This window comes from Phaenicophaeus curvirostris, chromosome 9 (assembly GCF_032191515.1).
Source record: "Phaenicophaeus curvirostris isolate KB17595 chromosome 9, BPBGC_Pcur_1.0, whole genome shotgun sequence".
Lineage (NCBI taxonomy): Eukaryota > Metazoa > Chordata > Aves > Cuculiformes > Cuculidae > Phaenicophaeus > Phaenicophaeus curvirostris.
In genome coordinates, this window is record NC_091400.1 from 12,773,298 (window position 1) to 13,017,090 (window position 243,793).

The 243,793-nt window shown below is 45.7% G+C and overlaps 4 protein-coding genes across 6 annotated transcripts; 1 reads left to right on the forward strand and 3 right to left on the reverse strand.

The window, feature by feature from the left end:
* Positions 1 to 81,698: 81,698 nt before the first annotated feature.
* Positions 81,699 to 154,954, reverse strand: OAT (ornithine aminotransferase). The gene is made up of 10 exons (XM_069863554.1): positions 154,947 to 154,954; positions 94,955 to 95,181; positions 93,324 to 93,548; positions 93,124 to 93,219; positions 90,336 to 90,463; positions 88,699 to 88,821; positions 88,151 to 88,279; positions 87,339 to 87,452; positions 86,413 to 86,557; positions 81,699 to 85,489 (listed from the first exon to the last, which is right to left on the reverse strand). The coding sequence occupies exons 2-10, from the start codon at positions 95,151 to 95,153 to the stop codon at positions 85,329 to 85,331; spliced, it is 1,320 nt and encodes a 439-aa protein (XP_069719655.1). The 5' UTR covers positions 95,154 to 95,181; positions 154,947 to 154,954; the 3' UTR covers positions 81,699 to 85,328.
* NKX1-2 (NK1 homeobox 2) lies at positions 107,592 to 109,417 on the reverse strand. The gene is made up of 3 exons (XM_069863564.1): positions 109,204 to 109,417; positions 108,244 to 108,289; positions 107,592 to 108,072 (listed from the first exon to the last, which is right to left on the reverse strand). The coding sequence occupies exons 1-3, from the start codon at positions 109,415 to 109,417 to the stop codon at positions 107,604 to 107,606; spliced, it is 729 nt and encodes a 242-aa protein (XP_069719665.1). The 3' UTR covers positions 107,592 to 107,603.
* Positions 113,108 to 187,683, forward strand: LHPP (phospholysine phosphohistidine inorganic pyrophosphate phosphatase). Its single transcript, XM_069863563.1, has 7 exons — positions 113,108 to 113,237; positions 125,413 to 125,600; positions 126,321 to 126,474; positions 130,405 to 130,468; positions 131,651 to 131,743; positions 138,185 to 138,276; positions 186,791 to 187,683. The coding sequence occupies exons 1-7, from the start codon at positions 113,122 to 113,124 to the stop codon at positions 186,879 to 186,881; spliced, it is 798 nt and encodes a 265-aa protein (XP_069719664.1). The 5' UTR covers positions 113,108 to 113,121; the 3' UTR covers positions 186,882 to 187,683.
* Positions 187,684 to 188,742: 1,059 nt separating this feature from the next.
* On the reverse strand, positions 188,743 to 242,081 carry FAM53B (family with sequence similarity 53 member B). 3 transcript variants are annotated; one of them, XM_069863557.1, is made up of 5 exons: positions 242,036 to 242,081; positions 224,083 to 224,315; positions 220,834 to 220,885; positions 211,805 to 212,511; positions 188,743 to 192,212 (listed from the first exon to the last, which is right to left on the reverse strand). In XM_069863557.1, the coding sequence occupies exons 2-5, from the start codon at positions 224,149 to 224,151 to the stop codon at positions 191,886 to 191,888; spliced, it is 1,155 nt and encodes a 384-aa protein (XP_069719658.1). In that variant the 5' UTR covers positions 224,152 to 224,315; positions 242,036 to 242,081; the 3' UTR covers positions 188,743 to 191,885. The 3 variants fall into 3 exon arrangements, with proteins under 3 accessions (XP_069719658.1, XP_069719659.1, XP_069719660.1); XM_069863558.1 differs by lacking the exons at positions 224,083 to 224,315; positions 242,036 to 242,081 and adding exons at positions 222,311 to 222,469; positions 223,929 to 224,001; XM_069863559.1 differs by lacking the exons at positions 224,083 to 224,315; positions 242,036 to 242,081 and adding an exon at positions 223,929 to 224,001.
* Positions 242,082 to 243,793: the final 1,712 nt, after the last annotated feature.

Here is a 243,793-nt window from a genome sequence, read left to right on the forward strand (position 1 = left end):
AGAAGATAAAACCAGCAGCCCTGGTAGTGCACCACTGTCCTCTCAGCTCTGAAGGCTTAGCAGGGTGTCTCGCTGCATCACTGAGCTCCATATCACATCAAACATGAGATCAAAGCCCAGGCAATATGGTAAGATATTTCATCAGCCCAAAGATGCTCCAGGCAGCAGGACTCACAAGGTGGCAGGTAGTGGATCTTGGAGGACTCCTGCGGCTGCAGCAGTTGACTGTGATGCTGGAACTCCTCTGTACCAATCACTGGGTTTAAAAGTCCTGCATACTTCTGGGCCCTCCAGGTGCAGCTGCTGTCACAGAGGATGACCTGTTGCATGGTTTCAGTCATTTCAATCTCTGAAGCATATTTTAGAGGAGGATAAGTGATGTAGCAAAGATGTTATTTGACATCTCTGTAGGGAATATAATTTTTTTACTTCACCACATGATAAAAATGAGGGGAAAGAGTTGTTTGGGTTTTGTGGCATTTAGATAGGCAAGTTTTGAAATATTACACAAACATGAAATCCTTTTGTTTGGGTTTTCTAGTTCAAAACTGAAGCCAAATGAAGATAATTCAAGAGAAAATGCTCTCTGGGACAATGATAGGCTGAAATGATGATACAGTGTACAACACCTGCTAAAATTTTGGCTCGCAACATGATTTGCATGTGTATTTTATATCTCTACATGCATTGACAAGATTTAATTAGTATCCTGACGATATTCTAAGACGAAGTTTCAGGTCCTGAGGCAATTTGGAACCAGTTTGACAAAAAGCATCCGCATTGCTTTAGGATGATGTTTTTACCCTGAAATTAAAATACCTTTACTTCTCTCCCAGACACCTAACTGCACAGGTAATCACAGTGCCAGACCAGAAAATTATTTCTAAATGTGAATGCTGAAAAATCCATCAGTTAAAGTAGCTTAATGGAAGTATTTTATAAAGTATACTCTTGATCGTGCGAGTCTGCAAAGACAAGAGACTCATTTCTATTTCTCCTAACTCTAATTTCTCCCATTTCATTAAGCTTTAATCAGAAGACTTAAGTCTTAATCTATCCCAAATTAGCTTTAAACAGAATATGAAGCACAAGTATTGCTAACAGCTTATATACCTTTATATCTGCTGAAGAACGGACTGAAGGAATTATTGCATTGCCTTCGTTCCTAGTCCAAAAAGAATTAAGAGCCAAGACTTCAAATTTACAAAGTAAACCCAGCTATAAATATATTTGACATCTACCCAGGCCCTCTAAAAGCTGTAAACTACAGCAAGACTTTGAAATTTATCTCAAGTACAATGTAACTTATAACAAAAAGCAAGCTGCAAACTCACATTAGTTGGGGTTTTTTTATGTCAGTCATCTGACAAAAGGATTGGTAAGCATTTGTTTTAAAAAGTCCTGAAAAGATATAAAGCTTTGGGGGGGGAAGCAGCTCCTTACTTCATGTTGTGAGCAGAGTTGCTGCTGAATTTACTTCCTTTTTTCTCTCTTTCAGAAATAAAAGATTGACTCTCAAATAGCAACACAGCCAGAATATTAACAGCCAGCATGCAGGCACACGCACAGACTGAAACCCCATCAGCAGCACCTGCCGGGGAGGGCATCTACTTTGTTAGTTGTTTGCAGCTGATGGTGTGGACATGGTGTGATTTAAGAACCTGTGGCTGGCAGCAGAAAGGGCACCAATGCCAGTTCTCCCAACAGCTGCCCTAGGGAGAAGAGGAGATGCCCAGCACTGCTGGCCAGGAGAAACTGGGCATGAGATGGAGAGCCTCCCAGCACAAAATGTCCACCTGAGCCACAGAGGCATGATAAAATCACATTTTTCCTAGGAGTACAGAGGGAGGTGACTGGGGCTAGTGGAAACAAGGAATTACCAAAAACTGCTGGACCATGAACAAGATTGGAGGGGAAAAAAATAGGCTACCAAGTAGTGGGGAGATTTGTTTGCAGGTGGCCTTATTTCAGTCCACTCCATCTAACAGATTTGGGATGTTCTGATTTTGTGCCCTAATAAAACACAGTTTCAGAGCTCAAAAGCCTATAAGGCGATCTTCCTGTGCTCTCTTTGAGGACTAGCCCCTGCTACAAAAAAAAAGCACACCACGAAACATAACAAGAGTTTCCTGATGACTCCCAGGACAAGCAGAACCTATGAGGCAGTTCCATGAGCACAGCTTTGATGGACCATCATCGCTTTGTTTGTAACAGCTCATTATAACATCTTCCCCAAATGCAGTGGAGCCCTGTTGCCTTCCTGGCTGGAACCATAATTATTTCATTGTGCTGATGAACAATGGGCTTTGTGACTCTTGGTGAACAAATGCTGTAGGATTGCTCCAAGTAGCATGAAGCATCCTTACACTGCTCCCAGACTGGCCTGAGGGGAAGCAGGAGCTGGGACCTCCCCCTCCAGACACACAGAGCTCTCACCTGTCATCTAACATAAGCAGCTGCAAACCTGTAATCTGTCCTGAGGGCCGGGGCTGCTCACCTGTTTGCTGCCTGAGCCTGTGAAGAAGCATGGTCAGAAACTATAGGCACTTAGGCAAGAGAGACCTCAGGATAGGAAACTCCTCAGAAACCATTTAGATTCATTTAAACAATAGAAATGTTCTCTTCCTGGATTGAAACACACTTTCTTTGTCTCTCTGGCAACAGGTTAGCAATTTCTCCAAGGGATAAGCTGTAGAGGAGTTCTGCCGTGAAAACAGACTCACTCAGGCTTCTCCCATGTCTACAACAACATATTGTGATGCTCCAAGTATACGTGCATAAAGCTGTCTTATTTTCTCACTATAACCAGCACTACAAACCAGATGAGAGGAGTCCTTCCAGCTGTCACCATGACCTCCAATGGCATCTTGTGACTGAGCTGCTTCAGTGGTGGAAACTTGCTGAACAATTCAAACAATGCATAAACCAAGCAGGAACCCAATCACCGCCTGGGCTGTGCTGTCTCCAGAGACCTAAAGGACTTGAGTGACAGGAGAAGCCTCCCCTAGACTGGGGAATGAAGACACTCCATTTGCAAATAGGACTGAGACCTTCCTGCACTGGGCTTTTCCATGGCACAACCTCTGCCTGCATTCGCCCAAGCGTGAAGCAGACAAGGCAACCTCCAGCAACAAAATGCAGGTTTGTTCTTTCTCTTAAAATGCAGTCATGTAAATAATCACAAAAAACTCACTGAGGTCTTTTTACAATTGACAGGAATTGTATTTTAAATTTTAATATTTTTAATTAACACTCTGAGAAAGGAAGAACATTTAACAGACACTGTACCAGCACAAGGGAGAAAGCTTGTATGCTGCTGAAATCGGAAATGTAAGAACCAGTGAAGCAGGAAAACAATAAAAGTTGTCCCAGATGAGCAGAAATGAAGGAAGGAAAGATCTTTCCATCAGTCATGACAAGGCTATTAGAGGCCCATAGGGAAAGAGATGATAGTTCCGTTGAGAAAGAAGGGAAGCAGAGAAACCCAGGCTCAGTCTCACACCCACGTAAATGGAGACTGCTCCATCTCCTCCATTTCCCACCGGCAGGCCAGGCTGAGATAAATCTGCCCATAGGAAGAATTCTGCAGGACTATTGGGCCACCACAGTGCAGTGTCAGGAGACCAAGATCAAGGGGTCAGTACCAAGAGGAGCACAGGCATTCAAGTACACAGGAGCTGCTGTGCTCCTCATACTGCTCTGGTGTTCGCAGCAGCTGCACGGGGCCACTGCTTGGGGAGGAGGCTGCAAGAACTTCATGATGCACCTTAGAAACAATAACTGGAGAGATTGTGGATAGAGGTGCATTTGGTCTCCCTTTGAATCCAGGGAAGTCTATGGACACAATCACTCATTTCTGAGATGAAGTTCACAGACGAGCAGCACAAGGAGTCATTGCTGTGATCATCTTTTCTCACTTCATTTAGACAACAAGACCTCCACTGGCCATTTTTGTGGCTGGGTGATGCATCTACCTTCAAACAAACCAGTCCGCCACAGGCAGTACTTCCAGTATTGCTCCCCCAAATCCCTGGGTAACGCCAAGCTGGAAATCAAGGCCAGGCTACACTTTGACCAAGAAGGAATATACTTCAGCAGAAGAGAGAAGCAATATTTCAGGTTCAAGAGCTGCACTTGAATCAGTTTATAAATCCCAAAGCTCAAGTCAGGAGAAAACAGGGAAGACCTGAGGAATTCAGAGAGTCCGGGACAAAAATAGCACTATTAAACACTTCATTTCTTCTTTGGGCATTTTCCCAACGACTTTTAAATCTCCCTAGGTTTGTAGAGGAAAAAAAAGAAAAATCTATATCCTTTTCTGCTCTTTTATGTACAGTATTTTAGAAGACAGCCTTGTGCAGTGCTGCCATATGGGGGAACTGCAACTGCAGCTCTCCCATCCTCAGGGCTGGGACCTCAATGCCGGAGCCAGCTGGCACATCCTATCTGAGATGCCCTGAAACAGGAGCACCTGTGAGGCTCCAGTCAGTCCTGCAAAATAAGTGAAGAGAGAAATTCCACTCAAAAATAACCCTAAAGACAGTGGGTGAGAATTATGGTGGCTTTAAACAAAAGTTGAAGAGAACTAAGAGAGTACACAGTCTTTTGTTCACCATGAGGAAATGCTTACATAGCATTTTCCCCTGAACTTTGACAGCTCTTGCAGGTAGACAGTGTATTTGAGAAATGAACATAATTTTTCTTGAATTAAAAAAAAACCTCTGCCATTAAATGTTCATTACTTGACAACCTAAAGTTCAGTACCTGATCTCTATAGCCCTGTTTTATCTCTGTGCTTACCAGGTGTAAATTAACTTCTATTCACCTCTTGTACCAAAATATATCTGGACCTGCATCTGCTATGAAGTAGTTAATCCTTTGCACAAAGAAGATGATGCTATTCTTAGTGCTGAAAAGCATATATAAAATAGAGCAGGAAAGGTATCAAGTGGCTGGGATACATGCTGATATCTGGGTGAAGTGAAAGCATGACTTTTGCAAGAGAAGCTCTGCTGGGAAGATTAATTATTATTGCGAATCATCTTTCAGATTGAGATGGCTAATAGCTTCAGCAAGATGGGTTTTCTTGAGCAACCTAGCAAAGCCCCTTTAATCTGGTTTCCATAACCTGGAAGAGATTGGATGGGTGGCTGAAATATGATAAGATGATAACAGGAATGGGAGCTAGCACCCAAATCAGATTTGTGCATAATCAACTCGGGCGACTCCAGCTTGGAAAAGCTTTTAAATGCTCACATGATCCTAAATGGTTGACATGAAAGTATAAGTGTATATATCCATAAAATACGGAGTTTATTTCAATAGCAACCTCGTAAACACAGTTAGGCTGGCAGGCTTGGATTGCAGACGACTGGTAATGGACTGAAGGGTCTTTTATTTATAGGTCTGCTCCAGTTCAAATCCAGTTCAAGCCATCAGTAGCTGAAAATTGCGGCTTTTTTCCTGTGGCCTGCACAAACTTGGTCCAAGGCTGTGGAGCTGTGAGCAGGCAGGAGCTCCTGCCCATATAGTCGCACCACGGACAGAAGCTTGCGGGGAGGGAGCACGGGATTTTGCAGACTGAAAGCCTGAAAGATGTAAACCCAGCCCTCAGGATGGGAGCAGTGGCACAGCCTGCCCCAGAAACCACATCTCTGGGAGAAGGGATGGGTTTTAAACCTGCCGGTCCTCCCCAGGTGTGATGGCTTTAGGGTGCCCAAATCCAGCCACAGCTGCGCCTGCAGGCAGCACAGAATACTGAGCGTGCCTAACATCTTCGAGATTTTAGCTCAAGGTGCTGTTTGCACAGTTTGGATAAATACAGCCCTGAGGATGTGGTTTAACACAGAACCGGGCAGCAGCAGCTCTGTCCTCTGGCTCATCTGGCATGACCACTGTCTGGTGCGTGAAGCCAGCGGCTGCACTGGTGCAAGGCAGCCTCCACACCCTGACAAAGCACCACAAAGACCGCAGTTCTCCAGAGGCTGCAGCTCTTTAAAATCACTGCTTCAGCAAGATGCAAGCAAAGACAAAAGAGCTAAGTCTGCACTTTGCCATTAAAAAAAAAAAAAAGAAGAAAAAAAGAAAAATAGGAGGAGTTCCGCTCTTGATAACCATGAGCCAAATAATCTCATGACAAGGTTGAGCACTGCAGAAAAACACAGGCAAATGACACTGTGCGGGGAGGATGGGGGTAGAATATTAAACTCTCCATGTGATGGGTTTAGACACTGAGACCAGTGTAAGTGTGGTATAATTTACCTCCAGAATACTCAGGAAGAGAGGTGAAAGAATTGGGATCTTGGGTAAGATTTCCTAGCCACAGGATGTGACCAGAGGGGCAGGGGAGGACTGAACCCCTTTTCAAACACCAGCTTTCAGACTGGAGCAGCAAGAGGTGATGATTTAACCCATCCTAGGCAGAGCCCAGGAGTGGAAGAGAGGACTGTACCACTGGTTTGGCCATCAAACATTTAAGCACAGAATCATAGAATAGTTTGGGATGGAAGGGAACTTAAAGATCATTCAGTTCCATTCCCCCTGCATGGGCAGGGACACCTCCCACTAGATCAGGCTGCCAAAGTCCCCATCCAACCTGGGCTTGAACACCTCCAGGGATGGGGCAGCCACCACTTCCCTGGGCAACTGGGCCAGTGCCTCACCACTCTCACAGTGAAGAAATTCTTCCTAATGTCTAGTCTAAATCTGCCCCTCTCCAGTTAATACCCATTGCTCCTCATCCTATCACTACAAGCCTTTGTAAAGAGTCCCTCCTCAGCTTTCTTGTAGCCCCTTCAGGTACTGGAAGGTCACTATAAAATCTCCTCAGATGGAGTGAGAAGGACTCAGATTCAGAGTGAAGAAACACAAAAAAAAGCTGGAGCATGTGTCAGTGATGAGGAGGAAGAAAGATGCAGCATTGGCTCCTCTACACCCACTACAGACCCAGAGCTGCCACCCAGCAGCACTGACATCCACTGATGTGCAGACAACCCTGCAGCTTATAGCAGCATTTCTGCTAGACTGAGGGCTACAGCAAAAACACCACTGCAGTTTTGCCAAGTCAATAAATCACCTTCCCTTCCATCCCCACTCAGCTCTTATCTACTTTCAAGGTTCCAGGTCTCCTCTAACCGTGCAGAAACGATGCGAAAGGAGGCTGGGGCGTAGGAAGGAGGCAGGGCAAGGGCCCAATGGGGGCAGAGAGAGGTGACCAGACACCCACAAATCCCTAGTTTGGATAGAGTTGACCAGACTGTCTGGTCACGGTATATATAGGATGGAGCAGAAGCTTGCAATTACATTCCATTTATGCGGTTTACATATAGCTGTGCTTTATAAGGCAGCACACATCAAGGCTGAGCGTTTCAGTGGTTTTTTTTCCAGGGAGTGGGGTTCTTATCTCCTCTTAGGAAATGAAAACATGGGCAAATTTGCTTTTCCAGATTGAAGAAACCACAGAAATGTGAAAGATATTTATATAAATAACATCATGCACCAGATTCCATCGTTACTTATTTTTACTTACGGTTTCAGCTGCATGAAGCAAAGTATTTCTTATTGGAACAAATGGGCCTTTATGGGGAAAAAAAAAAGCCCTGAAGCTGATTTACAGCAATTCTTCCTATCGATAAACAAAGTAGTTGGAGCTCCTGATTTTTGTCACAGCCAGGCATGATGGCCATCTGATTTGTGGCCAGAGTTTGAATTAGAGCTGATCTATTACAGGACCCAATCAGAGCTCCACCTCAGCTCTGCATGCACAACTGGCTGATGCCCACTACTGCTGCCTCCTGCTCCTACACCGAGGGCATGAAAGTTACTGCAGAAAAGCAGAATGGTGCATTAATAAAGGCTTTCTCAGTTCATGCCAATTGCAACTCAAATGTTCCTATTTTCAAAGGCTACAAGAAATTTCCTAGCAAGACTGGAAAACCAAACTAATAGTAATCTTTCGAGGTGGAAAAGGCTTGCAGTCAACCAACAAAAAAGGCAAGAATATTGCCTTCACTCCAGTAACATTACTAACTCCAGTTGCACCCATCTCCCAGTGGAAAAATGTAGCTTTCACAGTATAAATACAAAAAAAACCCCAGAAATTGCAAACAGAAGTAACAAATGAATATAGGCATTTCAGTACAAAACACATTGCAGTCTGGCATTGCAGATCCAGCTACAGAACACGCCATTAATTATTTGTGTAGCATTAGGTACTGATTTTTCAAATGTAGCACATGAAATCTGTGATGTGCAACAGAGCATGAGCTCCTGCACATTACAGCTTTGCCATGAAAACAGTTCAATTAATTTCAGCAGGGAAATGAATGGTAACATCCAGCTGGCTCCAAATACAGTGAGAAAAGGGCTCTTTCCTAAATGAAACTTATGGACAACTTTCTTTGCAAGATGCGAAATGAAATACAGGTTAAACCACAGAAAATTGGTTACAAGACTCAATAACTCAAGGAAAGATTAGATTGGGTCTTGCCATCTGCCCTGGCAGCTTCACCTCACTTGTCAGCCACAAGCAGAAATTTAAGTAGAAAGCTGTGACTGCCTGGTTTGAGACCCAGGATGTGAGAGTCTGGGGTGTTTGAACACTACAGGCTACTCCTAAACCAGCATTTGTCAGCCTGTTGACAGTTTATTGACCCTGTCAGTTTATTGTTGTCTGTCTTAAAACATACTGCCATTTCCTAGTTCAGGAAGAGACCACGACAGCAGAATTCAGCCAAACCTAACCAAACTCCACAGGAGACAGCAAGGCTTTTAATTCACCCCAGAGGCTAAAATGAATAGGATTTATCCTGTATGTTCTTGAAAACCAGCATCATCATTGAGCAATGTGCTGGCTGAGGCTACAGTGCTTTGCATAAAATACTGTAGACAAAACAAAATTCCGCAGCAAACAAAAGCTGACTTTATGCTCTTCTTGAGATGCAAGAAGCCTGGAAAGCCAAGAAGTAAGCAAATTGGTTTAGTTTTGGGGTTTTTTCCAGGCACAAAACTCACTATTAAACACTTCAAGTGGTTACAAGTGGGGTTTCCCATTCTTTAGTTTCCTTCACCCTGCTTTGAGTTTTCAGTGTGTGAAGGATGCTAGGTGCTGTCAGCATGGTAACTTAACATGGGGGGATCTTCTCTTCCCTCCGGCTGCAGGCTGCACAGCAAACCTTTAGTTCTCAATTCAGAGGCTTCATGATGGTCTCTTCTGAGGTGAAACCAACATCTCTTGGTGTGCATGGTGGGACAAGCAGATTAGATCAGATTGGTGTCAGCACTTTGGAAATGTCAAGTTGCTGGAACTCTGATATCACCTACAGAGGAGTCGGTGATAATCCTGGCATGGACCCTGAAATCAGTCCAGACAAGAAAGAAAGCTGGGAACCAATATGGCTACCTAAATCAAAAATTCAAAATAAATGCCACAGAGATTGTTGCAAGTGACAGAAGAAAAAACCTGCAACTGCCATAGGTAAAATGGTTGAATTTCTAAGTACTCGTAGCCAAATTAGCAGAAGCAAAAGGAATGCCTAAAAAGGGAATGCAAACTGATAGGAAAGGAAATGTGCCCTGAGACCATGTCCACAAATGCTGATAGAGATGGATGAACTCTTTCACTGGAGACCAATGCAACTCAGTTGTGCCATAAACTGTGGGCTGGCACTCAGGCCGGTACTATAATGGAAAATACTGTTAAAAATTGACTAGGAAAGACAGGCCAGTAAAGCAGGGATGTTATACAAGGAAACAATGCAACCAAGAGGTACTGTAATCTAAAATTTGAATTTAAAGCTAAAATTGCACCCGTGAATTTCATTGGGTATTAGGAAAAAGGGGAGGACTTATCCATTTAAAAATATGCTGAGTTCTCAAGATCTGTGTGACTGTTGCACAGGAACAGAAAAGCATAGATGAAGCACTGGGCTAGGCTGTACTCATCACCAGATGGATGTAGGAAAAGAAAATTAGTGAAATACATGAAATACGCCAAAGGATGCAGGTTAGGAAAGACACTGACAGATCCAGACACACTGGAGATGCCGTTGCAGACACCTCTGTACTACAAAGGCTACATTTTAATGCTTTCCTGTAATTGTCCTTTTTGACAAAACCACCTCGAAACAGACCAAGCACTGTCTGCTTCTCCCTGACACAAAATTCTGGAAAAGATTCTGTCCACCACTACTCATCGCTTCTCCAGATGAGACCTCAGGTATTTTGGATTTCAGCACGAAAGACTGATGTCAGATACTCATCCAGACAGTCTGGAGGGAAACAGAGCTGAGATAATTTAAATACTTTTCAAATAACACCTGTTAATAGACTTCATCTCAGCATCCTCAGAGACACTTTTCAAAGCATCAAACGTCATTGACTTAAATTTTGTATAACAAAAAGCTGAGAGCTAAGCTTCCTAATTCAGGCAGAATTGTATCACAAGGTAGAAAAGCTCTGATCTTACATGAAACACAATGAAAGATGCACCAGAGTGATATTGTAACAGGTGCACAGGAGCTTTCAAGCCTCTGGCAGGAGGAAATGCATTTTGCATACACGATAGCCATGAAGAGCTCAAGGCTGCAGTGACTGGAGAAGTTGTGGCTCAGCCTTCTAAGATACAGGCTCCTCAAGGAAACTGGAACAATTACATCTCATTCCTTCTGGAAGGGGAGCCAGCGGGTGCCACCTGCAGTGACAGCAACTGAAAATAAATTGGAAGGAGACATCAGCAGCAGCTATGGGGATGGAGATGACGTGCCTTTTCAGAGAGCTACAGGAATATGCAGAGCTCCTGGGAGGGGGCTTAAGACGTGCTATGAATTTGTCTGCGCCTCTGGGAGACATTGTGCACAGCAAAACCACACCAGGGCTGTGAGAATTCTGCAGATGGGTTCAGCTCTACCCACCTTGCAGCCTGAAAAACCCACAACCCGAACATTCAGGCTAGTTCTGAACCCAGCCCACAAATCCACCTGCTAACTCTCCCCCAGTGTGCTCCATCCCTCAGGTTGAAGTTGGCATGGTGCTCATGTCTCTGTAGTGAACCACAGCAAAGCTTTAAGCTTTGGCACTCCTAGCACAGGGAATCAGGAAAATTTAGATCTGAGAAATTATAACGAAAGCAGCAAATCCCTGAGCAACCTGACTGCTGGGGAGAGAAGGGATTTGGGCACAGATGGCAATGGATATACAGTGAGGCTTGGGAGAGGTAAGGAAGGAAAGGCAAGAGCACGAGCAGATGACCAAGTCAGAGACAAAGTGGAGGTACATGAATTATCAAAGTGACCAGGAATAGCAGGGAAACCACAAGATGCCAGAGACCCCACAAATGGAGGATGAGGACAGAAAACCACAAGAAAGACCAGTACAGGGCTTGCTGCCATTTCAATGAGATATTTTCCTGCCCAAACACATCAAAGGTGCCATGGAAGATGAGAGGGGAGGGAAAGATAACACTTGCATTACTTCTGACCAGAAGGGGAGGTCCACTACCCAAAATCTGAGGTTGAGACAGATGAAAAACCTTCAAAAGCTGTGCCTAACAATCCTCAAATGAATTAGCAGCACTAAAGCCACAGCCTCTATAGCTGTGACCCCACGCACTGCCAGCTTGTCAAGGGCAGGGCTGCCTCTGTCCCCAAGAGCACCAATTCCAGGGACAGCCCCTGGATGAGGTCTGACACCCAGCATCCCTTGGCAAGTATTGGCACAAACATCATGGCCTCAGGATCCTGAAACTGAAGTCTTACAGCTGCAGGTTTACTTCATCTCTAGCTCTACGACTAGCGACAAATCACTTCCCCTGACAGCACTAGCTCTGCTCTCAGGCCACTTCAGCATTGCAGAGCTGTTCCTAGGTTGTGCCAGAGTACAGGGAGATTTCAGCATGTAAAAATTCATGATAATTTTTCATCTGAATTACACCAAGCTGCCAGCAAACAGAAACACCATCTGAGAGAGACTAGTTGTGAGAATTGTTTTAACACAATGTTGAGTGTTTTGTATGTGGTGCCAACTCCTGCAATAAATCAAGGTTCCCCAGCACATGCTTCTCGGGAGGTATAAAATCACCTGAGAAAAAACATTCTGGCCATATGGCCATGCTATGATTCTATCCAAGGTTACATCACCACAAACATCTAAGACCCATCAGATGAGATGCTGCTCCCCATCAGCTGCTGTGCTCAGTCAACACTGACCCCAGAGCCAGGCCTCCGCAACAACAGTTAACAACAACACTTTTATAGTGCTCAGAAATCATAGAATAGTTTGGGTTGGATGGGACCTTAAAAATCATCTAGTTCCAAATGGGATGAGCTAAACCTGTGAAACAGCATGGAAAGTCTGCCAGTGATTTTAATGGGTTTCACATTAGTCTTGCTGCACTTTGTACCTAGAAGACCCGCTTTGTTCCTACATTAGTCTTGCTGTACTTTGTACCTAGAAGACCTGCTTTGTTTCTAGAAGAGGAGTTCTCTCCTACAGCAGCACATTGAGACAATGTGGAAGGGGCACCTCAGGGAAAGTAAACTTAATTAACCATAGTATTGGCATTTACACAATTCATTGATTATCTGGCTGCACAGATTCCTTTGACTACTTAAAAGTATAAAATTATGCTAATCTGAGATGTTCTTTGTCAAGATCAATGTTATGACCACTATATTGCTGGAATGAAGTGGTCAAACAAGCCGCTCCAGTACAACCACAACTTAACAGTTCATAGGACCAAAGGGTGGACAGAGAAGGGCCTGATCTCGAGCACTATTCTCGCTCTTGAAAATCCTGCTTCTTTAGCTGTTCACGTGGAAACTTACTCATAGGGATAAAAATACCCTACCAGCTCCCTTTCATCCCTATATCTTTATCTTCTGACCATATTGTTTATAAGCTTAGCTCTTGTGAAATATTGCTTAACTGAAATATGGTACTTTCTGTGGCCAGAGAGATGAATTAAAACTTAAAGAATTCCAATTTAGCAAGATCTGGCCTTCAGGTGTTGTGGGAACATGTTGTCAAGTCACAAATCACCTTTTGTTGAGGAGAAAAATTATTTTTAAAACTGTGCATTCTTAAAACCTAAGAAAATGTCACATTTGCTTATGTCATCTAAAAGCCTGGCTCTTGCACCATGTTTCACATGGTAGTCAGAATACTCTGCTAGAACTAAAGCTTCTAAGATCTCCATTTTCCTTTCCATTGCTTTTCTGCTGGCTAAGAAAAGGAATATCTGTTGAGTCCCAGCCTATATAACCCTCCAGAACTCCAAGTGTCATTGTAAAAGGTTTCATAGTCATTTATTTCCTTACTTCCCTTCCAAATTTCATGTTACCTGCCATAAGTTAAGAAGAGAAAGTAATTTTCTTCTAATGCCCTCCTTTGCAACTGAACAAACTAAAATCATGCCTGAAGCTTCCTTTCCATCTGTGACCATACCAAAAAGAAGTATAAAACATTAATTGCGGGGGAAAACCACTGTCTATTAGAAAGATTTCATTGACACTAAAATCTAGACACAAGCGACTGCAGAGTGAAAAAGCAGAATGCATTTGTTGGTGGGGTTTTTTTTAGTACTGTGCCCTCCAGCACTCACAGGACACCTCCGGGGACTTGCCACTCCTCTCACAACACCATCCCATTATATTCACCACTGCAGCAGCTCTGAAGACATACAGAACATATACAGCACAGCTGATAATATCCTAGAGGTGTGTGCCAAGTCATTTCAGCACACCTGAATGCCCAGCTGAGCAGCCTTTGTAGTGCACTGCAGCACAAAGTGACCAATTTGTCCTCCTTGCCTACATCGCAGCAAGGCGTGAAATCATAAAGAGAAAAGGCAGCTTCCTCATCTGTCTTCAGGAGTTGGTGGTGAGCCAGGAGAGCAGCACAGTGCTGTAAAGTCTTCACTTGGGAAGCCTGAGACGAGGCAAGACACAGCTCAGGAAGAACGATGATGATCAAGCATGAAACTCAACATCCATGCAAGGCAAAGCACTATCTCCACTTCATGAGCTGCACAAAGACCTTCTCCCAGCCCCAGAAAGCTGACACTGATCCTGCACCTCACAGATTTCTTCCTTCCATCTAAGCTAATTTTCCCAGCTTCCTCTGTGGGAAGACTTCACAGCCCATAAAAGATATTTTTGTGGATTTGTGGAAGATAAGGACAAGCAGAATGGCCAACCACCACATTGTTGTGGTGGGGAGTCCCAGCAAATTAGGAAAAGCAGCATGGAGAAGCTGCTGCTTCTTTTTTCACTCCCACATTGGTCTCTGAAAAGCTTTGCTCCCTTCCCTCACTTGAGCACAAGCGAAAAATCTGGGCTGATTTTCAGGCCAAACATGCATATGTGAGATTCATTCTCTAGCTATAAACTAAATTCCAGGCACCAGAGCAATCCGAAGTGTCATTCTGTAAGATTTAAAGCTCCGATTCAGAAGTGGGTATGAATCTTACTGCAAGTATTTCAAGGGATGTTCACAGAAATTGTTATGGGAAAAGCTTGGATGGGGTTGGAATCACACAGGGAACAGATTCATACTTAAAACATAGAATAATGGCTGTGATGGAAACAAATATTTTGTTGCAATAATCATGACCAAGATTCAGAATTTGCTGCTCTTTCACAACTGAAATTGCCACAAAAAGGTCTTCTCGTTTTATAGTGAGTTTATGAGCAAAGAGCAGGCTCAACCTTTCAACAGCAGCTTTAGCAGCAAGTGGCACTGGAGAGGGTTGTGGAGCATTTGTTCTTTGATTACGGTAGCTTTTACACTGCTATAGCATGTGTTGCAGTGGAGTTATTCAGAGCTACACTTATAACAATCACACCCATTTTGAGGGGATAAATGCACACTTCAAAATTATTTTAGGTAACATAAAAGGGGCTGAACTGCCTTAAATAACTCCTTGCCTATAATTATGAGCTAAGAGTTGCTGCATGTAATAAAGAAACTCTCTTGATGGCAGGAATTAAGAACATGCCTTTAAGTGGGGCAGAGATGCTCAGAGGCTTATTTGAACATACACTCTTCAAGGCACAACCCTCAGACGCCACGTAGGCATTTGCATTGCTGCCTGAGCACAGGATGATGTGCTTTTCTGATCAGATGTGAAGATTGAATTTGCTATATGTTCCCTGCCAGACTGCTAGATTGCAAGGGAAGCTGGATCACAGTATTTCTTGGCTCATGGTCCACAAAAGGTGAAGTAGCAGGGTGATGCTGGCAAATAGGAGATGCCCAATGAGCATAGGCCTGTCTTTTCCTGACCTTCCCAGCCTGCACAGCACCAGCACTATGGGGCAGTCCACCACCCACCTCAACTCTGGCACAGAGGAGGGAACTTCCAAGAAAACTCAAATGCAAAAGCAGAAAATAGTGGGCTAGGTTAGATCCAGCAGAACAGAGTGATAATGAAAACAGGATTTCAGCCATTTAGTTGATCGTGCACTGGTCTGCCCAGAGACAAAAGAGCTGGAAAACAGTTCATAGAATCATAGAATCACCAGGTTGGAAAAGACCCACCAGATCATCAAGTCCAACCATTCCTATAAAACACTAAACCATGCCCCTCAGCACCTCGTCCACCCATCCCTTAAACAGCTCCAGGGAAGGTGACTCAACCACCTCCTTGGACAGCCTGTTACTAATACATGGATCAAAAGCCCATGGAAAAATGCAATAACTTAGTAGCAAAACTGAGGGCCTAGCTGCAAATAGCATTTGATGGCTTCTGTTATATAGTTTGTCCTTCAGTGATAAGGATACAGCATCAAACTTCAGCTGGGTATTCAGGGCCAGTATCGATTTTTTAGGTGGCTGTTACAGTGAATTCACAATAGCAGCCCAATTCTTCTCCCCCATGAAGTCCCAGGGCAGGCTTAAGACTCACTAACAGTTTATTATTTATTGGTTTATGTTTCATTAACTGAAATAATTGCACAGGGTTGGCAAATATACCAGAGACTGGAACACAAACATTAGCTTCTCGTTCTGCCACTGACCTGGTAATGGATTTTGCATAAATAATTTCAATTCTATGCTGAAAGTAGAAGTAACTTGTTTTTAAATAAAACGTTATAATATCTACTATTTAACACACTACATAAAAAAATAGATAGTTTATCATCATTTTATCATGGTAGATAGTCTGTCCCATTTATATGCTGCAAATGTCACATGGGAAAATAATTACGACCCATATAAAACCATGAAAAGTTGTCCCATAAGTAATGTACTATGAAACATCCACACATTAAAGAAGAAACATCCCTGGAATAGCTGGGCTTTGTGCAAGTACAGGTAAAATTTTCACCCTTAAATCTTATAAAACAGCAATTGCACATAAAGAACAAATCAGGTCTTCCACATTGTGTGGCCGTGGGTTTTAGCAGCTAACAATGCTGTACAATGAATGTATGTGGTTTTCATTATCAGCTAATATATTGTTAAAACATAAGCAGACCCAAATATACACGTGTTACACTACAAATGTACAAGAAACTCTTCCCACAGCAAGCACCACTTTCCAGATCCTCAATAATGACTGTTTTGAAGAGCAATTGCTTGAAGCGTTTCTCACGTGGCTGTTATGGGAAGCACATTAATGTCTGGGATCAAATGCTGCTATTTCTTTACTTGTGATTACAAAAATCCTAGAGGATTTACAAGCACAGCCAAGCAGAACATCTGGCCCTGCGATCCTATATCACAGCCCTAAGGATAAACCCCTGTCTGGACTGGTCAATACAAGATAAACTTATTTTAAATACTGCAACAGTAATTAGTAAGGCTAACAAGGGGTTCCATTAAGCACAGGAAAACATTACACAGGCTAGAAAAAACAAGGACAGTGGAGCTCTGGAAACTCAAGACAGGGTAAATATCCATGGTGGGAGTGGGATATAGGCCAGAGCAGAGTTCACCAGTTAATATCACGTGAAAGAGTAGAGGAACTAAGAAGGAGAAATGAGATTTCCTCCTTTGAAAATTTAGATTTTGCTGCTGCTAATTGTGATGCTCAACCCAGCTGATGTTGCACAGAGAGGTGGTGGGTGCCCTGTCCCTGGAAACATTCAAGGTAAGGCTGGACAGGGCTCTGAGAAACCTGATGTAGTTGAAGATGTCCCTGCTTATTGCAAGAAAGTTGGACCAGGTGACCTTTAAAGATCCCTTCCAATCCAAAGCATTCCATGATTCTATAAGCCAAGCCACTGGGGAGACTAATTTTTCCATTAAGCTTCTCTGGTCCTCTTCTTCATATGCACTTGGCTATTTCAAGGTCAGGCCAGACTTGGAATGTGAGCATAACTTATGCCACCAGAGCATCTGCTATAGGGCATTTCCAGCCCCTCCTGGAACAAGAAATATCCGAATCATACGAGAAAACTATTTCTCAAAATATTCATGCAAACTTTGCAGATAAGCTTAGATAAGCACAATAGCTGCAGCTCAGATAGAAGACCCAGGTCTTTGGCTGCATCACCTGGCAGCCTTCCACTGAAGTAAATGGAGTTCTGATCTGGCTCCATATCTGGAGAGGTTTGCCAGCAGCCAGGCTGATGTGAAGTATCAGAAAGGATGGGGAAAATACTATGTTAGGTTGTATTAAAAAAATCAGGCTTGGAGTTTCTCAACCTTGTATAATACATGAGGTAGTTCAATGGGAATTGCTGCCCATGTTTCTGCGACACAGGGAAGGTAAATGACCTCCTGGATCCTTTCCTGACCGAAGTCCTCAGGCAGGCAGGACCAGAGGCACTGAACAACAGCACATCTCACCCGGACGGGCTGCAGGCACACTCCAGCCAGCTCACCCAGCCCATCCTGCCTTGCAACCCCTCTCACCCTGCAAAAGCATGGCTGAGAGACAGAGCCTCCACATATGCATGAAAAAATAAGCACTTTTGTTCCTTATCAACCTTCTTTAGCAGCGTGAAATAAACAGCATGAGCAAGCTTGCAAAGAACCAACAGCATCAGCATTGGTCACATTTTAGCCTGTTCACATGAATTTGCAGTGTGTGTGTGTGTAGGTGAGAAGAACTTAGTTGCTCCCTGGTTTCTGCAGGGCAAAGATGGGGCTTTCCATTGTGTGTGGCCAAAAATTCCCACCCAGTTGACAAGGCAGAATCTGGAGCAGTGCAGGCTGCTGGACTTTACCTCCATCTCAAAGCTTCCTGAAAATCCATCAGTATGGGCCTTGAGAGATCAAATGCAGCAAAAAAAGGGACTAGAAGACATATGTGCCTGGGTATCAGGGCTCATGCTTGACAGGTGTAGTTAGTTAATTTTAATTCTCTGCAGATGAGTCAAAGGTTTGCATATTATCAGCAGTGGGAAAATACACAATAAATACATTTTGGTAGAACAATGTTGTAACTTCTGGAAAATGCAGTGGAGAGTAAGCTTGATGTGAGGCTAAGGAGTTTGATGCTGTCCTCGCAAATGGGACACAAATATATGACAGGTAACTCCTAGATCTGGGCTGCAGCATGGGTGTTGATGGGGAAAAGGCAGATTTCTTAAATGAAAACCATGGTTTTGCACTTTTGTGTTAAATCCTGACAGTTATAAAGCTAGAAGGAGTTACCCTAATGGCTTACCCATCTGAGAGTTATCCTGTCTGAGAGTCAGGACTAGATTTGAGGAAGAAAACAATAGCCATGTCTGTTAAAACTCCTTCCTGTTTTTGCTTTTTAATCCCAGATAGTTTAGCATATTTCAGGTTTCTTTTCTTGGTAGCAACTCTGTTCAGATGTCTGTGCCTACATCACAATGGTATCTACACCTCATCCCTTCAACATGATTACTGTTTCTGGTGGAGTGTGCAGCAAATCAGACCTGGTCGTGAGCAGCTCATGCTGTGAGCCTGATGAAATCAAGAAAAAATGTAGCCCTTGTTTATTGAAGAAACAAAGCTGCTGCCATAAATAAGCGGGAGGTAAAAAAAAAAAAAGAGAGAAGCAAAGATAAAATAGCACTCCAAGGGAGGCATTTCAATCATTTTAGAAAGATTTTGGTGCAAAAACAAACCAAACAAAAAAAAAAAAATCACACCAGGAAAAGAGTTTCCTTCTCTAAAAAGAAAAATCTTATATTCTTAGTATAGTCAAAAATATTTCAAATCCCCCTGGAGGAAGAAATACTCAAGGCAATGTCAGCTTTAAACTCCCTTCCATGGGTGTGGATTTGTTCCAAAGGAAGAAAAGGACAAACTGCTGGGGCAAAAACTCCTTTCTGCAACCATTCGCAGCTCTGTTGCTGTACAACACTAATGTTCAGCCACTCTTGAGCAACACAGGGCCATGTTTCTAGTCATTGCCAGATGACATCTAGCCAGATCAGGGTAGTTCAGGAGTGAAAAGAGATTGGACAAACAGCTGCCCTCTGGGGTAGAAGTTTCCTCTGTGCTAGCACACATGGCCAAGTCTGCACATGCTATGCTGTAGCTGCTCTTACAGGGTCTTAGGGAGCAGTCAAATGATTTGTTACACCTCTCCTTTCTCCTCTGGTGATGATTAAAAAGAAAAAACACCCCAAAACCAAACCACAACTGCTACATGATAAAACAGAAAAATACCTAATTTGGGATGAGCACTTCACACAACAGATGGAAAATAAACCTGATAGGAGATGATGGAGTTGCAAGCAACTTTCCCCTGCTTATCTTTGGCTCTGTTCTTTTCTTTTCACCCCTCTCATTAACATCTGGTACACTGTACCGTTGGAAGCAACATCGTGACAAACAGACCAGTCACCCATTCTAGTCACATCCTTGCTGCGTTTTGAACAACAAAACACAGGAATGCTTTCATGTTTGTCCGAGCTGACCAATGAAAAATGAAGGGTTGGATTTTCAGTACCCAGAGTGATGTGTCCAGAGACGCTTACAAGCAAAATCACATCAACACAGCAGTACACAAGAAAATTCGCAGTTCATAGGCACAGCCACATTAGTGTACATCAGGAACTCCTGCACTGATTCAGGCTACAGAAATCAGCTCCTAGGCATCCAGTGGATTTTTGTGACGAATTGCATCACAGCTCTGTAGTTAAGAAGCATTAAATTTCACCAGGAGTATTGTTATAGGCCTCACTTTAATATCATTTCCAAATGTTCCAATAAAATCCTCAGCCTTTCGGCAAGCCTTGTTCATAATCCCATACCATTGATTAGTTTAAGCAAGCTACAAATGGCAAGCTGTCCAACTCGGCTTGTTAATGCAGGCATCTTCTCTCATCTGCTATCTCTTTAGAATAACAATGAATGCAGCATCTTTATGCTTGCCAAATACACTTCAAGCTTATGAAATACTGGCTTTATGTCAAATATAGACTTTTTGCAGGAGAACTCTGTAGTCTAACAAAAGCAGAGGACAGTTGCAGCTTATCTAGAAAAGATGCAGCTTAGCTCCAAAACTCACATCTGATTTCTCTTGTTGAAGGTTTTGGAAGGAGAATTCTGGCAAAGCTATGGCACGACAAGAGAACTGATCATGAACTTCAGACTGACAAAAGAACCAATCATGAAACTGGCTCCCAAAGTCAAGGCTTCATCATACAGACCCCTTGCTGGCATTTCCTAGCCTTCAAGAAGGAAGGCTCCTCAGTGACTCTCCAGGCAAGAAGTCTGGGCTGCATATGCAGTTTCCATTTCCTATGGAGGGTTCATCATCCATAACGACATAGAAACAAGCCCAAAGGTGAAGACAAGCAGGGGAATCCTAGGGCAGCTGCAGAAGGCCAGTGCCCACAGGAACCGTCATTAGGCTGGCATCACTGCCAGCCCCACCCCTGCCTGCTCCCAAGTGACAGGGGCTTTATTACTCTTCCAGGCTCCAGCCACTACCATTATTGCAACAAAATAAAATGTAATCACATTTACATAGGATTTTCAACCATCAGTAAGAAACGTTCAGTCTTTAATTGGCGACATCAGGTCCCTCCCAGTCTCCCATCCCACCCCCAGCACTCAGCTGACAGGCATATCCTGCCCTTTGTCTACAGCCATTCAAGAGAAACTTCAAAGAAATCCTCCTTAAGAGCTCCTCCTACTCATTCTGCCCTGCTGCTCTCCCAGGGGACACAGGATAACAGGAATTGAAGGTTTGCTTCCTTTGCACTGTGCTGCTGATCACCACCACACCATTAATCACCAGCTTAGGTGCCATCAGACACTGGACTAGCATAACAGTACGGATTGAGGATTTGTGGCTTCCATCACTGGTACAAACATTGCGGAAGGAATCATTGCAGCTCCAGGGAAATGACGGTCTTTTCTTCCGATGCTGAAAGCATTTATAGCCTTCTTCCCTCAAAACTGTGCTATGAGTGACTGTGCATAGTTAGGCTAATGGCTGGAAAAAAGAAATACTTGCTGAAGTCCTGAATTAAGGATGAGGAAAAAGGTCTTGTCTACAAGCTTTGTGCTGTGAGGCATGACTTGGATTGCATACATGCATTGCTTTTATTCTTCCCTTTCCCTCTTTGCCCACACCTTCTCAGGAGAAACAAAGCATGATCTAATGCTTAAGAAACACAGCACTACAAATCAGATTTTAGATGCTTTACTATGTTTAGCCTTTTTTATATATGACCTGTGGGATAAGAAATGCTTCAAGGGCCCTTCCTATTACCATTCCCCAATCCCCAGGCTCACTCAATCTGCCAGCATCCCTTCGTCCCGAGCAGAAAGGCTGACGCTGGGGCTGCACATAGAGGTAGCTCTGCTTTGCAGCTTGTTTTGTCAAGTGATGAATGTGCTCTTTCATAAACAGCCTTGTAGATTTGGTGACCTTTTAATGCAGTGCACTAATAGATCTCACATTCACTAACCCCCTCAGAAGACCAAGCAATAAAATCTTATTTTCTCAGGAAATGGTATCACTTGTGTATCTTAATGAACACGCTGTGGTTTGTTGTTTTACGCTGCACTGGAAGTACCAAGATCAAAGAATTAACGCAGAATTCAAGATTACATCTAGCTTTGTAAGCAAGCAATGTGGTCTTTGTCTTTGATATGTAAACAAAGCAGCATTAAATAAAGTTCACAAAATCAAGCTAGTAACAAACTTCAAATACAAGCTGAGCAACCATGAGATAGCTGGAGACAAGCATTTTGATAAAGCAACATTAAGACGATAAATAAATCCTAACTTAAAACTTTGGAATTAATACAAATACAGATAAGGAAGTACCAGCAATTGTGTGTGTCAGTATCTTGTCTCCAGGCGAATTACTTCAGGAAAATGGGGATGCAAAGATGAACCTAGTGAGATTATTTTTCACATCAGCAACAAGTTTTATAGTTTCAGAATTGTTAATATTCGCAGATGGATAGCACTCAATTCCATTGGCTTCATCTTAAACAGAGGAAAAGGATTAGACAAGCCTTTGAGGAGGTCTACACGGAATGTGTCAGGTTTCCTTTTTAAGCTACTCACTTTTGGAAGGTATCTACAGAATACCATGAGCTCAGCTGATATAGATACTGCATGTAAATATGATATATTGTACAAAAAATAGAAACATAACTACTGAACAGAGGCTGCATGTGTGAAGAGAAAAAGGAGATCTCTGCCACATTTTCTCTATAAATGTGCGAATAAAAGCCACTTTGAGCTCTAAGCAAAATCTGCTTTTTCATTTTTGAATATTAATGTTGGCCATGGACAAAAGCAAGATTATCTGAAGTATTCATACAAGTAACTAATTGCAGCCTGCTGGTGCCAGAGGTGCCTTCTTCCAAACACATCCCACACAAAGCACTGTCATGGCACAGTGGCAGCAGCGTCACAGTGCCCCACAGAGCTGCTTCCCAGTGCAAAGTCACTGCTCATTAACCAGTAAAGTTTGCATCCCAAAGGTGTCTGGGGTTTGCATCCCCAGATGCCACATCGCAGTGTGAGTGCGAGCTTCTGGAAGAACTCCAGAAAGGGATACCCACCCAAGATGTCTCCAAGTTAAAGCCCCTCCCCTGCTCTAGATGTCACTGGCTTTGCAACCCCTCCCGGCAAAGCAGCTTCCCAAAACAACTACCAGCTCTCTAGCCTTGGGACCTTCTTTGTGCACCCATCCTGGAGGCAGAGGAGAGCTTCCCCATCCAGGCCAGTCCTCAGACACGGGGCATGCTAGGCTTTTGTGGTATTTACTTAGCAACCCAGAGGTTTTTCCCAGGCAGCTGCAGGTACAAAATTTAGTGGTTTAAAGTGCTAATAGGGGCACCTTAAATCCATCAAAGGGGGCTTTCTTCAGAGCAGTCACAACAAATCAGAAGGGGTTTAGATTAAGCCTCTGGAATAAAAGAAATGCTCAGACTATTGCAGCCGCACAAGCTGGCGTGCAGACAAGGCTGTAATCTATAGAGGTTTTTTATTTTTAAAGACAGAAATGAGCTTTTATTGTTTCAAAAGGGAGACATGGAGAAGAGAGAGACTGTCATCATGATGTGGTAACCCATTCTGCTCCTAGCTTTCTTTATGCAAAGCCACAAGAGCTCAGCTGATCATTTGCATTAAATCTGTACCTGCTTCTGCAGCCAGACCCTGCACAAAGCACAGCAGAAAAGCAGAGTTCATTCCAGGCCAGCAACAACAGAATGCACAACTATCCATCCTACTCAATGCAGTGAGGGGCTGGGATGTTGCAAACTTCAAGGACAAACAGAAGCACAGTGTAAATACAGAAAAAGCACGCCTGGTCTTACCCCTACCTCCAATAGCAGGCACTGCAAGAACCATGGAGCACTGTTTTCCCTGGGAAGACTGAGGTAGCAGTATTTATTGCCTTTTCAATACATTTCTTTATTGCATGCAGTACTTGGGAGCCTCAATTGCTCCTACTGCACAGCCAGAAAAAAGCACACATACTGGCACATGAATATGTTACAAGTGGCCCATGAGCAGCAGTCAAAACTCTGTACACCACATTGGTGTCTTTGCCACCACTTTGTGTTTAAAGAGATTTGGATAAATAATAGTGGCAGAACCAAGGCAGATAATTCATACTCAACTACAGCCAAGCATACACTTAGTGCAATACATTATGGGAAAGGCTACATCCTCCTTTGATGTCCATGTCATCACTGCTCCAGAATTAATGTTCTTGCCAATAGCATTAATTACCCTCACTTTGATTTCTCACTGGGAAAAGACAGATGTGCTTTAGAACCACTGAAACCTTGCAGTCCCTTATTGCAGCACGCTTTTCTTAAGCCCAGGAAAAGCTGAAATAATCAATATTGATTGATTTCCATGCTCCATTCCCACTGCTGCTTCTAAATCACAAAAAAGCACTTCATCAGATAATGCATCTGTTTAAATTTACCAAAGAAGAGGTAGTTATGCACTGACTTCAGGGGCTAGACACGCCAGAGTGCACTGATGACTCCTGAAATAGATGGGAATAATTAAATGCCTAAAAACACAATGCAAACAGGAGTGCTGACACAGATTTGACTTTGCTGGCTAAAAAGAAGGCTGAGGAGAATGGATTAAACACTATCATGCCCTCACCTGCCTGCTGCACCATCCATGGCTGTGGACCAACTCCCAGGCTTGGGTGCAGCATCATAGTCTGGCTTACGGAAGAAGAAGCAGCAGATTAGTCTTTTTGACCTTAATTAGCATGGTGACATAGGTTTAAAACCCCTTTCTACTTCAGACGCTGTATAAAGGCCTTATTTCCTACCTCCCACAAAAGGTCCCTAAACAAATAAGCCATGGAAATTCTCTAAGCCCATATGTCTGGATGAACTTTTTGGGTGGAACAAGTGGGAATACATCAGCTCTCTGAATCCCACAAGGATCTCAGCCACGTCTTTTCAGCAGTGCTATAGCAGACCAACAGAAAGTTCAGAACAAAGCCCAGCTTAGCCACGGAAATTAAGGCAATCACAGGAACTAAGGCCAGCAGGACCCACTTTGTGGGCAATCAACCCCAGGTGTCAGTGACACCTAACAAATAAAATCTAAGGTCTCCAGTCATGCATAAACTTCTTTATGTCTTGCACTTACAGCATCAGAATTTTTATGTTGATTTCCATTAAAAAACAGCTGCAGAAACCTAACCGACTTTTGAAAATTACAGGAAAGCTTGATTGATCTGTATAGTTTGTAAAGGCTGTCAGGTTATGCTGTCATTCTAGGGGAAAACAGGAAAAAACAATCCCAAAATTACATATGGACACCATTTTTTATCAATGTTATCCCAAACTCTGTCATTATGTGAAACCAGGATGGTGGTCAAATGCTCTGAAAAGAGGAGCTCAAATTTATTGTACCCATACGCAATTTGGACTCATGAAAGTATTAAATCATTTCTCAGATAAATAAGTAGACTTCCTAACAGCCATCCAAGGCCATACTTAAACTGTGGTTTATTAGCAAAATATAAGATGGGCTGAAAAAAAATGAAGCCTGCCTATTGTCCCTTGGCAGTTGCCTCTGTATTTGATTGTAACTTGAGAAAGACAAATAGCACTTACTTCATCAGGGGAACAAGCATTTTCTCTAGTAGCTGATGAAGCTGCTGCTCTCAGTTGGTCTGCATCAATATATCCTCACTGAAGTCCGTGGAGCCCACCAGTCCGCAGTGCTGGGATTTGCACTTTCAAGGGCATAAACTTGACACCATATAAATATTCTGTGCTTTTCTTTCATTTTGTGGCTCAGAATTGATTCATTCTAGAGTACAGTTTCAGGACTGTGTGTAACATAACTCATCTCCAACAGGCCTTTGTCTCTGTGAGTAACATACCGAGCAGCCCTGCATCTCTACACCCAGCAAGGAGGCTTCTAAGGAAATGATAGCATATCTTTATTGCTCACACAACCACAATCCCACTCACAATTTGCCCTCAGACCTCGTCTGTTCCAACAAAATAGCTTTACCAATTCCCTGCCCTCTTCTCTCATGGCAGGCTTGGTTTTGTTCTCACCAGAAAGGGCTTGAACTGAAAGCTGACGTGGTCAAAACACTGAAGCACATCAATACCTCCCCAGGTAATGCTGTATCTGGTGAGAAGAGAATACAAACTCCACAGCTTGCAGCTGGAAAGCAAATCCCCAGCTGCATATTGGCTGCAGATACGGGTCCAGCACCCAGGAAATGAGATCTGATGGCTAAGCCCAAGGTAAAGGTGACCTTATTCCATGGAGACTCAAGGGCAGTTATTGCAGTCTCCAACCTTGCCCAAGGACAGAGGAGGATCTGCAGCAAACTCCTGGAGCCATGAGCCACAGGAGAGGTGGGAAGCCTGCTGGGGACATAGGGAAGAGCAGGCGTGGTGTGTCACCCTAACAGCACTGCATATTTTACACGCTTATTTTATACTTCCATGAGCCTAATTATTAACTGCTTTTTAACCTGCCTAGTGGAGCCTGCCTGTTTCACAGTACCGGGCCCTCATCCCGAAACAGCCAGAGTTATGCGCAGCATCCAAGACCTCTGTCTGGCAAGGCACCCTGGGCAGCCCCTGACCTTTCCATACTACAAGGAGTCCTGCTCACTTCAGAATTGGCATAAACTTCAGCACCAGTAAATCTATGCATAATCTGAGTCTGGCTGAAAAACAAGGCTTGACAAGAATACAGTCTTAGATTCTCTAAAACAAAGGTCATCTGCTACAAATCTCTGAAAAAGAACAACATTTAAAAGAACAGGTACCTCACACCATGTAGAAAACAAGTGCTAATTCAAATGCAATACCAGAAAAATTGTGCAACAAATTTTCAGCAGATGGCCACAAAATGTTAAGTGGATTCTTCATTCATCATGAATTTTCTTTTTCCTTCTCCATGCCAGTAAGTTCAGAACAAAAACATTCTATCTCAGACTACCACTGGTTTGGGGTCACTACCACAGCACTTGAAGCAAAGCTCTTGGTGCACAGAACTAGAGAGAACTTGTGGGAGTGAAACAGTCTAGGCAAAGTTGACCAGTTTGGTACAGAGCTGCCTTGCCATGCAGGTCTTATGCCCCTAATTACAACAGAGAGGCTTCTGCAGGAATCTGCCTTGATAGCATTAGTTTACTCTCCTTTCTAGCTTGCCCCTGAGCATAGACACCCAGCAGCCAGAGAAAAAAAGGAGCACCACAAAGTAAGCCTACTACAGAGGCAGAAATTTACTTTAATCCCATTCCTGAAGATGACTCATGTTCTTTAACAGAGCTTAAAAGTCAAGGTTCTACCCTTTAAAGTCTTCATCTTCTTGCACCATTAGTCTCATAGCAATTTTCCATGTAAACAGGAAAGCTTTAATTACATAATTGGTACTTCTGCTGTTTTCTTAAGGATTCCTTTAATCAGATGCAATGCTTAAAGAAAGCTGCTCCTCGTTCAAAGATCAGATTATCAAATAATAAGTCTTACTGTTCAGAACAAGTAACCTGACACTACAGTTAATTCAGTGTCATAAACTACAAGTCTAGGTAATGCTTCACTCAGTCTGTTGACCCTGGCCAGATTCAGAGAACAGGAGCAAGCTTAGGGCTCCCTTTACAACATACCTGTACAAGCCTGCAGCACCAGTTCTTCTTATGAAGGCTAAGATACTGATGACCAGTCAGCAGCAACAGCCATACCATTAACCTACTCACAACCAAAAACAACAACAACAAAAAAAATCATACACTGCCATGGCCACCTTATATCTTGCTACCAGGTGAAAGCATGGTTGGAAATGGGGGTGGGGACTTCCTTAGATGCTCCTATCACTATGCCTCAAGAGGAGCCAGGCAGGTTACGTCAGTGTTAAGCTGCAGAGTCTTTTTCTCTGTCTCTTGTTAAAAATTCTGTTTCTTACGCTAGGCTGAGAGAGGAAAAAAATAGCTTATTTTAGAATATCAGCACCTGCAGTTGTATTAGTTGCTGTGTTTTGTTGTTCCTTATGGTAAGTGTTTTAGTGCAAGGAGTGGAGAAAGTTCAACATAGTCTGTAGCTTTTGGTACTTGTCTTAATTCTGTATCATAGAATCATAGAATAACTAGGTTGGAAGAGACCCACCAAATCATCGAGTCCCACCATTCCTATCCTAATTCCTATCCTATTTCTATCCACTAAACCATACCCCTTAGCACCTCATCCACCAGTGCCTTAAACGCCTCCAGGGAAGGTGAATCAACCACCTCCCTGGGCAGCCTGTTCCAGCGCCCAATGACCCTTTCCGTGAAAAATTTTGTCCTGATGTCCAGCCTAAATCTCCCCTGGCGGAGCTTAGGACCATTTGTCCAACAAGAGGGCCCAACCCTCTTGTCCTGTCCTGTATGTATCTCTTTCTTCAAACAATGACAGAGTTGTATTCTTTTCCCACCTTGTTATACTAAATAATGATTGATTCCTGGCCTAAGTCTGATAACACATGCTTCCCAAATCCTTCAGAGTTTTCGGCCCCATACCTGTCTGAGGAAGAAGGGCCCTCTGGGAGCTTCTGTGCCAAGCTGCTGGATCTGCCCCCACCCTCAGCAGCTACACTTTGTTTAGACTGATCAGTGTCTACTCCTGTGCTTCTTTGTGCACCAGCTGAGCACTTGTGAAATGGAACCAGGTGGTGCTTGTTGGGGTCTTTAAAAAGCTGTTGGTAAACCCACTTAGGAAAAGAGTTTGTAAAAGTCAGTAAGTGCAGGGTGGGTTAAGGGGATGTAATGACCTAAAAAAGAGCTAAAGAACAGAAGGATAAGGGCAATTGCTCCTCTGTTTTGAGTGCTGAAACTGATTCCCCCCTTGCTGCAGGATGTCCAGGTTAGAGGAATGGGAATAGTCACACAGCTGGAAAAAATAACCACCTGGGAACAGTGGCAGGGTCTCTGGTCCCTTCAGTCAAGGGAAGACTGAGAGGAGGTGTACTGGCAAATACATAAAAACTGATGGCAAAGAGGAAGGGAGTAAATGCTTACAACTACAGGATAAAGAATAGTAAACCTAAAGGGTGTAACATATGAACTATGCTAAGTATTGAGAGAAGTTGTCCAATTAAAAGGATAGTAAATCACTAGAATGAGATTATCCTTAGAGAGCAGGTGAGTGAGCATCAGCTGAAATGTGAGGCTGTTCCTGCTTGTGCCCAGTGGTGGCTCGGGCTCACAGAGCCTCCCTGCAGTGACTGAGCTCCGCAGTCTCTTCAGGTCTGCTCTAGCTCCACTTGCTGGAGCTCCTCATTGGGATTTGTCAGTTGTCTCTTGTACTCCTGAGCAGCTGGCAGGGAAAGTGTGTTGCCTGCTATCTGCCTGCCCCACCAGCTACTGCTGGTGGGTGAGGTGTGTCTCGCGGCTCGCCCTGTGCTGCCGCTGGCACGCTCCCAGGCACAGTGAGCTTTGCTTGCTGACAGAGCCAGCTTGTTAGCGCGTTTGGCTGGGAGTATGAAATAGCTTCTGCCATCTCCTATTCCACAAACAGAACTGACTCTTGTCCTGCATGCAGAGGGGTGGCCTGAGGCTCATGGTGGGGGCTGGTGACTGTGCTTTAAAGTTCATGTCTCTGTTAATGAACTGGTATTTAATTGTCCTGCATGCAGTAGAGCGTGATGCTATGGCTTGTCCCCATTCTTCTGCTGCAGAGGAGTAGGTCGGCTCCCTCCAGGGCTGCTGACCTGTGTCCTCTGAGCAGCCCTGGATCACTTAAGAGTTATGTCCACTCCTGCGAGGGACAGGCCATCCAAACAAACAAAAGCCAAGAGTCTCCCTGAAGGAGCTTGACTCCAGCTTTGCTGTCAGAACCCTTGTTAGCCCTTTGCAGTGTGCCCAGGCAAGGACCAAGGCATTGCTCATGTCTCAGATCTGGTAGTAGATTTTACCATGTCATGAGCCCAGCCATGGCATGTGTGCCCCTCCTCCTCCACCCCACAGCCACTGCCCTGCTGGCCACGGGCTTGTCCGGAGTTAAAACTCATATCCTGGAAACAGAGATGCTCAGGCAATGCAACACAGCCAAAACCTGAACTGAAGAGGATGATTTTTCAGGTAACAGAATTAAGAAATGTCAGGATTTAATTCTGTTCATTGTTGGCAGCTGCTAATTGCAGGATCAGGTGTAAGTGTTTTCACCAGGTCTCTTCATGCGGCTAGAAAGGGTGAGGAGCAGTTGGCTCCTCCAGTAGCTGGTGCTGCCTGTGCAGGCTGTGGGAAAGCATTCTTCGGCTCTCAAAGACACTTTAGCTGTAACACTTCCGGAGAGAACAGCTTTTAATGTATAGTGTAGGGACTGAGAGAAGACTTCTGATGTTTGCTGGGTTTTGCTTCACAAAATCTAAGGGTACAATAAAAACCTGACATATTTTTAATGCAATGGCTCACTTCTGAAAACTTCAAACCCCTGGCTTTAGTCCAACTTATTTTGCTAGTGTAGGCCATGACTTCTAGTTTCAATCATAACTACAAATCTATAAAAAAACCTCTAGGTGTCAGATCACACAGCCAATGCTGCATGGGGTTTCAGAGCTTTGTAAGTGCCTTGAGTGCATCAAACACTAAATCATTGCTGACTTGGACTGTACGTGAAGATCACTTTACTCCTCTTGACAGCCACCAAATACAGATTAAATAGTTGATGATTTCAGTGCTGAATACATTCAGAGCTTCAGTACCTGGGATGAAAACACATGTTTAGTCCTGAAAGACGGGGAATACTTAAAAGGTGAGAACTGCTTTAGAGATTAGGATCACAGAGAGCACCTGCTCCAAGAATGCATGCTGAAAGGAAATAGAAATATTCCTAGCAGCTTGCCACAAACCCTCATGGCTCTGGCCCTACAGCTGTTATTAATTACTTATTTTACTGATTTCTTGATGACATTATCCCACTCTCTGCAAACAAAGACTTTACTTATGTTAATTAACAATAAAAAGTGATAAAGTTATGTATCAGCAGAGCTGTCTTTATCCTGCTGGTGTCTAAAGAATGCTGCAGCCTATGGGCTAGCATGATATCAATGAAAGCAGTTTTTCACTGCTGTTCACAGCTATAGCCTTAGCTTCAATGCAATCATGCACAGAACATAAGGCAATGTGTAAAACTCTTTTCTTTCTAGTGCTGCACCAGAGAGAACTGTGAAACATTTCTTATAAAAAGCATCTGCACACTTACATGTAACATTTACTGCTTTAGAAAATCCTGCTCTGTGGTGCATGATGTTGTTAGTTTGAGCAAATTTGCTCATTACTTAATGAAAAATTTAAGAACGTGGATCAAAGAGGGCAGCTTGAGACATGTGTTTAGTGCTTTTCTGATGGTTATGGTTGCACTGAATCAATGGCTGGCTGGCACAGGTACGATAACAGCTTAGCTAATTTAATGTGATGTGCCTAGGAAGCTTAGAACAATTAGAATAATGACACAATTCAGGCCTTCATGCTGTCTGCATGATTTGTAGCTGGATAGCACCATTCTCCTTATCACTAGTGGCTTTTGCTGCTCTTTGGTGTCACTTGGTAACTGAAGCAGAGGAGAGGGGGTAGCTCTCCCTTCTGCCCCCAGATCTGGCCTTGGGGGCTGCTGCATCCCCATGTAGGGTGTTTCACGTTGATGATTTAGTGACCTACCAGATCCTGGAAACCTCAGTTACACACGACCAACAGAATGTTAGCTGTTTATTCATCCTTAGTATGGTTGTGAGATTTTTTTCTTATGGAACAGTGAATTAATTAGAGTGGGTAACACGTGGCCTTTATAAGCTGTACCAATAATTTCTCTATACAGACAATTTCTTCTTGCCTTCTTTATCATGTGCTGAAATTAAGCATTAATTTTCACTTGCAGCTGCCTCAACAAATTAACAACATCATGCATATTATAAACAGCGAGTTTCTTTTCAATAGCCAGGCTCTGAATACCAATTTTTCATCAGTATAATTGATAAAATTCTACTGTACCTGTCAGCAGAGAAATGTATCAAATTATGTAGAAGTAAGCATACTGTTTAATTAAATTTCATTCTAGTGTGAAGTGTATAAAATTATACATGCATGAAACATCTATATCTGCACCAAAGAAAAGGCAAAACTACAGCAATGAAGCACAGTGCACAAACCAGTGAGGGATCTGAGCTGTGTTGTGGTTGTTGCAACAGGCTTTTATGTAACCAAAAACCTTTTTCCACTAATTTCTGGAAAAAAATAATTATATTTTTTTCAGCTGTGGCTCATAAATTGCAGCTTCATATTGTCAGGGCTGGTTACAGCTCATCTTGACATGAATTTCCTTACCGTAAGGAAACCATATAGTTCAATCTAAACTATATGATAGCTTTTCTTTAAACAATTTTTCAGTAACAGAATCCAAAGCCAGTTCAATTCACAACTATCACATTGTTCATTTTACGACAGGAGTCCAACCAGATGTGCTTTACCACTGCGTAAGGCGGCCCTCTCCAAAACCATTAGCTTTCCAATCTTTTTGCATCTGCCAACAAGCCGTCTTTGCTTTTTGCTTTGATTTCCTTTGATTATTTGTGTTATCCAAATGAATGTTTGAATGCTGTTCTCACTATTTCTGCATGAAAATATCACTGGAAATCCTCTTGCAGTTATGTGGCTGATTTCCCAGCACAAGCCTCCTGGCATTCACAGTTCTCTTCTTGCCTTTCCCCCAAAGGAGGTGTTTCTTTTTTCCACCAACAGCCATAAACGTCAGTAGTTCCAACTCTTCCCATTTATTACAACAACTCTTTTTAGCATCAGTGTGATAGCTTTCCTGGATCTGCTCTGCTATCCCAAAGGATAACGGGGGATGTGAAATTCAAGGGAACTAACATTAGTAGGCAATTTTGCAAAGTTTTCTTTGTAATATGAGTTCTCTAATGCCATTCCAATTTTTCAATGTATTCCAAAGGAAGAATATATGACCTATCAAAACATGAGCAAAAAGTGAACCATTTTTGGTACAAATCAGGAAAACATGGATCTACGCAGGTCTGCAAGCATTTATGTGTGCCTACATCCTACTGGTCTGAAATAATGGTCTTGGAAAATAGCCTATGGAGTGAACTTGAGGTCTGAGGTTTTGACTTTCAGAGTAATCTAAGGAGCAAGTGTTTCTTAATGGCCACAGAAAAATTGGCTAATAAGGATTTTTAAGGATTCTATTCTGGCATTGGCTTATTTTCCTATTTTTTTTTTTACTTGTTGTGTGTCTTTTTTGGGCTGATCTTGAGTTACCTCCAGGCTGAAATTTATATGAAGGCTTTTTTCTTTCCAAAATTAAACTGTGGTGCAGCCTCACAAATGTATTGGTGGGAATAAGGAAACTAAAGTGTTTTGAGATAGTTTGGCAAGTTTATAGACAAGAAATTATAGGGAAAGAGTAATCTTGGGGTTTAACACTTGCTGTGGCAAATCCTTGTGTGTCTGAGCTGTTGATAAATTAATCCTTCATTTATTGTTAATGAGTGCTTCTATCATACTTGCATTGTACTAACCTCCTGCTTCAGGGCTTCCCTCCATTACTCATAGGAGGCAAGATAAAATGTGCTTCATTTGACTTCTTTGAGAGGCTGATGGAAGAGGGAGCAGCTTTCCCTTCTCTGAGAGCCTGCAGAAGAGGCATCAGATATGCTGGTGCTTGAGTCTCCAGGTGGCTGGTTGATGCTTTGTTGGGTGTTGAATTGCTCATGGATCGCACATCAGAAACTCGGTGCCCCCGGTTTTGCATGATTGCTGCATTCAGCTAGAGGGAAGCTGTGCATCTGACAAATCTTGAAGGCTTGATAAATGCTCAATCTACTTAGTCTTAGCATTCCCCAGGCATGTGTATTATAAGTGTTGGGCTTTACGAATTCCTGGCACTCACCAGAGACCAAAGTCTTTGTAGGCAATTCTTCAGTGAAGTTTAGAGATCTATTATAAACTAGACTGACTGTTTGTCTGTTTTCACTTTACTGGCCAACAACGTGTAATAATACTTCAAGATGAAAGATGCTAACTTTACTGGTACAAACAAGTTGGAGCAATAAATGCATTAGTCAAGCACTTTGAGATGCGGAAGACTTTTTAATGCAAAATCTAAAGCTAAAGAGAGAGGGATTCTCCACTTGATTTGGAGCTATCAAGAGCAAAATATTTCAATAGAGACTAAAACTATTCAGCAGAAGTGCTTTGCTTCCTACTGTGGGGAAGGATGAATGATAGAAAGGGGTGTTAGCATTGAAGCATGGAAATGCAATTAAGTTCTGTTGAATGGAGAGAGAGAAGTGACACAGGGCAGAAAAGCCACATCTTCCAAGCCAATTTCTTGTAGGCTTAGACTGTGCACGCCATTGTAATATAAAATAGTGGTGTGAAAAAGAAAATATAGTGGTGCAAAGAGTTACAAAGGACAATAAAGAAGAGACTAACAGAAGGACTAGAACTGTAGGTAAATGCAATTAAACACTCCAAAGAAATCACACTGAAAGTGATGCTATAGAATAAACTCTGATTTTGCCAGATGATGAGCAAAAGGAAGTGTTTCCAATATGAGAAGGGCAAAGCATTACTGAAGGAAACCATTGGCTTTTTTAAGGCAAAGACAATAATTTCTAGACAATAGATTCAGCCTCTACAAGAAAAAAAAAAATTCTCTGCTTCGATGTTTATAAAGGATATAGAACAGATGCCAAGAGCAGACGTACAGCTTCCAAAAGAAGGAAGAGAAATATTGCTGAAAATCATTGCTGTAACAGCTGATCAAGAAATGAAACAAAGCTAGCAGTGGGGAAAAAAAGCCAAAATTAAAAATCCACCTCATTGTTCAGAAGAAATTCAAAGAGGAAACATGAGCCTGGATCACAAACGTTAAAATAGGGAAGCAAGAATGGACTAAGGGGTTATGAAATAGGGACATTAAACTCAATGCCCCAGAGACTCATCCTTCAAATTGTGAAGAATATGACAGTACAGAGCCTGATTTTGTGTTTTTCTTATAAATGGTTTGAGCTGTTATAATATAAGCATCAATTTAAAAAAAAGGGGGGGGGGAGATGGGGGGGGGGGGAGAAAAGTCAGAGTTTTGTTTTGTTTTATTTCCTCTGAAACATTAATTTTGTGGCTCATGACTTTCCAGATAGTGCCGTCCCTGTACTGCGCTAGGTGTGGATCAAGTACATCATAAAATAATTGTTGTTTTCCATTTCGGCACATTCCAGCCATTCAGTGCACTGTGTTCAAGATGAAGAAGAATGATTTTCCCTTGTGTTCTCCTGCTGTGTAGGATTTATAACAATAAATATGAGCTGATAGCTGAGGGGAATTCTGATTTGCAAAATGATCATCATGAGAGTAAATCATCAGGAAATAAAATTAAACCTGAGGTTTGGACCTGTTTCCAGTGGCAGGATCCCGTTACTGGTGACGAAAAGAAGGAAGCAGAGTAAGTCAGAAGTCATCCTGGTGGCTAGAGAGCCAGAACCAAGCTGTACAGACTAGGTGGGGACAGTTCAAACATTTCAATTAGAAGCACTGGTGAGTTAAAAACAACAGTGATGCTGAGGTTTTGGGAAGTGCTTTTCTGTCAGAAAACACTTGAACTAACAAGACTCTGCACTTTAGCAGTGCTTTGCCTGACTCGGAGGGATTGGTTTGAGTGTCTTTGGAAAGCAGCCAAAATATTTAAAGGAGTTAAATTCATAAACTCAACATAAAATTTAGTGCCTTATGATATCTACAGCAAAAAATATGGCAGTATGTAAAAATGCCTTCTGAAATAATTTATTGCATGAAATCTATCTCCCCAAAAATGCCAAGGGCGAGGATAGAGTATGGAGAAAAGACCCGTGCTGCCAGGTGACACCTGTGAAGGCAGAGGGTTACACAGGTGTGAAAACAGTGTTTGGCTAGTGGAGGATTCTGAGTACAATGTGTTTATCACTGTTCTCTCCGTATAGAGAATTTTGCAATCAGAAAAACATTAAGGCCTTATTCTGCAACTATGCACACTTCCTATCTGCTGTGACCAAAATTACTGTCTGTTTTATTTATATAGATACACAGAACAAGCTAAACTTTCTATATCAATAAGATACTGGGGAAGAAAGGTGCTTCAGGAGGAATCAGAAGGATGAGAACACTTGCTTTAGGTACTGAAATTTTGGGTTGTGTTCCCAAGAAGTGGGTATTTCCAAGGAACACAGTCAAGATTTTTTTTTTCCAAACTTTGGCCAGTTTCAAAGACTGAGGAATGGTAACGATTTATAGCAAATGAGCATCCACCCAGAGAAAGGATAACATCATGGCTGCTTTTGTAAACAAGTTCTAAAAGATTGTTGAGAGGGAATAAAAATAAGATTTAAGAGGGAGGGAGAGAATCATCAAAGTAAGTACTATGTGGGAGGAAGTCGTGTTGGTCTTTTTGCTCAAAGTGCAATAACTCCCTATCATTTCCTGCACTTTATTAATAACTACTCTTCTGTATAAAAATATTTTAATCCCTTTTGTAGCTGGAATGACTCATGAGCTCCTTTTTCATTGTTAAATACGATGCCTTCCAGTCTCAGCCACCAGAACAGCGTCCCCAGGGAGCAGAATTGCACTAAACCAACAGTATACCCTATTTTGTTCCCCCAGATCCACCAATCTAGTTATTCTCATTAATTTTAACAGACAGCTAAACATCATCAGAAAGCAATGCCATACTTGGAGCTGAAAAGAGACATGACTCTATCAGAAGGAAGAGGATTCCTGCTTCATTGCATGGAGATGTGGTACTTGTCCATAGCCGCGGAATCACAGTTTTGCCTGTTGTTGGTCTGTGCACTGTCACCGAGTCCTGCTTGGGGTCAGGAGGATGATGTGGGACCAACATGACAAGATGGCACTGTGGCCAGAGCTGGTATCACATGGAGCATGCTTGGGGTAGATGGAGACCAGCATGTTTGGTTAGAGTAGAGCCACGTTCACAATGCATTTTTGCACCCTTAATAATCTGTAAACCACTGGGTTTACTTCCTTTGAGGGTCAAAAAGCTGAGGGACAGGGTTCCCTGCTGCATTCTCCCTCTGCCAGGGGAAGAAGAGCACTCAATCCTCCTGCTCCAAGCCAATAACCCATAGTTGGGAGAGGAAGCTGATTACGAATGGCTCTTCCCAACAATGGAAAATATTGCCTTCCTGCAATCTTTAGTTCTTTTACTCCTATTCTCTTCATTATCCCATGTTCCACTGCAGAAAGTGATACAGAGTTGTTTTGTCACACACTGTTACCACAGATGATGGTATAAGACTGCCAGATTTTCTCCTACTGTGAGGTCTTTCAGTCAAATCCAATGGAAACCAGAAATATCCTCAGTCAAATAGGTGGTGTAAGGACACTCTTCTAACTGCAAGGTTTCAGGCAGAGGATATAGTCATGTGTAAAAGGGTCAGTTTATCATGCTACAGCATCAGACAGTCATGTCTTAATTTAGAAGTAATCTTTTTTGAATCATATTGGCGTTATTTTCCCACTTGTTGCCTATACCAGTACTAGGGCTCTAAGGAGAGCAAATTGAGCTTAGAGAATGATGGCTCACTAGTTTAATTATTTGATGTCTATGAGAAAGGAAAATGTGGTACTCTCCATTTTCTGAGGTCTGTGTTACAATGCATCAAGACAATAATGCCCTGAGAGATAGGTTATACTTCAAGTGTGGTTTACGAGCTGAAGACAGAATTATTGACTTGATTTCTTTAGACTGTGTTGTGCAGGAGATCAAAGAAGGTGCTCATAATTGTCTTCTAGTAACCTGATCAATGCCAATGTCACAAATTCAACATTAATATCCATTGTTTGCCACCCAAGAAGGCACAAAGATGGTAAAAAAGTGCCATACAGAAAAAAGGAAAGTAATGGAGGGAAATAAATGACTGCTTTCCAAGTGCAAAATTTATTTGAGAGTAATTATGAAGAATACTATGCATAGTTTAATCCATGCCAGATCTCCTAGCGAGCATATAAACATATTCATGATGTTTCCACAGAAGCAAATTGCCATTGCACCACATGGAAACTTTCTGATAGAGAGGTGGAAACAAGTCCTCCTCTTTATGATGATAACTGAGGTCCTACTGCAGTAAAGACACGGTCCCACTAAGAGTAACGTGAGCCAAGCTCATCTACAACCCCGCAAGAACATGTTTGAAGGTGCTAGTAGCTTGCTTTCCTCAAATTAGTTATTCTTCCAGGAAGAAGCAACTGAAGCTACCTGTCTTCTCCTCACCTACAAACAAAGCAGTGGGCAAGCTTCTTCAGGGTATCATACAATGGCTTTTTTATTTCAGATTTGAACATTCTTTCTATTCAAATCTAAGTACAATAGACTTTATCTTTGATGGGCTCATGGGGCCCTCAAATTTCAGATCTCTAACCCTGTGGAACAGATCTTCATCACTCCCTATTGTTTTCCACTAGATGAAGATCTTCCATAGTAGCGACATAAATAGCCCATTCAAAAAAGTATAAAAGCTTATTGTACCAAGACAATAGCCCTGTAACGACAGAAACATTCCTGATGAAGTTAGCAGAGTTAAACATGCAAAGAATCTGTCTCTCCTCAGGCTCTAGTGTGGAATCCCAATAACCATCATCTCTGTCTCATCCCTGTTTCCATTTCCATTTCAGAAAGACTGGGAAATGAAGACAAAAAGCAATAGCTTTGGCTGCCTGGAATGCCTGTTCATGGTACAAAAAGTACTATGATAATGCACAGTAAAACAGAGGCTATTATCCATTCCTCTTTAAGGGGACTTAATGTTTCAGCTTTGGACAAGTTATTGATTTCACTCTTCATGTTCCCATTTCATGTTTTTTTCTTCATTGGGGTCAGCTGCTTTCCCTCCGTACTGTCCATGTACAGAAGGGAAGCAAATGGAGCCATGATGCGGGATCTGCTGCAGGCAGTTCCTTTGTCTTCATCCATGGCAGCACCAGGAAAGTGCGGGGGGACTTAACAAATGTAAGCCAAGAGTGGATTTCCTCGTAGTACTGCATGCATGAACTAACGCTCATGCATGCTTTCCTTTTCCCCTTCCATATGTACTACTTGTATTCTGCTCTGCTTAAAAATTGAGGAGATATTGAATTATTCATCACAAGATGTATTTTCAGCCAACATCTGGTCACAACAACAGTTTCCTCTCATCCTTACTTGAAAATAATTAGATATGGAAAAGGTAATGAGGATATGGGTCTAGTTCAGTCTTGCGTATCTCCAGGTCCTTTGACTCTTTTGTGTACATATAATGCAGCACTTGTGCCATATCACTGAGTGCATAGTGGCAGCCCGCAGTGCACTCATCAGCAAGCCTCTTCTTAAGGTCATTATCAGCCTTGCCTTTACACAGAACAGAAATGCTGACTCTACCTGCTAAGGCATTACTGCAAGTGAGCAGTGGGAGGCCAAGAATCCTCTAGTTGAAAGGCTGATTAGCCCATCTTAAAATAAACTTAAATTGAACCAAAGGTGAATGATCCAGAAAATAATAAAGTGCATCTAATTAGAGTGGAAATGGATCAAACTGTGCTCTGCCTGTTTGGCTTCATTTTATACGTTAATGAAAAGAGATAAGCACTATGCCTGATACTGTTAAAGAGCTTGAGTGGATGACCCTTTTGTTTGGCCAGATGCTGCGATCATTTACACCAACATAAACAAGAAGAGTCTTCCTTGGTATGGATCCAAAAAAGCTGAGGCCTGTCTTACATCACATCAGCCCCAGTACAGACCTTGCAAAGCCTGGGCTTTCTTTCAGTCCTTCGCATTACAACCAGAACATTTTGACCTCTCTGCTTAACCTTCAATTAAATTTGCCTTTGGCTTTTCTGGGCTGGAAGGTCAATTTACAAAACATACTTGGTTCCCACCACTATAAAATTCAGGGAATGTCAACTTGTAGCTGTACTACAGACCCCAGCCTCATACATCTGCCCATCATCATCTGCGCATGCTGCACATCGGCAGTGTTAAGTGCATTACTTGCATCATTTTACTTGTGGCAGCTTCTTATGCTCAAAGTACTCTGAGGCAGGAAGGGAACATACAGGAAGTTTTGCAGAAGTCTCTGGGGAGGAACTGGAGTTGAAAAGCATCACCAAATGCAAAAAAGGAGGCATTGAAATGTGCTGCCATAATAGGAATGTAACTCAAACTGTAGTGTCAGTATAGGGTGCTGGTGAAATTATCCAGTTATTTTGATATCATGTGGTAGATTTCTCTGGTGTCCTGTAACCCCATATTCTGGGTGGAATAGCTTAAAAGAAAGAAAGGTGCTACACCAGCGACGCTTGTGATTCGATAAACTTCAGTCTCTCCTGCATCAATATCCATTTGCTATGCAGCTAGGGACAATGCATTAATTTCCAAGTCTAAACTGGAACAGGATGGGAAGTTCTTTACTGTTTTTAATCCTAAAATAGTTTCCTAAACATGATTAATATTGTCCTTAACTGCCCTCAAGGGCTTCATGTTTTGGTAAGAATGTTCTTGACTCTTCCTCTGAGACATGTCATGGGGCTGGGCTGTCTCCTCACCAAATACGTGGCTGCATAACATCAAAGACAAGGCAAGAACCAGGTTCTCACTCCTGATTGAATGACTTCTTGGCCCAGAGAGGAATTACCCTGAGCCAGCTCCCTTGCCTTGATGTATCTTATGAAGATGACTGGTACTTTGGGGAACCAAGCCAAGACTTTATCCCTCTTAGTTTGCCCACTTGTGCTGACAAGTAACAGTGTTGGGTGTGGAGTGTAGGGAAGGGCTGGGCAACCCTTAGAAAGGTGCCAATTGTGTTCTTCCAGGCATTAAGATTTTCAGACTGAAGGTGCTGGGGATTGGCCAGTTCTTAATTTTATTTTTTCTCCTGAGGTGATTTGACCTTCTCACTACAGAGGTTTGTGGGCTGTACATGACTGCGATGTCAACATTGGCATACACGGCTGCCAACATTGCTCAGAGGTCGGGCTCCCAAAATTATGTCAGAGTCCAAGAGAAGAAGGAAAATAACTAAAGCGTGGAAAAAGGAAGGAGGAAGAAAACTCTGCAGCTTAAATATTTGTGGCAGAACCTAAATGATGGTGAGAGGTGCTAGTCCCTCCATGGCTGAGATCAAAGCCAGAGTCTGACCATGAACCAGGCTTCATTCCCAACTCCACCCTCAGCTTCAGCAAAGCCAAACTGATTCTCCTGACACTTGACAAAACAGACCTATCTCAGGGTAGAGTTTTTCCAGAATACTGGGAAAGAAATCTGGCAACACCTTTGGACAGCATCAGCAATCAAAATACTCAGAGGCCTCTCATATATTTGTAAGATTTTCCTACAGTTCCTTGTTTGATTTTCTTTTTTAAGATTTTGTCTTGCTTTTAAAATGACAAAGGCTAAATGTGTTTGCTTTATTTTTCTCTCTTTAAAACAATTCTCAATTCGAGAAGGAAAGTGGTCCAGAAGGAAGGAAGAAGCTGTGTGGAGGTCAGCTACATGGCCAGGACTGGTATCCTATGGCCATACACCAGCCTGCAGCTCATTTTAGGCACAGGTGAAAAGTGTTTGGAGGGAGAGGTTTATCAGTCCATCCCCTTCCTGCTTCCTTCATCCCAGTTTATGTTATCCCAGCTCCAGTTAATAGTTTACAGCAGGAATACCTTTCTGCAGGGTTAGAAAAGCATCCCAGGATGCTACTTAGCAATTCAGCTCCAAAAGGCATGTAAAGGCTTTGAGAAACTTATGAGCAAATGGTGGTTTTATCTATATGTAAATGTTCAGATCTTGAAATACTGCATTTCTACATTAACTCAAAGTGAATGATATTATACCCTTGAATCAAATCCCTAAGGATAATGATGATAAATCTAGCTTTATAGTGATAGCACCATCTTATTGTCTCTTCTTTTTATCACCTCCACCATGACAGTGTGGCAGTGAAACTCCAGCATACTAGTGTTCCAGCATCCAGGTCATTTCATGCAATCATCTCTGGTCTTATAGAATAGATGGCTCAATCCTAAACAGATTAACTCCCTCTGAGAAACTATACAAAGGTGATTTATTTTCCCCTGGATATGTATGCAAATGTACAGTTGCACAAAGAGGTGGCTTGTATGCACGTCAAGGAGAATATACATCCTGAAAAATCCCTCACCACATCCTGCAGAGAGGAACAGCAAAAGGAATGGTAGGAAACTGTGGGGATTTCATTAGGGTAAATAATATTTTTCTACGTCTTTTTATTTAGAGGCCAGTTCCAGGTTCATGTGGAATAATATACAGGTGACTGGCTCAGTGGGATTCTCACTGGCTCTCTCTCAAACACAATTAAACTTCTGGAAAGCTCACAGAATTAACCTCTTACTAATGCCTCTTTTTTTATACATACAAATTTACAACAGCAAATGGCAAGTTCTTGAAGACAGAGTCCTGTCCCTAGAATACAGAATGATATCTCATAGATCTCTGTGTTTGAACTCTGTCAAATAACAGCCTATTTTTCTAAGCTGATGGCAACACGGTTTTTCTAAAATCACTACCAAATTTATTTTCTCCTCCTAAGAATTGAGATGACCCAATAAAGCATTTGATGAAAAACTGAAGGAAACCAATGATAATCTTTCCACTGACCTCAATAAGTTTGGATAGACACCCTGAAATAAAAGTTAATGTGCATCAGGAGAAATAGTGGGCTGGAAATGAAGCATAGATAAGTCTATTGCCTAAAATTGCTGCAGGAATAGTTTTTGTCTGACATTTCAGTATGGTTACATTGTAAAACACATTTTCTGCTTGGTTAGAACAAGCATTTTCCTTAAATGAAAAAAAAGTAGGGCCGGTCAGACTTCTCTGTTTGAATGTTGATGGCATTTTTCATTTTTATGCCCTTCTCAAGAGCTTGTCCAGAAAAACATGAGATTTTTCTGAATCGATCTGAGAACTTATACAGCCAGAGCAGATCTGTACCCATTATGACTTCAATGGGTAATGCTAAGGCAATAAAATTTATTACTCTCTTCTCCAGTGCTTTAATGAGGCATTGCCAGGCTGGCTGTATATTTGCAAATGTCTTAACAGATAATGATTTTAAAAGTACTGGAGTACGGCTGCCAGCACAAATGGCCATAACACCAATTATCTGTGCAGGATGTAGTCACGTTGAATCAAACACAAAATTGAATCATTGGCCAGTTTTCTCTTCCAGTGTACGAGGGAAGTCAAAGGAACATATTTCTTCTGGACACATCTCCTGTTAGCTTTCCCCCCATCATGTCTCCATGGCTGGCATAATCCCAGCAATTAAACTGAGCCTCTTGATGAGACTTACTATTTTTAATCCAGCTTGTTAAAGAGCATAAGTGTTTTCACTAATCCATCTTTGGCATGTCGGCTTTTCCAAGCATAACCCTCCTTCTGAACAGAGCAAGGGTGCTGTAATAGTGCCCGGGACGGGGCTTCCCTGTGGCCACATGACTGACTGACACCCTGCTCAAGCGGTCAAGTTACCTGTAAATTCACAGTCAGTTTAGACTTGAGGGGAACAAGGCAGAAGGTGAAGGTGAGTGGATTGACAAGATCAGTCATGGAAATGTTTACTTGCATTCTGTTTTCTTGCATGTCCTCACAGAAGACTTTCCATAACCAAACATCTGTGGGACCAGAAAGTGCAAGAAAAATGGATGGACTCTCTTGTGTTGCCTCTCTCCAAACTCTTTCATGTTGTTCAGACTTCATGGGATAAGTGTGCCTGTTTGGAGGGGTAATGGCAAATCACTGAAATTTCTACCCATTCTCTTTCACTGCCAAGAGTTATGCCAAACCCAGTAGCTAGCCTGTTTAGGGTTAGGCCAGCTAATACAGATCTTTTATGTGTTCCAGGAAGGTACAATTACTGGTGCTGGTTTTATTTCCCCTCAATTCAGACTCAAAGAACAGGAAATAGAAACTTTTCTGTTTCTCTTGAGAAGAAGGGCAATTGTGGCCTGTTGGCCTCATAAGCGTCCCCTGTCTGCTATCTAGAACAAAAGGAGAGCAATTTGGGTGTAGCTTTTCCCACAGAAACTCAACTGGCCATGGAAATATTGGCTCATGGGCAGAGGCAGCAGGAGAAACATACCACTCATGCAAACACACGTACACAAAGGCTTGTCCATGCACAACTTTAGCACTATGCACCTCCAGCCCTAACAGCATCTAAGAGTCGTCTTTGGCAGAATATGGGATCAGTAGCTGAAAAATGCTTCTGGTTTTCAAAGCACAGGATCCGAGACACAGGCTGCTGGCTTCTGGGAGGTCTCTGATTCAGCAGCTATGTGTTTGTAAGACATCAAGGGCTGGACTGCTAATCATTGACTCATTTGACCCATTGAGGGGGTCAGATACTGATTCATGGGTCATGGTGAAGTCATTAGTTATGAATTTCCATCATGCTGAACTGCATTTAACCTTTAATTGCTCAACGTTTATGGGAGCAATTCCTCTTGGCTGATACAGAGCTGAAGCCACAGAGTGATGCCAGGACACCAGTCAGCCACGCATCCACCCTCTTCAAAGGCAGCTCTCAAGCAGTCACAGTTTGCTGACCGGGTCTCAGGAACCAACCTTCAGCATACTTTCTTGGCTGCTCCCACACCTGACCAGCCACCTAAGGCAGAAAATTGTTTATTAATTTAGTTTCCAGGTCAGGTATGAAAAGAAAGGGTGTGATGAGCTCAGTAACTTTAGCTGCATGGGCCACTTTGAGGTATGTGTTTTGGTAAGGTCCAGAAATCAATTTTTCCTTTACGTAAAGTAGATAAATGAAACAGAAACTTTTTCCTCAAAATGATTTATGCAAACATCCTTGTCTTTCACCTCTGAAATAAATGAGATTTTTATTTTTGACTCATTCCCTTGGATACATTTGGTACAAAGACTTCGTCAGCTGCACCTCCAGGTTGATTGTACAAGTGCAACATCTTTGGGCTGCTTGATTCCTTTTCTGTCAGGGATAGAGCTACCCTTGAGGCTCAAAACAGTAGGACTTTGCTGATTTACTTTAGCTTGAAGATTCTGAAGAGAAAAAAAATCAATGCTGTGCATTACATGCAGTAATTCCTCTCCAGTCTCATACCTTACAATTTTTTCTTAATAATAATACTTCATAAACACATTCACTAGTGTATGGTACCAGTGCAGAATGAACGTTGTCTTGAAATATGTGCTGTAAAAAACATGGGAGGCAGAAAAACTCCCAATCCAGCCATAAAACGCAAGGTGAAATGGGGATAAAATAGTCTGGCAACTGCCTGCCCAAGCCCAAGATGGTTTGTAGCAGAAGCCCACTAACAGGTAGAATGTGAGCATTAATTTGTGGATTGTGACATCCACTGAGGTCAGAGTGAAGACTCAGCTCTTCTATGCACTCATATTGCTAAGAGTAAGTGTTGCTTTCATTTGCAAACCCATAAATCCCATGTGAAGTATTATTTCCCTGGTTTTCAGTGCTAGGAAACGTGTCTATATGAAAGCTCTCAGAAATACTGCTCTAAGGATTCTGTAGTAACTACAAGATGATTTTTCATAGATTTCTAAATTTGGCAAGCTAATATTTCTTGAATTAGTCCAAAAAGAGGTACTGCTGTATCCTTTACTTATCCTTTCCTCATCAACATGTGCAATTCATAGAATCATAGAATCATAGAGTCATAGAATAACCAGGTTGGAAGAGACCCACCAGATCATCGAGTCCAACCATTCCTATCAAACACTAAACCATGCCCCTTAGCACCTCGTCCACCCGGGCCTTAAACACCTCCAGGGAAGGTGAATCAACCACCTCCCTGGGCAGCCTGTTCCAGTGCCCTCAGCGAGATTGAGGGCACCCTCAGCAAGTTTGCAGATGACACCAAGCTGAGTGGTGCGGTTGCCACACCAAAAGGATGGGATGTCATCCAGAGGGACCTGGACAGGCTGGAGAAGTGGGGCTGTGTGAATCTCATAAGGTTCAACATGGCCAAGTGCAAGGTCCTACACCTGGGTCAGGGCAATCCCCAATTTCAATACAGAATGGGGGATGATGTGATTGAGAGCTGCCCTGCAGAGAAGGACTGTTTACAAAGGCTTGTAGTGATAAGACTAGGGGCAATGGGTATAAACTGGAGAGGGGCAGATTTAGACTAGACATTGGGAAGAATTTCTTCACCATGAGAGTGGGGAGGCACTGGAACAGGTTGTGCAGGGAAGTCGTGGCTGCCCCATCCCTGGAGTTGTTCAAGGCCAAGTTGGATGGGACTTTGGCAGCCTGATCTAGTGGGAGGTGTCCCTGCCCATGACAGGTGGGGTTGGAATTAGATAATTGTTAAGGTCTCTTCCAACTCAAACTATTCTATGATTCTGTGAATTACTTAAATGTATTTCCCCAGACCAGGATTTTAGGACTCCCTGTCGAAGTAATTTTACCATCCTCCAGGAGTAAATCTGAATCCTATTACACCAGGGAAAGGTTAACTGATGCATCTTCCACCCCTGATGGCCATAACTTTCATTTCTACCTATCAAATCTATGTCACAGCTGGAATGGATGAAAAGCAAAAATATTCTTACAGGCCTAAAACTGAAAGGCATTCATACTGAGGAGAAAAAATAGTGACACAGCGGTTTCCACTCTCCTCAGGGAACAGAGCATCAGCTCCAGCATTGAACAACCTTATCCTTATCAGGAGGTCTGTCCGGGTGTCATTTACTGCTGTTATTTAATCAACTCGGGCTTACCTGCACTGGGAAACAGCCAAGTGTGAGTGGAGACCATATGTATAGGAGTCATGACTGTTGTGGAGGAAAAATGGTGTTCTTAATCCAGGAAGAGTAAGCCCTTTCCACACAAAGGTTATGGATGCTTTTAATTCAAAAGCCCCATGTGCCAAGGTTGCAATAATTGATGCTGTAGCTTGACAAGCCAGATCAATAATTAATGGTGAGTTTGCCAAGCTTGAATGAAACAACTGCAGCAGAAGTTAAACCCATTTGTACCCTGTCATAGAACCAGTTTGCTTTTCAAAAGGTGAGCAGAAATTGGCAGGATGTTTTACAAGAAGTCTGGTAGAGAGCTGGATATTTTGAAGCCTTTGATAACAGCTTAATTTAAGTTAAGGCATGCTGCATATATAGGTTACTGCAAGCATAGGGTGGCTCATCTCATAGGTGGTGTGTGATGCTAAACACCTTTCTGGAAGTGTCAGAACTATGAGTGATTATTGTTTTACCCCTGTGCTTTTGGGGAGTTCAGTCACAACACTATGCATTCTGTCAGAACTAAAACAGAACTCTAGGCAGGCAGCACTGAGTGAAATCGTAACACAGACAGCGTTAGGCACATTATTCCCATTTAGTGGGAATTAAGGAGTAATATGACACTCAGCTTTATAAAGAGCTGCTTCTATGGAGTATGCCTTTGCCTAAATAGACCTCCCTGTCCCAGGTGTCTTTGTTCTTACCTGTTATTTACAACCTGCTCTCTCAATAAAGAAAGATTGGTTAATCTGCAGCTAATATCAAGCTTTTAATGTTAATCCCAGAAGTAAGGTGATCGAGAGTTAATCCTCAAGTCTCACTCAGGGAAAACATCTTGTATCAGCAGTGGGCTTCTACCTTGTATAAGCAGGTTGGGATTGGACTAATTCATTGTGATAGATGTTAGACGTGCAGCAGTGACATTAATGTGGCATATGCATTATTACCAGTAGCAGATGATCAGTGCATCGCATTGCAATGCTGGCAGTGGCACATCCTGCACAGGACTGGCTCTTTTGGTGGCACTGACCACCCTCCTTGCAGTGCAGGACACAGTCTGTTATGCCACTGTTTGGGGACAGCTGAGGTTTAAAGTGATGACATGGGCTGTACCATCAAAGAGGAGGCAGCTGTCAGCATTCACAGTTTTACCACAGGAATACAAGGCCAAGGGGATAAAAGCACAGTGCAGACTATTTATAGTCTGTGCAGGAATGTATGCCTGTTGCTGAAGTATTTTTCAACACAGCAAAAGGTTAATGTATGCATTGCCATGCATGTAATTAACACTTTCTCACAGCACTTCACCTTTTATTATAAACATCGCTCTTGTCCATTTGTCACAGTAGCTGGCATTTCCCTTATTTTTTACATCTTTCTACATTTACAGCACTAGTTTTCTGTCCTCCACATGTGTTCCTGCAAACTTGTACCCAAGTCTCATTTCTAAGACTGAACTGATTTCCCAGTTCCTGTATCAACACCCAGATTGCTCTTGCCAGCCTGCGGGCAGGGAAGGACACTGCATATGCGCCCTCTGCATCCGCACCTCCCACGACCTCCCTTCAAGATCCACCCCGGTCCTACAATCTGAAATTCAGCAGCTCCTCTCTGCCAGTTCAGGAGCTTGTCAAAGGCCTGCTTCATTCTTGGTTGCTTTAACCCACCCTACCCCTCCATCTCCACTACCCTTTTCAGCTCCTCACTAGATCTGGTTTTGACATTTTGACATTTTTGGTCTGTCCACTGAGGCTCCCTCTGACCACAGCATATGTCAGTGCTTCCAAGGGATGTCAGCAAATTGCTTTGCTGCAGTTTCATAGAATCATAGAATAGTTTGAGTTGGAAGAGACCTTAACAATTATCTAATTCCAACCCCACCTGTCATGGGCAGGGACACCTCCCACTAGATCAGGCTGCCAAAGTCCCATCCAGCCTGGACTTGAACACCTCCAGGGATGGGGCAGCCACAACTTCCCTGGGCAACCTGTTCCAGGGCCTCCCCACTCTCACAGTGAAGAATTTCTTCCTAATGTCTAGTCTAAATCTGCCTCTCTCCAGTTTATACCCATTGCCCCTAGTCTTATCACTACAATCCTTTGTGAACAGTCCCTCCTCAGCTTTCTTGTAGCCCCTTCAGGTACTGGAAGGTCGCTATAAAATCTCCTCTGAGCCTTCTCATCTTCAGGCTGAACAAGTTCAACACTCTCAGCCTGTCCTCATATGGGAGGTGCTCCAGCTCTGATCATCTTTGTAGCCTCCTCTGGACCCATTCTAACAGCTCCACATCCCTCTTATGTTGAGGATTCCAGAACTGGACGCAGTACTCCAGATGAGGTCTCACAAGAGAGGAATAGAGGGGCAGAATCCCCTCCCTTGACTTGCTGGCCATGCTGCTTTTGATGCAGCCCAGGACACAGTTGGTTTCTGGGCTGTGAGCACACATTGACAGCTCATGTCAAGCTTTTCATCAACCAGCACCCTCAAGTCCTTCTCTTCAGGGCTGCTCTCAATCACATCATGCCCCATACTGTATTGAAATTGGGGATTGCCCTGACCCAGGTGTAGGACCTTGCACTTGGCCTTGTTGAACCTCATGAGGTTCTCACAGCCCTACTTCTCCAGCCTGTCCAGTTTCAGCTTCCTCTGTAATGACCAAGGCTTTCCTAGTCACTGACCAGAAAATAGGTCAATTCAGAGTTTTAAAGAAACCTTCAGTCCCTTTATTATTTCAGTACTCAGTATTGGAAGTGGTACAATCACTGAGAGAGATGCTGACTGCAGGAGCCTAACTGTCCTGGATAATTTTTCTTCTCAGTTTTCTTGAATCCACACACTTCATAAGAATTAAGGGTAGTATCATCTTTTCCGTATTATGTCTTTATTTTCTGACAGATTTTGGAGCAGGATTTCAGGTGTCTGCATGCCAAATGGCAGCACGTTGTCCTCTCAGCATGGGCTCCAGGAGGAATAGCTGCCATTCGCTCACCAGGTCCACCTTCCCTTGGGTTTCCCTTGCCTGTTCTTTACAAGAATTTATTTTTGCTGGTCAGTCACCTTGCACATATCATGCACATATCATACACCAGTGACCGGTGCTGCCCAGCACTGCAGTGGAGGGAAGTCAGCGGCATTGGTCAGAAATAATTAGAGAGGTAAAAAATTTACATTTTGGACTCCAAGATAAGGCAGGAGCTTGGTTGGGGCAATCACCCTCACAATTGCAGGGCTGCTGAAGGGGGTCAGGGCAGGGTAAGGACCGCCTGTTAAAGGCAGTGCAGCCAGGCAGGAATGTAGAGGGAAAGGAAGCAAGTTAAATACTTGTTTTATCCCATCCAGCTGTTTATTTCCTCTATTACTCTGGCCCTGCTCCTACCATGAAAGCTCTCCAGGCAAAGGAGGTTTAACTGCCTTCCCATGGCTTGGTTTTAGAGTTACAAATGAAACTTGAAACACCCTTAAGACAAGGAGGACACCGTAAAACTGTTTCTCCTCCTGCTATTGCCATTACTGCACCATCTTTCACAGCCAAGGCAATGAGCACTTTGCTATGTGAGTGCTGCCTGTCGTGTGCTGCACCACTCCCTTCGAAGGCAGTGAGGAGTTTCAAAGTGGAAATCCTGGGAGAGAGGGAGAGAAAGGATCCTATTCTGTTTTCTAAATTATTCTGTCACCATCATATAAAAATACAAGGGAGGGAAAGGCTTTTAAAGGACTAAAAGGAAATAAGTATCAACTGAACTTGCTTGACTCTGGTTGCCATACATGGAATTTTTAATATTTTTAACATACCAGAAATGCCTGTAATTCTCTAGAAACCCAAAGGTCTTCTTGGTTTTGTCTTTCGTTTTAGCCTGGTGACAAATAAGCAAAAGCTCATATTTTCCTTTTTCCAGCCTAGGACAAAACTTCTTTAAACAAAGAGGAAGATCCAGGTCAACAAAGCAAGGACAGGCTGTGCCATGGGAAAAAAAACCATCAGCTCACTTTCCAGAGAGGTGAAGAATCAAAGGGCTTTTTTCCTGCCCGGAACTCCCATCTCCCAGAGAAACTCGACCAAATTGAAAAGACCAGCAGAAAACTGTCTAAAATTGGGGGTTTTTTCAGCCCCGGGAAAAGGTTCTGTCATGTTCTCTGCGTCTTACAAAATCCATACATTTCCTTGTCTGAAAGCTGGCTATATTTTCAGTGTGTCTTTAGTGATTTACAATTCATTTTGCATTTTAGTCCCTCCTGTTGTTCCTCGGCCATGGGAAGGGCTGATTTTTTAACTGATATTTTATAGGGGTAGGTGACGATACTTTACTCATCTTGGAAAGCCATTAGTGCAAGGAGTCCCACTGGAACATAATCGTCTGCAAAACCACCTGTTCATGAGAGGTATTTGGTAGCCTGGCTGCCACAGGCAGGGCTGGGCCAAGTCACAGTCAGTCGTAAAATATGATCCTTTGGTCTGCTCTTTCCCTAAACTGACTGTAACACAAAAATCCTTTAGCAGGTATTTTAGCCAGGCACTAATGATATTTTATCCCATTTCAGTAATCCCATAGAAGTCCAATTTATCTGAAAAGCAGCCCACCGGATTTCACTGCCTGTAGCCAGCCAAGTCCAGCCCATTTATTTTTGTTCTTTTCCTGAAAGTATTCAATATATTTAAATGCATTATGGCAATTGCATCAAACTGAAAAAGTAAAAATAAAATCATAATAATAAAGGATATGTGGGAGGCTTCCAAGAATTCCTTAGGAAAATTGTTTTGAATTCATGTGCATTAAAAAGAGCATTTTTTATTCTGGGCATGACTGACAAAAAGTGTTAGGAGGTAGAGCTAGGAAAAATATTTTGGATTTAGTAAATTATGACAGCTTTTTGGGGTTTTGGTTTTTTTCCTAGGAGCAGCTCAGGAAAGAACAACTTATAAAATATGCTTTCATCATATCCAGAGAAACCCTGTCTGAATTACAACAACAAAACCCAGGTAAAAATGAACCTTCCTTGGAACTTGCAGTGAAAATAATGTTAGGGTAGTTTAGCTACACATAATTTTCTAAATGTCAGTGACGGGCAAGGTAAGCATACTTATTTGAAGAGCTGGTTCTGCCACCCTTCCTTGGCCAGCATCTAGGAAATTGCACATAATTATTGCAAAAATACAAGATGAGACTCTTTGACATCTGATTGAAAATGACTTGTTTAAAATCTCTTTTTGCCCAGACTATGCTGCATACGCTGGTTTCTATCCTCACCAGGGGAGTTTATCTCCTACCCCATGGCACGTCCTTCTCCCAGTGAGGTCAACCAGGCTCAAGAAAGAAAAGGGAAACTGTTCTTCAGTGGAACATTGTGGGTTTCTGTCAAGTGTTTACCAAAATGCAAGTTAGAAGATTATTTTGAATATTCAGCCAACTCTGACATTACTGAAGTCTCGGTGAGGGAAGTGGGATATGGAATAATTTTTGTGTAGATGTGATTTACTCTGTATTGGAAATGGATGTAGGCTGTCTGACTTTTTTGGGCTAATTAATGACATGCTATCCCAAGTCAGATGAGGCAACTGCATTTTCAATTGTTTGTCATTCCTACCAGAAGGTGCATGTCAGAGAGATATTTTAAGTATCCCCACTATTTCGTTTCCAAATAGATAGTTTAGCTTTGAATTTAAAGAAGGTGTGGCTCAAAACAAAGGAGCAAATACCAGTTTCTCAGCACAGTGATGCCTTCTGGGCCATCTGAAGCACAGATACAGTATCAGTGGTGGAAGTTAGTTTATGTTAGCAGTCAAAGAGGGTCATCTCTCTGGGGTAATTATAGATATAAGCCCTGAATGTCAGGTACTTGCCGTAACTGAGTGTGGGTTTTCTGATAACATGCTATTTGATGCAACATCTCCCATTGCAGTATGGAAAGGAGCTGTCATGCAAACATTTCTTGGCAGTGCCTCGAAGGATCTTGAGTGCTATCAGAGCAACTTGGCTAACACTGTGATGTCCTACTTACGTATGTGTGTTAATCAACACTATATTTGTTCTGCTCCTCTCTCTGACCTACTCTCTGGCTTTGCTGTACCTAGAAGAGAACAACTCTAGGTTGTGAGCTTCTACCTTGTAAACCTAACATATGGGCTCAGAAACTGCCTCGCATCCTGTGTGGGAAGTTCAAGAAACAAGCTGTAGTGACACTGCTTGCTAAATGCTGCAAGATGATCACTGGAATTCATTGCTATTTTCGTACCACTATGACAGGAGAAAATAATTCAAGGCCCTTTGAAAACCTAGCCAATGTGTTGTGAAGGCTGAAACAATATGGGCCAAGAGCAAAGGCCACGAGCAAACTCTTTCCAAGGAACTTGAGCATGCTGAGCATGTGTTAGACATTCAGGGCCTTTCTAAATCAGTGGATACTGTAACTACTGCAGCAAATACCCCTTGATTCAGAAGTTAATTGCTGCACTCTTTTGCCAGCCTTGCAGTTCTCCTCCACTCTGCATCTCTGCTGCTTGAGCCAGCGAGAAAAATGAAAGAAATCTTTTGCAAAAAACATCACTGTTAGGAACCAAGGGGTTTATAAACTCAGAGAGAAATCTCCTGTAAAAGTATCTGCCTTTGATATGTATCCTCCAAGGTATATTTAGGGCAGCTCCTATCAAACCTGGTGGCAATTAAGCACTTAGATACCTCTGTGGTGGCTGAGCCTTCCCACTCCCCCAGCAACTGTAAGAAAAGCTTTTGAGTGCCATCCCCTGCAGGAAGAATTAGTTTGGAAAAGGGAAATGGGTTTACAAGTTGTGAACTCAGACAAGGACATTTAAACAACAAAAACCCAGCCGGCTCCTTTGTTCAGCCACAAAAGCCAACCACCATTTGGCTGAAACCTTTGCTTTTCCACTGCTGCCTTCTTAAATGAGGTTTTGGAAGGTCCATTTGTAAGAAGCAGATGGAACCATCAGCCAGAAAGGAAATGTCACCTCATACTGGCTAAAGTCTGTGCTGGGAGGTGGGTGCAGACACTGTGACTTATGTCCCCACCAGCAGAAGGAGCTGAGGGGAACCCCACCCTTGCAGGGGTGTCCTGAGCACTATAGAGCCGAGAAACTCCTTTCCAACATCAGAAGGTTTTATTACGGAAACAGCACAGACTCGTTCTTGCTTGTTGCCTTCCTCTCCTTCCCCTCCCTTCCCCAAACAGACCCCTTGTCTGTGCTTTCTTTTTCTTGCACAGCTTCTCCCCCAGATTTCCCTTCTCTCCTGAGTCCCTGCTAAACACCAAAGGAGGCAGGACTTGCAGAAACAGAGGCTTTGGAAGGAAGTTCCAAAAAGCTCCATTTCCAAATCAATAACATTCAACTCGTAAGGAGAAAAATGGGGGCAGAGAGAGGGTTGTATGATAAAGATGTGTCAGATTGGCTCAAAAGCCTGTTATAATTGTTCCGAGTGTCGAGTCTAATCCTGAAAGAGCCAGTGATGAGACATACGAAAACATTTTCATATGAAACATATGAAATTCCTTATACAAAAAGTAAAAGAGGTAACAGGGCAGTTAAGTAACTTCATAGCAACAAAATACTACTCTGATTAACCATGCACTGCCCTTTTCTCCAACTGCTTTTAAAAGACTGTATAACAGTTGCACTGTTGCACAAGAGGCAGATGGGTGTTGTAATGTGCTGGAATAGTTCAGCTGCACACAGAGAGCTTAATTACTTGTCTAATGTCAAAGATCAAATCAAAGTTATACTTGGCAAAAGGATGTGGATATTCAAATCTATAACCATGTGTCCTACCCAGGGAGAGTGGCAGGGGACGATGGAAAACCAAATTCCTATAGAGTGCACTACTTCCTTCTAAAACTATCCTGAAAGTGTAATGCATCACTGCTTTACACCTGTTTCATTAGTAAATATGAATGTCAACGAAATGTTACTGTGACATTTTTACTACAATCAGGACATTAATTTAATTATGTAAAGATCATTACTAATTAAATTAAATTCCCTACTTGCTCTGCTATTTGCTTCCTAAGAACAAAATTATCAGTCTGTGATGGTTTCTGCTGTGAAATCTCTATAAAGACCCACAACATTCTCCATGACCCATTCAATAACTGCATCACTTTCACTGACTTTAGTGACAGAAGTGTTTAGTGTTTGTCCTTATAATACCTCAAAAAAGCACCTCTTCAACAAGTATTTGAACTAAGGCTCTTCCTTACTTTTGCAGAATATCTCCATAAGGAGGAAATACGTGATCCAGTGGTTTGGCTATGTTTTATGGTTCACTTTAGATTCCGGCTCATGACCTCTGTCAAACACAATGTGAAAGTTCCTCCCAACATGACTGGAATTAAAATCAGAGACAAAACAGTCCATATAATTTATGCAAGCATATATCAAAAATATGCAGTGTCTCTGCTTCTAATTAGTCCTACTTCGTGAGCCGTTGCACTAAGTCCAGTCCCAGTGTTGTGACAGTCTCTATCCCACCATCACCTGGGAGAGCTAGGCTCATGCTCCTGTACACAAAATGCTACTTTTCTTATAATCACTTTTATTGATTGAGCTGTAGGATGTGGACCCTGCATGTCCTTTCTGCCTGGCTCGGGAGAGACCACACAGGCCCACAGGCAACTGGCTCTGGCCCCGCAACCTTGTTTTCATGCCATTCTTATTCTTTCAAGTGGAAGTGACTAATCCGTTCCAAAGGACACTGGTGGTGAACAACTTATTTAAATCCCTTCCACAGCTGGCCAGAGCCTGTGCAGGAAATGCAGGTGATTTTTCTGAGGCCATTTACAGGCACTGAAGATGGGCTTCCGGCACAGCACAGAGGCATGCACTGCCTTTTCCTTCTTTTATTTCCTCTTCTTTTCCTTTTTATGAGGGTTTCCATATTCCTGTCAAAGAGCAATCATGTTTCTGTAAAACTGCTGATAACTAACAAAGTACTCTAGCCCTTTCAATGCAAACATTTTTTCAGATGTCAATCTTTTCTTACAACGTCTTTCCTGGTTAACAGTCTGCACACTAAATCAGTCACAATCACAGCTTCTGAGCTAAATGTAGTAGAAAACCACATTAATGTAATCTCTGTACTGATTAAATGAATTCAGTACACACCATAAATCTTAAAAGTAGTCCTAAAAGTGTGAACTTGTTGCATATTGCATGCATCCATTGTTACTCAGTGTCACAAACTTAAAGGTTTTCTTCGTGTATGAGAAACTGGGCAGATATTTTCTATCAGGTTGTGCTGGTGTGTTTTAACATCAGCACATGGGCAACCCCATGGATAAGCCATTGTCCTGGCATGACCTGTGGCCAGTTTCTCACAGCCCTCACAGAAGTGGTACGAATAAGACAGCTGACGGACAGTCCTGAGGGACTATAAACACCATTTTTCTTCCATGATGGATCGAGTGAAGTCATTGACAGGTACTGCGTTAGGGTGGAGGAACACTCTGTGCTGTTCAGTCTGTTATAAAAAGAGGAAATGCAAAGCCGGTTGGAGTTTGCATCTGGAATGTGGCTCCTGTGTCCGCTGGGCGACAGCTTGCATGCAAGCGAGGAAACAGCTGCACAGAAATGGAGCGGTGACATTTGTCAGGGTGCTGGTGACACTAATCTTTGGGTCTACCCACTCTGCTATTTACCTCCAGTGTGGTTTGTCTTTAGCACTCTTCTTTCTAGAGACATTAGCTGTTTTTTACCTGCCTATAGCTGAGTAAATCTGTGTGTGACTCTACTGAGTACACAAACACCTTCTTTTTCACTCCAGGCCCCTGCAATTGTCCCACTGCAATTCCACATTGGAAAGGATTCAACAACAAACCAGGGCATCCTCCTGGCCCTTTACATCCAGTTCTCTGCCCTTTCCCTACACCCAGAGAGAGCTACCTACTCACATCAGGCATTTTGCTGCCACTGGACTAATGGATTTTTGGAAAGGCATCGCTGGAAACACATCCTATTTACACTGACATGTATAGAGGTCATCTTTCTCTCCTTTCAAAGCCTGCTCAGAAAACCAGCCACACACGTCAAAGCTTCTGCTTGTTAGAAATCGTGAGGAGTGAACAGAATATTTAATGGGCCTGTCACTGTAAAGTTTGAGTTTTAATTGCACTGGATAAGTCTTTCAGCTTTTCTTGGCACTGGCTTAGTCACAAGGAAGATATCTAAGTAGTTGTGTCAGGTAGTGTTGGCTTAAGTACTTTGAAATGATCATAAAAGTCTCCAATGACTGGCAGTTTACAGACTATTACGTTATTCTTAGACAAAAACAGGAAGTTTCAAGCAGAATCACCAGATAGTGCTTTGATCTCAGATTAATGTGTTTACTGCTAGAAGGTGGGAGAGAAACACTTCAGAGATGTGCTGGTGCTGCTGCTTGTCTTGCTTGAGATCACTTGTGTAGCTCTCTTTCTGGCAGGGAACTGCAGAGCAGATGAACTGATGCCTGAAGCCTGGAGGCATATCCCAGGTGGAGACCCAGGACGGTCTAAATTACATGAAAGATTATTAATTAGTGCAGCTAATGAAACTGCTGCACTGGAAACCACCATAGAAGGCTCTGAGGCTTACTGGTTAATGGTTTCAATAGAATTAGGGGTATGGATATCAGGGCCCACTGAGAAGCACAGAATACAGTTTCATTTCTAGCAGCAACTCTGTTAATCCAGGTGAATATTTCATAAAACAAATGAGAGAGAATGTTATTTTCCTAAATGCATTATTTGTATCTCCATATATGGGGAAAAAATGGGGAGATTAAAAGGCCATGTACTTAATGCTAATATTTTAGTACATGTTTTAGTTTGCCCGTGCCAAAAATGGTCCTTCAGGGTGGGAAAGCACAGTAAAAGGCAGGAAATATCCAGTGCAAACAAAACACCAAACATCTCCAGTTTACATCCCCAGCTGGTTTCCGGCCATTTTTGTGGACATAGATCAACTGTGGAAAAATATCAGTAGGAGATCTGTGTCCCTTATTTCTTCCTTTTTCCTACCTATAAGTGCTGTCATAATTCTGGGTTTCTACCAAACGCTGTCAAGTTTAGCAGCTGAATAAACCCAGGATCCACGTCAACGAATCAACCTTCACTGGGATGAGAGGACCCCTGCTGCAGTGGGCACTAGACTGCAGGAGCATTTCCCATACAAGTGGTCCCCATCCTCCTTCTCCCACCCTCCAGCTGGAGGAGGAAACACTAAGGGTCCATCTCCCTTCTAGCCCCCCCAAAAACCCTGTGTGCTTTGATCACCAAAACCGGGCTGAGAGTCATCCAGGGACAAGACCCCAGGCTGGGAGGACTCATAGGCTGTTTGATTATGTTGGAGACATAGTCTATTTTCTGCCTTTTTCTTGTGTTTGTTTATGGGAGAGAAGTTTATGATCTTTATTTAGTCTTTATAGAGCCAGCCCCACGGTGCTGGTGCATTGCAAGATGCAGGACACTGGACTTGATCCCAGGCCACAGCAGGTGCTTTGCCTATCTTGTCCTGCTATGGTTCCCCCAGTAGGAACAGGGGTCTTGCCAGTATAAGTTCCCTTTTTTTCCCTTTGGGGACTGAAAGAACAGATTTAGCCATTTTTGCCTTAATGCAGGCTAGGAATTAAGAATAAGTGACGCAACAGTGATTATAAAAGCAATGAGGACAGCACTGAGTTTTTATCATTTACAACAGCAAAATCTTCCACCGAATCACAGGAGTGCGTATCCTATTGCAAAGCTGTCACTGGGGAAGCCTTTATGTTCAGATGCAATGAGGTTGCAGGATTGTTTTTAGTGGAGGCGCCTCTCAGTCATTCCCTGGACTTGGCTGTCTGGAGTGATGCTGGCCAGGGTGGCCGCCTGTGGGGCTCGATCCTCACATGGAGCTCAAGTGCTGCTGCTAGACAGACAAACACAGCATGTGTCCTTCCCCTGGGCTTGGCTGTCCACCAGAAGCTTCCCAGATACTTTCCCAGAGAGGTAACAGCAGAGCCCCATCTTTTGCTTTTGAAAAGCACAAGTTCAAACAAGTTTTACTTTTGCACAGGAAAAGCCACTGAAGTTTTGGGTTGGATTGCTCTTCTATTTAAAAAATGCAAGCAAACCATAGAGTATGTGAGTGCATAAAAAGGCTGTCCTGCATTGTCAGAAAATAGACTATTCCAGACCTCAGACCATCCTTTCTTTGGAAATATATACTTTTTAAAAAGAGCTAATTAGAGTCTTATCTCAAAAAACAAGGGATCCATGCTTGACCTTCTCCTGGCAGCTGGAGTACACTTGTGAACCTCTGCAGTTAAGACAGTTTACACAGGTTTAGCCCAATTCTTAGAGCTTTCCTGCATGATATCCTCAGCCTCCTCCTGTGAAAGCAAGCCCTGGGTGTCTGCATGTGCACAGAACCGAAAGGTGGGACTATTCTAGGAGATGCTGTGTTTTCATTCCTCAAAAAAAAGTGACAATCGCCTTCAATTGGTCTTTGTTCCCCATGTCACATCCCCCAGGTGCCAACATACACAGGTGCCACTGGTCACACAACTCATTATATGTCACTGCAACCCCATGAATGTCAAACCTTGCACTGGGTATGCTCCCTAAGCACCAAGACATGTCACCCTGGCTAGGAATTACATGAACAAACATTCGAATGTCATTTCCCCCACATAAAAGCTCCTCTGCCTTTTTCCTTCAGCACCTCCCTTTCTAAAGAAGAATGGTCACGCCTTTGTTTAAACTGAGGTCTGCTCATTTGCAATTGCTTTCTGGATCCTGTGGTGCTCCTTCCCATGTGTGAATTTTTTCCATTGTTCTTGGCAATTATAGGAGTCAAATGCCAAGTGGCGGAGGATTTCTTTTATTACCACAGCATCTGGCTTCCTGGCCAGTTTCTCCATCGGCTGCACTATTGACTGTGCAGCTACTTATGTTCCTGTTACCTGGTTAAATTCATGGAGTCACTTCATCCTCATATGCTGTTTTCCTTTCTCCCCTTTCAGCTGCTTTGAACATTTTTTCCAAGAATTAATACTTCCTTGTGTAACTTCCACATGAGTTCAAGATGCAAAATTTCCCAGAAACAGCTTTTCCCCGTATGTCAGGAGGGTTCTCGATAAGTTCTCCAAGTTCACCCACGGAGACATTTATGACATAGCTGAGTGTTTCCCCATGGCTTTATGACAATCAGTATTTGCTCTAAAAGCAACCATATTTTCTGTTAGTGCTCTGCTGCTCTGTACTGATGATTGCCTCCTTTGGAAAAATATGTACTTTCTGCCCCAAATCACTTTTTCTCTAAAACATTTGGAGTACTCTCTCATAGGAAATGTATTGATTTAATTTGTTCTCATTACCAGGGGATACAATAGACTGGTCGTAAGTAAAAGATAATTTAAAGGCAGAGTTGTTTACAACATTGTGGAACACATCTGAGACAGGAGAGACACATAAAGCACATTGGCAAAAAAATACTGTCTTGGTCCACCAAAACAATTAAGGATTAGTGGGATGAGACTCAGTTATTTTGGGGGTTTAATGTTTTTAATAAACTTTGTATAAAGCCATTCTCGTCTGCTATAAATCAACATATCATTTTTGAGTCAGATGTGACAGCTCAACCAGCTGAGAATCTAGCCCTTGCTTTCACATCTGTTTGAGAAATACTTGCAGAAAATGCTGGAAAGAAAGAAAAGAGGGGAAAAAAGTCTTTCAATAACATTAAAGTTCTGCTACCTGACAAGTAGTTCAAAGGTTAGTATCTTTTACCCATAAAGGAAAGCTGTCCGCCAACTGCTGAGCTCAGTGCTGCAGAGTGCACCCAGGAAAAGTCTTTTCCCAGTCCCTCCTGACTAAAATGGACATTTCCCTTCCTTTGCTACCAGCAGCTAAAAAGTGGCTACGCTTATGATGAGCAATATGGGAATCCACTATAGCACTGCCAAGCCAAAGTATGCAGTCAGGAGGGGAAATTCCCTTTGCTGGGCATTTCCATGAACACCAACAAATCCATTTCCCAGATGATGCATCGATGGTTCTGCCTGCCTTGCAGCAAGATGGAGAGGTACAGAATGACCAAGGAACTCCTCCTCCTTCTTGGAAAACTGCACGTATGGAAGAGAATGGGTAATACCCAATAAGTGCTGCCCCATATATCTCAAAGTTTGCTCATCATGACTTGAAGAGAACATTGAATCATGTCTTCCCCAAGAAGGAGGGAGGCAGTGAGGGGTCACAGGTGTTCAGACCTCAGAAGGGGAAGGAGACTAATTCAAAAAACATACACTAGTCTTGTGTTGTGTTGCTAAATACTGTCACTCCCGCCTCCAGTTTAAGGCCTTATAGCAGTATAATTGGTGTATCTAATGACAGCACCTAAAACACTGATTCATGCAGGAACTCATGCAGAATACATCTAATAAAGCATACATATCTGGGCCAGGAACATCAGAGCAGCCCCAGAGAAGGCAGAGAATAGGCCTTGGATGTTCATATTCCTCCCCAGTCACATCACCCCAAACGTGCTGCAGAAGCCTGGGAGGCCCTTGCTCATGTGGGCGTGACTGCCGAGTCTGTTTCTGATGGCCATTGGGTGATGGGATGTGCCTGCTTGTCTCCTCTGAGTCTGCACGACCTGAAATGAAATGAGCAGCCATTCGACATCAGGGTTCTTTGGCCAGGATTAAGCCAGAGCATGTGTGAACTGAGGACCTAAATTAATAAAAAACTCAATATCTTGTTAATTATACCCTAAGCTGTGTATTCTTCACAAATCAGTAGTTGTAAAAACCTGCATAACAATTCAGCATTGCAATCTTTTCTGTTCTACTATTACAGAGAGTAATAGTAGAGGATTTAGAGTATTTTAGTATTTTAGTAGGATAATAGAGTATTACAGGGAGACTGGAGGGGGGAGTGTCTTTGTTTTTTTATTTTGGGGTGGGTTTTTTTGCATTATGTGGCTATGGGGTACAATACTTCGGAAATTAAGGTTTATGCTATAACATCAATGTTACTTCAGCTATACAGGAGAAGATGATACAATCTCAGGAGACTATCTGGCAAGAAATTGTTTTTGAAAGACACAAATGCCAACAGATATCACTGTTCTTCATCTTCACACCATCAGAAACCATTGGTTTCATCATTGTACAGAGACTAGCTGTGTCATCAGTCACATAATTTGGAGTGAGAAATATATAAAGATTCTGTTCAGTGGCAATTACCATGCTGCCAGCTCAGGGATTACAGATTTGGTGCTTGGTTTCAGTGACCTAAGGACATTAGAAGTGATACCCTCTCTCAGCACAGTAGATTGAAAAGTATTGATGAGAGAGTCAAGATCAGGGGATCAGGGAATAGCAGCTTGCTAAGACATTCCTCTGCCCATTTACTGCTATATTAATCTTTCCTTGATCTATTAAATGCCATTTTCTTGGACATTTATTCTGAGAACATGTAGGAAATAAGCTGAACCTATATCATCACATCAGCTGGCACCCTAAAAGGATTCCAAAGCCATGAATCCAAAAGGATAGGACAGGAAATACGTCTCTTGGCGATGCAAGATACGAGTTTTCACCAAACTGTGACTGAGATCATGACTTCTTTTTCCCCTCACAGTACTGACATGAAGGATTTTTACTAAAACTGAAAATATTTCTATTTTGCCACACTACAGAACTAGACCGTAGCCTGTATTACCTTCCTACTAAAAATGATCCTGCACAGATTGACCTCATTGAAGTAGGTGGGCAGATTGCTATTGACTCCTTCGAGTTAGGGGTGCACCTGCTTGTATGTAACCTGCATTGTGTTTAGTCTCATAAAAGCCTGGGCAAGAAATTCAAAAGCAAGTTTGCAATTGAATGCTTCTCCTATTAAGGACCTAAATAAAACTGGGCTTTCTAAAGTCCAGCACAGCATACTCAAATCTATTGCCTCCCTGGGAGTCTCTGCCACAAAGACCTTCAGGCAGATAGTAAAGGGTACCAGAAAGGTAATAGACACTATCAATCAGCAGTATTTTACAAACACTAGCCCAAAAGAGCAGTGACAACACCTTTTGTCGCGCTTAGAGCAACAGGCTTTCTGGAGAAGTCATTGCTGTAATGCAGGGTGGTAAGGTCTGAGCAGAAGATGAGCACACTGTGGGTTTCATTGTTCTTGCACAGTATCTTTTATAGAAAAGTAAGCTTTTATAATATTAGAATCACAGCTGCAATATTAGTTCTTAGGAGCCTTGAAGGGCTTCAGTCTGCTTCAGTGCTCAGAAGCTTTAGCTCTTCATGTCCCTCAAAGTGTTCTCCTCAAAGCAGCAAGCAAGATATCCACCTTGCTGAGATGATGAGCTGTGACCATGTGTGGTTCCAGCAGGACTCAGAGATGTTCTGTACAGGCTTGGGGAAGGCTTTATCATATTCCTGTCTGGAGAAACAGAAACTCTTCTTCTGTTCCTCATTATAGACTTCAAGCTTGTGTGTACTCTGTTCAGCTCACACAGCTGCTCTTCAGAGCACATTACTGAAGCCAAGCAGAGATTTGCCTGAACTGCCAAAATTCTCATGAATTAGGAACATTAGAAAGAAGCATTAGGACACAGAGAAGTGAGCAGTCCTTGCGATATCCATTTTGAGCCTGATTTCTGGTTGCACACTGTGCCTGCAGGTATGCACAGCAGTGCTGTTACATGCACCTGCATTCGCAGGATGCTAAGAGTTTCTACAAGTGTTGAAGTTCAGTTGCTGGTGGGAGCGAGTTGTCCACTGAAGCACGTTTTGAAGAGAAAACAGGCTTTCATTCAGCCAGATTCCTAGGAAGTGCATATTTCTCAAAATGAAAATCTTATTTAATCTCTGCTTAAGAGGTAACTGCATTTAGGAAGCAATGCATCTGTATAAGTGTACCAGCTAAAGTTCTAGGTTCAACAGGAACCAAATTTGTCTGGCTATGCATCTAACCAATTTTTCTTCCTTTGTGCTATCTGACTTGCATTCCCCAAAAGCAGCCACAATTTAAGGTTTAGAAAATAGTCTACATGTTCTGGAGAAAATCAGGCTTCTTTTTCATCTCATTGTCTCCATTGCTGTCAAAATCTTATTTTATGCCTCTCTCTTGCAATCTGTCTTAGTGGTGGCAATGGCATAGGTAAATATATCCCTCTGCTTGATGAACTGAGGGACGCTTGCTCATCTAATGGAGGAACAACATTTATATCTAAGTCTTTGTGAAGATTTTGAAAGCATAGGGGGAAAATGCTGTGTCTGAGTAGCATCTCACTTATTCTTACATAAAGAAACCAGATCTGCAAACCAAAATATCTCATACACATTCAAAGACAAAATCAAATGAATGAACACCTCAATATGAGTCCAGCCAGCCCAGTTTGCCTCATCCAGGCTCATTGTCCCTCCAGACGGGGCTGCACCAGATTTTCTTTATTCCAGTTAGGAAAGGAAAACAAGAAAGACTTCTTGCCAGGGTGCTATTTGGTTAACAGATATTTAGAACCCCCTGGCTGTGATTTCTCCTGATCTTTCATGACATTTTTTTGTGTAACACTTGTATCTGTGCCAGAAGCAACGGGTCTAGCTGGTAAAATGCAATTCAAAAGGGAAATGTAGCTTTTCACAATGTGACATATATTTAAAAATCATCAAATTAAGCCACAGAAACAGCATATGGCCTAAATACATTTTCCATTCTTTCCATACACAATTATGTTTATCCTCAGAAACCAGCTTGTACAACATACCTAGCTGAAAGAAAAACAGAGAAATGTCTAAGCTACATCACCAATGGAGGAGGGTTCAATATCGTCGCAGTTTTGAATTACAGTTCTATGACTGTAGGTATTTCAGCTCGCAAACAAGTGAAGTTTTCAGCAGATTTCAGCATTGAAATTAGCCAAGATGCTGAGAAAGTTCCAGGGAAAGGATATGCATAAGCAGCCTGATTTTGCCATAACTCAATGCATTTTTGTAAGAGCCTGAGAAACGAGGAGAGATTTCAGGAATATCCTTGAGCACTGACAGTACAGGCTAGCCCTTGTTAAAGGTAGTGATGGCAATGGTGAATAAGCATTGATTGTTGTTGCCTCTAACAACAATTTTAAAAGACAGTTATTGCAGGTGAATAATGTATAAGCTCAAAATCACTTCTGAAGGTACTTGAAGCCCTGAGCTGAGATGCACAGCACAGACACGTCACCTAGTTTGCCTTCAGAATGTTCTGCTTTATGATTCTGAAACACTGCATAACAATTTCCCTTAAAACACCAGTTTGTATAAATCACATCTACCAGGAGTGGAAACAGTTCATATGAATGAAACTCTTGTAGCTCCTGTGTCTCATGAATGCCTCACGCCCAGGCTGACCACCACCAATGCTTATAACCAGACAACAGAATTTGATTTTCCTTAGACAGAAATCAGGCTCCTGCTTCACCACAAAGGCTGCTACATGCACTCTGCTGGTTTTAAAAATAGTGATCATTGTTGATTGGGCAAGCTTGCCTTCTGATAAATACGCAGACAGAGCATATGGAGCAGTTTGAGTATCAACACTTTCTACACAACCGGATTTTTCACCATACTTTCCTTTAAATGGCTCCCTTTGCTATCTCAGTTTAAATGGATTGATTTATACTGTTTGCAACACCCAACAAATCACTTTGGAGGCTGCCCCTTAAAAGTGATGTGCTGGCACTGAACCCTTGCTTTCTGATGCCTTTCTTCTCAGGTCATTTCTCAAAATCAAACATGACGGTGAGTCTGGATTACACCTTATTGTAAGCGAATGGGAAATCCAGCATCCTTCAGTCTTATTGTATGCAAATCTTTGCAGAACAGACAGTATCTAGTGAATAGCTTTCAGAAACTGAACTTTTTGGCTCTGCTTCAATTTTATTAGGAAACCCTGTGCAGGAAACCATTAAAAATTAATTAAAGCTGCTGAATGAAAAGCATAATATTGAGTCCAAAAAAATCAAAGTTCACATCACTCCACAGCACTGAGTGGCTCTGTGTACTCATTAAATCCCATCTTCAACTACCCAGGAGTGGGGTTTCTGTTCTCTGCTCTTTACAATTGTGTGATGAAGCAAGGGGGTTCTCTGGAACACTGCCCTATTAAACATGAAGCTTATTGGTATACAGTGAGTCAGGTGTAATCACTTTTGGAAAAGCTGAAAAATTCTAGCTAAAATAAGAAAATATCAGCAAGATGCAGCAAGCAGAAACTTGTGGGACAATTCCTGACAAACAGCATCCTTTGGCCCAGTTCTGTTGCCAGTTTTGTTCTGGTGGAAGGCAACTGCTTTCAGGATCATTTCCTCTGACTAATACAGTGGTAACTAAGCACGACATGAAATACATTCCTCGTGCACAGGTTTGCACTTCTTTAAGTGTTAGGTGAATGGCTTCTATATATAAGGGGGGAATATTCTCTGGCATGAGACACTTTTACAAACTTCTGTTTTATCTATAGAGAAATATAGAGGGAGAATTAAAGAATTTCAAGCAGCAAATGCTTTCACTGCAGAGGCCAGTAAATCTACTCCTAAAGTTTTATCCTCTGTGGTTTATTCAACGCCCAGCAAAATGTGGATAAACAAGATTTCTATTAGTGTCCCAGTTATGAATAGATGTAAAGCCAGGCAACATTAAAAGCAGTTTCACAGCTGTTTCAGCATAACAATTTCTTTATAAATAAAGTGAACATTATGTCAAAACAGCTGCTAAAGTGATTTTATTGAGTCACTGGGCACAAATATCATGTAACTTATCCTTTAATTACTCTGCAGTTTCACAGATTTCAGTAATAAATTGCATGTGGCAGCAGGATATTTATGGGCTTATACAGGTTGCTGTGTAATTACACTTACAGAGATTTGTGGGGCATGTGCTATGGAACTGTGATGTCTTTATGTTGGTATGTTACACTCAAATCTCAAAGGCATCTCCTCATTCACTACAGCACCTGGCAGCCACTTGGCGTTCATTTCAGTGGAGGCTGTCAGGGAGCAAACACAAATCCTAGTGCTTGTCTTCCCTAAAAGATTCAACTTTTGCTGTTTTTCTTATTACTCTTTTCCCTGAAGGGTAGTAGAAGTCTTTTAGATTTAAAATAACATCATTGCATCATGTGTGGACAAAGCAGAGCTGGCTTCAAAAGTTACCTGAATGTAACCTATGCTTCTGTTTAGGTGATAACAACAGCCTCCTTATGAGCTCTCTGTACAGGAGACTAGGAATGAGAGTCATATTTCCATGGTAGTTAAATTTGTTCTGTACCAATCGTAGTTCAAAGCAAGTAGAACCTGAGGTCACCAGCAAAGAGCTTCATTGCTCCAACAAAAGTTTTTTGGTGGGAGGCTGTAATTGCTCCAGGTTTCCCTAACTGGAAGAGCCTCAAGGCTTCTTACAGCAATGTTCATAAATTTACTCTTTTTGCCCACAAAGCAAGGACAAACTCTCTTGGATGTGGCAGCAGAATTCAGCAGGGCACCAGAGGCAAGTCAGGGAAGTGATAGAATCGTAGTATGGTTTGGGTTGGTTAGTTCCAACTCCTTGCCATGGGAAGGGACACCTTCCACTGGATCAGATTGCTCAAGGCCCCATCCAATCTGGCTGTGAAGTCCAAGAGATTTTGTCGTGAAGCTTCCAGGGAGAGTGGGTGGCAGGTGAACACCTCCCCATCTTTTATGGGTACACCAGGACCAAACCTGGGCACTGCATTGGGGACATGGCACATGCACATACTGGTTATATATGTCATCCTGAGCCACTTTTGGCTACTCCATCCAATGCACATGAAACCTCCCCTCTACCCAGGGTGGTTTAAGAGAGATCCAGCTCATGATAAGTAAGTTCTACAGGGGGTCCCAAGGGTTATGTAAGACAGTAGTAACTCTCCTGCTTTTAAGAAACAGTGATGCAGCATTTTTGCCCCCCTGATATGAAGATAATGAGATCCATGTAGCTTGTTTGCATCTGTGTCATTTTGATGTTAAAGGTTTGGAAGTGGCTGCTGTCATTATCTGTCCTGAAAAAATGGAAAAAAATGAGGCCCTGGAGAAAACATAGATGGGAAATTATAAACTTGTGAGAAAACTACAGTGTGAAATATTTCATGTTGCTCCTGAATGATCTGGGAACTGAATTTGTTCATCAAGAAATTCCAGCAACTAATTCTTCAGAAGGTTTTAAAAACAAGCTGTCCTTTGTCACTTTTTCTTACTTTATTTTACTTTATATTTGTTTTTTATCCTATAAGTAGTTTATGGCATCTTTTCTGAGTAGCCTGGCTTCTGATGGGGATATTTTCTATTAGAAATTCGGTACTGGTTTAGTCTGGATTTTCTTCAATGATTCCTATTAAATACCCATTCATTAACGCTATAATAGAGATAAACATCACACGTGCAGTTAACATAAGAGCTCTGTGGAGCCACACCAATGCTGCTGAGGGCAGTGAAGTGTCGGTAATTGCCTGGTTTCATGGAGTAACCCACACTGATGTGGTCCATAAAACACACTGTCCAGTAATGACCAAAACATTATTCCTGAAAAATTGTTATTTGTCAATCTCACAATTGTTATACTTCAGTCAAGCTAGAGAAATACAGATCCAAGTGTGCGACAGCTTTGCCAGTCTCACTTGGTTTTCAGCTGGTTGCATGTTTCCAAGAAGCCTTGAGGAATTAGTTTTGTGCTGTGTTGGTTTTCCTGTTTGTTCTCAGTGGTTTGGTAAAACTACTGAGGCCAAAAATGATTTCCAGAACCAGAGGTCAGGGTAGAAAGAGCACTCATTAATTCAGCAGTGTTCAGCATCATCCCCTCTATCCACCCATAAAGCATTAAGTGTCGCTTTAGAGTGGAAGTCAAACACATCAGTGTTTTAAAGGGTTTTTATCATTAAAATAACCAGCTGAATTACTCTGGATGCCTCCACAGGGAGCTTGGGAGGATCAGGAACAAAGAAATGAATTATGAATTGCTGTGCATCCACAATTGAAGGCTGCATTATCCATGAACCTGTTGTCTCATGCCTGGAGTTGACAGGGGGAAAAAAGCATTTAGGCCAGTCTTTTGAAGTAGATTGGTAAGTCAGAATGATAAAACCTGTGGAAACAAGTGTGCTTTTTTTCCAGAAGAATCACAATTTATAGGTCATGTGTCTTCCCTCCAGCTGTGAAAGGTGCTGAGCACTGGCTGCAGAGCAAGGTCTGCAAGGCCACCAGGCAGGCTAAGTCTGCAACAGAGATGGAGCTGCTCTTGCGGATTTGGGGGTCTCATCTGCATGTGCCTCTGTAAAGCAAGAACATTTGGGGAAAACTGGCAATTGAAATTGCAAATTGCAGTTCTCCTTTATATTTTACTCTAGAAAATGTGTTATACAGTAATGAAATCCTTCTCTGATAGGGACAAATCTCAGGGAATTAATTTATCATTTATTTTCATTTGAAGACCTCATGAGTCATAGAAGCCACATACGTAAGAGTTGTTATTGCCATTAGTTTGGGTCAAAAAAACCCCATAACAATGAAAAGGAGTTGAGAAGCTGTGTGACTGAGCTGCTGAGCCAGCAGAGCCATGGTGGTTCACATCACACACCTCAGGACTGCAAATCCCCATCTGAATGGTCAACATTTTTCTAATCCAACTACTTTCATAGCTATTTTCATTTGGGATTTCAAAAATTTTGTGTCACTGGTCTAAAAGTGTTCCCATCATTGTAAGGTCACTGGGAACAAAAAATAAACCGAACAGTATTTAACCCCTGTTCTTGACTGCTCATTCTTCACTGGCCTTGTCACCCATGAGCAGCGTTTCTGTTTGCAACCTGATTATGTGCCAGCTCTGAGCAGAATGATAGGGGTTTTTAAGACATCAACCAACAATTGATAGATCAAGGGAATAAGCCCTCTTTTATCTGGAAAAACTGAAATGAAAATTATTGGAGAAATGGTTTTTATTCCTTCCCCAATTGGGGAAACTGAAAGTGAAGGCTGTAATGTTGAATGAATTGTTTGAATTTTAACTGAAAATACTTTGGCTGAAATGAAAAACTGTTTTAGACAGCTGGTGGGGTTTAACCATTTTGTAACTGGTTTTTTTTAATCTTATTTTAGTAAATATATTTGCATAATTTTTACATTCAGAGTAGACTGGGACTAATTATTCTCTGTGTTAGACAAATACAAACATGCAAAAGAGCCAATCTCTGATATGGAAGATTCGCAATTCAGTGTTCAGTTTCAGCAAATAACACTTGATAGGCCAAAGTGTTCATTCTTTTTTCTCTTTTTTTCCCATTTATTAAAAAGGGCCCTTATCCAAACCTTCAGTGGCCCTTTCAAGAGCCAGAAGAACAAGGAAATACTGTGCCTGGTTAGTGCAGAGGACTGGTGTTTGCAAATCAAAGCCAAATCTCCTTACTCTGGAGCAGACTTTGTCTGACATTAACTGAGCTGGTTCAGCCCCTTTGTGCCTTCCTTACTGATTTGTAAAACAGTAGCAGCACACCCGTTCCTCCTGGGGACAGACTGAGAGAATTGAGATTTGTAATGTGCTATGTAAAGAAAGTCCTAGAAGTATTTAAGAGAAATATAGTATTTATGGTCTTTTCTGAGCTATAAACACCAAGCCCCTAGGACTGGACGGACTGGTCATTCAGCGCAGTTGTGTTTCCTAATCAAAACAATAATGTTTGTGGTTTCCAGTACTAAAACTCAGCACTTCCAAGGTCAAATGTGTTTCTCCAGCCAACTTTGCTATTCCTGATAACATCGCTTATAAATGTGTGTTCCTGCTTCACCATCAGGTGTGCAGTGTAACTTCACAGCATTTAACCCAATGTGCGCTCATAAAACCAGGGCTGATTTTCAAATCCAGTTCTACATCATAAGCTGAACCATCAAAAGTAAAATGCCAGCCATAAAATTGAGATCCAGCTACTGGGAGGCTGTAATGTGCAATAATCCAACTGCTTCTTGCAGTCAGTAACAAAAAAATGTGCAGATGAGGCTTTTTATCAGATGTGCCACAAACCCTTTAGGCTGGGTTTGTCCTCTCTATTTGCAGAGAGCAAAGCCTTGCCACAGGAGTGGAGCAATCAGCACTGTCTCTGAGAGGGGAGCTGAGGGCACAAGACCAGGAGACAAAATTGTTCTTTTTCCCCACTCTCCCTCTGCTTACTAAAATGCAGCCTCCTGAGTCACTGCTGGTTCTGGAGCTGCAGATCAAGGTTTGCTTCAGCAAGATGTTGAGGGATCCCTGTGCCTGGCAGCACCTACAGATTACACCAAAGCAGCTTCTCATGATAAAGGATTGGTCTTCTTCCCTTTTTTTTCTTTGTACATGCCAGGGAGAGGAGAATAATTTCACTTGGAATATTTTATCCCAATATCTTGATATTTTTTCAGGCTGTTTTGCTGGTAGTTCATAATTTTCCACCTTGCACTCAGAGTTGGTTACATTCATCTAGCTGCCACCAATACCCACCCTCTAGCTCTAGTCTGAAGCTGAATCCTTGGGCATTTGCAGAGACCCTCCTGCATCAGCCTGCTTCTCAAGGACCCAACATTTACACTCACAACACAGCATCCTGTTTTCCCCTTCTTACCTGAGGATGCCAATTTCATTTGCTGGTCCACACCTCCAGAATATTAAAAGGGGCCCTGTACTTTGGCACCTTTGTGTCCAGCCCTGCTTGGATGTGAGAGACGGCACATTTGGGCTGGCAGCACGAGCGATGCACAAAGGAACTGCAAAGGTGTAATTTCCCCACTGAAATGCACAGTCTAAAGCTCTGCAAAACCCCTTGAGAGTTTTATTGCCCCTCTGCTAAAGCAGAAATTTTCCTTTCATCACCATCAGGGGAAAAACCTCCAGATTATCACATGGCAAACTCACCATCCCCTAATGATCTGACTCCTGAATTCAAGCAGAAAAGGATTGTTAGGTGACCCCCACAGTGAGCCTGCACAGCGTGGTCTGGCCATGTGAGTGCATCATACAGCCTGGCAAGGATTTCACAAGTGCTACTGTGTTCTGTACTCACACGGGCTAAGAGGGGTAGTGGGAACATGGGGAAATGAGGCTGCATCAGGGAAGGGATTTTTCCTTGCACTGGCCAAGATAAATACATAGGAAGAAAAATACATGAAAGGCAAGAGTAGGTGCAGTGTCCAGGACACAAGTGGCATTTCAAAGACGGTCCTTAAGCATGGAAAATATGACTTGTGGATAACTGCCCAGATCACAGAAAGTGGTATTTGTCCTCCAGGTATATCACATAGATTAACAGTGCCTGCATGCACCAGTGCTCCTGGTCACCTTGAGCAAGGCTCTCTTGCCCTTTCCCAACTCTCCAGTCCATCTCCCACCTTTCAGACAGGGTCTGTGATCCCACTATCTAGTAACTTTGTTCCAAACCGGATCTTTAGACAGTGACTAGGCCATGAAGGTGATGGGGAAAAAAGGCAGCAGCATCTTTCTGCTGGTAGACTCGGAGCCCTGCACTGCCTAAATACCAAATATTTGCAATGAGATGTTCCACTAGGCAACTGCAAGCCAGTTACATTCATATTTTCACAGCTTCTCTAGAAACATATTCTGACGTTGGGATACTAATAAAGGTAACACAGAGGGGCAAGACCGAGCAGGAGGCAGGCTGAGGAAATCTAGGCATTCAGTAAAAATAAATAATTGCTGTAAATGACAGAAATACTCAGTGCCCACTTAGAGCAGTACAGCAGAAGGGCATCTAGAGAATAAACCTATTATTTCCAGACCAGCCAGACTACTACACATAGTTTGGTTAGGACCTGTCTAATTATAGGAGGGTGGAAAAATACTGCCAGCAATATTAGACTGCCAAGAATTTGACTTTGTAAATGCATTCATTTGCTGGTTGAACAGTAACAAGCTCTGGAATAGCATATTTCTATCTAACAAGATGCTAACTGTATAATATGATGCAGAGATGATGTACATGACTGAGGGCTGTTTGGGCAGTTAACAGTGTATGATCGCAGGGTAAACACCAGCTGTGTTTGCAGAGCACTCAGCAAAGGAAATCTGATGACAGCACTGGAGAGCTGAGTGGTGAATCACCACCATGCAAGAGTTAACATCTGTTCACCTTTATTAAAGAATAGCCTTGAAGGCTACCCTCATGCTGCAGGAACCTGCTACCTGTAGGAATTCAGATAGGCATTAACTCTTCTGTGTCTAAGGCAGACACCACCCTGAAGAGTGAGTAGGGAGGCTGTCATAGGGGAATCCAGCCCTGGAAGTGAAGGTGGCTATGGCATCATCCAGCTCCAGCCCATTCTCGGTCACACAGTGTCACCACGGGAACTCAAAACCAGTCAGGTTGCTCATTTAGAGGGATTTGTGATGCGGTGTCCCTGAGACCTGTGTGGAAGGAGGCCCTGCAGCCAGCTTTGTCAGAACTGTGGCACTCAGCAGGGACGGGAGCAGGGTGGTTTCCTCTTTAGAAAAGACGGATGGTCACCCCACTCGGTTGTACCCCATAGCTGGTCAGTACCAATGACCCTGGAAGCATAGCATCCCCCTGCTGGCCCACTGCAACCCTCCAGCTCCTGTCCACCTCCATGCCCTGAGAGCAGAAGGAGCTCTGGGAGCACACCAGGCAGACACAGCAAAGGGGGTTTAGCTCAGCTGTGTCATGTTGGATTGCCCCTTTTTACACCTTGAACAAGCCAGCGGTGAGGTCGCTGTCAACACACACTGTCACCACAAATGAAGAAAAGTTTTCAGCATCAGGTAGCTGTGGGGGTTTGGTCATTTTTTAACACGCACTTTTATAGCATCACTGCTCAAGAGAATTAATTTGTATAGAAAAGTCCCATCCCAGTGAAGGAAACCAACACACAGGAGAGCTAGGACATTGGGGAAAATGAAACAGGTTGCAGCTGCAGCTCTTCCCTGTCCTGAGAGGATGCTGGGCCGAGTAATCTGTGTATATCCAGGAAAACATCATTTTGAGGGAGCACTTGCATGGGGAAAAATGGTTTATGGATATTAAAAATAAACAGTCCTTGCAAATCACTGGAGGTGAAACAAACCAGCTGGGGCCAGATGAATCTGGGCAAAAGGGAGAGCTTTCTACACAGCCCCAAGAAACCACAAAAACCTCCTTGCCACCCTGCCCCAATGCTGTGATTTACACACACCTCTAGTTCAGAAAAAAAATCCTGTTGGATTTTATCAGTCTGCATTAAAGGCCACAAAAAAGGTTTATTTCAAAACCTTTAGCCTTATGCTGGGGTGAACTTTCCCTAGAGCCAATAATTTTAATAAATAAACGTGATTTAACAGAACTTCAAGTTGAAGAGAGTATCAGGCAATAGAATAAGAGTCAGCCTAATGGATTGCTGCTTAGTTCTTCTGTTTGGCTTAGCAAAACTGGGTCCAGTCATTGATTGCTTAATGAAATGTCATCAGGCAACATCAAACATATTAAGTTCCTAAGCTAATGAACAAGTCCAGAATACTCCTTCACCCCGTGCCTTCCACAAATTTGGAAGGAAAGCATACTGAACGGAGCAGAAAACTTAGAGAACCATGTTCCTCTTGCCTGCTGAGAAAACCTGGCATCCCTGGGTCTGACAGTAGGAGACACCATCAGGCACACTCAGTTGATGGTTTGGGACTTCCCAGGCAGAACTGCACCAGCCCTGCTGGGTCGAGAACAAAACCTGCCTTCAGGTCATCTTTAAAAGCAGTCCTCTGGCATGGGAAATACACCCTTAACCTCCTCAAGGATTTTTCAGATGCCCTGCAGATAAAACACCAATTAAGGAGATCAGTAGAAATGGGTGATGGAGTTGGCAAGTGTGGGATTTATTCCGATGCAGATATGGAAACTCTGAGTGAGAGAAACAAGGGGAGCTGGAAGCTGATTTATGTGATCTAAACAGAGTTGTTAAAAATGAATGTTATCAGATGAAGTTTTACAAGCCAAGCTTCTATAAGTAAAAAAAATACTCCAGGTATTAAAAACGCAAGGCATGTGTTTTGGCATGTAGAACGAGATGAGTCATTGTTTCAGAGAGCAGCTTTCAATATATGTGAACGCTAAATGAAAGATGTTTGATTACAATTCGTCTCCTGAGGTATTTATGGGTATAATTAGATGGAGCTTTTAGAAATTAAAGGTGGCAGAGTTATAAAGAATGAAACTTTCATTTAAGTGAGGCTTAAAGAATATAATGAGTAAGGTGCAGGAAGAGTCATGGGAAGAAAAAACATCCTGGAAAAGTCCATTTGTCCTGGAGGAAGAATGAATACAAGTGAACAGCAGAACCTCCCACTACAAATTTTCAAATCTCCTTACAAAATTTGCTGACACCATTCACTGCAGAGCAAAATGTGCATTGCACCCATTTATAATCTGTATTTCCTGAAAGAAAACAGTGAGAATTACACTGAATCTTGTTGGGAAGAATTATGTCATTGGACATAACGTGAAAGATCACTGTTCTCATTGCTTTTGCATATGACTTTTAACTATTTAATCATGCCCATTACATCAACTGTGCTGATGATGGGCTGTCTGAGGAATGCAGATTTTAAAACAATTCCTGCCAACTGCCTGTTAGCCCTCAATATTTCTTTGTTCCAATTGTGGAACTGTGTCAGACGTATGCAAAACACATCATTATGAGTTTGTGCTAGAAAAACCCTCATCACATCCAAACCTGGACGCGTACTGCCTACATGGTGAAGGCCTGGTTGCAAGGTGGCACATAAATCAGGTTCTCTGCATGGGCAGCCCCTTTTTTCCACAGACCAGTAAATAGGTCAGCACCAGTTCACAGGTCAGGAATTCAGGCTTTGAGGAAAAAAATGAGATTATATAGCAAAGAAAGGAAGCTTATCCCCTTGGTATGAGCTTTGAAAGAAACACAAGGTTTCCAACTTCCTAGTTGTACATGAAAGGGCACTTTGACAATGAGGGTGGGGAATGGGAAAAAGAAGCTGTTTGTGGGTTTCCAGCAGTATTTCTCCTGTGTCAGAGGCACATATGATGGTATCACCCCTTCGTATGACTAAATTTCTTACTCAGAACAAAAGCTTTGGCCAGGGCGTGGTTGCCATCCACGGATGCAGGTGCAGCTCTGCCAGTAAACCCCAGCTCCCCAAAGAGAGAATGCAGACACTGCCTTTGGGTCTTTTGGGACTACTAGGATGGTGCGCACACACTCCACAGACACCCTCTCAACATAAAATCTCTTTAGAGCTGTGATAAAAGCCAAACTATTAGGGCTAAAGTTGTCCTCCAAGAAAATGGAAGCCCTTCAGATGTTTTCTTTATCTGAGAAATCTCAAATTCAGCTTGCCTCAAGACAGTTGTTGTCTGGTATGAATAATTAACAAGTTCACTTACCTGCCTTGGGGCAGCACAGTAGTCATACATCCTGTGGCAGTCACCACCTACATGCACTGCTTCTGCTTCTTATCAGCTTCTCCATTTTCAAAAGCATGTGCCACATTTCAGCATTTTGGGAACAGCTTGCCGCATTTTCTGTTTGCTTTGTGAGTATAAAAACAAGCCTGAGCCTCACTTGAGCACAAAAACTGCACATCTCTCTAAAGGAGAGAGAAAAGCCTCAGAGCGGCCCAGTTTTCACTTCTAACATCTGGCTTCCACTCTTCAGGGTGTCCCAGCAGTATTTGTGGGACAGACTTTGCTTAATCCAATGAGGGCCAGAGAGCTGAACCTGCTGAGATCCTCTGCATTTGGGACCAAGTGTCCCCTGTATGAAAGATGTTGATGTTCAAAGATGGACCAGGAAAAGTTTGATTAATGTGTGTGAATACACCATCCTCTTACAAGCTAGAAATCCTCCTGGGAAGAGTGGTGGGTGGCAGCAGCACTCATTTGTTAGAGTAGTATCTAATGAGCAAACTTTGTCCTGTTTTCTCTTAAATTGTGAAAACGTGTTCTCCAAAGCTCCAAAATTTTAGTTCTGCAACACAAACGGAGACCCTCAGGAGTCTCTCATAAGAGAAGGAAGGCACCAGGACTTCTCTGAATGTCCTGGGTTTCATCTCAGACCTTGTTCCCCCTCTTTCACCTTCATTTCTGGGTTGAGGTCGTAGTTTTTCTAGTCACAAAGAAACATCGGTATGGTCGCATGACCCGGTTGGCCCAGCCATAACGAGACAAGGGAATCTGTGCCACATGGGGAAGCAGGTCCCACCATGGCTGTCTGCCCATCTTTTTGGTTTTAATTTAATTGTTACTGGTTTAGCATGTGACCACCCAACACCCTGCAGAAGAATAGTGTGGGCAGAGGACTAGATTAAACCAAACTGTTCCTGCTCAAACTCATGTCATGTGAATGACAAACTGTTGACTTTCAGCTTGGAAAAATCTGTCCCCATCCATCTCCGAGTACCCCACGCTCCTTCACAGTGTGGGTTCTGGGGTGCAGCAATCATCTGTTCGGAGGGCGACTAGCAACACCTCAAGACTTTCCTGCAGAGATCTGATGATTGGATCCCTTCCTTTTAAATAAGAACACCCACAAAGCTGAAAGCACCTGGATGCACACAAGGGGCCCTGCTTCCCGGGGTGAAGCTTGTCCAGGCTGCCCAATGATGGGCTGTGCACCCCTGTGGCTCACGCCTGTGGACACAAGCAATGGCAGCAGAGCTCAGAAAGCCCCATTGTTTGTCTCCAGTTCATCTCCACAGGGCCATGAAGAGCAGAGTTTTTCAGAATTATATTCTAGCATTAGCTCTTTCTCTAGAAAGAAGCAGCTCCACCTGGAGAGGCCAATCTGCACCCTCATGTCTTTAATGCTGCAGGCATCGTCTGCTACAAACGCAGTGGCTGCATGGGAACGCCTGCCCGATTTGGCTTTAATCTTGTTTTCATTTTTGTGCTCTTGAAGGTTAACTTCAGAGCTAGGAGCTCAAACCCACGCTCCTTTGCTCAGAGCCCGCACCACATGTAAATACCAGTCTCTTTCTCACACTGCCTTTAACCTTGACGTGAAGGAACTGTTCCTGCAGATGAGAGAGGGAAAGATCAAGGAGTACATCAGCAAAGCCACAGCTCTGTGTTTGTACTCCAGCTGCCTGATGTTTATTGCAGTCTAGACAATACAAAATGTCCCGATTGCGTGGCTCTGGTCCATGGACATGCACAGCCTCACCCGGGGAGTCAGCCTGGTGCAGGGATGCAAAGCACTGTGATGCTTTTCATACAACAGCATCATTTTCCCCGCATAATATTCTACTTTGTACAATGCAAGTTTGCACCCTGCAATTCTACTGGCTTCATTTACATGGGGATTACTCTCATGATGGTATTCCTTAGATACCGGAATAGAAACCACTGTCTTGTCATGCGAGGCACAGGGCACCTTCAGAGGTACTCACTGATGTCTCAAGAGATTGTAGTTAGGCAGAAGCGGTAGTAGAAGGAAAGCAGGCACATTAAACTTGTCCTGAAGAGGGGGAAGGCGCTGTGCTCAGCAGCAGTTCTGTGGGACCTGTCCTTCGCAGAGCTGGGTGACCATCCACAGGTCAGGGCAGCTCCTTGGGCACCAGCTCCGCAGCATGACCTGTGACTGTCCATCTTCCTCACCAGAGCAGCCCACAAGCATTAACTGCTATGGATACTTCAAGGGGATACAGTAGACAAAGGGCAACCTCATCCCACTCCTTAGGCCGTAATGAGAAGCCAAAATTCAGTCTTGGGGAGGGGTCTGAATTTAAAATGGGAACAGAGTTGGTTACCCTTCCCATGGCTTCCTGTCCATGTGAGCAACATAACCTCAGACAAAGAACGCTTCTCCCACTCATCTGCTCTGACAGTCTGTGTGCACTTATGGATCTGTAATGTAATACAACTAATAATTTTCTGCTAGTTGTTTAGTTCTGGTGAGGCTTTCTGAGTTAGACTACTGAAACACAGGATGTAAAGGTGTGGGGAGGTTCCCACAGCTATACAGCGCCTCACAGAAACTCGATCCTCCTGCTCCCACCTCTGATGGCAGAGCTGGCTTGTCCCTGCAGGACTCACCCTATCATTGCTGGTCAAAAAGATGAGCACTTATCAGAGAAGGCAGAAGCTGCCACACATAACTGGTGGCAGAAGGTGTGGTTTGCTGGAGCACAGGACAACAGCCGAAGCTGTCAGGTGCTTTGGGGCTGCCTCCATTCGGGGTGGAAATGAATTACTGTCCTTTCTGGAGAAGCTGTGCTTCACACACATTATTCAAAAATGCTTCCAAAATACTAAGCAATTAATATTTAATGATGTTTGTTGTTTAGGGTAAAATCTGAAAAACCATAGATGAATACTGGCAAAGAGGTGCTCTTGCCACAACAGAGATGTGCTCGCTCCCTGGTCTCACGGCTTTGTGGATGTTGAAGAAACTCCCAAGAACCTCGTGGGGCCAATAACCCTCAGCACACCCTGACTGCGAAAGTCTCTGTGCAGATGGCCCTGCTGGTGGGTGAGGAGAGCCAGAGGGAAGGGCATGCCGGTGCCAGCCCTGCCGGGACAGCCCCTTTGAGCCCTGGGCCTGTGTCTCACACAGAATTCATCGTGGCACAACTCGTCTCCAGCAGGGCAGCCCCAGCGCCAGCTGGGAAGAACCAGGCAGGCAGGGAACCCAGTGTTTGGAAAGGAAATCACCTGCTCTTACGCGTGGTCCCTTGGTTTGAGTTGAGAGGCATAACTGGGCCAGCTTTTCCCCTTTCTCGTTTCGCAGCTATTCCAGATGACTGTTTCAGCTGAAGATTAGGCCTCCCTTGTGTCAGAGCCCAGGCAAGGGCTCGGAGTTCCTCTAAGGTCCAGGCCTTTGTTAGGCTAATGTCATGTGCGAGGGGTCAGCTCTCTTGAGGGGCTTTTTTCACAGCCTAAATCACAGCAGATTAACAGGATTTTATACAGGAATGAGTAGGAGTTGCTTTCTGCCCGTATTTATTTGGACTAGTGCCGATAACAGCCTGGGGATTTTCCAGACAGCACAGTCTCTGCTTGGATTTCTCCAAACAAGCCTGAGCAGACAGACAGACAGCATCGAGGGAAAGAACGCCTAAGGAAGATTCCTTATGGCTGGTCCTTATCTGCACCACACTAGGCTGCAGGGCAAAAACAGACTGCCTCAAGGATGACAAGAAAAGCACATTGACTTGCATTGGAAAGGGAGAAAAAAAAATAAAAAGGATCGTTTTAACCAGCACCCCAGGTTGGCAGCTCTTCCTTGACCCCATGAGCAATCTGACTGTGCGGGGCTTCCCTTGAGCTACCCTGCGTTTTACAAACAGAGTGGTATGAAAAATTACTGTGTTCAAGTGTTTTGTACAGACACCGAAACCCCCTTCCTGGTGATGGCCAACACAGCAGGTTTGTGAGGTTTCTGCCAGGGTGGTACTAGCGATTTTTAACTACTTAATCCTGCTGGTACCACTTTTCCTTTTCCATTTTTCCTGCCAAGGGCTAGGTGAACATTCAGCCAAACACCTCGTACTGCACCAGCACAGCAACTCTGGCTGGTTCAGCCTCTCACTCTGGACAGAAGCACTGCATGAAGACCATTCCTTAGTTAAAGAACTGCTTGAGACAAAACTTTAAATCTCCGCATTCCGATTTGCTTTACTTTGGTGCTTTGAGGAGGAAAGCCTCTTTTTCCCCTTCTCCTACATCCCTATCGGTCCTATGCTGACAGCAATGACTTGCTGGGCATTTGCCACATTAGAGATACAGGAATCCCATTTACAACCCCCTTTGTATAAGATCAGCTATAAGGTGCATAGTGTGACATGAGCATTGAGGTCACACTCAGAGGTGAGAGTGAAGTCTGATACATTTCTGTATCAGTAAAGCCCCCAGGAATCACCAACTCCGAAAACGCTACAGCCAGCAGCAAACTCTTGGCTTAAAGCTGAGCTCCTGGCTCCATCTGCTGCCAGAGAGGTGGAAAAGACAAGAAGGAAACAAGCAGCAGCAACAGCCAAAAAAAAAAAACCACACCTGTTTTTCTACTTAACTAATCTGCTTACATTGCTGTTAGAAGACAAACAAAAGAGAGATTGCTTCATCATGGAACCTTCTAACAGGTTCAAGACGTGCAGGTCTTTACCAGGTCATGACCGACAAGCATTTGGATCCCATTAAGTAAGTAATCTATTTTGGTAATTTTTAACATTAGAAAATACCGTTTGATGACATGAATTCATGGGTTTGCAGCTGCAAAGAAGCCCAGCTAAAGGACAACATCATAAGCTTGTTTCTAAGACTGCCAGCAGGAAAAGAAAATAAAAAGGGGAATCTGCTTTATGCGTTTTCTTATCCCCACTGTTGACAATGTTGCTCTTGCTTTCCAGTGTCTCATGTTGTGCCTTTAAATCTTGATTTACATTTATCCACAAACAGATCTTTTTTTTATGGCAGTATATATACCCCATGGTTTCATGCGACATCCCACACCCACTTCTGCCAAAGTGCATGGGCTCCCAGCACCACTGGGCATTATTCCACAAATAAATCTCCCAGTGAAGCCAAGGGCTGCCCTAGGTGCCCCAGGAATGCCAGTTTGGCTCTGGGATGCTTATATCACCTCTCTGTATTTGCCCAGCACAGAACACAGTTGCTATTCACTTAGAAAAGCTTTTCGTACACTTGATGCAAAGGAACAGCAGAAGCTGTTTCACAAAACTCCAAGTAGTCAATATGATGGGGACAAATGGAGCTTTCACAGCCAACAGGCAACATTTTGTGGATACACACATACACCTTTAGAACATTATTGCTGTGTAGCTCCTGTTAAGGAAACCTGAACCCTCTGGAGGGGCACCACAGATCTCTTTCAAGTACCATTTTAAAAATAAATTTGAATTACACCGGCAAATAGCACCACCCAAGAGATAACCTTTCCACACTCTCAGCTCTCGCTAATGCAAAGCAGGAAAGGTGTTTGAGAAACATTGGGGAGGTACAGAAAGAGTGCTCTCTGAGCTTGATTTTCTTACTTTTGCACCTCATACAAAGTTACAATGCAAAAAAACAAACTCATTTTATTAAACGTCTTGTATAATTTCTTTGCACACCTCGGAATGCATGTTACACTAATTTGTAAATTGCATTCAGCTTGGCTGCCTCCAAACTAAGCTTTGCTTGGGAGCAGCCTCTGGCAGCACTACAAACACTTGAGCAACAAGTGCAACAAGTACAAACCTGAAAGTGCTGAGCTCCTGGTACTATGTGGGTAAGGATACTTTATTTGTCTGTATTTTTTCACTCATAAAAGCCCTAAAGAAAATGTCTGAGGCTAATTAAAACCCCACACAACAAAAGCAGACCCTGACTGACAAGCACATTAGTTATGCAGGCAGCTACATTTGAGTTTGGGAGCCTTACGCAGTGTCACTGAAAAGCAGCCAAATCCCAGTTTGTGCTTGGGAGCAGGCAGACAATAAAACTTTCCTTGACAAAGCAAGCCCTTCTTTTGCCCTCTCCCCTTCTCAAAACTGACACGTCTTATCAAAGACAGATGATCTTTCTGACAGCCTGTAATTTTGCCACTCCACACTCTAGAAGTGGAGCAGCTTTGACCTTTCCGTTGGCCCTTGCAGTTCTTCCTTCTGTCTTGCTAACAATGAAAAAATGCCGAGTCGGAGGTTAACTGGTGACAGGCTCGGTGTCTGAGAAGGTAAGTCCTGGTTCCCATCCTCACTCCCAAAATTATATATAAATTCCATACTTGCTTTAGCATTGGACTGTAATTAAAACAAACACCAAAAAACCCTTGTTTGCTTTGGCTCCTAGGCTGCAGCCACACATCCTTGTCTGCTTTCCGCCCTGTTAGGTTTCCAGTGGTTTGCACCCAGCAGTGTTGTTTCACAGGCATGAGCAGAGTTTGTCCCTCACCAGGAGGGCAGACAGTGACAAATGCACTCGTGTAGGACATAGGGTGCTCTAGTTCTGAGCTGCCTCCCAGCCACCACCGTACCCCAGCCAAAGGCAAGAACCACTGACCACCGCACCTCACCAGGGCCCTTGCCACCCACACCATGTACTTCTACTGGGAACACACTGATGAGCTCGGGAACTTTGCCATCCTCAGTGCTGTTCCTGAATTCCTGAGCTGCTCAGGCAGGTACTGTGCACCTACCTTTCTCGCAGGTAGCTGTGGCCATGGGAAGAACGCAGGGTTATAGCAATTCAGGGAACATCCAGGTAAAAACCAGAAAAGTCCTTAATTACGTCATTAAATAGGGGCAATTTAGGATGACAGTTTGTGACTTGTATTCAGAGGAGCTATACATACCAGGATTTTCATAAGCTTGTCAAGGAAATTGGACTTAGGAAGCAATCATAGCATAAATGAAAAGCCCAGAAACCAGTCAGCAACAGTCTGCTGTAGGAAGAGAAACATTGCTCAAGTTCTGAGACACCTTGGCCTAGGCAATCTGCAACCATAAAATGGGTTGGACAAGATTAGAGCTCAAACATATCACCACAAGCCAGAGAAATATTCTCAGCAATAGAGAACCAAGGTCAGCAGAGCAGACCACAACATTTTAAATGTGTGTAATTCTTGCTTATTGCACAAATAAAACACAGGAGAGAGAGGAAAGGACAGGTTGTAAGCTGTCCTCTCAGCAAAATAGTTTGCACAAAAGGGAGCCTGGGGGCACAGGTTGAGATATAGAAGTATGATGTTACTGCAGGAGAATGCCAGCCACAACCTGGGGCATGAGCTACAGTACAGCACACAAGCCAGGAGAACCAGTCCAGCTCTGCTCAGCCTTGCGAGGGCACAGCGGGGCTGTGAATTGCACAACAGCAGGAAGGATGGAGGGCTCTGGAAAACACTATTGCTCAGGAAAGAACTTGTATTTTAACTAGAAAAGGAGCAATGACTGAAACAGGAATGAGAACAAGCATTGGGTGCGTAAAAGACTGTTGCAGAGAAGGAAAATAACCTGCCAGACAGCTCAAATGGGCAGCAAGAGAGAGAGAGAGAGAGAGAATACGGCAGGAGACTTGCTGACAGTCAGGAGAGGGAAGCACTGACACAAACAGGAGTCTTCTGCCCCATAGCCTGTTCAGGCAATCACGCAAACAATGACACAGCAGTAACTGGGCAGGGGAACAGGCCTGATCATGTCCTTTGTCCTTGCAAATGCCATTACTCCACAAAAAAAAAAAAATTTTGGGGTGGGGTTATCTTTTGGTTTCTGAAAGGGCTCCGGCAAATGTGGTTTACATGGTGGTTTCTTTCAGTTATTTCACTCCTTTCCAGTCAGATGACATAAGTACAGCTTCCAGAAACGCCACTTACCAGGCAACACCTTTCAGCACTTATTCTTATTCCCAAGACTGACAGTCACAGTGACACATCATCCCTTGCACTCCTTCCCAAACTGCAATCAGCCTTTCTTCATTCTCAGCAAATGACTGCTCGTTTTGTCTCACCCAAACAAGGGAAGTCCACGGTTCTGCAATCCTAACCAGCACACTGGCTCATTTCCATAAACTAAGCTGCCTTTAAAAACCACGGGACTATTTACCACTTCCAGTTGCAGCCCTGTGACTGCATTTAAGCCCTGTGCCTGGCAAAGGGAACATTTTGCACAAACAGTGATTAATCTGGCTTTAGTCTCAGCTAAAACCCTCTCAGTTAAGATACACAAAACAACAACTAGGAGCAGCCACTTCCACAACTGCACACAGAATGTTGTATCTGCAGTGTCTGAAGGCACAGGAGAACAGAAGCACCACCCTGTAAAAAAGCACAGCAGTAGCTTCCACATAGAGATGGACAGAAATACGGACACTACCAGGCAGTACATGCTGGGGCTCAAAGGCAGCTGTATGTCTCTCTTCATTGTCCCTTTTCATATACACTGGGTACTCTGGTAGCACATTAACATTCTTTTTAATGCAAGGCATGTTTTAATATAAACATCCAGATTATAGAAAGTTTTTTAACAGTAAAAACAGATCTATATGTTTAGACCTATCTTACAAGACTGCAAAGCCAAACACTAAGACCAGGCTTGAAAACAGCATCTCTTGTTGTCCAATCAAAACATTTTGCATACTGAACACAGCTCAATACTTGTCAGGTTCACCCAGTTTGCCAAACTTCCAGCACTGGAAGTTTTTTCTAGCAACAAATGAGAAACAGGAATTCATCCATGATGTCAAGTGTCCTATGGACATCTCACCAAGGGGTAGAAATGCCAAATGTGATGTTTTGGAAAGTCATTTGAGAGTGCAACACCACCCTTTATATATATATATATATGTATATATAAATTACACTTTAAACCTGGGCCAAGACTTTGAGCAATTACCAGATTTCTACCAGTATCTCCCCTCAAACATTGTGACTTAACTGTTCCATCGGTACCTGACCAAATGAACAGAACCTCACCACTTTATTCCAAGATTGGAAACTCTTTAAAATCATTCTTTACATTATAATGGCTCTGAAGAAAATAAAGACATAACTATGTTTTAAGAGGTAAGTTCTCTTAGATAAAAGCAATGAGAGATGCTAGCTTCAAGAGCAGGCCTTCATCACGCCTATTTCAGCCCACCACCTCAGGTCACTCAGCAGATACATTTTAAAAGCCGCGTGTTCAGAAAGACAGAATGGTCTTATGAATTATTTCAATGCATTCTCTGATTTCATCCTCCTTAATCACCAGCGGTGGTGCCAGCCGGATGATATCACCATGCGTAGGCTTGGCAAGAAGTCCGTTATCCCGAAGTCGCAAACACACCTTCCAGGCATCATAGTCTGCAATTAAAGGAAAAAATTAAAGAGACATTTACACTACAGTAGAAAAAGTGGCACAACAGCTGCACAGGGTGAGTGGAGCCAGACTGTGAACTCCCTGCTGCCTGGCAGCGAAAAGGTGAAGTGTGCTCCTTACAAAGGAAGCAGTCACTTCTGAGCACTGATCTACTCCCCAGGACATGCAGCAAATGCACAAGCCTGTTGCAAAACTGCAATTGATTTGAAGGGACTCACAAGTTTGCCTCCAGCACACCAAGTATTGCTCCTTCACAGATGAGTGCTTGAGTAGCCTTACATCTACAGCAGGGAGTTGTGCAAAGGGGAGGTCAGAACACCTGGATAGGACTTCAGACAAGGCTACATTTGTGCCTGGATTTCAGAAGCTACCTCTCCCTGCAGGACTTTATCACTCAAGTGTATTCACAACAAGAGTTGTCTGCTCTGGCTGCTAAGAATTTTTCTGATGTAATTCAAGGTTTTCATCCCTAGACACCTGTTCTCGGCCATTAGCTTTTTCCTTCACCATACTCTCTTGCATTTGTTGTCCTCTCACTCTCCTGGAAAGAACCAGCCCCAGCCAACCCTCTCACAATCTGACAGAAACCAGTGCTCCAGATGTGGCTGGTTTTCTTTTGATCAGGAGACAAAAAGAGTATTCACTATCAGGCTTGAACATTATCAAATCATAAAACAATCCAAATCATTAAAAAAAATGATCACAGTTACTGAGTAAAAAAACTCTGGTTTTAATAGCACAGAGTCACTGAATAAGTTTTCAGTCAGTATCAGAGTATTGCACCCGAGAGCATCTGAACCCCAACGTGACACGTCTAAGCCATCCCCCTACTCCATTAAGATACTTTCAATTTAAATAGAAAAGTATTTCTCATGTTATGATTGTGCAGTGGGGTTTACTTCCTCACCTTTGGTTTCCCGAATCACAATTGCATTTAGCAGCCCTCTTCCTCTCACAGACGTTACAATATCAGACGGTGTCTTCATGAGCTCATTTCTTAGGATGTTACCCATGATTTCTGCATTTTTAGCCAAGCCCTCCTCTTCAATCACCTGAAGGAAAGACAGATCTACAGTCACCTGAAGGGCACTGCATCTGTTTCATGGACCACACTGGTATGCGTGAATCATGACTCTGCAACACTCAGACAAAAAAGCTGATGCATCCAAAGTGCTGCTGCAAAGACCACACATCCCAGTAGACCACTATTAAGCCTGTTCTCATCTGTGTTTAGAAGAGACAATATCCACCCTGAGATTTTATTCTAAACTAACTGCTTTTTATTTTCTGTTACTGACAAATAAAAGGAAAACCTCAAAAAACTTTTCATCTGTTCTGCTCCACATACTGATTAGAGATGAGGCTTTGAGTGACTTGCATTAGATGTAGGCAATTATGCAGTCATAGATTAATTAAAACATGGACTCTGGACAAGGCACTTCACCAGCTTCTGTTGGAGCTCCAGTTGTATAAACATGTTATCCAGCTCACAGAACAGCAGCCTCTACAACGCAGCACAGTAAAATAAGCCAATTTAAAAACATCTTTGTGAAATTAGTGATAAATTCACATAAGTGCCTTGAAACTCCTCTAGATAATTTTTTTTTGCCATTGAAGACATTAAGACCACAGAAATGAGGACACATTTTCAGTAAAGACTTTGGAATTTGTTTTGTGATCTATGCAAACAGTTAACCATTTCCAGTTTTCCCTTCTTACTTACAGCTAGATTTCTCCTCATAGCATAACAGATAATATCATGTATTTAAGCAAAGATCTTGTCAGTGCAACACCTTTTTGTCTTTGGAAGTCAGATCTGTTAAATACACAAACCTCCAGTGCTGCCATTGCAACACGGCAAGCTAATGGATTTCCTCCATACGTAGATCCATGTTCACCAGGCTTAATAGTCAACATCACTTCATCATCACACAGCACCGCTGAGACCTAAAATGTAAATTGATTTACATATATAATTATTTAGAACAATAAAATTAAGTATCTATGAAGCAAACTTCTCCCCAGGGCTTGGGCAAGGATAATTTTCAGTCTGTGGTGATAAATTACATTTACATGTCCAGCTCTGTAGAGAGGAGAGTGTATCTGACAGTCACACAACAGCTTAACCCATTAAATACATTCAGCTATACTGCTAACACAAAACATCTAACTACAGCTGAGGGGCATTTCTCCAAACTGAATATTATTTCAAGACTTTAAGCTTCAATACTCTGTTTAATAACTGAGAAACAGCTTCAATCTGCCAAAATACTTCAAGACAGGCTATAACTTCCCGCTTAATCATCAGGAAACTAAGTCACTCTAAGGAGGATAAAACCAGTCATGTGGGCATGCCAAACAAGCGCAACAGTGCTGGTTGCCACCCTAACAAGTCAGGTATCAACACAGAAAGCTCAAGATACCGTACACCCACTTCAGCTATAAATGCAGCATTATGCATTCTATGATTTTCATATGTGATCTCACAGGCTGGACTATCTGCACAGTGAGTCATAGTGAAGCTTGTAAATACCGTTTTCCAGGCATAACAAACATAAGATCTGTTTGTCTTCTAGCTAGCAGGCTTTCCGTGGTAATTACTTACAAATCATTATTCAGCAAATGGATGTTTCTTCGTTACTCACAGGATATAATCCACCAGAAAGAGCTTTTCCAAGAAGGATTACATCAGGTCTCACATTTTCATGGTCAACTGCTAACATTTTCCCTGTCCTGGCCAAACCAGTCTGTATTTCGTCAGCAATGAACAGAACCTTGACAGAGACAAAAAGAAGAAAAACCACACACAACAATTACTTTCACTCCCATTCTCAATCCAAACTCCCAATCAAACAATGCAGCAGTGTTGTACAGCATGAGTGAAAGATTCCTGCTATAGGACACCAAGCACACAAAGGTATTTCCTTCATGTCCTCCAAGCCTCTTGGAGACCAACGTCTTCCATGGAATGTGAAACTATTGACAAGTGAACACACTGCCCCCTCCCTGGCCACTTTAGCACATTTTTTGTGTCAGTATCCCTGCCCTCTTCCGCCAAATGAAAAGGGAATTATGACACAGTATATGAAGTTCTGTATCTTGCATCCGAAGATGCAAGATACACCAACACCTGACAAGATACACCAACATAGTGTGTAACGTTTAAGCCACCTTGTTACAACCGATTCCTTACATTGTGTTTTGTGCAGAGCTCCCGCACTCCAGTGAGATAACCTTTGTCAGGAACAACCACACCTGCTTCACCTTGAATTGGTTCAACCATGAAGGCCGCTACGTTGGGATCCTGCAGGGCCCGCTGTAAAAACAGACATGTGGATAAGAAAGACAAAAAGGAAAAAACTTCTTCTCAGGGGACAAATTGAGAAAATATGGAGATGAATACACATAGCATAACCTAACTCTAACCCTGGTGTTCTGCCTCAAACAATGACAACATCATTCATGCCAGGCAGCTCCATGAGTGCCACCTTGGTTCCAACACAAAAGCTTATGTCACTATTTGCCTCGAAAAATTAGCTGGTGTGCTTGCTTGGGAAGCTACAAACCTTAAAAATTGCACACCAAGAAAAACAGGTTATTGGATCCGTTCATAAATCACCTCAGGAATAGGCTCAGTTTCGCATTACCCCACATAAGACAAACAATTGCTCAACGCTGCCCCAGTTCACCTCAAACAAAAAGGAATGGAGCCTCTCCAGAACAATTTTGTCATCTTAAAGCAAAGTCCATGTCTACATTCTTGCACCATCAAGTTCTAAAAGGTTTAGAAGTCCACCAGACAGAGATATAATGATTCCCACGTAAGCTCACTACAGCCTTCCTCTGTATTGCCCAGAACAAATTCAGTTATTGGCCTGACAGACGTGGATCCAAGTCTCAGGTCCCCAGAGTGCATTCAAATAAAGCTGGCTGAACACCATTAAATACTTGGAGCTTTCACAATGGGCAGCCTTAGGTAGGTTCAAATCTGAGTAAGCTTTTCCACATTGCAACTATAACAGACAGACTTTTGTTTATATTAATCAAGCTCTCAGGAAGAGAGCAGCTCTGTCCAACAAACCCTCCGGTCTCCACAGCTGACCCGCTCATACTAAGCAGAACCAGCAGGCACAGAGGACTGACTAAATGATCACTTGAAGAGACCATCCAGATGATGGAAAAGGGGCAATGCCAACATTCCTAGTGCTTTGGGACTATCCGTGTTTGGCTGGAACCCTCTTGCCTCCCAGGTCCAGCACCCTGTGGCTGCCATTAAGCACCATCTGCCCTTCAACACCCACGCCCACATTACAAGGCTGGGAAATTTTAGACTGATCGAGATCACCCTCCCCAGCAGCTTGACAGGATGCACCTTAAAACCTAGGGTAATGCAGAATCATCAGCACTTCAGCAGCTCAAGCAGAACACCAGCCTAGCATGGTTTCAAGGGTGTTGGGAGGAAAGCAAGGACAGATATTTGTTACAGAATCTCAAGTCCTGGGTTTGGAATGCATGCAACCGATCTGAACTCCCTTGCTGTTTATCTGCTGTTCTTTTGCACCTTGAACATACTCATGATGTGGGAAACTGAACAGGTTTGTGTGGTTTTCTTTTTATATCCTAAAGCAAAACTGAAAATCAAAACCAGTGCAAATTTACACACACTTCCAACGTATCATTATAACATATCTATTTCTTACATGTCTAAATACATTTATCTTCATGTAAAAGCACATGTTTGAAAGGATAAAACTCTGGTTTCCCTGCCTTGCTATTTACCAAAGAAAATGCAAAATCATTTCTTAGACGAGAACACAAGTTGTCAAATACCTCAAGTGCTGGTAGGTCATTGTATGGGATCACTTCAAAACCCGGCATGAAAGGTCCAAACCCATCATAGCTGGATGGGTCGGTAGAACTAGAGATTGCAGACATGGTTCTGCCCCAGAAGTTGCCAGCTAACATGAAAAAAAAGGGGGGGATTGTTACAAAACTGAACAGTTTATAAGATATCACAGCTTATACTTGGTAATGCATTTAAAGAGTTGTCTAACACTAGAATACTAGCACTCTCCTGCTAATTGTTAGCATTTTACATCAATGCCATAAATAAATTATGCTGTTCTATGAAAAGCATGTATGAAATATGACAGAAAATTATAAGACCTGGCAAGTATAGACAATAATTTCTGTAAATTTTGTTAGTAGTCCGGGAAACTGAAAACAATCCAGGAAGATGACATCTTTTTAAGGAAGATGCAAAGTTTTTACACAAATACTACTCATTAAATGCAGGGGGGAAAAAAAGTAAACACCACCCAGAATTTAGGTCCTAAAAGTAAAGCTGCCAGTGAGCGTAAATCAAAAATATATTTCTGTGCATGTCAGAGTTTCAGGAGAACCCATTGGTATCTGTAGAAATACAGTGACATTGCCCTATTCATACAGAAACATCAGTTAAAACACCTAGGACCCAGCCACCACCCAGGCTGGGACACACTCGTTTTAATTCTTCAGCTAAACCAACACACTCTCAAGCTAACTGATAATAAGGAGCTTAACAAGCCTAAGGAAGATTAAGGGTTCAACACCTTCACAGCATTACAGATCTTTTCTTCCCCACTCCAATTCCTCCATGTAACTGTGACCCAAGGGCAGAGGATGTTCCCAGCCCGCAGGAAACCCCATGGTTGGTTATTACTGCTGGTTATTACTGTGTAGCCAACTCCAGGCACCCCTTTGTTCTGATTGCTAGTGCACACAGCATCACGCTGCTCACACAGACATCTCCTGGCCACGCTGTGGGGAGCCACACACTCATCACCCCAGCGCTACATTAGTGCCGTCTACGTACCCCAAACCAAAACACTGGAGGCTGAATCACACAAAGCAAAGCGGCCTACGTGCTGGTGGCAGGCTGTCTCTGCCCCGGTACACCAATCACTGTATCGGCTCACTATCAAGCACAGAATCCACATCAAGCTCTCTGGACGAATGTCTAAAGGCATTTTTGGTTCTGAACCTGACTATTCAAGAGAGCATTTTCTGCCAAAACACTGGCTGCTGACAAGAGAAGGATGGCTAGTTTTTTTCCAACTACCTGGCATATAATTAATTATTGTGGTTAAGGGGATAGGGTCATAGAAATGGAGAGCATATCCAGTTTTATCAAAATGAGAAAGCACCTACCAAAAGTAAATGACTGAGAACAACATAAAATACATATGGAGAAAAAGTAGCAAGAAATATATTTGTTCAAAGAATTCCCAAAAGAAGAAGAAAGAAAAATCTGACCTAATTCATCCTACAAATCATCATGCAATATTCAGCTATTAATTTCAATTTCCAAAAGCTGTCCAACAGTTTGTGTTCAGCTACCATATGTACCAAGAGTCAAAACCAGTACTTGCAGCAACTGAAACAAAAGTCAATATTCAAGTAGTAAGTTTTATTCTGGAAGGTTTTATAAAACACAGAACCACTGAGCGATGTTAGAACTGATAAATATACCTCACCTGTAATAAAAAAATACAAGTTATTTGAATTACACATCATTATTTTGCATGTAGAATCAGGACTTCCCATGGCCCCATATTCACTCCAACAACAGCACTTAAACCTCTATCACCTGGCAAGACCACAGCACAGCTTTACTAGGTTAACACCAACTGCTGGAAGACCTGAAGAATGCAAAAAACCTAATGGCAAGCCTAAGAGGGGAGCAGGCTTAACTCAAACGTGGAACTTATAGGAGGGGTGGCAGCAATTTGAGCCATATATTCAAGAGAAAGGTATATAAAAATCAACCAGTTTGGAGTCAAAAGGCACTGCAAAGCAGCAGTTAAGAGCGCACAGAGGACTGAGTGCACCTTCTGTGCGGCTTCAGGCAGCCAGTCCTCAATTTCTTACAGCTAGAAAGATTAGGCAGTACAAATAATCTCTGCTTTACACATTTAATTGTTGTTTTTAAAGTTTTATAAGCCACCATATTAACCGTAGTTTCCTCCCTGGATTTAAGTTCACTGTTGCACTTCCCTTGCAAAGCCAGGCACTACCAATAGCTCCTGACCAAGCACAACTGCTCCCATTACCTGTTGGTGCACACACCTCCACAAGGGAGAGGATCTGGAATTGATTTGCCAGAGAAATTCTACACATACCTCTTGCTTCTACAATCACTTCTGTTAGGATCACATGCATTTCTTAAAGGACGTTACATTTAAAAGAAAACACAAGTCACTGTATTTAAGTTTAAAATCGACAAGTCAGAAGCACACACAGAATATCTTGTCAACAGAATAAATTAAGACTGACCTTCAAGTTAAGGAGGTACTCTGAGAACTCTAAGGTGCAAAGGCTGTTGTAGCCACAACAGCAGTTTTTTATCAAAATCACCAACTGCAGATAAGTGAGTTCAATATAATCTGTTAAAAGGCTGGTATCTTGGCTCACTATTAAAACATCAAACATTACGGAGACCTTCACTAGACTTGCTTCAGTGGAACAAAAAACATTAAGAACACTGAAAAGTCATCGCTACAGGTACAGGAGAAGAGAGACCGCTACAGCCAGCACCTCGAGCGCTCCTCCTCAACACCTCAACATGCACTTAACATACCTGCAAAGATAATTTTTGCTTTGTATTTTGGAATCCCTTTCACAGTGTACGCCCACTTCCGAGCCAATTTACAGGCAGTTTCTCCAGCTTCCACTCCTAAAACACACAGCAAGACCATTATCACACTTGTATACGAGGCAGGCCACTGCAGCACTAGATGTTACAAAACTGTTAAAACGGAGCTAAAATTATTAGTTTACCTGTGTTCATGGGAAGAACTTTGTTGTAATTGAACATTTTGGTGACGTACTCCTCATACTCCCCAAGTACATCATTGTAGAACGCTCTGGATGTCAGGGTCAGTTTTTCAGACTGAGCTTTCAGAGCGTTCACAATCTTTGGGTGACAGTGGCCTTGATTCACAGCACTGTAAGCACTCAGAAAGTCAAAGTACTTTCTGCCTTCGACATCCCACACATAAACACCTGGAAAAATGAAGGAATGCTCATTACATAAAACAAAAGAAGAGATGAGGTAATACCAAATGGTATAAACTAATGGTTTCACTGCAACCTAGTCAAGCAAACTATGCTCCCTCTTCCTTAGGGCACACTGGAAGGACGCTGACAGGAAAACAATCACTTGACAGAGAGAACAAGAGAAGCAAGCCAGTACAGCACAAATTAGTGTCCAACAAGGAATTAAGGAAAGAAGCATTTCCCATACAAAACTGCAATCCCACTGAGTTAGTAAGGAGTACAAGAATATTGCTTCCCCTTCGAGTTCCTGGTTTGGGCCCTAAAAAGATGACGGGGGAGAATGCTTTTGTAAGAAAATGAAGAACAAGAATTGGAGGTCATAAAAGAAACAACAAAACCAATAGGACCCAAATGGTCTCAAAACTTATAAAGTAACAGCTCTGAGCTGTCAAAACATGTACTGATAAACTATTGGATCCCTACACTGAGGGCATTTCAATATAAACCCAGAGAATTTAACCTGCAGAGTACAAGAGCCCCTTAAACATAAAGGCCAGAGTAAATTTAAACTAAGCAATAACACAGGAACAGTGCACGAGGCCTTAAATAGGGGCCCAACAGATCTTTTCATATTCACATTAATACTGAAACTCTCCACACAAGGTAACAGGAGAAACAGAGTCTGGAGCGTGTCCAGAGAAGAGCAACGAAGTTGGTGAAGGGGCTGGAGAACAAGATTAAAGAGGAGCAGCTGAGGGAACTGGGTTTTTTTAGCATAGAGAAGAGAAGGCTGAGGGGAGACCTTATTGCTCTCTACAACTACCTGAAAGGAGATAGTAAAGAGAAGGGAGCTGGCCTCTCCTCCCAAGGGTCAGGGGACAGGACAAGAGGGAACGGCCTCAAGCTCAGCCAGGGGAGGTTCAGGCTGGACGTTAGAAAAAAATTTTTCACAGAAAGGGTCACTGGGCACTGGGACAGGCTGCCCAGGGAGGTGGATGAGTCACCATCCCTGGATGCATTTAAGAGACGGGCTGATGAGGTGCTGAGGGGCATGGTTTAGTGGTTGATAGCAAAGGTTGGACTCGATGATCATGTGGGTCTTTTCCAACCTAGTGATTCTGTGATTCTGTTTGAAACTTTCCTGCTGAGTTGTTCCAGACTGAAAAGATTATCAGAACTCATAACTCTATTTAAACAACTCATTTTAGAGAGACTACAGTTTTACCAGGTGGCCTTATACACAATGATCCAGCACTCTTACCAGCAATTAGATGTCTTTATTCCACCACTTTTCCCTCTCTCTCCCTCTTTCTTCCCCAAAAAACCCAAGAGCTCAGATACAGAATAGGTCAAAATCCTTATGCCATGGTCCCATCCTACCTACACCCCTCAGGGAAACCTGAACGCAATACCTTTTCCTCTTTCCAGGGCAACGGGCAGTGGGTGGTAGTTGTGGGCACCATACTTCGCCTCACGTTCAAACACGTAATCAGAGGATGGAGGCCCCTGAACGGTTTTTTTAGTAGCAACCGAGGCAGCAGAACTCAGTGAAGAGTGAACACTTCGACAGAGAGCAGCAATGCTCTGGGAGCGGCTCAGCTTGGAAAACATGATGGACTTCAGATATGCTGGTACGGGTCTGGAAAAAAAAAAAAAGGAGGTTAATAATTAGCATTACAGAGCGCTGCAGAACAAAGGCGTGACACGACTGAAGTGCTTTTACTGCCAGGACCACAGGTTTCTCTACTCCCTGGCAGTTCAATAAACAAAGCTTACACGAAGTACAATTGTGGTACTAACTTCAAATAACTGATCTTTTCTATTTTTCTATTTTAACACTCACAGTAACGGTAGGAAAACTAAAACGTGTAACTAGCCAAGGCTGTGCATTGTCATATCATTCTTCTGGTAAGTGCTCCACTGTACCTCAAATAGTGCCTAGACTTATTAATATAAACTACAATAAGGAACTGACGTTTATCAAACTTCATGTGCTGACAAGCCTTTTGCCTGACAAAGACTCCCAGAAGACAAACTATGTCACTAATCAGAAAGTAAATAATAAAACATCGGAAAGAAGCACCTGACCCAAACATTGTTTAGCTGAGACCAGTATCAAATTTGATCAACGACTGACTATTTTTAACTGAAATCAGCTTTAAGAAGCAAAATTTCTGACTTCTTATATAAATTGCATTCTTGATTTTAAAATGTTGCTATCCATAGACAAAGCACTCACTGTTAGTAGCATCTTAAGACCACCAAAGCAATAAATGGAGAGTAATTGCCTGTCAGATTTTAGCAATCGTTAGAGCACCCTGTATTTCCTTAGCAAAACTCCATAGTTTTCCCTGAACACACAACCTGACAATCTGAGGGCAGAATGTCATGAGACAACTGCACTGGCATTTCCCATATGTCTTCACCTCAGTAACGTAACTGTGTGTCCCCAAGAAGGGAAAACGGGCATTTTAAAAGCTGATGAAGCAAGCTCTCCTCACGGCACCATATACTGGGTAGAGCAGAGCCATCACAACAAAGACACTGGCTTTAGCAAGACCCAAAGTGCTCAGAGCTCCAGTTTCTGGCCTCATATAACAAGCAGTTTCAGCCCATGAGGAAAATCACAGGCGACAATGGCAAGTGCTTCCATCAAGTACAGCCTCCATGGTAACAGCAAACTGCAGAGCTGGGGAGCCCTGGCACTGCTGCACTGCCTCACAAGGAAAGCACACTGTCAAAATTTACTTATAATAAAGTATACTTATTAAATGACAACAGGAGAATGCAGGGATGCTTACACAAGGGTGCCATTACTTCAGGCTACTTGCAGAGACAGAAATATTAAGTAATGGCTTTATTCTAAACTTAATTTGGAAAAGGTCTGCACACTGGAAGTGTTGCCTGAAACAGAGAAGCTCTTCTTTCAGTAGGCTGCTCCTCACTTAGCTGAGCTGCATCACTCAAAATTACAACTTGTTAACTTCCTAAAATGAACGGGTCAGTGACACCCAGCCCCTGGCACGCCTCGCGGAAGAGCAGCCAACTCTGTAATGAGCTTCTGTATTTTTGGAGATTTTCCAGCCACTCCTGCAATGAAAGAAAACACAGCTCCTGTCTGCATCAAGAATTACCAACCTCCAACCTGAGATTCTTCTTTTACTTCTCTCAGGCTGGAAAATCTCAATTAGAAATTTTTAAAAGGCTTTTCTACCCCGAGGAGGAATTTCCTGCAAATTATGCTAGTGAGGACACATCAATTTAGGTTCCTTGGAGCTGAGCTGAGTGAAGCTGGGAATTCGGAACGCATCTGGAGTTAAAAGACGAAGAAAAATCTGATTTTGAGGATTAGCAAGACAAGACGAATGGAGAGTTCAAGAAAAAGGAGGGGCACAACCAGCGAAAAAGAAAAAAAAAACCCAGCCCGAAGGTATCACCGACTGCAAGGAACTGAGAAACGCGGTCGTGCCCTGCAGCGTGCAGTCCCGGAGCCAGAAGCTAGAGCATTCCACCAAACGGTAAAGGTCTGGCGACACGACCGAAGAGCCGCTCGGAGCGCCGCGGCAAAGCAAACCGAACGGCTCCGCTCCGCCGCTGAGCAGCCCGGCGCCTGCGGAGCGGCAGCTGCACCCAGCGGCACCGAAACGCACCGCACTGAATGCACCGCCCCGGGGCACCGGGGACCGGCCAACGCGGCTCCCAGACACCCGAGCAGCCTCGGCTGCACCGCGACACCCACGGGGGAGGGACCCGGCCGCCGGGACCGGCCCCTCCGCGACGGCGATGACGGGGGAGGCTCGGACCCCCTTGCCCCGGCTCGGAACCACCCCCTCCGCCTTTTCCCGGCTCGGCCCCCTTGTCGCGGCTCAGTCCCCCCACACACACCTTGTCCCGGCTCGGACCCTCTTATCCCGGCTCGGACCCCCCACACACACACCTCTTATCCCGGCTCGGCTCCCCTTGTCCCAGCTCAGACCCCCTTGTCCCGGCTCGGACCTCCCCACCCCCTTGAAACTGCCGGGCCAAGCCGAGCCGTGCCGAACCGAGCTGGGCCGGGACGAGCCGCGCCGGGCCGAGTCAAGGCCCGACGGGCCAAGCCGAGACAAGCCGGGCCGGGCCGGGCCGAATCGAGTCGAGTCGAGTCGAGTCAAGGCCCGACGGGCCGGGCCGGGCCAGGCCGAGCCGAGCCGAGCTGAGCGCCCAGGGTCCGTACCCGCTGCCGCCCTTCGATCCGCAGAGCCAGCGGTGCGCGCGCCGCAGCTGTCACCGCGCCTCGCCGCGCCCCCGCGTGACGTCACCGCGCCGCCTCCGCCCATTGGCCGCACCGCCCCCCGCGGCGGGTGCCGCCTTGTCCCCGGCGGCGGGAAGGCTCCTGGGGCGCTCGCCCCGGCCCCGCTGCCCGCCCCGCTCCCCGGGGCCCTAGGGCGGGTTCTCGCCCGCCTGGGCCGCTCCGCAGCCGCCGTGCGCTCGGGAAAGATCCCGTGTCTCGTCCTCTCTCCTCGCCCGCCCGCCCCGTTATCGGTGTTGTGCTTGGTCCTTGTTCTCTTCCTGGTGTGAGGGAAAAAGTACAGAATTTTGTCTGTCGTCCCCTCGTGTCTTAACTAGACGGACCGGACACGGGCGGGACCTGCAGTCGCTGAGCTCTGTGGGGTTTTCTGGGATAAGAAACGGGGGTTTAAGCTGCCTGTTGGTGGGGTGGTTTTTTTTCGCTTTGGCATTTCGTTAGCGTGGCAATTACCGGCTTGCTGAAGTCGTGCTGATGACGCGTTCTACCAGTCTAGCCACAAAAACAAGGTGCTGGAAGCTACGTTCTTTTCATCGTTCACAGACTCGACTCAAAAGCAGCCTTTTACCTGCCTTTAAGTGATGGTTTTCTGAAGGACACATCCGATTGTTTTCTATTCATTCAGCCGTGTGTTTTTCAGGGGAAGCAGGAGAATGTAAAGAAGACAGATCTAGTCCAAAGGGTGAAACTGCAGGCATCACATGAGGAAAATACGTCTGAAAAATTAAAGAATGCAGACTAAAGGCAACCAAGATCAGTTGCTGAAGCGCTGAATCTTGTGTTCAGGCTCTGCCCCACGGAGCTAGAGCCTTACTGCCCTGAGATGTGATTTCACGAGCCAGGCATCCAGCCTCCCTCCCAGGAAAACAGCCATCCTGCACACAAGTAAACGCTGCAGAATCATGTCTGAAACGCAGAGCTTCAAAAACAAACAAATAAACAAATGATCCTCAAGCAAGAAAGGGCTTGATTTCTTCTGGATTCTGCCATGCCTGAAAGAAGAAAAAAGTTTATGTGCTCGAACACAGACATAATGTGGAACATATAGGTACCACCACCTGTACATATATTTTTTAAATCTGGCATGGACTGTTTCTAAGAATTAAAAAATCATAAGGGCAAAATAACTCTCTGCTGGAATCTAGTTATTCAACACGCGAGAGAGTGACCGCAGACCCCTGCTGAACATAAGCTTGATCAGTTTTACATAGGATTAGGATAAACCTGTTGTGACTCGCTTTCGTTTTCCCTTTGGTTTTGGCACTTATAATCGAGACACAGAAAATAGCTACTTTTCTTCAAGTTGGAATTTTATCAAGTTGCTATCAAGTTGGAATTTTAAATTGTTCACAGTGTGCACAGGGCAGCTGTTACTGTAGCTCTCGAAGCCGTTGCTCTCAGCCACATGTAGTGTTTCCTGTGATTTATAGAAGGAAAGCAGAAGCTTAATGTGTACTGTTCAGTTACCTGTAGGTGCCTAAAAGACTCCATGTAACAGTAACCAAAATGTGAAAAAACAGAAGGCATGACATTTTCACATTTTACAGTAATTTGCCCTGCAGAAAACAAGAAAATCTTGACCTACTTGAGGAAAGAGGGTTATTATATTCATTCTGCTTATCCAGAAAATGTAATTTGACATCTAAGTAAACCATAAAGTTATAAGAAGGAACAAGTTAAGTCATGCCAGTTGTTAGGAGTAATTCTGCAGCTCTGTCTTTGGCAGAAATGCTCATTGAAGTCATCAGGAATTAGGCATGTGAGGAGACTGAGGAATTACATTCTGGTTATTGTGGTTATTTAGAGGTAGGGCTGATACAAGGGAATTACAGTCTTTGCTCCCTAAGGCAGTTAGGCTGCACAAGCTCAGTGTGCGCCGAGGATTAACATGCTGCTCATGAGAGCTGCTGAAGGCACCGGTGTAGCAGCAGGGTCGCAGGACACTTTCTTGAGTTTAACACTATCCCAGGTCTGCTGCAGCAAGTGTCCAGACTGCCTTGGTAGACAATGTTGAGGCAACGCAGCACCAGCTTTTGATTCTCTGATGGCACGGTAGTTTCTTACTCAGCTCAGAGGAAGAGTTCCTCACCTCAGAGTGAGAGCCAGAGCAGTCGAAGTGTTGAATATGGAGTTCATCCAAGTCATGAGGCTCAAGATACAAGTTCATAGTTAGCTAAATTCAATAAGAATCTGTAGCGCTGTCAGAAAGGTAGTCCCACCCCTATTCCCATCTCTAGGAAAGCCACAAAGATAATCCTTACCCTTTCTCCTCTTGTTGAAACCATGCTGCCACTAAGCAAAAAAAAAAATATACTTCTCTGAGCCAAAGGCAGATGTCAAGGCAAGACCTAGAGGTGAACACGTTGCCCTGGAGAGCTCAACTACAGCCCCAGCCTGACAGTCGTCAAGGTACTCCATCCCAAACAGCCTTCTGAGAGTGTGGGGGTGTTGCACACTCTACAGGCCAGCCTTGTGGATGTTTGAGTCATCTCTGAGCAAGGATCAATGAGAACAGTAGGTGGTGATGGGACTCCTGTAACATATGGGGATGCAGGTGTGTAACATCCCTTAGTTTGCCTGTGTTTGGAAAACATCTGGTGTAACACCAGCCCTGTGGCAGGCCAAAACTGTGCTGTGATAGACGTCTCCTGTTTGAAAGCATGTGCCTGGAAGAGACCCAAGAGAAGGTGAAGGTGCTTTATTACTGTGGTAGTAAGACACCAATGGATGGATAGATGGGTGGTTCCAAAGATTCTTTACTTGTTCTTTTCCAGCTTTCATTTTCATCAATGAGATCTGAAGTCCCTACTGCTTTTGGTAGTACCTGATACAGAAAAAACACTTTCCATGTCCCATATTTGTGTTATTCTGGTTATTTACTCACAGCAGAATTCTACATTATGACAGTTCTTGCGGGAGAAGAAGTCTTTCCTGCAGCATAGCTAGAATATTTTACAATGCTCTGTGTCAGAAATGAGAGTAACAAACTGTAATGTATGCAGAGCATATCTGGCTCTCAAGTTCAGTTAGGGATTTCTTTTTTGCTTGATATCTTTGAAGATAGTTTGGGAAAGCACCGCACAGGCCCCTCAGGACAGTGCTGTTTTATTGGGTGGACGTTAGTTAACTAAGCTTGAAGCACCACAAGCAACCCTTAGAGCTATAGTCCTATTGCAAGATAATCCTTGAGCTAAAGTTAATTTGTATTTGATTTGATTTGTATGTTGGCTTATTTTACAAAGACCTCAATGATATTCCATTTGTTACATGACAGTATGGATAACTGAATTATAGACTCAAAATAGTTCAATTTATTGTCTTCTGCTAAGCATTGTTTCCCATGTTTGAACTTACATTGAGTATTTGCCTTTGCAGCTCATTGACGCCCATGGCCAGAGCTCTCCACAGATGAGGTGAGACATTTGACTTGTATGTGAAACCTAGATTTAGAGGTAAACAATAAGCTCTTCTCAAACTTGCAGTTAATTAAATGAAAGAGCCTTTTTCTTTTTTTTTTTTCTGTATGACATTTCTGGCAAGCATTACATTCCTTGGGCATCATACTACCAAGAAAACACAAATAGGAGAGAATTGAGGGAAGACGACTTTCAGATGTACCAAGACAGAATAAAAGAGCTGTGCATCTTCAGCTTGCTAGCAACTGGGTTTAGATTTTTCTCTTCTCCAGACGTGCACCTCTGACAGTAGTGTACCTGCAGTTCCAGCAGCAACACAATACAGGCATGAGATCAATGACAGCAGAAAGTGGGCAGCAGTCTGAGAAGTCACTGGACCCTTGTAAATGGTATTTTCTAGCATAAAAATCAGAAATTGTGAAATGAAACAGAAAGAAAATCGGAGAGAGACAAAGTCAGTTAGAATTTCAGGTTTTCAAGTGCCTTATCTGTGAACTTAATTCTTCCTTGTACAAATGTATCTTTATTTGGCTCATGCAGACTTTCTGCTTCCTAACTTCCATTTTTCACTCTTGGATTTTATCAGGATAGTGATTTCTGCAAAAGACTTTACCTGCTTTCCAAGCTTTCAAAATTTGACCAAGGTGGCAACCATGACTGTCATGAGAGCACACAGAAAATGAAAACAAATGCATCTAACTGTGTAATAAGTATAAATACCTTGTCAACTTGGTGAATCTCAGGACTGAATATTGAACATCTGGATACACTTTATCTCAGTAGCTGGGAAACTCGTCTCAGAATTCTGCCCCAGCACATCTTCACCGGGTGAAGTGCGGGTGAAGTGTTTGACATTGCTGCAGCAAAGATTGCTGATCTTACTAAGTGGCGAGCACTCATCTGCTCAGGGCCACTGCGCTCTGGTACTGAGGACCTTCCATAACATCTGACGAGGTCGCGCTGTAACTGAGCATCATTGCAGTATAATATTAGTGAGATAACCTATGGCATCATCTGCCACATGTTGTTCCCATGGGATGACATGGTGTCAGCTCCTGAACTCCCCCACCCAGGACAATAAAGTAGCCTGTGATTTTCCAGAATACCACACAATTCAGAAAATTACAGCATTTCTTGATACATGTTAGAACAAGAGACTTTGCTTTAAAATCCATGTTTTTAAAAAACTTATTTCATAATTATTGTTTTCAAAAATCTCGCAATGTGAGATATATCAGAAATACAGAGCATACTGCCAAAAGGCAGGAAGATCTTAAGAAAGCAGAAAGATCTTCACAGAAATTACTTACCCCTAAGCTATCACATGGCTGTTTCTTAGAAGGGACAAGTAAACTTGTAAAGCAGTGCATCCATTCTTTGCTCTCTGTGGCTCATTTATCGTTTCTTCAAACTAATGCTCTTCTGTGACAATTTCAGCGAAATGCAGCATTTCTTGAATTCACCGTTACCTGTGCCTTCCGTGTAATTCAGTGGAAAGGACTGGCGCATAAGAAAAACTGTCAGCTAATGGCTGCCCACAAACACTAAACAAGAGGTGTTAGCACGGGAATTGGATGTTGGGACATTGTCACAGAGCTGACCTAACCTGGACGGAGAAGGCTTCAACCCAGTTGACTCCCAGTGTGTTGTCAGGTGCTTAAAGATCCACTGATACAAAACCTGACATCTTTTAAAGTTCCCATTTTGCAGTCTATGTATCTCTGTACGTTCTCTCCTTTTGAAAGAAATCAGTGTTTAAGGCCTCTTTTGTAAACAATAGCATTAAAATAAGTTCCATGATCAAAGCTACCATAACAAATCAGCACCTGTTGAAAGGAGTAAAATCTTTTATTTGTATTGGTGTCTTTGAAGGTATTTCCATTTGTCAGAGGCTGCCTGGTGGAAAAGCCCGATTCTTGAACACTGCTGAAATGCCTCTGCAGTGCTACAATGTACTGAAGCCCCATGGAATGCCGTGTTTTTAATTACGTTTTTTCACACTGAACATAGAAAATGAGATGATCAGCTTGAGAAAAAAAGCTATTAACAGCTTGGGGACTCTTCAGTGCTTGAAGGGGAAAATCAAAGGTAAATTGAGCTTAGTTTTTGTGCTACTAGCAAGGACAGGTAGTGTTCTTACAGGCTACATCAATCACAGGAACCACAAAACAGCTCCTGTGGAAACAAGGGCAAAGATGCCAACAAAGAGGCTAAAGCAAACCTGTAATGTGCAGGTTGTAAATTAGTTGCACGCATCATTACCTTCCCAGAAACTTTTACTGAGCATGCTACCAGAAGTAGGGCCCAGAACATGAGCTTTCCATGTCAAGAAGGTACCATAAAGATCTGTTCAAGTTGAATTTGGCTGATACGAGGTCATACTGAAAAGCAAAAAAAGTGCTCAGGTCTAGTGATGCAAGAATCCTGTTATCAAGGTTTCTGCAGGAGCATCTCACCCACCAAATATTTTGCTAGACGTCTAGTCTGTCGGAGATTGTGAAGCTGCTGAAATCAGGCTTTGGTCTCATTCATGACCAGTATGTGGGATCAAAGCAAGGCTTCTCAATCATTCCGCTTAGTGGGCTGATGAGGCATTTAATAGATTGGCTGCTGTATTTTGTGAGGCCTGTGATAAAAACATGGGTACCTTGACTTTCATTGTTTCTTTGAACGTAATGGGGGGGGGCTGTGAAACAAGGTGAACAATGGAAAGGATCTAGTTGTCGGGCTGATTGTACTGAGGCTGGGTTTGCGCCTACCCATTGTCATATAACGTGGGATTAGATATCCACATCCTTAAAAGGGCCTCAGTCTGCTTCATAGCCTACAGGAAAACTGCCCGCTGGGATCCAGCCTTCAGTGCCTGACTTTAAGTAACTGGTCCATGTGCTGCCACAGAACCTTCCAGTCGGCACCTTCAGCAATAAGAGGGAGGGGTCCAGCAATAGCGATCTGGAGCCTGCTGGACAGCTGAGTAAGGGAACAGCCACCGCACTACATCCCCTGCACATCAGCCACCCCATACAACACAGGTGTGTCTGTGTGTGCCCATGGCCAAGAGGACTCCTCCAGAAGGCATTGCTACGTCATTTCGACAGAAATACAACCTGTGGCACTTAATGTGCCACCGTGACAGTAAAAATCAGTGATCATGTTTCTGCTGAAGGAGCTGTTCTGACAGAAGCAGGACGCTCTGTCAGATGGCCTCTGCGCTCTCTGTCTGCCTTGTCTTGGGTCATCCCTGTCTCTCTCCAAGTGGTTCTACTTAATCTCAGTAAGGAAGAAGCCTACAGGTGGAAACCAGGGGATTCTATCCTCAGCTCAGCAACCTTTGTGTAGATGGCACATAGTTTATTACAGATGTTCTAGCAAACAATGAGACAGAGAAAAAGAGAAAGAAAGGAAATGGACTTTAGTTTGATTTTCCAGTCATGAATTACACAACAAATCATACTGGTTTGCTTCACAAAAAATGCTTCATCACTGACATTTCAAGAAATATATTTTATCTTTTGTTCCTCAATGTATCTAATTGTTTGTTATTTAATTTCTTCAGACTTTGCAAATACAACTGCATGACTTCGTTTTTTTTTTAAACTGGAAGTCTAATTAAACAGACATTTCTAACATTTCCCTAACTGCGATGCTATGGTGTTCCTCTCCACACTTCTTTCATTATCGGGTTAAATGAAGCTGATTTCCAAAGCACTTTTGTGGTTCCTGGACCACTAATATTGCCTATGCAGAGAGAAGGTATGGACCAAGCACTAACTTTTTGTCCAGTGATGAATGCCGTATGAGTCAAGAGCTTTCCCTTTCTGCACTGAAGCGCAGCTCGTGCTTTCTTGCTGTTCCATGACGCACCAAGTGTGTGCTGCTGCCAGAGGTGAGATTCCAGGCGCTGCCCCAGCTGCCGTGCTATGGTCCAGAACATAAATGGAAGAGAGCATAAGCAAAGCTCTGCCCACAGCTGCATGACTCAGGCTGGTACCAGAGGTTTTGGCAGCCTGAAACCCAGGTGTTCTTGCCTGCTCCCTGCAACACCATCTCTGCAGACCATGTGGTGGGAGTGAGGGAGGCCACTGACTTCCCTGCTCTCTCTAGAGCATTTGAACTCAAAACTCTTTTAATATAGATGCAGTTTTTGGTTTTCACACATGGGATGTACTTGTGATTCCTTTTAACATCCATATTCAGCTGTGAGTAAAGTCAGTTTTTGTCTGTGCTTGATAATATTGCACAAATCTGTATTCCAAATTGTTGGATATAACGGATACTCAGCGGGGCATTTCTGAAAGTGTTACCAGTGCGAATAGCACAATCTGAACAACGCGCTTCTTGACGGCAATTGCTGTTTCCAGGACTGCTCTGGAGTACAGCTGCAGTGAGTGGCCAGTTGCACATCCCTAACTAGCAGCCAAAGACATCACCCACCTGAGCAGCCGCTTCCTCAACAAAGCCAGAGGGGAAGGGGCTGCCCAAGGGCTTGGAAGCACTTAGCCAGCAAGGTTTTGGTGGCCTGGGATCAGTGCCATGAAATCCACATTTACACTGAGGGAAGAGAACAAATCACATGACAAATGACAGGGCACCCGTCTTTTTTCCTGCCAGAGATTTCAATGCTCTGCAGGTGACAAACTATTCCGTGCTCTGGTAACATCTTAGAGTGCTGGCCAAATGAAATCAAGAAATGGTGTTTGCATGTACCCGGTGGTGGAAGTCACAAATAGGCAAGGGGATTTAGGTCTGGTGGGTCCCAACTTGAGGCAGGGACGAGGGACCAGAGGAGCCTGCTGGAGCCCCTGTCTCTTCTGGTGGTGCCTGAGCTCTGAATGGACTTGAGGCAGCCAGGACTGGGCAGCCAGCTTGTCTGCAGCACTGCATCCCGATGGCTCAGACAGCTGGGGCTGCTGACTGAGTGGCCAGAAGACAAGGCAGCTCTGGACGTGTGCTGAGCGGTTGTGATGACTCCTGTCTCAAGTAACGCTAACTTCAGTCAAATTAGGGTTAAAAAGTTACTTTAATTAACCTGCAAGTAAATACGTTCATGCAGCAGTTATGACTTCCAGAACCATGACCTGAGGTGAACCTCTTGTTTTGTTAATAGCTACGCAAACAATAGAGGAGGCACCGAACACCTCCTCCTTGGCATGGAAAGACAACTGCAGGCAGGGTGCAGGCAGCAGCCATTCCCCATGGCTGGCCTTGTGGGTTTCAGACCCTCGCACCCGGCAAAGCTGTAAGTCAGGAAGGCAATGTCAGTAAAGAGGAGTGTCCTGGGAAGCCTGTCCTCGCAGATGGCCGGAGGTGGGATACCACCTGCCATCTGGGATTCACACCTAGCGGGGAAGCAGCCCAGAAAGCAAAAGCTGCTTTGTCCAAGTAGAATTAAAAACAATTCAACATGGAATACTTTAAAAAAACTTTTTATTTAGACAAACACAGAAACAGCCAGATAGGATTTATGGGTCAAGTGTTTTGGTTGGAGACCCAACATGTATTTTAAAGCATCACAAGATGCAGTCTTGATCAGCGTGTCGTAATATTTTGTGAAACTGCACAAGACAGTTTTTTTTAAAGCAATTATTTCCCATCCGTTCAGGGACAGATAAGCCCCCAGCTAAAATTCCTTTTCATTCCGGTGCTTGTAACAATGAAGATGAAATGTGATTTTTCCTTTCTAACAAACGCTCAAAAAGAAAGCAAAAACCAAAAAGCAATTTCTCTCTTGTGGAAAATAGGTCTCGGCATGCTGGAAACTTGGCGTTTTGTTTATTTTCTACCACAAATGCCCCATTTCTAAAGAAATGAACAATGTAATCATTTTCTCTGATTTATGTTTTCTTTTCTGCCTCATTTGGCACCAATGCCGTGTTACTACGAGAACAACCGTTGTCTGCACAAAGAACCATCTCGAGGCGTCTTATCCCCTTCCAGTCCCGGGGAATGAACCGCGAGGGAAGGCCGAGCGCCTCCCCGCCGCCCGGGCGGCTCCTCTCCTCGCCGGAGGACACGGAGCTTTCTCAGGCGCAAGGAGCTGTTCCGGTAGGGGCCACGCACACAGCTCGCGGTTTCAGGTCAGGCGTCGGACACGATCATAAAGCCGGACCGGTCACAGCCTAGTCCCACGAGCACCTGCGGAGCCCGGGGACGCCTTTCCCGGGTCCGAGCTGCCCGGGCAGCAGCCCCGAGCCGTGCGGGGCCGGAGCGGAGCCCGGAGCAGCCTCGAGGGGATCGGTGTCGCACGCGTCCCCTCTCCGGCGCCCGCAGTCACATCTCGAAGCCCCGCGGCCGCAGCGGGGCAGGGGTGGCGCCGCGCCCGCCCCGGGGGTCCCGCCGCCCCGGGGTCCCGCCCGCGGCTCAGAGGTGCGGGGCGTAGAAGGGCCCGAGGTAGGCGGGCCCGAGGAACGGGGCGAAGGGTCCGCCGCCCAGCGGGAGCAGCGCGGGCAGCGGGGGCAGCGCGGGGCGCGGCGGGGAGCGGGCGGCGGGCGGCGGGGCGGCGGGGCTGCCGGGGGACGGGGCCCCCTCGGCGCCCGGGTGCTGCTTCTTCCACTTGGTGCGGCGGTTTTGGAACCAGATCTTCACCTGCGTCTCGGTGAGGCTGAGCGACAGCGCCAGGCTGAGCCGCTCGCACACCGACAGGTACCGCGTGGCGCGGAACTTGCTCTCCAGGGCCACCAGCTGCTCGTACGTGAAGGCGGTGCGTGCCCGCCGCGGCTTGCCGGTCGCCCCGCACCGCCGGCGGCCCCGCGGCGAGCACGGCGGCTCGGGGCTGGCCCCGCACGGCTCCCCGGGACCGGCCCCCGCCGCCCCGCACTGCTGCTCCGGGCTGGCTCCTCCGGTCCCGCACTGCTGCTCCGGGCTGGCTCCTCCGGCCCCGCACGGCTCCTCGGGACCGGCTCCTCCGGCTCCGCACGGCTGCTCCAGACCGGCTCCTCCGGCTCCGCACGGCTGCTCCAGACCGGCTCCTCCGGCCCCGCACGGCTCCCCGTGGGTGCGCTCCTGCCCCGCTGCCGCCGCTCCGCGCTCCGCCGGGGGATGCGCATCTGCGGGGAGAGGGCGGGGGTCAGGGGGCGCCGCTGAAACCCCCACACCCGACCCTGCTACTCCGAACCCCCGCAAAGGCAGCCCTGCTCCTCCAAACTCCCCCAAACCCAGCCCTTCTCCTCCAACCCCGCCGAACCTAGTCCTTCTCCTCCGACCCCTCCCAAACCCGGCCCTGCTCCTCCGAGCTCCCCAAACTCAGCCCTTTCCGCCCCCTTCCCCAAACCCAGCGCCGCAAAACAAGGGAATCGGTAAAATAAAATAAAATAAAGGCAAAGCGCCGCCCGCCGAGAGAGTGCCTCTGCCCCGCGGTGCCACCGCACCTGCGGCGGGGGGGCAGGAGCCTGTCGGTATGGATTTGTTTCCAATTAAAAAAGAAGTTATTAAAGGTCCCCTCTGAAGCGAAATAAATCCCCCCGCCCCCTCCCCGCGCTAATGGAGTTTCAGATTTGCGAGGGCCGGATCGATAGATGTCATCTATTAAAGGTAAGTTCTAATCGAACGCCGTCGGGCTCAGGCCGGGGGAAGGAGGTCCGGGAGGGCTCCCGCAAGCTGCGGGCGGCAGATAGGCGGGCGGCGGTAATGGGATATCGATCGGCGGGAGCCGAGGCGTCCTCCGCCGTGGACGGATCGGCCACCGCGTCCCGGGGCCGGGATCCTCCCGCTCCGGGCGGGACGGGGCTGCGGACCCGCCCGTGGGTGCGGCCGGCGGGACGCGCGGACCCATCCCTTGGCAGCGCCGAACCCCTCCGGCTCCATCCCCCTTCCCCGAGGGAGGAGGATCATCCCACCCGGGGATGCCCCGGGGACGTCTCCGGCGGGACACGCGGATAACTCTTCCCTCTCCATCGCCGAGCCTCCGGCACGGCTCCGTCCCCTTCCGCACCCTCCCGCGGAGCCTCGAGCGCGCTCCTACCGTGCGGCTCCGGTCCGGTCCCCGCGCTGCCGGCGGCTCCGTCCCGTCCAGCCGCGACCGCTCCCGAAGTTTTGTCCCGCTCGCCCGCGCGGGGGGCGCCTCCGGGACCGCGGTTCCTGCTGAACTTCCGCGGGTCCAGGATGTCTAAGATGGAGAAGGAGGTTTTACGGCGGGTGGGTGCCGCCGCGGCCCCGCGCTCCGGGCATTCGGGCATCCCCGGGGCCGGCCCGCCGCAGCGCGGGCGCGGAGCGGAGTGAGCGGCGCGGGGGGCGGCGGGCGGGGAGGGAAGGGGGCGGTGGGGCAGGGGAGGGGGCGGCGCAGCCATTGGCAGCGGCCCCGCGCCCCCTCCCCGCGCTGCCTCCGCGGGGCGCCCGGCCGCCTCCTCCCGGCATCCCACCGCGCATCCCCGCATCCCGGCGGCGGGGCCCGCCCGTTACCTGCCCCGGGGGTGCGGCCGGGAGCCCGGGGCCCTTCGGCAGCGCGGAGGGGGAGGCGGCACGGGGCAGCCCCCCCCGCCCGGCCGCCTCCGTCCCTCTGCTGGCCCGCCTGCACCTCCCCTGGGCCGGCGGGGGGGCGCTGGGACGAGCCCCCTGGGCCAGCGGGACCCGACGGGCAGGGATGGCTCCCGCATCCCCTTACTGCGCAGAGCGGGCTCCGGGCTCGAGGCGCTGCCTCTGCCACCGGTTGCTGTTCCAGATGTGGACCTAGCGTGTGTTCCACCAGGAGAAATGAGCAGCTTTTCACTTTGGGCCAACTCGGTCTGGTTCAGACTCTGGGCCGAAGGCTGCCACGACCCCTGAACTCACCCGTGGCATTCACACTGTTCCCAGTCGGCGGGCAGGGAAACTGAGGCACGCCGGTGCTGGGGGAGGACATGCCCCCAGCGCAGCCCCCTGACCAGCCCTCGGGTGGGAATGCCTGGGTGTCCCATCACGCCTGTAACTGGGACAGCGTAGGCAGGAGCAGTCCAAGCCTCTCCACCCACACCAGTCCCCTGACCACAGCCGCTCCTGGCTAGCCACGCTTATTCAAACTTGCTAGCGATGTCTGTCTGTGTGTCCGTATCTGCTCGGGGGGATGCTGCCCCCCTCCTTAGCCTTCCTGCGGTTTGTTGATGCTGTGAATCAGGCCAAGGTGCAGATAGGGGGTCACCCTTCAGCCGGAGGCGGCCCTGGATGGGTATTGGCTGCTCCACCTGCTTTTATTCCTAAGAAGAGGTGCAGACCAGAGCCCTCCTCCTCTTTACAGGGGTCTCAGCCTCAGCAGGACTGGGCCTTCCATTTGCCATTGCAAAGGCATAGGCCTCAAGATAAGGGGAAAGCAAGAAGATGAGAGGAAGATGTGTAGGGCGATGTGATTACAATTAATTGTTAATTATGTGGTGGCAGCATCCAAGAGCCCGTATGGTGCTGGTCTCTGGTATGGCATGACTTACAAGTGTGGAAGAGAATGGAACCCTGTCTTGACGAGTTCACACGCTGAAACTACAGAGGGATAAAACTTCACTTTGGGGATGCACCCTGAGTGGAAATCAAGGTGGTGGTGAACTGGAAAACACTGCTGTGTGTTAGTCAAGTATTGCTCATGTATTTAAAGTTCCTGGAGGTGCAGAAGAAGGAGAAGGAAGGGGAGGAACAGTTGCAGCTGCTGGACAGCTTGCTTCGAAAAAGATCAAATGAAGAAAATTGATACGAAGTCTTAGTGCAGATCTTATTAATGTTTTTTAAACAGGGTTCTTTTTGTGACACAACATTAGTTTCAAACTACATGGAGAAATCATAGGCATTGTGATATGGTAGATAAGCTCATGGCTCACTACTGTAGGAACGCTCGCAAGCCTTGGCAACACCAGAGGTTTTTTATGTTTGAAAGGAAACAAAATCTAATCTGATAGAGGTGAGGCTACAAATAACTTCTCTTTGAGGTGTGGTGTCTGCAGGAGCTGAGAAGGTAAATTGTAGCCCTAAGATTAATTTGTGAGCTAGCAGACATCTTCAGGTGTCATCAGCTTAACACACGCACGCACGCCAACCTACAAACATACATGCACGAAGAAAGGCACACATGAAGCAGCACACACCCACGGATTACTTTTAGCAGTCTGTTTGAAGTTGGTCCATTTCCCAGCTTAAGCATTAAAATTCAGGCCGAGTGCTGTCTTTAAATTGCTTTGATGCTAGGTGGGTTTCAACCCTGACCTGTCCTGACGGCAAGTGATGGCTGTAACAAGCAGTGGATCGATATTCATAGCAGGTGTCCTGGACTGATAACACTGTCCAAGACAATGTTCACTATCGGAGGAGACAGCTGAGATATTGCACCATTAGTGATGTTGTTTTAAATAATCTGATCCATTTCTGGGTCTATTTAACGAATTTCACAGTTTTGATACTATCTTTAAGGAGGAATCGGGGGCTATTCCAGAAAACTGTGATGCCAATCAATGCTGCCAAGGCTCCTCTTCTCTTCTTAAAACAAAGCAGACTGCAATTCCACCACAGCTCCTTAAATATTCTGGAGTCATGGCACGCTGTTGAGAATGTTGGCAATAGGAATGTGTTCGGACTTTATTGAGGGGGACAACAACATTATCTGTGAAGCTGGAACATAGCTGATGAAATCTCATCTGTGGCTGAGCACGCAGCGGCTGGGTTCAGCTTTGTGTGACGAGGCAGGGGTGTCGTCTCGGCTGTCGCATGAAGTGCTGGGCACGTATGAGGAGAGGCTGTGGAGGCAGGACAGGGTTGAGCTGGTATGGGTCTTAGCAGGCTCCTGATGGTGTGTGGGTCTGCACCTCGGTCCCAAGGTGCCCAATCCTGCCCTGCTTCAGCTCCTGCAGGCCCAGGGCAAACTCATGGAGCAGAACAGGAATCCACCAGTAGCATCCCACAGTGGCCCTGCTCCTGAAAGAGCTGCGGGATGGAAACACACCGAGCACATCACCACGCTAGGAAAGCCCTGACCCAAGCCAAGGCCTGGGGGCTGATGCAAGGGCATGGTGGAACAGTGGTCCTTTATAGAATCATTGTACAATTGTTTGGTTGGAAAAGACTTTTGAGATCATGGTGTCCAACTGCCCCTGACCATTACCAAACCAGATCCCTGAGCACCTAATCTACCCAGATTTTAAACCCCTCCAGGGACAGGGACTCCATCACCTCCCTGGGCAGCCTCTGCCAGGGCCTGACAACCCTTTCTGTGAAGCAATTTTTCCTAACGTCCAATCTAAGCCCCCCTGGCACAACTCGAGGCCATTTTTTCTTGTCCTATCACCTGTCATTTGCAAGAAAAGACCAGCACCCACATTGCTGCAACCTCCTTTCAGGGAGCTGCAGATCAATGATGTCTCCCCTCAGGGAGGTCTCCCCTCTTCTCCAAGCTAAACAGCCCCAGGTCCCTCAGCCTCCCTTCATGATGCTGTTGGAGCAGGGCCGGAGGAGGCCATGGAGATGATTTGAGGGCTGGAGCCCCTCTGCTAGGAGGCCAGGCTGGGAGAGTTGGGATTGTTCAGCCTGGAGAAGGCTGTGGGGAGACCTTAGAGCAGTTTCCAGTACAGAAAGGGGTGACAGGGAAGCTGAGCATGGAGTGATGGGACGACAGGAACGGCTTTAAGCCGGAAGGGAGAAGACTGGGATGACATCTTGGGAAGAAATGTTTTCCTGTGAGGTGGGGAGGCCCCGGCCCAGTCTGCCCGGAGCAGTGGTGGCTGCCCCGTCCCTGGAGGTGTTCAAGGCCAGGTTGGATGGAGCTTGGAGCAACCTGATGCGGCAGGAGGTGTCCCTGCCCATGGCAGGGGGTGGGACTGAATGGGCTTGGAAGCTCCTTCCAACCCGAACGGGACAAACCACGGACAGCGAAGGGAGGCGGGGCGGCAGCCATGGCGGGGCGGGGCGGCCCTGGCGGGGCGGGGCGGCGGCCATGGCGGGGTGGGCGCGCGCGGTGCGGGCGCTGGTGCTGGACGTGAGCGGCGTCCTGTACGACAGCGGCGGCGGCGGGGGGACGCCCATCGCGGGCTCGGCTGAGGCCGTGCGCAGGTGCGGGGGGCCGAGCGGCGGGGGTGGGGGCCGCCGGTGCGGAGGTGGGAGCCGGGAGGCCGCGGGGGCCCGGCCGGTGATGCGGGGGGAGGAGGAGGAGGCCCCCGGGGCCCCCCGCGGGCGTGGGGCCGGGCTGGCTGCGGCGCCGGTGACGGGCGTTAAAGCGCCGCCCGCCCTGGATCCGCGCTGCTTTAGAACCATAGAATCGCCAGGTTGGAAAAGACCCACCGGATCGTCGAGTCCAACCACTCCTATCAAACACTAAACCATGCCCCTTAGCACCTCACCCACCCGTGCCTTAAACACCTCCAGGGAAGGTGAATCAACCACCTCCCTGGGCAGCCTGTTCCAGTGCCCAATGACCCTTTCCGTTAAAAATTTTTTCCTGATGTTCAGCCTAAACTTCCCCTGGCGGAGCTTGAGGCCATTCCCTCTTGTCCTGTCCCCTGTCACTTGGGAGAAGAGGCCAGCACCCTCCTCTCTACAACCTCCTTTCAGGTAGTTGTAGAGAGCAATGAGGTCTCCCCTCAGCCTCCTCTTCTCCAGGCTAAACAACCCCAGCTCTCTCAGCCGTTCCTCATAAGGCCTGTTCTCCAGCCTCTTCACCAGCTTCGTTGCTCTTCTCTGGACTCACTCCAGAGCCTCAACATCCTTCTTGTGGTGAGGGGCCCAGAACTGAACACAGGATTCGAGGAACGGTCTCACCAGTCCTGAGTCCAGAGGGAGAATAACCTCCCTGGACCTGCTGGCCACGCCGTGGTTGAGTCACCTTCCCTGGAAGTGTTTAAGGGACGGGTGGATGAGGCGCTGAGGGGCATGGTTTAGTGTTTGATAGGAATGGTTGGACTCGATGATCCAATGGGTCTTTTCTAACCTGGTGATTCTATGATTCTATGTTTCTGGGCATCGAGGGCAGCCTTTAAGCGACAAAGGCAGCGTCTATGCTCTGTGTGGAGTTTCCCTGACCCACTGCAGAAAATCCTGATGCTTTCCACATGGCGTGTGCTGCTGAATGCACCTCACTTGAAATGTTTTAAACATCAAAACACTGAACCTGTGCAAAGCGTTGGCAGCCTGCTTGGTGAGTGCAGCTGAGGATTCTGTCCTCTGGGGCCACGCAGCTTGGACGTGCTTCTGGTGAGTGCTTTATTGAGCAGGGAAATCTGCTGGGAGAAATACTGAAACTGCTGAAATTAATCACGTGGGTGTAGTTAAGCATGCGCCTAAACATTCACACAACAGCCATGGAAAAAGTGTATCTGTAGGAGATCCCAACATACTGGTAATAAAAGAAGTCTACTGCCTTTTTTTGTTGTTTTTTTTTTTTTAACTCTTTGTTCATATTTCTTGAAATACACATAATGGGCACATAGTGTCATCAGATGAGACTGCTGCTTTTGCCTGCAGGATAACTTTCTAGCACCATCCAAAAGCAGCGTTTGGAGCAAGTTTAAGGCTTGTGGAGGCTCTCAGCCTGTTTGTGGTGCTCAGCTGGCTGGGGAAGCTGTGGATGCTGAGGTGGCTGACAGGACTGCAGCTCTCCAAGGGAATCTGCTGAAATTAGCCGGGGGAAGAGTTGCTTTTATAAAGACATTGTATTGAAATCCTATGGCAGTGGGTTTTCCATGGGATCACATATGACTTCAGTTCCCATTCCTCCACGTCTTCATACATGATATTTCAGTGGCGTTTCTGTAGCTGTGCTGCAGGCTCAGGTTGCAAGACAACTCCTGGGAGAAAAGGCTTGGAGCAAAACTGAGGTGTTTCTTTCCCCTGGGTACACAGAGCAGCCCATTCTCTGACTGCACAGGGGCAGTGCCGCAGGCACAGCCTTTGCCAGAATTAACCTCCCGTGGCTTTCCTTCTTGTCTCACTCAAACCCTCCTTTTAATTGAGACCTATGCCAGACAGTCTGTCGGTGAAGCAGAGTCTTCTCCTGCTCTCCATCTCCCAGGAGGACACGTCTTACCACCCTCCTCTCGCTCCTTGCTGACTGGCACTTTCTGCTGGGACCATTGCATTTGTGCAGTGCATCTCAGCCCTGCCACGAATTGTGGTGAGGCGTCCAGGCATGGCCAAACCAGACATAAATAACAACAGCTACGTAATTACTGCCAGAGGGCAGATCATTCATTTAAAAACTAGGGCATAATCAATAGTACCTGCCTCACAGTTTGCCGGATGCTTTTGACATGTTGGGTTTTCTCTCCCAGATTTCTAAGCTTTGTGTTCAATCACTTCTGTCACTGCGTTTGCTGGAACCTCCCATGTGGAGGCATTGCAAACTGTGCTTTAACATGTGGAAATGTCAGAAATGTGCCAGTGAAACAACAGTAAAACGCTGGCCTTGAGCTGAATATGAGATATTGCAGGCTTCCTCCTGAAATGCTGGAGATGTCTGTGAGGCTCCTTCGCAGCTCTCTGCTTGAGGCTTGCTTCCTAGGGAGTGTGCTGGGAACGTAGTAGCTGTTCTTAGAATATGTGGGCACGGAGGGGCTCCGTGTCAGCCAGCAACAGAGAAGCAGTGGTTGTAGCTGTGGAGACTGGGGACAAGACAAGTGGGTAAAGAAAAGTGCCAGGAAGGAGAAGAAAATCAAAACACTTTTTTCTGGTCATTTAGTGTAAGCGATGAAGAATCATTTGCCGTGGGTAAAGTCAAGTAGCCTTATTTATCTGCCCTGTTAGGCTGATAATTGTTGTAGCTCGCACCATTTAAGATCTTTATTGACTCATTATCCTATTGCCAGTTGGTCATTATTATTTGTGGCTCCGTCATAGCACAGCTCGGTGGTTTCAAGCAGATGGATTAGAGCTAAAAGCAGCACTTTTTTAATTAATTAATTTTGTATCAATTAAAAAGTCATATAGCTAGGAATTTTAAAATTGATTCAAATTGGTGTGGTCTTTTGCTAAAAGAGATGTCTAAGGTCTTTTAGTGCATATGGGTGTCCAACAGGAGTATTACATACTCTTGGTAATTCATACCACAGATACAAACTCTGATCATGTGGCGGCTGACCTGTTCTCTTTAGACTGTCTTGCTACGCACCGTTATAGCAATTAACGTCGTGTAATGACACATAGTACACACCAATAACAAATATAAGTAAGCACTTTCATTTGCTCTTGGTTTCATATGGCTGAAGACATTTTGACTCCACTAAAACTACTTTTTCTGCATAATTTTTCTTGTTTTAAGCCAAGTTCTGCTAAGCAGTTATTTCAGTTGGTGTTTGAAAGCATGGTGATGTGGGTTCTTCCAGCAGAATGCGGCCTGTTTTATATTTGTGTTGGCTGCAGGGGGTGGTTCTCTTTCATTTGTTTCTGTCTAGCAGTATGGCCAGATGGAGAGGAAAATATCCAGAAAAGCTGATGGACACAGGAACATCCTGACCAGGATGGCATTCAGTGACACACCTCCCTGTGCCATAGAGACTCTCCTGAGGAAAGCGACAGTAGTCACTGTCCAAGCTGGTGTAACTTGTGATTAAAAAAAAGAGTATTATGACTGGGAATGCCTTATTTATTGCTAATGTACATGCATCTCTGATCAATTTTACCTGTGAAATATCTTAGCGTTAGGCATGTGCTGCAAATGAACTGGTGAATCAGAGGCCAAAAGATGAACCTCTGCAGTATTTGTTGTACAGAGCAGACCTCCTCCTGTGCTCAAGTAAGGATAAGGTGAATCCGAATCCTTCTTGTTACCAGTCTGGACTATGGCAGACAGGCATCCATGTGCCTAAGGGCATTGGCACCCCTTCTTTCACCCTGAAGCCAGTGTGCCAGAAGTGTCATTAAATCCACCATGGACTATTACTGTTAGCTTCAGGTGGGGATTTTGGAGTTGTTGATGACTAGAAAACCCAAGAGCAGCTTGATAATTTGGCCTTTTAAATCTCCTAACCTGTAATGGTTCGGGATCATTTAGTTTACTGTGGCGTGTGGTTGTTGTTGTTTTAATAAAATCCTTACTACGGAGTTAAATAAAACACATCTCTTCCAAGTCTGTGCAGTTAACTGGCAGACACTGTAGAACTGATCAGAAAGCCCAGGAACAAGATCAGAAAGCCCATCTGGAGCCAGCTTTAACAGTGCCTCTGTACGGCACCGTTTTTTGTCTTAATTGATTTGCACAGCATTGACACCAGGTGAGCTATTCTCTTTTTATCTTTCAAATAGCAGGGAGCTGGTCTCTTACAAGACAGAAGGTGGTTAAACATCTATCAAAGATGCCCACCCTGTGCTCTGCTATTTGCATTTACAGCCTGTGCTGATAGTGTGTCCATTAGCATATCCATATGAAAAGCACACAGTGGCTGGACATTTACAACATCCTGTTGTTTGGCCAGAATAGTGCATCTGTTAGCACAACCTTTTACAGAGTCCTTTAAAAGAGCAGCGGAAATCTGAGAAGCTAGGAGGCTGCGGAGCAGCTGGACAGTCATGTTAAAGTAGAATACCCAGAGAGTTGAACAAGGCAAAGATTGTGAGGACAACAAGCGGAACTGGAACTGTAAAGCAATTCAGCATGTGGGGGTTCGGGTGGGACAGTTGTGAGCTTACAAAGAGCCATCTGAGAGTGTGTGTGTGACAAGGAGTAGGAAACCTTTGTTGTCGCAGAAGATACCCGAAGCTGGCTTAGCACAGTCCACAGTCCATGCAGATGTTCAGTGTTCCAAAGTTTGCTGTGCCGTCAGGTCATGCAATAGCAAAGGAGTTGTTCCTCCTAGAAAAAGACTTTCAAATAAGCTATACAACCTCTTGTGTACATATCTGTTCATTTGTCTTTGCATTTAACTCCCTTTGCACTTTCTATCCATGGATCCCAAAGAAAAGGAGGTGTCACTGGCTCATTCTGAAGCAGCAGAGACACAAAAAGATGAAAGTAGTTCAGTGTTGTCATGTAGCTGTTCAGTGACAGCCAGGAAGAGTCAGGAACTGATCCTCACTTGTCACAGCTGCACTCTAGCCTGTAACATAAGCTGTGGCCTCAGTTTTCGGAGAGCAGTGGACCTTCCTAACCCTTATTTGCTTTCCTAATCATCAGTGTTCATTATTGTCATAGGAAGATCGGTGTCCTTGAAGCTGTGGGTGCTATCTACACGAATCACATGAGTAAGTGCTTACACTTCTGGAATTCAAACACCATTAACCTTTAGTGGTTATTTATTTATTTTATTTATTTACCAACAAAGAGTAACAGCAGATACTACAGTGATAGCTGCTCCCTGACTGCGCTTGTTCATCCACTACCGTGTGTGAATACTGGTTAATGCCTGAAGTGATGGTGATGATGATGAGCAGCACTCTGCTTTGCTCTGTGCTTTAGAGCTTGAGACTTCTCTCCTACTACTGAGGTAGTAGGAATTTTGTTCCTTGTCTTTTGTGTTTGGTCAACTCATTCTGGAATCTTCAAATCAAGCCCGATTCCTTTGTAGTATCGCCGTTCAGATTCCATGCTGTCTTTGCAAGTATTGTGCTGAAAGTAGTTATCGATTGCTTCCAGATTAAAATCCCACTAAGTTTGTTGGAATGCAGCTTGGTCTTTGAGCTATTGCAGTGAAATGGTACAGTACTTTCTAAAGCAGATAAGCAGGGCACATGCGAGTGAATTCTTTCTCTGTAAAATAGGCTAAATGAAACCTTTCGGCAATTTGCTTCCTTTTTCTGAGAAACAGAATTTATTAATTGCAAACCAGTGCTGTTTGTATGCAAAGTAAGAATTCAGCAGTGACAAAGATTACACCATTAAAATTTTAGTCAAAACCAAGTTATGAGTAGCTTTGAAGGTTAAACCTCCCCACTGCTTTTAGCACAGAACAAGAGCTATTGGACTGTGGTTCATTATACTGTCCTTAAAAATGTTTTGCTGAATGGGAATATGTGTATTCCAGACCTGTTTGTGCTCACTGAGTCCCCAGAGTTCAGATTTTTTTTTCTTGGCAGCTCTAAAGTGGAGAGTTACCAAGTGTTTAAAGTCCAACAGAGTTTACTTTGCTGGGAAAACACACCCCTGTGTTTGAACCATGCTGTTGTCTTGCTGCGGCATAACAATCCACAACAGGAGGAGGTGACAAGCCCCAGTTCAGTTCTTGCAGTGGGGTTAAAGGGACTATTAAGTGTAACACTTCAAACTCGTTTTGTAATCAGCAGCAGTTAAATGCATCTCATTACTGAACATAATGGGCCAGAAAGACTTTCCTTATATTCTGCTTTGTTCTTCCTTTCTGCAGATTCACTTAAAAAAGCATGTGCTATGTTTATTAAATACATCATTTGAGATTTCACTGTTGTGGAATATTATTGTCTACAAAATCTGCAGACAAATCTGTTGTCTGTACTTATGTTCAGGCAGGTGGAGTATGACTTTTGTTATCATGTGATTTGTTCAGTATTCAGGTATTCAGCTGTACTTGATGTGTCAGAGAAAGGCAGCCTTTGTAGGAAATTCAGGACAAGACAGGCTTTTTAATGTACAACTTCCAGTATTTATTTCTACCTCTGGAAAATTCTGAATGATTGAAATACCTAAATAAAGGCATTGGTAGGTTTTTAAAGTTTACTTTGAACTACAGGTTAGTGATTTTTTAGTTTTTGCTGTCACACAGTGTTAAAGCAGTGTTCCAGAGTCTTTAGTTTTATTATAGTGCTCTTTCTTATCTCACACTGCCCACCCTTAAAATACAATTGGCCCATTTTCTTGTGGCTCCTTCGCACATGCCTATTAATTTGCCTTCGTTCCTGTTCAGAAGTAATGCCCTCCTATTTTTTAATCCTTTTTCAATCCTTCCTTTGGATTGTCTCCAAATTGTCCACTTCTATATATAGGGAGAGGTGAGCCACATGGATCTGGAGAGGAAATTGTGCTCAGGAGATAGCAGATGTAGGGATGAGTTTCAGACACAGGAATGCAAGGGGAAGTGGGGCCAAGAAGTGCAGTACGTAAGAATTTGCCAGGCCAGCCTTGGTATATAGAGCAGAAAGCTGAACCACTGGAAATGAGGAGTTTTAATGAGCTTGCTGTGCTCAGAGCCAGTGACAGGCTGAAGGGAGGTGAAAGAGCAGGTCAGAGAGCAAGAGTAGCATTAGGGATGTGTCTGCACGATTTAAGCAGTTTGGACACGCTGTGAAGGTGGCAGAAATCAGGGGAATGGAAAGATGTGGACACTAGGACAGAGAAAGAACAACCAGAAAGCAAGCCAAGGTCACTGTGTCACAGGCAGGCTAAAGAAGTGGTGTACATTTCTGCTCTTTCTATACTCTTTCTTCTGTATTGATCTTGAAACTAAGCAAGTCGGTTCTACTTCTGATCACTATGCTCCTCTCAACAGGAGATGTTTTGCTCATAGTGCCAGCACTCTTGGCCCTTGCAGAGGGCAATAAGCCAAGATCCTCACCAGGTAGGAGGATAGAGTTCCTGCACTAGCCCTGGCTTTGCTTTGTTGTTTGCCCACAGGTAGATAACTCTCCAGTACTGCTGTTTCCCAGTGATTTGGAGATGGCATTGGAGTGTTGACAAGCTTACTCTGAAGCACACTGGTATTCATCCACTGATGCAAAAGATTCAAATAGCATCAGTGCTCAGCATGCTTTCTGTTCTTTTAAATTGGAAAAAAAAAAACCACTCTGAAAAACCAAAAGCAGGATAAAAAGCCAGCTCTGGATATCTCATAACTGGTGCTTTTCCAAACTCCTTTGAAGTTGTTGTTGGAGAGTTGCCAAGCTCAGGCTTGTTGCCTCCTCCAGGGCTTTGCTTTCTGCTCCCCTGCCCCTCTGCATGGGACTTGCTGGCTGCAGGCAGAGCTCACCTGTTCCCATGTTAGGAAAAACCTTCACTGCAAAAGAGAGGCGTAGAGATGGGAAGTGTGAAGTTCAGCATTAACTGCTTCTGCCGTGTGCAGGACAATGTGAATTTAAGGAGTGATGTCTTCCAGTCTAGATTCTGTGGCCATTTTTCTTCCTACCAGTGACACAACCTGTACCTCATCTGAAAAAACAGCTTTTGTGGTTTATATGCCCAAAGGCTGCCCGTGGAGGTTGGCAAGGGCAGTTGGTGAAGTCTGCACAAGGTCAGTCAGGATGTCTAATAATTGTCCTAACGCTTTACCTGTTATGGAACAATAATGAGAGTTTTTTCATTATTTTCGGGTGAGTGAGCCTGGCAGATGCTGACAGCCAGCAGATGTGTAAAGTTCGAGGTGATTTGTAAGGGACTGGCTCATCTGACGCACAGTAATTGCATTGTGGGACATTGTCACTCAGCATTGTGTCCTGCTCTGGCAGAACGAGGTAAAGGTCAGTTCAAAGAGCTGGTGTAGCATGAGGGGCCGCTTGAGGCTGAAGTTAAAAACCTCATTTCTACCTCTCCCCTATACCTGCTCTCAATCGTGCCTCAGTTCGAGGTAGAGGGATGGGTGACCATGCAGTTGTTTTAGACTGGAGTGGGCTTAAGTCCCTCTTCTGGTCAGGCTGAGAAAGGCTCACCCACCTGCTGGGGTGTTAGAGGGCTGCTCATCTGTCTGCTTACAGTGCTGGGCTTGGAAGTGTCTTCTGTGGCTGGTTCTTTTGTGTCAACGCCATGTGCTGTGGCTGCTCCCTGAGCAGCCGGTTCCGGCTCTGCAGCACAGCCAGCGCAGGCAGTTGGACCTTCCTTTGCCTCCTGCCACCCTGCGTGCTCAGCTGTCCCCTCTGAGAGAGGCTCCAACAAGTTTCTTTGGCCACAGAGATACTTTTAGCCAAGTTTGCCACTTGTGACACCCTGGACAGTCAGAAGTTGCTTTCCCATCATGTCTAGCTTGCCGCATACAGGTGAAGTTCAGGCTCCCCTGTTCCTGCACACAGGCATTAGAAATGATATGAACCGTCATGCTGGAAACAGAGTGGATTTGTCTGACAGTGAGCCTGCTGATGGCCCCAAGCAGGGAGGGAAAGGCTTGGGACATCTGCAGCTGCCTGGACCATGCAGAGTCCCTGCAGCGTGGAGCACAGTGCTGTGCGTCCGAGTGCCCAGCTTACGCTCTGGTCAGGATTGATTTCTGGCTCTTCTGGACTCTGAGTGGGATCTTTATCATGGCTGTGATGCATGGAATGCGGCTGGAGCCTTGATTGACTGGGTTTCCTGGGTGTGCCTGCCCTTCTGTAATGTGGATACTGATAAATCTGTAACACGATGGGGATCTTGATAAACTGCGTGTTGTGTGTTTCATCTGCGATTGCCTCCTTCCTCTGCACTTGGAGGTCTCTAATCCATTGCTCTTTATCTTATCAGGCATCCCATTACAAACAGTTCTTCATTCTTCTCCTAACATCCCCACACTTGCTGGCACTGGAAATGGCAGGAACTCACTCTGCACTTGCTTCTTGAAATGTGAGCACTGGGTCAGCTCAGTCACTCGGGGTTTCCCGTTGAGCTGGCCAGTTTAGCAGCAGTGCCCCCAGTGTGGCATTGGCTCGTCAGGCAAAGAATCTCACCTCCGTGAGACAGAGACCTTCAAGAAGTCTCTTTTAGTTCCTCCTTGTGCCAAACCTTGCCAGGAAAACTGAAGGAGTTTTGTTGTAAACACGATTGAAGCCAGTATTCCCATTATGTAGAGCTGTTGTTTAAAGCTCTCCCGAATTATTTAAGCTCGAAGTTGATAGTTGTTTATTGATGCATGCTGGCCTGCAGGCTCTGCTCACAGTCCCCATGCTGATCACTGAGGGATGGATCCATCCCAGTGTGTGCATAACCACGCTCGTTCTGGTGAGTGTGACTGTGTCGCGCAGGGGTCTGGCGGAGAGCTGGCAGAGGGTGAATTTAGAGATGCAAACCATGAAGGGAAAGGTGGCTGTTCATTGAAAAGGTATTGTCGCAGAAGTAAGCCTTCTCTGGAGTTGTGGATGGTCTTTCTGTTGTTTAGTGTTCCAGGATATTTCTGAGAGCCCATTTCATGCTTCACCAGAGGGCTCACATTTTCTGAGCAGCTTGGCCTAACTCCTCGTAGGTGTCATCTGATCCTAACCATTTACTGGGCTTGTTTGTTGAGGTAATAATTGCTGGTGGCCATGACAGCATGAAGCACTCCAGGATGTGTTCAGAGTACTCACTCTTGCTTTGGTCAAGCCTTTCAGAGATGTAACTCTGGTTTTCATCTAAAACTCTTGGAAGGAAGTTGAATTGGCAGTGTAGGAGAACAGGTTCCTTGCTTTCACCAAGCTGGCTATGAGGATGCTCAACTGTGCAAGCCAGTGGTCAGTGTTGTTCCTGGATTAATTTCTTTGGCCTTTGGAAAGAGGAAGAATAGATTCTTATTCAACAAATGTCTGCTTCCAGGCAGTTGTGAGTGACAGAACTTCTTTCCTAAGAGTGTGCAGATCAGGTTTGTGTTTCTAACCATGGCATGCTATTAAAGTTTGTTGTGTATCCAGATGACACTGCTTTCTTTTTAACTACAGCTGAAACCATGTTTCGAATAACAGATGTGGAATGCTGTCATCCCACTGTTGCACCAATTGCTCATTGTTCTGAGAAGGTCACATCATAATTCATTAACAATAATTATTCCCTGGGTACACCCTGCACTTCTTCACTCAATTGCTTCATTAACTTGTGAGTGAATCTCACATTCACTGCTCCAATCAATGAAGATATATTTATGATGTACAAGGGGATGCTATTAGTTACAATATATTAACTGCCTAATTTAAAATAGAAAAGCTATCTTTATGAAGGGCAATTAACCACTAAGTGTAATTGATAATTCACATACCTATGATTAGGAAAGACAAATAATAAGAAAGAAATTAATCACCTGTGTTATTGAAGAAGACACCAGTGTGCAGTTTTAATGAGTGAAGGGGCTCTCTGGGTCAGGACTGGATTTCTAAGAATCCTTTGGTGGAAAGTTTGTCATCAGATGCGTTACCTCAAGGTGGTTTCGATGTTTACACCAAACAGTTGGGATCATCTGCCCTAGAAATGGAACCCACCATGTTTTATTGTCTTGAGGGTCAATGCTGGGGCTTTCCTAATAGAAAAGTCCCTTTTCATCTTAACACAAAAAATTTAATAATATTTTAATAAGAATTTAGAGACTTAGCCCCAAACTTACGTAGGTATCTAAACTTGTATTAGCTTTGCTTTCTCAAAGCTAATTATGTACAAATTCACACTAACGCTGACAGAGATCGAGCATTTTAATACATTTGAGAAGCTGAGTGACAGTCTTTTTGGCAAATATTTATTAAAAAATTGTGATACATTTTCCGTGGCCACTTTGAAACACATTGATTCTCCAAATAGGTGACAGCTAGCCTGTGGAGAAGAGGCCTTTTTGTGACCTCCCCTGTAGGTCACCCCAGCTTGGGCTAGGACGCAAAACTGCTCAGAGGCAGAGGGCTTCCGTGAGGTGACAGAGCACTGATCCACAGGAACCACGTCTGTGGCCCTGGGCACCTTGGGCCATGTCCTCTTCCCTTGAGGAGCCATTTACCTGGAAACTTTTATTGATGAATCACTTGAAGTCCCTTATTTTTCAGGATTGCTCACTAAGTAACAGTGCAGGTATTTTGTGAAAGATTAGGTGGTAAAGGTAACTGAAGCCACTCCAGCATTGATACAAGCATAATTGCAGCTAGCTGGTCTGTTCCCTGGAGCCTTCAGGAGTACAAAGCCTTGCTGTTACATCAAGCAGATCACGCCAGCAGGGGATCAGTCAGTGGAAAGGGGAAAATCCAAGTTAGAACAGTAATAGCCAGTGGCATCACACCAGCTGCTGTGCTCATGGCTGTGCGGTGCCCTCAGGTTACATGTGTCTACGTCCATGGACTGGTTTAAAGAAAAGTAACTAAATTGTTGGTTCTTTTTTTTTTTTAATGTGTTTGGGGAGTGTGTGCCTGAAGGACTGTGTGATGATGGGCATCGCCTGTGCTGCTGTGTTCAGCTTAGCTCTCTGCTCCAGCACAGCAGTTACCTGCTGTGGCAGGGGCTCTACGTGTGAAAGCTACAGCTGTGCTGCCCAGAGTCAATATTGTAGGCACGTCTGGGTTACAGTGAGGGATTCTGCTCGTGTTCTGGAATATTATCTTTGCATTTTTGTTGTAATTATGCAAGTTTAGGTGTGAGACAGCAGAACTGATACTCTTAGCTCATTTTCTATGTCTGGTTAAGCCCTCTGCTGCTTTTACCCAACAGGATCAAAGCGTCCGGTCTGAAGCTGCGGTTCTGCACTAACGAAACCCAGGCGACCCGGGAGAACTTCGTGAAGAAGCTCCAGGGCTTGGGCTTTGACATCTCTGTGGATGAAGTCACTGCCCCAGCACCAGCAGCCTGCCGCATTCTGAAGGAGCGCGGCCTGAGGCCACACTTACTTGTGCACAACGGTGGGGCAATGCTGCAGCAGATGCAGGGATATGTAGGGGGAGAGCCCAGAGAGATGCAGCCGTTTGTGACAGAGCAATGAATTCCCATAGCCATGCAGGGAGGAGCTCCCAGCTGTTGTTTTCCTGCAGGGAAAAGATTTTTACTTATTTGTGAGACTGTGGAATAAACCTTAGTGGCGTGGTCTGAGCGAGATCTCCATTATGGTAGTGGTACAGTGAAGGCATAGAGATGTGCTGGGGGTCATCAAGTGCATGGAGAAGTCTGCTTCTTAACCACAGAGACTAGGAGATCTGTGAGGTCCTGTGCAAGATGTGGATTTGTCTTTGTTATCATGGCAGAGGTTTTAAGTTTAAAGTTTTTTTCTCTGTAGAACCTGGATATGGAGAAAGGAGGTGGATCCTGCCCTCGCTGTTATTCATTTTTCATTCAGCTACCCAAGTGTTTGCCTCAGGTCCCAGTGCTTGGGTATAATGGGCTGTTGAGACATGGGTAGGGGAAGCTCAGGCAAGGGTGGGAAATGGTTTATTTTGCTCTTTGTTGTAGAACAGATGAACAGCAGGATCCAGTCAGGAATAGAGGGGCTCGAACAGCACTTGACTCAGACTTTAATATGTTGTGCCATGAATGAAAGGAAACACAGACTGGGGGGAAAACCATCCGTTCCAATGGGATCTGAAGTGGTAAGGGATTTGTGGATTTTTTTTCTCTTCCTCCTGCAGATCTTGTCCCTGAATTTGCTGAGATTGATAAAGCAAATCCAAACTGTGTGGTTATTGGAGATGCAGCAGAGAACTTCACCTATGCAAACCTTAATGAAGCTTTCCGAGTTTTGATTGGCATGGAGAAGCCTGTTTTGATCTCCCTTGGAAGAGGGTGAGTTGAGTTCTGTTTCTTCTTCAAGTCTCCACACATTTTTAATTTTCCTGTATCTTTGTGCATATCGGAGGCCAGATATTGGTGTGGGCATTCACAGTACCAACTTGCAAGCAGTTAATCCGCATGTCTTGAATGGGAGGCTGATCTGCTCAGCAATCTGTCGGTGGGTAACTCATCCTCAGTGGGTGATTCAGTCACCTGACTTGGCCCCTTGTCCCAAGTCACTTACTTGCAGTCTTTCCCATGGCATAAGGGAAAAATTACACTGAAATGGGTCACTGAAAGAAAATGGTGTGGTTGCTCCCTATGAGCCACAGTTCAGCCCTGTGCCCGTGCAAGATTGCTGTGCTGAATCCTCCAGTTGACTCTGAAAATACTCATCCCTGATGGGTCTCTGCTTTTGCAGCAGTGGGTGAGGAACTGCTTCAATTTCAGCTGTTGGTGATGCTTTTTTCTGTAGACAGTGCAGAGTGAGCAGCTGTGTGAATGCGTTCCATCAGCTGCTAGAGAAGGTGAGAGATAGAGCGGCTCTGCTGAAGAGGAATTGCAGCAGCTTCTAGAGAACCTAGGGATACCCTGGTGCATCAGCACAGCAAATGCCAGCCTCCAGCCCTTCAAAGTCAGCATTCAAGAGTGAGCTAGACATTGGTGAATCAATCTACATGGTTGCAGGTGATGATGGGAGGGTTAAATAGCTGTAGTTTTGTAAGCCACTAGGAAAAGGACTTCTGTTGCTTCACGAGCAAGCCTGAGAGCCTCTTAAAAACACGTAGAAATCATGGAGAGTTTGGATTTTGATGTCTGCAACCCCCAAGTGAATGAGTATTGCAAGAGGCCAGTAGAATTACAGGCACTGCTTGTCTTTTTGTCTTTGCCCCTGCAAGACTTCAGAGATGAAGGCTCTTGGTGTGACTGCTGCCTGTAGCCACACATTCCTGTCTGAACTGAAAATAAATGATGTTTAATAATGAAAGAAACCCCAAACAAACAAAAAATGTCCAACAGGCTGTGCTTGGGTAACGGGCTATTGGCGTAGCTTTGTGATGCTATTTGATCTTCCAGCATCCTGGTGTTACTAATGGTGAGGAAGATGAGGTAGTCCAGAAAATCTCTGTTTCAGCCAAGAGTCAGCCAGGTTGCTTCTCCCAGGTTCAAAACCTGCCCACATTTGTAGTGACTGAGATGTGATACTGGATCTGGCTAACGGCCTGTGTGATGTAAATGACTTCTTGCTATTCGAGTGATGCTTCAAGATGCTGTCTCTGGAAATTGGTGTTAACATTCCTACATGTTGATACATACATGTGGAAATATCACGCATATGGGAGCACTTTCAGCCTGGAAAATTGCCTTACATGAGTGATAGGAAGCAAAGAGAGTTTTCAGTTTATAAAATCATGGAATCATTTGAGTTGGAAGGGACTTCAAAGCCCATCCAGTTTCAACTCCCTGCTGTGAGCAGGGACACCTCCCACTGGTCAGGGGGCTCAAAGCTCCATCCAGCCTGGCCTTGAACACCTCCAGGGATGGGACAGCCACCGCTGCTCTGGGCGACCTGGCCCAGGGCCTCACCACCCTCACAGGAAAACGTTTCTTCCTGAGATCTCATCTCAATCTCCCCTCTGTCAGTTTAAAGCCATTCCCCCTTGTCCTGTTGCTATGTTTGCTTGTAAAAAGTCTCTCTCCAGTTTTCCTCCAGTTGCCAATACAGAAATCCTGTCATTTTATCAAAGTAGCTTTAATGCACAAACTCCAGTTGAACTATGCTAGAGATGAGAGTTGAAGTTCTTCTGGCTGTGAGTAAAGTGGTGGCCAAGGAGACCTTAGGGGAGAGGCCAAGGATAGAAGGAGAAATGTTTGGGCTGGTGTGTGTGACCAAGACCTGCAAAAGCACATGTGCTTTTGAAATGCCAGATCAATTGTTTTTAATTATTCTCTGAATATTAAAGGTAAATTTTGACCTTCTGCAGTCACATGCAAGAAAAATTCAGTCAGGGAATTGGAATGTTTTCCTAAAATCAATTCAATTAGATGTATTATGAGCTTTTAAACAAGAGGTTATTAACGCCAGTGCTGAGTAATGACACATCTCAACAGCTGTGGAGGAGTTCTAGAAGGAGTTATTCTGTTGTGTGTTGTAGGGGCTTGACAAAGACTCTGTGTGTTTAGCGTGAGGAGGCTGTGGTGACAACTTTGTTCGGTGATTCAACAGACCGTAACAGGCATTAAAACCCTTCTTAGTCTGTGGATTATTGATCCAGCTGGGTAGAACTTAACAGCAAGAAGGAGCAGTTAAGGCAATGCAGTGGATTTACCAGATTCTCATGCTCTGATCCTACAACACGGGTAAAAATTCCTTACTGTTCTTCAGTTAGAAGGACAAGGAGAAGACACTGAGCCAATACCAGAATGGCTAATGTATGTGAAATTAGCAAGATTTGTGCTGTGTAATGCTGTGGTTCAAAATGAAATAGAGACTCAACCTTTGTTTAAGATGTGCAACATCATCAGTGCAAAAATGTCTTTGTACCCTGTGTGTATGAGAGTATTTCTTTAATTTGGTCACTCACGGATGTAGGCAGCTCTAAAACAGACCCAGTGATATTTTTTTGAAATGTTATTTTGCATTTAAAATTGTAGGAGTTCGGATATTCTGAGCTCAGTTTTCACTATAAGGATATTGTTTCAAATGCTTTATCGTTTAGGTAATGTAAATGTGAGTTCTGAATAAGTTATGCTGGTAGGTGGGTTCTCTGACTCAAAGCAGGGAGATGATAAATTGAATGAATTATTCAGCTAACTAAACAAGCCTTTTTGATGCAAAGGGATGGATACAAAACCCAGCCACAAGCCAGCTTCATTTCTAGCGTGCAGAATCAGTGTAGTTGAGTGGACCCTAACACAGTGCCTGCCTGGGGCAAGTTGGTGTTGGTTGAAGTTCTAGTTCATTCCATAGAAAAGGAAAGTGTTGAAGTAGGAAGCAGAATGCTCTCCTCTTGAAAATGGAGTGATTTACATGTAGCATCTGTTTTGGGCTGAGAGTGGGAATTGACTTTGTAATTTCCTCTGTCATGCCACTGTTAGAAAATTAAGCTGTTTACGCTAGACTATGGAAAGTTAATGGCTGTTCTAGCAAAGGTTAAGTGGCCCTTTTAAAGGAAGGCTGTGCTGAATAATTGAAAATGACAGAAGGATAGGGCATAAAACCTTTACTGACTGCACATCCCACCTTTTTTCCCTGTTGTGTAGTAAACTGTCTTTGCTCTGGTCAGGAGAGCCTGGAAGACCTGTATTAACATGAATTGCTGTTCCAAAGAGAGACCATAATGATGCTGTCTGATTTTATGAACTTCGTGGCAATAGGAACATTATTAGAAGGAACAAAATGTAGCTTGGAGGGCTTTCTTAGTCACAATAAGCTGTGTCCCGGCTTCCCTCACATGGGAGGCTGGTGACAAGCGATGATGGCCGGCAGTCTGGGGTCCCTTCCAGATATCCCAAGGAAGGTGTTGCAGATGCTGGTAGTGCCAGTCCTCATTTTGTGTCTGCCAAGGGGTCTCCATCACTGGTTAAAGGGAGAGGGATGCAAGTGCTGTCCATTGTGAGCAGCCAGTGCTCTGTACAATAAAACACAGGACGAGTTAATCCTTGATACAAGCTAGTGGAAAACTCTTTGAAACAGACTTGTGTCCCAGGTGCCAGATGGCCGTCCGGTCAGAAATCTTTTCCCCAAGCACTGCATGGTACTGAGCCTGTCCTCTGCTTAATTCCTGGTGTTAAATTAAGGCTGTGGAGTTTCTGATGAGTTGACTTTTTGTTGCAGCCATATGGACATCTGTATAAGCACAGAAATAATAAAATGTGGTTTCTTTGTGTTTAACTGCCAGCATTTTCATTTCATGGGAACTTTATCACTTTCATTTCCAGACGCTACTATAAAGAAACTGATGGTCTGAAACTTGATGTTGGAGCATATATGAAGGCATTAGAGGTATTTTATAGCTTGCGTTATGCTTACTTGCCCTGCGCACCTTGTTAAAAGAGTAACTGGTATAAATATGGGTCATCTGTAATTGCTCACCTTGGTGGAGGAAGTCCCCACAGATTGAAACTCATTTGCTGCATTCTAAAGACAGGTGGATTCATTTGTCTTCTGGCTTCGCACTTTTTTATTTCATTTAAAATGTGAACTTTTACCATTATGATACCTTTATTGGAAGTGAAGGCCTTGAAAGAAGGAATTGGAAAAGAAAAACATGGAATATTATCTGCAAGATACCCGAGAAAATCTGCAGGTCCGTTTTATGTTTGGTGTAGTGTTGTTAACGCAGCCCTTGCCCTTAACAGTTTACAGCAACGGGCCCTTATTCAGCAAGATACTTACATACCATCCTGTTTTTAAGCCTGATTAAGCCTGTGCAGAACTGGAACCCAGTAGATAAGCCAGCCTAAGGGTGAGAGAAGGAGAGAATCATTATTATCCCTTCTATAGACTTGTAGAGAGGTAAAAAGCAAATATATAGTGAATATAGTGAGTTTAAAATATATAGTGAATGCAGAGAATAAGGCAAAGTGGGATAGTATACAAGCAGAGAAGACAGCGGGTATGTCTGCTTACAGCAGTCATTTGTGTCTGCATGAGTTTTGGGGAGAGGTTTTGCCTCATAGATAAGTTCGGGCATCTAGTTGTCTAGGAACAAGCTAGTAAGACTTTTCTCAACATAGTACTGAGATTTACATGCAGGAAAACAAAACTTTTTAAGTCTGACTGTTCACTTGAATCATTGTAAATATGCCAGGTGGTTGAAGAAACCCTTTACATCTCTTAAGGCCTTTCAGTACTTTTGATCATTTCATATGAAGGATATTTGCTACTTGTTTAAGCGTGATGCTCTTACAAAAATAAGCCGTGCTGGAGCTGAGTCTAGGCACTGCTCTCATGATGGAGAATGTAGATTTGTAACTGGAGATCTTTCAGGAAGACTTTCTCTCCTGACAGAGAACATATCATGCTTCTGCTATCCAAATTCTCCCAATATCCACCTTTACCTGCTAACCCCTAGAAGTATTTAAGGGTAAAAAAGTTAATAATCACTTACTTTTTTTACAGTTGACTGGTGTTACAGAGTTAAATCCTTTTCTGATCAGCATTTTTTGTCTTTTCTTTTTCCAGTATGCTTGTGATGTTCAAGCTGAGGTAGTGGGAAAACCAGCAAAAAAGTTTTTTGAGTCAGCCTTAGCAGAAATGGGAGTTAGACCACAAGAGGTAAGGTTTCTGATGCTCCAAGTACTGGCTGTGCCATCTAGTTATGCCCACCGATGCTTTTCTTAATTTGGTTTGCTGTTACAGGAGAGGCCAAAGGGAATGCGGCCAGGACGACATGGTAAACTCTGGGTGGACGCAACTTTTTTTCCAAACACAGCGTGCAGGGAAATGTTTATGTTCAGGATCTTCCTATGAAAAAAATGTTTCAGAGGGAAAAGCCCCGTGTTTGCCCATTCTAGTAGTGCAAAGGGGACAAAAGAGGCCTGACAGCCAAGAGGGTAGACACTAGCAAGTGGGAATCTCTTGGGCTTTCCTGCCCTGTGCATATTTGTTACTCTCCCAAGAGGCAGGACATTTTGTCTGCTTTTTTGAGTGTTCTTTATGACTCATGATTTCGCTTCTCATTCCTCTCTGTCGCATTTTGTTCTGACTTGTGCCATCCATACCTGTACCAAATTTAGAGTCTCCTATCCATCATTCCATTCTCTGCTGCAGTTTCTCCCTCTACTTGTACAGCTGTGTTGCACTTTCATGTTCAATTTCCTTCCAAAACACACAGTTCAAAAGAACATGCGCTTCTGTTGTGAGGTTCTGTTATTTGGAGGCTGAAGAGAACAAAAGGTAGTTTTCCCAAGGAATCATGGAAAATGTGCCTCACAAGACGAGAGGTGCCTTAATGCCTGGCAGTTTGCTTTGTGGCTGGAGGCTGCAGCACAGTGGAATTGCAGCCGGTGTGTTACTTATTTCCTTTGGTGTCACACTGACTACAATTTTTTAGTAAGAAGGAAAGGCAAAGTAAAGTATTTTGTGTTTTAGGTGAGCAGGAAGCACTGACTGACCCCCAAACTCCTGTGTTAATGGGCTCATCACACTTTCCAGGAGCACGCTGAATGTGTGATGCCTCTGGCTTACTTAACACAGCCCATTTTTCACCCTGTCTGTAGCTGTGCCCAGATCCTTTTTATTGATTTGTTGTTATGTCACACAGGATAGACATAAGGATGAGTATGAGATAACTCACAGACAGCAGTGAATTACAACATAGTAATTCCATCAGGGGTTTGGTGGCATTATAAACAACAGGACTGAAGTTGGGGTGGACTGTAGGTCCCTAGAGCCTGGAGATGAAATTATGGCCCTGTAATTCAGTACATGCTCATGTTTTACTTTATTATAGAATGAGGAGATGGAAAAGACCTAGTAGGCCATCTAATCCGTCTCCTTTCCTATGCAGGATTGTTCCCTGCTTCACATTAATAAATGTTTTGTCCAGAGTAGTTTTCCGTGAGCCAAACACAGGATTTCTGTACATACCCTAGGGACAGCGTTCACAGCCAAGCAGATCTTGTGGGCAGGCAACTTTCTGTGAGATTCATTGGGATGCTTCCCTTTTAAGCTGCATCTCCTTATTTCTATAACAGTTTTACTCCAGGTGACAACCAAAATAACCGCATGCCCTCCTGGGTATCTTCTTCGTCCAATTCCCTATAGGTTTGGTATTGTTACAGCAATTCTCTCTCACTAAAACTGTGTCTGACTCTCAGCAGCTTCCCGTGTGGTTTAGTCCCTCTGCACCCTGGCCTGCAGCAATGCTTTTTTCTGCACTCCCTTCAGCCTGTCAATACTTTCCCCATAAAAAGATGGCTCAGCCTGTGCATAATGTTCTCAGCTACAGCCACAGCAGTTGTTCAATCCATTCATCCAGCCAACAAACCCAGAAATCCATTTGAGACAGAGAATGAGATTTGAAGAAAAAGTAGCTAGAAAGAAGAACAGAGGAAGGCACCAAGGGAGCTTATCACTACAGGGATGCAACAGGACACCAGAACTACCTCAAAAACATTGCTGCAGAGAATAAAATGTGATATGATGCATCACCAAGGTGGAAAAAACATTCCCATAGGGACTTCAGGAGGATTTGTTCTGGGTACAGAAAAGCAGTAATAGTCCCCAGCAGCCTCCGAAATTTATTCACTCTCTGCTCTTTGCCAGATATTCACAGTGCTACCAGTGACTAACTTAATATCATGACACGGATTTTTTCCCATATAGTTTGTAGTGTTAAAAGCCATCAGTTTTCTGTGGTCATGTATCCAGTCTGCTGGTGTAATTTTTTGTACGCAGGGGTTTTGGAGATGGAGGGAGAATGTGCCTCACCAAGGAAAAGGGCAGCAGACACCACTGCGTAAGGGCACCAGTCACTCCGTGCTTTGACTATGGGAAAAATAGTCCATGCTGCTGAAGTTGATATATATGCACAGGAGGAACAAATCACAGCAGAGCGAACGCCCTTAAATCTGAAATATTTTCCTGACTTTTGAGTGCTTGACACTGCAACTTGAATGTCTTTTTGAGAAAGATTTGTAGGCTGTTTTAGGTCGTCGTACATAATAGTAAAAACCCAATGTATGCAGCTCAACAAATTCCTTAGTAATGCACTGTATTATATTTTAATCCATCTCCTGGATGAGCTATACTGCTCTGCATTTATAATTATATGACAAGGACTGGTTTTACTTGCCTTTGCTTTTATGAAATCATTTATCCAACCTGTGGAATGCATTTAATCTGCACCATTATTAAACTATTTTAGATGAGTTGTGCTTTTGAAAACATATTACAGTTTTCTTTCACTTAACTTCTAATGAAAAATAGCTTTTTAATAAAGCTGTCTCACCACAGTAATTCTAGACAGTGGCAAATCTTAAATTTCTCAAGCTGCTTTAATCAATAAAGTTATCACCAATCCTCTCCCTCGATAACCGTTCCGTACCGAGACCCTGACTCTGCCTTCTGTCACCGAGATGTTTTCAGCCTGCACTTGGAATAGGAGGAACTCCCCAAAGTCCAGTTTTCATTTTAAACTTCCCTCAATGGCCTAGAAATAACAGATTGTTGGTATTACTTTAATAGATTGGAAATTTAAACCTCTTAGAGGTACCCTGACGTACCTTATGATTCAATAATGTGACAAAGAATAACACATCTTAAAGGTTACTGAAATGTCCAATTCATGTGTTTTAAGGCAGCTGTAACAGTGGATGATTTTTACAGCTTTACAATAAAATTTGAATAATGTTAAGGTTATGGTAGTTTTCTACAATCATAAAAATTTCTCTCTGTAGCTAATTGCCCTGCCTTAATGGGAGTTATGGCAGGTTGTACTGGAGTACATAAATCACTGGTAGTTAACCGGTTCCTATTCTTGCCACCTTGAAGTCTCAGGTGGGAGTTCGTGGCATGCGAGAGCAGGGTGGGGCTCATCCTGAGGACCTGCCACTGTGCCAGCATCCCCTCCTTGCTCACCAGACACAGCAGGGAAAGATTTTCCATCTTGGAATGAAGAGTGAGGTGGCTGAGTGATGCTTCAGGCTTTGAGTCCTGCTGAAAGCTTATTGAAACCTGGCTGACCCTGCAGCCTTTGGGTATCTGCTCAGGAGGTGGAATGTCTTTCTTGGTTTCACCTGGCTTGTTGTACGGTTTCTCACAGGTCAGAGGCCTTTGCATGTTTGGTGTTTGCATAGCTAGTAGTTCTGAGATAGAAACATCTTTAACAGTAACATGGGATCCTGAAGCCTAGGAGATTACTGGCTGGCTGAGGAGAATCAGGTGAAAAGTACACGCATCACATTTCTTGTGTGATGAGATTAATACATTAATCAAGATTTTTTGAATAAGCTTTATTTCCTTCTGTCCCTGGCACATTTAACTTGATTAAGGCTATTAAGCCTACAGCGAAAATCTGCTTAGGCATAAATGTGTTGACTCTAGAAACATTCACTGGGTTTGGTATTCTGTTGAAGTTCACACAATTCCTTCTGTGCATCTCTTCACTTGCATCCTCCACAGACTGCAGCCTCCCTAGTACCACACTGGAGCTTGTCCTAGCAAACGCTGCATTGCAACACAGGCAGGACTGGGTGACACACAGTATTGTATTTCTGCTATGCTCGTTTCCTTACTCCATAATTCCTTTTCTGATCAAATGTTTTTCTGTGATTTTAGTGAATGCTAAAACTCTTTGCAGACAAAAAAAATACCTGAGGTTCCCATTCAGAACCCTGTCAGCATCTCTGAAGGCTTGATAGTGCTGGCTGCTTTTGTGGGCCAGAGGAGACTGTCACCACCTCCATCTGGTGCTGGGTCTGTGGCCCAGACACCACCAGTGTGATTGCTGACTGTGATGGGGATCTCTGTACCACAGACATTTGTCCAGTGGGGTTATATTGTGACTTCCTACCCTCAAATTCTTGGAGGTCATGTTCATCTCCTGTTCATGTCTGTGGCACTGCTGGGTGAGTTCAATGGGGTCTCTTCAAAAGCAGTGGCTTCACTCAGCTTTGGTACACACGTGCTTTACTTACTGCACGGGTACAACCACACACACCGCCTCTCACCAGCTACGTGGTTTAGGAAAGCATAAATTATCCATCTTAATTCTTTGGTGATTTGCTTAAAACCAAAGAGACTGTGTGCCTGCAATTTGCTCTGCTTTTTAGTAAATTTTTAACCCATCTGAAAAAAGTAACTTTTGCAGAATAATTGAACAGATTAATAGTGTGATGCCTGTGTAAAAGGCAAACACGAATGGGGATCTTTTAATTCTTGCTTTCAGTGTGTATGTGACCTTTCAGTTTTATATCCTTCTCTTTCTTCTTACCATATTGCAGTCAGAGAGGAAGTTAAACCCATATTTGACAGGTGGAGTTTTTTTATTTCCCTTGACAGTGCACCTTTTGACCTCTATCTTCTTGCCAATGATTTTTTAAATCCTAAATGATTTGGGAATAATTGCTCCTCCTTTAGTGATTATTGCCCTTCACTGATAGTAAATCTGTGAAGTCCCTGGGGGCTGGAGTGCATTTCTGTGTGCGTGTGGCACAAGCTGGCCTGGACAGGCATTGCTGCTCATCCGTGGCTGCGCTTGCAGAGCTGCTGGGCGCCGCGCTGGAGAACTGGCCTGAACTGAGTAAAATGGAGCCTGTCAGGCAAGCAGGCTATTGATGGGCTACCCTGCTCTGCCCTTCCCTGTTTTCAGAGGAAATTCATTCTGAGGGTTTTGAGAACCCAGGGCTGTCTTTCCTTCAGAAATCTCCTCCTGAACTTCAGGCTGAGCAAGGGTGCACAGGTGGTGGAGGGCAGATCCACTCCTGATGCTTTCCAAGATCCAACCCCCCAGCCATTCCCTCTCCCCCTCGGTGAGGAATTTTATAAGAGGAAGGGATTATAAACTGTTAAAGTGAGTGGTTAAGAATAATTACATATCTCAGAGCAGTTTGGGAGGAATTGGTAGTGGTTGGCCAGAATCAGCATTGCCAAGTTCTTTGCAGCTCTGCATGTAGCAGTGGAATTACTCTGTTTTCCTCATCTATGTATGCATGCTTTATTTGCTAATTACTTACATCATTTTCTCCCCATTTCATGCTGGATTGCTTGTTTGGAGAAGTGATAAGGAGAGGTAAACTATCTACAGATGAAGGCATCTTATTAGGAACCCCTGCAATTCTAGGAGCACATTGGATAAGGAAAATGATCAGATATTGAAAGGATGAAAAAGGCTGAGCCCTCCGTTATCTGGTGGCCTTGAAGTGGTTTGTGAGCAGACGGCTGGAGAGGCAGAGCTGTCTGTGCTGTAGCCTGCTGCTGGTACTTCCCCATGGTCATGTTTTCCCCAGCTCTGACCCCTTTGCCACAAGTCCTTAGGTCTGTCTGCTCCCTAAAGATGCTCTCAAAACCTAGTGCAGTGGCAATTCATCTAGGCAGAAGGAAGCAAGGATGGGCATAGATAAACTGTTTCAAAATAAACTACTTCAGTGTAGAACCAGACAAATGAGCCTTGACTTGAGGGGGCATCCTGTTATGTACCATCACCTGAGGGATGATGATCATCCCTCATGTGAGCAGGATTTTAAGACGTGGATGATCTAATAAATCAGATTTTACAATGACTTTCCAAATTTCTGAGCATCAACGTGAGCATGGGTTGGATCAAGCTCCGCAAAGTTACTCGTCTTGGTGATCACAAGATTAGGATTTTGACTAGTTTTTAAAATACCAATTTTAAGGAAATACTTTAAAAGTTAAGCTTCATTTAAACTGCTGGGAGCATAACATAAATGCACCGTTTGGAACAGAATGGGACTAAATTCATGAAATTCAGCATTTTCTTTGGACTGTGCCAAATTATTTTGATTTTTGTGATTGACTACAAATGGTACAGATGTGTACTGCACTAGTACATTGCTTGAGGAGCTATAGCATGATTTATAGTCAAGGTAGGGTGACTTTTAATCAATACGATGACAATATTATCTTGTTTAATTTGTCTGATGGCAGTATTAAACATCAAATCAAGCTGTTTGTTATGTCAAAGGTGCATGACGTATGGCAGAAATGAGATTTGCTTGACACCAGTTTTTCTATATTTCACTGCTCTGACAGGCCATCATGATTGGAGATGATATTGTGAATGATGTAGGAGGTGCCCAGCAGTGCGGCATGAGAGCTGTGCAAGTGCAGACAGGCAAGTACAGGTCAGTGCACACCCTATACCCTATGCTCTATGGGGGCAAGTGTGGAAAAAGGGAAAATAAATGAAAGTGATGGTTTTCGTGTTTGCCTTGCTGCCAAACAAAACTGTGCTCTGATTTCCTTACAACTCATCAATTTCTGAAAGGAGTTGGTTTGGAAGCTGGTACCCATTGCACAAGAGTAGATTTTTAACATGGCTTTTCCAGATCTTTTCCCATTGGTGACACAAATTTTCCATCAAGATGTGCTTCCACTTATCTGAACAAGCACCTCCTTGTGCTGCAGTTCAGCTTGGGTGTATAATGGTATTTTCATTTGCAAAACACACTTAGAGAAACCACTGTATGCATGACAGTGGCAGGAAGGGGAAGGCTTGTTGTCTTTGGTCCTTTAAAGAAATGTTTTCGGTTAAATTGCTGCTGTAGTTTTTCATCATGGTACACAGAACTGGTGTGTGAAAGTGCTGTTCACTTGATATGAGATGTGTCTGAAACTTCCAGCAGGGTTAAGACCGTTGACTCAGTGACCTCAGTGGGTCATATCTCACAGCTTTACGAAAGACTCCACGTGTCTACTATTTCCTCCAGACATGTATTCAGCATGGAAGTATCTGAAACGTAGGAGGTGTTTCTTCACTTACTCATTTTAACAGAGTGCAGGCTTCTGCAGGCTCACTCATCTCTTACAAACGACCCTTCAAACCCTTCTCCATGCAGGTGTCTTGTGTTTCCACTGACCCAAAAGCTGCCTCCCTGCAGCTGCTGATGGGAGGCCTGGATGTAGATGTAAACAGGGCACAGTCCAGGGCTGCCTGGTGGAAAATGAAGTCATCACCTGATGCTCAGGCCAGGTTAGATTTGAAGTCAGCTTGAGGTGACTCTCCAAATGCAGTGTGGACGTTGGTCCCTACATTTAACATTTGGATGCCATAACACTTAAAATCTCCTCTTAACCATGACCGCAGCTCTTTGTAGTAGGCATGATTCAGCGACACCATCTCTCAGTTAACATGGTTTATATAATTCTTTTTCTTGATTTTCCAATATTGAGACTGTAAAAAATGAATACTCTTTTTGGAAGGGATTCAGCAGGTGAGAATAGTGCTTGCCATAGGCTATCCGAAAAATTGTTATGTTAGTTTTCAAGTCAGTCTGCTTCTTAGTTTTCTTTTTAGCTTGTGTAAGGTGATAATACCCAGTGCCTTGATTCCGATAGACCAGTAAGTGATGATTTCAGAGAAAAAAAAGACAGATGCGAGTGTGTTGTGTGTATTTTTGCATCTTTAAGATCGTATTTCAAACTCAGTTATCTATCTTAAATTTTTTTATGGAAAGGGTCATTGGGCACTGGAACAGGCTGCCCAGGGAGGTGGCTGAATCACCTTCCCTGGAGGTGTTTAAAGGACCGGTGGATGAGGTGCTGAGGGGCATGGTTTAGTGTTTGATAGGAATGGTTGGACTCGATGATCCTGTGGGTCTTTTCCAACCTAGTGATTCTGTGATTATATCTGAATAAAGCTCAAAAATCCCAAAGATTAAGAAAGCGAGGATATAGTTTATGCAGTTGGGCTTATTTGTCTGTAATCTGTGTAATCCCCTTAATTTCCTAAAGGAGAAAATAACGATTCAACAATTGATTTTACTCTGATATTCAAAGAGTTCACTTTGTGAATCCAGTTCTTAATGTCACACAGATGAGAGCGTCAGTGCGGGAGGTATCTCTGCAGACAGAGGTGAATTACACCTTTGCTACTGAACAGCTTTTTCCTGTGATATGCTTCACCCATCCTAAAATCTGCCAGCAGGGATGCTGCAGACAAGCTGTTCAGGCAACTGACATGAACTGTATCAGCACACACGTATAAATATGTCTAATCCTCTGATGGAAAAAATATATTTGTGTACCAACTTCGAGTCATGATTTCACAGAAGAAAGAGAGTCATCAGCTGTCTGAGATGGGGGAAAAAAAAGGTTGTCTTCTGTTAGGTTTCCAGTTTCAGCGTGTGGTTTCTGAAATCATGTACTGTTGTATGGCAATGAAATACAGGTGAGTGTCTCTCTAATTGAGCATGTGGTCCTGTTTTTAGCAATCGTAAGTAAAATGAAATAGCTCTAGTTTGCCGAGAGGCCAGATATGTTTGTATTTTTAAGAATGACTGATTTAGTGTATGTGGAAAATGAAAACACACAGAGAGTATTGGGAGAGATGGGAAAAAAACAAGTGAATGAAATCTGATGAGCAAGAGAAATGAAAACCAGCAGCAAATGTAATTGTTTCATAGCTGGTTTTAAGTCTGACCTATGTAAGATCATGCATAGTACCGCTTTCACTTCTGTGGTTGTTCTTGTGGACAGGGAGCTGTGTGCTACACCCGAGCCCCTCTGGGTGGCACCGTTAGGACGTTTACTTCAGCATCAGCCGCAGCTCGGGATCTCCCCAGACAGCTGAGGCTGGCTTTGCAAAAGCGATGCCGAGCACAAAGGCAGCAGGGTTCTGCATGGTGGTGCCCCGTGGGTACCACAGATTTCAGCTGAGAGTCCTGCAGCCTTGGACACGGGCTATCACTTCAGTTGAGTCGTTTCTGTGGTTTTACAGCCACGAGTGGGCTTTTCCATTTCCTCTAAAAGAATGGTGCCTGGTTTCAGCAAAAAGGGTGCAGAGCTGATTGGAGAATAGAATAAGCAACAGAGGAACTATCCCGAGGAATTGTTTCAAGTGCACTTTACAGCATGCTGCTGGATATGTGGAAATGACATTATTTGCACAAGTTATTTCAGTGAAGGCATTTTGCGTGTTATTCCATCAGTCCAGGGGATCGTCATACCTGGCTGGTCTCACCTGAACATCCCTGACTGGCAGACATTGCACCTCTCGTGCACAAACATGCAGCAGGGCAGCTCTCCTTATCTCAGGGCTCAGTGCAGTTCCCATGAATGTTTTTGAGGCCTGCTGCCCACTGAGGGTTACACATGAAAGACAACACATAAGCCAAGGTTTACTGTACTGTTTACTGTACTTCAGTGACTGCATGCAGATCACAGGCTGTAAAGCAGCTTTGGTGCATCTTACTTGCTTTAATAAGCCAGAAGAAAAAGTTCTCCTTGGCCCTGAGAGCCTTCTGTGGAAAGAATCCACTGATCTGCTGATGCAGAGGTGTCAGCAGCAGGTAGGGTGGACAGGTCTTCTGCAGGCAGGCAGCCTCCAGCCAGGTACATGACGCTGACTGCAACCGGCAGTGCTGCAGGAGCCTTTTTCCATGGTGGTGGTTGTGCTGTGCTGCTCGGTGACAGTGGTGGCAGATGCCAGCTCCCCACTGCGCTGAGGAACTGGTTCTGTGCATGCAGGGTGGGAGGGGTTGGCTTTGCAGGCAACTTGAGGAGAAGCAGGAGGGATGTGCATGGAGCCACAGAGTTGCCTCCCTCCCGGGGCTCCCACCCTCCTGGCCTCTGCAAGGTCTTCAGTGTCAGCTGCTCCCAGGGTGAGAGTCAAAGTGTGGATTAAGTTGCTGCAAAAACATTCAGTTTTACACCACTTCACATGAAGGTCCTGAAAATCAGCTCTTTTGCCTCCCTTCTTCAGATCTGTAAAGTTTGATAAAATTTGTGCAGCCTGTTTTCTTCAGTACGACAACCTGTGCGTGTTCCTCTCTCCTGACACTATGCATATGTTTTCCTCTAGAGCACTAATCCTCCACTAGGACTTAATCTCAAGCCTTAAGCTCTTTCTCAGTAGCCAAGCCAGGCATAGCATAGATTTGTTCATGAAAATCCTAGGTGCAACATGGGATAAAATTTCTGTTGGCCCAAGTCAGGGCACTAGCAGAAAAGTGTAGGGATAGGATGACGTTTTGAGTTATCTCAGCCAGCCTGGTTCTCTGATGTGGGGTGAGTAGTGAGGCTGGCCTGGCACAGCCCTTCTTGGGTGTGAAACCCAGGTACAAAGGGTCAGTCTGGTCGGCAGGTTTGTCCCCTCTTGGCTTGTCCCTTTGCCAGGACAGATCAGGTCATAGCTGCAGACTCCTTGTTTTCAAGAGAAGCAGTTGTTGTTGAGTTTTTCAGCACTGGGAAATCTGATGCTGATAGAACTAAGTTTCCGTGCACACCTCGGCAGACGCCCTTCACAGCCAACATCTTTCCCGTCTCGGGAAGAGCATGTACTTGTCTTTCCACGTGAGGTATGTGCCAATTCCAGTGGCAGCTAGTTGGCCTTGATATCAAACCTATAATTTTCACAATAACCAGTGATTCTGCAGTGCTGCCTAATATCCTCATTTATCTTTGTAGCATGCAAGTTAAAGCAGAAAAAAATTATTTTGAGGCTTTTCCAACTGTCTGCCTGTAACATCGGAAATGGTTTTCAGGTGCGTCAGTGTGTCAAATTATAGGTGGTTCTTGGCAGGGCAGAAGTATTACCTACTCCTTTATCCTAGCTGTTATTTGCAGGTCTTGATTTGTGAGTAGAGATGTCCCATCACTGGTGAGTGGTGGTAGCCAGGAGTATTCATGACAGTGGTAACTGCAGCCCCTGCTTGCCTGTGGGCCCCAGAGTGATTTCAGAGTCTGGCAGTTCATCCCCTCTCTGTGCCCACATGAGATTGTCTTCATTTGGTCAGGGATTTGTCTCATGGCCATGGCTGATACTGCAACACCCCTGAGCTCCCTCGTTATGGACGTGAAGGATACCCTAGGGATGGAGAATAAAAGGACAGGGGCCTGCAAGCACTGCCATCTCTCTCCAGCTCTTGCCACTGTTCTCCAGAACTAGGTCACATTACTTCATGTTGCCATTCTTCAGTTTCCCCACTTTTAATTATCCTCTGAGAGTAATTATGCTGACTTTCTTAATTGAGTGGATTGTGATCTGTTCTTCTTATCTGATTGAAAAAAACATACAGAATTTGTACAGATTTGTAAGAAGTCGGCTTGCAAGCAGAAAAATACAGGTGTGACAAGACAAAAGGTGTGACAGAGGAAAGGTCTTCTGCACTGCCATCATCAACTGGTTAAGATTGAGAAAAAATGTTGGTCTTTATAGTAACCTCCTAAATGAAGTTATAAATTTATGCTTACAACAAAGATCTCCACTCACAGGCAAATTTCCAGTTCTCACTGTAACAGTAAACATTAAGCCCATGACACCTTCTGCAAAGCAGTCACATCTTGCTGCTCCGCAGAGAAGCCGCATCCCTCCACCCTTGCTGTCTGGCTCACTGCGTTACTTACCACAGCCAAGATGAACTATTTTATTGGTTTGTTCACATCTCCTGGGTCTCAATGGTGCAAGCGTACCAGCCGTGTGCGATGAGAACGAGCAGGCAAGGCCATTCCCTTTGTGCTAAAACACATCCAGAGGCATTCTGATGGCCTCACAGTCCTGATAATGAAACCTGTTTCAAATATTAACTGGAAAGACTTCCAGTCCATATTTTCACTGTAAAAAGTTATGTTATAGTTCACATTAGTTAATGTCTTAAGCAATGTTTATTAAAAGTTACTGTCAGCAAGCTGGTTTTTGTTTTAGCGTGATAGCTGTTCACAGCCAATTCTAAGGCATAGTCTTATTCAGCACTTACTGCACATTCCAATCACAGTTTGCTTTGGGCATGTGAGAATCTTCACGTGTGTTTATCAATTTCTTGACCACAATTTGATTACTATAATCTTTGAGTCAGTTTTGTAGAGGAAGTTCAGAGTAACTCTGGTGGCTCCATATGCGGGTGCTCATATTCTGCGGCAGCAGCAAGAGAGTACTGTGATAAAAGGGGTTTGGCTGAAGAGCAGCGCTCCTTACCATCACCAGCACCAGGCAGTGTTCTTCACTAGGGACAGGGATGGTTTGCAGCTGATGGTGGGATATGACTCATGTTCACACTTTGCCCTGAAACGATTATGATTCTGACTTTTCTGTGGTTTTCCGTCATTGTCAACAAGTGTATACAGTTACACCTCAGCCCTGCACACTCATGGGTTGCTAAAAGTTGAGCTCAGTCAGCATATGGAGCTGATGCTTTTGCGTGGGGTCTGCATCCATCCTGTGTCGAGTCATTAAACTCAAACCTTGGTCTCCCTGAAAAGTGGGATGGTCCCAGGGCTGTGCGGAGTCCTGGCTGGTGGCTGGCTGCAGCTGCTGCACATGCTGTCACTGTTCATATCAACCTGCAGCTCATCACAAAAGCTTTTTCCTTTCCTTAACTCCGCTCTGACTGAGTCTGAAATGGGCCCAAATGATCAGCTGGGTCTAGCACTCTGCTGAGTGCTGCTCCTGGTCTGCAGGCATGTTCCCATGCAAATATAATTTCTGTGGCACTTTCAAGGACTCAGTCCAGTCATTTTAGAGAGCCATCTCGCACATGTCTCTTGCATGTTATTTATGCCAGTTAGTGCTTTTATGTCACAACTCTGGTTGCTTTTCCATTCCCAGTTGCACTCGGTACTTTGTACTCTGTGGCCGGAGGGCCCTTCTTCCCTGTCCTCGTCTCCATCCTCTGGGCTGCTGCCAGTTCCCAGTTTGTGCTGGAGGAGGCAGGTTTCTCACAGTGTGGATTTCCAGAGGGGCACATGGGGGAGGATGCAGCCAGCAGTGCTCCACAGTGCCAGATCAAATTCAGACCCTGGTTTTGGATTTACAGTTGCAAGGAGGAGGGTGGGAAGGAGCTTGAAGTGGTTTTCGTCTTGGCATGAACTGCCAGAGCACTGTGCTGAGCAAAGCAGCTGCTGCTGGCCCTGGTCTTTAAAAGGGGCTCCTGTGCTGCATGCCCCTTCACCTGCAAAACCTGGGGTTCAAGCTTTGTTTGAACCCCAGCACACATTTGCAGCTGAATAACATGAACTGTTCAGCTCAGCTGTTGGCCGCACAGCACTGAAATCAGGCCTAAAAATAGGAGGATGTCTGACCCTGAAGTGAAGGATTTTCACTCATAACCCAGCCTGGCTCTCACCCAGGGTGACATCATCTGGAAGGGAAGTTGGAAAAGCTTCCAGATATGTTGTTTTCCATGCAGGAGTGCTAAATGCATGTGTCGGTGGATAATCAGGCAGCAGGTTCATCATGGCTATGAATTGGGGGAATGAGGGAATGGGGAAGAAAAGACCTGAAGATTGAGGAGAAGGATCAGAGCCACGTTTTGGAAAAAGGTTTGGAGGGCCTTATCTGTGTATAATTCGAGGAGAGATGATAGGAGCAAAAAAGGGTGCCATTCAGGCAGAGCCTGTTTCATAAACATGACAGTTCTGTTTCCTTTTAGGAGTGCTAAGAGGTACTGAGCTGCAGTCAAGGTTCTATCAGCCCACCCAGTGATATTTGGTGTTATCAGTCATGTTGTGCTTTGAGTCTGCATGATTTAGACTTGCGAGTGTGTGGGTACTGCTCACAGTGGCCATGGAAGCATCTGAGATGGCCAGGTACTGAATGACCTCTCTAGATTTCAGCTCTCTGACATTTGAAAACAACTTTTGCCAAGGGTAGCCTTCAGGGATTTGATCAGAATCTGTGCTCACATAGAAGGGATGTCCTTGCTGTCATACTAAATCCAAGTTGCTTGAGCCAAGTTCCTCATATTTCTGTGCTAAGCTTCTTCGTCTTCCTTAAAAACATAATTGTGTAAAAAATGTGGTAGTCAGTTTTCCCCTGAAACTTTGACGCCTTTTTCCCTCTGGATGCTGCCAGGTTTGCTCATCCTCTAATGAGGACACTTTTACCTCCGTGTTGACGTACTCTGTCTGATGTGCTGTGCACACTGGAATTCACAGCTCTTTTCATGTGGTGAGAGCCAAGTGTGGCACTTCGGTGTTTCCATGATCTACTTTCCTTTTGCCTTTTAAGTTCTCATTTCATATTTATAATGATGTTACAGCAAAGATGCCTAAAGCACAACTACGGGTAGCGTTTAGTTTCCAAGTCCCAGGTGAAGCTGGAAAAATGCTGCTGCTGTTTAAACACTGTGACAAGAGCTGATCTCCTGCGTACTGCTGGGCATTTTTAACCGTCAGTGATCACAAAGAGAGGGCAAGTTTTACCATATCAATGTCTGATCTGATCTGAAACCAAAAGATTTGGTGAGAGAGAGAGGAAAATGTTGGGGCCTGCCAGCCCTTCTCAGGGTTCTCATGCCCTCAGATTGTCACAGCAGTGAAGCTCTTAAAACCGGGTCTGGTTTGCAGACATCTGCTGCAGCAACAGGCGCAGGTGAGCTGCTTTTCAATGCAACAGCCTTTGGGTAAGATTTGGCTGACAAAGCTTGAGGATATTTCTGTTTGTTTGCTTGGAAATGACCAAGATGTGGTTGCAAAGGTCTTTCATTGGCATCAACTTGAGCCCATGGAAGGTAGATGAAAGCCTAGGTTGGTTCAGGAACTGACTTCCCACGCTAGTCTTAAGGATACGCCGTGCCTCCAGAGAGAGGTTTGAACAGTTTCTCTGTTTTACCCATTTTTTATGTGCAATCTTGAAGCCTCTCCAACTGAGAGACAAATCTGTATTTGCAAATAGACTGTGAATCTTCTTAGCTTTCGATCCCTGATACTTTTTATTAAGTACAGCCTAACTGGAGTGAAAGGCAGGAACTTAAACCTAGGCAGCTGGAATAAATTTGGTAGACACCAGTGGTTGACACCAGTCCTGCTGTAAGTCAGTTGCTCTGTTACAGACCCCTCATTTCTTGGGGCATTGATGGAGCTGACAGAAATGAAAGAGGGACACATGTGCTGGAAGAACTGGCTTTTATTCCTACAGAGTTCTCTGTAGAGTTGCTGGTTGAGATGTTCTAGCAAACACTTGACTTCCTTGTCATCAATATACTATGCAGAGAGGTAGGGAGTTGGCTTTTACCAAAGCAAATGGACTTTTGCTTTGAAAAGTTCCTTCCTGCAGTTTTTGGCATGAGTGATCGCCCTGCTCTCAACAGTCCCTGAGCTTCACAATACACTAGTTTTGTACAAAGCTGTATTTTTATAAACAGAAGCTTTGAAAGCGGTGTCTCTTTGAAAATCCGCCCCTAGATAGTCCCTTTAGTTTTAGATACGGAGTTGGAGATGGGTGTGGAGGACTTAGTTGGGGGCTGTGAGACCACAGCCAGAGGCACTGCTGGGCACATGGTAATGACCAGCGCTGCTGCTCATAGCACAAGTTGTCAGATAACACTGAGATAAAAATACAGCATGAACTCAACCATAGCGTGCGTTCTCTCTGAGCTGCAGTCCTTACTAAAATGCTCACATCTCCCTCCCCATGCTGAACCCTTATCACCCCATTGCACAGAGCAGACACAGTCTCGAATGTGCCAGGACTTACAGAGCAACTTTTTCCCCTCTCCAGTCACTGGTTTTCATGTGGTTTTTTTCTGCTATGTCTTTCTGGCAGTTGAATGCAAGCATTAATGCATTTATTTCCGGAGTGGAACTTTGAGATCCTGCTTTTAACTGTGCATTCAGGGGCGAGAGGCACAGAGGTTAAAGGTAGCACTGGCCAAAGAGTGACTTGCTTACATGCTCAGTTTGAAAGTACTTGAGCATTACATGTAAACATATGTTGGAAACACTGCTCGCAGCCGCCCTGTGGGCATCTGAGTGGCTCAGTCCTGCTGCAGATGGGCTCCCAGCTGGCACTCAGAAAATTGCAGTGCTCAGAAGAAAGCCTGGGCATCACAGAGGAATGGCACGAGTAGGCAGAGCAAGAATATGCTCCTCTGCAGGGCGGCACTGACCTTTTTACTGTCAGAAGCATCCCTGTCTTCCTTCCTCAGGTATCCAAGGTGCCGGTGTCCTTTGGGCTGGCTCATCAGGCTCTGCTGAGGCTGCACTTCCCTCTGTCCTGGCTCCTGTCAGTGAAGCGAAAGACCTCAGTTGAAAGCAACAAAAAACCCATCTGCATTTAAATCAGCCTAATTAAAGTGGTTTTTCCCAGGGTCTGGCAGGCTCACTGCATTGTGCAATTACCATCCTTTGTTTGTCGGGTGGGGTTTTTCTTATCACATTAGTTTACAGGATATTGCTCAGGGAAGATCACCTAAGTGCAATGGGTTATTTTAAGTTTAGAAATCAGGGCTGGATTCTTACCTGCTGTAAGGAGAAGAGTAAATTGGAGGATCTCTACTTGATTTACACCTGCTGGTGCTCTGGCCTGCTGGGTGCCTGGAAATTGCTTAGCAAGTGTAAAAGACAGTAATGGTTTCTCTGTCCATCTGGAATACGTCACAGACTTCAGGGGAAGAAAAGGCATTTGTGGAAGCAAATGCTTCATTTATCAGCATACAAGCTATTCAAAAGACTGGATGTAGCTGGAATAATTATAACCAAGATTAGTCTTTGAATGGGAAAGTAACAACAATCCTAATTTTATCAAATCCTCTGAAATGTACTGTCTGTTTATTTAACACCCTGGACGTTTTCCTGCAGCAGAGGATCAGCTAGATTTACAGAGGTGCACTTTAGTAATCTAAATGCTTGGGAGTTCATCTGCGTGACCCGTGGGCAGTTCTGGTTATTTTCACTGTCACCACTTGGAGGCCGTGGGAACTGGGAGTGCATATGGGAATGCAAGGAGGCACAGGCTGAAAATCATCTGGTGTCAGTCAAAACACTCCTGTTCCACTTGCTGTGCAGTCGAGAGGGACCTGACCTCCTCGGGCAGCTGCAGCTCTATGTGCTGCTGGGAAGGGAGCAAAGCTCCTTCCATCCCCACTTTAGGTGCTGTCTGGTTTTTCTCTTTCCAGTGCATCTGTGGGTTTTTTCCCTGCAGGTAAGCAGAGGCAGTCTGTATTCAGGAATTCCCTGTGCAGGAAAGGTCAGAGTAGCACATACATGTTGGAATAAGCATGCTGACTGCAGTTCTTCTGTGCCGGGCCATGGATATCACCTGTCCATCCCCGAGCCTTATCAAAACTGAAAAGCTCCACTAGAACCAGGAATAGCAGCACAAGAAGGAGAATCCCTTCAGGACAATACAGGGTTTGTTAGAATAGAGAAGACGTTATTCTGAATCCGTGAAAATGGAGGCAGGGAAAGGAGCAGAGCTATGTGCCTGGAAGCCTTTTCCTACCGTAATTTAATATTAGAGGGAAATGCCTGGACTGGGGCAGGCATTAATAATTGTTGCTGGTATTTTTTGTAGCAAGTTCATAATTGCTAGGCATGTCTGCATGTGTGGATTTATGAGCTGTGCTGCCTTTTGGCTGAATATTTACTCTTTTCTTACCAGAAAAGTAACTTTTTTTTCCAGTCCAGCGTGCCCTGCAGGAGTTAAAACACGTAGCCTTGTTTTCACATTCCACTCTAAAGCACCGTGGGATTTTATAGTTGCTATAATACACACACCCCCGCTAAAAAAACCTTGAAAGATGAAAATAATGGTCAGTCCACAGAAGACAGAAGGAAAATTTCTTTTGACTCCTTCCAAGCCAGGGTTTCAGTCCAAGGGGCTCGGTAGCGCTTAAGCCTTTATGTGCTTCAAGACACAAGCCAAATTCTCACTCATAAAATTTAAAAGGCAATTTTCCTTCAGGGCACAAATTCTAATAGAAAATCTGTTATGTTTTCCTAAACCACTGTCAGAAACTGGCCACTGTTGAAAGGGGAATGCACAGTTAGATCAGGCTGCCTGCCTGAACTGGCGTGGCAGCTCTCACATGTGGCACCTTCCTATATGAGCATGCAGGAGGGGCGTGTTGTCACTGGTACTGCTGTGTCATCACTGGGAATGCCACAAGCTCCAGGCAGGATGGGTAATTGGGCAAGCAGGAGGGGAAGAAGGGTTTGAATGTGTTCTTGGAGTGTATCAGAAGCCTCAGTGTCCTGACTGCTGAAGCAGTGTCTTTGCAGTCTTGTGCTCCCAGCTCCAGCACTGCCATCCTTGCCTGCCTCTCGCCTTGGTGGCTGACTCATATTGTTGCATACAGCCAAGTCCTGAAGAGTTTGCATGAGGTGTTGAACAATGTGCTATTGATAGTTTATTATGGAACCTCAGTGCATTTTTAACCTGCAGGCTGTGGAGCAGTTGGCCTGCCCAAAGCGAAGGAAGAAATCTTTGCATGTTCTTAAGAAAATGATGGGACACCAAATGTGCCCCCCCGCCACGTGTCCTGAAGAGAGCAAGCACCCTTAGTGCCAGTGCTGCTTCATGTTCAACCCTTCTGTAGACACCTGGTTGAACCTGAGAGCCAGCAGCCACTCCACGCACTAGGAAATCAAAGCTACTTCCTGAGGTCTGTATCACTCTGGTTTCCTGCTGCAGTGTGGGCAAAAGCTGCACCAGTCACACACATCCCAGGTGAGTTCCTGATGATCACTGTTAGTTTAAGGGCTTTTATTTCCAAATAAGTGACATTCTCAGGCTTTTTTTGCTGTTCCTTTTGTAAACTCTCTCTTTGGCTTTGTGTCCAAGCTGTGCACAACCAACAAATAGCGAAAACGAACAGCCTGTTGGCATGGTAATGCACGGCCCAGCTGGTTGGACTGTAGATCAGGCAACATGGAAAAAGGAAGACCTGCTGTTAGCTTAGGCTTCTCCTTTGTCTTATTTGGCCTGCCATCCTTACAAATAGCAGGAAAGTTTTCTGTAAGTCTAGGAGATTCAAGAAAAGTTTGTTCTCTCGGTTTATCTGTTCTGAATTTGCAGTCTGCATACCAACTGCATGTTGTTTGCCATTAATTTTACTGCTTCCCTTGGGCCGCTAATTATTTTCCTGTCTTTATTTTCTGAATGTTTTGTACAGCAAGAGGAAAAAGGACCTTTCCAAAGGCTCAGCACTATGTGACTGTAAAACCACAGGGAGTATCAGGGCAGGGTACATACCCCCTAAAGCAGCCAGACTCTTACGGAGAAGGCAGATCACCGTTTCCCAAAAGCCACGTGGCTGTCACTGTATTGTCAAGCTCGTTTCAGAAGGCAGTGTGGGAGAATTGTCCTTTATACTGAGATTGCTTGCATTCCAAGTCAATGCTGGCTCTGCAACCAGAGCCAGCACATGCCATGTAGTTGGGACACTTGGCAGGCATTTTCTATCTGCAAATCGTAATTACTGGGACAGAAAAAAACCAACCCAGGGCCAGTCTTGGTCATATTTGCTGAGATTCTTAAAGAAAAGGCACAAACCTGCCAAATACTGCCCCCTTGCCCTGGATATTAAATATGGTATTTAATGCTTTCCTAAAATAGCTAGAACTCAAAAAACCACCCCAGTGTTGTTTCTCTGCCTTGCAGAATGTTTGTGTCAGGCATCCTCTAGTCACTATGGCAGTTCTGGGGCTGTGGCAGTGTGGCATCTGGCCAATGAGTTAGGGGGCAAACAGCATCAGCTTCAGAAAAAACAAAATGTGAAATAAGCAGATAAATCAGCGATGCTTTTCCTGTAGTTGGTCTGTCTGGTGCACTCAAAAGCCCGTGGGTGGGGAGGAAAACCTAGACAGCACCATGGAGTGACTTGACAAAGTTTGGTCCATCCTCTTGGGAAAAATCCCAGGGATTTCAGGCATACCATCCAGATCTTGCTTCTCGTATCATTCACAGGCAACAGCCCAGCTTTGTCTGATTTCACAGACCAGTACGTGTACTGGGTTGTAGCTGGAAGAGAAGGATGTCCTTTGTCCCTTAAGCAGTTGCTCTGTCCCCCCTTTCCCGTCCTAGGAGGGCCATAATCTGCTGTGGGTTGAACCTTACAGCCAGGGACTCCTCCTCCCTGGCCCTTCTTTCCCACGACAGTGCTTATTCCTTGGCCTCTGCCTTCCTGCCTTTTTTTTTTCTGAACATCTGCAGGCTCACAGGGCCAGCACACTATGTTTCTGAAAACCTTGGCTGCACTGTTAGACATGCTGCTGCATCTGTAGATCCTGCGGAACATCACTTCAGCAGTGCAGCCTTTCTGAGCCACTTGCAGCATCCAACTCCCCATCTGAGCAAGCCATAAATTTTCGGTCTTCAGCAGAGCAGCAGGTCCCAGGTCACGGAGCCACCTTTCCAGTAGATGGCATCACAGACAGCCAGTTCCTTTGGCCAACCTGGTTCCCCATCTCCAGCTGGGGAGGGCTGTGTCCAGCAGTCCTGCTTTCCAACAGTGCAGGTGAACCTTTAAAGAAGCAAGCTGCACCTCGCTCTTCTTTTGCTGTGGCATTAGTTGACATGAACTGTGTCCTATGTCGATACCGGGCCCGGTTTTCCACCCAGCAGTGGGGACTGGTTGACTGCTGCTCACTGCCTTTCCCTCGCTTTCAACCGTTCAGCCGTAGTCTCACCTGAAAATTCACTGAAAATCCAGTGATGAAAAATTATTATGGACCTTCAGGTGCAGTTTTTGATGTCTCAATTTGGTTTACTTTTTATACATGTATATAATTTTTGCATATGCAGTGCCCTGTGCAATAGGAAGATGAAGGGGATTTCATCTTCTCTTTCCTTCTTCCTTTATAAACTGTGAATAGACCTGATGTTGGGGGTCACTGATCTACTGGACATGAAGTACTCCCTCTCCTTTGCTCCCACTTGTAGGAGTTCCCATGATCAGCCAGTTTAGCAGACTGGCAGACTCTGCTGTACTGAACTTCACACGTTGCATTTGAAAATCTGGTCACTCACCATTATTTCTGTTCTCTTTGGGAATGTTTCCAAAATTGGGTTCCTTACATTAGCAGAAGGAGGTCAGGAGGAGCACGTGTGTGTGTGGTGAGGTTTGGTAGGAGGGAATGTACATGTAGTTTTTATTTTTAAGCTTAGACCCCCAGTGACTTTTAAATGTAATGATCATAACATGCCCTGCCCTTGGGAAGTGATTTAAGCTGCCTTCCAGTGCTTGCTTGAGCCAGTAGACTTAGCAGGCATTTTATGGATCTACTTTCAATTAAAAGGACAGGTGGAATTTCTTCCTGCTGAGTTCGTCTCCTGCTCTGCTTGTTAGTTCAGATTAAAATAGTGTCCTCCTTCCCTTCTTTTTTGGGGCCACACATCCCATAGAAACTTCGGGCCTTACTCCTCAGTCCCAACCTGCTCAGGGTAACTTTGGCTTTGGCCAGCGGTGAGCAGTGCTGGCTGCCGTGAGCACACGACTCGGGGTGTCTGGAGCTGCAGGTGTCGCTGTACAAGTCTGGGAAACAGCAGGACACTTCTCTGACCTGACTTTTGTTTAAGAAGCATTGAATTGTCATCCTGCTAAGTGCAGGATCAGTCCATCTCTGTGTCATCTCCATTTTCGCGGGTTATTAAACCCCTTACGTGTGGGCGTGCTGGCAGGCTGTGGAGAGTGGAGCTCACGGCTTCCTGCAGGACCTTGGCCTGGACTGACAGCAGGACAGTGTAACTCTGTCTGGAAAGCGGTACCAGGACTTTAGGGCTTCTGTCCTTCAACTGGAACCAAACTTCAAGTATCTTGAAAACTGATGTGAACCTGGACCAAGGTGAAGGCAAAGAAATACCTAACAAGCCACCGGGGAGAGTAGCAGTTTGGCTAACAGCAGGCATCGCCTACCAGGGAAGGGTGCAAAGGATTGGTAGACTCTCCCAAGAAAGACCCAGGGAGAGCAATGGGAGTTACAGCCCAGTGCTTCATCTCCCAGAAAAGGTGATGGGAAGGGGGTTTGTTGCCTCTGCCTGCACCTCCCATGCCTCAGGCAGAGCCCTGATGCCCCTGCACCCTGAGTGGGGCTGGCATCACACCCATGCCACAACTACTCCAGCATTAATGGGTGAGAAGCTGAAGATGCTATTGCCTGTTGATGAACTCTTGCCTGTTCCTGGCCTAACTTGGCATTTGTGGTCAGGGCTGAACCCGAGCTGGAAGCACAGCAGAGAAGGTACTTAGGTCACTCCTTAGTTTGCAAGTGTCCTGGAGACTTCTGCTTTGATAAATAGAAGATGACTCTCCATGAACTGTCTTCCCTTTTCATTTTGATCATGCTGTGGGTAAAGAGTAGACTATTGCATAGCCACGAGTGCTGTTGTAGTTTCTCCCGCAGGACGTAGCAAGATGTTCCAGGACAGAAAGTTGAGTGGTGCTGCTACACGTCCTTGAGAGGGCCTGGAGGCTGTTCAGGAGAGCAGACTGCTATGTGGCCGCAGCTCATAGTGTCTCCTGCACTTTGAGAAAATGGTCATGTGCTTCAGAAGAAGCAAAAAATGTCATTTTTTTTGTTTGTTTCTTGGGGTGAGTTGCCAAGCCTACGTGCAGGCATGCTGGAGGACAGAGGGTTTGTCTGTCCCAGGCAGTTTTTAGCCAGGATCTGTGCTCAGAGCAAGGCCACGGCAAAAATCTTGTCTAGCAGAGAGACTTGGCACAACTTTGCTGGAGCTCAGAAAAACAGCAGATCTGCGTAGGGATAATGCATTTTTTTAATGGATTAGATTTGAAAACAAGATTAAGGCCTTCTGAAGGCTTCGAGATGGCAAACAGAAAGCTAAGCCAGGCCCATGAGTGTTTCTGTGGTGTAGTCAAAGGCAGTGCTGGAAGGTTTTTGGCACTGGCAGCATGTTTCAGTGTCTGCTGGTGCCTTGGGTGACCTTCGAGGCTGCAAGAGGCTGCCAGGCTGCTGCCCACCAGGGCCAGGACCACCTGGGAGCTTCCAGATGTTCCCCTGGCCTCTGCCTTGGGTTGGAAGAAAACAGCATCCTCTAGGATGAGCAGTCCAGCAATGCTGCTTTTAAAACATACAGGCTGCAGAGAAGTGGGAGAGCAAATCATTGGAAACTTAGCACATGCCTTTTAATGCAGAAACTCAGCCTATGATGTGGGTGCAAAGCCACCAACACCAGCGGCTAAACCCCATTCACAAGGGTGAAGCTGGCCTGCGTCCTCCAGGTGCAATGGTCTCACAGTGTCACACAGTGCTGTGTGGTGAGGGAGGAGCTTACTTTCCAGGAAAAAATGATGAAAGGTGCGAGGCAATTCATCTCTGGTTATCCTGTTCAGCACTGAAGAACATACATTATGGGAAAAAGGGGGAGTAGAGAAATGAGATTGAAAGAGAACAAACCTGATGCTTTTCAAGAACAGATCAGAGTGGATGGGGCCATTCAGGTGTTATCCTTGCTTACAAGAGCTGAAAGGGTGAAAGGAGTGCTTGAAATGGGAGATAAGTGGGACCTCTCAGGATGACCCTTTATAACGTGATGAATAAATATTTGGCAGGCACCTGAAGTCTTACCATTAGTGTTCTTTGTAGAGAAGGGACAGATGGGCACGCTTTCAGAATGCTGCTGTGCAACCCTGTGCCCCAAACATATTCTTCACTTACAGCTTCATGAAGGTTTATTTGCAAAATGACCTGTTTGACAACACCTGGGAACTTCACCCCAGTGACCGGTCCACAGCCCTTAGCTCCTGCATGCAGCCCCAGGAGACAGGCAGAATTTGGCTTTGTGTGCACTGAGGAATGAATGAATAAATAAATAATCCTTCCTGGCCTATGCAATTCACCACTTATAGTAATGCAACAAAATCCCGCATTCTGGTTTTCAGAGAGCTAGGGGTGGCTAGGGCAGGGGGAGGGAAGCCTCTCCATCACTGGGCCTGAAGCTTTGTCCCAGGCACCCAGCGAAGTGGGATGGGACAAGCTAGAAGGAGCCTGTGCTCTGCAGAAGCCAAAGGGAAGCATCCAACAGCAGCTCCATTTTGAGTTACCCATATCTGGTTTCCCCATCACTCATATATATATGAACAGAAAGGCCAGAAGGGCTCGATTTTGTGCTGAGGCTGCGTAAGGACAGCAAGGGAGCCTGTTCTTTGGCTCACAAAATGATTTGGATGCTGTCTCATGGACTGACATGGTTCGCCACTTGTGTTTTGCCATCGGTTTCAGGGAAGTCTGGAAGATTCACCTGCTTGTTTCAGTGGAGGCAGCACATCACCTGGCTGGATGCTAGGCTCTGAGACGATGCCACTTTATGGCCTAATTTGCCAACCTCATTTTTACCTCAGATTTTGCAGAGATTCACATGGAAGTCTCCTCTGTGGTTGTGCCAGGGAAGTGCAGTAAGGGCAGGCGATGGTTCCAATCCAGGTGTTTCATGACAGGACACTGAGAGCTCAGCGCTGGCCATGCCAGGGAGAAGGATGCGTGAGGACAGGGTTGTGTCAGAATTATGCTCAGAGAATTTACACCTCCCTTCTTGCATGCATTATGAAATGTCAGAGGTCTTCTGTAAGGGGCTGGGTTTATCCTGCTCACTTAGCTTTATATAAACTTTTCAAAAGCAACATTTAATTTAATCATTTTAGTACAAGAAACATCAGCTCTCCTTCCAGTTTCACAGATACTTGATGCTGTTGGGAAAAAGGAACTCAATTCAGCATTGTGAGATGCTTTTTGTTGCTTTTTATGGGTATATACATGTGCCCAGGTTCAGTTTTTCTCTGCCAAAGTGCATTTCCTTTTCTTTGTGTTGTTTTTCTTTTCCTTTTTTTTTTTGATATCTAGTTTACAGGACTGTGCAAGCAGCCATCCCTGGTTGTTGCAGTCAGTTTAAACATTTAAGATGTTATTCATCTCATCTGTTTTCAGTGGAGCACTTAAACGTTTGCTCAGTTTTAACATAGCCTTAATCTTTCTAACCATTGCTGTCCTGAAGTCCTGCTTTTGCCCTTAGATTAGATTGAATCATCTCCTCCTTAAGCTTGTCTTTATTTCTTGATGAGTTTGCAGGGTATTCATTTGTTTGGACGTCGCCACTTCTGGCTGCAGGCTCACTCCTTTCTGGGGCTGCCAGCGTAAGTGATGTTATCTTAAGCTAATGTGTTCACCTTTCAGCATCTTCTGTCCCTCCAGCTCCTGGCAACCTAATAGGCACAGGACTTAGGTTTACTCTCTGCAGTATTCCCCTTGGTGCTCCCTCCTCTTTGCTGGGTCTGTTGGGTATCTCTCTTCTCAGAGGCAATGCCTGCAATGTTGCCCTCACTCCAACCCTCTCTGCCTTGCTCATAAGCTCATACTGTGGGCTTGGCCCTCAGGCGAGCAGGATTTTTAAATCAGCTTCCAAATTCTCATGTGAGCTCTCCTCCCTCTGCTAATGCAGGGCACACCGAGGTGTGCCTAATCAAGGACTCTGTATTACGTAAACACCAGCTGCTAACTGGGTTAACACGGCTGGTTAAGACGAGCAAAAATGAGGTTATTGCAGAACTGAAGAACCCACAGATACCGTGGCACTGCTGTGGCAGTGCTCCCCAGCAGTGGAGGGGTGGCAGGGCGGGCTGAGAAGGGCTCTGCTGATCCCAGACTGTTCATTTGGGATAAGAGGTGACCAGAGCAAATAAATTGCTGTATCGTAGCCTGGGGCAAGACCTGTGGGTGTGTTGTGGGTGTTCCAGCACCAAGACCAGAAGGGTCTGCAGCATCAGATTTGTTGCAACAAGTCGCACATCTCTGTTGTATGTTGGAGGAGAGGTGTTGCTGCACAGCTGTGCCGAGTACAGTTTGCTTCAAGTGTGACCAGAGAGAGGTATTTTGGTGGCAGGAAGCCTTCAGTTCAGACCAGTTTGTGTGTCACCTCATGTGCTGCTTTGTGACACCTTGACTCATAACCGCAAGCTCTTCCTGCGCTCGCACTTCTTCCTCCCTGGCCCTGTCTTTGAGCAAATGCTGCTGTGACAGAGGCCCCCCCCCCACCCCACTCCTCATGGCCAGGAGACCAAAAAAGAGCTGCATGTTTCCAGTTCTCCATGCAGCTCCGCCTGTCTGTCCAGGGGCAGCCAGGTTGAAGGGTGATTTACTTTCATCTGCTGCGCTCCAGCCCAACACACTTCTGCTGGAGCAAGTGGCTGGATGTCTGGCCTGACAGTGCTGGAGCACCTGGAGCAAAAAAGGAAAGCCCTGGCACGGGATTTAAATAAATGATGCACCAGCCTGCCATGCTTTAGCTGTCCAGGTCTGCCTGGTGATTTTGGGACCTTGCTCCCCTTTGGAGTGGCATTTCCCTGCCGAGGATCTCTGGATGGCTTGGAAGCAAAGCTCTTGCAGGAAGAAGGGTTCTGAAGACGGGCAAAGGTAACAGTTGGGAGAAAAGGAATCACAATTACTTTAAAATAGCTGTTTGATGATTGAAGAGGTCTCAGGAGTGGTGGCTTTTTGGCTTTGAAAATGAGGAGCTTCTGATAGGAACTGGGAGGAGAAAGCAGCAAAGAGCACAAGCAGCAAACAGCTTTCTCCTGCCTTAGGCAGCATCCAAAAAAAAAAAAAGGGAAGGGCTGTGTGTTTCTTCTTAAAAAAGTGCAGAAACAGGTGCTGCCAAAGGAATGGAAGAAATTAAGTCTAGCACTTTCCAGGAAGAATGTCCTGTTTCCAATCCCCTCTTCATTTGGCATTAAAAAGTTGAATTTAAGTAGGTCAGTTCCTCCTACGGCTGTAAAGGCGAGAGCTGTAGCTGTAGCACAGCACAGACAAGAGATGCAAGCCCTTCCTCTCTGAGTCCTGATCTCCAGGACTCTTGGCATTTCAGCCTTGCGGTCTCTTGAGTTCTGCTTTACTTCTCTGATCAGACCTTTGCTTGGCCACTACTGATACAGGAATGCTGAACTGCTTTTGCCCTGGCACCTGTGTTATTTGCTCTTTATCAATCTGTTGTACAATAGTGATGACCTCCCTGCCCTACACTTTGTGCCCAAGAGCAGGGCAGCAAATAGGACAGCAAATGGTGTGCAAAACGTGTTTGCACTGGGTTTCAGAAATATGAGCTCCCTTACCTCTTCCTGAGCCACTGGATCAGAGAGGACTGAGGAAGTCAGGATTTATAACTGGAAGACAGAGCAGAGGCAGCATGCAAATAATGGCCTGGATCTAGAATCCAGCTATTTCTGAGTGCACAAGAAAATTTTATCTGGATGCATGGTTTAGAGTAACATGAGTTCCACTTGGATGAAGAATCTAATTAAGTGCTGCAGGCTTTAGACAGCACATTAATATTTCCAGCAATTTGACCCCAAACAGCTATTAAAACTCTTTCTGATGCCTGATGTATATTACACGTTTTTGTTGTAATTAGGACAAGATTGTAATCCACACTTCACTAAAGTTCATTACACTAATAAACTTAATATAATCAACAGTTCAACTGGTCATTAGCCAAGTAACTCCACTGTAGTTCACACTTACAGAAAACTTTTAATTGTGCACCTGTCTTTCACAGCGGGTGATGAGGACAGCGAGGCCTTTCTCCCTTGTGCTGCTGATGCTTAAATCAGGTTGCAGACTCTGCACTGTGCCTCCTTAACTCATGACCAGCTAATCTGCATTTGCAGAAGTTGGTTAGGAAAGGCAGCAGCTGGCCCAAAGACACCCAAACCCAGAGGCCTTCACGGCATGGTCCATCCTTTCCCCAGGCAGCCAGCTGAGCTGGACGGGGCTGTGTGAGCATCACAGAGACTGGTCCAGACTGTGATAGTGTGGGTCAGCTCTGGCCAGGCATGCACAGTGGGTTTTTGGTGGAAAATGGAGCTGTAGGGACAGTTTTGCTCCCCACCATCTGCTGAGACCTCACTTTGGCCTTCTGTTGTGCCTGGGCTCCTGTGGCTTTCTTTGCCCTTGTCATCATCCTGACTCGGGTGGGATTTCCATGCCTCACTTCGGTGCAGCATCCTGGCATAGCACAGCTAGAGTTCTCAGGGACAACTGTGACTTGTCGCTGAGCCACAGGGAAGGTGAAGCGGTGGATACTATTCTCAGCTGGCATGAATTCACAACAGTTCCCAATTCAATTAGTGTTGTCAGCCAAGCAGGATCTGTTGCAGGGATGTTCATGGAGATGTCCAAGTGATGCATGGTAATGTTTCATCAGCTTGGGACCAGCCGTGCAGGGAAAGGATCACCGGGGGAAGGACAGCCTGAGTGCCAGCCTGTGCCGTCGAGGACACACCAGCAGTGCCCAGGGCTGGTGCCACAGGGTGGTTGGGTGGACAGGTACAGACACCCACACCAAGCACTGTGACGGAAGGCGTGGAAGCCAGCGAACAGCACTGGCTCTCGCCCGGGCTGTGGCAGCAGGCTGTGCCTTTTGCACTGGCAGCCTCTAGATCTTCTCCAAATTGTTTGTCTGTAGATAATAATGAACAGTCCCTTTATGCTTAGTAACTGCATGGTGCTGGTTTTGCCTGCCTGAGAAGAATCAGCATCGCTCCTCAAAGGGACAGAATTATGCTCCCTTTTCCATATGCAGGCTGCATAATTCACTGTAATTTTATTATCTCTGTGCACTCAGAAATACACCACATGCCACTTCTGTAAGTGGTGAAGATAAGAGGCTACACTAGCATGGATTTTCTTTAATAAGATTACTATATGATAATAGGCTACTAGAATAATTTAGCTCCTAATGATTTTGTTCTTTCTTGCTTCCACATGATCAAGGGCAATATGCATTCAAGTTGCAGAGGCTTTTTCAATTATGCAGCAGTAAGTATATATTTTATATAACAGCTTTAATACTCAAAGGGAATTTCTGTTTTGGTGGGAAATACTTACTCAGTGTTGTCATTCCCAAGTCTTTGTGTGTCTGAGACCACACCGGCACATGGTTGAATTTCTGCAGTGAGCTGCTGGTGTCTTTTGTGGGAAAAGTCCAAGTGTTGAAACAATGTAGCCAACCAGGCTGTCTGGAAGGGGATCAATCTTGTAATACTTTAATCTGATTTAAAAAAAAAAGTAAAATTTGTAAATTATTTCTTCATGCGGGTGAGTTGCCTAACATCAGGCATTCAAACTGGAAAACGTTGCCTCGACTCGCCTGGGGCCTCAGTGTCCCTGTCAGTAAAGCAAATGAAAGAGGTATTGGATCTAAACCTGCCTCAGTGGGTATCCCAGCCAGTTTATATTGCACCCTGGGAGCACCACGAGATTGAGTTCCCTAATGTTTGTAAAACTATCTAAGATATTTGAAGAAAGAGTGCAAAGTCTTATTGTAACATTCCCAGTGGCAGTGCTGGGTAATGGCCATCACCTGGATTATATCCGGTCTTGGGAGAGCAGAATTTCATTTGTGATCCTACCTGGCACTGAAAGCTGTTCTCCCTTCACAGTGAAGTTGGTTTGACCTTCAGTGCTACCTGAATCTGCTCTGCTACACTGCAGCCTCCCTGGAATCACTGCTGCTCTGCCCTAAATACGGCTTCATTTGGCCCATTTGGAACAACTGCTCTTCAGTTTGATTTGTGTCAGTGCAGTTCCTGACACAGGCAGGGAAGGTGGAGGCCTGGTGCCGCACGTGTTAATCAGAGCCGAATGTCACTTTGCAGTTCATAGATGGTTTGTGCAGACTGGAGCAGAAGGAAGCAGAGCTCTGCAGCAGAAGGCTTTTGAGGTTTGTTCTGGAAAGGCTTGTGATTGAGCATAACATGCTCCCCCACCCCATGGCCGTGTCTTCATGGCTTGTGTAGTGTAACCAAGAGAGCAGAATTCACAGCAGCTGGCAAGTTGTGCCAAAATTTTTCCCTTCTTCAAGGACCTTTCTGGGTCCACATGGAGAAAGGAGAGAGATCTCTGTGCATCTCATGAAGCTTTGGAGCTATATAAGGATGAGGAATTCACAGCAGATGGTGTTTGCACCAGGATCATTTGGTATACGGCTGCTCAAGCTGGGCTTGGTGGTGGGCATGGTGGTTTTCACTTGGGTGTGGTGGTGGAACACTTAATCTAGGTGGGGCTGCAGGTTCAGAGATGGGTGGAGAGCACCAGTGTTTCAGACACCGCCTCACTCTGCTGCCTGGTGGGAGTTGTATAATATCCAGCGCTGGGAAACTAATAAGCTGCCTAAGCTCTGCCTGCACCAGGTCTGTCGATCCTTTTCCAGCATATGGGGAGTAGTAGCAGAAATTTTCCACTTGATGAGGCAGTGGGGTCGAGGGGTCTGGGAACCAGGAAAAGATCAGATGAGTTTTCCTTTGCAGTGGCAAAGGCCTTTTTGGTGGCAGAGGCTGGTAACTGGGAGGATTTATTGGTTGTATTCTTCAGCTGCTCCTCTGACATCAACTCCATGCTGAACCCTTAGATTAGGAGCTGAGTTTTCATTTGTACTCACAAGGCCTTGTTCTGCAAGCTAAATCAGAGCCTAGATGGCTTAGGAAAACCCAGAGAGCTCCAACCGGAGAGCAGCTCTTGCCACACACGTTCCCATACTCTTTCAGCAGGCTGAGGCTGCTCTGCCAAGTGTGATTTCAGAGAAAGCTTGGAAAGAAAGTCCAGCCATGTGTGTCATTCTTTCTTCAGAAAACTGGTGCCTTTGCAGTGGGCAGAATAGCTGAGACAAAGGGCTTTTACAAAGTTTGGAGCTGGGCTTTGTGCATCCTGCTTCCCTTCTTCCTAGGATGTGTCTTCTTCCTCCATGAGTCACCCCCTGGATGAGAATAAGAGACTTTTTAGGGCAATGAGGGCAAACCAGCAGAAGTTGGCTCTTCAGAGCTGTTGTGCTGTGGTCGGTTGTTCATGGATCTGCAAGCGCCTGTTGTCTCTAGCCTGGGGAGTTCAATCCCAAAGAGCTCCAGCGTAGTCCAAACTGAATTGCTTCAGCGTGTTTGTATGCATAGCTGCATGCTGTGGCTGCCTGCCACCCCTTGTCAAAGGTGGAAACATGTCAGAAGTGCAGCAGTTTGCACGTATATGAATACTTGGTGCTTGTGTGTGAGCCACAAGCCGTGCCAGTCAGCATGTTAAAATATTTCCTGAAATTTGCTGGGAGGGGTGGATGCTCAAGGGCTGCAGGATTTGCCTTGTTAGAAGTAAAACAGCGTGTCCAAGGAGTCAAACCTCTCCTGCCACGGTGACACCTCTGCGTCTGGCCACAGCCCTGCAGACCCAGGAGGCGCCTCTGCTCTCAGGCATTGCTCTGACACTGGCCTTGGGCTGAGAAGGGGCTTTGGGGTCCTGGATGCTGCTCCCTGCACTTGCATGGTGCTGTATTTGAACACCTGAAGACCTCAAAGGTGGCTTTACAGGAGTCTATCCAGCCTTCATCTTGCCCTTTTTACTTTGAGCAAACACCCCTCGTCTCCTTCGCCCTTCTCCTGTGAGCTGTTTGCTCCTGGAAGGCTTCTAATTAAAGCCAGATTATTGGTCTTGGCCCTTCCTGTTAGCATTTTGGTTTGGGGTTTTCTTTTTCTAAGTCCCTTTAAAATGTCTAGATAGATGATATCAAGGTTAATTGTTAATTTGTTTGTGATGGAGGAAACGTTTTCACACAGTGGCTCAATGTTGTTGGAAGAGAGCAAAATTAATAGCTACTCACTTAATCCTGATTAAACTGGCAGCTGGGAGATATTGATCAGTGTGTTCACAGCAAACTATACCTCTCTAATTCACAGGGTGAACAAGCCTGCTGACTGCAGTCACCTTAAGCCTTCCCTGTTGGTAGCTTCACATGCTGGGCAGGCACCTGAACCTGAGCATCGCTTGTCCTGCTACCCAGCAGAAGGGCTTTGCGGAGGTTTGGCTGCACAGGCAGGGCCAGGAGGCGGGTACAGCCAGGTTGGCTTTACCTCAACATCTCCTAAGACTGTGGAGCAGTCACCCAGGTGTGGCTGTCCCCAGGCAGAGCACGAGGAGCCCTCTGCACTGGGAACCCTCCTAGCCGCTGCCGCAGCCATCAAGTGGAATGTTTGAAGAGGATCACAGTGTTTCATATAAGCCAAAGAATCTGCCCTGAGAAGAGTACCCAGGGAGGGTTAGCAGCAACTGATTTTAGGGGTTTAAATAAAAAACTGGGCTCAGCCAGAATGGGCACAAGCTTGGACCTGGTTCCAGCTTTGCTGATGTTTCCAAATCCTGCTGCTTCCATGGCTATTGGTCGTTCTCCCCCACTCATCCTTTTTATTTTTGATGTGTGCTTTCTGGGGACAGATAAAACCTCTGAACCTCCCTGTTTGATCATGCCCTCACCTTCAAAGTCTTAAACCAGAAAGCAATTTGGAGGCTGCATAGAGAGGGGAGAGGTTCAGTGAGCCCAACTGGCCTGCTCAGGTGCTTTATTGTTCTCACCAAACACATGTTCCACATTAGAGGCCATTCATTCTTAATGCATCTGCTGCTAGGGTGTCTCCAAACAGAACAGAATGCTTTGGGTTGGGCCTACCTTTAATATCCTCAAGGTCAGTGCATTTTTTGGACCTCTGGCTGCTGCACTGTGGTCAGGTTCCTTTTTTTTCTCCAGTGCACGAGTTAATACAGACCAGATCTGGAAATACCTGGAACTGCTTTCAGCCTTCCAGGGAAGGAGGGGGGCTGCTGGAGTGGATGGGGGTAATACAGCAAGGCAAAGGAGCAGCTTTCTGGAGGACACTCAGAAATGTACTTTACCTGAGGAGATCAGTACTGCAGGGGCTCTTTGTTATCCTTGGCAAAAAATTTCATTTAGAAGAGCACAACTCCTGCTGACAGAGGTATCAGAACCATAATGAATACCAGGTCCTGCACAGAATTAATTCTTCCTGGTTGATCTCAGTACTGATTCACCCCTCAGTACTTCTGGAAAAAATCAGTGTTTATTTCTTGGATGTCAGATAACAAACTGTTTTTCCATGAGGCTGGTGGGAGGTACAGAGTAGAAGTGACCTCTCTGATATCTCAGGCAGCATCACTGCCAAAACTGGCAGCTGGCTCTGCCTGTTCCCTCCTGTCCTCACCCTTGTTCTGCTTCTCCATCCTGGCGCTCCACTCACCTCACACTTGACAGGATGAGAGGGTTCCTCACCCTCCGAGGTATCCAAAGAAAGACATTTCTCCAGATGTTCCTCCTCATGGCACATGACAGTCCTGCAGGGATGTCCGTTGTATGCTATAAAGATAGGCACTGTTACAATCATTGTCCTTGGGCAAACAGGCTCAGGCTTCCTGTTTTCCTCATTACCCTTATTCTCCCAAATGTTCCCCTGTAGGTGCATCCACACAATAGCTGACTTTCAGCCTCCACCTGTATCCTCTGCGCTCCAGTCTGGATGATTGATTACTGGTGGACGGCATCTCTCTGGGACGCTGACCATCCTTTACCATCCATGCTGTTGCTGACCACAGGGCCAGCTCAGCCTCCTTGTGTCCATATTTATGAGATACAAAGTCATGGCGGATAACAGCTATCTGCCATAGGTGAGTGCAGCTAAGTTATTTTACAGCTGAAGATGCAGGCATAAATCAAAATGGATAAAGTGATGGAGTCCTGGCTTTATTGCAGGATGTTGCTATTCTGTGTTTCACATGAAAGTTGGTCATCTCAAACTTGTAGTTCAATTGTTCATTTGGGCTTTACTGCCTTTACTGTGCTGCCGGGGGTTGGTGGCATCAGTGTGTTCTCCTTTGGGCACGAGGTTAACTCCCAGAAATCACTGTGTTGGCAAATGTTCATTCTGCTGCTCCCCAGGGGACTTGACTTCTGTAAGTGATACTTTAGCATATTTGCATTAGAATTTTCTTCATTCCAGCCTGGGCATGCATGGGCTTCCTCTGCTTGCTCTTCAGTCATTGAGCCCACTCATCAGTGACCACAGCATTTTTTTGCACTGCAGAATTCTTTCAAGTCCCAAGGAGATGCTGGGGTGAATAGTGGGAGTGTTTGCAGGCATCCAGAGTGCTTTCACACCTCATGCTCTTCTTAACCTCTAAGCAATGAACAAGCGTCTGCGTTTTTTTCCATAACCCCTGCCTGAACTTGGTCTTTTCTTCTGTCTTCCATATGTTGCCTTGCTGGACTGAACAGACATCCCTTACTTCCTAGTCTGTCTCAGGAGAATCGCAAGTTAGCAAAACACCCTCAGTTAACCTTATCGAGTTATGTCTAAGAGCAAAACAGACCTGCCAAGCTACCGCTACCCTTCTGTGGGCAGCTGTTCCCTTCTGTGAGAGGAGAGAAGACACAGGCAGTGCTGGCTCCTCAGAAGGTGGGTTTTGATGTGCCCCTTTGTAAGTCTGACACTGATGCTGGTGGAGGAGACAGAGGATCTCCCATATCCCCACCCCTTTTCTATCCTTCGATTTACAAGAGCCTTGCAGTTACTCATTGTGTCTCCTTCTTGCTCAGTTAAACCCTGAACCAAGTGAGGCTGCAGGAAGAAAATGCTTGGGGCAAAATTGGTTTCCTGCTCAGAAGCAAGAGGCATAGCGATCTGGAGTTACTTCACAACAGCTGGTAGGACAAGAAGCCCTTGTCTGGGGGTTATCTTGCCCCAGAGAGCTTACCTCTGGGAAGATTCATCTCCTGCTCTACTCCTTGTTCTGGGACAAAAACAAGGACAGGAGAGTTTAGGCAGGTTGATATTGCTGTGGTCTGTAGGTACTTTGTAGGTAAGAAGGAAAGATCAGGGGCCCTTTACTCATGTTCTCCACACACACTGAGAGGGGCGAGAGTTTTGACCATGCAAGACATCTTGAGTCATCGGGGTGGAGCAGGCTCACCCCCTGTATTGTGGGCCTCTCAAAATACACAGTGTATTTATAAATGCAAGAAATATTTTCATTGTCATGTCTTGGGGTATCATCACAGTCACTGACCATGCCGTAGGCACATGGGTAATTTGTGTATCACGGGCACTGAACTGATGGAATGTTCTCCTACATGTTATGCTCAGATGTGCTTCCCTCTAGTTGCTTGTAAATGTGTTTGGTTACATTTGTTTTCTGCATGTGGTTTGTGATTCGGACAAACAAGTGAATATGTGGGTCAGCAGGCAGATAGGTGGTTATTTTACCGTCTGAGGCAAAGATAGATGCTCCCTTCTTTTATTATCATTCCTAGAGAGATGGAGCAGAACATTGTTTAGTTACATACCCGTGCGACCTTGAAGGTAGATCCTGATTCCGCATTATGTCTGGAAAAATCTAATGGACTCAGAATGTGGATTCATTCACAGTAAATGAGAGCTGAGATGGGAAGGTGAATTAACCATTGAGCAGGTTAGGGGTTCTGAGGGGAAATAAAGAGGCTCCTGTGATGCCTGAAGTGGGTGCATTATTTCTGCTTGTTTTACTCCTCTGCAATGTAACTGACACCACTGATGTCTCCTCTGCCTTGGGTGCCGAGTGCTTTCTGGCCATTATGAGAAAGCAGCTCTGTCATTAATGTTCCTGCATTTTCCCTTGTGTCTTGTAGCCTGATAAGGTAGCTGCTTGTTGTGATTCACTTATTGGGCAAGAAGAGGCTTGGCCTGTTTGAGCAAGGGTTGGACATCTTTTGTCAGCTAAAGTTACTGCTTTCCTTAGGGATTCAGGCTGTTGGTCATGGTGCTTTGGAGTCTGGAGGAAGGGGATCTCCAGGACTCCAAAGAGAAGCTGGAAGTGTTGGAAGAAGCAGTCACTAAGAGTTTTCTTGCCCTTGTCTTAGGAACAGTAAGCTTTGCCAGGGTGGAAGGTTGCAGTAGGCTGTAATTACTGGCTGCAAAATATTTACAGTAAGCAAGGAATGGCTGACTACCTTTAATTCCTGGCAGCAGGTCAGTTCCTCAGGGGCCATGACTGTAAGAACTTGCTCTCAGGAGCATCTTCCATCCCCCTGTCCAGGGAGAACTAACTGATCTGTTGCTGGTCCAGGGGTTTGCACAGGAGTAGGCGAACAAGAAGGAAGGAGAAGCCAACACGAAGCAAAGTGACATACCTGAGGTCACGCACAGGCCAGCATGGGGCAAGAGTGCATTCTCCATGTTCTTCCTTGCTTCGAAGACTCTCTCATAAACCCCAGTAGCAATAAAATGAAACATGGGTTCATACTAGGAGAAATGGTATTTGGAGCTGCATCAACTCAAGATCAACCATGGAGTCACTGTGGCTCAGTGAAAGCCCTAGAATTAGTGACTGTTGCAAAATTGATACATTTTTGCCTAACTGAATGCCAGGAAGTAATTAAATTCCTCTTAATTATCAAGACAGGAACTAGTAGGAGAGAATAGCCAGACTCTTTAGGTCAGATTGATCTTAACCCATCACCAGGCCTAGCAAAAATGTGTTTAATGAATAAATATGCTCTACAAATTAGCCTAATGATTTTTTCCTGTTGAAATAAATTGTCTTCCTGCTTTATGTATCATTTTAAAGGAAGGTAATTGAATATTCATTTTCTTCATCAATAGAGAAACAGGCATTCAAAATGTGTAATGTAAATGCTAATGTAGATGTGTGCCTGTGGGTCTCCGTGTTTTGGGGATGGTGCCAACATCTGTGTAGGGCCTGTGAGAGTGAGGCCAGCTCTTCCATAGCTGTTGGAGTGGAGATGGACACTGCTCCAACCTGGGAAAAATTCTCCTCTATTCCACTTTCTTTGTTCATTAACAATTACTTTGGAATGTTTAAAACGCAATGGCTGTTGCCAAAATCTGTGTTGTCTCCTAATTTGCTCTTAATTTCTCCAGGTTCAGATTCCAGATACGTGGCTAAGCTAAGCTTGATGATAGGAAAAAATTCTTTACAGAAAGGGTCATTGGGCACTGGAACAGGCTGCCCAGGGAGGTGGTTGAGTCACCTTCCCTGGAGGTGTTTAAGGCACGGGTGGATGAGGTGCTGAGGGATATGGTTTAGTGTTTGATGGGAACGGTTGGACTCGATGATCCGGTGGGTCTCTTCCAACCTGGTTATTCTGTGATTCTGTGATTCTGTGATAGCTACAGTTTGGTTTTAGGCAGAATTATTCCATGCACAAAGTCAGCGCCTGGAATATGCAGGGAGCTGTGACCATGCTGGGGCTATGTCTGTGGAAGTGTAAAAATATTACTCTTGAAAGAGACTAATCCTTTCCACATTTCCTGCTCTGATTGGAGGTGATTTCCTTCTTATTTTGTTCTCGGCTGTCTCGGTGCTTTGAGTCCTCCTGCCTGAGAATCTCTCCTTGAAGTGATTTTTCAGCCTAATGTGTTGTGTACACATGAAAACTGTGTGGTTGAGCAAGAGGTTTCTTGGTTTCAACCAGAGAAGAACTATATAAAGTCACCTGAAAGTGACTTTTATGAAGAAAGGCTCATATATACCATAAAAGCAACCAAGGTCTTTTAATGAGATACAAAGGGACTTGCTTTGAGCAGAAGTAAACTGAAACTGGGTTTTCCTTTTTGATTTTAGGACTTCACGTTTTAATACCTGTGGAATACAAGTGCCCATATGTGTCTCACTGGCTCTGCAAGCTTCCCACTCCCTTTTTTCACAACATGGTGTGCAGTCTCAGGGTCACACAAACTGTCAGACGCATGAGGATGTTGCTTACAGCCCTGTAGCAGCGATGAAACATCACTTAGGCTCAAAAGTGAAGGAGACTTGCATTCAGAACGGTAAGGAGAGGGTTATAAAATTATCATGCCTGCAAATTCCAGATGTGAACAATATGATTATGAAGCCTTTCCCTCTGTCCTTGTGTAAATCGACTCTCTCCTATGCCTCCTCAGCATCTGTCTGCTCTGACTGTGCAGGTTTTGCTGTGCTGAATTGCACACACAGTGTACACCTTGTGCTGGCAATAAAAGGTCTTTTGAAAAAAGCATCATGCAGCTGATGAAGCATTTGCTTAGGATTAGGTGCCATGGTTAATATAAGCATCAAAAACTGTCTCTGGCCACTGATCTGTGTCACAGTGGCCTCATAGTTCGTCTCTTCTGAAGGTGGATGTTTACCTGATTTGAGTGGCTTTTGTCCTGTTCCCTGGGCACAAAAGAAAAAGAAATACTGGGCTTTGAAAGTTGGAAAGTTATGCAGCAGTGCTAAATATATCAGTATTTCTTGGATCTGAACTCACCAGGATCCACTGTTCCAACAGCACTTCCAACACAAATGGAAGAGGCAAGTCTGCTTGTAAGCACTGTGGGGTTTTGTTTTTAAATGGGAAGGTCTATCCACATGGAAGGTTAATGGCTTTGGGAAAGCTGGAGCACAGGGCTGATTTGGGGAGTCTGCTTGTCTGCTGTTGGGTCGAGCCCTTGCGAGGTGTTCAGACTTATGTCCTCTTCCTGAGAACAATGGAGCTTTGCCATAGTAGCTGAGGAAGGGAGAGTACAAAGGTTATAGAAAACAAAACATTAATTTTTTTGACCAGCTGTGTTACAAGTGAAGTGCAGCTTATTTATACCCATGGCATACCGTTCATAAATCAGGCTCCTCTCCAGCAACGTGTTTAATGAGAACTATTACATGATTTCATGATGTACTCATAGTTACCATCTGATAAAAACCAGCACTCCCTCTGAGGACTGGGACTTTTCAATTGCAGCTTTTTATGCTTGGAGGAGGAGGCGCAGGGGAAACAAAGCCCTCAGCAGCATCAGACACGTTCTGCAAACGTCTTTGCAGGCACATTGTGTCGGGAGGATTGATCGCACACTCAAGCCCGGCTCAGAGTCGTGCAGCTTTTAATTAGGGAGACGGACCAGTGACGTGAATAGCCCTTTGGTTTTATGTCATACCTTTCATGTAGGAAATACCTGATTCTGATCTTGCTTCCATCCACCAGCATAGCTGAGGTATGTGTCACTGTGCCCCAGCCCGCAGTGCACAGCAAAGCCAGGGATCTCCAAGGCATCCACGCAAGGGCCCAGTGTGTATCTGGTGCTTGCAGAAACAGGACACATGCTGTTTGTGTAAGTGAGTTCAGGCCAAGGGGATGGTACCTGATGCATTGTGGCATCCAGGAGGCTCCCTAGCCCATGGGGGCTGCACGGGTGACCCCACGGGGGTGTCCCTGGGGAGGACATGCAAGCAGCCATGAGGGCACAGATCTGTCTGCAGTCCTCTGGAGTCCCACCAGATTTCGAGGCAGGCGAGGCTGGTGCCGTGATGGCTTCGCAGCATCCTGTAAGGGCTCCTTTGTCAAAGGCATACACAGGCATTAAAATCATGGGGATGGCTAATTCATGTGAGAAGGGTTTCTGCGAATCAGTGGGGAGGGCACTGCTGCCCAGAGGTTTGCCCTGCTCAGCGTTTAATTGCCAGTCAGAGGCTAGATTCGGCAGCTCCCATTCTCTGACACCTTCTGTCTCTGTCAGTAAAACTGGAGAAGTTCATGCTTTGTAATGAAGGTGTTTATCTTCCCTGGATTTGTGGAAAGCTCTAGGAGGCTGTTTTTTCTTACCACTTAGCTTTAATGGGGTAAACAGTTGCTGTTCCTTAGTTTCCAGCCAGATGTTGTGAATGAGGGCTGAGAAGAGGATGCCTTAATTAATCCTTTGGGAAAGCATTTGGGATTCTGGCTCGTTGTTTTGGTTTTATATCTAAAAAGTATCTTCCAGTTCAGGGTAGTGAAACTCAGATCGAAATGTCACCTTGGTTTTCAACTCTGACAGGTAATTTTTCCTTCTTTTTCAAGTGACCTGCCTCATTATCCCACATAAAGTTGTTGCCACCAGCCTCGGAAGCCTACCTCTGCAAGTATGCCAGGGCATCAGCAGCTTATGAATACCTGTGGGCCAGCTCAAATAGTTTTATTCCTTCTGTGAATTATGCATGGTAATGGCTACTGGGTAGAGAGTGTAAATGTCTCAGCAGACAAATGAAAGAGAAATTCTCTGTACATGAATTGGCTGCTTTTGGCAGGGGTTGTTGCATTTAGCTTGATAAGATACCCAACATTCGTTTTTCTGCCTGTTTTTGAACCATGCTGACAGCCTGGATATAGCACCAGCATAGAGGGCAGCCTTCAGGAAAGTGAGGTGGTCCCTGCAGAGCATCCCTGAGGGCTGTGGGTGCAGGCAGGCTGGGGCTGGGTGCCTGCTCAGCCCTCTGGGTGGCCTGCTCCAGAGGGACCCCAGTGGCAGCACTGTTGGAGGCTGGGCTTGGGGCTGGCTCAACACCAGTCCCAGCTCACAGCTCTGCTTGCGTTTTACAGCTGTGTTGAAGCTTATTACCTGGGCTTCCCTCCTGTTGTCTTCTGGAGGCCCACCAAGCTTGGAGGGCAAATGCACTGGGTTGTGTTAGCTGCTCAGCCATGGAGAGATCACTCCATTGATTTCCACCCCACAAAGCAGGCAGTACCCTTTCCTGGGGAGTAACCAGCTGCTGTTGAAATCGAGTGTGTGAGTAGCGGCGTGATGTAGCATTGAATTAAGGTTTGTCTTCAGCATCAAATGATTTTCAGTAGAGCACGATTTCACTATAGTATTTACTATGACCTACTGACAATTACCCGAGAACCCCAGTTTATTCTGCATAAATGTCGATTAAACATTTTTCAGGCCTTTTTTCATATTATCTTGTTTCTTGGAGTTTCCAGAGCTTCTGTATTCTCTGAGTGGTATTTGCAGGGTTAGCTGAAAAAGCACAAAAAAGGCTTTGTCCAGAGTCAGCGTGCTGCCATGTAAAAGCCTGCTACGGGATACAAGCTGCCATTAGCCACAGAGGCTAATGAGTTAAAATCACATTGCAGTGATGGAGGCAGAGATAGCTTTAGAAACTGTAAGAGGCTGCAGGCTGGATAGAAAAATTTATCAGAGTGCCTAGTCCTAGGCAGAAGATAAAAGCCTTGCAGCAAATCTGGCTGGCACATCACTAACACATCATTTTACTTCTAAAGGCTGGACAAGGGGCTTCCAGAATTAGGAAGTCATATTGAAGTCAGGATTCAGGCAGATGCTGCTCAAAGTCAGAATTTGCGGATTGCCTCTTGCAATTATCTGTAGTTACGGGTTTGGTTTTTTCCTTCAGTTTTTTTTATTTTTTTTATTTGCTTGTTTGTTGTGTAAGTTTTTAAGGCTGCTGTGTGCTAACCTGGATGCCATCAACCCAAGTTTTTCTCCTGTAAATGACCCCTCCTCACCTTGTGGGTGTTATTTCCCACAGGTCCCATCAGATACAAAAGAGCAGGTGCCTTCCTCAGTGTCCTTGCCACAGTGCCTTGAAATCTTTTCTCATCTTACTTAATACTGATGAATGATCAAGTATACGTAAATGTCACAAATTTGTATCAGTCTATATCAAAGACACATTACCTAGAAATTCAGGGCTCTGAAGGTGTGTGGCAAATACGCACCCATGGGGCACCCAGGAACAGCGATCCAAGGGAGACGTGCCAAGCGAATATTGTCTCCACGCTGAAAGCAGCATAGTAGTGGAAGCCTGGAGTCCACGTCAGCCTAGAGCTGGTTTCAGTGATGTTAAATAGGGGAAAATGTGAAAGTACAGATAAAGGGGGGTTGGTAGCTGAAGAGAGAAGGCAGAAGCAGAGCACAGGGAAATATTTCTTCAGCAGAATACCCAAAGTAGCCACAAGAACTCCTGAACGTTGGGGAAAACTTGGCATATCCTCCGTGTGACATCAGGGGACTGTTTTGAGATATAGGTGGGTTTGCTTTGTTTTTTACCTCAGTGTCGTAGATCTCCAAAAGGGAAGGTTTGAAAATGCTTCTTGAAGTGTAACCAAAGTGGAGTCATGTGAGTAGCAGCTGCCAGACCTGTGGGTTCACGGTTTGCACAGCCTCTGGGTTTTAGCCTCTTGTTTGGACTGAATCAATATTTTGTTGGGTTGTGCAGCAGGAGGGCACCTAGACAGAGTTTTTGCAGTGCTTTTTTTTCACCCTGCATCCTGGCTCGGAGTTAGCTCTCTTCCTCGGGATCTGCTTGCTTTTGTGCCCCATAGAGGATTCTGCACCTGACTTTGCAGAGCAGTGAAGCTGGGCACTGGTTGGTATGAGTCAGGGCTGGGCTTCAAGGGGACGTGGAGGAAAGTGTAAATGTGGATATTGTTCAGCTGCAGACAGCAGAGGTTAATATCGGTGTCCTATTCTGCTGTTGTATTGGGTCACTACAGGATGTCTCCAGCCTGTACTGGCTAGTTATTAAATTCAGATTTATGCAGTCATAAAATCTTTGCAGTGCTGCATGTGTAGTGAGCTACTCAAACGTGCGATTTTCTTGAATGATCATTCCTTTCTGAATACACGCCCATTTGTATGGATGTTAGACAGCTCCAGGCTGCCTTGCTGTTTCTGTCCAGCATGGATGTATGAGGTGGGCGTAAGGTGCATAAACAGGTTTGGAGGAAGGTTTTCCATTACCTGCTGGTAGTAATTTATGGTGAGAAAGCAACAGGCAATTAAACACCTTACATTGCTGAGCATTAATGTACAGTTCTGTAAGTTAGAACATTTCCTTTAATGTTTTACTTAATGAAGGTGAAGTGTCTCTCTTCATAACCTAGTAAAAATTCTTTCCACACAAGGGCTTGAGCAGTTTGTTTCAAGAATTCCTTATAGTATGCAGACATTGCACACACCCTGGCCTACATTTCAAGCTACTGCTCCATCGTAGACTGGGCAAAAAAAAAGCAGAAAGGATTGATTAGCCCTCTACTTATTTCTCTGTGCTGTTTTGAATGTGGTGAAAGGGGTTGGATTTGTTGAGTTGTTTTTAACAATCATCTCCACCCTAAGATGCCTTGTAAGAGTTTAGCAATATGTGCAGAGAACACGGTCTTCATGGCTGTTCCACATCCCATACAAAGTGACTCTTCCAAGTATTTTAGCTAGTAGATGTTGTCAGAGGTATCAAGCATGTATAAACTTCATTTCAGGTCAGGCTGGGTTACAGAAGCAGCTGGCCCACAGCTAAAACCAGTATTATGGGCATTCCATTTTCTGAAGGATTGCTCTTCAGTTGAGTCTGCTACAAAGGGAGGAAACTGGTCTCAACAGAAGTGCTCAGGTAGAAGCAAAAACTGCAGATACCAAGAAGATGAAGCAGTCTCAAAACCACTGTTCTTGTCTGTTTGCGTGTTTTTCTCCTCTGTTTTAAAACTGTAAGTCTGTTTATTGGTTTGATGTTTAAGAAATCTACCAAGTTCAGTCTGATCCTGAGAATTACTAAGCTGGTAGTACAGCAGTGGAAATTGGGCTGCTGCCGTAGCCTTACTAGTGCTTTGAGGCCGTCATTAGAAATGCATTTCTGTGCTTTCCCATGACTTGCAGACTCAGTTTTCCCATGGGAGAGGTTAAATACCTGCAATGGAAAAATCTTGTGTCATGCGTTGCGCTGGAGGTGGAGGTGTCACTCCCCACTGGGTCACTTTCCATTCACAGCTTTTCTGGGCACCTCACACAGCCTGATCAGTGGCTTCCAGGTCTTGGAGCTCATGAAGAACGGACTCAGGAAACATTTTAGCCTTACTGGGGTGAACGTAGCAGAGTATGAAAACAAAGTGATGGCTGCAGTGGTGCTGGTGCCATTGTTCTGAGTGTGCTGGGTGCAGTACAGAACCAGTAACATAGGAGACTTGAGGATTTTGTGGTTTCAGGCTGTGATTTGCATGTCTGAATAACAGCCAGCAATAAACTGCTGTGGCAAGTGTCTGATCAGTCCCACACTACCTAATCTAAAGAAGCTATTTGGAAGTGGCCATGGTATTTATTAGCCATTGTATTTATGAAAGTAGTGGCCGGGGGCTAGTGGAAAAGATGGTGCTGGAGGCTGTGTGAGTTCAGCACAGGGTGCAGACCTTGCCTATGAAAAGCTTACGGGTTGCAACATGCTGAGCTGGAACTGCACATCCCAAATGCTTTACTGCTCAAACCCGAGTGTCCATTGGTCATTTGTTTTGAATTTGGGGTTATTTATTTGGCAACAGAGCAAAACTCCCGCTGACTTGACTAGGACTGGGTGTTTAACACTTGGAAGGCTTCAGCAGGTTTGCGCTGAGCCTGCACTGAGTGTGTGCTGTAACACACAAGTCAGACACACACACAAATCTTAGGAGTTGTAACTCAAAGCTGGAAGGAAGTAGGTATAAACCTTAGACTATTCTGGTCTAAGAAGAGGGCTGAGTGCCAGGAACACTGAGGATTTAATCCTTATAATAACAATGTTAGTTTAGCATTCTTTCCATAATCCATTCATAAGCACAAAGGTAGATGTGGTTTGACACCTTGAAAAATGTGCTAGCTAGCTTTCTTCAGCCCAGTGCTCCCTCCCATGTCCTGCCTGGTGCAGGGACCAGCTGGAAAAGAGTCGGGAGGAGAGTAAGTCACTGCCAACATCCTTACTGGCTCCTTGCACAGCTGCATAAGTGTTCTTTCCAGGGCCCTGATGCTGCATGTTTCCTTTTATGTTTCCAAAGAGCCGGAGATACTTGGACAAAACATGGTCCATAAATGCAGTATGTCATTATTCTTTGAACAGCTTCCCATCTTTGTGAATGTAATCAACAGAGGACATCCTGCATTTCTCTGGACGGAGGTAGCCTAGCCTAAGATCTCCAGTGCCAACTGAAAAAGAAAAGGGATCCAGTGTTTCCTATTGTTGGTCTGTACAGGATTGTATTGTTCTCTGTTGGATTTAGCATCTTACTCCCCGACAGCCCTGTGCAGTAGCCCAGATGGTGCAGGCAAACAGCACAAGGCTCACTTTATTACCTGCTCATCTGTCAGGCAAGCCTGTTTTTTCTTATCACCAAAACAAAACAAAAAGCAAAGCTGCTGATCAGCTCCATCACTTTGGGCAGCTGATGTAAAGTAAACAGCTCTGTGAGTTTACCTTTGGGGAGTCGCATGCCAGAGGACCAGAAGGAGCTGCTGTCTGGGTGATGCGCACAGAGTATTTTTCCTTACTCATACAATCCCTGCTTTTATAACAACCTCTGGCAGAGGTTATAAAGCGTTCAGAATAATCCATGGAAATGGACTATTTTTTCAAAAAAAGAAGAAAATTATATTGTAGTAGAAGTCCGACATCTCCAAGTGAAAGCTGCGCTGCTCTAGACACCGTCCAGATAGAAAAGGGTAATCCCTTGTCCAAAAGCTCGTTGCCTGCAGTGCAAATGGTGCTGGACAGGTACATCTGTAGGTTTGCAGATATTCCTAAGTGTATTTCCTAGGCAAATGAAGTCTCATCTCCTTAGCACTGTGGACATGGAAGTGAAGATAGGCAGACATTTGCAGCATGGAAACTTCTAAAGAGAAGATTACCACGACACTATTTTCAGAGTGGCTTAAGCAATGAACAATGATTTGAAGTAACTGTTACAAAGTTTCTGCTTTAGGAGGGGCAGAAGATTCTGAAGAGCACCACCAAGTGATTTGGGTAGGATCAGTGTGCTCAGGTGACTCTGAGCCATTTCAGAAGGCATAAACAATGCACTGACTCAAAACTTGGGCTGAACTCTTGCCAGTTAGTCAAAAAACTTACTCCCTTTTGTTATATCAATTAAAAGCATGAGCGTGTTTAGAAACAAGTGGGTATCCTTGAGCATCGTGACATTGGATGTTGTAATATTCCTGTCTGGTCTGGGAGGAGAAGTCAGACAGACACCCCACAGAGAGGTCCTGCTGTGCCGTGGTTGTGGTGTGACCATGTCATTGCCTTGTCCCAACAGAGTGACTTTGCAGCCAAAAATGTAAACCGTGCCTGAGTTTTTCAGCTTAGGTGGTTTTTTGGCTTCTCACATGAGAAAGCTTTTGGAGCAGGGAGGTACTTTTTTCCAACACGTGTCTGAATTGGCTGTTTCTGCCTGTTGGAAGGAGAGATGGTTGTGTGCATGTCTGGTTGGATTTCCTTGGAGTGGCACATGTAGTCTCATAGTTTCATTCTCATTTAAAATTAACACCAATTTATCAAGCACTCTCTGAAGACAAATGATATTGTTCTCCTTAGGGTAGCTCAGATTCTTGTTCATTGAGAAATGGTCTTTTAGTGATGCAACTTTGAATGTCCTGTTTAGAGGGTTATGTTATCAGTGCAACTTTGAAATACTTCTTTTAAATTAAACTTCTCTGAACAGCATTTGAAATCTTAAATTAAGGCTTGATTTTTTCATAATCTGCAAAGCTCCATTCTTGCTAGGATCTGGATCTACCAGAGTCCTGTGATGTGAGTCTCCATGCAGTGCTTTGCAAGTGCAGAAGCCAAGCATTTATTTTATGTTTTATATGCATGATGTAAGCAACATATTAAAGAAAAAATCAATGAAATATTCTTAGGCTCAGGTCTTTAAAAGCACCTAACAGAGCAAGATGTCTGAGCACCACTGAGCTTCAAATTTAGCCCTTGAAATCAATGTTTCCCGCTCCCATGTAGTAATAAGATCCATTGAGAGTAAATCACAGAATCACAGAATCACAGAATAACCAGGTTGGAAGAGACCCACCGGATCATCGAGTCCAACCGTTCCCATCAAACACTAAACCATATCCCTCAGCACCTCATCCACCCGTGCCTTAAACACCTCCAGGGAAGGTGACTCAACCACCTCCCTGGGCAGCCTGTTCCACTGCCCAATGACCCTTTCTGTAAAGAATTTTTTCCTAACGTCTAGCCTAAACCTCCCCTGGTGGAGCTTGAGGCCATTCCCTCTTGTCCTGTCCCCTGTCACTTGGGAGAAGAGGCCAGCACCCTCCTCTCTACAACCTCCTTTCAGGTAGTTGTAGAGAGCAATGAGGTCACCCCTCAGCCTCCTCTTCTCCAGGCTAAACAACCCCAGCTCTCTCAGCCGCTCCTCATAAGGAGTGGTTGCATGTAAGATGCACATCTGTTTGTGTGTACACACAGAAACACTTATGTCCAAATTCTTTCTCAGGGGCATTTAAAATTATTTTCTACCTAATTTAGTAAGGTCATTTGGCAGAGCCATGCAGGTCATCAATAATTAATCCATGCAGGCAAAGCCAAGTCTCATGGTGTTTGCAAACACCCTGTTAGAGACTGGGTAGTTTGTCAGAGCAGAGACCATTCTTGGATTTTCTTAGCAAGCAGCAAATCTGCATTTAACTTCTGAAGGGGAGAGGGAGACTTACTTTTATTGAAACCATTTGTACTGCACTTGCACTGCGGCACGAGGTGCATCTGCATGTTCAGGGCAGAGCTCCTGCCCCCGCATCCAGCTTGGGGGGCACTGTACTGCCACAAACACATCTGGCATAGATCATTTGTTTCCACCATGTGCTCACAGACTGCAGTAACGCAAGAGGTAGGATTTATCTCTGTTAACTTTATCTAAAAGCTAGGACAGATTCTTTCTGCCTAACCCTGGCTGTCAAAGATCTGGTTCTAGGGCACGAGCTCATCATCTGTTTTAAATAGAGACAGTAGGAAACTATCATCTCTTCCTGAGGGCATTTCCTGTCTGGACTTGTTATCTAAGAAGACGGGATGAACACACAATCAATACCCTGCCCCTTCCCCTTGGAGGGATCTGTCTGTCCTGAGGAGAAGGCTTTGATGACCAGCCTGGGCACAATAACTTGCTTTTGGACAGGCAATAACAGGTGAAATGGGCCTGGACCAGCATGATGGGAGAAACCCAGGTGCCGAAGGGATGAACATGCACTGCTGCAGAGCCTCCCTGTTCCTGCTAGCGAGACATTTTGTTTTCTCAGATGTTTATCTGTTTCTTCTAGTTGTATCAGTTGGCCTAACAGAATATGTTGCACAACTATTGCCAGTACTTCCTTCACAATGAACCCTTACTGCATGAGATGTATTAAAATGGCTAAGCATGGCAGTCACAAATGCAGGAACTCCCTTCCACGTGAGTCTTCTCTGAAGAATCCAGTCAAGTATCCATCATCCCAAGCATGCGGCCAGACTGGCTTTTGAGCCATGAAGGCTTAACCTTTGGATCCAGAGTTGGATGGGACCACAGCAGGTCCTAGCTCAAAGCGCACACAAAACCTTCAGCATGGGCAGAGAAGAAGGGGACAGAGCCCTGTGCAGTAGAAGGGCCCATTTGAGTGTCTCACCACCCTGGTGGCTGTCTCTCCCTGCCTGTCCCCAGGGAATGTGTGCGCTATTCAGGGACGAGCAGGCTGGGAATCAGTCCCAAACCAGAAATTGTGTGTGTGTTGCTCCCTCTCCTCCACTGTAATGCTGATATCCACGTTTTTAACTCCTGGCCCCTGCTGAATTTCTTTTGCTTTGCAAATTGAGGGTGCTCTGCAGTTTTGACAAGGAAAATTGCTGCTCAAATTCCTGAACACCAGTGTTCTGCTTGTTTAAATATTTGTTCAAGCCAGCTTGACTTTCCAGTGCATTTTTGCATGAGGGGTTTTGGAGGTGGGGGGGAAAAGTCACTTCTAATAAATTCTCATGCTCTGGTGTAATCCCATGAGAACATTTGGCCAACACCACCCTCTGCCCTGACGGTAGCACTTGGCATCACGTCTCCCTATCACCGTCCTGCATTTCTTCATGGTTGTTTCTTACTTAAGTAAGTATGTGGAGGAATCTCTGTATGTTCTATGCACAGCCTGAACAAAGACTTTCTGGGCTTTTAATCTCCAAAAATCTAATCTGGTTTGTTCACATGTGCTGTGTTTCCCGAGAGAAAAAATAAATAGGGATGGGTGGAGGAAAACGGCTGCTGCATCATCCACTTCCACAGCATTGTATGTTTGGTGACTGGTTGGTGCAGTGTATCCTGGAGAAGTGACATGAGTTGAGATTATTCAAGGAATAACTTAAAACTGGTGAGAATAAAGGTCATGCCTGTGAAGAGAAGCCCTGGCAGTATTTTTGCTGAACCTCTCCTGAGCTTTACATGTAATATCCACAGACATTTGCAACTGCCAGCCTCCAGGTTGTGATCTGTTCTAGTCACTGCTGTTCCTATTACTTCTGTATTTAGACAAAGCCCCACTTGCTCTGAACCACTTCACACCTGCAGTTATGATCATCATTTCTAATACCCTTGCTCCCCAAGGGGATGTCCTGCATCGCATCTTGGTGCTGTGAGTGCTTTTTAAAAGACCTGGCAGAAGACCTGGCAGTGCAAACTACAGCAGAGACACCAAGCACTCCCCCAGGCACCCACTGCTCAGTTAAAACTGTTGCAGTTAACATCAGCGGGAACAATAAAGAAGCAAGCGCACAGACTTTGTTCTGTAGGTGTTAGCAAACAATTCGGCAGTTAATTTCTGCCTGTTTGTGGGTGCTTGCATTTAAATACCATTAGCTGTGTGTGCAGTTCTAGGAGGCAAGAGAACAGCAGTGGAGGATGATGGTTGGCTCTGACAGGGGTTTGGTTTCCTGGAGCTCTTGCAGGCCTGTTGGCCAGGAGGAGATGGCACAGCAATGTCATCTCTAGAAGCCACTGCAGCAATGTAGAAGGCATCCTTGGCTGCGTGGCTTGTGGTTAGAAGTTTGTGTTAGTGCCCATCTCTCAAAGCAAAAGCATCTTCCCAAGTGATGGCAGCAAAGCCAGGAAAGGTGCTAGCTGCATCGTGAGGACAAACCTTCTACCCTTCGTCATGCACAGCATCTCTTCAAAATCTAGTGTTTTAATTATGAAAACCTCTCTTTTTGTTCTGGGGGAGATGTGGGTGTGACATGAGATATGGGGTCCAGATGTCAGGTTCTCTGAAGTTCTGGGACCTGCTTCAGCACTGGGTGCGTTTAGTGGCTTTGGTGTAGGTTTGTCTCTCATTGTACTGTCTCTACAGCCATTCAACCACCCATCAGTATGCTGTCAGTCACTGTGATTTATTTGGCTTTCAGTGCCAAACTGATTAAATTGCACATTTCACAAGAACAAGAGTTTCACTCATGGCACTGTGTAAAATTACTGCATCTGTCCACAGAAACTAGCAGAGGTCACAGTGTCTGTTAACTTCCCTCATAAAGAAAATCTTGTTAAACTCTGTCTCACATACTTTATAGCTGTGGTAAGAGCCTCTGAAGAATGAACTGTAAGGAAAATTTATCTGATTTTATGCAGCAGGAGTATCTGCTGTTAATTGGGGAGATAGTGGGAAGTCTGTGTGGTGACACAGAGGGGTCCCTCAAACAAACAAAGGGAGAGTTTGTGGGATGGGTCTTGCTCTCTCACAAAGCTGTGATGCTGGAAAGGTCAGTGATTGTGGGACATGCAGCTTTACAGATCAGGTTTACCAAATGACTGCAGGTCTCTGTGCTGGAATGTGAAATCAGTTGTCTTTTTCAAATCAACTTCTGTTCCTTGGTTTGACCCTGCATGATGTTTTTCCTACCTACCCTTATTTTTAAAGAACTATGCAAAAGCTGTTTTTAACCTGTGATACTAATCTTGTGTTGATCAATCCCCATCTGCTCCTGTTCTCTGAAGTCAAGTTTTGGCTGGTCTCAGGTTGAGCTGCATTCTGGGGCTGTTTCTGTCCCTGCAGCCATGGCTATCCATGTCAGCTACCTCTGCTTACAGTTTTATCTGTTAAATACTTTGTCTACACAGTAATCCAGCTGTTTTCTATTTTGTTCTCCATATGTTTTGTTGGGAATGGACACAAGCGAGGCTCTGAGCGTCATCCCAACCGGTACATGAAGTTTCCTAGGACAGCACGATGTGAGGGTTTGGTGTTCAGACACCCCCTCCTTGCTCCCAGTGGGGTATTTGGCTCCCAGCTTGGCAGGACTCCTCTGCGACTCAGGCACATGTTTTCCTTCACAGATGTCTTGCAGCTCCAGTTCCCATTGCAGAAATACTCATCTGTGAGAGTGTCACTGGGAGCTGGCTGCCAGCCGTGCCCGATGCACAGCTTAAACCCAGAATCCCAGCTGATACGGGAAAGAAAAGGGTTGACTCAGTCTGTGTTTTTAGGGGCATCCTTTTATGCTGTTCTATCTGTGATGATCTTCTGCATGTATTTGCTTCATTCACTTCAAAGACCCACAGTAGTTCCTGGAAAGGACTGTGCACACCAGCGTGGATCCCTTCATCCATCACAGGGATTCAACTGCATCCAAGTCACCGCTGAGAACAATACATTGCAGGTCAGGGCAATTCAGGACCATTGCTGATGGGTGAATCATAGAATCATAGAATAACCAGGTCGGAAGAGACCCACCGGATCATCGAGTCCAACCATTCCTATCAAACACTAAACCATGCCCCTTAGCACCTTGTCCACCCGTGCCTTAAACACCTCCAGGGAAGGTGACTCAACCACCTCCCTGGGCAGCCTGTTCCAGTGCCCAATGACCCTTTCTGTGAAGAATTTTTTCCTAATGTCCAGCCTAAATCTCCCCTGGCGGAGCTTGAGGCCATTCCCCCTTGTCCTGTCCCCTGTCACTAGCGAGAAGAGGCCAGCACCCTCCTCTCTACAACCTCTTTTCAGGTAGTTACAGAGAGCAGTGAGGCTCCCCTCAGCCTCCACTTCTCCAGGCTAAACAACCCCAGCTCTCTCAGCCGCTCCTCATAAGGCCTGTTCTCCAGCCCCCTCACCAGCTTTGTTGCTCTTCTCTGGACTCGCTCCAGAGCCTCAACATCCTTCTTGTGGTGAGGGGCCCAGAACTGAACACAGGATTTGAGGAGCGGTCTCACCAGTGCCGAGTACAGAGGGAGAATAACCTGAGTCTAAGCAGGGATTTAGCTTGTCAGAAAAGACTTATCCAAGTGGAAATCTAGCCCAGAAAGTCAGTGAACCTTCTCATCCATGCAGGAGGTGGTTTTTCACTGTCCCTTATGACCTAGGAGTTGATGTTGTGCTTCATCAGGAGGAAGTCATTGCATTCTACTAGTCAGTAGCCCTGATACCATGCTGGAGCTTCTAGAGTGACTGAGTGAAGAGTTAAAACTGCAGAGCCAGTTTTGTGGAGTACCCTGCTGCTTCCTTGATGTCTCCAACTGAAGCATTGATCTGAACTAACTAGTTTAGTATGGGTGAGGATCACACGGGGCTATAGATAGCTGCTGAGCTTCTGCAGCACAGACAGTGATAAATGGTCCCTGGGAGAGGAGGATGTTTAGTCATTATCTGAGGATGATTTGACAGACATGAGTAACTGCTGAGCCTCCAGACTGCTGTCCGTGTTGCATCATGCTAAAGATACTTCATGTCTTTAATGTGTTGTAATGCACCGATCATTTTGGGTGGCTTTTTTCATTTGAAGAATATTTTCTCCTAACATTGCCCTATGCGCAGAGGGGCAGGCACAGGTCATGTGTCCCTGAGCCCTCGTGACGCAATAGGGACCGAGATAGACCACCCTTGATTTCAGAGGGGCCCTGTGCTAAGCCACTTCTTTCCCTGATTGCTCTGTATACGAGCAAGGTGAGCACCCAGAGGGGATACAGAAATCGAGTGCCATATTTCAGAGAGAGCAGGAGGCTTTCATGGCCAGCTAGGGCTGGAAAAATGTTCCTTGTGTACTCATCAGCCTGTGATGCTCAGCTGCTCCAAGGAGTCCTGTTTTACTGAAGAGAGTGCTTCCCAAGGCTCTAGTTGATTTTTCACAAGCAAGTTTGAGCACTGGCCAAGACTGCTGACAGCTCAATATTCAGCTACAGAATATAATTTTCTGTCATTTTGATTTATGTTCTTCTCTGCAACCAGAGTCCCATGGAAAAGAAAAATCGGAAGGAGTTTAAGTTAGCTCAATGCAAGCTTCAACTGACCTAGCAAATGAAACATATTTTTAGTTGGTTTTTTTGTCTGGAATATAAAAAAAGTACTAAAAAGCAACTTCCAGTGTCAATTTTGTGACCTGCGACTGTGAGGTCTGCCGCTGTGCAATGCACAAAGGGTCCCTGACACTAGAAGAAAAGCCAAGCTGAAACCATGACAGCAAGATCTGCTTTGGGCTGAAGTTCCCACCTGCACCTGGTGGTCCTGTCCAGGGAGGCTCTGACGTGCTGAGGACCCAGGACAGTGGAGCTGAGCTCCGTAGCACAGTGCTCAGTGCTCCACTTCAGGGTATCTGAAAACTCAGTTACTGAGAGTTTCTCTTGGGAAACAGCGCAAATCCCCTTACACACACACATGTGCCCCTTCCACAGCACAAATCAAGTGTGTACGGGGCATTTCCTTGATGACTGGCATTTAGCAGCTGAGTTACAGGTGGGTTTTTGTGTAGTCAGCACAGATGTCACAAAATCACAAGATCAGAGGGTGCTGTGTAATGGAAAAATTCTTGTAGAAGCATTCATTTCAAGCGGTTCTTAAAATTTTCTAATGTGTAAGCTAGGAAAGAAACGTTTTTCAGGGTATAACTGAAAGAAATGTTTTTTAGGGAGTTTTGTTCATTACTTGTTTTAGATCTCCACTAAAATTAAGAATTGTTGCCAGGAAATGGGTGTTTCTGTATTCATAAAAGCCTTGTGGTTAAATCAAAGGGTGAGCAACCTTCACCACCTGAGGGATGGACACACACTGGATTTTTACTTGGTTTCTATTTGAAGGTTCTTCTCCATTGTATATTATAACTTCCGTACCTTCAGCAATGTAAATTCTTCTTCAGTTGAGGAAAACCTGAAAACCATAATAATTACCGTTGTCATTGCACCCTAGCCCTGTAACAAGATTGAACTTGGATAATTAAATAAGGACCCATGGACTAACCTTCCACCTTTTAAATTGAGATGCTTTTATGACAGCCAGCACCAAGGTAGAGCCCATCCCATGGAGCCGTCCTTCTTGTGCTGGATGCTGCCTTGCACAAGGAAAGCTGAATATAGGTGTCTCTTTTTTACTAGTTGCACACTGTAACTTTGCAGCAAGTAAGATCTGGAGCAGCACGGGCTCCTGAAAGAGGCCACGCCTTCATGAGGAGCTCATGTACTCGGACATGAGGAATGCAGCCGCAAATGAACAGAAAGGAAATTGCCCTGGGGAGTTGCAGTGCTGGAACTCAAGAAATAATTTGGTACTTGTACAGACAAGTGCTCACCAAATTCTGCACATCATAAATAATAATGTCCCTGCCTCCCATGCATCCTTTGGGAAATGCATCTTCCCCGCTGAGAAAAAGGCCTGTGCTAAAAAAAGGTTTGCCCTTTACGGGGAGCCAGAGAGATGGGGGGGGGTGGAGGGGGGTGTGGACATAATGGTTCTCATATCTTTCCCAAGGTCATTAAGCTTATAAAATACATATGTGTTCTCTTTAGCAGCTGTTGGGTTTCTCAGCCCAAGAGCCACTACAGGACCACAAAGTTTGGAAAATTTCTGCCTCCCACATCTGCCCCCTCCCCACCAGCAACGCTGCTGGATCAGTAAAATAGGATTGTGCATCTGCACCTCGTTAGGCCAGTGCCTGTACTTAAATCACTGGCAAAATGTCTTCAAGCCGCTCTACTTTGGGGTAGTGACTCATGATGGAGGGGGAGTCTGACCCTTCTTGTGGTAGTGCATGAAACCATCACTGCCAGATTTACAAGACAACGGTGGTCCTGATAAGTTAAACCCCAACAGAGCTTTCCTGTGCACTGATGAGACATCCAGATTTTCCATGCCTCTAGGTCAGAAGCGAACTGTTGTTTTCCTTACCTGTTTCCAGAGAAAAACCATGGGAGAATAATTATTTGCACAGTTCCTTAAGAGTCTAGGCTCGCTGGTAAGCGTCTTCCTAGCCATCCCTGGCTGGTACTGCTATTGCCTGTTTGAAAACATGCCATGTCAATGCAGCACATGAGTTTAGATTGGTTTAATGATGGAGATAGTATTCCATACATGGTTTTGCCAGGTTTTCCCAGCCCAGTTGCACAAGGCCATGGGACCTAACGTAGCATGCCAGAAAGACCTGGATAGGTCTCCTGGGAGGGAGAGGAGATGGAAAAGGGGACAAAATACTGAAAAGAGAGGAGTGTGAGACAGGCTTACTGCTCCATTTGGGGCCACCTCAGCGCTGCCCTGGGCTCTGTGAGCGCAGTGGACAGTTTGGGGCTCGGACCTGGTTGGGAGGCCCTCTTTGCTCAGCCATGCCCTTCTGTCTCCTTTGCAGGCCTTGCGATGAAAACCACCCCTACGTGAAGCCTAATGCGTATGTGGACAACCTTGCCGAGGCAGTTGACATTATCCTCCAGCAGCTGTAAAACTGGTGGTGCCGTGGGCAACAGGAAGGAATGAGGAGGAGGCCTCACATGCAGCCCCTCCAAGAGACCATTTCTTCCTCTCCCACCTGCATCTGTTAACAAATGATCCAGCCTTGCCTGGGTTGGTGAACACCTGCCTTCCTAAATGTTTCATGTAATGGTACTAAAATGCTCTACTGACCTTCTCAGCGGAACATGGCACTTGCTGTCCTCCGACACATCTTGAACGTCTTCTCCTTGGAGCTGTGCCCCTGCCAGCACAGGTGAAACCAGCTCTCCCCAAAGTGCCGGGCTCTTCCCCCGCTGGGACTGAGCCTTGTCTGTCCGCAGGGAGCCCTGAGGGTGCTGAGTGGCCTCTGCCTCCCATCAGTACCAGCGCCCCCTCATTGCTTACACCAGAGACCAAGCCTGGAGGTGCCCAGGTGGGAGACGGGGGGGCCAGCACCCCTTCGTGGGTGGGATTTGCTGTTTAACTCACCCTTTCTGTGCTTTTTGGGGTGCCTGAGATGGGACAGGGGACATCCTTGAGGAGTGATAGAGGCCCCTTGGGACGCAGCAGGTAAATAGTAATTCCAGCTGTGTTTCCAGTGGTCCCAACAGCTGAAGACAACCTGGGTCCCTGAAGAACACCAAAGTGATGCTCTGTGTTCCTGGAGTGGCCTGGGAGTGTTGGAAACCCTTGTGTTTCACAGCTACCAGCTGGCTGAGTTGCACAGCACCCCTTGGGGACAGCAGGGGAAAGGGGCCTAGGAATTAGATTATAATCAAATAAACCACATCTGGGAAAATTACATTAGTGCAATTTTTTTTATCTGCTTTTGTGGCTTTTTATCCTCTGTGTAGCAGTTCAGCCAAAGCGTACGGCACTGTGCACATCCACACACACATGATGTGCCACAAACCCCAGTTGAATGTTAAGGCTGTGACAGCTCACCGAGAATTCCTTTTTTTATCCTTTAATTCTTCCTTTTTATTCTGATATACTAAGCTTATCACTTCAATCTGATTATGTTTAAGCAGCTAACTATCCTGCCATCTATCACAAAACTTTTTAAACTGTTTGCTTACTTGAATTGCAGACGCTTTCCTGCCTGGTTTAGCGAAGCTGTAGGGGCCCATCACCTTATTTCCCCAAGGATGTATTTAGAATCATAGAATCACAGAATCACCAGGTTGGAAGAGACCCACCAGATCGTCAAGTCCAACCATTCCTACCATTGAGTCCAACCATTTAACACCCCGTGTGCCCTTGTCCTGCCGTGAGCTCCTGCCTTGCTTGGGTTTGTTTTTGTACTTTATTGAGTGGGACATTACCCATCCTTAAACACAAAGCATAAGGTGCCACTTCGCACGTGGGTGATGATTTGTGTTGTGCTGTTACCTCTTTGGCTGCATTACAGCTAAATAGCAGCCAGCATCAGTCTGGGGGAGCCACAGGGGACACTCCTCTGCCGCGGGAGCGTGCAGCGCATCCACCTGTGTGTGAGTATCCAAAAACACTGGGACACCTTTGCTATCCCTGATGGAGTGGCCCAACCCACCACCCATGTCTGGGAGACCCATGGAGATGCCATGGAGGTTCAGCCAGATCCCTCCAGGAGAGGACCCTGAGGGGCACAGTGTCCCCAAGCCTCTGACCCCACAGACAGCACAGAGAGGAGAGACGCTGGCTGGGGTTACTGAACCAGGAAGCTTTATTTACACAGTAAAAGTAACAAGCAATTTCCTGAGACTGAGCTGCTCTAGTGCAATCACGTCACGGAGGGGGACGAGGGCAGCCCCTCCCAGGGACACACACATCCCACCGCACTTGTGCAATGGCCAGCGAGACTCGGCTGCTACAGGTCATAGCTTCAGAAGGCTTTTTCTTTTGTTTTTGGCCATCCTCTTCCTTTGATTTCTTGAACACCAAACTCATGAACGCCATAAAGCACTGCTACAATCCTATAACATCCTACGGAAGTCTGTTAGCCTGTTCAGCCAGCAGCTTTTAACAATGCACTTGAAACACAACTTTATTGGCCAAACAGGCTATGCTAGAACGTGGAAAAATTACAATCTATTTTACAAATACTTTGCTTTTTTTCTTAAATGCAATCTTTCACAGAACAGGCTCAAAGAGCTGCATCCGCAAGCACACAGCAAATTCCCTGTGCGTGTTTCCTATTAATACACTTTTTTTCAGGATGATGAACCCTTATTGCTGCTGAGACAGCTCGCTGTCGGCCTGGAACAGCTGCTGGCCAGACCGGGTCACATCCTGGACAAGCCACCGAGTCTCTTCACAAAAATGAGCCTGTTTTAACTACTTAGCAAGGAAAAACATCCCTTGTCTGCATATTCATTTAATATCACATTCTGGCAGCCGGCAGGAATTTGCCGGGGGGGCGGGGGGATGTTACCAAAGCATCTGTGTGATAGGTGAAGCCCTTTAAAAACTGAGCAGGATCCCCTGCAGGGGGATGCGCTGCTCTCCTGCTGCAGGCGTAGGGCACAGGTCTCCCGATGCCAGGGAGCAATGCCACATTTGACTTTACAATCAACAGGATGTCCCCTGAATCTGAGGCACATACTATATTATATTTAATATTTTTAATTATTTATATATATTTATATATATATAAATCCACAATTGTTTTACCTCTACAGAGAGGGAAAAAAGAAATTTTAAAAGTAAGGCTTTCTTAAACTGAGAGTAAGTACATGAAATCATACCAACCCAATAACGAAATGCCCACCAGAACACCACCGCGGCCTCAAAACCATCGCTAACTGTAGTCCATGTCTACGCTGATGTGCTCAGTGTAAGGCCATGACTCATTGGAGAAGCGTCTTTAGTAAGGCAACCGGGTTGTGTGTATGTAAACTGAATGCTACGGCTACGCTGAGAACAGCGGGGTAGTGGTCCATTGGTCACCTTCCTACCGGGGCCAGGGGGATGGTGCCACCGGTAGCAGCCCTTGGGAAGAAAAGAGAAGCCCTTAGGAATTACAGCCCCAGTGATGCACAGGCAAGAGCCCACCTGGAGCTCTAGCAGCCGCCACACATGGGTTTGGGGGTATTTTTCCTTTTTCGGTCAGTCAGGAGCTGGCAGCTGCAGAGGTGCCCGTGGCCAGCGGGAGCTGTGTGCCCCGAGACCAGGGAAGTGTCAGGGGTGGGAGGTATCAAGAAGCATCATGAAGATCGAAAGCTGAGAAGCGTGCTGTGGCCGTGCCGCTGCGGGGACATGGGCCGGAGGGGCAGCCGCAGCCGGGGCAAGCGCTGGCACGGCTGGACCCTCCCAGCATGTCCCAGGCGGGCAGCACCTTCCACCACAGGAGGGTTTAAAACCAAGCTAGGATGTATTTTCCTTTAAACAATGCATCAAGCGATACTTTAAAAGAGCTGGAGGGCTTTCCAAAATGAAAAGACATCCCTGTCATCCCCTCCCCAAATATCTGGGGCTGGCCCTGCCTGCCGCACCCGGCCTGGAGGGAGCAGATGTGACCACTGCCGCCAACAAAACCTCTGTGGTGCCAGGACAGGGATAAAGCTATATAACAGCTGACGGGTTCCACTGTGATGGGAGACGCCACACGCATCCCAAACCACCGCAGAAAAAAGTGCACTAACATAACTAGAAATGATGAATAAAACCTGTACCGTGGCTCCCAGCCCTTACTGAGTCACAAATTCCTAAAGCTTTGCCAGTGGGGGTGCCGAACCCCATTAAAAATGTCATGCCTTCAATTGCTGTTGGCATCGATGACTTTTTTAACCTTTCTTGCTTTTGCAGAGCTCAGGAAGTAAACCCTGAGCTTGAGGGGACCTGCAGAAGATGCTGGAAGCCACTCGTACAGCTTTCCTAGAGCTTTAAACAATCAACCATAAAAAAGGAAGAAAAAAAATGTGTATATGTCCTTCTAAACCTGTTAGCAAGCAGACAGCTTATTTCTACCAAAGAGAATTCATATTGTACAAATGTAATGGTCACCACTTTATCTGTGCTTAAAAAAGGCACAGGAAGAAGAAAAGCTTTCAGTGCTGCTACCTGGGTTTTCAGCCTTTCAGCAGCTGATTTTTGTCAAGTAACCCCACGCATGCCTTGGGCACACAGCCCCTTCACAGTAAGACAGAACAAAAAAAGAGGGCAGCAGCCGTGCCTCGGGCAGCAGGGAGGGCACAGCCACTGGCTAATGGGTAAATGGCCTGCAAGGCAGTGCCAAGACTGCAGCTTTTTCCCAATGGGTCTGAGGCGGGGGGCTGCGAAGAGAAAAAATAAGAAAGGCATTTGAGCATCCTCAGGCAGCGCCTGCCAAGCACTCTGCAGATGCCACCCCATGCAGGAACTGTGAGGGCTTAGGGTCCCTTTAATTCCTAGGAAACGAAAGGAAAATTATTAAAAAAAAAAAAAAAAAAAGTAAAAATCCAGCTCTTACCATTATTAAACTTAGGCAAAACATTTCATTTGTGATTTCCTTCTCATGGCACTGCCAGGGATGTGGGGAGTGAGAGGGGTGCTGGGGCCGCACGGGATGCAGCAGGAGAAGGGGAGCTGCAGCCACGCACACAGCCACCAGCCAGCGCTCAGTTTGCAAATCTCAATATTCTGGTTTCCCCCACTGGTTCCAGTCCCACAGGTGGTGGCTTCTCCTTGTGCATCCCTCTATAAGCACACGCAGGTGGGATCCAGAGGAGCACGGCCGGACTCATCACCTGCAATCCTAAATTTGCAAAAGCCATTTACTCACTGATGGCAAGTTGCTGGCGCTCCCCGTGCCTGGTTTCCCCAGTCAGACAGGCCGCGTCAGATCCTGGCTGATCTCTGACTACAGTAGTTACAAAGAATTTCAAGACTTACACGCGCACACACACAAATTGCTCTAAATACCTGATGAAGTTTTGGCAAAGCTGCTTTGCCCCCTCAAGCTGGCAGGAGGAGAGCAGCAGCAGGACCCCATGGGCAGCCCTCCACAGCTCTGCTGGCAGCCCCCCAGCCCTGGGGGGAGAGGACTCGCTCCCTCCTCAGTTGTTTTCTATCTGCTCGATATCTAACTCGCCATCCAGCTGGAAGAGGCTATCGGCACCCACTCCACAGCTCCGCCACACCGTCCTGTCCTCCTTGCCGCCACCCTCCTCTTCCTCCTCGCAGGACAGGTCGTCCCTGCTGGCCTGGCGCTGCTCAGCCTGTGAGCGCGGTGGCTCTGGCACCGGGGTGCAGGCAGGGGTCCTGCCTGGCATCACCTCTGGGGAGCGGGGGCCCGTGGTCCATGGCTTGGGGCCGAGGAGCCGCTGGGAGCCGTCCTCAGCTGCAGCGCTAAGGCAGGTAAGGCTGTTGAAAGTCTGGCGGTTCTGCAAAGGCAAGGAGAAAGAGGCAGCTGAGAGGCACGAGGACAGGGACCCGAGGGAATCCTGACGCTGTGCTGGGCTAGGAGTTACACCAGGTGAGCAGAGTCCCCTGGCCCCCAAACCTGCAATTCCCTCCATCCCAGCAGAAAGCAAGCAGACCAGCAGAAGGATTCAGCTCACAGCTGCCTGGTCCCCGCTCTAAACCTCCACCTCCCCATCCATGGCAGCTTCTGTGCTTCTCCCTGCCCTGCAATGGGTGATGGCATCACATCCCCATCCTGGAGTGGATCAGCCTCGTCGCCATCCCCTCCCCAGGTATCTCCCAGTTGCACGTGTAAGGCTGCACAAAGCTCTTCTGCCAAAAATAAATGAGTGTTTCCAACAACTCCAATTATTAAACTGGCTAAGAGAAACTTCAGTCTCTTCTTTATGCAGCAAGAGCTCATAGAATCATAGAATTACCAGGTTGGAAGAGACGCACCGGATCATCGCGTCCAACCATTCCTATCAAATACTAAACCATGCCTCACAGCACCTTGTCCACCCGTCCCTTAAACACCTCCAGGGAAGGTGACTCAACCACCTCCCTGGGCAGCCTGTTCCAGTGCCCAATGACCCTTTCCGTGAAAGACTTTTTCCTGATATCAAGCCTGACCCTCCCCTGGTGGAGCTTGAGGCCATTCCCTCTCGTCCACTCTCTGCTGTCATGGCTGTTCTCCCTTACTAAAGACCTTATTAAGGAGGCGAGGTCAGTTCTGCCTGAACCAGAAACTCCATTTAGTCTATGTGCTCACATCTTCAAAACAGTTTCAAACTCCAGCAATGCTGAGTTGCTTGCAGGCATACAAACCACTCACAGCAGAGCGCCATAACCTCTTGGAGATGCTGTCTGACCACACGCGTGCTTACCTGACAGGGCACGCCTTCTGCCCAAGTTGTTTCTAAAAGGAGCAAACTAAATCCTAATTAGCAAATGCCAATGGAAATAACATTGCCATCCCGCTGGCTGCACGGCAGAGGTGTGCTCTGAGCAGAAAACAACTGTGGAGCATCTCAGCAGCTTACACAAGCCTCTCGCGAGAGCCAGGGTGTAAGCGAGCACGCAACAGTGCACTTCCTTCAGACACTCAGTCCAACCACATCCCACCTGACAGGCCTGGATGTGCATCCAATAGAAATCCAGGTGGAAGGCAGAGCCCTCATGAGCTGACAATGCTCATCTGACCTACGGCCCCCAAATCCTCAGAAACCACACCTAGGTATGAGCACACAGACACCAGCGCTCGCCTCCTCCTTATGTTCACCTTTCCTGACATGGGATTTACATGAAGTATGAAACCTGAAGCATATTTGCAATGAAGAAGGGTTCCAGGTTAGGAGATTCCTCACTTTTAAAGACCCTTCTCTCAGGGGAGGCTTTTTTTAGTGTCGACTGAAATCTCTGTGATGGGAAGACAGCAGCATGGGCTTATAGGCTGTAAAAGACAGACACATTAAGAAAAACAACTCTAAAGGGGAAAAAACTACACTCCATGATAAGCTACATGTAGCTCATGTCTCGGTGGAAATATGGATTGGGTGGGATTCCCCAGAGGCTTCACCGGTGCCTGCCATCAGTCAGTATTTTCTTGAACAAGCTGTCTGGCAGGGTTAAACCTGCAAAGACAGATACCAGCAGCGCTATGAGAGTCCAGAGCAGTAAGAAGTCCAGGTGAGGTGACCTCTGAGGAACAGTTTAGCAACAGTGAGGTTTAGGCTGAAGAGAGCAAGCGTGTAGGCGTAGGAGGGTGTACTGTGTCTCCAACAGTAAGGATCCTGGAGTTGAAGATTTCCAAAAGCTGTAAAATCTCATCACCAGAACCCATTAACATAGGTTAGACAAAATGCCACTAAGCTACAATGGACGCTGGCTTGCCTGGGGACAGCGGTGTGGGAGAGCTCCTGGGGTCTCTTTCACTTCTTCTTCTAGGGAAGACAAACACCATGCGGTTCCCATCACACTCTCTTCCCAAAAGCCTGGGCCAGACTGAAGTAACCAAAAGAGTGTTGGTACCTGGAAGCACCTGCCACGACACAGTTCATGACCAAACACAGCCTTGTTCTGCACGTATCCACTGATGTTCACAGGGAATTTATGCACATTCGCTTGAGGCTTTTTTTCCTTTCAAATCCAGGTAAGCTGGGAGTAACTCCACCAAAATAACTTACTGCAGGCTATAAATGAAGAAAAATCATCTCTTTGCATGTCCCTTGAGGGATGCAGGTCAAAGCCCCACCTACTTCACACTCATAATTTCTTAAGAAATGAAAGGTACTGACACTGAATTCGTACCCACTGACCACACATCGCCGAGAGGCTTTGGGCACCACACTAGATGATGCACCATGGTGAAACAAGTCATCGCAGGAGATAATGCAGAGGCTGTTGTATCTGAAAGTAGAAGTTCCTCCTGCCTAAGGAGTTGGCCACTGCCCAAGCTGGCCAGGGAGTAGGGGAGGGAGGCACATTTCACATGGTCTTCAGTCTCTCAAAACTTCCAAAAACCCAAAAACCTCAAGCTAGTGAAAAAAACCAGGCATTTGTCCTCCAAAAGCTCAACTGTACTCAGTCCCCACGTCATCCTTCTCCTGTTTTTTAGATACAAGCCATGCCTCTGTGAGGTTTGTCTTCTCGGTGCTGAATGCACAACCACTTCAAGCAGAGATCTGCACGCTGTGGTTAACAGCCAACTTAAAATTATCACTGCCCTTGGAGAAGGCCTGAGGACGTAGAAGAAATATTTTCTAAGTACTTAAAAAAATTTGCAAGCATATTTCCAGCAGAGATGTGGGCACTTGAAAGCCCAAGTCTCTCCAAGTGTACAGCCCTCTCAGAAATGCAAATCCCTTCTAAAAACAACACTCTGGCACATTTGAGAACATTAATTTTCCTCCCTCAGCTAATCAAGGTCATCTTCTGGCTCTGGTGTTTCCCTGGGCTTAGTACCCAGGTGCAGATGTGCTGGGCTGCTGCAGGTGGGCTAGAACATCCTGAGAGGATGGAAGATGCTCTACAGCGCTTCAGAGAAGAAAATGGGTGATGCCTGCAATGATGAAGGAAGATGCAACATGGAGAGCAACTAAAAAAGCACATTCTTCCCATCCAAATAAGAAATGTTTCCAAGCTCAGACACATCTTGGAGAACAGCCACGTAAGTGCTTGACTTTCAGGAAAATTTTACATTTTACTGGACTTTTGGCAAGATAACCAAGCCAACAGCCTCATTTTTCCTGCTCAAATCTCCACATGCTGCAACACAATGTTTTCCACAAACAACCTTAAGTCATCCACTGTAAGAGAATGGGAAAACCCTCCTAACAGTCCTGCAGCTCCCGGTGCTGCAGCAGACCATGTGTGGATGCCAGGCAGCAGCACTCCCTCTGACGCAGGTTTGCCAGTGCTCAGCTCGGAAAGCAAGTTTTCACAGGCACCGGCTGCTGCAAAGTCCCACACCTCACCTTCCTGGCAGCAGGGACAGATGCTGTGTAGCCAGAATCAGCATTGCAAAGATGCGGGGTCGAATGTTTTGGGGAAGGGTTGCTGGTGACACCTGCACTGGATGCAGAGCAGTGGTGGATTAGCTGCTACCATCAGTGCAGTGTCCTCAACCCATCAGGAGTTTTTTGTTCAATTTTAATTTATTGAGTGAATTAAGTGTGTGCTAAAGTGCTGAGCTGGCAAAACTGGCCAATCATGTCCTCTATTGATACCGGCCAAAGAGCAGTTTTGGTGGCACAATGCAGTGCTTGTTCCCCATGGCCAGGCAGCCCTGGCCTCCTTCCGAGCCTCACCACAACCTTCTCCTTCAGCACCAGACCAAAAGGGGTATCAGGCATCTCAAAAGCTGTTGATCTCAAGGAAACTGTGGGAATCCAGAAACTGTGGGAATCCAGCCACAGGTGGCTGGATGGGATATGTGTGGGATCTGACACAGGTGGCTTTTGGGATATGCTTCTCACCATCTTGACTTCACCCAGTGAGCGTCTGTAACATCCCTTCCATCCAAACCACCTTTATTCACAACAACAATAATGTATTTCTGACCGTGTGAGGTGCTGGTTTTTCTTCCCCCAACTCTCCTCAAAGCTGCAGCAATCCAGCATGCTGGATGAACCCTTGGGGAGAGGAAGAAAATAAGACGTCGCCAAGGCAAGCGCCAGGAAAGTCATCTAAAAATACAAATAAGAAACACTTGGCTACTTGGAATGAGCCACAGGACTGCCAGCCAACCACCAGAGCAAAACCCTTCTTGCATCATGGTGACCAAGCGCAGGTTGTCTCCTTCTCAGAGGGCTCTCATGATGCTCCACACCATGCGGGGACAAAGGCTAAAAGCCAGGAAGGCTGCGGGAGCTGAGTCACCTCCACATCCGTCCTCTTCCACGTGTTTTTCCTCCTCTTAAGCATGTGTCCCTGTGGGGGACAGGGGCTGAAGGCTGGCAGCCACAACAGCAGCAAGCAGGAGAAATCCCTCAGCAACATTTCTTCATGTAACTCCTCCCCTCGTAAAAGAACTTGCTGTGAGCTTTTCCCTGAAACACGTCCCTGCAAACACAGTGTATCTGCCAGGATAACTATTAGCGGGACTGTGATCCCTGTGGCGATCACGGCTTTTGTGCAAACACTTCTTTTCCCCACCCTGCCAGGTGATTGCTGCAGTTTTCCTGGGGAAGGTGTAACGCCACAAGCTGTCAGCACTACTGGCCCTACCTACCAGGCTGTCATCACCTCCCATTAGCACACGGGGCTACAGTTGCTTCATAAAGCTGAAAATAACCTACTGCCCACAAGGAAAGGGGGAAGCGGGCAGCGGGTGGTGCTGCTCCTCGTGGGGACAATGCAGCTCTGCCAGCCCTAACCAGCCCCCGCTGGGGGCTTCTTGGCTTTAATTCACTCTCAGCGGTAAACACTTCCTGTAAAATACCCTCAACCTGGGTTGTTATCTGCTGCGTTGACAGTTTGCATCACAGCAAAGTCCTACCAGGCATCTGTGGCATGGGAAGTGCTCATCCCTCTGCTAAGGAGGACGGTCAGGTATTTGCAATTAGAAAACGGGTTTCCTTAGGTTTAAAGCTCTACAGAACTTCATTACAAGAGTTGCTGTTATCCAAGCCAGACACACACGCATACATTGCTATCCCTGCTTTTAAGGCACCCACAGTCTTCTCCAATCCCATCCCCAGGCTGCTGCTCCTGAGGTTGTTTTCCCAGTGAGCAGGAATGGGAGGAAGGGAGACAGGGAGGGAGCTGCATGGAGCAGAGCAAGGAGATCTGCTTTAGGGACTGCTCAGTCCGCAGACTGGAATAACCAACCTCTTCTCTTTATAACCACACAGAGCATCTCAGGAGCTTTGCCAATGGCCCTAGGCTGCAGCACAGGCACCAGGGCCACGCATCAACCATACATATTACTGCCCCAGAGGATACCCCAGACAAGTCTCACCAGCACCTCATTCAGTGATGTTTGGCCTCCCCAAAAATCAGGACACGTGGCCATCTTGCCCCAGGCAGTACTGGCAACCATTGCACATGCAGCTCAGCAGCACCGGCTTCCAAGATCAACATTGCCATTGAGGGGGACGTGGGTTTTACACCGACTCTGTCCTCCCACAGAAAGAACCTCCAAGTGATGAATGAAGTGTCAGGAAAGAAATGACTGAAATACCTAAGGAAGGAAAACACAGGAGGCAGTTATGTGGTATATGAAATGCAAATGGAGGCTGTATGCCAGGTATGGAGATGCAGCCGGGTTATACACCATGCCATGCCAGGAAGCTCAAACTCATCCATTATTCTAACATTTTGTGATTTTATCTATGGAGGCATTGAGTATTTGCAGGCACCCCTGCACCCTTCATCAGGCTGATGTGGCGCAGAGCGTGCTTGCAGCAGCATCCCATGTACGGAGGGGATGGCTCCGTGTCCTGCTCCCAGCGGGTACCATGATGCTGCCCTTCTTTTCACGGTCTGTTTTCTTAGCTCTTCCTCTTCTTATCCACTAATGAAGAGACTTACTTACATAGCTCCAATCCTAATTTCACTGTAACAGGCACTAGTGCTTAGATGGCGCCCTGGAAGTCCACAGCTTCAGCAGATAATTTTGCTTTTATTCCTGTTTGGTGTGAAAAACACCTTTCACAAGCAGGCTCAGAAGTATCTATTATCCTACCAAGACACTTCACACCACTGTATTAAACAAACAAACAAAAAGCAAGATGGAGCCTTTAAATCATTAATATAAGCACTGCATTTGGATCCTGTAGAGTTAATTTAGTTTTACTCACACTTTTGCTTGTCTTTGAAGTTCTATAGCTGCCCTGAACACAGTGAGGATTTTTAGTGGGTTTCCCCAAACATAAAAGAAGAAGCTGTTATATCAGCCACCAGTGGGAACCCCCCGTTGCTACAGAGCCTCAGGGAGATGCTTGAGAAACGTACCCCAGAAATCACTGAGAAATACAGCAGCCACAGCTATCCATGGAATCTAGAAAACTGTGATGCTCTCTGGGATTCAAGCACCCCGCACACAGGGACTTGGTCCAAAATGTGCACCCTGCTCTACCTTTCAAATGCCCCTAAAACTTTCTGGCAGAAAAAGATGAGATTGATGAAGCACCATCAGCAGGAAAAAAACCCCAACCATGGCCTGCAAATCCTGCCACCACTGCATCCACTGAACTGTGGGAGGGAGCAGCCAGCCTGGAAATCACCTGGAGTGCTGGGGTTTGAGAGGTTTTTATAAAAACAGTGCAAACAACTGCCTTTGGTTGCCATTTTTGGGCACGTTGATTCATTCAATGATGAATCTTTCTGCCTTATAAAAGCTGTTCTTTGGGTCCACATAGCATACGAGCTCAGGGACCACAGGGTTAAACAGCACATTGTAAACCAGATGTGCTTCTTTGAGATAAAATCGGATTTGGTCTGTGTTTGGGACAGACACTGCCAAGCTCTGTTTGTGTTTCCAGCCCTGTCCTCCCATGTGAGCGTGAACAAGGGTGCAACACCTGACTCCACATCCCTGGACTCCACAGTGGGACGAAGCCAGGAGCAGGGGCTGGAGCGGGGAGCAGAAGGTGGCAGGGCATGGTCCCTGGGTAGCACGAGGCCCTTCAGCACTCTGAGACCCCTTGCCTGGGCAAAGGATGCTGCTGGAGGAGCCCGCCCATGTACACAAGTCCTGGCGCATGCTGGAAAAGTGATTTCATGGCAGAAACACCCACATCCTGAGCATGGCCTGTTTCTACTTCCATGGCTGAATTTATTTTCAGCCCATTGTGCTTGGTGAGTCACAAATGTTTAACTGGGGCAGATGGGACCATTTCAACTGTAAAATCAAAGCAATAGATGTCATTGCATTACACATTATTGCTATTAAAAGCTCTGTTGGGTAACTAAAATAGAGCCTGCTACAATACATCACCTCCCACAAGCATCCTCTGACTCTGCTAAAGTACCTTGCAGTACCTAATGGTCACTCCAGAGCTGCGCCAACAAATCAGCCCTTTATAGAGGGATGGGTCATTTTGCTTGCAATATCACCTGATACCTAAGAGCAAGGTTTTTATTGCTGTGGTAGCACCCAAATTGCACCCCAACCCAACAGGCATGGCCTCAGGAGCTCAGGAACAGGAATGGGTGAAAAGATGCATTGCTGTCATTTTTCCATTTCGGAAACTAAGGCAGGGAAACTCTGCTTGAAGAACATTTACAGAGAAGGCAGGAATGGAGCTGATACACGTGAGGTTCAGTCCAGTGCCATAACTTCAAAAGAATCCATTCCTCTTAACGTACTGCCCTCTGCAAATTAAGAATAAATGCACTTGAACCTGATAAAACCTGTTATACAGGACCAATCTATGATGCTCAACAAAAACTTCCATTTTTAGTGCAGAAGAGGAAAAAAATGATGCAAAACATCTCTGAAAGCAAAGAACTATTTCAGGACTGCAGTTCCTCACAGCGTACAAGCATCCTCCCTGGCACTGCAGGCAGGAGGACATCAGCAACATGGGCTTGCACCAGAGAGCAACCTCAAGGAGAGCTCCTTGCTCTCCCCTGCTTTGGGGACACTAGCCAAGGTTTGCTATACTTCAACAAAGAGACTTGTTTGCTAAAGGACCAGGGAGGCAAAAAACCTCTGTTAACAATTCATGTCAGGAGCAAACATCATTATGAATCTGATTTCCAATATTGACTTGGAATTTTTTTCAACTACTTGTGTTTTTAAATTAAAAAATATCTGGGCAGTGAAGAACGACGGTGGCATGTGTAACAGTCTGACTAAAGTTAAACCCTGCTGGCCTCCAAGCTCCTCGACATCCCCCGAACCAAGTCATTTTCTTTTGATCCTGAACCGAAGGCTTTTTCCCATCAAGCCACAAACTGACCTTTGCAGGATCTCACTCGTGTTTATTTAAAAAACACTGCGGCTTGGAAGCTGGATTCTGTCTCAGAAGTTACATCAACAGCAAACTATTTCCTGGGATACATCTGGAATTTAAAACCTCCATTTTTTTTTACCTGTCGCTACCTTTGGCGATATTTGCCACCAGCTCAAGTGGGTGCTGACGCTAACCGAGAGTGGTGCTGCCACTCCTGATCCCGCCAGCAAGTCTGAAAGTTGTCAAAGTTTAAACAGAAAATCTTCTCGCAGCTGGGTGATCAGGCAGAAGTCACTTTTCCCATCCTGTAGTTTGAAATTTCAGAGGTCAGGACCAGCCTGAAACATTTCTAAGCCGGTGGGCTGGGTAGTTCAGCTTTGGGAGCGTTCATGCTCCTTCATGCATGGATCTCATGTGAACTGCCATTCTTCCTCAGCTTGGAGGGCACAACAAGGTAGGGGGCAGCCTAGGTCCCAGCCATCAAAAGCATTACACGCCCTACTCCTCTGGATTTCCAGACCAGGCTGAACCTGACTTTAATCCTGGAAAATGCAAGAACCACATATCCATATTTTAGCAGGATGATCTTGTGATTTCTGGTGCAGATGACTCCATCCTGTGAAGGCACATGCTCCTCGGAGGACATAAAGTCCCCCCATGACTGATGCTGTCTGTTTATAGCAGCCAGCAAGCAACATAAATAGTTCCATTGTACCTGGCTTCAACACCTCAGCACTCTCCCCACAATGGGCCTCTTGCAGGCATGAAGTCTCCTCTATAACTCTTCCTTATCAGGCACACCCAGTGCTTCATCCTCATCACCTTCTGAGCTCATATCCACTGCTGTCAGTACCCTCTCAGCCACCCTTCGCAGCCCACCCGCAGGGCAGAGAGCTAGTTATGGTGAATTCCTAACCACAGGAAGCTCTCCGTAACCGCAGGGAGATGCAAGTGCATACAGTGTTTTAACTACCTTGTTTGTTCTACATCAACTGTCCCCTGTCCCATATACTACGTGCCATACCATACTATAAAAGATGTGTAGATGTGGTGCTTACGGACATGATTTAGTGGTGGCTTAGCAGTATGAAGCTTACAGTTAGACTCGGTGATCTTAAAGGTCTTTTCCAGCCTAAACAATTCTATGATTCTAATATGGGGCTTCACAGAGGAGGAGGAAGAGCTTGCCAGTTGTCTGGGACTCCTCAGTGTTCACAGGTCCAACTCCTCTAGCAAGGCAAATGGACGTTACAGAAAACTCAGGAGAAGATGTCAATAGTACCATGTGTCACACCGGATGCAGCTCTTCAAACTGCAAGTGCTTTGAAGGCTCACAGAGAAGCCAAAATCTCGTGGAACCATCAAACACAGGTGACAACCCCAAGTCTTACTTTATTATGAGTGCACAGATTCTAGCAGGGCACTTAAAACTGGCAGAAACAAATATCCCTCACTGCGTCTGATAATTATTGCTGACTCTACTACGGCTTACACACCACAAAGATATTTGCACCTTTCTGCACACAGCAGGTTGTATTTCCAGACACTAGAAGATGGTCCTCAGTGTCCACCCAGAGCTACCCCTGCTCGGGTGTGCATGCCACAGGGAACACGGCTGGGGTTGAAAAAATATATATGGAATTGTTTTATATACATAAAAATTATTCACTTAAAAAAACATCTTTAAAAAGGACAGCTGTGTTTGGAAATGTGTTAACACAAATAAAATCTCTCAGTAACAACCATATCAAAATTTTACAAGGCAGGAAACAGAATGGGCAAGAGATAACGAGGGCTGCTTTGCTGTTGCTGGAGATGACGGCAAATTCTCACTCGGGGCAGCCGTCGCTGGTGTGACAGACAATGTTACAACTCCCTTGCAGCTCCCCAGAGCCTGTGTGGAGGAAAGCAATCTGCTCAGCCAGCACACACACGCTGACATCAGGGATCTGCGCACAGATGCCACAGACAAGCCACCAAAGCCAGCATACATACTGCAAGGTGTTTCAGCATGTAGCATCCCAAATCCTGCAGGGTGTCTCATCAGAAAGTAGCGGATGTGGAGGTAGGAGATGGCTGGCAAGTCCCCAGGTCACCAGCACAGCAAGGCACCCTTTGGAGAGGAACTGCATCAGGCCAAGGGAAAGGAAAACCAAGCTGGTGTCTACACCACACAGCAGCTCTGGCAGACTCTGGGATTTTCTTAGAAAATCCATTTTTCTCACCTAGTATGTCCAGCCCAGGGCCTTGCAAAGGGTGAAATCACTCATTTCTGCTGAAATCAGCCCATCTGAGAGGACAGCTGGGGCCCAAGCCACCTCCTGTCACCCTTGCAATACTGCTCATCTCCCGTATATTTTTAGGCACATCCACAACAGAAAAAGAAAAGCAGCTCTTTAAGAAAGCTCCCAATTCATGCAAAAATCTGATCCTGAGCATTTCTGATCACAATCTGCTGGACATGGTTCTTGGAGCTGCAAGACTCAGAGCACTGCACCTAGAAGGAGAGCATGCTGCCATGAGATTAATTAACACACTGTCAAAAATGACTGCTGGGATTTCAGAGGTTGATGTTGTCCTTGTTGGGCTTATGCTTCATCTGAAAAGGGGCAAAAAATACTGAAAGTGGAAAGCAAGCCCAAGCCACTTGCCAAAATGAGACGATAGTGGATGCTCTCATTTTAAGGAGCACAAGGCTGGTCAAAGATGCCAGGCAGCTCCCTGAGTACCCAAACCCTCCTTGCTTGGAGTGAAGAATAAAAACTGGCCTCTCCATATCTCATCTGCCATCGGATACTGGCACTAATTAAACGACACATCAGTCATCCACTCGCTTGAGCATGACCGACTGGGTTTTCACTTGGTTTGAAGGTGAAGAGGCAGAAAGCAGAGCATTAGCATGCATTTAAAAGAAGCAGAAGGATTTTCATGGTGCTGTGGCTTTTAAAATTTGTTGTTATTTGTTGTATATATTATTTATCAATGACAACCATGTCCACGGTTTGGTTTCTGCCCCAAGCTGAAGCCTTTCTGCTTTGGTCCCACACAAGTAAGAAGGGAACTGATAGGGGCTCACCTCCTCTCTCTGAGCTACAGGAACTGCAGAGAGAACAGACCAAAACAGAATTTTTGAGGAACCAAAGGCAATGTTTTCCCACATAGCTTCTTTCCCAGAACTTTAGCATTTAGGTCTCTTTCTTAATTAGCCCAGTTATGTGGCCATGTAATTGGTTCCAGGAGTGGCTCCTTCCCCTCCTGCCTGGCCTAAATATCCCTCCTGTTATGAAGAAAACATTTCTTCCAGGTCAAATTATTTTTATTTTGGCTATGGTACCAGGTTTCAGGCCTATAAACACATGTGGTTACATTAACCCATCTGCTGCCAGGGCCAGATGCTGATCCAGCACCACAAGCCCAGTACCCAGCTCTGCTGTTAATGCTGAGAGACTCACAGCATTCCCTGTGCCTCAGTTTTTCCATCTGTAAAAGCAAATGCTTTGAGATCTACTGGAAAGCCCAGTCTGGACACTTTGGTTTTCATTTGCTTTGAATCATGAAGATCATTGCATGCAAACCAGATCTACCCCATATTAAGCCAGACTAGGGGACACGTGCAGCCATGCAGACACCCCACCATTACTTTAGCTCTTAATAACTTTGCAGTCTTGTTCCTACAGATGCATTAAAACCAGCCTGGGGAATACCCAAACCAGCAGGGTTTCCTCAAGCACTCTTATCCCATCTCCTACTACCCACAAGAAATGTTTTTCATGGTGGTCCCATCCTGGGGAGGGTTCTGACCATGCCCCACACCCTGAAAGCCCGCCCCACCAAAGGCAAGAATGCTCACTGTAACTTGCCTAATCCTGCTCGTCCCTCTGTGCCAGTCCTCCCACGCGGAGAGCAGCCTGCCAGGGCTGCTTTTCATAACTGAATAGCTACAAAACCCCTGGCCCTTGCACAGCTTCAGGCTTTGCTCACTTCCCACTCTGCATAGCCCTGCTGCCCCCAGCTCAGCAGCACACTCCTGACTCTGGAATCCACCCACTGGGTTTCCTCCCTGGAAACCAGGGATGCTCTGCTCCATGGGATACGCCTTTGGCTGGATCCCGGTTGTGGAGTTCCTTAGTGACAGTGTTGCTGGTTGTTTGCACTAGCAACCACGAGGCGCTTGGCAGCGGCTTCGGCCACCCAGCCTGGACCAGTAGGTGAGGATGGGGTGGGCGAGGGGGCGCTCACTTCTCTTGCTGCTACCGGTAGTGGGGGAGATGCTGCACCCAGGCAATTGCTTCCTTGTTTCTACAGTGCTCGTGCCTCGCAACACAGGGCTCCAGGATCATTCCCTTACCGTATCGGTTCTTGCAGAGAATGAACCACCTCAACAACTATTTTTGTTTAATCTCATGCTTGAGGGTAGCTGAGTAATACTGGGTGCTCAGGCACTGCTTCCTCACTTTGGGAGATATTTTTGGTGTGGAGGGCAGTAGCCAGAAAAAACGCAACTATTCCTCAAGTTTAAGGTTTTCCAGGAACACTGAGCTACTTTCAGATGTACCAGTGATTTTCTGTCACTTGCCTGTGCCAAAGCCATGGCCATCCAAACTATAAATGTGTGCCTGGACTCAGCATCCAAGGGAGGGAAAGGGAAGCTCCTGCTGACTCCTTGGTATCAAAATGGCCAAGCCCTTTGCTTCCCAGCCAACAAATTTCCCCCTTGGTCTGACATGATGGAGAAATTGGCTTTGCCCCACAGCACCCTAGGAGGGCAAGGAAGGCTGGTGCTGTGCCAGAAGCACTGATGCCACTGCCAGTTTTCAGTGCCCTGCAGGCAGGGACAGCAGCTTGCAGCTGCCCTAAGGATGCCACCTGGCAAAGTATTTTGGTCAGATTTGCCACCTGATACAGTTGGAGTTTATTTAACAGAGTTAGCCTAACTGCTGAGCCGCTCAGTTGGTCCCGCTGGGATAATGAAACGTTAATTCTGCAGTTGTAATCCAGCAATTTCAGGCATGTGTACTGCAAGAGAAACACATGTGCATCTCACATCTCTGGGTGAAGGTGTCTATGTCCTCCAATAGCCTCACTGGATTCTCAAGGGAGGAGGTTGAAGACAGAGATGCTAGAAAACACTGATCTAGCCGAGGTGTAAGTTCTGCTTCAAGCCTCAAGGGCCCACTGCCTCCCTGTCTCCTGTCCTGCAGGCAGCTGGGATGCAAGGCTGGGGAGGGATAAAGGAGGGAGTCAAGGACTGCACCATGTATGGCTCCTCACCCACCACTGTGGCTCTGCACCACCCACCAGACCTTCTCCTCCCAAAAGGTGGAAATCAGAGTCCAGGCACTGTCCTCCTTCCCTATCCATCATATGAACTTTCTACATCCACACAAAAAGCACCTGCTGGCATTCTTCCTAGGACCGGAGAGCTCGTGCAGAGACCCCAGGAGCAGCATGGAGAGGATGGTTTGCACCCCTCTCCTGCCAAACAGCTACTGCCCCACAGCACCTCTCCTGCAATTCGATTACCAAACACAATAACACGCTGCTGCTTTTAGTATCCTACCTATTTCATAACCACAAGTATTTCTTTGTGCTGTCCCCACTTCTCAGCCCATTTCCGCTTACTGCTGCTTTTTTCACTGATAGCTGAAAATTCTGAAGCTCACCTTCGGATGAAACCGGTGAGAGGATTTAAGAATGGGTTGCAAATGGTCAGGGATTTGGAGTAGAAATGATGTCCCAAGGCTGCTGAAGGGAGGGTTCTAGCTCTCAAAGAGACAGAAACCAAGACCCCCTTCTGAGTGCATGGTCTGCAGGAGCTGATGGCCCAGCTCCCAGCCAGAATAGTTTCCAGGCAGACGCTAAGCCTTCTGTGCTCCTCAGGGATGTTTGAGGAGGGTGACCTGCCAGGCCTCGCTGCACCATCACACTCCTGAATCTGTGTCTTAGGTGGGTTTGTGTCAGTCCTTCTTTACCCAGATATTAGCATGTAATACACAATTCCGACAGCCAGATGCAGAGACTGGCAAGATCCTTTAGCCGCATCCTCCATCCATGCTGGGGGCAGCCCTGTCTCCCACAGGGTCCTTGGTGTGGGGACTTTTGGATGGAGAGCCATCCAACCCAGGAGCCAGTGTGGGGACTCGGCCATCAGGGATGCTCTCATTTGTATTCTGTGTCCCACTAGGGTCAAGGCCAACTAAACAAGGCGGGCTAAGAGGTGCAGGATGCGATCCCAGCCTCCAATTCAGCTTCCTGGAGAAGGAACCAAGCCAAGCATGCAGCCACGCCGTGCCTGTGAAGCCTCACACAGACTTTGGCAGGGACCCGGAAGGGTTAAAGATGAGCTACAGCCAGTGCTAAATCCCTGATGGGCACCAAGGGAGAAGGGAAAGAGCATCTGTGGGCTCACAAGGCTGGAAGAACAGCTACAAAAAGAGGCTTTTATACTGGTCTCTGTGTAAGCCTTTTATTTCCCAGTCTGCAGAGCAGAGCACTGGCAGAAAAACCAGCTGGATGTGATGCCCCATCCACTCGGTGCTGTACTGAGGAGGCATCCCTGCCAGTGGAGCCCAGTTTGAAGCCTGCCCTACCTGCCACGCTGCCCCTGTGCCCTTTGCTTGCCAGGGCTGGCAATTAAAAGGCAGAAAATTACAAGGAGCCTTTGGAAAAAAAAGGGGGAAAAAGGCTTCACTGACATTTGCAAAGATAAACTCATTAATTCTTTCAATAAGAGATCAAAGCCTTAGAGCTGCGTGGTTGTTACCTTGAGAAGATCGCTCACCGCTTGCTCCTCTGTGATCCCTTCAGTGCCCCTGCAAACTGGCTGAGCACGAAGAAATAAGCAAAGAAGAACAGATGACTCCTGCTCTGCCCTCTCAGCACTTCTGAAACACTCATCTTGCCATGGTGCAAGCACCACTCGGAGCGGGTAACCATCGTGCAAGCTCTCAAAATAGACTAGCAAATAAAAATAGCGCTGCTCCTTTGACTGTGTCTCTTCGTTGAGCAGTGAGCACTCCAGCAGATGTAGCTGGGGCACACATGCACCGATCCACCATACCAATGCCTTGTAACTAATTCAGTGTTCTGGTCTGGATGGTCACCTCCACCCCATCCTGAGGTGCTGAGCAGTGTAACCAGGTGGGCATACTGGGCACATTCAGCCTTGCAAGAAAACGAATGGTCACAGCAAGCAAGCAACCCACTCAGCAGCTGAACCGAGGCACTTGCTTGCACGTGCACAACCAGCCCTGCGTGCACGTCTACTGCATGGGATTTTGTTACCTGTTCACCGACGCAGCCACACATGCTACTATCGTGTTTCCAGACCAGTGCAACATGACCCCACGATACACATATATGACCTTTTGCCTGCATGTGCATGCAAACCCGCACATAAAATGTAAATGCAAGTGACGCTTTGTATTTCCAAATAGAGCCCCAGAAAACACTATTGGAGGAAATGCAGATGAGGAGGATTTCCCTGGTCACTCACTGCTGAGCATGCAGAGAGGGAAGCAGCCCATTCCCCAGCCCTGGCACCTGTGCTCTGGGCCACATCCTTCCCCTCCTTTCCCTGGCCACTCTGCACCATGAGTTTTCATCCTGGTAAGCCCATTTCCACAGCCATGGACCTTTTCCCATGACCACAGGTTAGAAACAGAGACTCAAGGAAAGCTGCAGTCATCAGCATGTGGTGGCAAAGGCAGTTTTAACGTGCTGATTTTAAAGCAAGGAACTGCTTGGGAACAAGCAGTGAAGTTGCTTTCTAAGCAAGCTGAGTGGATGTAGCCATCACTTCGCATTGTGGTCTGATGCTGACTGGGGGATGGTCACCTTTGTGTCCCCCCACCCCAGCAGAGCTTGTGGGCTCTGTACCTGCGGGCTCCAGGAAGGCACGGGAAGGCAGGCAGTGAAAGGGGTAGCCTCACTCCCCTTGCCACTGGTTTTGAGGCAATTAGGGTCTTTTGCAGGCATTGGTTTGCTGAGAAACTCTTGCATGGGGTTGCAGGGCATCCTGCACCACACACAGAGGTGAAGCAACCAGTGGCTGCTTGTACAGAGAGAATTAGGAGGAGAAAATTGTGGTACTCCAACTTGCAGACAATAAACTATAATAACAAGTGTAAGCTGACTTTACTGTCCTTCCAGCTTATTAGCTAATAAAATAAGCTTACCATATTAAACATTGCTGGCGTGGTTTACCAAAAGACAAGAGCAATGCCTTGCATTTTTTCCCTGTAATCACCCAAATATGTGATTCCCTCACCCTGTTTAACCTCTAAGCTCCTCTGAAGGAGGAAAAGCTAATCTCTTCCTCCAATATCATTGCACTCCCCCAAACACCCGTTGCGCTGCAAAGCATGAAACACCATAAAAGACAATTTTCTTGGAAGAGGGGGAAAGCACATGCATAGTGTCGGATGTCACCCCACCGTGGATGTTGGATGTTCCCCTGCAAGGGGAGAAACCGCTTTCCAGGCTGTTTCTCCATCCCACCCCATGAATTACTGCCAGCAGTTTCTCTGTGAGCAAGAAAATGTAGCATGCAGAGACATGGTGCACCAGGCCATGGCTGTACAAAGAAAATCAGGGCAGATCAAACCAAAATTGCGGGGGAAGTTTTTTGACCAGGAGAAGGTGACAGGCCTCCCCATGAGGTGGACAGAGTGAAGCTCTGCTCCTGCAGCAGGAACCATGGGATCTTCAGACCAACTGCTGTCTCCACCCCTCACAGAGCTGTGGGTGTTGTTGATGATTCAACTGTAAATTATCGATGTGGGAAATCTCAAATCATAAAACTTCAGACAAAGAAATGTTACGAGTGTGAAATGGAAATGGTGCTCACGCTGTCCTTCGATGCAGCCTCTCAGTTTGGCTCTCACTAATGTCCAGACACTTGGTCTTGAAGGGAGAGGACTGGGAAGCAAAATCCTCCCTGATTTGCACTTCAGATCTGTTATCTGCCTTTTCATAGCACATTGAAAAGGGAGGTCGTGCTCTGTGTTTGCAACTGAAAATGAAATGCGATAACAACTCCAGAGTGGAAAACTACAGAGGCTAAGAGCAAGTAAAGATCCTAGCAGTATGAATTTAGCTCCTGATGGAGACAGAGCTAAGTGCCTCAGGGTGCTGCCTTCACCTCCTCACAGCAGGCTCAGGGCTCCTCTTTCCTGAAACCAAAAGTGTGAGGTTTAACATATTCACAGAATCACAGAATAACCAGGTTGGAAGAGACCCACCGTATCACTGAGTCCAACCGTTCCTATCAAACACTAAACCATATCCCTCAGCACCTCGTCCACCCGTGCCTTAGACACCTCCAGGGAAGGTGACTCAACCACCTCCCTGGGCAGCCTGTTCCAGTGCCCAATGACCCTTTCTGTAAAGAATTTTTTCCTAACGTCTAGCCTAAATCTCCCCTGGCGGAGCTTGAGGCCATTCCCTCTTGTCCTGTCCCCTGTCACTTGGGAGAAGAGGCCAGCACCCTCCTCTCTACAACCTCCTTTCAGGTAGTTGTAGAGAGCAATGAGGTCACCCCTCAGCCTCCTCTTCTCCAGGCTAAACAAGCCCAGCTCTCTCAGCCGCTCCTCATAAGGCTTCTTCTCCAGCCCCTTTACCAGCTTTGTTGCTCTTCTCTGGACTCGCTCCAGAGCCTCAACATCCTTCTTGTGGTGAGGGGCCCAGAACTGAACACAGTATTTGAGGAGCGGTCTCACCAGTGCCGAGTACAGAGGGAGGATAACCTCCCTGGACCTGCTGGTCACGCCGTTTCTGATACAAGCCAAGATGCCATTGGCCTTCTTGGCCACCTGGGCACACTGCTGGCTCACATTCAGTCGGTTGTCAACCAACACCCCCAGGTCCCTCTCCTCCAGGCAGCTTTCTAGACAGACTTCTCCTAGTCTGTAGCACTGCATAGGGTTGTTGTGCCCCAAGTGCAGGACCCGGCATTTGGCGTTGTTAAACCTCATGCCATTTGACTCAGCCCAGCGGTCCAGCCTGTCCAGATCCCTTTGCAGAGCTTCTCTACCCTCCAGCAGATAAACACTTCCACCCAGCTTAGTGTCGTCCACAAACTTGCTAAGGGTGCACTTGATGCCTTCATCCAGGTCATTGATGAAGACATTGAACAGGGCTGGACCCAGCACTGAGCCCTGGGGAACCCCACTTGTCACTGGCCTCCAGCTGGATTTCACACCATTTCCCACCACTCTCTGGGCCTGGCCATCCAACCAGTTTTCCACCCAGGAGAGTGTGCGCTTGTCCAGGCCAGAGGCTGACAGCTTCTCAAGCAGAATGTTGTGAGAAACTGTGTCAAAGGCTTTACTGAAGTCCAGGAAGACCACATCCACAGCCTTTCCCTCATCCAGCAGCCAAGTCACTTTGTCATAGAAGGCGATCAGGTTAGTCTGGCAAGACCTGCCTTTTGTGAACCCATGTTGACTGGGCCTGATCACCTGGTTCTCTTGCATGTGCTTCATGATAGCACCCAAGATCACCTGCTGCATGACTTTCCCTGGCACTGAGGTCAGACTGACAGGCCTGTACTTTCCTGGATCCTCCCTGCGACCCTTCTTGTAGATGGGCACGAAATCAGCCAGCCTCCAGTCCAGTGGGACTTCCCCAGTCTTCCAGGACTGTTGGAAGATGATGGAAAGGGGTTTGGCCAGCACATCCGCCAGCTCCTTCAGTACCCTAGGGTGAATCCCGTCCGGCCCCATAGACTTGTGGCTGTCTAGTTGGGCTAGCAAGGCTCTGACCACCTCCTCTTGGATCACAGGAGCCTCATTATGCTCCTCTAGCTCCTGGGTTTGTACACAGACGGAATGACCCTCCTTACAACTAAAGACTGAGGCAAAGAAGGCATTAAGTACCTCAGCCATATTCCTGCATGCTTCCTGAGGAAACAATGCTGTGGTGGACTTGGTGTGCAAAATTCAGCGCAGAACAGAAATGTGGGAACTCATTAAAGAAATTCACTTGGAGGGGAATGGATTTTCTGCTCAGACAGAAGGATGCACTTCCCTGTAACACCTGCATTACTCTGCACACTGCAGACCCACTTCAGGAGGATGCTAAATAATTTTTAGCAAAGCAGAGAACAACATCACCTCACTGCTGAGCCCTGGGTGCAGAGCCCTGGCAGGGACAGTACTGACACCTCTTACCTGGGTCATCTTGGCAAGGTCCAGCGAGGGCCGCTGCTCCTGAACCTCCTCTGGTCTCCGTCGCTTGACCCCAACCTTTTTGTCATTCAGGACACAGGGCTGTGAACGGCTTCGGGAGAGCCCGTTGGCCCGTCGCCCCAGCTCTGGTGTGGAGGCGGGGGTGCTGCTTGCTGAGGGTGGGCAGTACTCTGAGGAGGAGAAGTGGCCATGCGAGCAGGAGAGGGATCTCTGCATGTCTACCCGATCTCCTCCATGCCCACAGGTGGCCGACTTCCTCAGCTGGCATCCCAGCCGGCTGCTGAGGGTGGGATGCTCGCAGGAGAGTGGGTTGGACCGTGATGGTAGGCTGAAGCTGGAGCTCCTCTGCATGGTGGCAAAGCCATTGGAGTAGCGCTGCACACTCCCGCCACTGTAACACCGCCGCTTCTCAATTGGAGTCCAAACTTTTGAGCCTAAGGGTCTCCACAAGGTCCCGCAGCTTGACATTTCATCCGAAAATGAGAGTGAGCGGCACTGGCGCTTGCTGGGTGGCGCTGAGGGGTTGCCGTGGGGGTCGCTGAGGCTGAGGTCTTTAATCAAGTTGGTGACGGAGCAGGTGCTGGGGGAGCCCTCCTCGTTCTTGTCTGACAAGCAGTCCCAGATGCTGCTGCCTGGCTGATCAAGCTGAAGTGGACATTTCCTGCTGAGATCTCTCCATCTGTCATTTTCTGGTTCAGAAAAGAGAAAAAACAAAGACACATGCACACAGGCATTAGTGTTAATTAATTCTGTGACTTGCTTTCTGCATCCACAAACAAAAAGAATAGCATATGGGACATTTTCCAGTACAAATTAATTAACTTTTGGAATATGGTTTTCCAAACTGCTAGTAGAACAGTTGCTGCGCCGTAGATGGAAAGAGAGACAAAACGATAATTGCAGCAGGAGCAAAACTGCTGGAAGAAGATAAAAATATGCCTTTGAATATCCAGACTGCACTAGATAAGGGAAATTCATCATTATAAAATGACATGGCCATTGCCTTATCTCTGTGCTAAACTGCGCCTCTGATGCATGTGGTTTGTCCCAGGCTCCACAATCCACAATTGCCCAAGAGTTCACAAAAACTGGAAGTGAGGGCACAAAGCTGGAACACTGCTGGGGAGAGATGAAAAAGAACACCAAAAAGAAGGTCAGAGAGAGCATCTGGGACAGTCCTAACAGGACAAGAGGGAATGGCCTCAACCTGTGCCAGGGGTGGTTCTGACCGGACATTTGGAAAAACTACTTCACTGAAAGGGTTATCTAGCACTGGAACAGCTGCCCAGGGAGGTGATTGATTCACCATCCCTGGAGGTATTTAAAAGACTGGCAGATGAAATGCTTAGGAATATGATTTAGTAGTGGATAGGTACAGTTGGACTTGATGTTCTCAGGGGTCTTTTCCAATCTAGGGATTCTATGATTCTTTGAAAGGGGAGCGCACTCATTGGGCATCGAGCTGCCTGTCACAGCACAGAAACACCAACATCATCAGATGGAAACCAAAAGCCATCCCAACACCCATCAGGCTCTCTTGCTCTCAGCTGTCTCAAACACTAGAACAGCATTGCTCCAATTAAATCAATAAAAAGATATTCCCACTAAAGCTCCAAGCATCTATCCCAAACCAATCCAAAGATGCCATGTCTATCAGAAGTCTGTGCACATAGTAAGCTCTAAGTCTGATGCTCGAACAAATGCACTATAAACTTCAAGCAGTTCTTCCCAAGATGCTGTTCTTGGGTCCCTGCTGTGAGGCTCATCACCAATCTCCCTTCTGTCCCCAGATCCTGGGGCTCCCTGGGTGCCCTGGCGGTTACGTGCACAGAGCAGGAAGGCCCTATGGGAACCAGGCTCCCACACCCTCTCACACTTCCATGGCAACCCGGGCTTAGGGTTGCTTCGAAAATCCTAGTTGTACCTAGCACAGTCAATTGTTCACATTTCTGTAACAAAAATGATGCTGACGCATTTATTTAGAGGAACAAATCACTCAACAGGTTTGCTCCTTTTTTTTTTTTTTAATACATTTTTTTAACATTTTCTGCCTCTCTAACTCAGCCTGTTTACATGGGAATTCATTCCCCCTGCAAATCTGGCTTGCACTAAGAGTCTTCCAACACAGCACAGCAAAAGACAGTAGTGACCTGTTGCATGGTTTCAGGGTTGGTATAACGATATTCCTTTTATCAGATGGGTTTTGTGGTGCCTGGATAAAGCTCCAAGACACCCACACCTCCAAAATCCGCAGGCAGAAATGTATACGGCTATGGGCAGCTCTGTATAGGAAGACTGCAAACCCAGCACAGCTGTAGTCAGAAATGCCACTGATGACCATGTCGAAAGAGAGGATTAAGGGCGACGATCTCATTCCCACACATCACAGAAGAGGTGAGCAAAGAATCATGAAGGTCTGGCTCCCTGGCACAGGCAAAGGAGGCTCTCTGCAGATGTGCTAATGACACTCAACAGGATGACCATGGTAGGACAATCCTGTCAGTCGCTGCAATGGAAAAAAGTAATCACCCGACAGACCTCCTCTGGTGACTGTTTATGTCATCAGCTGCTGCAAACAGAGGCAAAACGTGTCTGCTAACTGTCACTGAGAAGTTTCATATGATTGTATCTGAATTGTGCAATTTTTTTTAGGGGGGTTGGGTTTTTTTCCCCATTCAGGCAACTGAAGGATGAATTAAAAGCCGAACACAGCCTGCAGGTGCAGGTACCAGCCTGATAGGAAACATGCAACAGTGCAGAACACTTCTGACCAAGGCTCAGTCTCTAGACAAGAGGTCAGATTTGAGGCCCCTTACACCATTCTTGGCCGGGTTTCCCATTTTTCCCTGCATCCAGCTGCTGTTGTAACAGAGCCACAAACAGCCTGGCTCTGCCCTCAACAACCACACAGCATTTTAACTGTTGCTATCCTCATTTTAATAACCACAATGAAAAGTGAGAAATCTGTGCTAAACAACTAGATCTATGTTTAGATCTTTATTATTTTCCCTTTGTATTATGCTGCCAGCAAAGAGATTTCTTGGGTCAGGTCAGCAGACAAAAGGAACAGAAATAGAAGCTGATTTTTCATAGCAAGCTGCCACAATCCTACAGCCAGAGACAGTCATGCTGTACAAAAGATCTTGGTGAGGAGGATATGGGACACCTTCCTCTTTCACCCTTGATTTGGCACAAACAGCTATAAATCTTCCAAACCTTGCAAAGAAAAGGGTAATTGCACTGTTATCCCCAGCAACAGCTTCAGGTTATTTGCTTTTCCCTTTGCAGCCTAGGATATGTTTTTTTGGCAGGACAGGGAGGACACCATGGCACAGCCTGTTCCCCTCAAACCCCCGAGCACCCCTGACCGATCCAAAACTACAGAATAATGCAGAAAATAGGGGGATTTAGTGCAAATAGAAAACTGCTCACCCGGAGACAAATAAAAAATAGAGTAGTCGTAGAGTAGTTGAAGGGCTGAGGGTGTAGTTAAAGGACTCGGGACAGCTTTATCGAACAGAAAACCATCCCAAGCATGCTGATAACCATAATTGCAGTGGAGCCATCAATGCTGCTGCAGTTAAGCATGTATTCATTTTTCTACATTGCAAACCTCAACTCAGTTTACCCCAAGGCAGTAATTTGTTCCAAGATAAAACACACCATGAGAATCCCCCTCAGTGTGTAAGTGAGCTGCTTTGGTGGAAAACTCTTCTCTTTTTCTTCTTCAATTGGAAAAACAATAGGAGAACATTTACAACTAGAGCATGATGTAAGCGTGGCACATTAGGGACTCTTCTCCTGGTTAAACAGGTCTTCTTGGCTGTTGGGGCCCTTGGATGAAATAGCATCTTACTTTTGGATTTTAACTTCCAAGCACAAAACTTAACACTTAGGTTACTCGAGGAGCATGTCCAGCAAATGTCTTTCAAGACATTTTGATCTGCAAATCTGCATTTCCAGGGTGAGGCAACACAAAGTGAATTTTCTGGCATCTCTTTGGTTGTGAAATAGCTTTCAGGCTCCCAAGACGCAGAGGGTTGTTATTGGCAGCCTAGAGAGGACCACATTTCTCATCCTGCTCTCTCTGGCTGTAGCAGCAGCAGCCTCAGCCCTCTGGCAAACCATACATGGAGCAGCAAGAAATTCAGACCTACAGAAAGCAGCATTAAATTATGGTTACAACTGCAAGCTCCCAGGCTGACCAGCCTCAGGAGGACCCCAAACCAAACTATTTCTGCTTTCCAAAGCAAGGCTGTGATAGTTAACTTTGATTCAGCCTTGGAAAGAGCAATCTGAGCCTGCACACCTTCCCACTGTCCTGCCTGATGTCTGGGAGAGTCTGGCCGCAGAGCTGTTGACCCCAAGGTGGTGGGGAGCAGCCGTGCCAGGGATGCTGTGGGAGGGAGGGGTTGGGTACCAAAGCCAGAGCATTCAGACCACAGGTGAAGAGCAGCCACTGCTGCAAGCCACAGTTTCTGCTTTCTGCGCAAAGCTAGTGCCTCACCACCACACGCCAGCAGGACTCACTGGGCTGGGCAAGCAGGAACAAGCCCTGGCAAGACCTGTCACATCCCAGGCTCTGGCTTCCAGGCAGTCCTCACCTGGTTTATCTTCCCCCCCCTTTCCTATCTTTAGAGACAAGCCAGAAGCCTCCTGCATGCGAGCAGAGCACAGCCCACCCAGGAACCATCAATAACGTGCTCAAACTCCACCAGCGTCACTCTCTATTCCTAAACGGCACTTTGGCCAAAACCAAGATCCTCACTTTTAAGCGGGAACGTGAATCCTAACAACATCCATCTCTTCTGCCATGCAACCTTCACCACACCAAACACGCCCAGCGATGCAGGGCACAAGGCTCTCATGAGCTGAAGTCACGTCCTAAGATCAAGAAGGGTGGTGCTCTCCTCCAAACAACCCTGAGGGCTTTGCACAGCCCAGCAGAGAATGTGATCCATTCTCACAGCATCACAGACAGGTTTGCAAATGCTGAGCTCCAGGTTTTGCAGGAGCAGTGCATGGCAATGTCTGAGATCTTACAGCTTCAGTACAGTCACAGACTGTTGAAAAGACTGCCGTGCTCCTCTGGTGACACAGAGTATATTTTAACGACCATGATCATAACCACAGAGAAGGGTGTAAAACCAAAATGCTGACACAACTTTAACTACAGCAACACAAACGTGCTGCTATAATATTTTTACAGTTCCTTTTTATACATAATGCATGATCCTTCTGGTCAAGTTTCCTCTATGTTCTTTTCCCATGAAATAGTTTATATTAATACATAATTCATTATGGCAACTTGGAAAGTAATTACAGGTTTCAATCAATTTTTCTTCTACTTTTTGGCAAATAAATTCTGTTTGGATCTTAACCCAAACATTTCTCTTCACACGGGTGCACATCCAATTCCTTTTTTACCCTATGCTGTTCAAGTTGAATTTTGGTCCCTCAATCCCTGTGCAGGCAGCCTGCATTTCCCACTGCCCCCTGTTTAGGTTTCAGACAAGATTTCTAAACGTGGAACAAATTTAATGGTCATAATCAGCTGATGGCAGTGCCATAGTGTCTTCCCATTGCAGAAATAAGATTAAAATACGTCGTGTGGAGCTGCTTTTCAACGGGAAATTAAAACAACAGCCTCCAAGCCTACAGCTGGAGAATAAACACCCCAGCAGCCTGTGGGCTTCTTGTGCCAACAGCCTGCATGGGGGCAAAATGTGCCCTGCTCTTCAACGCGATCCTCTGGCAAGGTCTCCTCGCTCCAGCTATGTCTTGCCAGCTTCCCCTGCACAGCTTTTTCTCTTTGTGGACTGACCGTGCTTGAACATGCACCAAGATGCAGTTCTACACTGATGACTTTCAAAAAGAACCCAAAATCCCACTCTTGGGATGCAATCAAGGGGCATCACCCCCCAGACTGGCCCTTCTTCTGGCTTCTTGTCTGTCTTCCATTGCTCACACAGAGAGAAAACCCACCTCCAGGTAAGAAGTGTGCAACAGCAAGACTCAAGGCTGCAACCACAGTGTCAAGATTTTCCTCTCACCCCAGTGGCGCTGCCAAGAATTGTCACACCATGCCAGTAGAGGAGCGTGCTGACAGATGGACAAGCTGACCTGCACACTTCTTTTATCACCCCACTCTGCTGTGGTGCTATAACAAGGACAAATTCCAGGGGTGCTTTCCAAGGAGAAAAGCAAGTGATGGTCATTTTAAAAGAGTGTTTCACAGATGATATATGCAGCATCCATTCCTCCTTCCACACCCTGCCCACCTGTTTGCACCTGACCCACCTTCTGCACCTGATCCACCTTCTGCAACCAACACCCTTCATGCCAGGACTCTGATCCTGCGGCCTGGGTGATGGCACTCTCAGACACCTTGTCACAGCCTCAATAAAACTCTGCCTGTAGCTCTCCTCAAAGTCAATTTCTTGCTTACACAGAAAACATGAGGCCGCAGCTGTCAGCATGTTAAAATAATGTAAATTTTCTTCTGCCATCCAGCCAAAGGCAGAAAAATTTCAACATAGCAAGTCAAAGGCAATACCCCAACTTTCTAATAGCCTAATAATAACTTTCTAATAAGCATTAATTCTCTAGCACAGTCACCAGTATTTTCACTGGTGGCATGTGATTGTAATTGCAGGTGTAAAAACAAAGGGAAAAAAAGGGGAAAACCCCTACCCAACAATTGGACAATTCTTATACTCTCAGGTGTTTCAAGGGCTCGTCAAGAAGGGAAAAAAGGAATTGCTGAATTTATAGTTTTAAGCGTTTAATCCTTAACCTTCGTCCCAGCAAAGGGCTATATAAACCCCAATCTGTTTAGTAATATCATCATCATCACACTGGCAGGAGTACTTCTTACAAATCTAAAAATCAAAAGATTATTTAGGTCACCTGGAGAAGTGGATATAGCATTACTTTAACTTCAATAATGTTTACTCATATATTGAGTACAATCTATAACCTATTTTCAGATTCTCACTGTTTAATACCTTACAAGGTATCTACACCTAAAACATGGGGTTCAGTTTACTCCTTTTCCCTTTGAAAATAGTTTTCAAGGCACAAGCTGTGACTCAAATCCCCTCAGGCTTGCTGTCCTGGGCTGGCTGAGTTTCTTAGTCACAGTGCTTTAAGCACCCCTTGGGGCTTTGACCCAACTTCTTCCTTCTCCTTCCTGGAGATAAACTTCCCTGAGCCATTGCCCATGGGAAGCTCCAGGGTCCGGATGATGCTCTCCCCTGTAGCCTAGCCAAGGCTGAGCTTCCTCTGCCCTGCTGTCCCATGGCCACTGGGACTGGCCACAAGCTGCCTTCCTGCACAAAGCTTCACTTAACCTCAGAGGCAACCAGGAAGATCCTATGCTGAGACTCTTAGCCTCTTCTGGCTAAAAAAAAATCCAGGAAATTCAGTTAACTTCCCTCCATCCCTCTGATGCCATACACGGGATTACAACTCTCTCTTCCGTCGGCTGTGCTGCCAGTCCAAACTTCACAATGTCTATTTATCTCAGTGTTTTCCACCACTGGGGACTTGGCCCTTTGACTTGATATATTTCCCTAGTTTCACATTCAGTGCCATTATAACCATGGGACTTCTTTAAAATGTCAAGCAAGTTTTGATGCTGGAATGTTCTGTAATCATGGCCCATGTTTGGAGACATTGAGAATAGCATTCAGGAAAGATGCCTAAAATTCAGTCCAAGCCAACCAATGCCTTTGCATGCCAGAAAGCCCGGCTCCTCTTGACTTGGCATGATGAAGATCATTATGCCAAGCTGTGGTCAAGGAGGTGAGATTTGGGTCCCTCAGAAAGAGAATAATTTTGCATTCAAGGAAGACCAGCGCAGTGCTACAAAGACACAGAATGCTTTGTAAAAGCTCTTAACAACAATCTGCTTTTCAATTAGGCATAAACTCTTCATATCTGCAGAAGAGCCTGCCAGTGCCACAGCACCAGACAAAACCATCTGACTGGGTTTCTTTGTTCCTCACTCCTGTTTGACAGGCAGGAGAAAGGGAACACGCTGTCTCTACCCCTTCTTTACTTTGCAGCTTGTGACTTCCAACTGAAAAAAGATCTAAGTGCTTTCCATCTTCCCCCATCCTTCCCAATGACTGGAGTTATGGGAGAGCTTGGGAAATATCTCTCCTCAATGCATGTGCTCAGCTCCCATTAACGCTAATGAGAGCTGCGTCCATGAAGAAAAAGGGAAGCCTCTTTGTCTGTAAAGTATTGGCTTTCATACCAAGTAGCTTGGCTCAAACTTGACCTACAATTTTAATTAGGTTTTGAGACTTCGCCTAGTGACTAGCTCCCCCCTACAAAACGCAAAGAGCACAACTTAATGGCACATCCTCCAGCATTATCAGTTTTTTAGGATCACCAGCCCAAGTACAAATCCTCCACCAATTCTGATGGCTGTTCAGCATAAAAACTGATAGCAAGCTTTGACATGAAGGGTATTAAACATCCTATACCATGGTTATTGTCAAAGGCAAAAATAAGCCATTTTTCTTATTGTTTGAGGCATATCCACACACTTTCTTCTAGCTGGTAGAACATTTTAGTGATAATAATGATATTTATTACTTGCATCCTGCAGACAGTTAAGAGCCATGGTCATAGGCTGGATACTCCAACACAATCTCAGACTCAAAATGCTTATAATCTCAATGGTATGAGTAACTCTAAAAATAAGCAGATATATCAAAGGGGAGGGGAAAGGTGATAAGCAATTCACTCAGCAATGGCAACAGGGCAGGACAACTGCCTCCAGGAAGGAGAGTGGCACGGGTGCAATGGCTTTAGTAAGTGGTGGGGTGGGTGCTACACCATCTCAGCTGCGTGGGGCAGGTGGGTAGATGCTTGCCCCGTGGTCAGCAGTGGAATGTGTTTCAGAGAGATCCAGCAAGTCAAGACATCCTCCTGCCCACCGCTTTAAGGAAGCAGGAGCAGAGGTGGAGTAAATACAGACAGAAGTTTCTGTTACTTACCCATCACGCCACAAGAGAAGAGGGTAGGTCCTTGACTCATCTTTGGAGCGTGCTGCAAACAACCAGAAAAACTATTCACTTCTCGCAGATTCGAACAGGGCACCAGAAACCACCCTGTCTCCAGTCTCAGCAAAGCTTCACGGCACCCAGCAGGGAGGAGAGCCTTGGGGGCCTGCAACAGTCCCATTTCAACAGGAACCAGGGGACAGACTCAGTCATCCTCCCTCAGTGAAATCAAATGTAATCAAACACTGCAAAGAGTAACTGCAGAAGCCTGAGCTTGCAGATCATGACTCCTGCACCTTGTCCTGATCCACAGGAATAGCTGCAGTGAGGTACCCAGCTCCAGGACCGAAAACACTGGAAAATCCAAACCAAAGCTGCAATTCAGAGATAACTCTGGATAGGGCAAGAAAGCAGCAGTGGTATCTGAATGCTATCCAAGCCAACTAAGGCCTCCCATCTAAGTACAAAGCAGCTATCTGGGTTTTTTTTAAATATATAGTGCATTTTTGATGCAAGGCATCGTCAACCCAGCACTTCTCTTGAGGAGTCTGTGTTCGGACTATGCCGATTACTAGTAAAAATAAGGAAACCACTCTACAAGGACTAAATAATCCCAGTTGCTTTTTACACTTTTTCTTTCCAAGCATCTTCCTCTTGACAGTGTAAGAGACATCATCAGATTTCTAAAAATGGGCATGCACAGTTTTATGTACAATAAATCAATGTCATCGGCAGCCACATGCCATTTCAGCTATGTCTGCAAAAGCACACTTTGATACTGATTATTCTTTCATTATCTAAAAAATGTTCATATTCCTTTTCTGAAGTATCTCTCCTGGCAACATCATCCCATCTGATCAATGCTTTATATCATCTGAGGGAAGCACCAGCACGACCTCCCCATTCATCTGCATTGCCACAACTGCATTTTATCTGATGTTAGGCCACCACATTCACACCCTCCATTCTGAATCCATGTGTTACACATTGCCTGCTCAAATAATGATAGCAGTTACAGAATCGCAGAAAGCTGGGGCTTTTTAGAGTGCTCTAAAGACCATCTAATTCAGCCTCCTTGCTAAAGCAGGGTCACCTCAAGCATCTTGTACAGGAACACGCCCAGGCAGGGTTTGATTATCTCCAGAGAAGAAGACTCCATACCCTCCCTGGGCAGCCCGTTCCAGTGCTCTGTCACCCTCACAGTAAAGTAAATATTTTAGTAGTAAATAATAACAAAAACCCCAACAATAATAACAACAACGTACCTAATGCTGGCACCTGCCTGCACAGAGCAATCCAACAAAAGGATCTCACTTCATACACTGTAAATAATGTATATAGAGGGACATGGAGGTAGAAAACAACAATGGGGTGCACATGGGGAGAAAGTAAATAAAGATTGGTCCCCTTCTTTGGAGCATGTGCCACTTCTCAAGGTGAAATCAAGCTATTTCTATCTGTCAGGCCCCACCTTATGAAGTGGCAGGTGGAATTAATTAGCAGACAGTGAGGAGACACAGCTGTCACCAAAGAGTGGCCAAAGTGTAGCAAAGAAGTGGGACAAGCCCCAGACAAGGCAACAGTTGTGTCAGCACACATCTGTGTGCCAGCCCCAGAGATCAGCTGGCGCCTGCAAATGCATGAGGGAGAAGAACATCTTTAGATGACACATGTCTCATATTGAGCATAATTAACATTTTCTAGGAGTTTCATCTAACCCCAGACCGGGAACTGAACCAAACAAGCCCATCAAGTGTTGGTAGGTGATACTGCCCTACTGCTTGGACATTTATTTCCTTTAGCTTAGCTTTTTTGTCTTTCCCATGAAGTCCACTGAAAAACTCTTGCTTCCTTTGGTGGATCAGTCTTCCTGTGAACACCTATCCCAATTTAACAGCCCAGACCACCCAGCCACTCAGCCTGTGTAACCAGGACTATCACTGCACTATTGACGCAGACACAGAGCTGTGGGACACAATCGGCATATGTGTGAGGGCAAAGTTTCACGTTACAGCTCCGCACCTCCGCTGTCTGCCATCGCACAGCCTGCGTGCCCATGCCTTCCCACAGCAGCAGAAGAAACTACTTCTCATCCACCTCTGCAGTGACTTCCCCTCCAGCTGCCCTGCACGCCTCCTGTGCACAGTCACCACTGGACGCTCAGATCCCCTTCTTGCTGCCCCAAGCAGCGGCAAAGGAAGCTGCTGCCTTTGGGCAGGAGCCAATACTAAAGCAAAGGTGGTTTTACAATGTATCAATACTCTTCCTTCCAAAATTTTATTCTTTTAAGCCACAATGTAATGCTGTCTCTGACTTGCCTGCTCTCTACTCTGCCACAGACCACCAGGGCAGCCTGCATTTGCCACGGCTCACTGCGCTATCTGCTTGGGAAACCCAGCTGGACAGCTCATCATCCTCAGCAAACTAAGGCATTTATATTTCCTTTATGCTCAAAATGCCCATTTATGGCTAATCTTGCCAAATGCTTCCTACTCTGTTCCTGCACGCCCCTATCTGAGGCTCTCAGCACACCCTGTGAGGAATAGCATTTCAGTCTCATTTCTTCTTGCCATATGACAATATCTCCTGGTGGACAGAGGAGCAAACATCCTCGACCAGTCTTGCCCTGAGCTTCTTCCATCATCCCACACCTCCTGCTCCTACCCCTCCAAACCATCCTCAGCTCGCTCTGCCACTGCAACAGACAACAAATTGGCCCTCAAGTCCTGCTACCATCGGTACACATGGCCCCACTGCCTTTTTTGACTTTTTCAGCATCATCTAGTCTGTTTGCTGCCCCTGCTTCGTTTTTTTACCTGCTGCCTGCTCATTCGGTGTGGTTGGATTTGCATCTCTCCAGGCTGCCAGTGAGACTGTTAAGTACTGCAGCACTGCCCTTGGCCATCTCCCAATTAATCCTGCTTCCCTCTTGCTCATCCTCCTATTAATGAAGAGCACCTGTTCACCACTGCTGAAGCAACTTCTTGCCTGTGCTATTCATGGCATTGATTTTTTTTTTCTTCTGTTTACTCCATTGTATACTTACTGAAATTCACATATGCAAAAGCCACAGCACTCCAGTCACTTACTGATCATCTGCTCCTTCGATATTAATGCAGCCCAACAGAAATCAGTGCTATAAACCACCTAAAGATCTGGCCCCACAACAAAAATCCCTTATTATAAAGTTATGGAGAAGCTCTCTGCAGCAAGAGTTTTAAACGAAGTTTTCACAAAGCTTACCAGCTCAGTCCTGCATGTTACGGAGTCAGCACCTTTGTTTCCACAAATTTTGGTTAAGATCATCACCATGGTAATGCAGTCCTGCCTCAGAGTCCATCAGGGTCCAGGCGAAGGATGTTGGCAGCCAGGCTCTGGAAAAGCTCCTCTTTCAGTGCATGTTCCCCTGGGAAAGGTTCAGCCCTCCTGGCTCCTTGGGGTACGCACAGGAACAGCTTTCGAGTGCAGAAAACTCCCTGTACATGTACAGAGAGAGAAGAACAGCTTTACAGGACTTGTCTGGGGGGACAGCAGGATGAGGGTAGAAGTGCTGGGGATGGAGCGAGCACTGCCTGAAAAACAGCCCAACAGCCGTTACTCCAAGGGATTATTAATTTTAGGTGCTAATTATTGCTGGTGTTCCTCTGCAGGAAGTGTTCCATGGGATGGGCATGAGCAGCTGGCAACACGTAAGGTTCACAAGGTGAGTTGGAGGGACAAAAATATTTCAAATAAATAGCATTTCCTTGTAATTCTCCCTTTGAAAAATGGAACTCACAACCCCTATTATGAAAGATATCAAGGCTTCAAAAGAAGGGCTTGTTAAAGCCCCAGGGTTGATCTCACAGAAGCTCTAACCCCAGACCAACAGGGAGCATATGTCCAGAAGAAAAAGCCACTCCAGCATCATCAAGTCTGTGAAATCTCCTGAATGCCCCTGTCCCACCCTAGTTCCCAATTCCCAACCCTTGAAGAGTCCTTTGAGGAAAAAAACAAGGCAAAGAGTTGCCTGCAAGGAAGGAGAAGGCTCCCTGCCCTAAATCCTAAGGGCCAAACCATGCCTCTTGGTCCTTACCAAGAAAAAAGAAATATCTTAGGTAGTTTCAGGTAGGAAAAGCTAAAGGCTGCACCATGAGGAGTGCATATTAAAAAATGAACTGTAAGCCAGGCTCATATAGCACCGCACAGACCTGATCATGAGCTCTGCCTCACCTCCTGGCATCCTCTGCAATAAACTTACTCCTGTGTAAAAGCAGACAGATTGCAATTCAAATCTGATTATAGAAATCAGTGTTTTCCCCAAATCACTCCTCTAATCCTGTTTTGCTATTTTGCTGCCTTGCAGTTAATGCAAACAACCAAAACCACCATCTGCGTGATCAGAAGAGTATAAACCACTGATCTTGTAACATGCAGCCAAAACCAAATTGCGATATTTCAGGACAACATTTGAGAATATGTCACTAAGTATTAAGCCTCATTATGAACTAATAAGGCTTCTCTTCCCAACTTGTAAATCATCTTTTCTGTGTTTACTTGGATTAGAGCTTGCGATAAGTGTTACGAGTAGCTTTGAAGGCCAGCTGGCTGGCAAAGAAAAATCACCTTCTATTATTTTGTGAGGACAAAGTTCATCCAGAGTGCAAAGCCAGGATTGGGAATCAATACGTTTTTCAAAGATTTACTGTTCCCAAGAGCAGCTGGTACAGTCTCCAGCTTCTTACAGGACATCGGTGGGGTTATAATACACAATTCACTGGTAGTTCCATCATAAACCTCTGGGCAGGCCAATGAACAAATGGAAATAATCAAAGAGAACATAGTAAAGCATTTTAGACCACCAAAATAACACATAATTTGCAAGCCTGGATCATATATTTATACTATGGATAGCCTGGGCTCATGGTGCAAGGAGAGGACGACATAAGGGAGGATAATGTAGCTGGAGGACCAGTTGACTAACACAGCAGTGTGCCCCATCATCCTGGCGCTGCAGCTCCCCAGTGATCCTGAAGGCAGCTCAGACATCTCTGTTATAGCACACAGACCCCCAGGGTTATGCTCAGGAGGCTCCCTAAGCCCTGTCTTGGGGCCAGCTTGAGGACATCACATTGTTTTCCAGGAACAAGCAAAAAGAGTCACTGCAGGGTCCTTAATAAGCTCCACAGGAGTTTTACATTTCTGCGTTTCGGTCCTTGCATCAAACCTGCTGGTACGCAGGAAAACCCAGAGGTCCTGTCCAGGAGGAATGAGTGCTTACATCAGGCTCTGAACAAGCACGAGGTGAGGGGGTGCTCCCCAAAACGAGCTGCACATAACAGCGAACAGATGGGGACAAACAAAAGATGCATGGAAGCGAGGACCAAATAACACAGAAACAGCAAAGAGCAATACAGGGGAAAATAAGCAATGCTGGTGGTATACTCGCTGCTGAAGCCTCCAATTTTTCACTGTAAGACCCCCAACACTGGGTATGAAGCACCTCCAGCACAACAAGGCACTGCTGCAGCACACAGCACTCCATCCTTACTGGCTCATTTCCTCTTTCTTCTCATGAGCGCTCTCTCCACAACTTCAACTGCACCAGCTACTGCGGTTAAGCTGTAGACTGGGAACAGGGAGCAAGGCAACAGCTGCCCTCACCAGTGTCTGAGCCAGCTGCCAGAATACAGCTCCCACTCCCCAAGAAAAACACCCTCCTGCCAGACCTGTGGGGCCAGCTGCCCCCCAGAGAAGAGGTTTAAAACCTCCCCAAGGATGAGGAACAGGAGGCTCTTCAGGAGGCTCCAGCCTTCCCTCAGAGCTGGCAGTGCCCTGCAACTCCTCCACATCATCCCATAGATGGCTAAAGCACAGGACAGGGCCTAAAACCAGCCAAGGTTTATTATTTATCTGCCACAGATCAGTTCGTGCCTGATCCTGACGCAGAGACAGTGATGCTTACCATGAGGCCAGACTCACTGTGTGTTGTAGGACGCCAAGGCCATTGCTGGCACAGTGGCAGGATGGACAGCGAAGATCAAACAAGTGTTCAGAGTAACATGAAGGCAGTTAAGTATGTTTTTTCATTAACAGGGTATGATTTCTTCATGAATAATTATCTTTCCCTAAGGTAATGATTAATGTTGCTGTAGCAGACTCCTATACACTCCCAGGTGTGTGGCAGCCAGCAGGCAGAAACAGTGGCAAGTACAGGCAGATGCTCCCTGCCTGAGCTGGACAGGCCACAGCATACGCTGCCTTGCACCTCCCCTCTCCTGCATCTCCTGTAATTAATGCAACCCTAATGGTAATGCAGCAAAATGCCACATGTGCCTAAAGCAGCAGCTAACATCAACCCACATCGGGTCTAAGGTGGGCTTTCAGCTTTTTGCACTACCACTTGGCTTAGTTTTGAAATCATCCCCACAGAGAAGCTGCAATAAAAAGGAAAACTTTCCAGTGAAATGTGATCTTTGGCTCCCCACCCTGCTTCACCAGGCTCCTGACGCACAGCATGACCCAACAGAGTCCTGCCCCATCACGTCCTATCAATGCAAACAAGTGTTGTGGGACAAAAATGCTTCTGCAGACCTGGGATGTTCTCCCTGGAGACTCTGAAAAGGAAACTACTGTGTATTTGTAGACTGGAGGCTTTCACACACACACGTGCTAATAAAAAGATACTCTTTGGGGACCACTAATTATCTTAAGACATGTATTTCCTCATGTGCAATCAAAGGAACCTTGATGGAGGGACGCAGATAGTTAAGTTTAGACTTGGGCCATGACCACTGGGACCGATGCAATCTCCCAAGCTGCACAGAGCACCCACAAGCAGCACTACTGCATGGAAAACCCCATATTTTAGCAAACAAGTAATTTTTCCGTGTGTATTGCTTCAAAATATAGATCAAGCAGAAGCCCCTGTGATTTTGGCAGTTGCAGGGTGGAAAGAAGTTTCTCTTACATCTGCTTTCAAGACAGTATCACAGCAGAAGAGTTGGTCTTAAAAAAAAATTACTGTTCCAACTTTCATCCATAAGCTTAAAAAGTAACTCTTGTGAACAAATATTCTTCTTACAAGGTACTGGCAAGGAGCACAGCCCTATAACTGCCCCCCGTGGGCAAACCACCCTTTCCTGCAGTGAGGTCCCACTCCCTGCACCATGACTGGTGCTCCCACTACAGACTCCAAGTACCACGCAGGTGTCACAGCTGTACCGTCCACCCTCTGCAACAAAATGCATGGGAAGGACCACAGGATTTAGCAAACTGTCTATTGGATGTTCAGCTACAGCTGGAGGGAGCCTGAACAGTAACCAACATTAACACACCCATACCTCTGAGCCCCAGCAGTACTCTTCATGAAGACAACTGAGGACTAGCATCCCACAGATTTCAGCTTGTGGTGGACCATCACTCTCTGTACAGAAAAAACTCCACCTCTGTCCAGCTCAAAAAAGCCATCTCCAGACACACACTCTGACATAGAACCTATTTACAGGCAAAAATGGCATGCAGAAATGAGGAGCTGGAGCTGTATTTTGCATACTGATACACCTTGACAGCAGCACAGCGGGATCACTCTTGGAGTATAAATCACTTGCCGCTGCTGAATTTTTAAACTCTGCTGCCCAAAGCCTTCAGTGACAAAACAACAACCCACACGGGACCCCACTTCCCACTCCAGCACTGTTCCCAGTGCCATGCCTGAAGAAGTACTCAGGCACCCTTTCGACTCACAGAAAGTTTTCTTAAAGCCTTGCAAGAGGAAAAGAGAAGCATTCCTGGCATTTACTTTCTGAACGAAACAGAGAGCTCTTCATCCATCTCCAGGCAGAGGATTTCTAGCCACTTCTAAGTCCCTCCAAACCGTGAAAGTGAAGGAAGGACAATCACCCAAGCCCAGGCTCTAACCTCAGCATAGCTGCAGACTTGGTTTCATCACCACCAGCAGTGTCGTTCAAAAATGCTACGGTGCAACCGAGAGCATGATTTGGCTCAATGAAAAATATTCCTACTATCACCACGCTGCAAACTCTGGCCATCTGTGTCCACATAGCTAATGCTGATGCTTCACAAAGGCACAAGGTGCTTCGGAAAGAAGGCTGGAGCAAGCCAAGACTCCTGGCTCAGTGCACCTTCTGGCAGCTGCTGCCCTAGGGTTTACCCCAGTCCAGGCGGGTTCAGTAACATCAGTTCAGAAGTTGCAAATGCCACCAAAGGAGCAATCAACACGAGTAAGAACAGAGGCAGCAGTTTGACATAAATGGCTTTCTGAGAGAAAATGCAAATAAATGCAGTTTGGCGTGCCAACCTCGCCTCCTCTGAGCAGAAAACAACAGGCTGAGCAAAGAGCTGCCATTATCACATAGAACAAAAAAAAACATTTAGACACACACGCTTGAAGAACCAAACCTAATCCCCCTGGGCCAAACTCTAAGCACATTTCTAAAGCTTAACCGCCCTCCTCCTCTCATCAATTTGACAGAAATTCTCCTCCTGTTAGGCAGACCCCAGTTTCTCCATGCACACAGACCACCGCGGAGTCTGGGCACCCCGCAGCCAGCCAACCCCTCTCCAGATGCTACAGGTGACCTACAAGGAATTTGGGGAAAATAGCCGAAACTGGTTACTACAATTGAAAATTATAGGATTTGATGCTTTCTACAGAACATCACGTTTCAATGTTTATCCAAAATAAAAACTGTGCCCCCACCTCCATCCTTCTGCTTCTGAGGAGGGATTTGGGGCTACATTGACTCTACTCATTGCACAGCCTGTCTCACCATCACTGCTTCACAGAATACCAAGTAGTATATCTTGAATTTGTCAATGAACTGCATCCCGAATTTGGAAAAATCCTTGAGGGCTGTCACTTGCACGTAGGTAAGTGCAGGCTCACTTCCTCACTCGGGCAATAATTTGCTCTTGGCACCAGGGCTGAGAGGTGCTCAGCTCTGGGCAGCTCACTCCCCTTGCTTGAGCACTATTCTGCATTTTTGGCAAATATTGTTTCTATTTATGGTGCAAAAACTCCCAACGGATGTGAAAGATGCCATTCAGGGCCTAAGAAGAAGTCTTCACGCTTTGAAAATGCCCCGTGGACGAGTCCTGAGAAAACAGGATCACGAGTCAGCGCATGTGACTTGAAAGGACAAAATTTCCACGGATGCAGGCACGTCAGGATCATCCCCTGGGACTCTGTCAAAAGGAAAGAGCTGCGGCAAGCTGTCCAACCTTCAGAGCAGAAAAACTGCAGCACTACCCCATCTCGCCCTGACCCTGCAGTCACCTCCTACTCCACGGGCTCTCCCCCAGCTCCTGGAAGGGCAGACATCGTCCTGCTGAGAGGCAAGCAAAGGGCTCCAGTGGAGACCACACATCCTGCATGGTGCTCCCCTTGTGCACGACTCCTGCCTCAGCCTGCTGAGGGCTCACAACATGCTTTAGTACTCTGAATTTGCCATCCAAACAAAACGAATAAAGAAAAGTCCTCTGCTTGCAGCTAGACTAGACTTTTTTTAGGGTTAACAAGATAAAGACACACTTTCACCATTAAAGTGAAAGCCTACGCTGACATTTTTAACAACCAGTATATATAGCAAAGGGGAAAGCAGTAACAGGTTGTGTCCAAGATGAGCGTCGCTCCACAGGTCTGCACGGCTTCAAGAGCCACACCTTCCTGCTGCTTATGACCAACAGCTTCACGCAGGAATGGAGGTTCTCGCCCAGCACTCGTGCATGCCACAGAGCTGCCAGCACAGGACAGCACAGCCAGAGCAGACCTCTACAGCCAGGCTAACAAAACCCATAGCCAGAAGGCGCCGAGGTTTACCACAACAGTGCCCATCTTGAGGGGCCCCAATAGGAACACACATGGCCACGTACAACCTGACTTATGGAGGTCTGACTTCAATCCCAGCTACCAGGAACAACAGATGTACCAGGGTTCTGCCCACAACCGGATTAATTAGTAAGCAGATAAAAATCTGTTATTTCAATCCAATTCTCGGCTCTGAATGCTTGGGCACTGTCTCAACCTGACACCAAAGTCAAGCATGGCAGCATGTCCCCAGAACCCCAAGCTCCAAACTGCATGTCCAAATACCCATAACCCCTAGAAAGCCTGAAGTCCAAGCTCACATCCAGATCTATGTGTTTGGGTTGGACTTTTGTCTGCACACAAGCTCTCACCGAGAAGAAGAAAGAGCATTTAAGGAAAACTATGCACCATCTAGCTGAGTAAAACACATCAGGTTTATTGCCTCCATGCTCTTAGGGAACAGGAGTGGCAGGGGAAAGACTCCCTTACACACGAGCAGCAGAAAGGGACTGAAAGGACAGGGTAGGGACAGAGGTGCTTTGTCTCAACATCTCAGCTCAAAGAAAATGGTGCTGGCAGTGACTTTGCCTTCTCCTCCCTGGCCACTGAAAAGGAAAGGAAGAGAGCAAAATTAGTCACGGCAAAACAGCAACCAGCAAAGAGAGAGGTGAGAACAAGGAGACTGCAGGTCTCCTCCAGCAGTGAGGTGCCCATTCAACATGCAAAGTGACTACACAAGACCCATGAACGGTAGTTAAGGAGAGGGGCATACACATTTGGAGCACTAATACGGAGTCTTCAATATCTCTTGATTACACATTCAGCCTACACATAAATTTTCACGGAGGACCAGCATCAGACCTTCAAAGAAATCCATCCTGGCCACATGCACAGGCCGACAAGCTGCTCCAGCTTGATGGGGCATCCCCAGCACATCGCTCTGCCATAGACCTGCTGCAGCACTGGGAATGACACACAGCAGAGCTCAGCTTAGCTCCGTGAGCCCAGCACCCTCCTTCCCCCAGCAGGACTGCTCCCAGGGGAGTCCCACAAGAACACAGTCCTTCCAGCAGCCACACTGCTGGTGCCGTGTGGGCCATATAGACATAACCTACAGGATGTTCTTAGTCCAAACAACTGTAAAAATGGCATGTTCTCTTTGAACAAACCCTTAATCATTGCCTAGTCCATTCATTAGGAGACTGTCCCTAATTTTGAGTACTATTTCCAAGGAATATTGGAAATATCATGCCAAGGGTTGCCTCCATAGAAGAGCAACTGAAGCGGCAGCAGCAGTCTAGACTGCTGGTCCAATGAACCATCTCACCTTTCTGCTCCCCCCCAAGTTGTGAGATTTATTACAAGAATTTGCAACGGTCTGTGAGACACTGTGAGTGTTGGCCACACTCCCAAAAGCTGAGGAATTGCTGAATTGAGATTTCCTTTGGCTGCTTAATCTTAACAACTAGGGATGCCGAACAAGTCAGGAGAGTCCAGGTTTACTTTCAATTATTGCTCAGAGCATGCTGCTTTAGTAAACAGACACAAAACACAATACTTGTTTCTTCCTTATATTCTTTTCCTTTATGCAGCCTGAAATGCCTGAGACAGAGACAGTAAACACAGCCTTGCTGTGCCATTTTTACAGACTCACTTCTCAAGCACAAACAATTTCAAATAGTAGATAAACTCATCTTAATAGCCGCCTCTAACAAGGTGTCCACCTACCTACAGCCAGATAATAATGCTCTGAGTGTTACGGAGACTTCTGGCCCAGCCCAGGCTCCCTTGTTTGCTCCAGAGCTCTTGGGGTCTCTGCAAGAAGCATGTCTTGGAGCTGCAAAGTGAGCTCAGCACTGCAACACTGACTGCAGTCAGCCACTTCCTACTTAACAGTGTCCACCAAAAAACACCACATGGACCAAGCATGAGCAAGATCTGGGCTATCTTGTAATGTACCTGAGGAAAGCTGGACAAGCAACAGGAGAAGACCATCACTGTTCTCAGAACAGATCTGGATACTGTTCGCAAGTCACATTTATCCCATTTTGTGAGGCTGAGCTGGGGAATCAGTATAGGATGTCACCTGAAGAAATAGCTGTGTTTAAAGCAGGGATATAGTGGATGCACGTATCAATTACCAGACTTCACATCATCTCCTAACACTTCATCTTTATGGATAAATACCCCAAGATTGCAGAACCTCATGTGAAACCCAGCAAAACCATCACTTAAGAACTTCCAAAAGTTGAAATTACCTATCTGAACTATGCAGGCAACATTTTAAGAGTTACAAATGCTTTCAGCAGACAGTCTCTGTGCCCACACAGGACACCACACATGCCCACCACCACCTGCAAACCCTACAAGACCACTGTTTGCATTTGACCAAAGTACTTCTGCTCATGGGCAATCTCTGAGGTTTCATTCCTCAGCTGAGAAAAAGCTTTCAAGGAGCTCCTTGGCTCCTGAAGGACAAACCTAGAGCCTTTATTAATCCTCTTAGCAACCAAAAGGCACACTTACCCATTGTTTGTCCATTTGTTGCCATCAACATTGCACTGACAAGGGGAAGGTACGGCAATGGTGCATCCAGAGAGTTCTCCAGAGCCAAGAAACCTTTGCCCACGCTACCAGCTCAGTCTCTCCAGCACACCGGGAATAAATTTCCAAGCCCTACATCTCACATAAATCTCTCTAATGAACAAGGAGCCAAACATCTGTGAGTTGTCTGAATTAGTGCAAATCTGGCAGACTGAACAGCAAACTTGTATCGCCCTGCAGCCTTTAAATTTCTTGTTTTCCTCGGCTTCATTAAATACATAACAATCTGTTACCAGAAGACAGTTCCTACATGCACTGGCTGCCAAGGAGCTGGATTTGATAGCTCTGGAGGAGATGAGGGAATGTGCAGGGAGGAAAGGGGACTCCTCCTATTTCAGCAGGGGAAGGAGAAGATGGGCTGCAGCCACCTTGCCTCCTCTAGCAACTGCCTGCTGCATGGCAAGGCTATTTCTAATATATAAAACTGGTGCAGCTAAAGCTGGAGGCAATTTTGGGAATCTTTGAGGGGAATAGAGGTGAATAGCGTGGGACAAGCGGTGCGAAACACCTACAAAAGCCAGGGATGTCCTGTAGCACCATGTCAGTTGGGTGCAATGACCACACTATGTACAGGTGGAAAAATCAGAGCTCTGGGCACTGGGCACCTCCAATACTTGGGGAAATCAGGGGTTTCCCACAGCCGCTGGGCAAGCCTGGCACCATGGGGCCCGGGCATGCAGCAAAGGCATCACCAACACCAGGCTGCGGGCAGAATGGACTGATGCTGTGATAGGGAATAACATTGGAGGCTTCACTTTCCCTTGAAGGAAGCCTTTTGCTATGAGGAAGAAGTCAAAACAAACACCCACGCACTGTGTTTACTTGTTTAAATCAAAGCCCCACCAAAAAAGAACCCGACAGCATTTCCACAGAGTCATTCAATCAGAGTTTGGATTTGGGTTTCAGCTACTGTTTTTAACATTACAGGGAGACACTTGCAAGGTTGGAATAATAAAGAATCTGTTGCTATAACACATGCTTATCTCCTGCACGGTATCAGCAGCATGCAAAGCCCAAACCTCCTGTGGTCTGGCTCCTTTGGGGGCCACCTGAGGGCTGAGCAGTGAAATGTTTCCCCCCAAGCCACTGCAACTGCAGGCCAGTGAGCTGGCTCTCCCTGCCCCAAAGCAAAGTACCCCAGCAGGCAATCACCCAGCTGAAGAAGTAATGCCTGCAGAGGAGAATTTTCCTGGCTTTGGGATGCTTCATCTCCTGGAGATGCTCAGTCCCCGAACAGCTGGAGTGGGTTGTGATGAGCTCTGCTATGGCTTGGCACCAATGAAAGCCTGGATTTTGCAGCCCGCTTCAGAAACACAAGAAAAAACTCTATCCAGCAGTAAGTGGAAACGAAAACAGTCCCCAGTTTTATTTGGGCTAGCACACACACTATCCTGCCCAGTCTTCCTTGAGCTCATTTATGAAAGCGATAACATACAGTAAAGGAGAAAAAAAAATTAAAAAACCCTGCATTCTCTGCCCCATGAGTCTTCAGCATCTCCATACATTCCTCTTCCTCCCACCCTGCGGAGAAAATCGGGAGAAGAAACAGATTACTCAATACTGTGGAAATGAGAACCCTAAAGGACAGAGGCATAAGCCCCAGTGCAAGGTGAACTATGAAAACCCCTTCCCAGATGGCATCCTGAGGAGAAATTACCTAAATGCTGCACCCCATCCTGGCTCCAAAGCTGCCAGCAGGCTATGGGAAAAGGTATCATGCCAGGCATTTTGTCAGCGCACAAAGCCGAACAATTTCCCAGCAGAAACAGGGCACCAAAAATGTCCACCTTTAGCACATGGAAAAATACGTATCAACTTGCTGCACTAATGAGTGAAGAAATCACAGAATCACAGAATAACCAGGTTGGAAGAGACCCACCGGATCATCGAGTCCAACCGTTCCTATGAAACACTAAACCATATCCCTCAGCACCCCATCCACCCGTGCCTTAAACACCTCCAGGGAAGGTGAATCAACCACCTCCCTGGGCAGCCTCTGCCAGTGCCCAATGACCCTTTCTGTAAAGAATTTTTTCCTAACGTCTAGCCTAAACCTCCCCTGGCGGAGCTTGAGGCCATTCCCTCTTGTCCTGTCCCCTGTCACTTGGGAGAAGAGGCCAGCTCCCTCCTCTCCACAACCTCCTTTCAGGTAGTTGCAGAGAGCAATGAGGTCACCCCTCAGCCTCCTCTTCTCCAGGCTAAACAACCCCAGCTCTCTTAGCCGCTCCTCATTAGGCCTGTTCTCCAGCCCCTTCACCAGCTTTGTTGCTCTTCTCTGGACTCGTTCCAGAGCCTCAACATCCTACGACTCTCAGAATTTGTAAATCACAGCACCACCTCAAAATGCATGAGAATGCAAATTAAACACCAGGCTCTGTCAGAAAGCAAGGTACAGGGGATTTATAGATGTTAACGACAGCAAGAAGTCCCACCGACAACTCTGAAGAGAGAAAGAACAGCTGTAATGATCCAGAAAAGGGATGCATAGTATTAACGCTGTCCTAAGGAGAAAACAAAATGATACAGGCAACTTTGTCAAGAGTCATCTGGGATGATATTAAACAGCAGGCACTAAATATAGATCTTTCTTAAACAACAGCTCCACATAATTTACACCTTCAACTTTTATAAGATTGTGCCAAAAAGCCTTCTGAGCCAACACTGCCGCCACTCCCCGAGGACAAGGACAAGCCAGCACGGCCAACGTGACAACCCTGACAAAACGAGCCCTGCAAGGCTCGGGTTTCAGTCCAAGGACAGAGAGTCAGGAAGCACAACTAACACCAAGAAGAGAGCTCTCATCTCAGTTGATGTCTTTGTGCCAGTAAAGGGAGCGCTGGTCAAACAGACTTCACTAAAGCACAAAGAAATGGATCACAATTATCAGTATCTGCTTAAGTGAGGAATTTCGAACAGACCTGGGAATAAAAAGGCAACACCAGCTTCAACAGAAACCAACAGAAAGGCTTTCACCTTACATCACATAATATTTCTGGCAATAATTGGGAAGGGAAATCAGTGCACCGTAAGTGACTCGAGCACTAAATATGGAGAAGAACAGCTTCATGATAAAGAAGAAGCAACCGGCACACATTTTTAACTGAGATGTTGTTAAATCTTAAAAAATAAACTGCTTAAAAGATACTTGCCTTGAAGGCAAGGGTATGTCCCCAGGGCCCTGCACTGTGCAGCGGAGTACCAAGGTATGTGAACTGCATAACCTGGAGTTCTCCAGGAAAAGAGATATTATTGCCTCCATATTCTGCAACCCATAACTGCTATGGGGATGTGAAGCCTTCTGACACATCTGTTAGTGATCTGGAGAACACCCCAGGAATAACTGAGGGGCTTGATGACACAGGTACAGGGCAAGACTTGGGGAACATGGAGTTGTAACTGCTCAGCAGCAACCCGGCCACCTTCAGAGAGGGAAGGAGATGGTGAGCAGATCCTTCAGAGGGAGCAGAGCAGCAGTCTAACACCACCCAGTACCGCGGGAAGCTGAAACTATCCAGGTTCAGAGTAAGGGCAAAGTGCAGTTTTTACCCCGAGCAGCATGGACAATAATCATTACACTAAAGTAACAGCACAATAAATGACTGCAGCGGGTTCTCCATCCTCACTGCGTTTTTATCTCTGCACTGGATGCCTTTTCTATACAATATGTTCCAGCAAGAATTAATTTGGAAAATTACTAGAACTGCTGATGCCCATTGCAGTCTCCAGGAGCGTGGGTGGCTCTCCTGTCCCTCACCCTGCACCTCCAGTGAGCTGCGACACCCCTTATGCCCAGCAGCCCCACGTCCCAGTGTCATCACCAGGATGGCTTGTGCAACACCAGGAGGGCTGACCCAGCTCTCACTTCACCTCTAACACTGCTCCTTTTTAACTTGCTACCTCCACAGTGCATTGTGGGTGTCCGCAAGAGATAGGCACAGGGAGGACATCAACAGCACAGTCCATCACGCTGGAGAGCTGGAATTCTTTTTATAATTAAATTTAAAATACTTAGCAATTCACATGAAACCTCTGTGAAAAAAAGTAATCTGCCAACAACACAAACCATGCCCAACCGAAAAAGTGGGTGATAGTTTCTAAATGAAGCTATCGGTAGCTGTAAATCTTCATTAACCACAATGCTTTCACTCCAAGTAGTATCATCTGTTGCACTGTATTTCAATTATAACACAACTGATAGCCCAATAAAGAGAATCTTTATTGGAGTTAACAGAGAGGCTACAAAATCAAATGTGGATTTTTTTAATCATGGGAGATCTTCAGCTTTTGCATAAAACTGTAGCTTTTCGTATCTATTTAATAGTATTAAAACGTGTCCTTTCAAAAATACTATACAATATTCATTTGTAATGTCTGGGACAGAAAAAGCACGTGATAATTAAATAAATAATAAATATACTCGAAATAATTTTACAGCACCAACAACCCAACACACTAGGCGGCTATTTTCTATAATATTAAAGAAAGCACACAAACACTAAATTCAGAGTTATTGTGACTTTCCCATGTCACTTGAAATTGCTACCTGGCCTAACTGTGCTGCTAGCCTGTCCTGATCAGAGACAAGACTAGTGCCTTCACTAATAAGGCCTTCCCTCCCTAATGTTTCCCAGTGGTGCAGAGGAGTAGCGATGATTCTGATTGCACAACCAGGGCGACTGAGGCACAAGGGCACAATGGCTTCTCTCAGGTCACTACAAGAGTCATCACAGGGACAACCACAAAAAAGAGAATTTCTTAAATGTAAGTGCTTTAACTTGTCCCTGAGGAGACTACCGATTTAGGAGCAGGATGAGGGATGCGTCTGCTTAACTCTCCCAGTCCAGACTGGCTGCTGAGACCAAAACAAATTGCTGATGTACCTCGATGGCAGCGTCATTCTGCTCCACTACCCCCAAGTCCCATTTCTCTTCTGCCATCAAAAGGACTTCTGGTCCTTCCTTTTGTGGACTGGTTTCGAGCAGAGAGGAGAGCAGTTTTCCAGCTGCTGGTTCAAAGTTTGCCAGATTTATTTTACAAACCCTAGGAGACATAATGATATATAAGCACAAACCAGCCACAAAGTAAGTCTTCTCTCTACTATGGTCCCACACCTACCACACAGAGCAAGCTCTGCACTTTGGCTGCTGAAAGCAAAAGCTATGGCCAGGATCCACAAATACAGGGAGTGATACAGCCCCAGGGATGCCTCCAAGGGACTACAGAGGAGTGACACCAATGATGTTGCTACATTTAACCCTCTAAAAGCAGAAGCCATGACCAAGTCTCCCCTGGGCATTTCTTTTAGAGGGAAGGCATAGAAACGCAATGCACCAGAACAGATTTTTTTGCACTCACTCAACCAGTTCTTAAAATATTACTCAATTACAGCAATTATAAAGCCAAACCCACATGGTTAACCCCCATCCACCTATTGAGGGACCCACAGCCTGCAGTGCTAGTGCTGGCAGCAGCGGTACTTTGTGCAAGCTTCAGTGCTCCTGCAGGACAGTCTAACAGTTTTCTCCTTCCATGGGTTTCAACACAAACTTCTAACACATCAAATCCTATAAATCTTTCACAGTACGAGTTAGATGCACGATATGGGATATCTTACATATCTAACATATCAAATGTCACAGGCACAGATCAAGTACCTGAAGCCAAGAGAAATTCCATGTGTAAATCAACTGCATGATGACACTTTTATTTTCAATCCGCACTTCACCTGTTGATGACTAAAGGCTCACCCATCCATAGCTTGTACTACCAGAGCTCACACCAACCTGGCAGGGCTTCAGGAATAAGCTCTTGCTGGAGAATTTTTGTCTCTCTGGAGGCAGCCAATTTATAAAAGTCTGGAAAAACAAAACAGCCCAAGGATCTGTTCTCCAGCTCACTGTACCAGAGCCATATTCTGCACTGCTGCTCTAAGCAAACAGCCGGTCACGGGTAACTGGGCTGCCTTATAGTGTGACCTTGGAAAAGTCATTCTTCGTAATTATACCACGGCCACTGTTCACACAGATCCTTGAGTGCAGAACCAGAGCTCCAGGGCACACGTCTGCCACCGTGCCAGCCAATTCCAAGGAATTTATGGAAGGTCTGATTTCCAAAGTATGCAGCGGCACTTGTGCCATGCCAGGGTCAGTAGGGAGCAGCCCATCAGACCTAACGCCCCACTAGGCTCACAGATGAGTCGCATGGTGGAAAATTCCCTTCTCTTCGTCTGATTAGTTTGTATTTAGCTCTCTGGGGAGCAGACACGCTGGAGGAGCTGTTGTTTTGGTAATATTTTTGCACAGCCCAGCAGGAACCCCTGCAACGCAAACCATGGCGTGCTAGGGATGCTGCAAAGAAATGGCTATCACCACCTTGCTCCACGTCCAAACTGGACCAGGCACACGAGACTGCCAATAGTCACAGCGCTCCGCTAGCCATCAGACCTCTTTTTTTATTTTGCTCCTGATTCCCTGAGTCAGCAGGCTTGTTTCCTCTTCCCCGCCACTTCGGGAGAGAAAAAAAGCAAAGAAAACATCAGCCACGAAGAAAGCTTGCTTGAGGAGCAACAGAGGAGCAACCTCCCCAGCTCCTCTGCTGGCCTGGGCCCCCACAGCCACAGGAACAAAACGTGGGCTCTTTCAGCTGTAGTTTTGGTGAGGGCAACACCTGATGCAAAGGCTCTGCGGCCCCTCTCCCTCCCGTGGGACGCAAAGGAGATCCAACCCCTCCCGGCTGAGCTCTCCGAAGAGCTATGCACATCTCTGGCACCTGGCCCTGCCCCAGCCCCACAGTCTAAAGTCTGCTCTGCCACAGATTAACGTTCATTAGGACTATTCCCAGGAAAATCATTCTCCAAACCACGTGATAAAAGAGGGGGAAGGAATTAAAAGCAAAATCAGCCCTTTCGACCTAAGGTATCCTCTTTTCTACTAGAGATTTTACAGGGAAAGCACAAACTACCTCCACCCAGATGAAGATCAAGAAAAGGAAAAAGAAAAAAAAAAAGGAAGAAAAGCCTCAAATCACATTCCTGCCATGGTAGCTACCATTTAAGAAATCAGAAGTCAACTGGTAATGATAAAATGGACAAACTGGACAAACCTCTTTCCCCTCCACCCCCCCGCTTCAGCACCTGGTCCATCATGCCTGTTCTACACAGAAATATGGGTGTTTTGGCAAAAAGCTGTACATCTCATTCTACCTATAAATTTGCTGAAAGTGAATGAAGCCCTTGAAGCTAAAATAATTAATTACATGCAATTAACTGAAGCAGTTTGGGGAATTTATATTGCTATCTGCTTGCTTATTTGCATGTGTGCATAATTATGCACATGTATTTACTTATGCAGGTGAAAATAACTGAAAATTAGCCAGTGCTAATCAGCGCTGCCTCTGTCCTACAGCCTGTTTGATCTCCATCTATAAGAACCTGGATCTCATCCAGGTCAATTATCAATTGATCAATTATCTACTGAACTGATTTGCTCTGATTTTACATCTAAAGTTTTGGATTTGACAGCCTGAGCTCTTACTGATCTTCCTCCCAAAGGCCATCTGCTTTCTGCAACTATCGCAGTTCTTGGAGAACTTGGCCCTGTATAAAGCTAGAAGTCACAGAAGTCTCCTTCCCTCCCTCCCTCCCCATGGCAGCGAGAACCTGGATGCAGGGATTCACCCACAGAAGCACCAGGTGCCCAGCAGCCTCCGCCTTTGAAGGAGAGAATAGGAAACAATTCCACAGCAGGTTGTTTTCATAGAATCATAGAATCACCAGGTTGGAAGAGACCCACTGGATCACCGAGTCCAACCATTCCTATCAATTACTAAACCATGCCCCTCAGCACCTCATCCACCCGTGCCTTAAACACCTCCAGGGAAGGTGAATCAACCACCTCCCTGGGCAGCCTGTGCCAGTGCCCAGTGACCCTTTCCACGAATTTTTTTTTCCCGATGTCCAGCCTGAACCCCCCCTGGCGGAGCTTAGGGCCATTCCCTCCTGTCCTGTCCCCTGTCACTCGGGAGAAGAGGCCAGCACCCTCCTCTCCACAACCTCCTTTCAGGTTCTGGTTGGGTCTTTCCCGCCCCCCTAGCTTCCCAAGGCAAAGCGGCCGTGTCCTTCTCCAAGAGAAGCGTCTCCAACCTGGCGTGAACCGCCCCAACCCCGGCTGCGCCCGGGACCGCACAGAGCCGCCTCTGACACACGCACATCCCTCCTCAGGCTCCAGAGAACTTCTAAAAAAATGAAAAAATACACCAGAGGCTCTCGTCAAACCTACAGCGAGCCACGATGGGTCAAGTACGGAGCAAACCGCGCTGAAACTCAGGTTTTAACTATCGCTCCAATTAATCCGGTTCGCGACCCACCCCAAACATTTTCGCTAGAAACTCTACCGACATCGTTTCGGGGTTTCTTTCTTTTTCCACCCTCGGCCAAGCCACGGTCAGCAGTGCCGCCCGCCCCGGGGCGGTGCTGAGGGTGCTGAGCCCGTCCGCCTCGGGACACGGCCGCCCCCGCCCCCCGCCAGCAGCGCTTCAAGCTGCTTTTATTATCGTTATTATCGCATCTGGTTTCACTCGCAAACCGAGGTCCGGTCTGTCTCACAACACCCGGCGCTCCCTTCTCCCCCTGCAGGGACCTCCCGGGGGATCGCGGCTCGCCCGGGCGCGGGGACGGGCACGGAACCCCAACGGTGCCGAGGATCAAAACCCTCCTTCGCGAGACCCTCCGGCACGGACCGGACCCCGAGCCCCCGGGCGGCGCCCCCCGCCCCGCCGGCCGCTCACCGTGTGCCCCGCAGCGCTGCTGCCGCCGCCGCTGCCGCCGCGGGGCGGGCGGAGGAAGCGCCGTGTCACTTCCTGAGCGGGGCGGGCCCGCAGAAAACACACCCCGGCGCCTCCCCCCGGGCCGCCAGCGCTGTGTGGGAATGGGGTTCTTTGGGGAAAGGGGGGCTCTTAAGGGAAGGGGGGTTCTTTAGGGAAGAGGAGGGTTCTTTAGGGAAAGGGGCTTCTGTAGGGAAGGGGGCGCCTTTGGAGAAGCGGAGGCTCTTTAGGGAACAGGGGGGTCTTTTGGGAAGAGGGTGATTCTTTGGGGAAGAACGGGGGTTCTTTGGGGAAGAGGCGGGTTCTTTTCTTTAGGGAAGGAGAGCTCTTTGGGGAGGATGGGGGGTTCTTTTGGGAAGAGGGGAGTTCTTTAGGGAAGGGGGGTTCTTTTCATTTGGGAAGAGGGCGGTTCTTTAGGGAAAGGGGGGTTCTTTTCATTTGGGAAGAGGGGAGTTCTTTTGGGAAGAGGTGGTTCTTTTCTTTTGGGAAGGGGGGTTCTTTTGGGAAGAGGGGTTCTTTTGGAAAGAGGCGCCCCCTTCCCCTCCCCGCGGAACTGCGTGCCCAGACAGCGAGAAAACTTCACGACGGCCAAAAGGAAGACTTAAAACTCATCGTGAAATAAGAGTCCAAGCGTTAATTTTGAGCACACGCAAGCAGCTGACACGGATGTTGTTGGGAACAAACCTGAGGCTTCGGCACGTCCCCGGCCTCCGGCTGGCTGGAGCAGGGAAGGGCCCGGGGGCAGGGGATGCTGCGGCCTGAGAAACTACAGCGGTGTCCGAGGAAGGCCATCTGCTAGTATTTAATGTAATAAAGAAGAACGGGTGTAAAGTAAGCAGAACTAGCAGGAGAAAATGTAACAAGGGAGCCGCTCCCGCCAACATAGCGAGGGCTGATCTCAAGGAAAGTGGCTCCGTACTCAGCACATATAAAACTAGGCAGGCACAGCCGGTATCAGCGGGCTACGAACGGGAAAAGAAGCTCAATGATGGGAAGGGCTTCTGCATAAAGCTTCCATCCCGCTCAGTATTTGCTTTTCTTATCATCTATTGACACTGGTAACAGTAAAACGCTTGCAAACTTTCCAGAACTTCGGGAGTCAAGTTTGAAAATGTTTTCTTGTGGTTTCCCAGCTGAATATTTCAGTAATAAAGATCGCAGTGTAATTTAATCCATTCCTGTGACAGCCTTGCATGCTGCAGGCTTGGTCTCCAAAAACCAAGGAGAACGTTGCTTTCTGTCTGCTTCTGAGCTGGGTCCAAACCCAGCTTTTTTTACCTCTCATCCTCTGTGCTTTCCGACAGGCGAGTTGGCTGTGCAGCATTACCAGTGTGCATCAATGCCCGTTACTAAAGCATAAACCTGTTTTCCACAGATAGCATTTTCAGTAATGTTTAAATATAAAGGTTTGCCATAGGTCCCTGCTCTGTTGACAGCGCAGAGGATCTTTGTTGGAAGGAGAAAGGACAGAAATCACTTTCAAGTTTTAAAGAACCAGGCATGCGAGTTCAGTCATTGTGGACAGAAAATTCAGTCAAATTCTGAGCTAATTTGTGTTTCTGTCTTGGATGTCAGCGCCTTTGCTATCCACTGACTAGAAACCTTTCTTACAGAGATGGAAACTGTGGGTAGGAAAAAAGCTAACGATTCCCGTGATCCTTCTGAAATTATACTGGGATCCAAGTCATTATAATATTCAGCTTTAACAGTGCTAAGCCTTGT

Bases quoted from the DNA above. Each gene is read 5' to 3' on its own strand.
- LHPP (XM_069863563.1), top strand. From the start codon at position 113,122: ATGGCGGGGTGGGCGCGCGCGGTGCGGGCGCTGGTGCTGGACGTGAGC. The intron at 113,238-125,412 runs GTGCGGGGGGCC...TTTACCCAACAG, and splicing joins TCGGCTGAGGCCGTGCGCAG to GATCAAAGCGTCCGGTCTGA. The intron at 125,601-126,320 runs GTGGGGCAATGC...TTCCTCCTGCAG, and splicing joins ACACTTACTTGTGCACAACG to ATCTTGTCCCTGAATTTGCT.
- FAM53B (XM_069863557.1), bottom strand. From the start codon at position 224,151: ATGGTGATGATCTTAACCAAAATTTGTGGAAACAAAGGTGCTGACTCC. The intron at 220,886-224,082 runs GTAAGCTTTGTG...GGTTGTTTGCAG, and splicing joins TAACATGCAGGACTGAGCTG to CACGCTCCAAAGATGAGTCA. The intron at 212,512-220,833 runs GTAAGTAACAGA...TTTCTGAACCAG, and splicing joins CTTCTCTTGTGGCGTGATGG to AAAATGACAGATGGAGAGAT.
- OAT (XM_069863554.1), bottom strand. From the start codon at position 95,153: ATGTTTTCCAAGCTGAGCCGCTCCCAGAGCATTGCTGCTCTCTGTCGA. The intron at 93,549-94,954 runs GTATTGCGTTCA...TCATTTTTCCAG, and splicing joins TGCCCTGGAAAGAGGAAAAG to GTGTTTATGTGTGGGATGTC. The intron at 90,464-93,123 runs GTATGTTAAGTG...TTTTCATGTTAG, and splicing joins AGCAAAAATTATCTTTGCAG to CTGGCAACTTCTGGGGCAGA.
- NKX1-2 (XM_069863564.1), bottom strand. From the start codon at position 109,417: ATGCCCGAATGCCCGGAGCGCGGGGCCGCGGCGGCACCCACCCGCCGT. The intron at 108,290-109,203 runs GTAGGAGCGCGC...CTCTCCCCGCAG, and splicing joins GACCGGACCGGAGCCGCACG to ATGCGCATCCCCCGGCGGAG. The intron at 108,073-108,243 runs GCGCACCCACGG...CGGAGGAGCCAG, and splicing joins GCGGCGGCAGCGGGGCAGGA to CCCGGAGCAGCAGTGCGGGG.